The sequence below is a fragment of the Pinus tabuliformis genome, chromosome 5_1, assembly GCF_031772625.1.
Source record: "Pinus tabuliformis cultivar Carrire ecotype Pingquan chromosome 5_1, CPIR1, whole genome shotgun sequence".
NCBI lineage: Eukaryota > Viridiplantae > Streptophyta > Pinopsida > Pinales > Pinaceae > Pinus > Pinus tabuliformis.
The window spans coordinates 678,857,443-679,145,800 of NC_142305.1; the positions used below are offsets into that span (position 1 = coordinate 678,857,443).

The following is a 288,358-nucleotide window of genomic DNA, read 5'->3' on the forward strand; positions in this document are numbered from 1 at the left end:
CAGAATCTTGGTTGGTACAGTTGGTTATAGGTACAAAGAAGCGAATTCACCATTAGGTAAGAGCTTGTGCATTTGAGTTAAATGGCATGCCTACAACAGCACATTTGAATGCACTGCCATTGGGTTCATATAGTATGCTTTTGGGTATGGATTGGCTATACCTTCACAGAACCAAAGTGGATTGCTTCAACAAGGCCACTGAGTGTGTGGATGATAGTGGGGAAAAGAGGACCTTGCAGGGGAAGAAGAAGCCTACATCAGTGAGGATGGTTACCGCTATGTTGGTTATGCGCAGTTGCAAAAAAGGTTGTGTGATGTTTGCAGTACACATTTCTAGTGAAAATGGTAATGAAGTTGAGGATGCAAATGTGTTGAGAAGGTACCCAGTTTTGCAACAGTTTCAGGATGTATTTCGTGAGGACATTACAGAGTTTCCACCTCACAGGGAGGTAGAATTTTCTATTGATTTGGTGCCAGGGGCAGCCTTAACATCAAAAGCACCTTACATGATGAGCACACCTGAGTTGGTTGAGTTAAAGTTGCAGCTGAAGGAAATGTTGGACAAGGGGTACATTAGGTCGAGTGTATCGCCTTGGGGTGCACCAGTATTGTTTGTAAAGAAGAGAGATGGTACTCTTAGATTGTGCACTGACTACATGCATTTGAACAAGGTAACGATCAAGAACAGGTACCCTTTGCCAAGGATTGATGATTTGTTTGATCAGTTGAAGGGAGCAACATTTTTCTCTAAGATCGACTTGAGCTTTGGATATCATAAGGTACGCATCAATGAAGAGGATATATTCAAGACTGCGTTCAGGACCAGGTATGGGAATTATGAGTTTGTTGTTGTTCCATTCAGTTTGACTAATGCTCCATCTACATTTATGTGTTTGATGAATAGTGTGTTGCGTCCTTATCTGGACAAATTTGTTATTGTATTCATTGATGACATACTGGTATATTCTAAGAATGAGGAAGAACATGTCGAGCATTTAGCAGCAGTGTTGAATTTTCTAAGAGAGTATCAGGTATATGTTAAACTTAGCAAGTGCAGCTTCTTTCAGACTGGGGTACATTATTTGGGGCATGTTGTCTCAAAGGATGGCATAGCAATGGATCCAAAAAAGATAACGGCCACCATGGAGTGGGAAGCTCCTAAGAATATATATGAGGTGAGATCATTCATGGACTTGGCAGGTTACTACAAGAGGTTCATCAAGAACTTATCACGCATAACATATCCTATCAGATAATTGTAGTGGAAAGGTAAAAAGTTCGAATGGACATAAGAATGTCAGGCTAGTTTTGAGAAGCTTAAGCAGTTGTTGGCACATGCACCAGTGCTAAAGATTGTGGATCCAGACAAGGAGTTTGTAGTGTGTACAAATGCTTGCAAGAAATGACTTGGTGGAGTTCTCATGCAAGAAGGACAGGTAGTGTGTTATGAGTCAAGAAAACTGAATGACCGCGAGTAGAACTATCCAATGCACGATCTTGAGCTAGCAACGATTATACATGCATTGAATATGTGGAAGCAATATCTTCTTGGCAGGAGGTTTACATTGATGAGCGATCACAGTGGGTTGAGGTATTTGTTTGATCAGCCGAATATTAATGCCAAGCAAGCTAGCTGGTTAGCTACCCTTAGTGAGTTCGACTTCGAGATTAGATACATCAAAGGGAAGGAGAATTGGGTTGTATATGCTCTTATCAAGAAGGTACATGTAAAGCATATAGCAGCTATGAGCTCTTATGGGACAAAGTTACAGGATAGGATCTTGCATGCAGGACAATGGGATGGAAAATACATGAAGATATGCACAGGTTACAGTAGAGCACAGGTACAGGTACAGGTGCAGGTACAGGCACAAGTGATAAGGATGCAGACTATCGTCTCACAACAGATGGTTTGGTGAGGTTTAGAGACAAGATCTATGTGTCTAATTGCAGTAAGCTCAAGAAGCTTATCTTGAGGGAGTTTCACGCCAAGCCATACTCGGGTCATCCAGGATATCATAAGATGTTGATAGTGGTAAAGAAGTTCTACTATTGGCCGAGTCTGAAGAAGGAAGTGGTAGAGTTTATGGCTAGATGCCTATATTGTCAGTAGGTAAAGGCATAATGTAAGCATCCAGGTGGTTTACTACATCCTATAGCGATTCCAGAATAAAAATGGGAGGTCATTTCCTTGGATTTCATCATAGGCCTTCTGAGGACAATGAGGCAGCATGACTCCATTATGGTCGTGGTTGACAGGTTGAGCAACGTAGCTCACTTCATTCCAGTAAAGACTACATATTTATCCAGTGAGGTAGCACAGGTGTTCATCAGAGAGATAGTGAGACTGCATGGTGTTCCAAAGAAGATTGTGTCGGACAAGGATGCAAAGTTCACTTCCAAGTTTTGGAAGGAGCTATTTGCAGGCTTGGGTACAGAGTTAGCCTTCAATACAGCTTATCATCCCCAAACAAATGGACAGATGGAGAGGTTCAATAGGATCTAGGAGGATATGTTGAGGATGTATGTGGTGCACCAACAAAATAAATGAGACGAGTATCTCCCATTGGTTGAGTTTGCATACAACAATGGTTATCAGGAGTCATTAAGGATGAGTCCTTTCGAGGCACTGTATGGGCAGAGTTGTAACACTCCCATCAGCTGGAGTGATCCAATGAACAAGGTACTTATTGGACTCGACATGTTGGCAAATATGGAGCAGGAAATGAAGGTTATAAAGAAGAATCTTAAGGCAGCACAGGATAGATAGAAGAGTTATGTGGATCAGTGCAGGGTGTTCAAGGAGTTTCAGGTTGGGGAGCATGTGTATTTGCACATCAAGCCCAAGAAATTCTCTTTGAGGATTGGTTCATGTACCAAGTTGGCACCATGGTATTGCGGGCCTTTTGAAATCCTTAAGAGGATTGGATCGGTGGCATATCAACTTGCACTACCTCCAAAGTGAAAGTCCATGGTTTTTTCCATATTTCATTGCTTAAGAAGTATATAAAGGATGTTGATCATGTTATTGATTGGTATGTATTGCAGGTGGAGCAAGAAGGAGAGTTCCAGCTTAAGCCTCAATGCATATTGTCGCAGAAACATCTCATGCTCAAGAACAAAGCCATAGAGCAATTTAAAGTGCAGTGGAAGCACTTTGGACCTGAAGAACCTACATGGGAGATGGTAAATCAGGTGCAGGCCCTGTATCCTTCATTGTTTGCCAGTTGAGGCAAAGCAATTCTGGTTTGATGTTGGTATATGTTTTGCATATGTTTTGCTAATGTTTTGGTATATGTATGTACATGTATATGGATGTAAATACCTCCATGAGCTAAGTTATAAAGCTCCAATAAGGGTATGGGTGTCGTGTTATTATGGTCGTTATATTGTCATGATGTTGTTCTTTTGAGAAGGTCTTTCATTGTAAATACTACATCGAGCTAAGTTATAAAGCTCCATGGGCAACATGTTTGCTTTTCAGTGGTTTTGTTGAGGTCTTGGTGTGGTCTAACACCGAGGACGATGTTCCCCAAGGGGGAGGGTTCTGTAACAGCCTTGGTGAAAAGGTCATGTAATAAAAGTTAATAAAGGCAAAATAAGACCACATTTAAGGGACAATTATTCCAAGTTGAATGTTGGGAAAAGATATCCTAGTGGGCATCACTGGAAGTGTTTTGGCTAAGGAAATTTGGCAAAGGCTAAGGCCAAGGCATTAAAAGGCAAAAAGGCATTTTTGGAACATTTATTTATGAAAATAGGAGAAAAGGAAGGTAAAAGGTCATATGTTGCATGTGAGGAGGAAATTGAAGGAAAATAATGGAAAATGAAGAAAATAGAGGCCTCATTAATAAAAAGGCTTATGAGGATCAATGGGCAAGCTTTTACTAACCTTTTTCAGTTCAAGTTTGGAGCTCTCTCATTATTTTTTTATCTCTCTCTCACTCTTGGTCACATAGAGTTTTCTTGGAAGCACTCTAACTTTGGATCAAGGAAGGAAAAGAAAGAAAAAGGAAAAGGAAGGAAAGCAAGGATCAAGGAAAGGAAATCAGGATCAAACAACTTTAGCAAGAATATTTGCAGGTAACCTTTTGCATGTGTAATTTCCTAGCTGGTTTGGACATGCATGGCTTTGCATGTTGGTGTATGGTTCTCTTGTTGTCGGTGGCATGGTTTTGTCGGGTTATGACAATGGTTTTCATCCTAGCCTTGACTTTTTCTGGATGCCATGGTATGTTCGGATGTTTATCTTGGTTTTTGAGCTTTGGTTTGTTGGATGGACTTCGAAATCCGGGGCAGAGGTGGTCTCAATGTTCATTCCCAAAGGTCTAGGAATCCCTTGACCGATTTTGGTGGAATACATGGTAAATCCTAATGGATAAGTCTCAGTTTAGGGCTTATTGATCCGGATTTGGATTGCGGTAAATACTGAGAGACTGGTCTCGGTTTAGGGCCTATTGATCCAAGTTTGGATTGCGGTAAATCCTGAGAGATTGATCTCAGTTTAGGGCCTAGTGATCCGAGATTGGATTGCGATAAAGCCTAAGATACAAGGAGATGGAAAATTCCTCAAGGATAGTGATGGATTTCGGATGGAATTCCAAGTTTGGTTCGGTTGTGATCAGAGCATTGGTTTTTGTGTGATCATGGTTTGGTGGGGGTGGAGGTGGTTTAACCTCTGGATTCCCTTGGTTGTTCTTGGATTGGTTGTTCTTGGATAGGTTGTTCTTAGATTGGTTGTTCTATGAGATCCCACATTCATGCTTGGAATATGGCACGGGGGTGATTGCTTGAAAGAGAGATTTGGTTCAGCCATGTCTATGGTCGGGTGGTACGTGGAAGTCCCGAACCTGGTTGAATTTGCCTGTGATTAATAAAAGCTAAGTTCTCTTACTTTTGCATTTGTTTATATGTGGATTTAATGGTTGTCATATCTTTGATATTTATATGGTTTTATGCTGGTTATAAGCATGGTTATATGATTGGTTAATTTTATGTTTATTTAATGTATTTACTTGTAATTGTTAAATGGATGGATGCAAGACCTAATTGATGATATAATAGTTCAATAGAGAAGGAGGTGATCCTTTTGCTTATGTTTCATAAGTTCTTTTAGTCATTTATGCTATGTCTTGTATCCTAGACCTATAGGTTGCATTGATGCCAAGTGCTTGACATAATGTTAGTCCCGGTTGGGGATGCTCGGGCCTCGTCCTGAGGTTGATTTTGATTTATCAGCATTGTTATCATGTCTTTGATGGATTCTAAAGGTTGTAGCAAGTTCTAGATAGAGGCCGAGATTCTTGGCTAGAAAAGTGGCTCAAATCTCAAGGTCGTTGGCACATAGGCCTGTGAGAGTGACTTTGGGTTATTGGTCACTATCTTGCTTATAACATGAGAGCGAATTTGAGTTAAAATGCTTAAAACATTAGTGGGACCTAGGGGCAGGATGTCTGAGTGGCTGACACGTCTCCTAGAAGTGTTGTTGCTGATGTGGATGGGTTTTTTTGATGTGTTCCTTCGATTACATTTCCATAACGTTACCAAGGAGATTGAATCCCTTATAGTGACCTCTCTCATCACATGTTTGCCTCGACTGGTTGGTTGCTTGTGTGAACTTGGGAGGATGGGGTGTTACAGTGGAGCTCATGAGCAAAGTTAGAATAAGCTATGAGTTGAGGAAAGGGGGATTTCCCTGAGAGAAGGAATTGTGACTAGAAAAGCAAGAGGAGAGGGGATTGAGTGCTTGTTGTGAGATGATAAACCACTCATGGAGTGCTTGATATAAGTAATAAACCACTCAGGATGATTGATAGGTCTGATAAACCACATGCAAAATGGTTCTTGCTAAGTCTGATAAACCACATGTAGAAGGGTGCTTATTGTGGGTTGATAAACCACTCATAGAGTGCTTAACACAACTGATAAACCACCCATTATTGTGAAATTATGTTGTGCCTGACTAGTTGATAAATCACCTGGAATGCTTGTTGTGGGTTGCTAAACCCCTCATAGGGTGCTTGACACAACTGATAAGCCACCCTTATTATGGATTATGTTGTGCTTGACTAATTGATTATCCACCCACTGTTATAATTTCCCATCCTCCGTGTCCTGAAGAAGGCTTTCTGTAAGGTTGATGAAAGCGAAATTCTCCTTAGATCATGGATCTAGCTTGAGGCTTTAAGTAATCTTGGCTACAATAGGTCTATGGTTGGGTGGAAAATTGAAGTCCCACTATTAGTTGCATTTATTTTCTGAATTATAGATGAAAAAGCTTTGATTTGAAAGCCATGAACCTAAAGACTTTTTTTTTGTAATTTCTTACAAGAAATTACTGCATGAGTCTTACTAACTACATTTCTTGAATTTTTTATGAATTATGTTTATGAGCTTTGGCCATGCAGTTGTGTGGTTCTTATCTGAAAAATGAAATGTTTGTAGGCATGTGAAAATTTTGATTTATCTGCATGTAGACATATGATTTATGTCTATAGTAGGATTCTAAGAGAGGTTCTTGTCTGAAAAATGAAATGTTTGTAGTCATGTGAAAATGTTGATTTATCAACGTGTATACATATGATTTATGTCTATAGTAGGATTATAAGACAGATTCCTCGTTATTTCATGGAATGTTTATGTTCTAGTGGTCTTCTTGGCTCTACATGCATTCCACCTATTGTTAGAAGCTTTTCTACACGATTTATTTCTCAAAGGAAACTTATAGATCTCAGAACCAAGCTCTATCTATTTCTTGTCATGAGTTTGAGGAACGAGGGACTGAATGAATGTCCCTAGCTTGTATAAACAACCCCTTGTGTCGTGTCTTGTATATATGTCATCAAGAACTTAGATATGGCGTTATTTCGGGAACCTCAAAAGGGATAGCACCATGCGTACTTTAGATGATCCCAAGGGCGAAATCAAACTCTGTCATAGGTCTAAACCCTTATAGAACGACCATGGTCGGGTGTTGGGTCCCTATAATACTAGTGATTACCCCATTAATATTGTAGTTGCATCCCTTATTAATATTGTTGTGCCCCTATTATCCCCATATTGTTATTACTATGCCCCATAGAATCCCTCTATTGTTATTTTTGTGGCTTTATATTATTATTGTTAGGTCGGCTGGGTTATATTGTGACTCCTTAGACTCCTATATATAGTAAGGAGGTTTTGTCATTTGAATCATCCAAGAATTTTTCACTTATGTAATGTAAAGGAGGTTGCCCCCTTGAAAAGGCTGAATTCTAAGGCGTTGATCTATCTTTTCTATCTTTTCTTGAGCTGGTTTCATAACATTTGGTATCAAATCTTTGGATTCTAGGGTTTCGCTGCTCCAAACAGGTCATCGTGGCATTTTCGCTATAACTTTTTTTCTGTGACGTTTCAGAAGCTAAAAAAAAAAACCCATTTGAGAAGAAATCGCACTGAATCTCGGATCCAAATTTCAAAGCTTTTCGCGCTATATTTGTCGAGATATGATCTGAGGAAGTTGGTCTTCTTGCAGACTCCTGAATTTCATTCCAAACAGGTGACCTGGGGAAAATCTTCATAACTTTCTCTCTGAGCATCTGATTGAAATTTCGTAAGAAGATACAGAAAGAGGACGGACTGTAGTTTCTTGTATATATTTGTGACTCCTTAGACTCCTATATATAGAAAGGAGGTTTTGTCATTTGAATCATCCAAGAATTTTTCACTTATGTAATGTAAAGGAGGTTGCACCCTCGAAAAGGCTGAATTCTAAGGCGTTGATCTATCTTTTCTATCTTTTCTTGAGCTGGTTTCATAACATTTGGTATCAGATCTTTGGATTCTAGGGTTTCGCTGCTCCAAACAGGTCATCGTGGCATTTTCGCTATAACTTTTTTACTGTGACGTTTCAGAGGCTAAAAAAAAAACCCATTTGAGAAGAAACCACGCTGAATCTTGGATCCAAATTTCAAAGCTGTTCGTGCTATATTTGTCGAGATATGATCTGAGGAAGTTGGTCTTCTTGCAGACTCCTGAATTTCATTCCAAACAGGTGACCTAGGGAAAATCGTCATAACTTTCTCTCTGAGAATTTGATTGAAATTTCATAAGAAGGTACAGAAAGAGGACGGACTGTAGTTTCTTGTATATATTTTTCAGAGCCAAAGGTCGAAACAGTGACTCGTGGCACGTCGTACAAGTTCGCTCTACTGAACTAGTCTATAATCAAGTCACTGTGGGAGATTTTGCATAACTCTTCCTTGGAGAATCCAATTTGGATCATATTGGTAGCATTGGAAAGAGGACAAAGAGGGCTACTACAAGTCGCAATTTCAGAACTGGATGATCTGAAAGTACAGAGATACATCAGAGGCAATATCGAGCTCCTACAAAGTGAAAAAAGGCGTGTAGATTCTTTTAAATTTTTGCTTAACATTGGTTTGAAAATTTATTTTGAAGGAATTCAAAGGGCATAGTAGAGCATTATTATCGGTAATAGATGCCCAACCTGAAAGCCCTAGCATGACTCATGAAGAAGAGGAAGAAATGCTACATGATATATCAAAATTACAAGAACAAGTGCAACAAATGTCACGCTCACAAAAGCTAACAGAAGCTAAGATAAATGGCGTGGAATCTAAGATAAAGGGCATGGAAGCTAAGATGGACAATTTGAAGATAGATTTGAAGACAGATTTGAAGAGAGACATGGCAGATTTGAAGACAAACATGGCAGATTTGAAGACAGATTTGACAAATTTTCTACAAGAAATACTTACTAATGGTGAAAAGGTTGTAAAGGAAACTCATGATGCGAACAAAAGAAATGTTAATCATGATTTCATAAACTCTAATGTGGGATCGAAGACCCACCATATTCCAAAAATCGATATGAGGAAGTTTGATGGCAAAGATCCCGCAACATGGATATTACAGATGGAGCAATTTTTCGATCTCAATAATGTGCAAAACACACAAAAGGTATGTATTGCAACTTTATATTTGGAACCAAATCAGTTTGTGTGGTATCAATGGCTTTGCTCTCGTAAACAAATTATCACTTGGGCAATTTTTACGGAATAATTGACAGCACATTATGAGGATACAAAAAGCAACACTTTTTTTAGCCAATTGATAAGTCTCAAACAAAAGGGTTCAATAATGGAGCACATTGAGGAGTTCCAAAAATTGAACATAAGGGTAAAAAATATTCCAGAGGAGCATAGGATTGATGTGTTCATAGGGTCTTTAAAGGATAATATCCAACATGATGTTCGTCTTTGGGAACCTGATTCATCAGAGAAGGCATTCAGGTTAGCAAGAAAAATGGAAAGCAAAATTATGGCAACCAGGAAGCATACCACTCACAACTATAAAGATGGAAGTGTTGTTGCCCCTAGTCTTCCACAACCTATAAGGTTGACACCACAACAATTGGAAGAAAAAAGAGAAAAAGGGCTTTGTTACAGTTGTGATAGCAAATACACTAAAGGTCATAAGTGTGCTGAGAAGAAATTATTCTACATAGATTGCGAAGAGGAAGAAGAAAAGGAGAAAGAAAGGTCAAAAGAAGAGGATATACTCCAGGAAAAAAGCCTAGATAAAGAAGAAATGAATCCGACCATATCTTTTAATGCATTGGCTGGAATTACCACTCCTCAAACCATCAAGATAGAAGGACAAATCAAGAAGAAAAAGGTAATAGTGTTGATTGATTCAGGAAGTACCCACAATTTTATTGATTGTAAGGTAGCAAAAGAATTGAATTGCTTCTTATATCCAGCACCAGAGTGTCAAGTGATGGTTGCAAATGGAGGAACAATAAATTTCTCCGGAAAGTGCCATAATATCAAGCTATTGATGGGAGAATATGTATTGACTAGCCCAATGCTTTCCATTCCAATGGGAGGTGTTGATGTTGTACTAGGAGTCCAATGGCTACAATCCTTGGGTACAATAGCTTTTAATTTTCAAGAACTTTTCATGAAATTTTCTGTGGAAGGAAAGGAAGTTGAATTAAGGGGTATTACAGGGAAACCAGGAAAGATAATTAGCTCTAACGGTATGACAAAGCTTCTAAAAAAGGAACAAAGGGGTGTAATTGCACAATTATGTTCGCTAGATGTTTCCACATCGGAATCACCTATTTCTCCAGATCTCCAAAAAGTCTTGAACAATCATTCCAAGGTAATTGAGACTCCCAAAGGTCTCCCACCTATTCGTCATCATGATCATGCTATTCATCTAATTCCAGGAAGTGTTCCTCCAAACATCAGGCCGTACAGATATCCCTATGCCCAAAAGAGTGAAATTGAACGTATGGTTGCAGAAATGCTAGAGGCTGGTATAATTCAACCAAGTCAAAGTTCTTTCTCTGCTCCAATAGTATTAGTGCACAAGAAGGATGGATCATGACGCATGTGTCCAGATTATAGGGAGCTCAACAAGCTCACTATTAAAGATAAGTTTCTCATTCCTGTCATTGATGAATTACTGGATGAATTGCATGGATCAATTTACTTCACCAAGTTGGATCTTCGTTCAGGATATCATCAAATCAGAATGAAGACTGAAGACATTCTGAAAACATCATTTAGAACTCATGAGGGTCATTATGAATTTTTGGTCATGCCTTTTGGCCTTACCAATGCACCTTCAACATTTCAAGGTTTGATGAATTCCATTTTCAAACCATTCCTTAGAAAATTTGTGTTAGAATTTTTTGATGATATACTAATCTACAGCAAGTCTTGGAAGGATCATGTTGAACATGTTGACAGGGTGCTACAACTATTGGAGGAGAAACAATTATATGCAAAAAGATCCAAATGTTTCTTTGGAGTACAAGAGGTGGAATATCTGGGTCATATTGTATCCCATGAAGGAGTTAAGGTAGACCCTAGCAAAATTAAAGCCATTAAGGAGTGGAAAATCCCCACATCCATAAAGCATCTGCGAGGATTTCTTGGGTTGACAGGGTATTATCGCAAGTTTGTTAAGAATTATGGGAGAATAGCAACACCTCTAACAACATTATTGAAGAAAGATGCATTTTCATGGACTCCAGAAGCAACAAAGGCCTTCGAACATCTTAAAGAGGCAATGTGCCAAGCACCGGTCTTAGCTACACCAAACTTCACAAAAACCTTTATTGTGGAATGTGATGCTTCAAGAAATGGAATTGGTGTTGTTTTAATGCAAGACGAAAGACCCATTGCTTTTGAAAGTCGTCCAATCAAAGGAAAGTTTTTACACAAAGCTATTTATGAGAAGGAAATGTTGGCAATACTCCATGCACTTAATAAATGGCGACCCTACCTAATGGGAAGACACTTCAAGGTAAAAACAGATCATGATAGCCTTAAATACTTTTTAGAACAAAGATTATCCTCTGAAGAGCAACAAAAGTGGGTCACAAAGATGTTGGGTTATGACTTTGAAATCATCTACAAAAAAGGGAAGCAAAATGTGGTGGCAAATGCACTCTCAAGAAAGGATGAGGACGTGGAAGCATTGTTGTGTGCCATTTCTATTATCCAACCAAATTGGATAAACGAAGCAAGGGAGGAATGGAAGAATGATGAAGAAGTGTGGGCACTTATTCGAAAGTTACAACAAGATTCCAATACGTTTGATACATTTAGCTGGAAAAATGATTCTTTATGGTACAAAGATCGCTTATACCTCTGTAAGAATTCCCAACTAAAACAAAAGATTCTTATGGAATTGCACACTTCTCCCTTAGGAGGGCACTCAAGATTTTTAAAAACTTACCACAGGGTTAAGAAGGAATTTTTTGGGATGGCCTTAAATCAGATATTCAAAAGTTTGTGGCAGAATGTTTGGTTTGCCAACAAAATAAAGTTGAAACAATTAAGACCCCGGTCTATTACAACCTTTATCCATTCCAAGCCAACGTTGGGAGGAGGTTTCAATGGACTTTATCACAGGTTTACCCAAGTCTGAGGGAAAGAGTGTCATCATGGTGGTAGTTGACAGACTTACCAAGTATGCACACTTTTGTGCATTATCACATCCATTTAAAGCCAGTACAGTATCTACTGCATTTATGGAAACAATTCAAAAGCTACATGGAAACCCAAAGATTATTGTAAGTGACAGAGATCCCATTTTCACTGGAAATTTTTGGACAAAACTATTTTCTTGTCTTGGTACTCAGTTAGCTCATAGCTCATCTTATCATCCTCAATCTGATGGGCAAACTGAGATAGTAAACAAATGTTTGGAAGGATATCTTCGTTGATTTGCATCTGATAAACAGACACAGTGGGTCAAATGGTTGCCTCTGGCTGAATGGTGGTATAACACTTCCTTCCATACAGCAACAAAAATGACCCCATTTATGGCACTTTATGGATATCAGCCACCATCCATCACATCATATTTAAGAGAAAATTCTAAGGTTAAAGCAGTGGAACATCACATCGAACATCAACAACAAGTCCTCCAACTCTTAAAGGATAACCTCGTGTTGGCACAAAATAGAATGAAACAACAGGCAAATCAACATCGCTAATGTAGGTGATTGGGTATTCCTACCTACAACCATATAAGAAAATGTCCCTCAAGCAAGCTAAGAAGGATAATAAATTATCACCAAAGTATTATGGTCCGTACAAGGTGTTGCAAAAGATTGGTACTATGGCATACAAATTGGAGCTTCTTGCAGCTTCTCGATTGCACCCAGTTTTCCATGTTTCATGTTTAAAGAAGGTTATAGGCGAAAAGCTCCCAGTTCAAACAATATTGCCAGAACTTGACAAGGAAGGAAAAATTATATTGGAACCGGAAGCAGTCACAGAAACAAGAACTCGACAGCTACGAAATCGATCAATTTCGGAGTATCTTATCAAGTGGAAGAACTTATCCACTGAAGATTCCACATGGGAGGATGAGAATTTTATACAGAAGCATCTAGAACTACTCAAGAGTTGAGGACAACACTTTTTTGAAGGAGAGGGGCATGTTGGGTCCCTATAATACTAGTGATTACCCCATTAATATTGTAGTTGCATCCCTTATTAATATTGTTGTGCCCCTATTATCCCCATATTGTTATTATTGTGCCCCATAGAATCCCTCTATTGTTATTTTTGTGGCTTTATATTATTATTGTTAGGTCGACTGGGTTATATTGTGACTCCTTAGACTCCTATATATAGAAAGGAGGTTTTGTCATTTGAATCATCCAAGAATTGTTCACTTATGTAATGTAAAGGAGGTTTCCCCCTCGAAGAGGCTGAATTCTAAGGCGTTGATCTATCTTTTCTAGTGGTCTTCTTGGCTCTACATGCATTCCACCTATTGTTAGAAGCTTTTCTACGCAATCATTTTCTCAAAGGAAACTTATAGATCTTAGAACCAAGCTCTATCTATTTCTTGTCATGAGTTTGAGGAACGAGGGACTGAATGAATGTCCCTAGCTTGTATAAACAACCCCTTGTGTCGTGTCTTGTATATATGTCATCAAGAACTTAGATATGGTGTTCTTCCGGGAACCTCAAGAGGGATAGCACCATGCGTACTTTAGAGGATCCCAAGGGTGAAATCAAACTCTGTCATAGGTCTAAACCCTTATAGAACCACCATGGTTGAGTCTCTTCATAACGACTCAGGAAGATGGCCTTATACTTAGTTCATTTAAACCTTTTTTTCCATGGTCGCAATGGGATGATTTTTCCCGGATGTTAGCTCCCCGCAAGTTATTTATCGGATGTTATTTCTCGGGAGTGCAAGCGAGATGCATATTTGAACGAAGGCAGGATGTTATTCCGGTATACAAATCCTGGATGCTTCTCTCAATTCTATTCCCATAGGTCTCCTTCCCAGATGTGGGAAGCAGAAGCACTGAAGGTTATTCCCTAGATGAATGAAGTGGGGTACAATGGAGGATATTTTTCAATTTGAATGAAGTGGGAGCACCATAGGTTATTCCCAAGAGGAATGAAGCAGGATCACTGGAGGATACTACCCAAACATTTGAAGCGAGGTGCACCAGAGGATACTCCCCAAACGTTTGAAGTGTGTTGAAACAAAGGATACTCCCTAGATGTTTGAAGCAGGCCGCATCAGAGGATACTCCTTGGATGTTTGAAGCTGGGTGCACCAAAGGACACTCCTCGGACGTTTGAAGCAGGGTGCACCGGAGGATACTCCCTGGATGTTTGAAGTAGGGTGCACCATAGAATAATCCTCAGGCATTTGAAGCGGGGTGCTCTAGAGAATACTCCATGGATGTGTGAAGTGGGTTGCATTGGAGGTTACTCCCCGAACGTACAAGGCGTAGATGCTCGAACACATAACGTGGGGTCATGGAACCGAAAACCATGAATCGGTCAATATCTATTAATACCATACCAAGTGGCATCGGAATACTAGTTAGGACCATCATGTGGATGCCATGTGGTAGAATGGTGACATGGTGCCTTATGATTTGTTAGAGTTCAAATGGCCATAGTTTATAATCCAAAGGTTGGATTAAGGTAAAGTTTTATATCACTAGAATCATCTTGACAAGATGAGCGCAATGGTGATGTCAAACCAAGACTCTAAGTGAGTTGAAAAGATCAAAGCTTTTAGACCCCATTTCCATAACAATACCTTGGATCTTGGGTTGGTAGAGTAACCACCTCCTTCTAATCTGTGATTTGGTAGGATTTGGGAGGGGGTGTGTTGTAGGAAGTTCAATTATTAGCAATGTAACATTAGTGTATGAAGAAAATAAAACCTTAAAGGTAAATCAAGGAAACACTACAAGTCCTTTAAGGAAAATTCATGCTATAAAGATACCTTATTGACAAATTAATCACAAGAGTAGGTGTCTTAATTGGTCAATGTGTCAACATCCCTAAGGACATAAAAAATTAACCTATGTTCCAAATAATGTTGATATTGCTATAATTGAACCTCATAATAACAATTCATCTTGGGTATCATATAAATGCAATGTTCCACAACAAATCAAATTAGGATGATCAAATCTTTTTACAATTCAACAGTTATGCTAACCACTTAGAAATCCATACCATTTTGTGTCATCAATCATAATAACATAAAAAACTAAGAACCATGCGAAGACATTACAAACCAAATCAAAGTTGTAAGGCCTTTCCATAAATAGCTTTGAGGACAAAGCATTTCTAAAGGGGAAGACAATGTAATAAGCATACATATATAGAAGTAAATATGAATAAAGTTAATTAAATAATGAAAAGATGTGTCTAATAAAAAAGGCATTTCTCTTAGTGAAAAGACACCCCCGCCCATGTATTTATGGCAAAGACCTACAAGTATTCCAATAATTTCGTAATTTCTCACACATTTATTCAATATGGTTTATCCAAAATGTATATCTTTACATTGTTCCAAATATTTTGGACTTTCATTATCGGAATAAGATTCGGAATCAAATTGGTTTGTCAAAATCATAAATCAATCTAATGATGAGGTGAGGAGCAAAAATTAATGATAATACCAATTATAAAAACAACCAACTTCATATAAGAAAATTTTCCCTTGTGTAATTAGGTTCAATGAAGTTAAGCAAAATGAATGCTACAAAGAGGCTTAGGGGGTGGTAAGCATTTGAACACATAACAACCTTCACTCCACCACATAATTAAACTATGACACTTTTCCCATGGGATCATGTTAGCTAGAGCTTCTTCCGTATGATAAAATATCCTTAAATTATTCATGAGTGCATTTGTTCATGCATTACATTCTTGCATAATTATGAGTGTCCATTTCTCTAAGATTATGTTGCATTTGATAGTTAAGAGTGAAAGGTCATAGAAAAGTTTCCCTTTAAGTTATAAGATGAAAAAACAATGAAATAGAGTTGGTTAAGTGATGTGAGTGATGGGACATGCTCTCTCTCTCTCTCTCTCTCTCTCACACACACACACACAGCACATGCACACACACAATTTTTTAATTTAATTTTATGTTATTTATTTATTTGTTTTTCATTCGACATCATTTAACATTTTTTTTCTATATGGTCTTGGCTTTTCAGTTAAAACACTTATATATTATCTATTTTTACAGGATTTCCTAAATAATTGTGCTTTAGTGGTTCCTAGTGACTTTAGATACTAGGAGTTAATGCTTCATTTTTTGTAAATCCATTAATCAAGCCATTTTTTTTGCTTATTTTGTTTTCTAGTTAATGATTATATGGCATTTCTACTTGCTATTTAACTCAATCTTTTATACACTAGAAGCCAATTACTAATCTCACTTACTACAACTCATCAAGGGCTTTCCCATGGTCTGCCAATGCCATATTGGATAATTAGTTCAGGAAATGAGGAAGGTATCGACTAACATTGTGTCAATTTGCTAGGGCAATGTTCCATTTGACACCACTAATATGAGAGATCTTTTGAAAGTGTTGATAAAATAAATCTTGATTCTTATCGAGACATGGTCCAAGACTTCTCTAATCACATATCCTTCTAGGAATTGAGCTCAGGTATTACATGCAAAATATTGTTTATTCTTTTAGCATTTTGGTGTAGGATGTTTATTATTTTTGACACGTCTACTGCAATGGTGAAATTAACCCACTTATTAGTTAACATCATCTATATTTTGGTTGGAAAACCATACGAAATCATGTTCTATGATATTCATAAGTTGATAGCCTTATCTAGGGAAGGACACATAATGGTTGTCTCATTTTAAACATATAAGTGCTTGAAGAAGGTTGGAGAGGAAGGTATTGATTTTTCAATAGTTCTCCAATCTGATAATTGTTTTTTATGATTCTTTCTTAGATTTTTTTTTTCTTATATTCATTTTTCATCATAAAACAATTACACAAAGAACTTCAATAATAAAAAAGATATAAAAAGGCATCCACACAAGAACACAAGAGTTTACCATAGGAAAACCGACATGTGGAAAAACCCAACAACTTTTGCAATAGATAAATCTTCAATTCAACAAAGATACATCTTAGTCAATAACTAGGTCAAACATGGTTGATCCTCCTAGTCAAGTCAATTGGCCTAAGAAAAATGCTTTGTTCTATCCAAGGACATAATTTTTTCCTTCCTCCTCATTCATAAGCTCATCCTTGCAATTCCATTGCACCTCATAATTTTGGCATGTATGTCTCATAATCTTGCCTCAGGAATTCGCTTCTTTCTTACCTTCTTCACATGCCCAAACATAAGAATATGCCTGAGAACATAAGCTCATCATTTCCTCAGAAGTCTAAACTTCTTGACCATAACCAAATTGTGTGTTGGAGGGAGGTTGAATGCTTCATTTATATAGTAAGTTGGCTATCTAAATGGGTGCATATTACACTAGGGCCAACTTGACTAGGTGGAGGTTTACTTCATCTTTTCGAGCCTTAAATTCAACTTTTACAAATTCAACTTTTCCTCTTCTTCAACCAACATGAAGAACATGACTTTTAATAATTTTCTTTTTGACCTAAGCATGAAGAACATGCTTAAAACATACATTAAAGGCTAAATATAAGTTATGAAGACTCACCATATTACAAAATTCAATGCTCCCTCTTAACTAGGCAGGTATTCATAATGACTATCTAGATGTTCTCATATTGACATAATTTCTATTAAAAGGTTATAAAAAATCATCATCAATCTTGTCATCATCTCTAACATAAGGTAGATCATCAACATCATCTAGTCAACATCTCTAACATCATAAACATCATCATCAATATAAGCATCAACTAGTTGGAATCTCTAACACTATCAACATCAACTAGTAGCCACAAATGGTCGGTATACTGCACCATAATCTTGGTCACTACTCCTGACTCATGGAATAAAATTTAGCATCAACTAGTCATAATAGATTTGGTCAGTATCACTGACCCATACTGGTCGATATTCCTAACTTAGACTAGTCTTGGTTCACCATCTTGGTCAATCCATTTAACTCGTAGTTAAACTCCAAAGGCCACACTCTATCTGAGCAACTAGGCCTGATGTTAAATGAGCTCCCCATCCAATCTAAAGAGACTGAGCCTAATGTTGAAATCCACGCACTCAACTAAGTGATCCTGAGATTTTAGGACTATTCTCACCAACTAGTCAACGTCTTTGACATAGGGGAAATAATTATCCTTTGATGGACCATTCTCCCATTTGGTCGACATCTTTGACACAATGAGAATGAATGTACATGATGCTATCATATCAATAACCCCTCTCACTGAGAGGCATAAGGCTATTCTTCATAAGAATAAATGTCTTTTGATGTTGTTATTCCATCATTCCCTCTTGCTGAGAGAGACATGCTCAATCATTCCAAGCTTGTAGGGTACAATTTGCTTGATAATACTAGAGCCATACTACTCTCTTCTTGTACCACATCTTAGTACTAGACCATTTTTTCACCTAATCAACCAATCCTGCATACAAATTTTGAAGTCGCACGCTTCGATACAACCTTTACTAGTTGTGATATGATGAGCATGATCGTTTTCTACTTCCTGCTCATCCAAGAAATCATAGTCGAGTCCAAACTGAAGCATCCTCCTGAAGTACTTTGTAATCCCTTGGAATTTTTATACCCTATATTTGTACATCACCGTTTAATTCACATCTTAAACCATAATTGATTGTGTCAGGACTAATTGTACCATGTTGGAACATGTTGAACTATATGTATTAGCTCAATCATAAACTAATCTACTCCCTTCTCTTGATCCATTATCTTGGCTACTTTCATGCTACCCTAACTAGCTGTTATTTCTTGGAACAAATCCTTCCAAGGGAGAAAAATAGGATTGCCATCATCTTGGCTACTTTCATGCTACCCTAACTCGATGTTCTTTCTTGGAATAGATCCTACCATGGCAATCCTATATTGCTCCCTTTGCTACATAACTTATTGAAGCACATCAACTATCTTCATTTCGTATCCAACTCTCTCTGAAGCTAAAACAATGGTTCCTAAGGAAGCCTTAACTACTCCCTCTAAAATAGATCTTCTCGGCCAATGTTGCTCCCTCTGGCACACGGTTTTTTTTGCTATCGTAAAAGAAACAAATCATATATAGCATCAACCTTAATCCAAGTCTATCAAATATGAGGAGCTAGTACAAAGCCTTATTACAAGTATAAGACTTCTTCAAGTACCTCACAAGCTTGAGGTAGCTCTTATGTACACTTCTTCTTTTATCGAGGAAGACAATCTCTTGTTAGGTCCCTATACTACTAGTGTAACCCCTATTGTTATTAGTGAAACCCCCTTATTATATTGTTATGCCAATAGACTCCATATTGTTATTATTGTGCCCCATAGAATCCCACTATTGTTATTGTTGTTCCCTTATATTATTATTGTTATGTCGGCTTTGATTATATTATGACCCCTTAGACTCCTATATACAGAAAGGAGGTCTTTTCATTTGTATCATCCAAGAATTGTTCATTTGTGTAATGTAAAGGAGGTTGTCCCCTCTAAGAGGCTTATTTTGAAGGCGTTTATTTATCTTTTCTATCTTTTTGTGAGCTGGTTTCATAACATTTGGTATCACAGCTTTGGATTCTAGGGTTTCGCTGCGCCAAAACAGTCATCATGGAATTTTTGCTATAACTTTTTCTCTATGAATTTTTAGAAGCTAAAAAAAACCCATTTGAGAAGAAATCGGTCTGAACCTCAGGTCCGAATTTCAGATCTTGTCTAACTATATTTTCGGAAATATGATCTGAGGAAGTTAGGGTTTTTGCAAGATCCATAATTTCATCTCAAACAGGTCATTATGAAATTTTGACTATAATTTTCTTTTCTACAAAGGTTCAAACTCTGAAATTAAAACCCATTTGAGCCGAAATATTGATGAAGCTCGGGTCTGAATTTTAGATATTATGTCACTATATTTTCGGAGATATAATCTGAGGAATTTAGTGTTTCTGCAGAATCCCGAATTAATTCTAAACAAGTGACCTTGGGAAAATCATCATAACTTTCTCTCTGAGCATCAGATTGAAATTTTGTAAGAAGTTACAGAAAGAGGACGGATTGTAGTTTTCTGTGTATATTTTTTAGATCCAAAGGTCGAAACAGTGACACGTGGCACGTCGTACAAGTTCGCTCTACTGAAACATTATATAATTAGGTCATCTTAGGAGATTGGGAATAACTCTTCCTTGGACAATCCAATTTTGATCAGACTAGTGGCACTAGAAAGAGGACATAGAGGACTATTGTAGGAAGTAATTTTAGATCCTGGAGAGCTGCAATTACAGAGATACAACAGATTCAATATCGAGCTCTTACAAAGTGAAAAAAGAGGAAGAAATGCAACATGATATATCAAAATTACGAGACCAAATGCAACAAAATTCACTCTCACAAAAAGTGACAGAAGCTAAGATGGATGGTTTAAAGAAATACATGGAAGCTAAGATGAATGTCATGGAAGCTAAGATGGATGGTTTGGAAGCTAACATGGAAGGAAAAAATGGACGATTTGAAGACAGATTTGACAAAGTTGCTACAAGAAATGTTTACGAACAAAGAAAAGGTAGTAAAGGAAACTCATGGTGAGAACAAATAAATGTTAATCATGATTTCATAGACTCTAACGATGGATTGAAGACCCACCATGTTCCAAAGATCGATATGAGGAAGTTTGTTGGCAAGGATCTCGAAACATGGATACTACAGATGGAGCAATTGTTCGATCTCCATAATGTGAAAAACACACAAAAGGTACGTATTGCAACTTTATATTTGGAACCAAACCAATTTTTATGGTATCGATGGATTTGTTGTCGTAAATAAATTGTCACTTGGGAAATTTTTACGGAAGAAATGATAGCACATTATGAGGATACAAAAAGCAACACTTTTTTTAGCCAATTGATAAATCTCAAACAAAAGGGCTCAATGATGGAGCACATTGAGGACTTCCAAAAATTGAACATAAGGGTAAAAGATATTCAAGAGGAGCATAGAATTGATGTGTTCATAGGGACTTTAAAGGATAACATCCAACATGAGGTTCGCCTTTGGGAACCTAATTCATTGGAGAAGGCATTCAGGTTGGCAAGAAAAATGGAAAGCAACATTATGGAAATAAGGAAGCCTACCACTCACAACTATAGAAGTGTTGTTTCCCCTAGCCTTCCACAACCTACAAGCTTGACACCACAACAATTGGAAGAAAAAATAGAAAAAGGGTTTTATTACAGTTGTGATAGAAAATACACTAAAGGTCATAAGTGTGCTGAGAATAAATTAATTTACAAAGATTGCGAAGAGGAGGAAGAAAAGGAACAAGAAACATCAAAAGAAGAGGATATACACCAAGAACAAACCCTAGAGAAAGAAGAAATGAATCTGACCATATCTTGTAATGCATTGGCCGGAATTAACACTCCTAAAACTATCAAGATAGAAGGACATATCAAGAAGAAAAAGCAAATAATGTTGATTGATTCGGGCAGTACCCATAATTTTATTCATTGTAGGATAACCAAGGAATTGAATTGCTTCCTATATCCAGCACCAGAGTGTCAAGTGATGGTTGCAAGTGGAGGAACCATAAATTTCTCTGGAAAGTGCCATACTATCAAGCTATCCATGGGAGAATATGTATTGAATAGCCCAATGCTTTCCATTCCAATGGGTGGTGTTGATGTTGTACTAGGAGTCCAATGGCTACAATCCTTGGGTACAATAGCTTTTAATTTTCAAGAACTTTTCATGAAATTTTCTTTGGAAGGAAATAAAGTTGAATTAAGGGGTATCACAGGGAAACCAGGAAAGATAATCAGCTCTAATGGAATGACAAAGCTTCTAAAGAAATAACAAAGAGGCGTAATTTCACAATTATGTTCGCTAGAGGTTCCCACATCGAAATCATATATTTCTTCATATCTCCAAAAAGTCTTGGACAATCATTCCAAGGTATTTGAGACTCCCAAAGGCCTCCCACCTATTCGTGATCATGATCATGCTATTCATTTGATTCCAAGAAGTGTTCCTCCAAAAATCAAGCCTTACATATATCCATATGCCCAAAGGAGTGAAATGGAACGTATGGTTGCAGAAATGTTAGAGGTTGGTATAATTATCCAACCAAATTCAATAAACGAAGCAAGGGATGAATGGAAGAATGACGAAGTAGGGTGGGAACTCATTCAAAAGTTGCAGAAGATCCCAGTTCAAACAATATTTCCAGAACTTAAAAAGGAAGGAAAAATCATATTGGAACCTGAAGCAGTCACAGAACTGAGAAATCAACAGCTACGAAATCGATCAATTTCAGAGTATCTTATCAAGTGGAAGAACTTACCCGTTGAATATTCCACATGGATGGATGATAACTTTATACAGAAGAATCTAGAACTACTCAAGCGTTGAGGACAACACTTTTTGAAGGAGAGGGGCATGTTAGGTCCCTATACTACTAGTGTAACCCCTATTGTTATTAGTGCAACCCCCTTATTATATTGTTGTGCCCATGTAATCTCCATATTGTTATTATTGTGCCCCATAAAAGCCCACTATTGTTATTGTTGTTCTCTTATATTATTATTGTTATGTCGGCTCTGATTATATTATGACCCCTTAGACTCCTATATATAGAAAGGAGGTCTTGTCATTTGTATCATCCAAGAATTTTTCATTTGTGTAATGTAAAGGAGGTTGCCCCCTCGAAGAGGCTTATTTTGGAGGTGTTTATTTATCTTTTCTATCTTTTTGTGAGCTGGTTTCATAACATCTCTACATTCGTTTGATATAGTTTTCAACATAAATCATAAGGATAGTAAATTTTAACAGAAGTGTACCTGACAAGATGTCCTTTCATAGTCCTCTTCCCTCTTATTGAGGTAATCCTTCACTTTGTACTTATTTCCATCAATCATGCTTTGGCTCGGAAGTCACCACTAACTTCTTTTTGACATATATCAAGGCATACTTAAATCTTGTTGATATGTCTGCTCCCTCTAAGTCCAGATCTCATCTAGTACAATATCTCTCATCACAAATCCCTATTTCTATGAATCTTCTTATAACAACTTTTCTTTGTTCTTCGAGCTACTACCAAAGTCTACGCAATCTTTAATATGTACCTACAATCCTCGCTAGGAGGCCATGGAGGAACAGTTACAACCAAGAAAAGTATTCAAAGACAATAGACTAACTACTAGTAAAATAGAAATAATAGTAATAATCAAATAAAAGATATATAAGATACATATCTTTTGAGAATAATGTCAGCTCCCTCTTGATATTTAGCCTTCTTGCATCCAATTTCAACTTTGACAACTTCATCCACATCATCATGCTGATGTCATTCCTTCCTTGCAAAAGCTAGGGTTTCTACTCTCAGCGGAAACGTCCCATCCTAGGGTTTTATCCTAGGGCTTTCTTATCCAAATGCTTTTGCATACTAGGGTTTACAAACATCTATCTAGAGTTTTTAACTTCAATCCCTACACTTTTACAACTTTGCTTTAATTCCACAGATTTTGCAATGTGTACTTTTTCCTTTCATGTTCCATTGACCAAGCATACTTGAGATTTACTAGCAAAACGACAATTTAACCCAACTAAGCTACACACATTGACTTCTTGTAAATCACTCATCTTTCTTGAGCAGTTTGTCAACCTTAAAAGAGTACTCAACCTCTTCTTTATTGGGAGTTGAGCCACTCATCTTTCTTGAGCAGACTGTCAACATTAAAAGAGTACTCAAACTCTTCTTTAATGGGAGTTGTACTTCCTTCATCAAGGTGAGCCTTTCTTAGCATCAACATATATAATGCATCTTGTGAGATGTCAATATCCTACTTCTTACAATACCCTGAAATATATTTCAGGGTATTGTAAGAAGAAGCAGGATATTGACATCTCACAAGATGCATTCTATATGTTGATGCTAAGAAAGGCTCACCTTGATGAAGGAAGTACAACTCCCATTAAAGAAGAGTTTGAGTACTCTTTTAATGTTGACAGTCTGCTCAAGAAAGATGAGTGGCTCAACAATAAAGAAGAGGTTGAGTACTCTTTTAAGGTTGACAGACTACTAAGAAATATATGATTTACAAGTATATATATATATTCTTGCAAGGTTCGTGACATGCTTTAGTAGATATCAAGCTAAAGATGCAAGACATATCACTGTAGCATATAATGTTACAGACTTTGCATGTAGAGGTTCCTCATATGCTATATATCAAGAATACTATCCTTGGTTCCTTAAGGATCTTTTTGTAACTACATAGAATTTCTAAGGCAATATTTGCAAGTTGTTGACAAAGTCTTTTTATTATTCAAGGCATATTGGACATCAACATCTTCAAGGAAAATTTCAACCAGACTTAAGCTTGATTTGACATGGGTGAGATCAACGAATACTTTAGGCAAAAGTCACTATGGGTGATGTCACATACCTCTTGTTATTTTTAGTGCAATACCATGACTATAGATCTTCAATACTTCAACTGTAGCATTAGTTCTTCCTTTTAGACAATGTCAGTTCCAAAAAGACATTAGATTTAATTCACAAAGAACGATTAGCATGCCTTCATACTGAAATCTTTCCAATGTGACATCAGTTTGGCTAAAAGTTTGTATTCAAGACTTTTCCTTCTAGACAAAGTATGATTCATTAACTGGAGTATTTTCTAAGGGTATTAGATCAACATCTTATTATTAGTCGCGAGCCTTTGACCATTCTAAGACTTATCTTGAAGTCTTTTGATGAGAGGAGTTTTGTACAAATTCAAAAACCTTTGAATCTTCTCATCCGAGATGATTCGATTACTTACATTGATATTAAACTAGGGCTTCAATCCCTTTACTTCTTTTAAAGATTTGGATTACAAATTCTTGTAGCATGAATTGAGATAACTTGTCAAGACTGCGTCAAATAGTTTTGACCTTTTCAAGATCCGAGACATTCGATCTCCTGAAATAAAAATCTGAGTCTCACGGTCTACTGATATTCATTACTAAGATCTAAGGTATCCCTCAACTATTAAAATATACGGAGATATTTCGACCTAACACAAATTGGAAACCTTATTCAAATTTCATTTCAGAATTGACATCCTTATAAACAAGTTAAGAGACTTAGTTGAATCACAAGAATAGATCAAACACAAATTGCAGGCAGACTTCTTCCATTTACTTAGGTATTTCAAATCTTCTGAGGGAATTCATGAGATTTCTCTATCTTCAATGTTGTGACATAGATTGTTCTTTTTGTCCTTAATGAACTTCAGATTCCTTGAGATAGGCTCCTCCTGCAATATTTTTGAACCTCTAAGGCTCTGTCTAAGATTCTCGAATATGGTTCATTAAGACAGATGTAATTTTATTTATTGTAGGAAAGGACACCTTCTAGACTTACTAAGATTCAACCTTCATGTAATAGTGCACATAAACATATCCCATGCTTATAGTCCTCAAGTTTGCTTCACAAGTACCTTCATCCCTAAGGTGACTTCCTGTAACCTAATAGAGGTATTCTTCTAAGATTTTCTGCCTTTTGAGGCTCATGTTTTTTTTTAATTGGTTTCAACCTTTTCAAAGTCTAGGGATTTAGGCCTATTGAGGCAAATAACTCGATATTCCTTTTAAGCAGGGTAAGAGTTCATTATTGCAATGTATTTTATGAACTAGGGCTTGCATGAAACAAGGATGAGTTTCGTTCTAGGGCTTCTCTTTCACCATAAGTTTTGATCTCATGTTGTTTTTTCAATAATTCTCCAATTTGATAATTATTTCTTATAATTATTTCTTACGTTTATTTTTGTCTTACATTCATGATTCATCGTAAAACAATTACACAAAGAACTTCAATAAAAAAACAATATAAAGAGACAACCACATAAGAACATGGGAGTTTACCCTAGGAAAACCCACATGGGGAAAACCCCAACAACCTTTTCAATAGAGAGATCTCTAATTCAAGAAAGATACATCTTAGTCAATACCTAGGTCAAACTTGTTCCATCCTCCTAGTCAAGTAAATTGGCTCAAGAAACATGCTTTGTTCTGCCCAAGGACAAAATTCCATCCTTCTTCCTCATTCATAAGCTCATCCCTGCAATTCCATTGCACCTAAAAAAATTGGCCTATCTATCTCATAATCTTGCCTCGGGAGTTTGCTTCTTTATTGCCTTCTTCGCACGCCAAAACATAAGAATATGCCTCAAAATATAAGCTTGTCCTTGCCTCAAAAGTCTGAACTTCTTGAAAAAACTGAATTTTGTGTTGGAGGGAGGTTGAATGCCTCATTTATATAGTAATCTGGCTATCTGAATGGGTGCGTCTTACACTATGGACAACTTGAGTAGGAGGAGGTCGACTTCATCTTTTGGAGCCTTAAATTTAACTTTTACAAATTCAAATTTTTCTCTTTTTCAACCGACATGAAGAACATGTCTTTCAGTAATTTTCTTTTTGACCCAAGGATGAAGAACATGCTTACAAAATACATTAAAGGAAATATACATTATGATGACTAACCATAGTTACAAAATTCAACAAGAGGCACATCAAATATGGGCCAACATGACGACACATGGGCATGAAGGTTACCCTCATTGATAACCTTTCTATTTGAGTTGTATGCCAAATATCATATGCCTAATTATCCACAAACAATAGAAATGTGAATGTGCATTGCACACAATCACAATTATGGAGGCTTGCTCCACTAGTTGATAAAGTGAGCCATCCTTTCCTCTAGGGCTATGTTTTCATCATGTTTGTAATGAATAAATTGTAGCTACCACAATGCCAACAATTGGTTATCATTAATTTTGGTGGTGTGGGTAGTCTAAGCATTCACCCCATAGAGAAAACATAAATAAAAGGAGATACTAAAAATATTTGTGAAGCCACTTTCGAAACTTGGTGCACATGAATGTTTTCTTTGAGTACCACTAGGTTATGAATCACAGTAGATATTATCAACCATTATTGACACTAGGTGTGCTTTGAGTTGACCCATGAAAGTTCATATATTCACCCTATCATGCCAGCATGGATTGCATTGAGATAAGCTCATTTTCTTTCATTTTTACCCATACATATTTTTGGTAGAGATTGAGAGCTAGCTTGGTGATAAGTTATTTCATACTATCGAGGGCATATGTATTGTCAAATAATGCCTCAAGGGGTATTGGGGTTGGTAATTGTGGTGAAGAGACTACTTTGGTGGCTCCCACAAGTGGAAGATATAATAATCTTCCACTATTATTATTCAAATAAGTTCAAGAGTTGTTGGGCCTTCACAAGATGTAAGTTCATCCAGTGACCTTCTTGTGCCATGAAGGTTGAAAATGTCTGATCTTCTTCTTGGGAAGAAGCTTTTTAATTCATCATAGGCAGTAATGGAGGACATCATCAGTTTAATCTAAGTATTGTAGATCATGACTCTAAGTCCCTTTAAGAAACATAAGGCTGAGGGTATTTCACCCACTACCACTTTGTTTAGAAGGACATGGTTAAGGGAGCATTAAAAGCATCAAAGCCTGAGTTGTGGGACATAGGTAAACAAGTGGTTGACCTCACTAGCAAGGAAGAATAGGAGGAGGAATAAGGATGAAACAACGTAAAAAATGAACACTTAGATGCAACTAATCATGCTTATGACCTTATGGAACAATAATATGGTACACCATTGGAGTTAGAAATCCACACAGAAGACATGGCCACATAGAGTGTTGTTGAAGGAGGCAGTAACAAGGACAAGAGAGAAAATATTGATGGGCAAGCTTGAAAGCCTAAGAAACCATTGAGGGAGAAGATAGCTAATTAAGAAGAAGTAAAGGCATAGAAATAAGATGTAGTGATGAAAGATGTGATGTACTCTAATCCTTTAGCACTTGACCCTTACATCTTAGAAACCAACTAACTTTTTTCTCGAAATCATGAGTATGGAAAACATATGATCAAGGAAGTGCTTTGACACTTTAATATTCTCAAGATGGTCACAACCATGCCTAGGAAAATTTGGAGAAAGCTTAGTAGTCCATACCTACATATAAGCTAAAGAAACCAATAGATACACATAACTGAGCAAGTCTCTTTGCACTGACATCATGCCCACTTGTGAGATATAATCTCCTAGCCCCTCTCCATTCCATAGCCTCCAAACTGCAATTTTCATCCATGGTCCTTATGGAGCATATTGAAATCCATAAACAACTTGTATTGTAGTTGCATTCTTGTTCAATTAAAGGAAAACAAAAAAGGAGGCCTTACAATTACCAATCTAGAATTTGTAGACTCAATTAGATGAGGCCAATATGGACAATGCATAATTGTGAAATGCCAACACGCAGATTATCTTAGTTGTAGTAATGGTTTGAAGACATGTGGCCAATGGTAAAAATCAATGAACTTAAGTTGGAAGACTTCTTTTAGGTACCCATGCTCACCATTGCTCCCAATCACTTGCATGCCTCTCACTCATGATAGGATACCAAACCCGCAACTATAATAATTCTTAATCACGATAAAATTTCTCCCTAACTCAAGTCACAAGTGTACATCTCATGCATAATAAACATAATTCTTACATTTGGAATAGGGGGTATATTTTTAAGTGAACTCACAATCTTTAAACTCATTGGCTAAATGCTAAATTCTGATCAACAAATTCCAAGGGGTCTCAACATGTATAAATTGCAAGAAATTTGCTACTGCGAATGAATCGAACTGAAATAAAGAGACAATAATTTTTTCTACTATTCTGCGAAAAGGAAAACTCACGATAGAAACACATGCAATAACACGCAACCATCAAAACATAAGCAACACAATGATTTTATAGGGGAACCCAACTAGGAAAAACCCCTCTATTGCTTTGCATTAATTCATATGAGAAAGAGAAACAATTAAAATGTATTGCTTCAACTTGAAGCACACCCTGCACTGTTAAATTATTCTCCTGCTTCTTGACCTGCTTTGGCCAACACTTAGCCAATTAAAGCCTCATCCAACCTCATATTTCCTTGCTCAATCCTAGAGGAATTATGCTCCTAAAAAAAGGAAATTCCCTATTTCCTTCCGCAAATCTAGAGGGAATTGATCATCTGCTTAGTGCAAAAGCATTATACACTCAATAGTATACAATTATAAATACAAATGTGCATTTCCCATCCAATCAACTAGGAAATTCGAATTCCATGCATGTTTGGGTCTATTTTTAACAGATTGACTAGTTAACTAAGAGATCAATGAGTTAACAACAGTCATAACTACTCAACTGACTCAACTAATGACTAGAACTCAGTTAATTGAGTTCAACTAACAAAAACTCAACTAGATTTCTAAATTTTAGCAATCAACCAATGCGCAACTCTACTTCTAGCCTATAACTCGAATTCACTGACTTAACTAGTAGACAAGGCCATGTAACTCTCTAACTGCAATCCAAGTCATCCTGTTGATGTGGAAAATCATATTTTCTCCATTTGAATTAGGCACAAGTTAAATGAAGCCTTTTCTTGTTACAATTTCAACACTCCCTCTTAGCAAGAAAAGGATTTTGCACAAACCCAATCCTGCTCTAGTGGAATGTACTGTAACACAATTAACACTCCCTCTCATTATTGTTGTTGCTATTGCAACAACTACAACTGAGAAGCATCCAAAATACTGAATCAACTATGTATCTGAGATGTAACTGTTTCCTAGGCATATGATTTCTACTAGTCTCTTCACTGTCTACTCGGAAAATTGCATTGTTGTTGATTATGCATTGTTCCTCATGCACTACTATCAATATTGCTTTGTGCTCCTCAACATCTAATTGCAACTGGTTTGAAATTGTCACTCAAGATTTGACTGCATCAATTGACACTGATTCTTCTGCTACTAAATACTAAGGGCCCCTGTAGCAAGGGTAATGATCCATGAGGAGTATACTGCAACTGCTACTGCTCTCCTATGGCCCTTTCCCAAATATTTGCAACTCTGGGACTAAGGTTGTACATAGGCCCACCTCATTCCTAGAGGTATAACTGGATGCATGGTGAAATCTACCTCTAGCTTATAGATATTTTTTACTCTAACTCCAATTTGTTTCATTTGTTTAGTAGCAACATGCTACAAAAAAGTTTTTCCCTTACTGAACACAACATCATAGCCTTCGTCCTCCAATAAAGCTACAAAATCAAAATTTTCTTGAAACCAGGCACATACATTACATTTTTCAAGTGAAGATGGGAGCCTGACTCCCTCTTAAAGGTGACAATACCAATTCCTTTGGTACTATACCTCCCATCATCTCCAAATTCTATGTGCAATTTGAGATCCTTCTCCTCTAGGCTACTAAAGAATTCCTTGTTTCTTGTCATATGATATGAGGCACCAAAATCTAGGTACCACTCACTCCCTCTTACTGTGCTTGCTATGCAAGTAAAGAGGGTGAAATCTAACTCGAATTAAGATGCAAGAGCATCTCCTCCTTCTCATGTTGCATTATCCTTGTTGGATTTATTGTGCAGACACTTGGTTGCATAATGTCAACATTCATGGAAATGACAACATTTTATTTTACTGAGGTCCTACTTCATACCATTGTTTTGGTTGGATTCTCCCTCACCTTTGGCTTTCATGCCTTTGGCCATCTTTCCTTTTCCAACTAGAACAGAGTCTTCTTCCTTATATGCAATGGATGTGACACCATTTCTAGTGTTTCTTCTAATCTCCTGCTACACCAAATCATACCAAAGTCTCTCCCAATACGGTAGCTTGTCTCTTCCTGTAATTGAATCCTGATAGTTGTGCCAGGATTTTGGAAGGCAAAGGAGTGCTAAGCTCACAAGTTTAGATGACGACACATTTTCTCCCACTCCTCCAAGTTTATCTCGAAATTGAGTGAATCTGTAGAGGTATTGTGGAATGGTTTCATTTTTCTGCATTTGAACGCTCCTGAGTTTATCTTTGAATGCCAATTTTATGTTATCACCATTGTTATGGAAGAGATCAGTGAGAGTTTTCCACATTACAAAAGGAGTCTCCTTTCAAGTTTGAAACCACATGATCTCTGATTATCAGGAGCTCAAAATTTACCAAAAATTAAAAGTTGTCAAAATGGTTTGGAACCTGAACGACTATGTAGATCTCGTCGTCCTAAATCTGATGCAACTTGTTTCACACAAAACAGACACCGTATGCTCCCAGAAACATGATCTATTCACTTTGTCAAACATGTAAAATTTTTGCAATCGCTAACATGGATGTTGACTGGGCATCCGTACCACATAGGTAGCAAGGGGAATATTCTTGGAATATTTTGTTTCATTGGCATCGTCCTATTGGTCCATGTGTTGTTGTGTGGGCCAATCAGGAGGTGACACGTGGATAAGCAAGAGGCCGCCATGTGTCCTCCTAATGACGATTTAAAATTTTCTATGGCAGACAGGTCGGAGGTCGGGTTCGACCCCGTGACCTCCCACAGCACAGCGCTAAGCCTTACCACTCCACCTACACGATGTTTCTTAACAATCTAAGGTGGCGGGTTATATTTAAAGTGAGTTTCCACCATGGTTGGGGGGTTGGGTGAACTTAACCGCCCCCCATGTGAACGCAACGTTAACTGTTTGTTGTGGCCACGACAGTAACCGCCGTCGATAACCGTCACCGCCTAAATCATCGGACCAAGCTCCCCATGTGAACACCGAAACCACAACGTTAAATGTTTCTTGCGGCTGTCAATGGTCTCCGTCACTGGTTCCACATGTGAACACGCTAAGCTAAGTCGCTAACGTTTATTGTGACCGCCGGAGAGAGGGGGCCAACGTCGGGGGCTAGCCCCTGGGCGCATGGTCCCCATATGACCCAGCTTTTGGTTTTAAGGCCTCGGCAACAAAATTAACGGTCCTACAAATCTACCCGAAATTTGGGGAATTTTTTGCTCCGTTAGCAGATAATGGGGCGAATTTGTAGGACGTTGCCAAATTTTGCGCAATTTGTAGAGCGAATAGTGGAGAAACTAGGAGAGGTCATAAATTCTCCAATTTTCAACCAAATTGGGTGCAAAAAGAAGCTAAGTAGCCATTTTTGGATATTCTGGACTCGTTGGAGTAGGTTTTATGATCAAAGGAGCACTTCTAGATAGGTTTTTTTTTCAAATTGAAGCCTATGGGTGCCATGGTCAACCAGAGTGTTGATTCAGTTTATGGAGGAGTTTGAAGATGGAGATGACCTTGCAAGGGTTTTCTAGCCTCCATATGCTTTCTGCAACAACCATTACATTAGCGTTGTAGCTTTTATTCCTCTTTTCTCTATATGTGTTTTGGAGAGAAGACATGTTTATGTACTTCAAGTGGATTGTGGTACTGTTTATTTTCTTTGAAGTTGGAGTATGGGGACTTGGTGTAAGATGCCTATGTTTGATGAAGGTTTACATATTTGACTATAGGTTAACATGTGTATGGAGTGATAACTCTTGCAGAAGTTGTTTCTTTGAAGGAGAAACTAACGATTCCATTTCTGCACTTTATGTACTCTTATTTTTGTAGACATTGAGCATAATGAAAAGGGGTCATGCCATTTGAGCTAATCAAAGGAGATGTAGCCCAGGAGGGGTGAACTCCTTTAACAATGGTTGGTGTATTACTGATTGATGCATGCTTTCATTTCGTGTTTTGATTTCATGTTTAAAGTTTTTCATGAAATTAACTTAAGAAAACACATAAAAACTCATGTTTTTACTTGATATTTTGTAGTACAAACCTCAAGCTCATTTTTGTATTCTGATGAGGATCTTAGCATAGAAATCTAATATTCCAAATTCAAATCAAGTTCGTATTAGAGCAGTGATTTGATTTTTGCAAGGAGGAATTGATTGTTGTTTGCAAGTAAATGTGTTTTGAAGCTGAAGTGAGGAGAAGGTTTTGGAAAGGAAAGTAAGACTGTTACAGTGTCTACCACTATTTCTACCTCAAGTTGCAGTAGAAGCTTCAAGCAAAGCATATCCCAAGGAGGAGAGCCTACAAGAATGTCAGAGGATGTGAAGGCTTTTAGAAAGGCTTCCTTAGACATGATAAAAATGGTGAAAGTCCTCTATGAAGAGAGGAATACCAAATTGCAAGGTGAAATCTCTAGACCTCCAAGAGGAGAATGTTATCCAAGGGAAGAAGGTAACAAGACTGGTGGTAAACCACCATCTTCTCCACAATCTTCATGTTTTTCTACAACTCTTATGCAAGATTCTAGTGTAGAAAGTCCCTCAGAGAAGGTAGATGGACAAGTTTGTACCTTTTTTCCACATGATGTGGAGGATGAGGTTCTATCAGCACCCAAATTCAAGGAGCTGAAATAAGAGAGCCAAAGAGTCCAAGAGGACACATCTAGAATCAAAAGAGAGTTTGAAAACATCTTCGTATGTCAATAAAAAGATGAGGCAAGTGCTAAGCATTTACATGCTTCTTCTTTACATAAAAGTGTTGATGTAAATTCATTTGCAACCTTTGAAAAACATAATAAAGGCATTGGATCCAAGCTCTTGACCAAGATGGGTTACAAGGGAGGAGGCCTTGGAGTGAACCATCAAGGCATTAAAAATCCAATTAAGGCAAAGGAGAGGCATAAATATGAAGGCTTAGGCTATGTTGCAAAAGAAGAATGGTCTTCTAGCGACAACTCTTGGGTATCGTGTTCCTTTTGCCATAAGAGAGGACATGAGGAGGAAAGATGTTGGGATTTGCATCCAGAATTGGTACCCGCTTGGTTCCTTAAGAATAAGGAGGACTTGAAGTGCAAAACATCTCCAAAGAGAGATGAGCAATTTGAAGAAGAAACAAAGTTAAGTTCTTCTTGCCATGAAAGTTCCTCACGCAAGAAGCGTAAGCCAAATGACAAAAAAAATACGTATAATCATCCTGTTAATTCAAATGCTTTTTATAATGGAAAACAATCATCAAGAAGATGTTTATGTCTAATGGAATTGAGACCGAAAAGAGAAAACCTCATCCAAGGTTAAAGACATGTGAGCCAAAAGAAGCTCAAAAGAACTTTTGCACTCACTGCAATATTAGTGGGCATTGGGTTGAGAAGTGTTGGAAATTGTTTCCACAACTTCATCCTGGTAAGGGAAAGCAAATTATGCAAGCACTAGAAGAGGAAGCGACAAAAGAAAAAGTGGCACAAGATGCAACCATCCCTAAAGCAGCTTGAGAAGAAGAAAAAATTCAAATAGAGGGTTCATTTACTTGGTTGGGTAAGAAATGGGCGAACTATTTGTCCAGCTGAAGTTTGTAAATATTTGTTTTGCACTAGTTTCATATCCCCATAGCTGGGTAATTTGTAAAAGTGATGTTCATAAATAAATCACTTATATGCAACAATGTTTTCTTTGGGCATTGTTATGCTAGTTTGGCTTATTGATAGTCAATTTGAATGGAAAATTTGGGAGTTAAGTTATTCCATCTTGTAAAATGCATTTCTATTTGTAGTTTAAGAAAGCATTTTAAAACTATTGTATGAGTAGTTGCAACACATTCAGTGTATTACAAATGTGTTAAGCACTCAAGTTATACAAGTATTCACTATGTGAAACTTTTTTTGGTTCATTTGTCAAAGTCTTTTTGGGATTTTATCCTTGATAAGGATTTTTCAGAAGAGCGCCTTGGAATTCTTCTTGGGAAGGATGTTGTTGTGGATGGCCATAGCGACATGGACAAGCCGAGAAGAACATTGAACTTGAATTCTTTGGTCAGGTTATATTTCAAGTTTAGCTTGAGAAAGAGCCAAGACAAGTACAAGTCAAGGCACTACAATCATCGATTGGATTGAGTTTGGAAAAAGTGAAGGAACTGTACCTTCAAATGCTAAACAATTGAAAGTGAACTTTTGGGCACCAAAAGTTTTCAATGGGAAAGAGTGGTCAGGAGCTCAAAATTTACCAAAAATTCAAAGTTCTTAGAATGGTTTGGAACCTAAATGACCGCATAGATCTCGTCATCTTGAATCTGGCGGAACTCGTTTTGCGCAAAACGGACACCGTATGCTCCCAGAAATGCTATCTATTCACTTTTTCAAACAAGTAAAAATTTTGCAGGTCGCTGACAGGGATGTTGACTGGCCATCCGTACTGCCTAGGTGGCAAGGGAAATATTCTTGGAATATTTTATCTCATTGGCATCATCCTATTGGTGTATGTATTTTTGTGCGAACCAATCAGAAGGTAACACGAGGCTAAGCTGGAGGCTGTCATGTGTCCTCCTAATGGCGCTTTAGAATTTTGTATGGCAGACAAGTCGAAGGTCGGGCTCGACCCCGCAACCTCCCGCAGCACAATGCCAAGCCTTACAAATCCACCTACATGTTGTTTCTTAAGAATCTAAGGTGGAAGGTTATATTTAAAGTGAATTTCTTCCATGGTTTGGGGGTCAGGTGGACTTAACCGCCCCCCATATGAACGCAGCGTTAACTGTTTGTTGTGACGATAACCCTCACCGCCTAAACTATCAAACCAAGCTCCCCATGTGAACACCGAAACCACAACATTAAATGTTTGTTGCAACCGCTGACGATCGCCGCCACCGGTTCCACATGTGAACATGCAAAGCTAAGCCGCTAACGTTTACTGTGACCGCTAGAGAGAGGGCGCCAGCGCCGGGGTTTAGCCCCTGGGTGTATGGTCCCCATATGACCCATCTTTTGTTTTAAGGCCTCGATGGAAAAATTAACTGTCCTACGAATCCGCCCAAAATTCGGGGAATTTGTCACTCCATTAGCAAGAAATGGGGCAAATTTGTAGGACGATCCTAGATTTTGTGTGAAAATGGCAACAAGAAATGCTAAAAATAGAATTGCTATAAATAGCATTTCAGGTACTAGTGTTGGAGATAGCAACAAGGAATGATAAAATAGAAATGCTAAAAATAGCTTTGCTATAAATAGCATTAAAGGATACATTCCAATTTTAATTAGTCCCTAAATTAAATTTATGAAATAAAATTCGAAATTGAGCTCAGCATCTGTTTGTAAAATAATTAATTAATTCATCTTGAGTTAATTAGTTAGAGAAAATCAAACACGAAGTCTATGTGAAGACATGCAACAATTATCCCTTTGATTGAGGAAGTTATCCCTTAAGTAAGGAGATCAGGATGAGTTGTACTTTGACTTGTAATTAGTTAGCTCAGTTAACTGAGTTAAGTCCAGTTAGATTAGTTCCAACAGTTTGTGGAACTGATTGTGAGTTCAGTTAGTCAATGCATGCATGCATGCAACTATTGTACTTCAGATAACTGAATATTCTCTCATAAATAACTCATGCATGTCAGTTTAGACAGAGACCCAGTCGAGATCAAAGGATGGAACAGTGTACTATCAGTTGGAGGAATTTTCCTATAAAGGATACTCATCCATGCAGAAGGAATTAGCTCCTTCAGGATTGTGCAGTTACTTCTGAGTTTGGTGAGTTGTGTGAGAGGTGAATTCACACAGGTGGTAGCATTGGACCCCTAGAGAAAATGCGCAAGGAAATAGGAGGCTTGGAGGACAGAGGAGAAAGTTTGTGAGAAGCCTTTGACTGTCTATGAGCAATAGAGGGATTGTACTGAGAGCTGGATAGCTTGTGAGCTAAAGCATTGTGTAATCCAGACATATTTCCACTTGTACGGTATTACAGAGATCGGGGTTTTTAGCTGAGGCTTTCCCCAGAGTATTCTTTTGTGTTCATGTGTGATCACTTTCTCATTCTTAGTTATATGTGTTCCATTTGATCTTGCTCAAAATCGATTAAGCTTCCGCAAGTTTGTTGTAGAAGTAGATCTTGTATTTGCTTTAGTATATTGCATAATTTGTTGATCTACATTGGGAAATTCTCCATGGTATCAGAGCAAAGGTGATCAAAGAGAAGAACATTATACAAAGAAGGGAGAAGTTCGAAGTTTCAAGTTCCTGATTATAGAATTCGAATTCTTATCACATCTCAAATTTCACCAATGGTGTTCAATGGTTTAATACTCGAGTATGCCCTTGATGACAGCTCGAATTATATAGCCTGGAAGGATCGCATGGAAGCAGTATTAGATGACAACGGTCTAAAGGAATTCATTGATCAAGAAGTCCCCAAGCTGGCAACAGCGAATGCTACAGAATTGGCGGAATGGAAGAAATGTGTGGCTAGAGCGAGGAGAATCCTCCTGGAGGGAGTTCGAGACCGCATTGTCTCGAGCCTCCATGGGAAGGAGACACCGTTTTCAATGTGGAAAATATTGAAAGATCTATATCAGAACAACAGCGATCAGAGGAAGCTGGCGCTGAAAAGCAAGCTTCGGAAAACAAGTGTGATAAGGGCGACACGATCTCTACATATTTGAACAAGCTCACCACCTGCAGGGATGAGCTTGGAAGTGTAGGGATCACGACAGCTGATGATGACATGGTGAGTCTTGCTCTCCTCGGTATCCCTAAGAGCTGGCATAGCTACCAAGACTCGGTAAATGGAAGAGAGAAACTGCCAGATTGGGAACGACTTTGGTCGGATCTGATGTAGGAGGAGATAAGAAGAAGCACCAGAGATGGTTCTTCATCTAAGGAGGATGAATAAAATTGTGCCTTAGCGAGTAAGGCAAAGAAAGGGAAGGAGAAGGATTATCATCCCAAATCGACTTCTTCCTATGGTGGGAAGAAGTTTGACAAATTGAAAGTGTGATGCTTTCATTGTCATGAGGTGGGCCATTTTGCTACAAATTGTCCACTGAAGAAATCCAATAAGGGATCCAAGTAAGGATCAGAAGGTGAGGCACTGGCCTCAAAGTTCAAGTTGGATTTCACCCTCATCGCATGCATGATTTCATCCATGGTGGGATGTGGTTGGTTTCTTGACAGTGGAGCTTCATTCCACATGACCGACGATAAGAGTTTGTTCAGTACTATTGAGCTTTGAAATTACACCTCTCCTACACATTTTCCCAAACCTTTCCCCTCACCAGTACTCCATAAGCTATCAGAAATCATTGCATATTGATTATAAAAGAGCATTTAAGTGGTTTTCTAACTATGTTTTTGTGTTTGTTGTTTGACTTAGATTTTGCTCATTAGCTGCGGAATGCAGCCACTTTCCGCAACTGATTCAACTTTCCGCAGCTGTTTTGTTAAACTCCAGGTTGTAGGTGTCATCAGGCAAAACGGGACACGTGGGCAGATCAGGAATGACCTGGACATGGATCAGGTCCTATTGGTTCAACTGGTTTCATCAAGGAAAGTTGTGGTCAACAGTGGTCAAGCGGTGGTCAAACAGAGGAATCCTACAGCAACAGGACTCCGTCTTCAAGCACGTGAAGGATTTTGGCCATTCCTAGATCCCTGGGGTCATGTTGACAGTTGTAGACTGTCCCACGATGCGAATCCAACAGCCACTTTTGATAGATTGAATAATCTCGGCAACCATTATGCTAAATTCATGGACGTTGTCTTTGTGTCCTCTGTTGACGTAGTTTCACAGGAAAACAGTTATGAAGCTTTTGTTATAAATAACACGTTTACAAACACATAGAGTTAGTCTTTGTTAATGTAATTTCGCTGTTAAAGTTTACTGTGCCGTGAAATTAGTCCCACTGTGGTAATGAGAGGATTATTGCTCTGTTTTGAATTATAAAGAAGACTCTGTTTTATATGACTGCGTGCGCATAATTTTGGATTGATAGCCTGTTGACCAAGGCCATGCAGAGGGCCCCTGCACGCTGAGGTTTTATTTCCTTATTACTCTACAATTTTTATGTATTGTTTCCTTATTTTCACTGCATATGTTTCATAGTTATCCACATGTGTATATATTTAATCTATTATGATATTAACATTTCATTCCTGTTTATGATTTTACAAGCTTTGTATATTGCTGTTAACGCTGATCAGTGTGTGTATGTTTCAGGATAGAGTAGGCCCGGGCATTTTCAATTAATTTTCGCAATAACTAGTGACATGGCATTAGCCTCTCTGCTGACTTTGCTTTTCTTAGTTTTTTAATTCCAGTTCTGTTTTGTTGATTTCAATCTTATTCACTTGCTTTGTTAGTTAGCTTAGATATCAACTTGCTCATATCATTGACGATTATCTCCGAAAGCCATAGCTTAGACTACCTGGCGAGGAATCAGATTATGAATGATGTGATTTGATTTTAGTTTTACTTTTCTGCAATTAGACATCAACTTGCTCATATCATTGACGTTATCTCTGAAAGCCATAGCTTAGACTACCTGGCGAGGTATCGGATTATGAATGATGTGATTTGATTTTAGTTTTACTTTTCTGCAATTAGACATCAACTTGCTCATATCATTGACGTTATCTCCGAAAGCCATAGCTTAGACTACCTGGCGAGGTATCGGACTATGAATGATGTGATTTGATTTTAGTTTTACTTTTCTGCAATTAGACATCAACTTGCTCATATCATTGACATTATCTCCGAAAGCCATAGCTTAGACTACCTGGCGAGGTATTGGACTATGAATGATGTGAATTGATTTTACTTTTACTAGATTGCAATTTTTGATTTATTTGAGTGCAGTAGCTTAATTCATTTTTTTGTATTTAGATAGCAGCAGAGATAATGGTTTCATGATCAATAGTTCATTATTTGCTTGATTTGAATAGCAGCACATTTTTGTTCAAGTATTAATTTCATCACTAGTATGTTCTAAGACCCTCTGAAGTATTAAGTTCTGGAAATCATTATAGAGGACATAATTGCCTTAAAATCTATATCCATACTTGCCTTCTAGAGTATTCTTAAAACTCAAGAATAGGATTTCCATTCATATTAGGAAATAAATGAAGATAAAAACCCCCAAAACAAAATAAAAATTGAAAACGACAAAAAGGTAAGAAAGAGGTTGTCTTGCACATATAGTGCGCCACACTTCATCAGTCTATGACTCCTGGATTGATAATTAATGTAGAAATTTAGGACACACTAAATTGACTAAACATTTTGGCGTCGTTGCCGAGGAAGTGTAACTAGGTAGCCAATCTCTTAAAAAAAAAAAAAAAGGAAGGGAAAAATTGATAACTTCTTGAAGTATGCTCTCCTCTTGCACCTAGTGTGATCTGGAGGATCAAAAAAGAGAGTTGTTAGTTTAATAATTTCTTGATTATGCTCTCTTATTGCACCTAGATTGACTTGGAAGATCAGAAAGAGAATTATTAGCCCAACTTGAAAAAAAAAATGACATGCATAGAGCAAGAGATTCTAGGGAAGGTTTATAGCCAGGGCCAAAAGTTCGATTTTCACAACTCCAGCTATTTCAAGGCATAGACAAGATACACCTCCATCATCTCTGATTCACACTCCCAACCTTAGGATTCCTGGAATTCAAGGAGCAGCATCTGAAATAGGAGACTCTCCCACACTATCCATTAAATCTGACCTAGGAGAGGAACCTTTCTTCACTTCTACAGGGGAACATATTATAATCAAAGAAGTAGAATCACCTGAAGAAGAGGAGGGAAAATTCTTCCTCATTCGCCATTAATAGAAAAACCAGAGGACTCTGAGAACTCTGAGGAAACTATCATGACAAAGGAAGTAGTAAATGGATTTGGAGGAGGGGGTCGAGGTAGAGGAAGAGGAAATAATGGAGGAGGTAGAGGTAACAATGGGGGAAATAGGGATGGAGATAACTCATTTGGATTCCTTATAGCCGATGAGGAAACCCATACAACAATGAAAAGCATTTCACCATCTGTCCTCCCAAACTTTTATGGGTTGCGAAGTGAGGATCCTGAAACATTTCTATTTGAGTTTGAAGTCTTGTGCCGAACCTATGATTATATGGAAGACTCTCAAAAACTCAAACTGTTTCCTTCAACATTGAAAGGAATGGCTTTGAAATGGTTCATGGGATTAGTCACTCAATCTATTAGGACTTGGAATGATATGAAACAAACATTTTTGGATAGATACTTGGATTATTGTATGCCCACCAATCATAAGGATGAGGTATTCAAGATGATGCAAAAAGAAGATGAAAACTTGGAGGATTTACTTGAAAGATTTCAATACAACTCAAAGAGAGCAAAAATGAGTAATTTAGATGAGGAAACCTTGAAAGCCATTAGAGATGAATGGATAGATATTTTAAACATGATGGGGAAGGGAGATATTTCTCAACTTCCACTCCATGATATAGCAGAACTATGTGTCCATCTCTCAAGGGAAAATCTAAAACTGGAAAAGGGCCTAGAGATCCTTCTCTTCTTAGAGCAAACAAATCTGCAACTGGATCAGTAAGTAAGGTAGAGATTGGAAATATGCTTGACGAGTTCAAAACTGATATTCTAGGGAGCCTTAGTGAACAACTAGACACCCTTAAAATACAAAACAAACAGAAAGAAGAAGCCGAAGCCGAAGCCATCTTTTGTCCAAAATGTAGAAAGAAACATGCTTTAAGGGAATGTCCCTTGGATGCAAAAGTTGTAGAAACATGTGTGATTTGCTCAGAAAGCCATGAGACCAAGGATTGTCCTTCAATTCCTGGGCTCAAAGCTGTCTTTCAGGAAGATTCAAATTCAGTAGAGTCCCTTTGTTTTGTTTCAAGAAGACCATGGCAGGGGCCACAAAATCAAGGATTTAAAAATCCTATGAACTTTCAGCTCCCACCAAATTGGAATTCTTGGCAACAACCTTGGCCCCAATCTCAAAATTCATACCAATCATGGGCACAAGGGATGCAAAATCCTTATGGGAGATTTGCTCAATTTTATCAATATCCTCCATCTTTTCAAAATCAACAAAATCCACAAATTCCAAATCAAAACCCACAACTTTCATTACCATTTCCGCAACAACAACCTTCTCAACAAAATCCAAATTCTCAACTCTTGCTTCCATTTCAACAAAAGAAAAATCAACTACCAGCCCAGCCATTGCCAAATCCCAATAACAAAAATCCTTAGAATGCTTACATGGTAGAAGGACAACAATTTCCTACCTATATGATTGTTCCTCTCAATAATGTACAACTCAGGTCTGGTAGAGTTTTAGAAAAACCTTCTATAGATGTTTAAGAGCAAGATACCTCCGAGGAGGATTCTCTTAGAGCCAATAAAGGTTCTGAGGAAGCATCTCTTCAAAACCTAAATATTCAAAAAGAAAAAGAAAAAGAGTCAACCCCCACAACTCCTATAGTTGAGCAACCTACATCTTCATCCACACCTCCTTTCCCTGAAAGATTACAAATTGACAAAGGGGTGGAAAAACAAATCTTGTTGCCTAACTATGATTTTCTAGATGAATTAAAGAATGTATGTATCAATATTCCCTTGCTACAAGCCATTAGAGAGATTCCTATTCTAGCAAAAACAATAAAGGAGTTGAGTCTCAAAAGACCAGGAAGGAAACCAAGAGATACAAGAAGAATCCACCTGGTAGGAAAAATTGCAGATATCATGATGGGAAAATTACCATGCAGAAATATGTAAATCCAGGTAGTCCAATTGTCAAGACACATCTAAATGGGATAGAAATTCCAAATACTTTGATTGACTTAGGGGCTGCTATCAACATTATGAGTAGACAGACTATGGAACAACTTAAACTTCCTAATCTTCTTTTTACACCCACCTTACTACAACTTGTATATAGATCAATAATCAAACCAGATGGTGTATTAGAAGATATTTCAGTCTCCTTAGATTCTTGGGAATATCCAGTAGATTTCATGATTTTGACTCCCAAGAGTAATTTAGGAGGGCACCCACTTATCTTAGGAAGACCTTGGCTAGCCACAGCTGATGGTTTCATTAGTTGTAGATCTGGAGATATGTACATTTCTGATGGTAATTCGACAAAGAAATTCAATCTGTATCCTCCAACAAAAGCAATTGCAGAAGTAGGAGATAATGAATGGTTCGATGATGAGGATAGTATACAACCCGTATTTACCATTTCTGAAATCAGTGAAGATAGTCAAATTCTGAATACAATAGAAAATTTTGAAACATCTTCAGAATATGACCACACACAATTTCAGTTAGATTCTGATATTGAGTACTTATCATCAAGACAAATGTCTCTTTACTCTATGGAAGAGTTTGGTAGTTCTACCATTGAGATTTTTCCAGGTAAGACATTGAATATCAACAAAATTTTGGAAAAGTCACAACAAGAAAAGCTAACCAAAATCTTGCAAAAACATTCTACTGCATTTGCATGGGAGTATACTGATATGAAAGGTATTGACCCTAAGACTTGCATCCATCATATCTATATCGAGGAAAATAGTAGACCAATCAGACAACCTCAGAGAAGGATGAATCCAAATCTTAGGGAGATAGTGAAAGAAGAGCTCCAAAAACTACTCAATGTAAACTTCATTTATCCAATTTCAGATAGCCGATGGGTTTCTCCTTTGGTTATAGTACCCAAAAAGAATGGTAAATGGAGGGTGTGCATTGATTACAGGGAATTGAACAAAGAAACTTTGAAGGATCACTTTCCCTTGCCCTTTATCGATCAAGTATTAGATACATTAGTAGGCAAAAAGTACATTTCATTTCTGGATGGTTTTAGTGGTTATAATCAAATTAGGTAGCACCTGAAGATCAAGATAAGACCACATTTACCTGTCCATGGGGAACTTTTGCTTATCGAGTGCTTCTTTTTGGATTATGTAATGCACCCGCAACATTCCAAAGAGAAGTACTAAGAATTTTTTCCTGATCTAATCCATGATTGTGTAGAGGTTTATATGGATGATTTTACAGTTTACGGTGATTCATTTGAAGAGGCATTAGAAAATTTGGAAAAAGTCCTTATAAGATGTAAAGAGACAAACCTTTCATTAAGCCATGAAAAATGCTTTATGATGTTTACTGAAGGTATTGTTTTAGGACATCATATTTCAAGGGATGGGATTAAAGTTGATAGATCAAAGGTTGAAGTCATCTCCAAGTTGCCTATTCCAAATTGTCAAAAATATGTTAGAAGTTTTTTGGGATTCACTGGATACTATAGGAGATTTATAGAAAACTTCACTAAAATAACATCTCCACTCTTCAAAATACTTGCAAAAGACTGTGAATTCAAATGGGATCTTGATTGCCAATAAACATTTGAAACTTTGAAAACAAGAATATCTGAAGCGCCTATCTTGAGAGGACCAAATTGGAAACTTCCTTTCCATATTTCTACAGATGCTTCAGATACAGCTTTAGGAGCTATGTTGGGTCAAAAATATTTAGTTCCTTATGCCATTTACTATACCAGTAAAAATTGAACTCCCACTGAGTTGAACTATACTATGACTGAAAAAGAGTTTTTAGCTGTTGTTCATGCAATCAATAAGTTCAGACATTATATAACAGGCTATGAAACTTTTATTCATACTGATCATTCTGCAATTAGATATCTAATGAACAAACCTATTACTAATGGCAGAGTTACAAGGTGGCTCCTACTTTTACAGGAATTCAATATTACTGTGTTGGATAGACCAGGGAAACAAAATACAGTAGTTGATTTCTTGTCTAGGATTCAGAATACTAAAGAAGACTCTCCTATAGAGGATAAGTTTCCTGATGAATATTTATTTGCAGTAACTACTAAGACCCCTTGGTATGCAGATATAGCTAACTATTTGGTTACAGGGAAACTACCTCCACATTTATTTCCTGGTGAAAGAAGAAAGATTATTCAGGAGAGTTCAAAATATTCATGGATTTCTAACAAATTGTTTAAAACAGGGCCAGATCTTGTGATCAGAAAATGTGTTAGGGAAGATGAAATGCCTGATATCCTCAAAGCATGTCATGATGAACCATGCGACAGACACTTTGTTGACAAAAGGACAGCCTATAAAATCCACTATTTAGAATAGTATTGGCCATCCCTCTTCAAAGATGCAAAACAATATGTCAAAAGGTGTGACAGCTGCCAAAGAGTAGGGAAACCTACCCTTTCAAATGAAATGCCATTGCAGCCACAAGTACTCATCGAACCCTTTGAAAAATGGGCTTTAGATTTCATTGGACCTATTAACCCACCATCTAAACAAAGAAAGTATGTATTGGTATGTATTGATTATGTCACTGAATGGGTAGAATCCAAAGCATTATTTTCTGCTACTGAGCATTCAGTTGTTAGTTTTATTTCTGAGGATATTTTTACTCGCTTTGGTGTCCCAAGAGTAATTGTGACAGATCAAGGAAGTCAATTCACATCCAACCTGGTGGAGAAGCTGATGGAAGAATACAAAGTCAAGCACAGAAAATCTACTCCTTACCATCTGCAAGAAAATGGTCAAGTGGAGTCTACAAACAAAGTTATTGAAGGCATCATCACCAAGACTGTTCATCTACACAGAAGAGATTGGGCAGAAAGCCTTCATGAAGCCTTGTGGGCCTACAGAACTACATGGAGAAATATAACAGGACATTCTCCCTATGAACTTGTTTATGGGAAAGAAGTCCTGCTCCCCATTGAGTTCCAATTCAAAAATTTCAAGATGGCAGTTCAGTTGGGAATAGATCTATCAGAGGCCCAAAAGCATAGAATGGAGCAGTTGAATGAGCTAGATGAGATCCGCTAAGAGGCAATCCTAAGAACTGATCTAGTTCAATATCAAAGAGCTAAGTGGCATGACAAATACATCAAGGAGAAAAAGTTTCAAGAAGGAGATTGGGCATTGCTATTTGATTCCAAGTTTAAAGATTTTAAAGGAAAATTTCAAACTCATTGGCTTGGGCCATATGAGATTGACAAAATCTTTAGCAATGGAGCAGTAAGAATCAAAACCATTGATGAACATCAAAATCCTCTTATTGTGAATGGCCACAGATTAAAGATCTATCATAAGCCATTCTCAAAAGAGGAATTTGTCAAAATCTTTCAAGATAGTTCTGTAATAAGGCTGGTGAAGAAGAATCCTTCTTCTCCACTAGCCTAGCCTTCGTTCTTTTTTGTTTTTATAAAAAATAATAATAATAATAATAAATAAATAAATAAAATAAAATAAAATAAATGTGTATAAGCCTGAATACCAATCATTAATTGGCAGTCTTATACAGAAAATACAGGGCGAAAATCAGGAACTCCCGACGCCCTATATTTTCCAAAAAAAAAAAATCTTCTCTCATTGTATTCATAGTTTCATGACATCTCACTTCACTTCATTTCACCTCATTTCACTTCACCTCATTTCACTTCACTTCATTTCATTTTCATTTCATCATCTCATTCCGCCAATAAAATTCCTTTTATGACCATTTTCATTCACTCAGCGATTATTTATCCATCTCCATTTAGTCATATGATCATTGTGTCAGTTTCCGCAGCTGAACCCAGTTTCCGTAGCTAGAAGCTGATTCCGCAACCACCACTCTGTTTTTCAACACTGACAGTCAGATGTTAGTTAAATGATCATGAAAATCAAATGCAGGTATGGCAAAAGGAAGATATTCTGAAGATATAAAGCACCTAGAAGCATCATCAGGAAGCATCCAATCAAAGGTCAGTGGACGGAAGTGGTAAGTTCCAAGGTACGAGCAAAGTTTATTTCAAATAGCGTTTTAAAACACATTTTACATAGTTATGAAACCACCAGCTCCATTATATGTAATGATTCGCCTTGATAGCTTCCATAACCGCTCCATAGCCTTTACATAATTCCACCACGAACCTTGCATTAATTCCTAACGACTTTATGATCCATCTCCGAACTTAACTCGTGTTCAATCATACTTTGACATTCCATCTGTTAAACCGGGTAATTATGAGGACGTGATCGATTTGGTCATGGCTCTTTCCTACCGCACAAATTCCGCAGCCATTTTGTGAGCATGCTAACGTCTATTCCGCAGTCGTCTAGTTCAAAACTTTGCCGGGTTCACTCTATTTCCATACTGCCCCATCGAAGTTGCATTTATATTTCTAGTCTGCTCACATAAGCCTCCATTCTGTGAACTCATTCTAGCCTTTGTTCTGTGAACTCATTCTAGCCTTTGTTCTGTGAACCCATTCTCGCTACCTATTCAATGTTCCTCCATTTACGACTACTGGTTTTTCTCCACAGTCCTTCTACATCCCCCGCAAGCACAACCATCTCGCCTCTATCAGTCTATCATTCACGCAGACGTATTCTAAAGTAGGGGAAGGAATGGGTCCTCTGTTGAGAGCAGAACCGGAAGGGCCCAAATTTATGGAAGGATATCCGCAATTGAAAAGCATGATAAGGAAGGCACGGTGGCTACAATTTATTCAGAAATTCAAAGGCCACAACAAGGAAGTTACGAAGACTTTTGCGAGGTCTTTTGATGGCATGGAAGCTGAGGTTGGAGACCTTAAATTCTCAGTCACAGAGGCGTCCATAGTAGCCGCAACGAAACTCCCACAGGAGGGAGAACGGTGGTTCAAAAATAAAAGCTTTGACGAGAAAGCATGGAGGGTTATCCTACGAAATCCAGGTATGGATATAACCATCTTCAAACGTGGAATCCCTGTCTCTGCTTTAGAAGAAAAGTGGGCTAGTCTATTATTGATAATCCAGAAATTCATCACATGTGAGGGACGATTCGGATCAATGTATATGTACCACACCCGGTTGCTGATGAATTTTCTAGAAAACCAAACTATTAATTTGCCCTACTTCTTGTTAAATAGCCTGAAGAAAATGTCCATCACCGTCCAAAAGAATCTGGGGGACGTAGAACCCCACTTGTATCATCACGGCCTTGTGAAAATTTTGATTGAAAGACAATTAAAGGAAAAGAAGGACACCTGGGAGCAGTTTTTAGTTAGAAATTTCTTTCAAGATCCACAAGAAACCCCTGAAAGCAGCTCATCAAGGAGAAGCAGAAGAAAGAAAACAAGTGTTAGAATTCAGGACACTCCTACTAACATAGTTAAAGAAACTAGTAGGGAAGAAAAACTGTCTGAAAGTAGGAAGGAAAGAACTGAGGGTAAGAAGCCAAGAAAATCAAAAGGGAAAAGAAATATTGAGGTTGTCTATCAAACCCCAGAACCTTCCTCAGAAGAGGACCACCAAATACTGTCTAAAAGACTAGTTTACCTTCAGGAATAGTCAGCTGCAACAAAGAGAAAAGGGAAAGAAAAACAGAGTGTGGAGAAAGAAGACACTAGTTCACAAAATTTAAGGAGGAGCTCCAGACTTAAAGGAAAATTGAGGAAAGTACAAACGAAAGGGCCCCACTTTATTGATTTAGGAGGAGAAACACCAGAACAACCTTTAGAAATCCCTTCTGGCTGTGGCCCACACCATACTCCTATTCCTCTGCCAGATTTTGAAAATAGTCCTTCTCGGCCAGAGTTTGAGATCAGTCCTTCTCAACCAGATTTTGGGGACAGCCTAAGGAAGACTACACCTGAGATAGATCCAATCCAGCAAGAAATGTATGATTATATTGAGACCTTGGAGAAAACGGCCACAGACCAAGGCACTTCATCTGCCCAGCCTAATACAGCTCAAGAAGCTCAAATCCAATCACTTAAACAGGAACTTTTTGAGTTGGAGGTCTTGAATAGACACATCAAAAGAGAAAATGAAACATTGAAAGAACAGGGAAGGTTAGATAAGATTATTCATGACAACACCATGTTGCATCTTGGGCTATGGCAGAAGAACAATAGAAAATTAAAGAAAAAGAACAGGAGGTTGAGCAGGGCTCTCATCAACCCTCTCATAAACCCCAAATTCAGGTGTCTAATGAGGAAGTCGAGGATGACAGTGGTCCCAAGAAAAAAGAAAATAAGGCTGGATGTATTGGCAGAGGTCTCAGAACACATGAACTGAAAGGAGGATGATCAAAGTTTTGGTTGCATGGGGACATGCAACACCTTCACAGTGGGGGTATGTTGAGCTTTGAAATTACACCTCTCCTACACATTTTCCCAGACCTTTCCCCTCACCAGTACTCCATAAGCTATCAGAAATCATTTCATATTGATTCTAAAAGAGAATTTAAGTGGTTTTCTAACTATGCTTTTGTGTTTGTTGTTTGACTTAGATTTTGCTCATTAGCTGCGGAATGCAGCCACTTTCCGCCGCTGATTCAACTTTCCACAGCTGTTTTTGTTAAACTCCAGGTTGCAAGTGTCATCAGGCAAAACGGGACACGTGGGCAGATCAGGAATGACCTGGACATGGATCAGGTCCTATTGGTTCAGCCGGATTCATCAAGGAAAGCCGTGGTCAACGGTGGTCAAACAGAGGAATCCTACAGCAACAGGACTCTGTCTTCAAGCACGTGAAGGATTCGTGGCCGTTCCTAGATCCCTGGGGTCATGTTGATAGCTGTAGACTGCCCCACGATGCGAATCCAACAACCACTTTTGATAGATTGAATAATCTCGGCAACCATTATGCTAAATTCATGGACGTTGTCTTTTACGTGTCCTCTGTTGACGTAGTTTCACAAGAAAATAGTTATGAAGCTTTTGTTATAAATAACGCATAGAGTTAGTCTTTGTTAATGAAATTTCGATGTTAAAGCTTACTGTGCCGTGACTTTAGTCCCACTGTGGTAACAAGAGGATTATTCCTCTATTTTGAATTATAAAGAAGACTCTGTTTTTATATGACTGCATGCGCATAATTTTGGATTGATAGCCTGTTGACCAAGGTCGTGCAGAGGGCCCCTTCACGCTGAGGTTTTGTTTCCTTATTACTGTACAATTTTTATGTATTGTTTCCTTATTTTCACTGCACATGTTTCATAGTTATCCACCTGTGTATATATTTCATCTATTATGATATTAACATTTCATTCCTGTTTATGATTTTACAAGCTTTGTATATTGCTGTTAACGCTGATCAATGTGTGTATGTTTCAGGATAGAGTAGGCCCGGGCATTTTCATATAATTTTCGCAATAACTAGTGACATGGGATTAGCCTCTCTGCTGAATTTGTTTTTCTTAGTTTTTAATTCCAGTTCTGTTTTGTTGATTTCAGTCTTATTCACTTGCTTTGTTAGTTAGCGTAGATATCAACTTGCTCATATCATTGACGATTATCTCCGAAAGCCATAGCTTAGACTACCTGGCGAGGAATCAGATTATGAATGATGTGATTTGATTTTAGTTTTACTTTTCTGCAATTAGACATCAACTTGCTCATATCATTGGCGGTATCTCCGAAAGCCATAGCTTAGACTACCTGGCAAGGTATCGGATTATGAATGATGTGATTTGATTTTAGTTTTACTTTTCTGCAATTAGACATCAACTTGCTCATATCATTGACGTTATCTCCGAAAGCCATAGCTTAGACTACCTGGCTAGGTATCGGGATATGAATGATGTGATTTGATTTTAGTTTTACTTTTCTGCAATTAGACATCAACTTGCTCGTATCATTGACATTATCTCCGAAAGCCATAGCTTAGACTACCTGGTGAGCCATTGATTTTACTTTTACTAGATTACAATTTTTAATTTATTTGAGCGCAGTAGCTTAATTCACTTTTCTGTATTTAGACAACAACAGAGATAATGGTTTCATGATCAGTAGTTCATTATTTGCTTGATTTGAATAGCAACACATTTTTGTTCAAGTATTAATTTCATCACTAGTATGTTCTAAGACCCTCTGAAGTATTAAGTTCTGGAAATCATTATAGAGGACATAATTGCCTTAAAATCTATATCCATACTTGCCTTCTAGAGTATTCTTAAAACTCAGGAATAGGATTTCCATTCATATTAGGAAATAAACGAAGATAAAAACCCCAAAACAAAATAAAAATTTAAAACGACAAAAAGGTAAGAAAGAGGCTATCTTGCACATATAGTGCGCCACACTTCATCAGTCTACGACTCCCGGATTGATAATTAATGTAGCAATTTAGGACACACTAAATTGACTAAACAAGTACCTTGGAGGAGAAAGATCTCTTGATACTCATAGAGATGGGTAATGATGAAAAGTATAGTGTCTCAGGAGTAGGCACAGTTGTTTTTCAGAGAAGGCATGGAGCTCGCATTACCTTGACAGATGTGAAATATGTGCCAGGACTGAGGAAAAACTTGGTATCAATCGCAATGCTGCAAGATAAAGGCTATGATGTAGTCTTCAGTAAGGGAAAGGTTTTCCTTAGACATGTCACCATGAGACAGGTGAAGCAGATCGGTTCACGAGTGAAGAACCTGTATGCTCTTGAGGTTCAAGATGCATCCAAAGCCTTGAAGAGCAAGGAAACTATTGGAGACTTGGTGGTTGAGAGGGAGAGTATGTTACCTCTCAACATGGAGCGCTAGAAAAAGTCTCAGACAATTGTGGAGGAGCCACAATTGGTGAAGCAACTTCAGGAGGTTGTGGAGCAGCCACAAGTGGAGAAGCCAAGGGGAGACCGAGTGGAGGCATCCACTCATGCAGAGACCTCCAGTAGGGGGAAATTTCGAGCCAAGTGGGTAGAGGGATCACATGCATCCATACCTCCAGGTGGGAGGTGGGGTGATGTGGAGTGACAGTCCCAAGAAGGCTGGAATAGGGGCAGGATCATTGAGGTACCCAACCTCTTTGATTAAACCTTGCTACGGGAGCCCCGACGAGGAGTAGCAGGACTGACTAAGTGGGTAGAGACAGATGTGAATGGAGCGGCAAAGGAAGCTTCAGCATCAGAGGGTGTTTCTAGCCCAACAGGGAGGTCAGTTGGGAGATCAGTTACTTACTTCTCAGTAACTGAGTTGCAGTGCAGCATTGGGCAGCACGATGCAACATGATGAGAGGAGGTGTAGTGCGGATGCATACTGGGAGATAGGACCAACAATAGCACGGATGCAGCAGCAAGAATCAATGTGATTGATGTAGTCAGAGATCAAAGTGACAGAGGCTAGAGCAGTCAGATACTGAAGAGCATAAAGGTGCAGAGTTTTCAAACGACAAAGGCAATAGCAATCAGAGACTTTGATGACAGAGGCATCATTCTGATTCAGGTTGGATATTTTTTTTGTTTCTAGAGTTGCTGGAGCAACAACTCTAGGGAGAAGTGTTGCATGCAGAACATTCCAAAGGTTCAGGATCTGGTTCGAGTTGAATGCCTTTCTTCTTGAGAGGGAGTGTTGAAAATGGCAACAAGAAATGCTATAAATAGCATTTCAGGTACTAGTGTTGGAGATAGCAACAAGGAATGATAAAATATAAATGCTAAAAATAGCCTTGCTATAAATAGCATTCCGGGAGACATTCCAATTTTAATTAGTCCCTAAATTAAAATTATGAATAAAATTCAAATTTGAGCTCAGCAGCTGTTTGTAAAATAATTAATTAATTCATCTTGAGTTAATTGGTTAGAGAAAATCAAACATGAAGTCTATGTGAAGACATGCAATAGTTATCCCTTTGATTGAGGAAGTTATCCCTTAATTAAGGAGATCAGGATGAGTTGTACTTTGAGTTGTAATTAGTTAGTTGATTGGGGTTTTTAGCTGAGGCTTTCCCCAAAGTATTCTTCTGTGTTCATGTGTGATTGCTTTCTCATTCTTAGTTATATGTGTTCCATTTGATCTTGCTGAAAATTGATTAAGCTTCCGCAAGTTTGTTGTAGAAGTAGATCTTGTATTTTGCTTTAGCATATTGCATAATCTATTGAACTACAGTGGGAAATTCTACAATTTTGTGCAATTTGTAGAGCAAATAGTGGAGAAACTAGGAGATGTCATAACTTCTCTAGTTTTTTACTAAATTGGGTGTAAAAAGAGGCTAGGTAGCCATTTTTTGACATTCTAGACTTATTGGAGGAGGTTTTAGGATCAAAGGAGCACTTCTAGATAGGATTTTTGCCAATTAAAGCCTATGGGTGTCATGGTCAACCAGAGTGTTGATTTAGTTTATGGAGGAGTTTGAAGATGGAGATGACCTTGCAGGTTTTCCAGCCTCCATACGCTTTCTGCAGTAGCCATTACATTAGTGTTGTAGTTTTTATTCCTCTTTTCTCTATATGTGTTTTGGAGATGAGACTTGTTTATGTACTTCAAGTGGATTGTGGTATTATTTATGCTCTTTGAAGTTGGAGTATGGGGTCTTGGTGTAAGATGCCTATGTTTGGTGAAGGTTTACATGTTTGACTGTAGGTTAACATGTGTCTGGAGTAAGAACTCTTACAAAAGTTGTTTCTTTGAAGGAGAAACTAACCATTCCATTTCAGCTCTTTATGTACTCTTATTTTTCTAGACATTGAGCATAATGAGAAGGGGTCATGCCATTTGAGCTTATCAAAGGAGATGTAGCCCAAGAGGGGTTAGCTCCTTTAACAATAGCTGGTGTATTACTGATTGATGCATGCTTCCATTTAGTGTTTTGATTTCATGTTTAAAGTTTTTCATGAAATTAACTTAAGAAAACACACATAAAAACTCATGTTTTTACTTGCTATTTTGGAGTAAAAACCTCAAGCACATTTTTGAATTATGATGAGTATCTTAGCATAGAAATCTAATATTCCAAATTCATATCATCTGATACCCTCGAGAATAATCTTCCTGGATCTTGATGTATCTTTCTTCCACTGAGAAAGTGTTTGTGTATCTGATGCCATTGGTTTTGGAATATCGGTTGTGTATATTCCCATACTCCATTATGAAATTAACTTAAGAAAACACACATAAAAACTCATGTTTTTACTTTCTATTTTGGAGTAAAAACCTCAAGCACATTTTTGTATTATGATGAGTATCTTAGCATAGAAATCTAATATTGCAAGTTCAGATCATCCGACACCCTCGAGAATAATCTTCCTGGATCTTGATGTATCTTTCTTCCACTGAGAAAGTGTTTATCCATCTGATGCCATTGGTTTTGGAATATCGGTTTGTGTATATTCACATACTCCATTATCATCCAAGACAACTTCCATCATATCTTTCCAAGCACAAAAATTTGAGGTTCCCTCTAATGAATATTCCAACCTCAATCCGTTGAAAGACATTTTTCCTGCACTGAAGAGAATTTGCACCAAAAACTCTGCAAATCGAAATTTCTCTGAGAGAATATATGGAAAAAGGTTTCTATGTAGTCTTCTGAGGCTCTGATACCATGTAGAAATTGCAAGAAATTTGCTACTGCTAATGAAATTGAACTAAAATCAAGAGACAAAAAATTCTTCTACTATTTCGTGAACACACGATAGAAACACATGCAATAACGTGCAAACATCAAAAAAGAATGAACACATGATTTTACAAGGGAACCCAACTGGGAAAAACCCCTCCACTTCTTTGCATTAATTCAGATGAGAAAGAGAAACAATTACAATGTCTTGCTTCAAATCTAAAGCACACATAGCACTATAAAACTGTTCTCCTGATTCCTAACCTGCTCTGGCGAACACTTAGCCAATTCAAGCCTCATCCAACCTATTATTTCCTTGTGTAATCCCGGAGGAATTAGGCTCCTAAAAATAGGGAAATTCCCTATTTCCTTGTGAAAATCCAAAGGGAATTGATCACCTGCTCAGTGCAAAAGCATTGTATACTTAACACTATACAATTATAAATACAAATGTGCCTTTTCCATCCACTCAACTAGGCAATTTGAATTCTATGCATGGTTGGGCCTATTTTTAGTTGATTGACTAGTTAACTGAGAGAACAGTGAGTTAACAATAGTCATAACTACTCAACTGGCCTTCAACTGACTCAACTAATGACTAGAGCTCAATTAACTGAGTTCAACTAACAATAACTCAACTAGATTGCTAAATTTTAGCAATCAACCCATGCACAACTCTACTTCTAGATTATAACTCGAATTTACTGACTTAACTAGCAAACAAGGCCATGTCACTCTATCTAATTGCAATCAAAGTCATCTTGTTGATGTGGAAAATCAAATTTTCTCCATTTGACTAAGGCAAAAGTCAAATGAGGCCTTTTCTTGCTACAATTTCAACACAACATATAAAAAAGATGCCATTTATTTAGCTCCTATGAAATATTTGTATATGGTTATGGTTACATGGACAAGGTCCCTTAATGTCCCATTGCATATAGGGTGGTGTTGGCTTGAGTTTCGCAGGTGCTAGGATGCAATGTTATCATCTTCACCCAAGTTTTATTCCTACTAGTGACATGCTAAGCTCATTATGAGTATATTGTTGTAACCACTTTGAACCATGTTGTTGACTTGGCCTTGTACCTTGAAGAATCTAATTATTACCTTGGGTGCCATCCTCAGAATGAGGGAAAATTCTTGGTAGTTTTCCTTGGGATTTGTTACGTGGAAAAAGAGAGGGTGTTGACATACACTAAGAGGGTCATCAACATAAGCTAGAAAGATGTAGTTGACTTACACTAATGAGGTCTTAATCACATACTCCAAGAAGATCTTGACATATTCATTATATTATATGACATTATTTTTCTTAAATTTTTACAAATCATAGTTGGTATTTTAATGAAAGATAACAGTGATCATCCTCATCAACAACAACTACTTTTTTATATATAAAATGTACAAAGATTTGACACAGTGCTCGAGACTAACCTTATGACTAGGTTAGAAGAGTTAAAAGTTCCTTTTAAGTTGAGAGCTATTGCAATAAGGTTGTGTGATAATGTTATTGCCAAGTTTAGGAACAACAAGGGATGGTCATAATAAATTAACTGTAATATAGGAGTTAAGAAAGGTTTCTCCCTATCCCCTACCCTTTTTGGCATCTAAATTGACGATTTAGAAGATTGTTTGGAAGAAGAAAGTTGTGGTTGCCCAAATCTTGTTGGTATAGTCATCATCCATTTTCTTTACAATGGTGGTATTGTTCTTGTGACGAGGAGTCTCTATGACCTTAATAAGCAACTAAGAATCCTCAAGGATTTCCGCTCTAGGATAGGTACGACTATGAACACTACAAAATTAAGGTTATGAGAATTAATTCCAAAAGGATCACTTATAATGCTTTTGTATATGATAACAACGACTTGGAGGAATTTCCTTCATACAATATCTTAGAATTGATATTCATAACAAGCTCAATTAGAGGTATAATGTTGATAAAAGGGGAAATGGAGGGTAAAAAACTTATTACGACCTTGAAAATAGTTGTAAATTAGCAGACCTTCAGCTATGGGATAAGAAAAAATATCGTCTCTAAGACTCCCACCACTTATGTGATCTTATATCACTGTGAAGTTTGGGGATGCAGTCTCTCTTGGGAATACTAGAGAAATATAAAGTAGATCCAAAATGATTTATAGCTTACAATATGAAAATTAAGGCAATACATCATATCCTATCATCCTCATAGAAGCGAGCCTTTCCCCCATTAAGAGCACGAATTATGCACCTAATGTATAAGAACAAGATAAACAACATGGATGACAAGATGCCCCAAAATATTGTTCCATACTCTAGCCAAAACCACTTGCAACTTAAGTGGCTATAACATAAAATGCTAAGCCCTTGCTAAATCATTGGGAATAAAGTAAGAAGTCATTATGTAGAATATAATAATACAAATATTATTACATCTAGATTTTAAGAACAAATGGTGCAATAAAGAATTAGAGGATAAAAGAAAATTCAAATACTACAAGGAGGTGGTCAACCCCAATATAGAATACCAAAAGTATCTTCGAATTTAGGTTAGTGTAAAGAAAAAAAACAACATTGTTTAAATAAGAACAAACTCTCACAAGCAATGAATCGAGTGTTGAATGTTGAGAAATGGCAACAAGAAATTCCAGTTTAATTTGTCCTTGAATTAAACTGTGAATTAAAATCGAATTCTATTCTCATAGCAGCTTGTAAATAGTTAATTAAGTTTAATTGACTTAATTAGCTTAGGTTTTTCGAGTTGGAAGTCTTTCTGTAGTCATGTATATGTTCTCCCTAAATTTTAGGGGTCGAGGATGAGTTTATTTGAATTGTCATTAGATAACTCAGTCTGATTGAGTTATAGATAGTTAAACTACTTCTAGCTATTGGTGGAACTAGTAGAGGTCTAGTAGTGAGTTGCTGCACCGATTCATCCTCAGTGCTACTCCAGCTAACTAAAGATTCTCTCATGAGAAATTCATGCATGTCACTTCAGAGAAAGACCCAGTTGAGACTAGAGTGTAGGGACAATGTACTATCAGTTGTAGAATGATTCGAGTTGTACAAATCATGCATGCAATCAAAAGAGGACCTAGATTTGGATTGCGCAGTTATGGAAGAAGGAATTCCCAATTAAATATGGGTTATTCCTCTCAGGAATTGTGCAAGGAAATAAGGGCTCAGCAGGCAGCAAAAATTGGCTAAGTTTCGGCCAGTGCGGGCTTGTGAGGTAGAGAGTTGATCATACTTGTGCGGAATTGTTCTTACGAGAATATGCTTTGTATTATCACTTAGATTTTTGATTAATGCAATAGATAGTCGAGGTTTTGAGCAATGGCTTTCCCTAGAGAAACAATTGTGTTATGTGTCTTTGATTATCTTCCTCTTGTCGATTATTATTTTCATCGATCATTGGTTTCCCCTGTTTGAGAGTAGAGTAGATTCTTGTCTTGTGTTTTAGTACTTTACATGAGTTGCTAAGTCTACATGAAAATTCTACATGGTATCAGAGCTGAAGATAATATACTAGAGGAGATTTCGACGTTTTGAGTTTTGGGTTACACGTGAAATTCGAATTTGCAATACATACTTCAGGATCGATAGTTGGCGTTCTACGGTTTGCAGCTCGAGTATGCCTTGGAAGGAAACTCGAATTATATAGCATGGAAGGATATGATAAAGGTTGTGCTAGAAGATAATGGCCTCAAGGAATTCTTTGATCAAGACATTCCTAAGCCAAAAACATCGGATGCACAGAATCTGGCCGAATGGAAGAAGTGTGTGGCGAAGGTGAGGTGGATAATCCTTGAGGCATTTTGAGACCACATTGTTTTGAATCTCCATGGGAAGGAAACCCCGTATGCTATGTGGAAAGCATTGATGAACCTATTCCAGAACAACAGTGACCATAGGAAGTTGGCAGTGAAAGACAAACTTCAAAAAATCGAGATGGAGAAAGGCGAGACAATTCCAAAATACTTGAACAAGTTCACTCACTGTCATTATGAGCTTGGAAGCATTGGAATAACTGTTGTTGAGGATGATATGGTGAGCCTAGCTCTCATAGGCATTCCCAATAGTTAGAATAGATATCAGGACTTTGTCAATGGGAGGGAGAAGCTTCCAGATTGGGAACAACTGTGGTTAGATTTGATGTAAGAGGAGATTAGAAGGAACACCAGAGATGGTTCCTCATTAAAGACTAATGAGGAGGAAAAGTGTGCCTTAGTGAGTAAGGTAAGGAAAGGGAAAGGGAAGGCATCCCATTCCAAATCAGATTCTTGCCATAGAGGTAAGAAGAAAGACATGACGAAATTTAAGTGCTTTCGTTGTCACAAGCTGGGCCATTTTACTACAAATTGTTCGCTCAAGAAGTCCAAGAAGAAGTCCTCAGGAGGAGCGACGAGTGAGGCTTTGGCATCTCAATTCAAATTGGACTTTACTCTCATTGCATGCATGGTGTCATTAATGATGAGTGTATGGTACCTTAATAGTGGAGATTCATTCCACATGACTTGCGACAAGGAGTTGTTCAGTGACCTGGAGGAGAAATACCTTTAGATGCATATCGAGATGGGTGACGACGGGAGGTATAGTGCTACTAGATTGGGCACGATTACATTTCAGAGGAGCAAGGTGCACTTCTCATCTTGAGGGATGTTATGTATGTGCCTGGGCTGAAGAAGAACTTAGTATCGGTCACCATGCTTGAGGATAAAGACTATGATGTGACTAGGATAAAGACTATGATGTGATGAGGATAAAGGTGTTCCTTTGACACATAGCCATAGATCAAGCAAAGAAGATAGGGATTCGAGTTAAGAATATCTATAAATTGGAGGTAGAGGATTGTGCAGCTTTGAGCATGAAAGTAGAGAAGGTATAGAGCCAAGACGTTGGCGAGTTGTGGCACAGGTGATTGGGCCACTTGCATCATGGGGCTATGAAAATCATGTAGCAGATCTAGTAAGCGAGAGCAAGTTGATACATGCAAGGGCTGTACTTTGGTAAAATACTCCAAGGCTTCTTTTCACAACAGAGATAGTCGAGCAAAGGTGATTCTAGAGTGAGTCCATTAAGATGTGTGTGGACCATTCTCGACAACATCCATGACCAAACATAGGTATCATGTTATATTTGTTGATGAATTTTCTCATAAATGCTAGATGTTTTTCATGCAGAAGAAGGATAAAACTTTCATAAAGTTTTGTGAATTTAAATCATTGGTTGAGAAAGAGTTTGACAAGAAGGTTAAAGCTCTGAGGAGTGATAACGGTGGTGAGTATGCCTCAAATTAGTTTAAGAACTTATGTGCAACATAAGGGATTAAACGAGAGTTGATGGCACCCCATAACCCACAACAGAATGGGGTGTCTGATAGGAAGAAAAAAAGCATTGTAGGGGCAGCACGAGCGATGTTGCATGATCAGGGCCTACCACTACACTTGTGGGTTGAGGCATGCAACACAATGGTTTATTTGCATAATTGTAGCCTGCATCAGATACTTGGGATGAAGACACCATAGGAGGCTTATTTTGGTAAGAGACCAAATATTGGTCACTTCATGATTTTTGGGTCATCGGTATATTTCCATGCGACCAAAGATGCACAGAAAAAGCTTGAGCCGAAAACATAGTTGGGGATATTTTTGGGGTACACTGATACACCTCACAATCATCGGGGGTACTTTCCGCCTAGTAGGATGACAATGATTCACAGGGATGTCATATTCGATGAGGACAAGGCCATGTGAGTTTCCCTTGAGAGAGAGCTTGATCTACATGCGTTTGAGGAGATTTTAACTCCTAAGGTTGAGGAGCCTCAGATTGATGTGGAGCAGCCACATGAAGAGGATCCGGGAGTGGAGACATCCACTCAGGCAGAATCTTCCAGAGATGGGATAAAGCGCACCAGAAAGGCTGATAGGTTATTGCATGATGCATGGGAGAATGTGGGAGCACCCACATCTCAGCGCAAGCAGAGGAGGTCACCTGAGAGGTACACTAGATACATGGCTCTTATGAGTGGATGTGTTGAGACAAAGCCATCTTCCTTTGAGGAGGCAGTGCAACAACCAATTTGGGTTGATGACATGGTGGAGGAGTATGACTCCATAGTTCATAAAAGTGTTTGGGATGTGGTCCCAAAACCGGAGGTCAAGTTAGTGGTGAGATCCCAATGGCTTTACAAGGTAAAGCAAGCTACAGATGGTAGTGTGGAGAAGCATAAGGCTAGGTTTGTGGTCCATGTCTTTTCACAAGTAGAGGGGATTGACTATGATGAGACCTTTGCTCCTGTTGCAAGGTACTCATCGATCAGATCTATATTGGAACTATCAATGCAAATGGGTTGGAATATATCTCAGATGGATGTAAAGACAACCTTCCTTAATGGCATGATTGAGGAAGAGGTGTACATAGAGCAGCCTGAAGGTTTTGATACCTTCGATTGTGAGTCGCATGTGTGCCGGCTCAAGAGGGCATTGTATGGGCTGAAGCAAGCACCCTGTGCTTGGTACACCAGGATTGATAATTACTTCACCGAGTTGGGCTTCACTAAGAGTGAAGCAAATGCGAACCTATACCACATAGTGGTGGAAGGTAAATTGTTGATCATTGTGTTATATGTCGATGATTTGATTTTGACAGGTGATGATCAACTGATCAAGTCTTGCAAGGAGGACCTTACAAGAGAGTTTGAGATGAAGGACATGGGGCTCATGCATTACTTTCTGGGCATGGAAGTATGGTAGGGTGATGGGGAATTGTTTGTGTCTCAGGGCAAGTATGCCAACAAGATACTCAGGAGGTTCCGCATGGAGAGAAGCAAACCCATGGAGACTCCTCTAGCAGGTAACTGGAGGAAGGAGGATGCTACTTCAAGGGAAGTAGTGGAATATACTATTTACAAGAAGATTGTGGGTTCACTCATGTATTTCGTGAACAAACAACCGGATATGTGTTATGTTGTTAACCAACTTAGTCAAGCAATGGTTAGGCCTACCAAGTTGTATTGGAAGGCAACAAAGCATGTGTTGATATACCTCAAGGGCACTACTTAGTATGGATTATGGTACAGACGAACAAAGGGAGTGGGAGTGAAGCTTAAAGGCTTCACTGATGCTGATTGGGTAGGGAGTCCATCCGACATGAAGAGCACATCAGGAGGGATCTTTAGTATTGAGTCAACAACAATTTCTCGGGTACAACAGGAAATAGAGATCGGTTGCACACAATTCGGCAAAGGCAGAGTACATGGCTACAAGTCAGGAAACATGTGAGGCCATCTGGATGAGGAAGATCCTAGTTGGTTTGTTTGGTCAACATATGGATCCAACTGTGATTTATTGCAATAATCAGAGTTGTATCAAACTCTTGAAAATCCAATTTTTCATGATCGGTCCAAGCATATTGATATCCAATATCATCATCTTCGAGATTGTGTATTGAGGCATATTATGTTGTTGGAGTACGCTCCCACAGAGGAGCAAGAAGCTGACATTTTGAAAAAGGCATTGTCAAGGTGTAAATTTGAGTATCACAGAGGCATGATCAAGGTAGCTGATAATCCCTTTCTTGTTGAGAGGGAATGTTGAGAAATGACAACAAGAAATTCCAGTTTAATTTATCCTTGAATCAAACTGTGAATTAAAATCGAATTTTATTCTCATAGCAACTTGCAAATAGTTAATTAAGTTTAATTAACTTAATTAGCTTAAGAATTTCAAGTTGGAAGTCTTTCTATAGTCATGTATATGTTCTCTCTAAATTTTAGGGGTCCATGATGAGTTTATTTGTGTTGTAATTAGATAACTCAGTTTGACTGCGTTATAGATCGTTAAACTAGTTCTAATTGTTGGTGGAACTAGTAGAGGTCTAGTAGTGAGTTGGTGTACTGGTGCATCCTCCGTGCTACTCCAGCTAATTGAAGATTCCCTCATGAGAAATTCATGCATGTAAGTTCAGAGAAAGACCAAGTTGAGACTAGAGTGTAGGGACAATGTACTATCATTTGTAGAATGATCCGAGTTATACAGATTATGCATGCAATCAAAAGAGGACCTAGATTTGAATTGCGCAGTTATGGAAGAAGAATTTCCCAATTAAATATGGGCTATTCCTCTCAGGAATTGTGTAAGGAAATAGGGGCTCAACAGGGAACATAAATTGGCTAAGTGTTGGTCAATACGGGCTTGTGAGGCAGAGAGTTGATCATACTTGTGCGGAATTGTTCTTATGAGAACAAGCTTTGTATTATCATTCAAATTTTTTATTAATGCAACAGATAGTCAGGGTTTTGAGCAGTGACTTTCCCCAGAGAAGCAATTGTGTTATGTTTCTTTGATTATCTTCCTCTTGTTGATTATTGTTTTCATCGATCATTAGTTTCCACTTTTAGAGTAGATTCTTGTCTTGTGTTTTAGTACATTACATGAGTTACTGAATCTACAAGAAAATTCTACATTTAACAAATCCCAAAACCCTATGGGTTGAAAGAACCTATCACTTTTGTGGCAATAAGAGGGTTGAAGATGAAAATCACTTTCTTTGGGAATGTCATGTGTATGCACAAATTATATCACAATTTTAAAATATTTGTCACAAAACCAACATTCCTAACCTTCAAAATAAACAAAACTATGGTGATCTTGAAACACTTCTCTCAATGCTCTTCAAGCACATAAATAAGATTCGAAAGAGATCTAAGCAGTCCCCCTACTTTTCTTAAGGTCCAACAAACTAGTTATAATTTCAATGAACATTAATTATCATCAATAATATAACTAAACATTAAAAAAGATAAATATTATTTAGATTCCTTTATATTATTACTTCTATGCTCAAAATGCGTTAAGAGAAGCATTCCAATATTACAAAAGTTTTGATGATCAAGGATGTTAGAAAGGTCAACATTGCAACAAAGAACTTGGAATTGAGTTTTAATTTGCATGTACATAGAGCACTCTAGGAGAAAGTGCCTTTCATGTTCAACCCTCTTACTGTCACAAAGATGATAGATTCTTACATCTCATGGTGTTTTGGGTTTGTCTAATGCCCAATTTTGCTATGTATATGATGTGAGTTGGTTCATATTTCAACAATGTTGATTTTCTTTTTTGTGCTAGTTAGAACTAAAATATGTTTTTGATCTTCCAAATTAGGGTTGACCACCTCCTTGTAATATCTTAGCTTCATTTTATTTCCCAACTCTTTATTGCACCATAAATTCTCTTTAATTTTGTTGCAACAATATTTTTAATATTATCAGTATCCTACACGATGAATCTTCTTGTAATCTCCTATGACTTAGCCTAAACCAAGCATCTTGATGCCATATTTGCTTGAGTTATGGCTAAAGCTGAAAGCTATTTTGGGGAGCATCTTGTCATCCATGTTGTTTAGCACATTCTTTTGCATTAAGTACCTGACCATGGCCATGCACTCAATGGGGAAGTGGCTTTCTTTCACAAGGAGGATAAGACAAGGTGCATTGCTCTTAGTATTAAGATTATAAGTTATAAAATTCTCTTGGATTTGCTCTATCCTTTTAGAGATATTGCATCCCTAGTCTTCACATTTGTATAAGCTAATAGGATTAACGAGAATATCAAATAGGAGTTTTCCCTTATCTCGCAACTGGAGGTCTACTAATTTACACTTGTTTTCATGCCCATATAAGCTTTCCAACCTCCATTTATCATTTTTTCAACACTATAGTTCCGATTGAGCTTATGATGAATATTGATTTCAATATATTTGTATGAAGACATTTCCTCCAAACTATTATTGTCATACATAGAAGTGTTATAAGCTATCTTATGGGATTTAACTATCATATATATATTTTTGGCCACCTATACTAGAGTAGAAGCCCGCGAGGACTATTAAATTGTTGAGAACATAGAAATTTCATGCCATAATAACAATATCATCAACACAAAGAAGAAGGGCGATGATTATACTAGTAAGAATTAGGCCAATACAACTATCTTATTCCAATCAACAATTTAACCTGTCAATATAAATACCAAGTAAAACAAAAAATAAAAACAACATTGCTCAACTTCTATATAACAATTAATAATAAAATAACAATGACATATTTTGTGTTAAAATTCTATTTCATTTCCTCACCATGGGCCAATGGGGATGGAATTTGACGAATATTTTGCCTGTCATAAGGCATTTTCCTCATATTTGAGATTTAAATTTTTTTATGTTCATCTCTCATGATGCATTTGGAAGTGTGCAAAATGTATTTTTGATGATTTACTTTTTTTCCAAAAGCGTCATTAATACCCTATCTACGAAATCCAGGGAAACTTATATATAGTTACAAAGAAAGTAGGGTAGGACAAAAAATGTGGCATCACTAGTGTGCGTTTTTCCCCCTCGTGAATTTTGGCAGCAACATGCTTCACAACTCAAATGCTGACTGATTTGATTGCTTATTAATGATAGGCATGTAGACTATATGTACTAAGACGATGTTCTCTATTCTAACTTCTCACTCATCTCACAAGGGTTTTTTCAAAGATTTTCCTCACGTCAGATCATAAGTAGATTATCCTTGGAAAGAGCCCAGAGTTTTGATCCATTCAACTAGGATGATCAATAGAGACTATAAATGTTTTTGATTAGGTTGATGCAGGCCAAGCCACGGTCTTTAACCATCTGCATGAATTTTACTGCACGTAACACAACTAAAAATCGCTGGTGATGCAAAGAATTTAATATCCAACGTACAAATTCCCAAATTGTTGGTGATTTTGAATTTAATATCAGGCATACAAATTGACGAGTTTTCCTTGACAAATATTCAATCTCCAAAATGTTAGAATTCCAATCATGTCAACGATCGGGGGCAATGCATAACGATAAAGTATTTACACAATGATGAAGAGGATTTAGTCCAAATAATAATCCACATTGAGCACATAAATTGCCATAACTCTAATTAATCCCCATAACTTTAATATGCTTTTAATTATTCACCACCATTGCTACATTAAGACCCTGAAATAGAGAGCCAATAACATTTATGAAAAATAATATTTATTTATTTATGTAATTTCAATAAAAGCACTTTCGACATTTTTAAAGTTGGACATTGGAAATCAGATAATTATTCAAGTCAAACATGTAACTAGAGTCCCTAGTCATGACAGGGACTCCTCGAAATAAAATAGAACATCCCGAAATTGTTCAGTTAAGATATTTGTTTCCTCCTCAAAAGCAAAGATTTATAATAAACTATGTGCAATTTTAGCATGCCCTTCATGGTACAAAAGATATTTTCAAATAAAGATTCCATATTGTTTTCTTACCTATAAATGTGTTAATAACATAGAGGAAGATGCTTTTTTCTTCCAGCAACAAAATGATGGTTGAAGAAAATAACCATATGTGGATTAGAGAGTAGTGATGAGCCCCAAAAATGGATAATTGTATGGGCTCATTCAACCTCCTAATTCGACTTAATCCACCATTCTCATTAGTTTATTGCATGTTTTTTATTATATTTATGCTAATAGAGTGAATTGGGTTAGTCATTATGCCAACAAGTCTATTGGGTGCTTTCTGCAGATTTTTAGTCAATTTTGAGACAAAATCAAAGGTTTTAATGAGCACTTGGCAGCCAAATTCGTGGAAGAACAAGGGAGAGGATTTGTAGGAAGGTGTCCCCTTCATTTATGGGCCCTTACCTCGAATTCTCCACCATCAGCTCAGAGTTCAAGGGCCACCAAATCGATTATCACAAGGGCAGCCGAGCAAGTGCTAGTGAAAGTGCTGTTAACTACAAGTTTTGGCAGCCGAGTTCCTAAAATTTAGGAGGGCTATTGGGGTCCTCAATTTGTATAAATAAGAGGGCTTAGGGCCTCATTTCAGTTAGTCACTTTGTAGGCAGAAGTTAGCTAGTTTGTAGTTCGATTTTAGTCAGTAGATTAGCTTTGCATTTCAGCACATTTTCAAGCTTTCCCTTGTGGACAGTTTTTTATGTAACTCTTCTTTTCTTGCTCAATAAAGATGAATCCAGCTTTGCACCAGCTCTAAATCTCTCTTAGGAGGTTGTAGCTCTTGGGGTTGGGCCCATCTCAAGTGCCCAGTACCTCCTTTGTTTACTTTCATGTGTCTTTGCTGCATTCTTAGAATAAAATCTGCTATTTAGATTTAAATCTTGCTTTGTTATTTAGATTGCTTTTGATGATTAAAAAGGCTTTTTATGTTCAGATTGAGTTGATAGGTTATTAACAGGGAAGAGCTTCAGAAAAAGGCCATCAAGCACCTCTGATTTCACCTCTCCCTCAGTGGGATCAGGAGCTGGGATCAAGGTGACCTTGCTGCCAACAAAAACACAGTCTTTGCTTCGCCATGCAATCATTAGTGTTCGATTTTTATTTGCAGAAGTTGGTTACATGTTCAGAGTCTTGATTGCTTAGTTTGCATAGCATTTCACATTATTTCGTTGCAAATAAACTGTTGTTCATTTTCCTTGCTGTTATTTAGGTCAAATTAGGTCAAGATAGCTAGATCTTGGGTTTGCATAGTCTTTGTTTGGTCAGTTTTAGAAAATTGTGTGCAGATCACCTGTATTACCTCTCTATCTACCTTTCCTTCATCAGATCTGCTCCAACCCTTAATTCATGACTCCTACCCTTCATTTGCCATACTTTTCCCACCTTGCCCTAATTTCTACATTCTTGTGCATCATCGCTTCCTCCATCCTTGAACCAAATCCAATCGCTCCTTAGCCTCATGCGCCAGGTCCTAAACCCCTTAACATCATTATCCAACCTCCATTTCCACTTTCCCACCATTTTTCCTCCATCAACCCTCCAAAATCCACTTTTCGGAACATCTTGTAGAAAATTACAGAACATCCTGTAGAAATTCCAGAACATCCTGTAGAACCCCTACAAACTTCCTGTAGAGGCTCACGAATGAGGTTTCCTGACAACCAAACTCGGTGAGACTCTATGGAAGGGTGTTAGGGACCCCTTAGGCCCTCTTCTAACCTTCCTAACCTCCTGCAAGCATTTCCTTTCGCTAATCCACCTCTGCACAGTCAAAAACAGTTAAAACTCATGCACAATAATTCTGCCAACTTACTCAAAAATACAAAAATATGTTTCTTTTCAAATTTCACTTCAGAAGTAGCTTAGTCACATGCATTTTACCTTTCTAAGAGTCAATGGCATTCCTTTCTGTAGCTTTCATCATTTTTCTTGCATCAGTAGAGCTAGCTGGTAAAATTAGGGTTTGCTAGGGTTTACGTTTCCTTTCAGCTTTCCAGTTTCTTTCTGCAAGTAGATTAGCCTTCTTTGAGTTAGCTTTCATCCATCAGTTAAAAATCTTCTTCTCAGAGCTCATAGAAGTTGGCTTGAGCCCCTAGCAGACTTGTGCCAGCTGACCAAGTGACAGCTGCGGCAAGAGCTAGTACTTGTGCATACAACACCGTCGCTTCCAAGTTTGTTACGAACTACCGGGTCGATATATTAAAGAAGGGAGTTCCACGAGTTGCAGCATTATTGCTGCAATACTAGGGCTCACCAAGTAGACAGGGCGCAATAGAGTACCATGAATTAATGAAATCATGTGATTCAGTGAATATTGACAGAAATTAGAATGGATTATGGCAGTGACAAGAGGATTTAAAGGAAATGCATGCCAGAACATGGATGGATCTTCATGCTATAGACCAAAGATTTGGTCGATTCAACATAAAAGAAGCATTAATTTTTGTAGGATGTCGATCTCTCGATGTTTACAATAATAAATTCCAATAAAATCTAGATGAACTCTTGAACCCACAAGTGAACCCTTAGTTCTGCAAATTGCATTGTGAATGCATGCGACATAGTATCGAGTCACTGATATTTTGTTTGTCTCAAACAACCTATTGAACCCTTGACTCTGTAATATAGAATTGCAAATCTAAAAGGTATAACATCACTACATCAACATCGATTTGGAAGGCTATTATGGATCAAATTGAATTGAAAAGTTGTTGCGGATCGAAGTCACAGCTTCCTCTTCGCTTCAGATAACTTCACACTGCTAAATTTGGTGTATTGTCATGGAGGGAACTCTTTTTAGGTACATATAAGCTCTCTTCAAAAGATTTTATCATTTTATGTACACTACATCCTTACAGAACAAGCTAGATAAAGTGTAAGAATGAACCATAATTGAACTACTGTAGCATATTTCAGTTAAGAATTAATGAAAACATAGTAATAGTTTTTGACAGCCTTCGACTAAGCTTTGATTACATATTTTCTTTAGTGTGTCTTTATAGATAATGAAATTTAGGAAAGTATGCAAAATTTTGACTCATATGGCTACCAATACATGCCAAATTATGTAAAGTTGAAGCATTAAAAGTTGTGTTGTATATATGGATTTACTTACACTTTCATAGTCTTGTTAATTTCTATCTCTACAAAATACATTTCTTGAATATCAACTGTTTGTAACTAAACCTACAACTATAACCCCGCGACTCCTATTCTTCAGTCATAACTATTATTTCAGAGATGAACTTCAAATCTTCTTGCATCGACCCATTAATGGTAGTGAGTTGATTTGTCCTTTGCGCTTGTTGTATCCAATCCATTTGAATAATTACATAGAACATTAGGGTTATACAGGAGGTCTGAGCGACAAGCAAAACCAACCATAATCCCACAAATTCAATTTGAATACAAAGCCCATGATAATTGCAACATGAATTCTAATGATATAGAATGAAGCCAAGTTAATGTTGGCATCGATGCTAGGCTGAGTGCTGCCTCATAGGACCTCATCGCTTGTTGTCCGAGGACAAATTCCCAATTCACAAAACCCCACAATGGGTAATGGCACAACGCCCCTTCAACTTTCAAACCAGGTATAAACTTTGTATCATACATTGCTAGTTTTCTCTATCAAGATAAGAACTGCGCGTGTTAAAAACGCAGTAGCCGGGAGTCGAACCCTTTACTATAAACACGATGCTACTGTATTTACAGTGAATACAAGTCAATACTGCACTATAAACACTTTTTCACATGCTAACTTTGCATGATGGATAGAGCATGTGAGCCATCCCTCTGTATCACATGTTGCTAATTTGCTCTATCAAATTAAGAACTGTGCGTGTTAAAAACAGAATCACCAAGAGTCGAACCCTGGTCTATAAACATGATGCTCTTGTATTTACAATGAATATTGGTCAATACTACACAACCCCTAATTCTACATCAAATTATTTTGTAATTTTCAATGAAAATTCTTTTGTCTAAAATAAACTAGTTAGATATGATATGGAGCCTTATTAAAGTGAGTTTGTTATGATTTTATTCAATGTTACTTTAAGACACACTCATTATATATATATATAAAGGGAGAGAGCACACTAAATTTTGGTGATAAATAAAATGAAGGATTTGATCAAAGCACATTTTTACCACATTTAATACTTATAAGTGTTTGCTCTCTGAGAATGTAATAATGAAGGAGCAAACATAACATAATTCTATAACATGATATTAAGAGATCCACCATGTCCATTTATTATAAGTTTAGTCTTTTAAGTTTTAAAAGGTTTAAACACTATGCATTCAATCTTGTTAATATTACTGTATATCATATGATCCAAAGCAATGCTAATATACGTAAAATATATACTTTATGTTTAGATATGATGATATATATCAGATTATGTAAACCATATTAATTTATCTACTTTTGAGTTTTTATTGATTATATTCAATAATTTTACTATATTGGTCATCTTATATGTCCTATAAGATCTCTTTAGTCATATCTCATATATACAAATGCTATGGTATGTCTGGGTAAAAGATATTTGATTTTAAATTCGGAAGACATTTTTTTTTACAAGAACGGGTATGGGATTATATTAAAATTTGGCCAAAATGCCTTTCACCGGTTACATTTGATCGGGCATAGCCCTTAAACTTTCTTCCACTAGCTGATCAAAGGTCCCAAATCCTGGGTACCCGCAAGATTTATTCGAGACTATCGAGTCTATCTCTATTATTTTCCCTATCTTAAATAGACAAACAAACTGATTCAGCAAAATGCAGAAAAACATGACAATCGTTATGGAATGGAATCCCAGCTCTCAATTTCGTCTGCCAAGAGACAACCAGCGGAAAGAGGAACTGCCCTGTTGGCTTCCAAATCAACATCTTTATTGTTTTCTCTCAAGACGTGGAGGAAAGTTGTAGTCCGGAAAGATTTCATCAAGGTTCTGATTCTTGAAATGGTTCTTGCCAGTCTAATGTCTACAAGAGAGGAATCCTCTACTAAGACTTTGATAATGGCTTAAGAATCTCCTATAATGCTAACTTCTGAAAGACCAATAGCCTTTGCTTGCTTAAGACCTTGCAGAAGAGCCAAGGCTTCAGCTTGCATGCTGGTTGACTACCCTAATCCCTAAGCGAAATTTGCCACTATTATGCCCTCTTTATTTTTTATAATTCCTCCTGCCCCTGCCAATCCAGGATTGCCTTTCGCAGCTCCGTCGAAGAACAAAGAGAATCTGGATTGCCTGAGAAGCAAATCCGATAGTTCGTTCTCCTTCCCTCTGAATTGCCATTCTTTTTTGGCCTTGTGGTGCCTAATTTCGCCAGAGAAATGGAGGTCCATCGAGGCACCCCAATCTAAGTCATGCTGGCTCAGATTCAGATCCAGCAGATAATCCCTGAGACTTTCTTTCCAAAGGGATTTTGTTTTGATGATGATGAACTATGAGTTGAGTCTTTCATCCCTGAAAACTCTTCTGTTACGCTCGAGCCAGATCTGCCAGCAAGCGAATTTCAGCAAGGAGAGCCATGCTGCTATGAATCTTTCGTTTTTTGGGAGAGTTTCAGGGTAGTAATTCTGCCAATTTGCAAAGAGGTCTGATATAGACATGGGCAAAGTGAATTCAGATTTCCAGTAACTCAGAAGTCCTTGCCAGATTTCTCTTGAAAATTTACAGTCCAGAATGATATGCTGAGCGTTCTCCTCACTGTCACAGCATAAATGGCATCGAGAGGGACCATGAAAACCTTTCTTCTGCAATCTGTCAGCTGTTAAGATCCCTCTGTGGCATAACAGCCAGCAAAAAGAATCGACCTTAGGCATGGATTTGAAGTTCCAGATCCCTTTCCAAACAGCTGGGTTAGGGGGGACATAAGGACGATCCTGCAGACTCTTGTAGCCTTGCGCCACCGTGTACAGCCCTGGGGCGGGTCCCCATCCTCGGGCGTCCTTCTTACCCACGCGCAGAGGCGCCATCCCATTTAGCAAGTCGAGGAGTAGATCGCGAGCTTGAGACAGCTCAGGAGGGACGAGTGGGAGTCTCCAGCGCAACCATGTTCTACCTTCCCATTGCGATATGTCCCAAAGAGTGTTGCAGCCTGCGTTGTCCAACCACAAACGCAGCGATTGAAGAGAACTGTGTGACGATAAGGGGGGATGCATCATAATGCTGTCTTCCCATATCTTACATTCTTTACCGTTTCCTGGAATCCAATACGCTCTGTCTCTGATTAAAGGGACTTCTTTTTGGTAGAGTTTGATCAGCTGTGAGCCTGTGGTGGGGAGAGGGGCGTCCAAACATCTCTTTCTGTTTCCCCTGAAGTATTTCCTCCAAAGAGCTCTTTGCGCCCAACCTGGATGTGATCCAATGATTCTCTAGAAGATCTTGGCTCCCATGGCTATGTTTTGGAGGCTGAGATCCTTGAAATTAAGGCCTCCTTCGCTCTGAGGCTTGCAGATTTTCTCCCAACTTACCAAAGGGATTTTCCTGTCATTATGATTACCCCCTTTCCAGAAGAGCTTGCGAATGTAGGCTTCCATTTTTTTTATGATGCCTGAGGGGGCTAGAATTACAGAGAATTGAAAAATGGGGAGGCTAAAGAGAACGGATTTGATGAGGACAGTTTTTCCAGTGAGATTTAGCCATGAAAACCCCCAAGCTTGGATCTTGACCTTAAATTTGTCCAGCAGAGGGACCCAATCTCTGCTGTAAGCCAATTTACGGAAGATGGGGAGGCCCAAATATGTAAAGGAGGACCAGTTGAGGGAAGCAGTAAAGCCAAGAATTCTTGAAATGGTAGAAAGGGTGGAAGTCGAAATATTCCAACAAAAGATTTTACACTTACCACTGTTTAAGTTGCTGCTTGTAGCTTCACTGTAGTCGTCCAGGACCTCCTTGAATCTTGAAGCAGATCTGGCGGAGGTAGCCCCTAACAAGAGGGTATCATCCGCGAACAGGGTGTGATTAACGTTTTTAACACCTCTTAATATATTGAGCCCTAGGATCTCTTGGTCAACTAGTTTCTAATCCAAGTAGAAACTCAGGACAGAAACATGAAGAACGAAGAGGAGCGGAGAGAGGGGGCATCCCTGCCTAAGCCCTCTTGAGGCTTTAAAAAAACCAACTGCTCTCCCATTCACCAGAGGGGCGATCCAGGGATTAGCAATACAAGCACGAATCCATTTTAAAAAGCCCATTCCAAAGCCAAATTTTTTCAGAACCTCCCAAAGAAAGCTAAGTCTGACCCGATCAAAAGCATTAGCTAAATCTAGTTTAATTACCATACCTTTCTCTTTGTGAAGCTGGCTTGAATGAATCGCCTCTTGAACCAAGATGAAGTTATCAGCAAGTTGTCTCCCCTGAACAAATCCGCCTTGGTTCTCCGGGATGATGGCTGGAAGAATGCCTTTTAGTCTGTTGGCAATGACCTTTGTGATTAGTTTGTATCCAATATTACAAAGAGAGATGGGGTGGAACCGATTGAATTCTTTAGCACCCTTTTCCTTGGGGATGAGGGCAAGGAAAGTTGAATTGGTGTTGCCCCCAATTTTCTGGCAAGTTTGGGATTTCAAAATCATTTTGTAGAGGTCTTTCTCCACAATCTGCTAGCAGGTTTGAAGGAATCTTGCAGTGAAGCCATCCAGGCCGAATGATCCAGGTGGATATTGGTGGCCACCTGCCAAGTCCACCTGGACCCCCACCTTTGTCCTTCTCAGCATTTTCAGTTTCCTTAATTGTAGCACAACTTACTATTTTTAGCAGTTTTTCGGGTCCTGAACTTCCGGAGCCGTTTTGAGGCCCTAAACGACGTTTTTTGGGGAATCCGGGGGCAACATGGGTCCATGGAATGGACTGATGTTTCCCGTTCCAACAATGATAGTGCTTGGATAGATCTTTCTAATGAGCTATTGTACGCGTCAAACGGAGATCATATGCCAAAGTTACGACCCCGGGAAGTTGATGTACCAACTTACCCCCAAACGGGGCCCACTTTTTGGCGTTTCATCTCCTAGGGCTAGGTTTTGGAATGTTAAGGGTTTTCCATTGTTTCTCAACAATAAATAGGCCTTCGAGCCTCATTGTAACACATTTCAGAGGCATGTAGCCATCACATCTCTTCTCAGAGATAAGCTACCATCGCCCTAGCTTGTTTATTTCCATTTCTGGTTGTAGGCATATTTCAGTATTTTCCATTAATGAAATGAAGTATTATTTCCGCTGCATCTTTGTGTATATGGTTATCTCTGTAATTTGTTGCGTTCCTGTTTAAATCCGGATCAATGGTATCAGAGCGGTCTTCTTTTTCTCTGTTTTTCTTTGCATGTCCCCAACAAGGTCGGGATATAAGGAGTTAGGGCTTGAACTGGTTGAACCTTTGCAAGACCAGCCTTGCAAATCCCGACGGCCTCCCATGGCGGACGAGAAGAAAGACGAGGGGGCAGGAGATCCCATCAAAATCTTGCTCGAAGAAGCCCTCGAGCGACAACGGAACGCGATGATGGACAGCTTTGCCCAGATCCTTCAGCGGCTACCCAGAAGCAACGCATCGGCTTCCCAGAAGCAACGCAGCGGCTACCCAGAAGCAACGCATCGGCTTCCAGCAGCTACTCTGGAAACGCCACACCCTTTAAGGTACAAGTTAATTTTGAAATCCCCATATTCGAGGGTCAGATAGACGCAGTTGTCGTAGATAAATGGTTGAATCTGCTAGAGGGTTATTTTTCTGTTCATGAATTTTCGAGTCGGGAAAAGATTGTTTTTGCTCTCCTCAAAGCAGCCCCCCACGTCAAGGACTAGTGGGAAACCTACTGCGAGCAGAAGGATGAAAGTACTGGCTCACTATTTTCAGCCGCACCCACCTGGGATTCGTTCCGGGATGCCATCAAGGAGCAGTACTACCCTGTCGGGAGCTATGAGGATGAATACATAAAGTGGACCACGCTGCGACAGGGAAGGGACCAAGACGTGCCGGAGTTCACCAATCTTTTCCATACCCTTCGCACAAAGTTGGGTATCAAGGATTCAGAGCAACATTTGATACTCAAATACCGTGGCTGCCTGCACAAGTACATCCAGGAAGAAATACAATTCCTAAACATCCCCTCGCTCGGCGTAGCATACCGGTAGGCCGTCAAGGTCGAGCAGAAGTTTAAACAAAAGAAGCGAGACTTTGGATCTGCGAATCCAAAGCAGGGGAAAGGTGCCCCTAAACCACAGAACAAAGGACAAAGCCAAGGCGGGACAGCCCAAGACAACCAGCCGAAGCCGCAAGCAAAGAACAGCGCCGCGAAGCCGAGAAAGGACACTGGAAAATGGTGCGAGTTCCATAAGAGCTCCACTCACAACATAAGTGAGTGTCGGGCCAAGCAGTCACTGGTGGCCGAGCTAAAGGTTTCAGAATCAGATGCATGTTCCGACTCTGAGTCAGAACCTGATAAGGGGTATGAAAAAGGGAAGCAGATCATTGATGCGGACCCCAGCGCCACTGTTGCTACCGCAAAGATCCAGAAAAATGAACCCGAAGATCCAGAGGAGGAGGAGCGTCTCTTCCACTCCCAGATGTGGGTAAAGGGCTCCCCGATACAGTTCATTGTTGATAGCGGGAGTCAAAAGAACCTCATTTCGGCAGAGGTTGTGAAGCGGTTGGGCCTACCGACCACAGCACATCCACAACCATACACCATTGGGTGGCTTCACCAAGGACGAGATCTTCGCGTGAGCCAGCAGTGTCGCCTTCCATACAACATCAAGCCCTTCACGGATGAGGTATTGTGTGACATTGCTCCCCTTGAAGTTTGTGATGTATTACTAGGACAACCATACTTGTGGAAGCGACATGCTGTGTATGAATCAAGGCCCTGTGCTGTTATTATTACATTGGGAAATAAGTTGTTCAGGATACCAGAGGTAGCACCACCTGCCGCCCTCTCTTTGATTACTGCAAAACAATGCAGTAAGATCATTTCCAAAACCAGGAAATTTGTTTTCCTGATGATACGCCCTCAAGGAAAGAAGAAGACAGTGGCCGCGACCTCCAAACGGGGCCCCTCTGCACGACAACTACAGATGGACAAGATTGTGGAGGAGTACGAGGACATCTTCACCTCCCCGGCAGGGGTTCCTCTGCACTGTCAAGTCAAGCACTCCATCGATCTGACCCCAGGTGCGCCGCTACCCAATGGACCAATTTATCGGTGCTCCGTTCTGGAGAACGATGAAATCAAGAGGCAGATTCAGGAGCTCCTGCAGAAAGGTCACATCCGTCCGAGTTCATCGCCCTGTGGGAGCCCGATCGTGTTGGTACAGAAGAAGGATGGGACGTGGAGACTCTGTATTGACTATCGGGCGCTGAACAAGATCAATGTCCGTAATAGGTACCCGATCCCACGGATTGATGACCTCCTAGACCAACTAAAGGGGGCGAAATATTTCAGCAAGATCGGCCTGAAGTCGGGATATCACCAGGTACCAATCGAACCCTCCGATGTGTGGAAGACTGCCTTCAAATCCAAGGAGGGCCTCTTCGAATGGTTGGTCATGCCTTTCGGATTGACGAATGCTCCTGCAACCTTTATGAGGCTAATGGATGACATCTTGCGGCCATTCACCAACTCCTTTGTAGTAGTATACTTGGATGACATTCTGATCTTCAGCCAGAGTTGGGAAGAGCACCTCCACCACATCCGACAGGTTCTCCAAACACTGCGGCAACACAAGCTATGTGCCAATTTGGAGAAATGCACTTTTGGCATGACCCAGGTTCAGTATCTGGGATACATCATTGATGAACGGGGGGTGCATGTCGATCCAGCCAAGATCCAAGTCATTCGGGATTGGCCCTCTCCAACCACTCTAACAGAGCTCTGCAGCTTTCTAGGTCTTGCCAACTTCTACCGCAGGTTTGTGTTGGGGTTTTCTCATATTTCTTGGCCCTTGAGTCAAGTCACCAAGGGCGGGGCAAAAGCAAAATTCTTTTGGTCTGAATCTCAACAGAAGGCATTCAGGGAGTTGAAGGATCGCCTCTGCACGGCACCAGTGCTTGCGTTGCCAAATTTACAACAACCATTTGAGGTCGAGACAGATGCCTCTGACTATGCTATTGGGGCAGTCCTTACTCAACATGGACATCCAGTGGCATATCACAGTGAAACACTTTCAGACACAGCCCGGAAGTACCCCACTTATGATAAAGAGATGTATTCCATTGTACAGGCCTGCCGACAATGGAAGCATTACATTTTGGGGAAGGAAACGGTCATCCACACAGACCACCGACCTCTGCAGTTCATACAGACCCAAGGGAAATTGCAGAATGATCGCCATCAGAAGTGGTCTACATACCTGCAACAGTTTCACTTAAATATCAAGTATAAAAAGGGCAGCACCAATAATGTTGCAGATTGCCTCAGTCGACCACCGATCATGGCGCTAACCACCGTGCTCAACTCTTGTGGGCACGAGACTTCTGATTGGCCATTTCTCTACAAAAGCGACCCAGAATTCGGCCACACATACCAGACACTCTTGGAGGGTCGGCAGGTTGCAGATTTTCACCTCCAGGATGCCCTATTATGCCACCTCGGTCACCTTTGTGTTCCTTCAAGCGAGCGTGCCAAGATGATTTGGGAAGCACACTACAGTCGGGCTGCTGGGCATTTCGGGGTCGAGAAAACAGTGGCAGTACTGCAAAATTATTTCTATTGGCCGAATCTTCGACAGGATGTTGGGAAGTACATCCGATCATGCACTGCCTGTGCCATTGCCAAACTGGCCATTAAGAAGCACGGCCTCTATACCCCGTTGCCTACCCCTAGTCGACCTTGGGAATCCATCTCCATGGATTACATGTCAGGCCTTCCTTCCACTAAGCATGGAAATGACTGTGTTTTTGTGGTCATCGACAGGTTCTCGAAGATGGCCATTATGGTGGCCTGCAAGAAGAATATCACAGCAGAAGCCACTGCTAAACTCTTCTTTGAACGAGTGTGGGTGCACTTTGGGATCCCACAGTCTATCATCTCAGATCGGGACAGTCGGTTTCTCAGCGCATTTTGGTCTAGTCTCTAGTCAATGCTGGACACCAAACTCACGAAGTCCACAACCTTCCATCCTCAAACTGATGGCCAGACAGAGGTTGTCAATAGGATGATTGTGCACATTCTGCGCATGTATAACTCAAAGCATCCACGCACATGGGACGAGAGCCTCCCCTATGTTTAGCACAGCTACAACCGAGCTCTTCACAGCTCCACTGGCCATAGCCCTTTTCAGGTGGGTTTGGGATTCCAGCCACTATGCCCCATTGATGTGGCCATGCCACTTGCAGCTACTCACATGAATTCAGCTCATGTCCAGTCCGAAACAGATAAGGCCACCAGCTTCATTGAGCGCATCCAACATATTCGCCAGCAGGTCCATGACATTCTTGAGAAATCAAATGCCAAGTACAAGCAACGACATGATCAACATCGGGTGCCACACAAGTTTCAGGTGGGCGACAAAGTCTGGTTGCATTTGCAAAAGGAACGCCTTACTGGAGCCTATCGGAAATTGAGACCACTTCGATATGGTCCTTACACCATTACTAAGGCTATGGGAGACAATGCATTTGAGCTCAGCATTCCCCCATTCCTTGGCCTGCACCCAGTGTTCAATGTGGACCGCCTTCGGCCATACTTTCCACCATTGCTAGACACATCCGACATTGCAGAACAGCTCAAACCCACAGAATTAAATCCAGATTGCATGGAACAAGCTGCAACTGATCGGATCATGGACACACAGATCAAGAACACTCGCCAACAGAATATCCAACTGTATCGAGTTGTCAAAGCAGGCCAACTCCTTCAGCAGGGCAAGTGGCTCACCAGGGAACAAGTTCAGCAGAAGTTTCCTCATCTCATGGAGGAGCTCAACGCAATGGGGACCATTGCTTCCTAAGGGGGGAGGAATGATCCAGGTGGATATTGGTGGCCACCTGCCAAGTCCACCTGGACCCCCACCTTTGTCCTTCTCAGCATTTTCAGTTTCCTTAATTGTAGCACAACTTACTATTTTTAGCAGTTTTTCGGGTCCTGAACTTCCGGAGCCGTTTTGAGGCCCTAAACGACGTTTTTTGGGGAATCCGGGGGCAACATGAGTCCATGGAATGGACTGATGTTTCCCGTTCCAACAATGATAGTGCTCGGATAGATCTTTCTAATGAGCTATTGTACGCGTCAAACGGAGATCATATGCCAAAGTTACGACCCCGGGAAGTTGATGTACCAACTTACCCCAAACGGGGCCCACTGTTTGGCGTTTCATCTCCTAGGGCTAGGTTTTGGAATGTTAAGGGTTTTCCATTGTTTCTCAACAATAAATAGGCCTTCGAGCCTCATTGTAACACAGTTCAGAGGCATGTAGCCATCACATCTCTTCTCAGAGATAAGCTACCATCGCCCTAGCTGGTTTATTTCCATTTCTGGTTGTAAGCATATTTCAGTATTTTCCATTAATGAAATGAAGTATTATTTCCGCTGCATCTTTGTGTATATGGTTATCTTTGTAATTTGTTGCGTTCCTGTTTAAATCCGGATCACCCGGGGCTTTGTCAGGCTCCATGTCGGAGAGAGCATCTTTTATTTCTTGTATAGAGATCTTTGCCTCGAGCTGTTGATTCATTGAAGGAGAGATCCTAGGGGGAACTGCCTCCAAAAATTTAGAGTTTGGGTCCATCACTCCCTCTTCTCTATACAGGTTTTGGAAATGATTGAAAGCTGCTCTCTTTATGCTATCAAAGTCTTTGTGAGTTGAGCTGCCATCTTTGATTTCTGCAATAGAATTGAATCTCTTTCTGGCTTGAGCTTGCTTATGGAAGAAGGCGGAATTTCTGTCTCCTGCTTTAAGCCATAAACTCCTAGACTTTTGTCTCCAATGCTCTTCCTCCGAAAGGTAGGCTTTATGGAAGATTTGGTGAAGCTCAGCTTCCTTGTCTAGAATTTCTTTAGTGATTTCTGCATCTTCACTTTGAGCATGGTGATGGGCGAGATTGTCTTGGGCCTGCTTTCTCTCTTTTAGGGGAGGGAAGGGATTTGGCCCAAGTTTTAAGGACCGCTTTCAATCTTCTAAGTTTTTCTTCCCAAATGAAGAAAGGGGAACCTTTCACTGGCAAATCCAACAGTCTTGGACCAGCTTCAGGAACTCTGGTTCCTTAACCCAAAGAGGGTTGAATATGAAGGTGATGGGTCCAAGATCTTTATGGCCCAACATCTCAAGCAAAATGGGCTTATGATCAGAAGCACTGCATGGGAGGATGTGCAATCTGGATTCTAAGCCCAGCAGAAGAAAGGAACTCTGCACCAAGCATCTATCAAGTCTAGCAGCAATATGACCAGGACCTATTCTTTTGTTAGACAAGGTGTAATTACCTTTTTCTGGGGGAATGTCGAGCAGATCCCAGTCCTGCATGAGGTCTTCCACCCATTCCCTTGCAGGATCCCTTATGATTGTTCCTCCTCGCTTTTCCTCTATGCGCATGGTAAGGTTTAAATCCCCTGCCACAATGATGTTTTCCAAATTTTCTGACTCCGACAGTTGTCTGATGGAGTCCCAACACTCCCTTTTCTCCCATATGTTTGTTGGAACATAGACATTGAAGAGGCTGATTGCCTCCCTCGAGTCCAAAGGCTGGAGCTTCAAAAACAGCCAGTGGGTGTTGTGCAACTCGGTGACCAGCCTATACTTGAGAGGATTCCAGAGGGAGCCCAGACCCCCAGAGGCTCCCTGTGCTGAAACTGCATGTCCGCTGCTTCCTTTCCAAATTTTTTTACTGATTTGGAGAAACTCCTTGTCCTCCATTTTGGTCTCCTGAATCAGAAGAATGTCTGGGGCTTCTCTTCTTATAAGGCTTCTCGTTGCTTCTTCTTTCACTTTGCTCCCCATTCCTCTGCAATTCCAGGAGACGATCTTCATCATTTATTTTTATGATGATGGGCTCCCTTGGAGCCCTGCACTTGGTTTTTGGTCGTCTTCGGATTTTTTCCAAGGAGTTTCTCCAGAGTGGGCTGACTACCCTGAAGCTTGTCTTTGTAAGTTTCCTGATCTCTCTTTTCTCTAGCGGATTTATGGCCTCTTGCAGATCTTCTGACCGATGTCTGCATGTCTGCATGTCTCATATTTCTCCATCCTCCTTAGACTCCTTCGAGTCGTGTTCCTCCTCGGATGCTTCTGTTTGCTTTTCCTTGTTTCTTGCCGTGGCGCTTTCTTCAGGTCTTGCATCTGCTGAAGTCGTTTTTTCTGGTGGGTTATCTTGCTTATCTTCTTCTTGGGGAGTCTCTTCAGCGGAGCTTAAGACCACATACCTGTTTTCTTAGCTTTTTGGCGGGGGAGCATTCTGGGTGGAGGTAGATTGGGGGCCATGTACCCTAGATTTCTTTTGGGATGCCTTTGACCTCTTGACCTGGTTCCAGCCCTCTTCCTTACCTTTCTCTGCTTCCCCTTTGTTCGGGCACCCTCTTGCAAAGTGGCCATAGATATGACATTTTCGACATTTGAAACGAAGTTGCTCATAGTCCAACACTTGCACATGCATCCAACTGCCGACCTTTAATTTGATAGCCTTCGGGAGCCCCACCTCTACGTCCACCTCGACACAGATTTGGGTGCAATCGCACTGGTCATTGTTGTTTGCTATATCAATGAATTTTCCCAAAGTATTCCCTATGTGCTTGAGGGACTCCCAGTTCCAACAATGCACTGGAAGATTAGGGAGCCGCACCCATACAGGGACCGCTGTTGGGACATCCATGGTCGGATCGAAGTTAGGGGTCCATTTGTTGAGATAGAGACCGTGAGGCCCCATGAAATATGGCCCATTCCTGAAGATCAGGTCTTTGTCCTCCTTTGTGTTGAACTCAAACAGGAAGAAGCCTCTACCCAGAAAATAAGAGGTGACATTGTTTTCGATCAGCGGAACCCAGTTCTTGATGACCCAGTTTTCCGTCGATTTTGGCGAGGGCCAAAGGCCCGTGAATTGACCCACCAGGGCTCGATCTGCCAAGGACAAAGCAACCTGAATCGGGCCCTCAGGAGGAAGGTTTACCTCCGGAACATCGTCGAGCCTTTTGGCGAATTTAGAGACTTCAGGCTTCTTCTTTTTCGGCAGCGAAGCAAGGAGAGAGGAGAAGGCTGCTTCAACATCGGGGGATGGAGCTTGCGAGGGACCGATGGGCGAGCCTTGGGCCTCCATGGCAAAGCACAAATCAGCAAAATCGATCTGCACCAAGCAAGAACAGGAAGCGAGGCATCTCAAGCTTAGGGAGAAGGAAGGGGTCCGATCAGACCCTGCAGGACGAGGGCCGATCCAAGCAGCACTAACAGGTGCAGGGGGCACAGCGAGGTCTTGGCGCGGAGCAGGAGGGAAGCCTAGCAGATCCAAGCAACCCTGCAGTCAGGAGGACCAGGATCGAGGGCTGAGACAGCCGAGAGGGCAGTGCCCAGACTCAGTGTGTGCAGATCGCAGCAAGGGCAATAGCGCTCAGCGAAAAAAAAATGTGATTATGCTAATTAATCTCATATTTTTTTCTTTTTCTTTTTTACACATTGATAAATTTGGAAGATTTTATTGTGAGTGTTCCATACAATTTCAAACCAAGACCCAAAATTTAAAAAATCAATTGTGTATTATAGTTATTTTAACTTTTTCCCATGTATAAACTTTTTTAATATATAACTTTACTATTGAAGAATAATTTTTAATTAAACTTTTATTAGTGAAAGGTTATTTTATAAACTTTAAACAACACTGTGGGCCACATTTACTCAAGTATGGAGTTTTGTATGGGCCAGTTCACTGGTTTCATGCAAAGAGAGTTTTGTAGGTTCCTTCTGCTCAGGATCCTATAAAACTAAAGACTTCATGGATACAGGGAAGTGCTCCGTCTATCAGTAAGTGCGGAATGGAGTACTGGTTTCCTGATCAGCGACATGAAAACACGGTGGTTCAAAAGATACAACAGCCCTTTCAAAACAAACAGGTTCATGGATCCCAAAAAATCGCACGGAACACAAAAGGTAATATTACCCTAAACATATTTCCCATGTCACTTGTTAGTTAAGGGTGGACGCGTTGTTAGAAATCTGCTATTAGAAACAGCAAATGGCTGTTTCTAATCTTAAACTGCAAATGCTGTTTCTACTTTTAACTGCAAATGCTGTTTCTACTTTTAACGTTATGCAGTTTCTAATCTTAATGTGACCCGATAGATCATTCTATAATTAAAGCATTAGATCTGTGATTAATCTTAAGCATGAATTGGTATATGATGGACGTACCAGATTAGAGTTAAATGATATATAAAGGATTGGGTCCTCTCTCTCCCTAACAAGAGTCGCATTCTTCTCCATCAAGAAGCGCATAAAGAAACAGGGCTAGAAAGAGAAACCGAATTCTGAGAAGAAGAGTAACCGTCAGGAGTCAGAAGAAAGAAGATGGCAGCCATTACATCTTCCGCTGTTAATCAAGGTATGTCATCTTAAACAATAGATCATATTAAGTTCTGTTTGTGAAATATTCGGTATTGATGATCTTTGGGCTGTTAATTGGAATTTTTACACGCGTGCCTCCTATGTTGTAACAGAGGACACGAGAATCACAACCTAGTTTGAGGTGTGCAATTGGATTAGCCGTGTGCATGTAGGTGGAATCTGAACACGTACACTGCATAAAAGTTCCCGGTGGTAATCTAACTGTAACTGGCGCAAAAATATTGGCAGCAATTCCTTAATTTTGATCTCCTATCTTTGTTCAGGACCATTTTTTTCCCTGTTATGCATTTATTGATGTGTGAAATTGTGACACCACGTCTTCTTAGAACGCATATGAAGTCTTCCCTATTTCATAGTCTGCTAAAGGCATGAATATATAGAAATCTATGATTATATTTTATTTTGTTTCTACTCAGCTTTCCTTCTACGATCTTCGTTGGTAGCCCTACATTCCTCTGCGGCAGAATTCTACTCTCTCTAAGTGGAATATCTAGTGATCCTGCAAGATATATTCATGTCCTAGCTGGAAGGTTGGAAAGTAAATTGAGCCTTTCAACTTGGAAAATTTCGTTATAAACCTTGCTTTGAACTGTTTGACAAAAATCACGAATCTGAGTTCAAATCAATGAATTTTTTAGTTTTGTTTTGCAGAGGAGAGCTTGTTGAAATATGACCCTGAAGTTTAATGCAACTAATATTTTCAGTTGGAAACCTAGAACGGTCTTTTTCAATATAAACCATAAATGTTTCTTTTGAAAAGAAACTCGTCACCTGCAACCAAATTTTTGACGAAATGCGAGTAACAATTTTTTCCTGTAACCAGAAGTCACCCTCTTTTGAAAAGCATAAAGGTCATAATATTTTGCAAGGAACATGTCTCTCTCATGCCAAATTGGAAACATATAGGGAAACTCACTAAGGTTAAGCATCCGTCCACCAAATTTCTCGTCCCTTAATAGTTCAATTCAGATTATAGGATGCGTCCCTTAATAGTTCAATTCAGATTATAGGATGTTGGATTTCACAATTATACTGAGAGGGGGGTTGAATTAGTATAATGACAATTTTTACTTGTTTAATGCCATTCAAATATCATAAAACATTAATCTCATAAACTGAACAAGTAACATGAGATATATGTGGAAGTCCTTACTAAATAAAACCACAAAACTACTTTATATCAAAGATCTTGCAAGCACCAACCTACTATTACATCAATTTGTAGGCACCAATATATAGGAGACACCAATCTCCTCTGTTGCTTTGTAGGCACCAACCTATAGGAGACACCAATCCCCTCTGGTTCTTTGTAGGCATCGAACTACAAGAGAAACCAATCTTTACTGCTGCAAATATTCTTAGGCACCAACCTACTTGCTTGCTTCTTCATAATGTGTATTAGTTGCTTTTGCTTTCACCAAGTATGCTTGCTGCTTTTGTCGTCACTAGCTCAGTTAGTTGCTTCTGCCTTCACCAAGTCTACCTGCTGCTTCTTCCTTCACCAAGTCTACTTCTCCTAGAACTTGTTGCTTTTGGTTGCTTCCCAAGTACAAATTTGCATAACATGCCATGTATCCAATTTCGCAAATCTGGTTCTGAAATTTCTACCATAGGTACCTAGAGGTCTCTTCTTTGTTTCTGTTAAATTTTGTAGCTATCGTTAGTTGTCATATTACTATATTTTTATCATTGATGTACTTGTAACATTAAATATTTATGTAAAAGATGTTCTTCATGTTCAAAAGGAAATTATATTCCTAATGTGTTTGTCAAAAGAAAAATATAAGGCATGTTCTTCATGATCTTTTCAAAAGAAAATTTGAATTTTGAATTTTTTTTTTGGCTCCCCAAGAAGTCCAAGTCGGTCCTCCAGTAGTCAATCTGGCCCCAAACTAAGAGGCACCCATTCGGCTAGCAAAAGACTATATATATGAGGCATTCGACCTCCCTCCAAGTGCAATTTAAATCTCTTGTTTAAGCTCTGTTTGAGGCAAACAAAGAGCCTAATCTGAGGCTAAATAAGAAGTCAAGAAGGAGATGGATCTGAGGCTAATAAGAAGTTTTCTAAAGCTCAAATTGATGTTGAAGAGAAGGTTGTACCTCTGGTAAATAAGGGCAAGTTACATGACCAAACCTTAGAAGTATAATCAAGTTGTAGGACCGAAATCTTGGGAACAGATGGATGAGTTGCAAGACAGAACCTCAGACTGCACGACTGAATTTCCTATGGTATCTACTGTAGTTAGTCTGAATTTCTAAGGAAGAGAGAAGATGGATTTCATACCTCTGTTGCAGACCTTGACTGAGTTGACAAGGAGCAGATTGTGGATTGCTTTGACTTGGATTCTTGGTGGACAATTTTGCTGGTTAGTTTGTCTATTGTCTTGACTTTAATGTCTCTCTTGTTAAATTGGTTCTCTAAGGAAAGGATTGCTGGGTTTTTACTCCAAGTGGGTTTTCCTAGGGTAAACTTTGTGTGGACTTTGTGCTATGCAGCCCTAATTTCAGAGAATTAGCAAATTTTAACGAAATCGATGCCCAAAATCCAGAAAATGATATTTTAAAATAGAATTTATCAATTTAATACATAGATACATACATAGCTTCCACGTTTGAAGTCGATCCCGAGACATCATAGCTCCAAATTTATTCCCGTTACCAAAGTGACCAAAACCTCCTACCAAACTGGGCACATTCTCGGTACCCAGCTCCAAAATACTTCAAAATTGAAGCACTCTGGTTCCCGTGCCCAAAAGCTTCAAGAACAATCAAGGCCTCATTCCCTGTCTCTGTCTGTGGTTCTCTGTTGTAAATTCGTCCTCTATTTCTCCGAAAACAAACTCCCCGAATCATTTCCTAAATTCCCCTTCCTCTCCTAAATAACAGAGGTTCCTTCACCTCTACACATTCGTTCACTGACTTATAAAAAATATTAATTTCTGTCAACGGTGGGCTCCTTTCCCCACATATGATTTAATTAAATTTAGTCGGTTCACCAACTATTTTAATAACTTTAGTAGTTTGAATTGATTTTAAAGTTTCATAAAATTATACTCTTTTTAATTTAGTTAATGTCATTTTTTTTTAATTCAACTTACAACTTATGGATTTATATAGTTAATTCATTTCATTTCATATATAATATATAATATATAACTTATTTTACAATTAATCCAAATCCCTTCAATAATGTACTAGTTATATTATGATGGTGGTATAACAAGTACTCCACAAGTATATTCATTAGATTCTGGTACGTTGGTATTTACTTACCACTTCGATAATTAATTAGTACGTATACTAGTGCAGTGCATGCGATGCATGCATATGTAGCTATCATATGCATGCCTCGTATGCATGTTAATATTCACATTCTGTTTGTAATTGTAGGTTGGGTCATTACATATGCATTGTGATTGTTAATGTTCCTTCTATTGTTATGGTTGAATTTCTGAAGTGTATTTGCTTGATGAAGAAGTTGTAAATGCTAAAAGAGTATATAATATTAGAAGTAATTATTAGTATTCAGAAATTAGTGCTAGTCTATATTGCACTTGAATTTTCAACATGGTATTAGAGGTTATGGTGGAAGAGTAGCCTAGAAGATATAAGGTCAAAATGAAGCTGGGTTAAGCCTTTGTTAAGGCCGCAGTTAGGAAGATGTTGACGCCTAATCTTTGGGATTAGGTAAATCCATGTAAATATTGTAAATAACAAAATAAAGAGAATTGGAAGACGAAGAGGCATTGGGAGATGAAACCCAATAGTCTCCCTCTCCATGTATATATTCATGTTCCATCTTAATCCCAAACACAATTCAGTTCGTGGAGTTACCTCCTGGCTTGACATGGTATGAGAGCCAACCCCTATTTTTAGTTTTCTACTCCTTGTAATTCCTCTCTCCCTTGATAGAAAATTTGTCTTTGATTACATGTGTTGGGCACTGAATGCTCTATCTCCTCACTGTTTGCTATTTTATGTGTTGAGGATTGTTGATAGTCATAAAAGCAACGTTACAAGGTAGCTGTCGATATAGTGGTGGAGGCTTGTGGCAAGGAGATAGAAACGCTTCTGGGCTCTTAATATTCACTGAGATCGATGGAGCTAAATTTGAACGATGAACTCGTATTGGTCGCTCTTAGAATCGTGGTGAACTCTGACTACATTGAATTGAACACTGGACATAGATGGTATGTTTTTAAATTCGTTGAAGTTTGAAATGTGTTGGTTGTTTTGTTTCAATGACTGAGTTCAAGCTCGGGCGATACACCACATTGCGGTGAAGCCGATACATTGACTCTAATGCTTGGTTCCTACGTTGGTTGAAGGGAAAACAATTGTCATTGGATTGAATTGACGCTGGAACATAGAGTGCAACACAGGTCATTGTTGCATTGTTTATAAATGTCATGAATTATGAATCGATCATTGCTACTTTTACATTGAACTTGAACCCGAGTTGAATCATTGTTTAAAGATTTGAAGGTCGAAGGAATACAAAACGATGTGTAGTCTCCATGCATAACTCCTGGTATGTTGCGTTGAAATTTTAAAGGGTTGCATTTGGTATTGGTAAAATTGACTGTGTGTTAGCCATTTTTGAAGACCGTGGATGCATATATATAATCATTGAGGTTTTTAAATGAGTGCATATATATAATTCATATATTTCATATGAATTATGTGAGTCGATTTGAATGCCTATTTGGATGTACGTTGAGATTTTTACATGGAGTGGTAAATAATGGAATTCAAGAAAAAAGGAGGTTGTGGTATATATATGTAATGTGATGCATTTATGGTTGAGCTCTTCTTTTTAATGAATATATGATATGGAGTGGTTGTATGGTAGGGAAGGAATTCCTCCTCCTGTAGATTTCTCCTTGCTGCGACATAGCTGGAGATGATTGCGGCCTAGTTTAGGGTGCCTAGTAGGCTACTCGGCCTCCCTAAACAGGCCCTACTTCCCACTTGCTTTACACCAAAAGATTGCGGCCTATAACAGAGAATTAGTCTCTAATTTTTCATGCCCATAATAGCCCAAAAACTAGCGTTCCACGGGGACGCGTCCCCCAGGGTCAGGTGCGCGCACCCCTCGCACCCCACGCACCCGGGACGGGGACGTCTGGGGAAACGTTTCCCCACGTCCCCCTTTTGGGGAGACGTGGGGAGACGCAGGGGGGGACGTTTCCCCAGTGTGGGGGATGCGACTCCCCAAAAGGGGGACGCTTGGGCGTCCCCCCTCAAAATGGGCTATGCGTCCCCCCTTAAATTTGCTTGTAAACAATGATTTATGACAGGGAAAACGTAGTATTTGACCATATTTCCCTACTAATGCTATGCTATTCATGGTAATGTTAATAAAAGTGACATTCTCCTTTATCTTTCATTTTCATCATTTTACTTAAATTTTTAACATTACCATGAAATGACTCAGGATGTTTGAGAGTGGTTCTGACCTCATTGGATTTCATATGGAGAAAGTAGAATTTTAGATCTCACTCAAAATCCAGCAGACTTAACAGTTTTTTAGGAATTCAGGATTCGATGGAGTGCAATGTTTCCATTGCATTTTGTCATGTACAATGGTATGGAATTGGTATTTAATCAAGAGAACCAAGCCCTCTGTGTACTTTAGAGTGACTTTTAGACTCATCACTCCATTGTTTTTGAGTTTTAATTATACCAATTTACTATTCCAGTCTTTAGATCAATTTTTCAGGAATTCAGGATTCGATGGAGTGTAATGTTTCCATTGCATTTTGTCATGTACAAGGGTATGGAATTAGTATTTCATCAAGAGCACCAAGCCCTCTGTGTACTTTAGAGTGACTTTTAGACTCATCACTCCATTGTTGTTGAGTTTTAGGTATATCAATTTACTATTCTAGTCTTTAGATTTCAGTATCCATTATAGTCTATTTTGCTTAGTACTAATTAGATTCTAGAATGATAAATGATGGATTTTAATTTTAAATCAATTTAGAATCTAGAATGATGAATGATGAATTTAATTTTTAAATCAATGTAGATTCGAGAATGGTGAATAATGAATACTGAATATGGATCAAAGTATTTCATTATTGAATCTCATGGTTTATGGATGAATCATGTATGTATTAGTAAGGATGATGAGTATGGATCAATGTATTTCATTATTTAATTCAGTTATGTATGTATCATTCTATTTATGCTTTCATTATTGAATATGAATTCGAAATATATATATATATATATATATATATATATAAAAAGGAAAAAAAATTATATACCCCGACGTCCCCCCGTCCCCCCTAAATTTCCCTAAAATTTGAGGGTACTCCCACACGTCCCCCTTGTGCGTCTCCCCGTCCCAGAGAGTTGGTGGAACATTGCCAAAAACACCTTGGCCTTGCTACTTTGCTCACGTCCAGACCTGCCTTGACTCCGCTGCCTTGATCTGTCCAAACGTTGCCCTAATTCAAACTCAAAACAGACCTTCGCTCCTCCAACTAGGGCTGCGACTCTTCTGAAGTACTCGAGCTCCTTTGCTAGGCTTCACGTGAGAGAGAGAGACCTTGATTGGGTGAGGAATGATGCTCCTCCTCATTCCTTTTTATACTTTTCCTTAGGGTGTTATCTAACCCATCAAGAAGGTTCCCTATGCTAAGGCCGACTAGAACTTGAGACAAATTCACCCACATAACATATTCAAAAATTCATATATCAACTTCTAGACCTTTGATTAGGATGATTCTCACTGCCCCTTGCTCGTTTAAGGCTCCTCTATCATCTTAAATCATCACATGTCAAAATATCCTCATGGTTTTGGCCCCACACCGATGGGTACAAAGCCCCAAGCTTGAGTTCCAAGCCCACAAAGCACTTTTGTGGCATTCCAACCTTCAAACCTCGAACCCTAGGGCTTGGAGTACCTCCCAAGCTACAAATCTCAACACTCTGTCTTAGTGAGGGAGGTAAATCCAACACTCGGAAGTCTCCATCATCATCACCGACGACACTAGCCCATCTGGCGTCCATCTTTGCAGTAAACCCTATAGCATGGACCCTGCAATTTTGGTAGTGCCTCTGCCTCATCTCATCTGAACCTGATGACCTCAAACTTCTGTAAGGCTGCCCCCTCTGAAGCTAGACCCCCTTTGAGTCTACACGATCTCCACTGGCTCAACATGTCATTGATCTCGTGTCCTACATGGTTAGTCTGAGATGCAATTGAACATGTGCAATCATCACTGCAACCCAACCCTGCAAGCACTCATCCTCTTGGATCAAACACAACTCATGCGCATCCCTCCAATCTCAGATATGCAACATCACGATCCGATGAAGAAACTATCCTACCAATCTGCAGTCTATCACATGAAGCACTCTCTATCATACCAATCTCGTCCATGCCAAAGTAATCCTCAAGCTGTCCCAACGATCCATGGCAAGTCACAAGAAGTCCATGATCAACAACCTGCCCTACAACAAATTGTTTTACAACAGACTCTCCACCAATCCACTAGAACTCCCGACCAATCTCATTGCCAAACCACTTAAGACCACATCTCCATGTCTTTAGCTGAACCCTCTGCACCATGATCAAGACAATCCCAGCGCCCTCTTAGCTACTTTGTTGTGCACACTTTGATTTAATGGCCCTTCAAAGTAGCTCTGAAACCATGTTGTTTTTCCACAATACTGAAGTCTAGGATAGAATCTTAAATCACTGACGCTACCAAATCCAAGTATCACAACAAACTACTTTGCATAATGAAACAATATACAATAGTAAATCAACACGTGCACAAAATATGCACAACTTTTAACAACTTTATACAACAACACAACTTCGTTATATTAATCATATTGATAATACAACAGTCTAGGGCTCTCGTACTAGGGTTAATGGCCCTCATACATCCACTGATACAAGTACATACAACAACTAGGACTTGATGTCAGTCCTTTGACGACCAATCTACCCTGAACAAAGTATACTGATTGTCTAGCTAATGTAGAGCTCCTCACAACTGCCTTGATTGTACCCTGTACACATCTGCCTGGTCCTTCAACTTCCAATCTGCCTCTATCAATGAGCCAACTCCATTAGGTCACTGAACTCGGCTCCACGTGCTCTCTCGTTGACTGTTAGCCTTTCAACGCATCAACACATCGAGACTGTAGGGCTCTAAACAATTTAATCAAATATTTACGCTAAACATAATATGCAACCTGCTATGGAGTTTAACCAGAATTCATAACATTAGAATTCATTAATTTGTTGTTGAGTACCTACTTGGTTTGCTGTGGTTGAAGATGCTTCAAAATTACTCCTGCTCTCGCTCCCACTACCAAAATACCAAAACCTCCCAGCCAAATTGGGTACAACCTAGGTACTCAGTCCAAAATGCTTCTCAATTGATGCAATTTGTTCCCTCGTGCCCAAAAACTTCAAGAACAAACAAGGCTCAGTCCTTACTATCTGTAATCTTCTATTACAAATTTTCCTCCTCTCAACACTGTGCTCCCAAGCAGCAACAATATCCCCTTTCCTTCCTACTCCCTTCTCTTTTTATTTCTTAGAACCACTGCTCATTCATCCTTCATTGCCTCGCTGTGTGCCCCCTGTCTATTACGTGGCTCCTCATAGTAAATTAAAGAGGTAGTCACGCTTTATTTTGACACTCATCACTTTATAAGGTTTTAGGTGATACCAAACTATATTATGCAGTGTTTTTTTCATTAAGATTTATTTGCTATTTTATTATATTATACCTCTTTTAATGTTTAACATTTAGTTAAGAGTTACTTCTTTTATAACAATATAAGTTTATAACTCCCTTTTAAACTTTAATAATTTAATTTAGAACTTTTGGATAATGTTCTATGGTTACCTATTATGATGACGACACATACTAAAATACATATTCCAATATATTTTTGCGAGTTAGATATTTATTTAATATCTTCAACAATTACGTCTTTTATCCTATGCTTTGGATTTCTTCGTAATTTAATATGACTATTAGTGCAGTGTAGGCAACGCATGCATATGTAGCTATCATATGCATGCTAATAATTCACATTTCGTTTGCACTGGTAGATGGGTCATTACAGAGACTCTTCGCAAGTTGTTCACAACTCCATTTGTGAACAACTCTCAACTGCCCACTGCTGCTCCTCAGCTCTTTTGGGACTTTCTTCCCACTAGTGCCTTCTTGTGCTGCCCGATGAAGACACACTTAGGGCTGGAGGGCTTCCCACTATCACTATCGAATGTCCTTCTCCAACAATGAACTTAGGGCATGGAGGACTGCCCAACTTCTGCTGTAGATGTCCTTCTCCACAAGGCAAGTCTAGGGCTACAAACTGCTCTTGGCTGATCAAACCTTTGAGCTCTTCTTCTGCCACTTCTAACAATCCCTTAGTCCTTCAAGAGACTTGTTCCTTAGGGCTTGAAGCAAGCCTCTACAATCCTCCACAAGTTGTTCTTTAGGCTGCTCCAACTCTGCCACTTCTAGTAGGCCTAAAGTCCTTCTAGGTCACTGCACTTAGGGCTCAGATTTGGACACTTTCACGCTGCCCTCCATCAATCCACAAGTGTCCAAACAAATCCACCAAATTGTCCAACCCTAGGACACCATCCTCCTCATGAGATGATGTGTCTATGCTGCAAAGTCTGCAATCTGGTTAGGGCTAATATTAGTCCACATCAGCCCTAGATCCTTGCCTCTAGACCTTCTTTACAACTGCCATTTCGGCCCCTCCAAACAGCCACTACAAACTTCGGCCCCTTTCTGCAATGATGCCAGGGATTTGCGTCCCACAATCCCGAGACAAAACCACACCAGACCAGAATTGTCCCACAAGACTTGGGCCCAATCCTGCTCCTGTCCTTGAAACCATCCTGCACTAGCCCACCTTATTCTTCAGATCTGAACCTGCAATACCAACCTCTGTTTAGGGCATCTGTACCTGCATAAAATCTCAGAATTCCTCCTCCTATAGACCTCTCCTTGCTGTGGCCTAGCTGGAGATGATTGCGGCCTGGTTTAGGGAGCTTAGTAGGCTACTTGGCCTCCCTAAACAGGCCCCACTTCCCACGTGCTTCACACCAGAATACTGCGGCCTATAACCGAGAATTAGTCACTGATTTTTCATGCACAGAATAGCCCAAAAACAACGCGACCTTGCTCCTTTCCTCACGTCCAGACCTGCCTTGACTTCGCTGCCTTGATCTGTCCAAACATTGCCCTAATCCAGACTCAAAACAGACCTTTGCTCCTCCAACTAGGGCTGTGGCTCTTCTGAAGTACTCAGGTTCCTTTACTAGGCTTCACGTGAGAGAGAGAGACCTTGATTGGGTGAGGAATGAGGCTCCTCCTCATTCCTTTTTATACTTTTCCTTACGGTGTTGTCTAACCCATCAAGAAGGTTCCTTATTCTAAGGCTGACTAGAACTTGAGATAAATTCACCCACATAACATATTAAAAAATTCATATTTCAACTTCTAGACCTCTGAGTTAGATGATTCTCACTGCCCCTTGCTCGTCTAAGGGTCCTCTATGATCTCAAATCATCACATGTCAAAATCTCCTCGTGGTTTTCATTATTCTAAGGCTGACTAGAACTTGAGATAAATTCACCCACATAACATATTAAAAAATTCATATTTCAACTTCTAGACCTCTGATTTGGATGATTCTCACTGCCCCTTGCTTGTCTAAGGGTCCTCTATCATCTCAAATCATCACATGTCAAAATCTCCTCATGGTTTTGGCCCCACACTGATGGGTACAAAACTCCAAGCTTCGGTTCCAAGCCCACAAAGCACTTTTGTGGTGCTCCAACCTCCAAACCCCAAACCCTAGGGCTTGGAGTACCTCCCAAGCTACAAATATCAACATGGAAGTGCTAGCCCACCTTGAAATTCCATGCTAACCAGATGTCCGTCTTCCAAAGCGAGTGCTTCCTTCGAGAGAGTATCTATTTGTTTATTGTACACCTTGTTAATACATTATACTGAAAGGGAATCATAGGATTCCTGTTCAACCCAGATCTTACGCTGCCATGATTTTAAACAAAGAATTTCCAACTTTTCTTTCCCTTGAAACTAGTCCACAATGTCCTTTGAATCCCCTACAACTGAAGCTTCCATATTCACTTTTCACTGGCAATTTGTAGAAGAGCCTGGAGTGCCAAGAGCTCAGCCCTTGTATTTGTTCTTATCTTATCTTATCTAATTGGAGTTGGCCTTCTGAGATAACAAGATTTCTGAGATTCACATATAATTATGCAACTGGCATCAACTAGAAAACATTATGAAATTAGCAAATGCTTTTCTAACTTAACCTCCTCACAATGATCATCAGATGACATGTCATCTCATGACATTGGTAACATAGTTTTAAAACTCGGATTGATTTTACTTACTGGTCAAAGCAGTCAAGTTGATAGGTCACTGAGTCAACTTGGTCCTCGACTTGATTTGGGGAGTTGGTTTGGTACTGAACCAGCCCAAACCGGTCAAGTCTGTTCTGGACTGTCTGAGTCACCTCCGGAATCCATGCAAGCCTCATTTCCTTGGAAGTGTATCTCTCTTAGATGCCATATCCTTTACTAAAACAGATCTCGAAATCAGCATCCTTCCTCTGCTCTCATGCTGCCATAATCTTGGGAAGCACACCTTACTGTTGCTGGTTTTATCTTCATAAAAAATGTACCCTCCATTGCATTTCCATGCTGGTTCAAGCACTCAAATCAATCACAAGGGGATGTCATCATGCAGATCTGACCACACAAACAACAGTTGCCAGAAGCTTTAAAAGGATAGCATACAGCCTTCTTATAACAGCGAACCACAGGTATATATCTTCTTTAGGAAACCTGCCCACAAGCTCTTGATGAAATTCCTTTTCAGGGAAGGTAGAAGGCTGCAAATATGATCTGAAAGTCTGATTTTTCCATTGTCGCTGTGCGTAGATTTAGGGGTTAATATTACCCTGATAAAAAACCCTTGGTGTTACATAGTGGAGGGATGTATAAAAACTGAAAGGAGAAACCATAGTCCACTATAAGCTCTGAAAGTCTGATTTTTTCACTGTCTGTCTGTGCTGATTTAGGGTCTAAACCTGCCTTGATGAAAAAGCCTCAGTGTTTATTCAGTGGAGGGATCCACAGGGAGCCTCATTGATTATGTATTTTGCTATGTTGCACGGGGACCTGTCCCCCACAAAAATACTCACGTACCCTGCGTCTCTACGTTCCGGGGACTTTTAGACCCTTAGGAAACGCCCCCAAACTGTTGGGGACTCCATTGGGGACTTGGGGACTTGCTAGCTGTCCCCAAGGTTTTCCGGACAGATTTCAGGGATGTTCCGGACAAATTTCAGGAATTTTTTGGCAGATTTCAAGGGTTTTCTGGGCAGATTTCAAAGATGTTTTGGGAAGGTTTTATGGATAATCCAAGCACAGAGCTTTAGTTTTGACAATCATGGACATTGATGATTGAACAATATGATCATTTTTCCCATTCGTTTTTTTTGGAATGTATTGAATCTGGATTTTTTGTACAAGTTGCAGCTCAAAACATGAGTTTTGTATGATGGGTTTCATTTTGGATTTCTATTGATTTAGATATTGGATTTTCAATGGTAGCACCCTCCATGTCAAGAAAACAGAAAATACAACGTTTTAAAAGGATGATCTTTGTGGTTATTTTTCTTGTTCTTTCTTAGGATCAACTCAGCTTTTACATATTGTATGTGGGTTTCGAGGACTCATTCAAGTTCAGTGCTTCCATCATCCCAACCGCAAGCGTTGTGAAAGCAATCAGATAGCTGTGAATTGGATTGAGTACTAAATGTTTAAATAAATTCTTATTCAATCCCCTTCTTAATCTAAAATATGAATTTAATATCATTAGAAAACCAAATTATTTTATTTGTGGTTTTCAACACATCTATAAAAGTTTGCAAAACCTATTAAAAAGAAATTGCCCTTTGTGTTTAACATAGTCACCATTAACAAGAAGTATGAGGAAAAAAAACTAGTATAAAGATAGTTCTGCTTGATAGATTGTTCACGGACCTTATTGCAAATTTAAAGTAGTTACGCTTAAGTTTCCTAAAGCTAATGCTCATGTCTAGTGGCCAATAATGGAATGTCACTCACCCCTTTTCAAATTATTTGAGATTTTAATTGGTGTGTAAGGGTTGTGCATAATACTAGCTTGAAACAGCTACAAATGCTAATATTGAATTCTGCATATATATATATATATATATAGATATATTGCGTCCCCAACCCCCTGTCCCCTGAAAATTTGGGGTTACGCTCTAGCCGTTTTGGGGACTCGTTCCCCCGTCCCCAAAACCAATGCAACATAGGTATTTGTTGCTGATATCTATTGCACTCGGTGCCATTTTGGATATGTTCACCTTACTTGGTATATAGATGAGCAAACTTTGCATATTTTGTCTCTAATGATTTGGAATCTTAATTTTTTTTCATTAGAATGTAATTTATTTATTTATTTTTTTTATGTATTTTTGAAAACCGTCATTAAAATCAAATAGGTCTGAGTTGAAATCCAAGTTGACAGGTTGCTGAGTGGAAGCTCGAGTCCGAATTTTAAAACTATGATTGATAAACTAGGATTTGCACTTCTATTATATGATTAAAATCCTATATAGATAATTCCCTTAGGCTCCCCCCCGTAAATACAAGTTTCTAAGGTGGGAACATCTAAGAGCATTGAATCTGTTAACCTGAAGGGCCATAATAAAGACATGTTGCTGTGTTGTTTTCTTCTTTGACAAATAACTATACTCGTCCAATGCTCAACATTGTCAGTTTTCAAGAATCAATGAGGCTAATTCCATAACTTCATCCGACACTAATAATCTTGATCGGACATCTGGTTTCTATCAATGTAATTCATTAAAGCAATTGATATAACAGTATCCCTGTACTAATTTTCTTGCCATGTACTCAAATGCAGTGCATGTTGATAAGTAAATTTTGCAATAAATGCTTTACAATGCATTGTTGCTTCCACAATCAAACAAAATAACCATTACATTATTCTATCCCTTAGACTTAAGCTATCATTTTTAGATCCTTTCCTAAAAGGTTGTCTTCTTGCAATATCTATGTTTTCATCCAAGTAAATATCTTGAAATCTTTGCATTTATGCCTGTATTGTAACTTGTTCCTATCTATAATCTTCATTTTCTTCCAGTAAACCACTCGCATAATCATTATCTGTGTCTTCTAAATGCAAGCAATCCATTTGGATACCCCAATTTCATCGTTTTTGAATTTTTAAAGGTGGCCACCAGTCTCAGTTCTTGAGAATTTGTGAGCACCATCAATTACTTGAGAAATGATAGAGTCCTATCCACCAACACTTTCAGTTGTACTTTCAGAGCATCCTTTGTGCATCAACTTTTCACACATTGTTAACCTCTGAAACAGTATGAACTATTTAATATTATATGAAAATTAATCCGTTTGACTTTTAGAGTTTCCTTTGTGCAACAACTTTTCATACATTGTCAACCCATGCAAACAGTATGAACTATTTTGATATTATATGAAAATTAATCCATTTCATTTTTAGAGGTGTCTTTGGTTTGGAAAGAACCATGCTATGGAACAACTAATGACTCACGAGTCATAGTTACTGCAAATACCCTCTGCATCACAATGTACAACATTGTACTGGCAGGGGAAACTCACCCTTTGGATAAGATTATGGGCTTCTTAAGGAAATTATAAAGTAATAAGCCATGTATGCTGCATCACACTGACATGTAAGCTAGATTATTCTAGAACTATGAGGTGAGACTTAACGATAATACTGAGAAGTTTAGATGTTGCTGCACACATGGTAAATGATAATAGATATCATCGAATAAATAATATACTGCTAATATATATTAATGATTGAAGTACAATAACTAATATACTATTAATATAGAATGTATAGTGGATGTCCACTATATTATATAATATAATGTAATATAGTGTACAATATAATTGTTGGAAATACTGAGAGGGGGTGAATCAGTGTTTCCTTAATTTTTCACAATTGGTTAGTTTATTTCCTCAAACTTTTAGAGCATAAACCAAAACAACATCACATCAATGATAGTACACAAAATATGTCGTCCAACAAGCTTTTGGTTATGTATGAGTTACATACAAATGTATCAGATAAATTTGGAAGGAAGTACAAGACTCCCCAAGGGTTTTACTAGCAAGCTGTAAGGAAGCAAATGCTCTCTGAATGGGTTTGGGCTTTCATACCGGGGATAATGGCCCAATTGCAATCACTGCTTCCCTGCCCCTCACTGCTGCTGCTGCTGCTACCACTATACACAGTCACTGTTACTCCTGCTGCTGCTACCACTATACACACTCACTGTTACTGTTGCTGTTGCTATCACTGCTGCTGCTACACTCGCTGCTACCATCCACTACTGCTGTTGCTACACTCACTGCTACCATCCACCACTGCTGCTGCTACCATTTCACTGCTGTCTCTTTTGCTGCTGATGGCACTGCTGCCACTGTTGCTATTGCCCACTCACTGCTGCCATGCTATTGCTGTTTCACTTGCTACCACTTTCATCAATCACACTCTGTCTTGAACAGTAACACATATACTTCTGTCAAACCTTAGCTTTACATGTAGTAAATCATGGCAATTTCTGCAAAAATGTGACAAACCCTGTTACAATCAGCTGTTATCAACACAAGCTGTACATGATCATACAAGGGGCAATCTCTGCAATAAATTCACTGTCAAGGCCTGCCTCATCAACCAATCTCAAATATCAGTCCGTCACAAGTGTGCTTTAGCTGCTTTGGTTATTCCACATGTATGTTTGAGACTATTAAGCTTCCAAGTTATTGTCATACAAAGTTCCAAAATCACTGTTTACAAGGTCACTTCAACTGCCCTTCATCAAGATCTCCAACAAAGGTTATTGTCAAACAAGGTTAATGACAAAACGTTTAATATCTTTGTCATCTATTCTCAGTCTTCCATATCATCTGCATAATAACACAGTCAATCCGTGATTTCAATATCAACCTTTCTTTGCCCTTCAGTTAACTGCAGCATAAACTCTGTTCAAAATACCCACAACACCTTCTATTTGTGAAAAGTACAAGACAGTCAAAGGGTTATTATACCATGATTTTGTCCTCAACAACCAAATTTCTTTCACAACAATTAGGGCTTTTTAATATTCAAAAAGGGTCATTGTCTCGTACTGAAATCATTATCATATCTAGGTCAGCACACATCATGGCCTTGCATCATAGATCACTCTTCACTGTTATAGGAAATACTACCATACATCAAGATTATAGATATATCCAAGTTGATGGCACTGTACTGTCCAAGTTCAGAGCCAAACAACTTCCTGTGGCAAGAGCTTACTGCTGCAAAAAGGTCAGGATGATGCAATCCTCACTGTATGAGAACTGCTCTTTATCCTTACTTTTGTTAACTATTTTGTGCTGAAGAAAAGATGCCAATGTAGATTCTATCTTCATGATCATTCAGGACATAGTTTGTGTAAACAATATTCATGAATTTCCTTTCTCTGAACTTGGTTCATTTGTCATTAGACAAGTAACTGTCTTAAGAATATATCATATCTTTAAGCAGCTCAAAATGTTAGAGGATCATTACTAGCCAAGGATTGAAACTATTTTTACTTCATACCTTCAAAATAAACTTCAGGAGTGACACATGCTTTAGAACGAGCACTGGTTAGGGCTCAAAAACTCCAATAGACAGAATAATAAGGTATGTCAAGATGTAACATTAATGACCCATCTTCAGTCCTCAATGATTTGCTACATAAGAGAATTAGACGAGGCCCAGCTGGTGAGTAATCAACATTGCTTCAGATGCTAGTCAAGACAGTAGGGAATATAGATAACAGGACCGCAAGGATTATCAGTGTTACTACCACCTAACAGGACCGCATAGTTTTGGATCTTGAAGTGAGGCATGTCATTGTACTTTAAAGCATTTTAATGCTATTTTTCAAGGCAGAGCGAGACCTCATAAATTAGAACTTAATACAAGCCAAGATTCAATTATGATGGTTCAGAATAGGCGGAAAGTTCAGCCTTGAAATGCTACAAAGATCCACCCAGAGTTGCTAAGTATTTCAGTGAGGCTTAAGCATAATGATCACAGGGATTCAATGTATCTTTTCATCCTTGATGTGTTGTAGAGACAAGTAACTTGAACCTTTTGTACAAAGAAGAACCTTATGCTCTGAGTTCTACCAAAATCCTTTAGCAAAAATGAAACAAGGATGAAACCCAGAACCCTTGCCAGAAGACTTTAGATCTCACCCTATGCTAGGTAATTCCGAGATCAATACTAATCATAGTTCCTAACCTTTCCGCTTCTTCTGCAGCAATAACAGATCTGAAAAGATAACTTGTAATTAAAAACTTCGCACAGTCATAGATTAGGTTGCTCCAAAATTTTGTGATGTTGAGGCTGCAGAGGTCAAGAGACTGTGCAATTTCTTAAGGTGTTTAACAAACTGTCCTAGAGTCATCAACGATCAATTATGATTGCCATGATGAAGTCAACAAAATTTTCCTTGGATTGCAATACAAACTGCCTCAGGCTCGACCACATGCAATTGAGAACTTCAGAGTGTGATGCCTTCCAAAATAGAGCTTTCACAGGCGATCCGGATTTAAATAGGAACACAATAAATTACAGAGATAACCATAAACACAGAGATGCAGCGGAAATAATACTTCATTTCATTAATGTAAAATACTGAAATATGCTTACAACAGAAATGGAAATACACCAGCTAGGGCGATGGTAGCTTATCTTTGAGAAGAGATGTGGCGGCTACATGCCTTTGAACTGAACTACAATGAGGCTCAAGGGCCTTTTTATTATTGAACAATAAGAGAAAACCCTAAGCAACCAAAACCCTAACCCGAGGAGATGTAACACCAAGAGTTTATGGGCCCCGTTGGGGTGAGTTGGATAGCCAACTTCTTGGGGTCGTGACTTGGTCATATTATCTCCGTTTGACGCGCATGATAACCCGTTGGAAAGATCTCTCTGAGGACTATGACGGAAAAGACGATTTTAGGAAAAAAATCGCTGGCGGTAGATATAAAAAAAAACGTCGTTTAGGGCCTCAAAGTAAACTGTGCTACAATTAAGGAAACTGAAAAATTGAAAGAAGCAATGGTGGGGGTCCAAGTGGAATTGGCGGGTGGCCACCAATATCCACCTGGATCATTCCTCCCCCCTTAGGAAGTAGTGGTTCCCATTGCGTTGAGTTCCTCCATGAGATGAGGAAACTTCTGCTGAACTTGGTCCCTGGTGAGCCACTTACCCTGGTGAAGGAGTTGGCTTGCTTTGACAACTCGATACAGTTGGATATTCTGCTGGCGAGCGTGCTTGATCTGTGTGTCCATGATCCGATCAGTTGCAGCTTGATCCATGCAATCTGGATTTAACTCTGTGGGTGTGAGCTGTTCTGCAATGTCAGATGTGTCTAGTAATGGTAGAAAGTATGGTTGAAGGTGGTCCACATTGAACACTGGGTGCAGGCCAAGGAATGGGGTAATGCTGAGCTCAAATGCATTGTCTTCCACAGCCTTGGTAATGGTGTAAGGACCATATCGGAGTGGTTTGAGTTTCCGATGGGCTCCGATAAGGCGTTCCTTTTGCAAATGCAACCAGACTTTGTCGCCCACCTGAAACTTGTGTGGCACTCGATGTCGATCATGTTGCTGCTTGTACTTGGCATTTCATTTCTCCAGAATGTCATGGACCTGCTGGTGAATATGTTGGATGTGCTCAATGAAGCTGTTTGCCTTATTTGTTTCGGATTGGACATGAGTCGAATCTGCGTGAGTAGCTGCAAATGGCATGGCCACATCAATGGGACAATGGCTGGAATCCCAAGCCCACCTGAAAAGGGTTGTGGCCAGTCGAGCTGTGGAGAGCTTGGTTGTAGCTGTTCTGAACATAGGGTAGGCTCTCGTCCCATGTGCATGGATGCTTTGAGTTGTACATGTGCAGAATGTGTACGATCATACTGTTGACAACCTTTGTCTGGCCATCAGTTTGAGGATGGAAGGCTGTGGACTTAGTGAGTTTGGTGTCCAGCATCGACTAGAGACTAGACCAAAATGTACTGAGGAACCTACTATCCCGATCTGAGATGATAGACTGTGGGATCCCAAAGTGTACCCACACTCGTTCAAAGAAGAGTTTAGCAGTGGCTTCGGCTGTGATATTCTTCTCGCAGGTCGCCATAATGGCCATCTTCGAGAACCTGTTGATGACCACAAAAACACAGTCGTTTCCATGCTTAGTGGAAGGAAGGCTTGACATGTAATCCATGGAGATGGATTCCCAAGGTCGACTAGGGGTAGGCAGTGGGGTATAGAGGCCTTGCTTCTTGATGGTCGGTTTGGCAATGGTGCAAGTGGTGCATGATCTGATGTACTTCCCGACATCCTGTCGAAGATTCGGTTAATAGAAATACTTCTGCAGTACTGCCACTGTTTTCTCGACCTCGAAATGCCCAACAACCCGACTGTAGTGTGCTTCCCAAATCATCTTGGCACACTCGCTTGAAGGAACACAAAGGTGACCCAGGTGGCATAACAGGGCATCCTGGAGGTGAAAATCTGAAACATGTTGACCCTCCAAGAGTGTCTGGTATGTGTTGCTGAATTCTGGGTCGCTTTTGTAGAGAAGTGGCTAATCAGAAGTCTCATGCCCACAAGAGTTGAGCACGGTGGTTAACCCCATGATCGGTGGTCGACTGAGGCAATCTGCAACATTATTGGTGCTGCCCTTCTTATGTTTGATATTCAAATGGAACTGTTGCAGGTATGTGGATCACTTCTGATGGTGATCATTCTGCAATTTCCCTTGGGTCTGTATGAACTGCAGGGGTTGATGGTCCGTGTGGATGACCGTTTCCTTCACCAAAATGTAATGCTTCCATCGTCGGCAGGCCTGCACAATGGAATACATCTCTTTGTCATAAGTGAGATACTTCCGGACTGTGTCTGAAAGTGTCTCACTGTGATATGCCACTGGATGTCCGTGTTGAGTAAGGACTGCCCCAATAGCATAGTCAGAGGCATCTGTCTCGACCTCAAATGGTTGTTGCAAGTCTGGTAATGCGAGCACTGGTGCCGAGCAGAGGCGATCTTTCAACTCTGTGAATGCCTTCTGTTGAGATTCAGACCAAAAGAATTTTGCTTTCGCTCCTCCCTTGGTGACTTGACTCAAGGGCCAAGTGATATGAGAAAATCCCAACACGAACTTGCGGTAGAAGTTGGCAAGACCTAGAAAGCTGCGGAGCTCTGTTAGAGTGGTTGGAGATGGCCAATCTCAAATGACTTGGATCTTGGTTGGATCCACATGCACCCCCTGTTCATCAATAATGTATCCCAGATACTGAACCTGGGTCATACCAAAAGTGCATTTTTCCAAATTGGCACATAACTTGTGTTGCCGCAGTGTTTGGAGAACCTGTCGGATGTGGTGGAGGTGCTCTTCCCAACTCTAGCTGAAGATCAGAATGTCATCCAAGTATACCACTACAAATGAGTTGGTGAATGGCCACAAGATGTCATCCATTAGCCTCATGAAGGTTGCAGGAGCATTCGTCAATCCGGAAGGCATAACCAACCATTCGAAAAGGCCCTCCTTGGCTTTGAAGGCAGTCTTCCACACATCGGAGGGTTCGATTGGTACCTGGTGATATCCAGACTTCAAATCGATCTTGCTGAAATATTTTCCCCCTTTAGTTGGTCCAGGAGGTCGTCAATCCGTGGGATCGGGTACCTATTATGGACAATGATCTTGTTCAGCGCTCGATAGTCAATACAGAGTCTCCAAGTCCCATCCTTCTTCTGTACCAACACGATCGGGCTCCCACAGGGCAATGAACTCGGATGGATGTAGCCTTTCTGCAGTAGCTCCTGAATCTGCCTCTTGATTTCATCGTTCTCCAGAACGGAGCGCCGATAGATTGGTCCATTGGGCAGGGTGCACTTGGGGTCAGATCGATGGAGTGTTTGACCTGACAGTGCAGAGGAACCCCTGCGGAGGAGGTGAAGATGTCCTTGTACTCCTCCACGACCTTGTCCATCTATAGTTGTCGTGCGGAGGGGCCCTGTCTGGAGGTCGTGGCCACCGTCTTCTTCTTTCCTTGAGGGCGTATCATTAGGAAAACAAATTTCCCGGTTTTGGAAATGAGCTTACTGCATTGTTTTGCAGTAACCAAAGAGATGGCGGTAGGCGGTGCTACCTCCGGTATCCTGTACAACTTATTTCCCAAAGTAACAATAATAACGCAGGGCCTTAATTCATACACAGCATGTCGCTTCCACAAGTATGGTTGTCATAATAATACATCACAAATTTCAAGGGGAACAATGTCACACAATACCTCATCCGTGAAGGGCTTGATGTTGTATGGGAGGCGACATTGCTGGCTCACGCGAAGATCGCGTCCTTGGTGAAGCCACCTGATGGTGTACGGTTGTGGATGTGCTGTGGTTGGTAAGCGCAGCCGCTTCACGACCTCTGCCGAAATGAGGTTATTTTGGCTCCCGCTGTTGACAATGAACTGTAGCGGGGAGCCCTTTACCCACATCTCGGAGTGGAAGAGACGCTCCTCCTCCTCTGTATCTTTGGGTTCCTCCTTCTGGATCTTCATGGTGGTAATGGTGGCATTGGGCTCCACATTGATAATCTGCTTCCCTTTGTCATTCCCCTTGTCGGGTTCAACTCAAAGTCGGAACATGCATCTGATTCTGAAACCTTTAGCTCGGCCACCAGTGACTGCTTGGCCCGACACTCACTTGTGTTGTGAGTGGAGTTCTTGTGGAACTCACACCACTTTCTTGTGTCCTTTTTCGGCTTCGCAGCGTTGTTCTTTGCTTGTAGCTTTTGCGGGTTGTCTTGGGCCGCCCTGCCTTGGCTTTGTCCTTTGTTCTGCGTTTGGGGGCACCTTTCCCTTGCTTCGGATTCGCAGATCCAAAGTCTTGCTTCTTCTGTTTAAACTTTTGCTCGACCTTGACGGCATATCGGTATGCCGTGCCGAGCGAGGAGATGTTCAGGAATTCTATTTCTTCCTGGATGTACTTGTGCAGGAAGCCGCGATATTTGAGTACCAAATGCTACTCTGAATCCTTGATACCCAACTTTGTGCGAAGGGTATGGAAAATATTGGTAAACTCCGGCACGTCTTGGTCCCTTCCTTGCCGCAGCATGGTCCACTTTATGTATTGATCCTCATAGCTTCCGACAGGGTAGTACTGCTCCTTGATGGCATCCTGGAATGAATTCCAAGTGGGTGCGGCTGAAAATAGTGAGCCTATACTTTCATCCTTCTGCTCGCAGTAGGTTTCCCACCAGTCCTTGACGTGGGGGGTTGCTTTGAGAAGAGTGAAAATAATCTTTTCCCGACTGGAAAAATCATGAATAGAAAAATAACCCTCTAGCAGATTTAACCATTTATCGACGACATCTGCGTCTATTTGACCCTCGAATATGGGGATTTCAAAATTAACTTGTACCTTAAACGATGTGGCATTTCCAGAGTAGCTGTTGGAAGCCGATGCGTCGTCCCTGGGTAGCTGTTGAAGGATTTGGGCAAAGCTGTCCATCATCGCGTTCCTTTGTTGCTCGAGGGCTTCTTTGAGCAAGATTTTGATAGTATCTCCTGCCCCTTCGTCTTTCTTTTAATCTGCCATGGGTGGCCGTCGGGATTTGCAAGGCTGGTCTTGCAAAGGTTCGACCAATTCAAGCCCTAACTCCTTATATCCCAACCTCGTTGGAGACATGCAAAGAAAAACAGAGAAAAAAAGCAGACCGCTCTGATACCATTGATTCGGATTTAAACAGGAATGCAATAAATTACAGAGACAACCATAAACACAGATATGCAGCGGAAATAATACTTCATTTCATTAATGTAAAATACTGAAATATGCTTACAACAGAAATGGGAATACACCAGCTAGGGCGATGGTAGCTTATCTTTGAGAAGAGATGTGGCGGCTACATGCCTTTGAACTGAACTACAATGAGGCTCAAGGGCCTTTTAATTATTGAACAATAAGAGAAAACCCTAAATAACCAAAACACTAACTCGAGGAGATGTAACACCAAGAGTTTATGGGCCCCGTTGGGGTGAGTTGGACAACCAACTTCCCGGGGTCGTGACTTGGTCATATTATCTCCGTTTGACGCGCATGATAACCCGTTGGAAAGATCTCTCCAAGGACTACGACGAAAAAGACGATTTTAGATAAAAAATCGCTGGCGGTAGATTTCCAAAAAAACGTCGTTTAGGGCCTCAAAACGGCTCTGGAAGTTTAGGACCCGAAAAAATGCTAAAAATAGTAAACTATGCTACAATTAAGGAAACTGAAAAACTGAAAGAAGCAATGGTGGGGGTCCAAGTAGGATTGGCGGGTGGCCACCAATATCCACCTGGATCAACTGGTCCACGAAACGCATGCACTGTCCCCAAATTGAACTTCACCTTCCACAGACATAATTCATATTAGAGAGATTAGATCCACCTGCAAAGGAAAGCCCGTGAAACCCTAGAGAGATCCATAACCAAAAAGCCAAAAAACCCGTATGCCAAGACCTCTCCAACGAATGTGAACAATTCAAGTTGTTACGTAAAACTTTACTCCTCCATGCCGAGATATTTGAGAAGATAAACAAAATGTTTTTGATAATTATTTCAATATGAAGAGGAAGTATCTTAATTTATAGGAGAGATTGAGCCGACTTTGCAAGACTCGTGGAGGGAAATTAAATTTTAAATTTCGACATTTGAATCCCAAGAAAATCCCAAGCAAGGTGAGACCGATTTTTAACAATTACTTTTTAAAAATTACTTAGATGTCCTCAATGAAATATTTAGCCCAAGTGCTTAAATTTATTTTAAATGAATGGTTCTCTTAACTTCATGAATATTTTAGTTAATAGAAACATGCCACATCATCCATGTTTTGGGGTTTTGGACCACTGATATGGGCTTTCATCTTTAACTAAGTGTATCTCTCAAACTATGAGGGCTCTCGTGGCGCTCCACACACCAACAGAAACGACGAGGGTTTCCAAGGCAAACTCATTGATCTACTGCTTCAAAATTCCAATCAAAGGCGGGGTATGAGCATCGTCCAGAGAATCCAAACCCTAGGGCTAGGGTTTCATCACTACATCCTCTTCATCCTCTCATCCATGACAACCGAAATATTGAGGACATCAATGATGACTTCCTACACCTGCTCCCGCTTTGACATCAATGACAACATACTCAACAATAATAATATTATATAACATAATGATAATATTTACTATTTTTTTTCGGAAAGCATATTTTTATTTGAGATAAAGAAAATCACTATACTTAGGTGCTCTAGGCCCAGTATAAAAATAACCCAAAGATAGACCCCTTCAAAATTTATCACTATAGATCCACTACCCTCATAATATCTCAAGTATACCATCTATCATGTAATTGAAAACAAACAACAAACTTAACAATCTCATGTACCAACAGGTTACAAGTTCAAGAGGAGTTTAAAAGTCATTCAATGAAACTTCTTGTAACACCATTCAGTGGTCGTCTTGTACTTCTTCCGAGGAACCATGAAGCTAAGCTAGTTGAAGTCCTTCCTTTGAGAGTAGATCTGCAATCTTCTTGTGCTCTTTATAAATAGGAGTATAGCTGACCCAAATAAATTGATTAGATAGCGCCTTTAATTGTTGTGCTAATGGAAGGAGATAAGATAAGATAATTTTATTAGTGTCTGACTAATGACCAAAAAAGTAGGTCAAAGGGATTGCTGAGTACAATGATGTCATTACAAAGCAAGAATACCAAAAAGTCTCTTATAAAAGGAAAGATGTAGAAAGTAAAGTAAAGTAAGGTATAGTGGAGGCTAAGTTCTAAGTTGAGGCATGAATAACCTTCCATCCCAAACCTAGAAACCTGCTTTGGGGTGGAGATCAATAGGAGGAAAAGATCTAAGAACAAGAAGAACCAAAATAAATGGGGTAGCTCTGTCATGGAATAGAGTCAATAGACCCATCTTTCCTAACCTCTGAGGTTGAATGAAGTAAGCTTAGTGTAGTGTGATGTCTATAGGGAAAATTGGTAGGATTCTTGGATTGTCCATTGCATTGTTATCTGGAAGAGGTAGTTCGCCCTTGAGGATTGGGGGATCTCATCTGTCTCTTGGGGAGGGATTTAATCTAGCCATATTGTTGAAATCTCGTGGGATGGGGGAATCTCCCATCGGTCTGCACTATTTTGAAGTTTGGAGCTATGCTGATATTGGTTTGTCTCGTAGTAACCCTTACTGAGGGTAGCACCTTGAACTAGTGATCTGTTGGGTAGAGTTTGGTCCAATAGGAGGTTGAAGAATTTGGGCTTAGAGCTTGAGTGCATCCTGCATGTATAAGGTCAACCACCTTTGGTTGGAATATTTGAAAAAACTAGTGAGGGTCAAAGTCCCCATGAATAGGCAATGGAACCTCCCCTTAATCTCATAGTAGATGGGGTAGTGGAGGATGAAGTGGTCCTTAGTCTCAACCTCCTATAGATGGCATAATTGGCAGATTATGTCAAATTGATCGATCTGGTGGTCTGTCTCTACTAGAAGTCTATGAGAACTCACTCTAAACTGTCCTAGGGGAATGTGAAGAACGTGCAACCAATGACAGAGTATATATTGTGGTTGAATAATGAGGCCATATTTAAGCTCCAAGAAGTGCTCAATGTAGAAGGCTATCTGTGGGAATAACCCACCTTAGGGGTTAACCCAAGTGATCTAGATAAACTATCTATAAATGTCATCCCTAGTGATTTTGTGCAACTCTTGTCTAGTAGGTAGGAGGTGCCTAAGCGTGTCCAAGGAATATCTAAATGGTAGGGAGAGAATCCATTTGAATGTCCACAGACTCAAAAGTTTTGGAACCTTCATCAAATAACCTCGAGCTTGACCCAAAGGGTTAGAGAGGCCAATGGTCTCTGAAGAACAATAGGCCAAGTATGAGTATTAGTCTCATCCCTTCATTAAGTTAGCGAAGCTTTAGATGCAATGCAGGAAAGAGACCGTTGTAACTTGTGAACACTGTCTCAAGTTGGAAGGGTCAGGCCCCAAACCTTTTTATGATGATGTGTTGAGGGACTATCTTCTTCCATCTAATGATGTGTTGGAGGAGAAGGGTCTAGACTCTCTCAACTAAGGTCCAATCAGACTCAAGTAACAAAGGCCTCCAAATTTCTAAGCCATGAAGAACAATGGTCAGATGTGGGAGTTTGTAGGGACATCTTGGATGAGATGTCTTGAAAGTGGTGTTGAAAGCATTGTCTCTTGAGAAGGGCTAATGATCCATATCCCTTCTTGATCTAAGTTTGGAGGGCTGGTCACAAACTAAAGCAGGGTCTTAAGAATTGCACCCTAAAGTATGTGTAGATGTGGGTGATCTTGACCTCCTCTCCTCTAAAGAAGAAATGAAGGTCCAAGGTCTTCTTTAACCCTTTGAAGATCATAACCTTGATTTTACTCAAGTTGACTGTCAACTGCCAAAGGTTGTAGAAGAGAGCTAAAGCTTCCAATTATCTTTGTAACCCTTCAGGAGATGAGGCTAGGAGGACCACATGATCAAGAAAGATCAAGATGGATATCAGAACATGGTAGAGGAGGAAACCATCATTGACTTGGATATGCTTGTGAAGGAATGCCTCTAACTCATTAACATAAATCATAAACAAGGTGGGGGACAAGGGGTATCCCTATTTAACCCCAATGGTAATTAATGTGAAATCATACATCTTGTGAACTATGCGGAGATGACTAAGGATTGACTCATACAAGTGCATGATGACAATTGTTAGGTTCTTATAAAAGTTAATGCTTTTGAATCTTTGGAATAGGGCTTCTCACAGGACATAGTCAAAAACTTTTTGAAAATCTACAAAGCAATAGTAGACTTTTGAAAAATGATGTTACGCTTCCTCAGTGATGGCTTAGAGGGTAAAGATGTGATCAATGATCTGATGAGTGGGTTGGAATCTTGCGTACTCCCTAGCTGGAGAATTATTTTGTACTTGGAGGCTTCCTTTCATCCAATTAATGATCATGGATGAAACATCCATGACTTGAAGCTATCAATTCCTCTGTTCAAAGTAGATTTTTATAAGTAGAATAAGACCTTGAATTTTGCTTGATTATTTGTTCCTCTTCTTATATTTTACCTTTGACATGAAATCTATATGTCATTGAAAGATATAGAATGAAACCAATCCCACCAATACAACCCGAGCCTTGCCAAGCCCCATTGAAGTATTCCCAAGCTAAAGACTTGTCCACCTAAATCTTTGATATAATTCTTTGTGGTTTAATCTTTGGGGTAACCTTATAATATGTGAATAAAGCAATAACTTGTGTAGCTACTTGAAAAGTAGGCATCATCTTCTCCTTAAACGAAATGGAGTTTCTAGCTATCCAAATTCCCCACAAAACTAGAAATAGGATTACCCTAAACACTTTAGATATTGCTAAGTAAACTAAACATTAAGCGATGTGTCTATTGATTCACATTTCCAAAGGTTTTTGGATACCCGATAGCTCCCCAACCTCAACCCAGACTTTGTAAGAAAAATTACAATGCAAGAACAAAGGTGAAGTATTTTCCTCACTACACCTATAGAGTAAACAAATACTTGGACCTGCGCTATTTCTTTCTTGGACGGCTTGACATGTTAATACTTTATTGTTCAATATGAGCTACATAAACAACTTACACTTGGGAGGGTCCTTAAATTTCCAAAGTTTTTGTCACGACCATTTGTAATCACCTGTTCTTGGTCCAAAAAGAGTTGAGTATCCAAGACTAGGGGTGTGATAGCCCCTTACCCCATTTAGAGCCCGTATCAATTTATCTAGGAAATTTTTGAATCTTATATGTGCCTTCTTAAGTTCTACTAACTTACTAAGAGTAAGAAGTGATCCTACCTTTGGGCCAAATTTCCATCTAAACCAAGATTGAGTGCCTTTCTTTAGCCTTGAGACCATATGGATGTGTCATTTGGGCTATCAATCAAATTGAGTGTACGTCTGCCCATTACCTATGGGTGTTGAATGATTTCGCCAGGGAGTATGTCTCTACCACACCCCATTATTGCATTTCCCCCCACTTTTTACTTGAGATCCATCTCCCACTCTCATGCTAGATAAGAGCCCATGTTTGGGGAAGATAGTGTCATTGCCTTCCATTGGTTGGATAAATTGACTCTACTCTTCCTTTCCTTTCTAATGCAATCCAACGGAGTCCCTAGAGCAATGTATTTTTGTGTATGAATCCTTTTCTATAGGCTCTCCTTTGTGATGACATTCTGGCATAATGATTTTGTTAATAGAGCTTTACCAAATAAATGTATGTCTTTTAGCTCCTGGCTCCCTAGGGATTTTGAAGTTGCAATCCTTTGCAACTTAACTAGATGATTCTCTTTGTAATCACTACTCTCTTGCCATTGAAAACTAAAACATAAATTTCTAATTTTTTCAAGAATACCTTTGGGTATATGAGCTAGGGTGTATTAGTATATTGGAATAACTTCTAGCATTGACTTTATCAAAACCAGTCGACCTCCACTAGAGAGGCATCTATTACACCAAAAAAAGATGCATTTTTCAATTTGAGATAGTAGTTGGTACAATCCGTCTTTCCATAGCAAGTAGGCTTGAGAGTAAAACCCATATATTTAACCCCTTCTGTCATATCTAAATGTTAGAAAGGAAAATATCCTCCAATATCCTAACCTTGAATACCTTCCAAACCAATTGTATAAATTGCAGACTTTTTTTCATTTATTTCCATGCCTACAACTTTAGTGTAAAGCTGTAATATGTCCTTGAAATATCAACCCTCCCTTTTTGATCCAAAATAGAATACTAAAGCATCATCTACAAATAGTAAACTGTGTGAGTGCCTCAAATCTTCCTCTTCTCACACCTTGAATTCTCCTCATTCTCCTAGCTTCACCAATGACTTAATCTGTTTTTCTACCAAAGAAAAGAGGCATGGTGAGAGTGGGTATCCATATCTAAGCCCCCTTGAAGACTTAGCAATGTTTAATGTTGATCTATTAATGAATAAAAGAAAGGAGAAAATAATCACACATTCCATAATCCATTTGACCAAAGGAAGTGAGAACCCTATATGAATTAAAAGTAGGCAAAGGTACAACCATGAGAACCTATCATAACCCTAGGGAAGATCTAACTTAATCATTGATGCTGGCATAAGTGGGATATTGATTTTGTGCAGTCCCTCTTGTTTTGATCCTTTAACCTCATGTATTTGGGATTCTTTGAGGAATTGAAATTGTTTGAATGAGATTACTTATGAGAGGAGAATCTTCATTCTAACTAGTAACTACGATGAACTGGGAAATATTTTTGTCAATGCAGTTGCATAGGGAGATAGGCCTAAAGCCATCAAAAGTCTAAGGTCATTCTAGTTTTGGGATGAAAGTAATAAAAGTGGAATTAAAATATGTAGGCACTTTCCTAGACGTTCTCACTTCTTCAACAACTCTAACCAGGTCTTCACCCACTAGGTCAAAAAACTCAATATAGAATTTCATAGTCCAACCATTTAGGCCTAAACCCCTTATGAAAAGAGTTAAGAACATAAAGAAGTTCCTACCTTGTGATTGCCCTATACATGCTCTCCTTCTCCTCTTCTTCAACCAATATAGGGAAATAAGATGCCACCTTGAAAATTTCTTCAATGTTTCCTTTGTTTGGTTCTTTAAACATCTCCTTAAAATGTTGCACTCCTAATTCAACTAGATCGATCTTGAAAGTTGTTGACTGTCCTCTCTTCGCTGTTGGTTAGTTCTTAGATTGTATTGACAATCTTTCTATGGTTTGCAAAGTTTTGAAAATAATTGGTATTTTGATCCCCCAATTCAATCTGGGTATAAAAAGAGATTCCAAGTTGTTCTCCACTTCTTTTAGTTGACTATCCCTTTCTTTGTGTCTTTTTCCTGCCCAATTGGCCGCCCTTTCCTTAGCTCTTTTCGAATCCTTTACAAATTGTTTGCAAAACGTACCCTTTTATGAAGGATCATACCTTAACCAGTTTACCTTCATGAGATCTTGAAACTCCTTCTCGTTAGCCATCTTGGATTAAACTTTAATGGAGCTCCTGAATTCAGATCATTTTTAGACAATTCTAAAACGACTAGAAAATGATCTTAGAATCTACTGTATCTTACCCATGACTTGTACCTGTACCTTTCCACCTTTTGCAGAAAGATTCCATGGATCAAAAACCTATCACACCTCTTGGAAACACAATTTCCTTGGGATCTATTATTGCTCTAGGTTGTCTTGAGCCTAACAAGATGAATGTGCGCAACACTTGCTTGATTAAATACTCTATGGAGGAATCCAACCAGTCTGTCCACTCTAGCATTGGGCTCCCATATCTCCCTTCTAGTCAAAATAAGATTCAAGTCCTCCCCAATAATGAGACTATCAACTTTTAAACATAAAAGAAAACAATTTTTTCTAGTAAATTTGTTTACCCTCATAAGGTCCATACATATTTAGCAAAGTCAGAGTCAAGCTGAAGCTTTTACTATATACCTCTATACAAAGTCTTGAATGAATACAAAGAATTAATAAGGGACACATTGTGGTTCCAACCAATAATCAAACCCCTTGAAAACCCTTTTGAATCTAAAGCAAGAAAGTCCCATCCCCCCTAAAGAATTGTTGAGTTCAACCATTATCTAATCTCCCTTCTCCATTGTCTCTTGTTTCAAAACTATATCTGGTTTGTCAAACTCCACCAATTGCTTGCGGCCAATCTCTTTACCTTCCCCCCTCGGCCTCTCATATTAGTTAAAAGTACTTTCATAGGAACATTAAGGGGGGGGGGGGTTAAAGCCCACTCCAAAGGTCCTGTAATCAACCTCCGTTTACCTTGATTCACTTCCTTAATTTCTCTCTCTTGAGCAAGTTTCAAAGCACTTCGTCCCTATAGTCAAAGGTCTTTGGTCTTTTGTGCACTTTAACCTAGACACTTGGAAGTTAGTAAAATTGGTGGGTTTGTAGCCCTCTTTAGACATAAGAGGAATTGCTCTCCCCTCCTCACAAAGGTGTTCATGATGGATCGACTATTCCTTCCATCAATAGGATATTCCTTAACAACAAAATGAACATACTCAGTTGATTGGACATTAGGGGAGTCCCTACTCACAGCCCCTCCGGACAAATTAAAATCAATCAACAAAGAGACTATGCTACCACTATAGGGAGCTTGTCTACTTCATCTTTTAAAAAGACGGATTAAGAGACAATGCATTTGACTCACTCGAAAGCTCAAGATCCTTCGTTGCGAGATGTTGCATGTAATATATTTTCTTTGCTAAGGATAAAGCATACCAATCCAAGCCAAGCTTTGAGTCAATGATTCATCTTGTCTCAACACTGACCATGAGCCCATAACCAAGGGTATAGAAAGATCCCCAACTTGCAGGTTGACCTCCATCATATCCCTCATCTCTTGAATATCGCCCTTAAGGATATTGACTATGCCATGAACTTTAGAAACTTGTTCCTTGACATCTTCTTTATGCTGGATTTGCAGGTGTACTCTCCCTACCACAACCCTCAACTTAGATCCCTTCTTCCGCCAAACCTTGTTGAAGAATACCTTTTCATAGTCCTTGTGCACATCGCCATAGGCATGGAACCATGTGCATCTAAATGGGATATTCTGATAATTGGAATATTTTCAACCACCTGTTTCAAAGTCCACCAAATATAAAGACCAAGAGTGACATCTATCTTGACTAGCAATCTTGCCACAGATCTAACCTTGCAAGTCAAAAAGCTATCATCAATTAGAATTATCTTACGAAGCGATTTCGCAATAATTGTAAGGGATTATATTGTCTAGAGCTTCATGGGTAAGGTGGGTAGCTTCATCCATACTGTGTTTTCTCTATAAACTCGTCATTAGCATCAAATAAAGGATGCCATGGCTTCATAGATAGGAGGGAGCTATCCTTGAACCATGCTCCTTTTAGGATGAATAGAGATTTTGCCTGGAATTGAATAAGAACTCCAATCAACCATGAGAGGCAACCTGAAAAGTTAGATGGTAACCAAGAATGTGAACCCATGTTGATTGAATACAACTTCAAGTTGTTCTAAAGTCACCCTTTGACCAATGAATTTCTCTACCAAAGTATTTCATGCCAAATCAAGTATCTGCTTTACACCCACATCTTCGCTGACCACCAAGGAAACCCCACTCCCCTAACTTTTCACCACCTTCTACTGTTTCTTTCCCTTCACCTCCTTGACCCTTGTTTCTCCTTGCAAATGATGTAATTCCAAGTTCCAACTACCATCATTTTCCACCTCAAAGACCTTATTCACTCATCCCAAGACCTCAAAACTAGATGTCTTTACTCTTTGCACAATAGAACTATCCTCTCCTTCCAAAGAAATTAGTTGACCGACCTCCAAAGGATGATTAAAATCTTGGCAGTAGGCCTGCAAAAAGCATCACATTTTGGAACCATAGTACCTCCCATTAGATTGTCAATTGGATCACTTACCCAAATGCTATATTTTGCACTATAGTGCCCCCCCTTATCCCCCAAGGCCCGAGGGAGCCTTTTCACCAATGTAGCAATATTAGGATAATCAACAAAAAAATCATATTCGGGAAAGTAGTCTTTATAATAGTCCACAAGTTGAATATTTTCCTCCATCATTCAAACCCTTGATCCTTCCAACCATAGGATGTTAACCAACGATTTGACCAATATGGTTACCCACCTTGTGAAGCATGCTTATCCAATTCATGACACCAACTTTTGCATATCATGATGTTCTACTAAGATGGCGCATAGAAAACTCACATATGGAACATTGAAGATTGAAGCATTGTTTGCAAGCTTTAAATTTTAATCTAGGCGATATGCTTTCTATGGCATGCTAAGTGTTTTAAAGAGGAAGTCACCCACCACTAATGTGTCATGTTCTGAAGAAAAGAAGGGAGACCACTGCTTTGAGGAGTAGAATATATCTTTTGCCCAAGGATTCTAAGGCACTATGAGATTGTAAGTGAACTTCTCACGATGATTATGATGCTTCAATTCTACACTATCTTTCAAGGATATAATTTTTAAAAGAAAAATAAACAAACATGATGCAAACCATCCACAATATATTTGTGCTTAAATTTTTTGGAGAAATGTACATGTATTTTCCATAGATAAAAATTGAAATCCTAGATACCTGTGGAATCCTTGTTCCATTTGTCTTTGGAAACCCCAGGTTCCTTAGGCCACCTCCCTAAACCCTGGCTCCTCCCTCTTCCACATTGTTTTCCCAAATCTCTTCCATCACAATTGGCTTGTGGTATATTGTGTTGATGTAGGAAGAATAGTTTGAGGCGAACCTGGTTCGCCATCTACAGTGAAGAGGAGGTTGTATGCAGTGAACTTGGTTTGCAACAATCTTATCCCATATCGTGTTAATTTTTCCACTGCTCTATGTTATTTCAATTACTTTAGCCCAATTTACTTCTTCAATAAGCAATTCAGTAACAATTAATCTTTTCAATTCAATTCAGTAACTGAAGATAGAACAATAAATGTAATTATAATAGGAGACAATCAACACATCAACAAGAGACACCGATTTAGTTAAAGACCAAGAAAAACCCCACAAGGGGGAAAACCCTTTGAAATTCTTCTTCTATTAGATTGTCGTAAAATGTTTAATAGAGCCATAAACAATAATCAAAGTCAAAGTTTTGACTTGTCCAACAATTCAACCAACAAATATCCAAAATATGAGCCAATAGTCAAATCTGGTCAACTGTCATAAATGGAAATTCAACAATTGTCAATGTGCCCTAACCAGTCCCAAGTGAATGTTCAAATATGTTCATCAAGAGCTCGGTCAACAATCCTCCAATTCAGCCTCAAATGTTGGCCAAAGTCAACCCAAAACAGTGAAAGAAAGTCCAGTGAAACTCGGTCAAATGAGAGAGAAACTATGCGGTCAAAGTTTGCAATTTATCCCTGTGGTCCGCCTAAGTCAAAGTGGAAAAAAATTCTTAGTTTTTGTGCCAACAAACCCGGTCTGCCAAAACAGAAATATGCCTTAGAGATTGAACTCAAAATCAGCTCCAAAACAAGTGGTCAATGTTGGTCAAAGTGCAAATGAACTTTAGAATTTCGGCCTCCTGAAAATGTCCTTCCTCCTACTCGCACGTGTGAAGAGAAACCCCTGTAATTTCAGATGTGTCGAACCAAATAGAGAAGAGAAGATGTGTGATGATGGATGTCCAAATGAGTTTGAGGTGACCTTAATTTATAGGCACTGGAGGAGGGCTAATTAGCCTCTAGGCCAACTTGAGCAAATGTGACTTTGTGGGCTTCACTTCTAAAATACACTTTCCCTTGTTCGAATCCAGTGCTTCAAAGGTCAATTTTGGTCCTCACAGAAAGAGGAATCTAGTCCAATGATTGGAATTTGTCACTAAGCTGCCAAATTAACAATCCCTTTCAACTAGGGAGAAATTCCAACTGCCTCATGTGATCATTGCAAATATCCTATCATCAAATCATGTCCCATCTCTGCTCAACTCTATCTGCTGAAACATTCTCGAATCTAAAGAAGAAGAATCATAGGGGGCTTCAACTGCCACCCTCTATATCCATCGCAGGGCCACTGCTACTGTTGAAATATGTAACTAGGTTTGGTCTTCATAAATGTATTCGAGTCACAATCAAATGTATTTATCAAAAGAATGAAGAAAATATTATTATTATTATTATGACTTATTAAAGCATAGGTTTCACGCTTGGGTCATCATGTTTTAGGTCAAAGTCCCCATTGAGGACTTCTAGGATTTATTTAATTCAATAGAGTCATTGTCCTTTAAAAGAGACCCTTCTTGGGCTTTTGAATCATGTAAAAAGAATTATTTTTGAGTCAAAAATGAATTTTGTCTCCTCCACACCAAGTCAGCCTCAAGAAGATCAAGTTGGCCTTAAGAAGGGTAATTGAACATCACTGGAAGGCTATATATACAAGGCAGTTCGAATTCATTTGGAGCAATTCATTCTCTCTCTCATAGTTCGATATCTTGAAGCTAGAAGCTGGGAAATGCGAAGTTGAAAAGGAGCTGGAAAGAGGTCGGAAAGGAGTGTGAGTTTTTGGAGGAAGAAAGAAGACACCAGGATCGAAATTTTGGGCCATCTATCTCTCACTTCTGAAGAGTATCTAGGGAGATTGCAATTTTCTTTGTCTAGTTGAAGCTACTGTTGTTGCTGCTACTGGGTCGGAGCTGCTACTGTGAGTTGATGCTGCTAGGTCGAAGTTGCTTTGGAAGGGTTATCATCTGCAAGAAGGATTGAGGGCTGACTTGGTGTGGGGGAAGTCTTTGTCTCTTTGTCTAGGTCAAGAGTCTTGGATTATCTCGAGAAACTATTGAAGGAAGAATTGTTGACTGGGCTTTCCCTTAGATAGGGGTTTTGCCCTCGCTGTCCGCCTACATCTACTGTTTTTGTGCTATTGTTTTGGTAATTGCTTGAAGAACTAAAAGATAAAAGAAGAACATAAAGATAAAATAATCACAAGTAATTATCTATATAAGAAAATCTTTCTGCCTTTTTGATTTTCTAACATGGTATTAAAGCTAAGGTGAAGAAGGAAAAAGGCAATTTTGAGAATCTACTGGAAGGAGTCTAAAGGATTGATCAAGGGATCATATAAGAAGCTCTTATAAGAGAAAAATCTCACTATCTTCAAGGACAATGTCTAACACAATAAAGAGTGAGAACAAATTGGAAGGAGCATCAAATTACAGGGCATGGAAGAAGAGAATTGACTTCATTCTTGAAAAGAACAAGGTCTTGGATTTTGTCAAAGGAAAGGTGAAGAAACCTACCAAAGAATCCAATAATGTAGACAAAGTGAAGTATAGAGAGTCAGAAAATTGGCTATGACTCTAATGGTAGAAAGCATAAAGGACAATCTTGTCCCATACATTTCCAATATAGACCATGCTCAAGAAATGTATGAAGCCTTGCCAAAATTGTTCACTATCAAGAACATCATTCAAGTAGCAAGTTTGAAGAATGAATTAAGAACTACAAAAATGACAAAGGATGACACCGTGGCTTCCTTTTTTGTAAGGATATCTAGAATTAGAGATGAACTTTAAGCCATAGATGAAATTGTACTGGAAAATGATTTAGTAATCATTGCATTCTTGGGATTGCCACCTACTTGGAATTTTTTTGCTTCAGGTCTCAACAACTAGAAAGAAGCTCATACCTTTGAGCAATTATGGAATGCTTGCACTCAAGAAGAAATGAGAATCTCATTAGTATCCAACATTGAAGAAGAAAATGTTTCAAATACATACTCCACCTCTCACAAGAAAGGAAACTCCAAGAAGTCAAGAGGGCCAAGAAGGAAGGTTGATATGTCCAAGATAGAATGCTACCAATGTCACAAAATGGGTCACTATAGAAGTGACTGTCCTGACAATCCAAAGAACAAGAAAAGAAACAAAGACCAAGCCAATGTTGCTGAAGAAGGATCTCCAAAGAAGAATAAGCCCGAAGAACTGGATATAAGGGACTTACACTACTAAGTCCTTTGATCTAAGCCTTAGTTATTTCATTGTTTGATTTCTAGTATTTGTAGGTTTAACATATTTTTGGAAAAATATTTTTGATTTGTTTTTATAAGGTTATAGGTTTCCCTCAAGCTTGGAGGGAGCCCTCACCAACCTCCAAAGATAAGTATCTTATTACCTTTTTCATTTTTAGTTTTCCTTACTTATCTAGTTTTGCTTGCATTAAATACTAATCACATTTCTATTCATATTTTCCTTGTTTAGGAAAAACTTGCTGAAGACTCAAGGAAGAAGGCCTCACAAGACAAAGCATTGGAATTACAAGGTTTGTTAAGAAACAAGAGGTATGTTTTGAACTACAAGTTTTTGCTCTCTTCATATTCATTCTTGATAAACTATTACTAACATCATTGTGTCTAGCTTTCTTGAATCTTAAAGATTCTTGATTGGGTGATTCATCATTAGATAAATCTACCCTCCTCATATCTTTGATTACTCTTGTGGAACCCTAGAAAGGTTATTTGTGAAAACCCTAACTTAAGGTATGTCGATGATAATGTGTTAAACCCTAGCCTACTTAGGGTTATTGATGAAAATGTTTGATGCTTTGATAATGTCATGTTTGGGGTTTTGATATACCCTAACTTGTTAGGGTTGAATGGTAATGTCTGAAATCCCGAACCTTTGAAGTATTGGTAATTTAGGGTTTGCTATATTTTGTATTGAAACCCTAGATCATTAGGGTTTGGTAGGGTGTATAAGCAAGACCCTTATTTTAGATATTGTCCTAGGAATGAAATCCTTGGTATGTGTGTTTGTCCAATCAAACCCTAGTCTGATCAAGTTTGTTATATGTCTAACTTTTATTGATATTTGTGTCTTTGGGTTTGACTAACACATGTTATGATATGCTTGTGCATGATGATGGAATCCTAGATGTATGAGTTGACCTAATTGTTGATGGTCATGAGTCCTAGGGTTTGGAACTAAGCCCTAGTCGAAGTTGATTCTCTAGGATGATAGTATTTGTGAATTCTAGGGTTTTGTAACTAAACCTTAGTAGAAGTTAAAATCTCTGATATATGATGACAATGTGATAATCTGGGATTTATGAAAAGTTGATAAAATTTGAAATTGTATTGTGGTTGTTGAGAATTAGTAAAATCTAGGGTTTACAACAAACCCTAGTGGAAGCTAGTCATGTTGTTACTTTGAATTGGGCTGTGATTAGTTTTGATTGTTAAATCTCATGTATGAAGTCTAGGGTTTTGCACAAAATCCTAGTAGGAAGTCTAACATATGAATTCTAAAGTTGTTAGATGAATTATACTTTTTTGAATTGATTCGAGGGTTTGCTATATTTTATAAAAGAGTTTAGCATATCTCTAAAAGAAATATTGAAGTCCTTGATATAATGAGGTTGATACCTTGATTGAGCTGTTAATGTGTTTTAGGGTTTGTAACAAAACCTAGGTAAGAAGTTGAAAAATAGTAGTAAAGTCTCTTGCTGATTCTAATGCTTCCATTATTGTATGATGCTGAAATAAGTTAACTTCATGCTGCTATAGATTTTGTACTTGCTATCTAAGTTGTGCAGGTTCATAATCTTCAAGATGGTGAAGATGTTCATTTGATAAGCATGATGAAGAAAGTTATATGGATGATGATGGTCATGATAACTCTAATTAGAAGGATGGAAGCCATGAAAGATTCTCCAATGTCATAGAAAAGAAGTTCATCTCCCTAGGTTAAGAGGGAGCTTGGGTATATTCCTTGTATAGGAATGATTAGATTCTCCCTGGTTAAGAGAGAGTGATGGATATGGTTCTCTACTTCATGTGTCATGCACTAGACTAGGACTAACAACTGTAAGTCTTAGTGAAGGCCATAAGTGAGAGAAGGACACATCACTCTTGTCTTCATGGAAACAAGTCCCTAGTTGAGAGGGAGGGCATATCATAGTCATGATGGTTACCTTGAAAGAAGAAATTGGAGAATGCATTTTGAGGTGTTGCTGAAAGAAGGAAAGCAGGATCCGGTTGTAGAATATGTTGCTGCATGTAAAGTAGGAAAGGAGGTTGTATGTTCTTCTATCAAGATTCATTTGGAAAACTCTAAGTCCTACTGTGAAAAGTTGACAAGCAACATCAAGATCTCTGAAAGACCCCGGAGGTTTGTGTTTACTTATGTACATTTGAAATATTGTTACTGATTGGGGTTGTGTTTGTACAGGTAAATCTCTCGAAAGTTTTGATAGCATGTTTTACATGCTTGTTGTTATCGATCAATTTGATTGGGAGAGATTTGTTGTTACTGATCTATTTGATCGGGATGGATTTGCTACTGATTGTAAAATTCGGATTTGTTGAGGCTTTGTGAGTGAAGTATTGCTTGGGAGGACATTAGGCCGTCACTATGTGTTGATGTCTAGATTCCGAAGTAGGGAGGGTGGTGTTGGTCATGGAGCTCTGACCTCGGATATGCATCTAGATCTCTGGGTTGATGGTTAGCAAGTAAGCCTGATGGTACCTAGAGAGGCTGAAAGCTTTAGTCCATCTTAGTCCCACCCGGATAGATTTCCCTGGTCAGGTATCTAGTTTGTGGCATTGCGGTGCCTAAACTGTTGGGAGACCTTGGATAGATTGCCCTGGTCATGAATCTAGTCCATGGCATTGCAGTGCCTAAAATTCTTCATGGTTCACGTGTTTTGAGATCTTCCTTGTACTTGTCATTATGAATACCTCCCTAGTTAAGAGGGAGTGTTGAATTATGTAACTAGGTTTGGTCTTGATAAATGTATTTAAGTCACAATGAAATGTATTTATCAAAAGAATGAAGAAATTATTATTATTATTATTATGACTTATTAAAGCATGGGTTCATGCTTGGGTCATCATGTTTTAAGTCAAAGTCCCCATTGAGGACTTCTAGGATTTATTTTAAGTCAATAGAGTCATTGTCCATTAAAAGAGATCCTTCTTGGGATTTTGAATCATGTAAAAAGAAATTTTTTTGAGTCAAAAATGAATTTTGTCTCCTCCACACCAAGTTGGCCTCAAGAAGATCAAGTCAACCTCAAGAAGGGTAATTCGACCTCATTGGAAGGCTATATATACAAGGCAGTTCGAATTCATTTGGAGCAATTCATTCTCTCTCTCGTAGTTCGATACCCTGAAGCTGGAAGCTGGGAAATGCGAAGTTGAAAAGGAGCTGGAAAGAGGCTGGAAAGGAGTGCGAGTTTTTGGAGGAAGAAAGAAGACACCAAGATCGAAATTTTGGGCAATCTATCTCTCACTTCCGAAGAGTATCTAGGGATATTGGAGTTTTCTCTGTCTAGTCGAAGCTGTTGCTGCTGCTGCTACTGGGTCGAAGCTGCTACTGCAAGTTGATGCTGCTAGGTCAAAGTTGTTTTTGAAGGGTTATCATATGCAAGAAGGATTGAGGGCTGACTTGGTGTGGAGGAAGTCTTTGTCTAGGTCAAGAGTCTTGGATTATCTCGAGAAACTATTGAAGGAAGAATTGTTGACTGGGTTTTCCCCTAGATAGGGGTTTTGCCCTAACTGTCCGCCTACATCTGTTGTCCTTGTGCTATTGTTTTGGTAATTGCTTAATGAACTAAAAGATAAAAGAACATAAAGATAAAAGAATCACAAGTAATTATCTATATAAGAAAATATTTCTGCCTTTCTGATTATCTAATAGCTACCACCCGGAATAACTGTTAGTAGGAAGCCAATGTTGTTATTCGGGATTCTCTGCTAGCGGGGAGCTAATGCTACGACATGGGAATCTCTGCCAACGGGGACCCAATGCCAACCTGGGAATCTCTGCCAGTGGGGAGCCAATCCTATGACTCGAGAAATTCTGCCAGCGGGGAGCCAATGCTATGACCCAGGAAACTTTGCCAGCGAGGAGCCAATACTACGAACCGAGAATCTTTGCCAGCATGGAGCCAATGCTATGACCTAGGAAACTTTGCCTGCGGGGAGCTAATGCTACGACTCGAGAAACTCTGCCAGTGAGGAGCCAATGCTACGTGTTGTCGCACAGAATGTCTAGGCCCCGCAACAACAATTCAGATCAGGGGTTGTCACACTGATCCCTAATCTCTCTGTTTGAGTTGTTTCCCAATAGTAGACTAAGGGGGTAGACCCTATAGAAATGGAATGAATGAAAACTATTTGGGAACCAATCAGTTCGGGAGACACAGCTAAGCAACCAATACTTGTTTAGATTGCGCAAGATTTTGAAGGATTCAATTTAATTTTAGGAAAGTGATACCAGTGCCTTGTGGAGTCAAATATCTTGCGAAAGAAATAAAGTCCAAGTAAAGGATGGGAAATTGCTGCTGAATGATTCGACTATCTTATATGCAAATTAAAAACTTAAAGCTATGTGAAATGCAGGGACTTGGTCAGTTTTAGTTAAAATGTCTATTCTAAGTTTGATCCCTTAATGTTTCTATCGACCAAGCTTATGCCTGGAAGTAAAATTTTAATGTGCAAGAACTAGCTTAGTATGCAAGTGCAAAGTGAAATGATGTAATTGTGAAAGGAGGGCCTAAAATTATTTTTGAAAATATGTCTTGAGTGTTTTTTAACTTAAAGCTCAGAAAAATGACGATCTTAATGTGAAAACAAATACTTATACCAGCAATGTGAAATACGAAGTCTGCCCAAATAATTACTGAAATATACAATAGGAAACCAATGTAAAATGCTAGAAATAAAACACTTTATATTCAAAAATCCATTTGTATGAAGTACTCAATCAAAGACCATTGGATGCGTAAGTGAAACTAAATTAGTCCTTCTTGAATCAACATGTAAAAACAAGTGTACTTCAAAAATAAATCTAAGTGTTTAAACTCATATTACATTCAACGAAATATTAGTCTAGTAATCCGCTCTTAAAACAAATGTCAATGCCAACAATATATTTTAAACCAGGGGTCCTATTACCATGCAATATTCAAATTTTTCCTATGTATAACAACAGAAACTTCATATGACAAACTAATAACTAACAATTTAGAAAATTTTTGAGTTTAACTATTTTTGATCTACTGATGCATTTGATCTAAAAACTCAGAAATAAATTACTGAAAAATAGTGAAACAATGTTCAAAAATTTGTTAATTAGCATGCAAAAAAGTTTCTAAAAATAATTCTATTTCTGAAATGCACTGCAGTAAAAGATGTAAATTAAATTTGCTGCTAAACTTCAGCTAATTGAAAATCTATGCCAGTATTAGCCTTGCTTTCAATCAGATAAATGAAACGAGGAAAGGTTTAGAGGATGTGCACCAGTCAACCCTTAGGGGCTTGAAGACACTTGGAGACAAGCTGCCCAAATCGCTGAAGATCTTCAAATCAAATTGGTTTTTGTTAAAAAATTTGTTAAAGTTTTTTGGGAATTGTTAGGAAAAATTTAATGACAAAATTATGGTGATAGGGAGAGAGGCTGAGAGAGGGATGAGAGTGAGGGAGAAAGGGCAGTGAGGGTTGGCCGAGAGTGAGGGGAGGTCGTAAGGCTGGAGGTGAGGGCCGAGAGCGAGGGGAGGCCGTAAGGCTAGAGGTGAGGGCCGAGGGTGAGGGGGAAAGAGCAGCGAGGGAGAGGATGGAGTGAGGGCCGAGGAGTGGAGGTTGTAAAGGAAGGCTGAGAAAGGGGAAGAAGGGAGGTCGAGAAGGGATGAAGGAGGCCAAGAGAAGGAGGCCGTAAGGCAGGTCAAGAGGGAGGCCGAGAAGAGGGAGGGTAGAGGAAAACAGAGGAGCAAGGGGAGAAAGGAGGAGGGAGGTCGTGAGCTGGAGGGGAGGCCGAGAAGCAGGTGAGGGAGGTTGAGAAAAAGAAGGCTGAGATGGAGAAGAAAGGGGGCCAAAAAAGGGAGGCCGAGAAGGAGTTGGAGATGGCCAGCACAGGGCCTCCAGGCCCTAAAAAAATTTGCCCACAATCCTCTTGAAATTTCTCTTCAACCTGCAAACAAAATGGAGATGCCCTCCGGGGCCTAGATCTGTCTCCAAAATCCACAAAAATCACCTGCAATCTTCGGATTTGTTCCTACACAAACAAAAGATAGAAAACCCCAAAGCATGTATATACAAAAATATGAAATACCCAAAACCCCAATGAATTAAAAAATTTGATATTTACAAATCTACAATAATATTCTACAGATCTAGCAGATCTGCAGATCAAAGCCCTCTATTAGCTAGATATAAACAATTTTGCACAAATTTATAAATAAACTTGAAATTTTAAAGAGGCACAAGCCCAAGAAAAACCCTGCAAATAAAATATTTTGTAAGATGACTTCAGAAATTAAAAACAATAGGCTCTTTAGATTCTGTAAACTGAGAGTCAGTTGGTCTAGCTGAGGACTTCCCCAAACGCCCAAATCTTGAATGATAACTTCTGCACACTTAGATCTGATTGTTAGATTAATAGAGATTCAAAATGATCATAAAATCATCAAGAAATAGAGATACCTGCTATTTCTATCAAATCAAAATGATATTTTAAAAACTCAGAAATCTGTGCAAGATACCTGTACACAGATCAATCCTCAAAGGCTATTATCCAACAAATACAAATAAAAACGAAAGAGCAATATTACCACATAAATTTGAAAGAGGAACACCACGGTCTGAAACCCCAAAGTCTTTGCGTTTTATTAACCAGAAAAAAGTTACAAGAGCTTTCTTAGAGCAAGTACATGATTCAGAAATTGGATCCAAATAATGGAGAGAGACCTCTAATTTATAGATAAATTCTCCAACGGCTAGTTGGCTTGATCCCTGTCAAAGCAATCTCAATCGTTGATGAAGATCAAATGATCTTTTAATCATCACCGTTGAAATAAAGTTACTTTTTGAGGAAATTTGAATTTCATTTTTAATTTCCTTTTAATTAACTCAAAAATGATTATTTTGAGTTAATTGCCTCAAAAAATTGATTTTTACTTAACTACTATGGCCCAAGGGTCTAAAATATCTTGAAATTTTCAATATTCCCTTGGCCGGGGACCTCCAAAAATTAAAAACTTTAAAACCCACGAATTTTAAATGTTGGAGGATTTAATTTTCCCTAGGACATAAATTAATTAAATTTTTGGCTTTAACATTTTAATTTATTTTAGCCAGAAAATTTAATTAATTGACTCATGAGGGTATTATTAATTTTTCCAACCCTCTAATACTTTAGCATTATAACTAAAATATTTTTTACATGAAATATTACATTTCTAACCCATGAAGGGTGAACACCCGTTCGTTATAGACCCTCAACATTTACCCATTTCTGCGACATAAAATATGATCTAGTAGACCAAGTGACTTGTAATAAAATAATCTAACAAAATAGTTAGAATTATTCTCAAATCACTTTTACAGAGACTTGATAAATAACACTAGGACTCATTTAAAATCCTGACGACAAATCCCACCCTAGCTTTGGGGTGAGGTTGGAGGGGAAAACTCTGCCACCCTAGCTCTGGGGTGAGGTTGGAGGGAAAAACTCTGCCGATCATCCCTGTTTAGAAACACACATGAATCAGTGAGACGAAAAACCTCCTAAGATGGAATTCATCATTAGAAAAATAAATTTACCTAGGTTGTTACATACATTTGTCTTACTAGGATCATTTACATTACAAAATGCAAAATGGGTTTACAAAACTCCAGTGTACATATCGCTGATAATGATGAATTTATGGATCATCTAAGTGCTTGGGCATGATGGAAATCCATGCGTGAAAAAATGTACAACTATGGGGTAGTTGACATGGAGTGGTCAACACTACGATCTGGGAATCTCTGCTAGCAGGGAGCCAATGCTACGACTCGAGAAACCTATAGACAATAGGAGGGGTGCCACTTCCCTTATGAGGTAAGGATCACGCCTATCCCACTGTCTGGCGATAATTGGAGGGATACCACTTACCATAAATGGTAAGGATTGTGCCTATCCTATTATCTGATGATCTTCCCAACTTGACCCTTCAAGAGTAAGTGGTAGAACACCTGCATCTCTAGCTTGAGCGGGATGCAATTTACCATAAATGGTAAGGATCGTGCCTACCTCAAGCAGCAAACACCCATTGGCCGGATGGGTGGGAAAGACAGATGCCAATTGGGGTATACTCTGTCAAATCCAGAGGTCCCTCAACCCCAGGAGTTCTACGACTCAATTCCTCACCTTGGGAATTCAAACAAGGGGTAAGAACATAACTCAGTGTCCTTGATCAACCTAGACCCTTACCCAAGAGGGTCACATCCATCAATCCTTGCTGCTCTATATCTGCAATTTGCGCATTAGTTGAAGTGTGATGGATTCTAACAACTCCTCTCTTCACCATGTCTCGAATGTAATGATATTTGATCCCTATGTGTTTGGACTTGTCATGAAATACGAGATTCTCTGCTAATTGAATCCCACTCTCATTGTTGTAATATATCATTGACGTATCTAAGACCTGCTCAAGCAACTCTTCCAAGCTAACAAACTTCTGATTCTTGTTTATCCATGATATCATTGTAGATCCCAAGCAACACCCGAATGTGCTCTTCCAGTCACTAATGTTTCTAGCCTAATCATCATCGTTGTATGCATGTAGTCTCATATCTCTGGAAGTGTATCTCAGTCCAAGATCTTTCATCTTGAACTTAGAAGCCAAGTCCTGATGCTTAATCATCAAAGGTTCACTACCTGTCAAGAATAGATTGTCAATATATAAAATCAAAGTGAAAGTCATACCTTGGACCAGTTTGAGGTAGAGGATCAAATCGACATTGCTTCTTGTGAGTCCAAGCTTCACCAAGTAATTGTCGATTCGGGCATACCAGGCTCGAGGAGCCTGCTTCAAATCACATAATGCTTTCTTCATTCTGCAAACGTGAGTCTTCCTATCTTGAACATTAAACCCCTGAGGCTGCTCAACACATACTTCTTCCTTGTGCTTTTCAATGCTTCCATATGCTTCATGCTTCATTTTGTATAGCCATTTTGAAGTTGCATCAGATTTTCCTTGCAGCGTCGGAACAACATCCCATACATCTTTCTTTGTAATCGGTTCTTCGGCCATAACATCCTTCCAAACCTGTTCTTTCATAGCTACTCCATTCTGATCAAGATTATCATCGGTCTTGATCCTGCTAGAGGGGAATGGTCCCCTTAACTTCCTTTTATTTCGGTGCCATAGCTCACTTTGATGATTAATGTCATGGACCATTGCTAGAAGAGGTTTTCCATTGATTCTAGAGAGTCCTTCAAATCTAGATCCTAATGTGAAAGCATCTCTCATAGAGGATCCTAGAAGCCAAGTAAGTACTTTTCCCTTGATGAAGGTGACCCTCATCCCTTTGTCCTCCAAGGTAGATAGAGATACTAAATTATTCTTCAATCCTGGGACATACATCACATCATGAAGCAAAACGAATTCCCCAACATCCAAATGAAAGTTAAGAGAACCAAAGCCCTTAACAGGATGAGTGGAGTTGTCTCCAAGAATGATCTTCAAATTTGTCTCCCTCACAACTAAATTTGAGAGGACTAACTTATACTCGGAGAGGTGTCTAGAAGCCCCACTATCTACTAGCCAGCTATTATACGAAATTGAAGGAGAAGAACCAGAAAGGGCTGAAATAAAGATGTATTCAGATTGACTAGTAGCTACGATACTTTCATACGTGGAGTTTCTTGACTTCTTTTGAGGACGAGGACTTTCTTCACGATCATCTAGAGTATCTCGCCTTCTTCTATCATCGATTCTTCTTCCATCATTGCTTCTTCTATCATTGTACTTGTTTTTGTTGTAGCTTCGGTCGGATCTTGGAGCATCTCTATTTCTCAGACAGTCTTGGGCATAGTGATCACACTTGTGACAATTGTAGCATTCAATGTCCCTTGATCTTCTATTAGAGTCTTTTGACTCAGGAGAGGACCTATTTGAACTAGATGGTCTTCCTTTTCCCTTTTTCTTCTTGACTTGAGTAACAAATGCAACGGGCTCTCCTTCTCTATGTTTTTGAATTGTCCCTCTTTAAATCATCCTGGATTCTTCTTGAGTGATTTTTCCAACAAGCACATCAAATGACGGGACACTGTTTTATTGCTTATGGTAGTAATGAAGTTTTCCCAAGTAGGAGGGAGACCTCTAAGGGTTACCAACACCAACTCTTTGTCAGGTACAATTTCCCCAATTCTCTGCAATTGATCTTTAAGACGAGATATCCTCATGATGTAGGATTGGACAAATTCGCCTTTATTCATTTTCATATCTTTGAGTTGATTTTTCAAGGAGACGATCTCATTCAAATAATTGACTTCATACATGTCGACCAACTTATCATACATATCCTTAGACTTCTTCATATTCCCAACATAGGCAAGTAAATGATCTTGTAAACCATCAACTATAATTTTCTTTTCTTTTAATTAACCTTCCTTGTACTTGTTCTTGGCAGCAACTGGAGCATTTTTCTGAGGCCCAGGAACTTTTCCTTGAATATATTCGCAGACATCATTGTCATCAACTATGGTTTCCAACCTTATCTTCTAGTTAGCAAAGTTTGATGAGTCAACCTACTTCTTGTTTTCCTTGAAGTGAGAGGTAGACATCTTGACTTGTTTAGGTAGGCTTCTTCAAATTTTCCAAAGATAATTGCTCTAGCTCTTGTCTCCTTTGGGCTTGTTCTTCATCTTAGTTCTGATCCCATGTTATTTTTTCCACTACTCTATTCTATTTCAATTACTTTAGCCCAATCCACTTCTTCAATAAGCAATTCAGTAACAATTAACCTTTCAAATTCAATTCGGTAATTGAAGATAGAATAGTGTATGTAATGACAATAGGAGACAATCAACACATGAACAAGAGACACCGATTTGGTGAAAGACCAGGGAAAAACCCTACAAGGGGGAAAACCCTTTGAAATTATTCTTCTATTAGATTGTCATAAAATGTTCAACATGTGAAAATTCCTTGAAACGTAGCAACTGGAATTAATTCTCCTAACTGATTAACAATTTATTAATTTTCAGATTAATATCGAATTAATCACACTACAATTTCTTCACCAAAAATAAATATTGCGGAAGCAAAATAGGAACTGAGAAATGCTAGCACACACATGCAAAATTAACACAGTTATTTTTGGACAAAAGTCCCCGGAAAAACCCAACTTGGGAAAACCGATGCAGTAGTTGAGGGTTTATTTTATTATGCAATAGTGAATTCTGAGTACAATATTTGGAAGCTCAATTGGCTGTCCAAACAACAAGATCTGATAGAAAATATTTAGAGAGAATAATTCTCTCCCTCCACAAGCAAACCTACGGCTTCTGAAATCTTGGCGTCAACCTCTACACAAGCCGAATCTGCTTCTGACGATCCACGTGACTTTGTTGGGAACTCCCGCGCAATCCACGCGTTTGTTTTGGGAAAACCCACACGACTTTGCTAGGAACTGTCGCGCAATCCGCGCTTTTGTTCTCGGAAAAATGGCGCGGCTCTAATCTGCGACGTCAAAAAAATCGCAGGACCCTTGTGACTGATCTGGGCTAGCTGCGACGTGGAATACTTCTGTCACTCGCCTTCTGCCTCTCCAGATCACGATCTCTGCCCCTCTGACACTTTGCTACTCAATCTCTGAGTTGATCACTACTGTTGACTTGCACTGGAGGAACAATTTGTCTAGATCACTGAGTGTTTGCGATTGGTCACACTTTAAAGTGCTTTCCCAAAAAGTGTATTCTCCAAGTGCCCATCGTCTTCTTATAATCCTCGGTTGGAGCACCAACGATCAAGATTAAAACTTAATCAAGGGCCAAGATCATATTAGAGTCGATTCGTGTGAGTCTCCAGAGAATTCACACCATTTTCAATTAATTACTATTAATTAACCCCTTTTCCTAAGTTAGACTTAGGAAAAATTAAATGATGGCTAATTAATTTAATTGAGCCATTTCTAGGTGGAATTTCCATAAACAATTTCTGGGTTTTGGAGATCTTATGTGTTTTAGCCTCTCCACAAAGTTTTGTGGCTAGAACACATCTGATGCTACAAAAACTAACACAATAGAAAGTACAATGAGCCTAAAACCATAAACAATAATCAAAGTCAAAGTTTTGACTTGTCCAACAATTCAACCAACCAATATCCAAAATATGAGCCAATAGTCAAATTTGGTCAACTGTTATAAAGTCTGCAACTCTGAAAATTCAACAGCTATCAACATGCCCTAACTAGTCCCAAGTCAATGGTCAAATCTATTCATCAAGAGCTCGGTCAACAGTGCTCCAATTCGGCTGCAAATGCTAGTCAAAGTCAACCCAAAACAGTGAAAGAAATTCTAGTCAAACTCAATCAAATGAGAGAGAATATTTGCAGTCAAAGTTTGCAATTTATCCCCGCAGTCAGCCTAAGTCAAAGTGCCCATAACTTCTCATTTTTTGTGCCAAAAAACTCGACCTACCAAAACAGAAATATGCCTAAGAGATCGAACTCAAAATCAGCGCCAAAACAATTGGTCAATGCTGGTCAAAGTGCAAATGAACTTCAGAATTTCAACCTCCTGAAAATATCCTTCCTCCTACTCGTATGTGTGAAGAGAAACCCTTGCAATTTCAGAGGTATCAAACTAAATAGAGAAGAGAAGATGTGTGATGATGGATGTCCAAATGAGCTCGAGGTGACTTTAATTTATAGGCATTGGAGGAGGGCTAATTAGCCTCTAGGCCGACTTGAGCAAATGTGACATTGTGGGATTCACTTCAAAAAATACACTTTCCTTTGTTCGAATCCAGTGCTTCAAAGGTCAATTTTGGTCCTCTCGGAAAGAGGAATCTAGCCCAATGATTGGAATTTGTCACTAAGTTGCCAAACTAACATATCGGTGTCCAAATCCAGCGTCCAAAAGCTCTTAGAATTTTTATTCGAGTTCCTTACATCACAACTAGTTTGGAGTTTATAGAGAAGCTCTGGGAGGAATGACTTAAGGTGACCCTGGTCTGCCATATGTGGTGAAGAGGAGCTTGTATGTGGTAAACTTGGTTTGTGGCCATCTCATTTATAATATTTAATATATAATATAATGATAATATATTAACTATATAGTAATATAATATAAATAATAATATAATATTTTATTTCTTTTCCAAGGAAAAACCCATATTTTATATTAAGTATGAAGACAAAATACATCCTTTAGATGCGAAGGCACAAAAGTACAAAAAGTATTTGATTACCATTGAATGTCCTCGTATAAAAGCTAACAATTGGGTCTTTCCCTATAATAGGCTTTGTTACCCACGAAAATGGGTAACCCCATAGAAGAAAACTTTTCTCTTACATTAGATAGCCAACAACCCTTGATATTCACTTCTTGATGATGATATGCTATGTGCCTCTGCCAGTTGCATTAGTCACATACCTTTTGCCATCCAACGTTTCCTCTTAGATGAAGGTGGACCGCTATTCAAAAGGTACTTTGATCATTTTGCAACTGTGAGCTTATACTTGTTTGTTTTGGGCATTTAGTATGGATAAAGGGGTGATCTGGAAGATTGACTGACCTTAACTATAAATCTGTTCTCTCACCTTACTAGGGAGGTTAATATTCAGCCCTAGTCTAGTGGGACCTCCCTTGAGGCCTTAAGTTTATAGGATGTGCACTACATGGAAAACCTGGATTGAGATAGTGTGTTCATTTTCCCCTACATCATACTTGGCACTTTCCATGCCACATTGCAAGCCCTTTTATACCACCTCCATTCTTTGGGTTTAACTTGTTGTTAGTTCATTGGGATTTGGAACCCTCTTGTCCACAATCCTTGAGTAGGGCCGGGAAACATTGCCATGGAGATTGATGTAGCTAAAAGAATGGAAAAGCGTAATATGGCCACAGTGAAAGAAAAAGAAGAATCAAAATGCAAAAGATGGCCGTGATATAAATCAATGCATGGGCAAAATCCTAGCATGAGCTCTACACTCCTCATTGGCCATCACCCGGTTCTTAAGCACTTGATGCTCCATTTCATTGAAAGGAACCCTTACATGTGCCAACCTTGATGAACGATGAACTGTCTCATCTTAGGGGGTAAAACTAAATGCTATGTCATAAAGAGCAAGCTCTAACCCTTGATCTATGCACCCAAAATAAGAAGCATTATTAAGAAATGTTAGAAAATTAGAAAGGCAAAAAGATTTTCTTGTTCTTGATAATTACTTGTGATGTTTCTTATTATTACGATTCTTTATATCTTCTTTTTTTAGTTCATCAATCAATTACCAAAAACAACAACACATAAAACAATAGACACCAGATGTAGGTACATGCTAGGGAAAAACCCCCTTCGAGGGGAAAACTCAGTCAAGATAATTCTTCCTTTCTATAGTATTCTTTGAGACTCTTCACCCTAGACCAAGACCAGACCTTCCCTCCACACCAAGTCAACCTCCCAAAATTTCGACCTCTTTCTAGCAACTTTGACTAGGCAACAACTTACAACAACTGGCAGCTTCCGGCAACAGTGAAACTTGGAAGACTTCGATCTCCCAATCCAGGACACAAAATAGAGAGAGAGACGCACCAAAATTTCGATTTTTCCTTCTCCTTAGACTTCCCCAAACTCGCATTCACTTTGGCTCCCTGGAAACAGACTTCGCACCTTTTCCCAGCTATAAGACAACTTTGCACTTTTTCCCAGCTACAAGAGAATTCGAACTTGTGTGAGAATGATGCTCCAAATGAATTCGATGAGCTTCCTTTTATAGGCTTCTTGTGGGGTCGAATAGGGTCCTTAGGCCGACTTGATCTTCTTCTAGGCCGACATGGTGTGGAGGTTACATAATTCATATTTGACTCAATACTTAACCTTTTTACATGATTCAAAAGCCCAAGAAGGGTCTCTTTAAATGTACAATAACTCTATAGACTCAGAATAAATCCTAGAAGTCCTCAATGGGGACTTTGACCTAAAACATGGTGACCCAAGCATGAAACCCATGCTTTAATAAGTCACAATAATAATAATAAAAATTCTTTTCTTTATTCTTTTGACAAGTACATTACATGATGACTCAAGTACATTATTGAAGACTGAACATAGTTACATTTTCCAACACTCCCTCTTAACTAGGGAGGTATTCATAATGTACAAATACAATGGAAGATCTCAAACTATATGAACCATGAAGAACTTTAGGCACTGTAATGCCATGGACTAGATTCCTGACCAGGGCAATCTATCCAAACAATCACTCAACAGTTTAGGCACCGCAATGCCATGGACTAGATTCCTGACCAAGGCAATCTATCTAGGTGGGACTAAGATGGACTCAAGATTTCAGCCCCTTTAGGTACCCTTAGGCTTGCTAACCATCAACCCAAAAATCCAGGTGTGTATCCAAAATAGAGCTCAATAACCAACACCATTTTTCCAACTTCAGGACTTAGACATCAACACAAAGTGTCAGCTAGAGGTCTTCCAAGGCAATGCCTCACTCACAAAGCCTCAACATCCCTTGATCCAGTATATTAAGAATGACCAATCTCTCCCAATCAAACTGATTGGTAACCAACATGCTATAAAATCCTTCGAGAGATTCACCTGTACAAACACAACCCCAATCAATAATATACTTTCACATGTACATAATCAAATACAAACCTCCGGAGTCTTTTAGACAACTTCTTGTTGCTTCTCAACTTTCTATAGTAGGACTATCAACCAAATCTTTGACAGAAGATTCCTCAATCATACATTTTCCCTTCCTACTTCCATGCAACAACATATCCTCCAAAATTCGTTCTTCATTTAACATCAAGCTATGCCCTTCCTCTCAAACAGAAAGCATCTCTTCATCCGGACTCCCTCTTAATCTTAGGGAGATCTCTTCTATTCATGCTTTCTCCGGGAGATCAACTTCTTCTTTTCAACATCGGAGAATCTTTCGTGGCTTCCAACCATTTCATCAGAGTTATCATCATCCTCATCATGCTTATCACATCAACGAGCATCTTCACCAAGTTGAAGATTGTGTACCTGCACAACTTAAATAGCAAGTACAACCAAATCTATAGAAGCATGATGTTAGCCATATCAGAATCACAGAAGCATTTCATTTTTATATATATCAAATACCCAAACTCAATTACAATCAAGAGACATATACCCTTCAACATCTTGCTAGGGATTTTATTATAAAGCCTAGACTATTTCAATAACACTTTTCATTACATCTAGGGTTTCAATGTTTCTTCCAAAGGTATGACATACCTTCCTTCAACATATAGCAAACCTAGAAACAATTCACAAATATAGATCTGCAAAGCATCTAACAACCTTTCAAAATTCATATGTTAGACTTCTCACTAGGGACTCATACAAATCCTAGATTTCATACAAGAGAATCAATCAAAGTCAATCACAGCGTAGTCACTGACCAACCTCCACTGGGGTTAGTTCCAACCCCTAGATTTTTCCATCAATCAGTCACTAACATGACCAACTACTACTAGGGTTAGTTGTAAACCCTATATTTTTCGATCAATCATCAATCACAACTAAAAATTCAAATTTCAAAAATCTTTTACAAATCTCAAATTATGATATAGTCATCATATAACAGAGATTTCTACTTTGGCTAAGGTTCAACTCCAAAACCCTAGAATTTCATTTCAACAATCTCAAATCATGGAGATTTTATTTTGACTAAGGTTCAACTTCAAAACCCTAGATTTCCATTTTCATAATCTCAACAATCATTAAATACATAGATCTCAGATTTTTTTTTTAACCCTAGAATTTCATTTCAACAATCTCAAATCATGGAGACTTTCTTTTGACTAAGGTTCAACTTCAAAACCCTAGAATTCCATTTTCACAATCTCAACAATCATTAAATACATAGATCTCAGTTTTTTTTCGTGGAAAAAGGCATAATTTTATTAATGAAAACAAAATTACATGTTGCATTGGCTAGAAACATAGCATCATCTAGTCAGAGACCGATGATAATCAGAAACATACAAAAAACACAAGGTAATGTACATGATGGGAAAAAGTTAAGCTTTTCTCCTCTTCTTTTTCTCGACCCTTCGCGATTCCCCTTGGGACGACTCCGAAGAGACAAGTGCAAGTTGATTCCCTACATCCATTTTGGCATTATCCTTGTCTGAGTCTGAATTATCGGATGAGTGAATACGCTTGTTCCCACTGATGTCCCCTTCTTCAGGAATCAAGTCTGATTGCATCAGGTGATTTCGAGATTCAGTTGGGTCTTGTGGGGTTCCCCCCATGTTTTTGGTTCCATTGATGTCTGGTTATTCCCCTTTGGAGATGGTTCTTCCTCAGCTTCGCCCTCCTCCTCTTCAGGTTCCGGTGGGGGATATTGCTAGCCTTTGGGTTGTTTCCCAAGACTCTTCTTTCTTCGGGTGTCTTTTTTAGCTTCTGGACACGAATTGTGTAGGTGCCATGTTTGCCTACAATTCCTACACCTGAATGCTGTGTTCTCATAATCTAAAATCTATGTCCAAATCCGCTTGTTGTGTATTAGGCGAATGCTGTCTAGTAGGCCTTTGCTGAGGTCTACTTCTACACATATTCGTGCAAAAGTGAAGACCCTTTCCTCCACTCATTGGGTATCAGTCTTGATGAACTGCCCAAAACTGTTACCAATGCCTACTAGGACCCTGTTGTCCTAGAAGTGTAGGGGAAGATTGTGCATCCGAACCCAAACTGGCATTCTGGAGACGACCATGGTATTTGCATCAAAATCAGGAAACCAAGGAGTAGTGAAAAGGCCAGTCGAACCCCAGAACCATGGTCCTTCCTGAAGGATTGAGTCTCTAGCCTTAGTTGTTGGGAACTTTACAATAAAGAAACCTTTTGAGCAGAGATGTATTTCACATTCTAATGACCAGTTAGTTAAAATCCAGTGGAAAAGTTCTACTGGTTTTGGCCAGAAGCAGTTGAAACGACATATAATGGCTTGGGATTCGAAAGAGGCGCAATGCTCGTCTGTTTCTGGCATGTCTATGTTTAGTTCTGGGGTGTAGTTCAGTTGCTCCACTATGTATGGGCTTGGAGCGTTCCCTGCTTGTTTGGTTGGTTCTGTGATTGATTTTTTCCCTTGAAGTATGTTCTTGAATGATAGTCCCCCATTTGCATGCTTCTGTTTTGTTCCCGTGCCTTTTGCAGTGCTGCTTCCCACTCCCCCATTTGCATTTTTGGTTTTACTAGGAGCCGCTGCTGGTCCCCTGAGTCTCAGGTTGAGGATTATGGTGGAAACTGGTAGGATATGATATTCCAGCAGGAGTTGGTTATCCTATAATATTCTACCCCTGTATAACAGATTTTGCATATTCACAGGGTATTCAGTTTTATGTGTGATGTATTGTTTCAGGAGCATCACAATGTTTGTTGTATTTACCCAAATTAATAACGAGGTCCCGACAGGGGCCTTTAGGAAAATTTGAATGCAAGGGGTACTTACCAGTTGCTTGGACCCAATTTCTTCCTTGTTGCCGCGAGGTGATACTGCTTCGGGTGTTCCTTTATTCCCCGTGCTCTTTTTGCTTCGGATGCAGTGGCAAGGTTGGATAGAGTGTGGCCCTGTGGAGCCAGTGTGTAGGGCATTTGCTGGTCCTGACTTGGTATGGCGCAGGATAGTTCGACAATCCCAAACCCGCAACTATTCCCCTTTTATTGCCACAGAGCACTGAGTACCCCTCAGTTCTGGTATCCCCTCCGGCTCAGTGACAATGGGCAGTTGTGTGGTTTCCAGAAATCCCTACGTCTCGGCAAAAACGGTAAACAGAATGTTTAGCATTGCAGGGCATAGGGATCGGTGGACAGACGGAACCACAATGTTAATGAGGCTGCAATCATAGAAAATGCCCAGAAGGCAGTGCAGATGATGCCCCACAACCCAAACCCGCATAGGAGTGATGGCCACCTCCGCCCAAAGCAACGCTCGACCCAGCGACTCCATAGTCGCCCACTGCGAAGCCCGACCCAACCGCCAGGAGAGAGAACAGGGAATCAGACGTGGCCTCTCCAGGAGACGAAATGCGATCTCTGCGAAGCCGAGTGGAGGAGCGAGGGCCACAACGCAGAGAGAGACCGTTTGTGAAATCCTTGCGAACCCACATCTAGATATACCATAGTTCTTTGGAGATAGATAAACTTTTTGGATCCACCAGAGGCCAGATGCTTGTGTCCCATGTTTTTCATTTGTGACCGCCGTGGAGCAGAATTTGGTTTGCTGTCCCAAAACTGCACCTGCCCGCAGAGAAACCCTAGTGCTCACAGCTACCATTTTTCCTCCTACCAATTGAGCCCCTCTTTAAAAAATGAGTCAGCCCATAGATCTTAGATTGTTATATCACACATACTAGACAATGTCACTACTAGGATTTAACTGCAAAACACTAGATTTTCATTTTCAACAATCGTTCAATAGATTTCAGATTGTTATATCACACATACTAGACAATTTAACTTCACTAGGGTTTAGTTACAAAACCCTAGATTTCCAAATATCGTCATCCTAGAATCTTTGACAAGGACTTACATTAAATCCTAAAACTTATGACCATCAATGATTAGGTCAACGAACATATCTAGGAGTTCATAATCATTCATAATTATATCATATATCCAACAACATTAATACATCTGACCTAGACTAAACTAGGGTTTCAACCAAAAGGACATATCTACATATGCCTAGATTTCATCATCATGCAAATACATTTCATGTCATGTGATAGTCAAACCCAACTTCACAAATATCAATAAGAGTTAGACACACAACCATCTTGATTACACTAGGGTTTGATCAGACAAACATAGACATACCAAGGAAATCATTTCTAAGACAATATAAGGGTCTTGCCCACACATTCCACCAAACCCTAATGAGCGAGGGTTTCAATGTAAAATCATAGCAAACCCAACATTACCAAAACTTCAAAGGTTCGAGATTTAAGACCTTATCATTCAACCCTAACAAGTTATATTTTCATGATCATACCAAAAATCCTAAACATGACATCATCAATAAAAACTTCAAACATCATTTCACAATGTCCCTAATCAGCTTAGGGGTTTAGACATTCACAATAGCATACCCTTGTTGGCATTATGATACAGGTGTTGTCCTTGATGGCAACTCACTCAGAGGTATGATAGAGGTGGCAACTCAATCAGATGACAGATCATAGTACAGTAGGTCCAGAGAGAGGTATACGCAGGTTAACCTTGATGAAAGTGCTTATACACGCGGATACGTAGAACAGAAGACGCGTATACGTACACACGCAGGTTCACAGAATGAAAGGCGCGTACATGTTGGAAAACTAAGTTTTGGTCCGTGGTATTTGGTCCATGGTATTTTGGTATTTGTCCATGGTATTTGGTCCGAAGTGTTGACCCCAGGTATTGGGTCCAAGGTATTAGTTCTACATGGTTTTGGACCATGGTATTGAGAGAAGCCTAAACCTATATAAGGAGAAGATCATTAGGCCAAGGGAGAAAGTAAGGAAGTGATGAATATCTGATATGCTGGTTATGGGTTTGTGATGCTTTGCTTGATCTGAACCAAGGATGCACTCATGTGGATGATGATGAACGATGGATCGGGATCTTAAGGCTTGGAATGTTTATCATTATATGGTTTGATTATGGATAGACTAGATCTGAATTATTGACGCATGTTTTATTGTATGAATGTTATGATCTGGGTATAACTGATGTTTGGAACAGTTGCAAAGTTATGAGTAAATATTTGCAGATCTGTACGCGGGTTGGCCTTGGTGAAAGCGCGTATGTATGCTGGTTTGGTTCTTCATAGTAGCGTATACATTATGAGATATGATATTTGAAGTTGCAGTTGGATCTGGTTATTGTTGCAGAGTTCTGTTGTCTGTTCTGTGTTCTGGTGACTGTGTTGTTGACAGGGTTTCAGTGTTTCAGTATTGGGTGATTCAGAGATTGATGATGCAGGTGTAGTTGATGGGTGTATTGCTGTGATGATTAATTTTGTGCTTCAATGTTGTTGATGGGTCCAGTATGAAAATTGGATGAAACGTGGCCTTCAGATTATGGTGTTGTGCTTCAGGAGTATCCAGTATGAAAATTTATGAAACGTGGTCCCTGGAGGAAGAGAGAAGATCGTAGAGTTCTGTAGGCCGGCGCCTACGTATTGGTAAACATATCAGCCAGTACAAGAGCCAGGGGGTTGTAGCTCCCTTCCAGGAGCAGCTGGAAAACGAGTGAAGGTTGGAGCCTTCAATAGGCCAGTGCCTACATACTAGTAAATGGATCGGCTAGTACAAGAGCTAAGGGGGTTGTAGCTCCCTTCCAGGAGAAACTGGAGAATGAGAGAAGGTTGTAGCCTTCTGCAAGTAGAAGCCTGCATATTGGTATAAGACTGCACTAGTACTTAAATATTGTAAAAAGAAGTTTCTTATTAAAGAAAGATAGAGACGAATTGCAGTAGGTGGTTTTCACCCACATTGGGTTTCCACCTTACATCTTGGTGTTCATGTGTGTTGCTTATGTGTGATGATCTGTTCTGTTTTACTACTCCTGTTTACTGTTCATATGGTTAATAATGTTCTGATGCACTCATTAAGGATCAACTAACTGAATCATAAGTTTACTGGATATACACTTGTTGCATTACACACAGTTGCGTATACACGCGGTTTGCCTTAACTGAAGTAGCGTATATGAATCTGAATATGGAAATGAAAAAGTTATATTGATTTGATAACACTGATTCACCCCCCCTCTGTCAGTATTATTTCCAACAACCCTTCGGTTAGGGTTTTCCAGAACCTGACTAGGGTTCTACACAATCAGTTAAGAATATGAGTGGGGTGGGTAGATTTATTAAGTGATGAATTAGACATAACAATGTTAGTAATAGATCATCAAATGAATAATCCTTTCAATCACTTTATTTAAAGCATACCTTTATTTCTTTACCAACCTTGTCTTGAGCATAGTTTTTAAAATCGGAATCGGTGACCGGACCGGTCCACCTAATGAACCGGTTTACCGACCGGAACCAGTCTAACCGGGACTGGTTTGGTCTAAACGATCCGGTTTAAAAAAAACATTAAATAATTAATTTTTAATGAAACAAAACTATTTTTAAAATGTAAAACCATGATTCCAAGCCAATAGAGACAAAATATGCAAAGTTTGCTCATTTATATACCATGTAATGGTGAATATATCAAAATGGCACCGAGTGCATATCATCGACAAAATAGCAAAATACATAAGAAATGAGGCTCTAAATGGCCTATAAAGTCCAAAAACAATGATGCAAGCTATGAGGCCATTGGCCTACTACAAGTCTACAGTGTACACATGATTAATCATCAAGTTCATCACCACTACTAGACACAGGATCATCATCAGGAGCTACATAGACATCATTTGGTTCAGAGTCTGAGGATGCCTCAGCGTGATTTGCAACCTCAGTATCAATGCCACCAATGACAATAGAAGTGGACCTAATGGGAGCACGAGTTTGTGGACCTGCAAGACTAGTGCCTTCCATTGGTTCTTTGCCTTTCCTTGATGCCTCTACTGATCCTGGTTCTGATGCCGCACATAATCTGCTTCATCCCCCGCTAAAGCCATGTCGATATCAAAATCAGCCTCAAACACAAGATCTTCAGTCTCGTCCACCCATTCTGATGTTGGATCAATATCGTCCAACACAATGGGATCTAGATCAGGTGTTTTGCTCATCATTTGGTTCCTCCTCAGTCGAAGGTTGTATTGCACGAAAACAAGATCATTTAACTGTTTTTGTTCCAAACGGTTTCTCTTCTTCGTGTGTATGTGCTCAAAAATAGACCAATTGCGCTCACAACCTAAAGCACTACAAGTTTGACTGAGGACTCTAATTGCAAACCTTTGCAATTGAGGACACTGGCCACCAAATGACTCCCACCAATGTGCTGCAAATAAAAAGACATTAATTAGTAACTTAGTTTATAATTTGAATTGTAAAGAACGTAAACAATTTTAACTTGAAAAGAAAAACAAAATGGAAATTGGAATTGCTTACCTGGTTGGTCCACATCTCTTGCCATCTTTGCCAAGTTTTTGCCAAAAGTACCACCTGCCATATTGAAAACAGTAAGTTGTCTATGTATTTCCAACTGGTCTGCATGGATAGGGACCATGTGCTTCAAGCAATCAATCAATCCAGCTCTGACCTCCCCATCATGCAGATCTCCTAGCCGATTTTTATAGTGATACTTTGGGTTCAAAAAATACCCAGCTGCATGTATAGGACGATGGAGTTGATTGTTCCATCTGTTATCAATGATCTCCCATATACGGCCATATTTAGCTAACCTGTCCTTGTAAGCTGCCCGTATCTGCTCCTTTGCCTGATCCATAGCCTCATAAATGTAGCCCATGGCCAATTTTTCCCCATCCACCAACCTTAGCACCTTAACAAGGGGCTCGGTAATTTTCACAAGCTCTAGAGACCTTTTCCAAAAATAAGTGTCTAACACTTTCTTTTTGGTGTCTTTTCCATCTGGTCTATGAGCCCACCGAGATTCAGACCATTCTTCAGAGGAAAACATTTTCTGCAAGTTTTTATGTTGACCATTGAGACATTGCAACGTGAGGAAGTGAGTTGCAAATCTTGTAATTGCAGGCCTAACAAGCTCTTTGCCCCCAGTGTGTTTCCTCATTAGGCTCAATACCCATGAGTGGAATGTATTTTGTAATGCACTAGGCATGCTCTATAGTGTTTTTTACCCACTCCACTTTGCCTGTATCCTCAAGCATGAGGTCTATGCAATGTGCAGCACATGGAGTCCAAAATATGGTCTTATATTCGGTCTCAAGCATCTTTCCAGCAAGAACATAGTTTGAGGCATTATCAGTGATGACCTGCACAACATGCTGCTCCCCAACTTCCTGAATAATGCTATCCAAAAGCTCAAATAGAAGGTTTGCATCCTTTACCTTATCAGATGCATCCACTGATTTCAAAAACATGGTTCCTTGAGGGCAAGAAACAAGGAAATTAATGATAGTGCAGTTCTTTCCATCGGTCCATCCATCTGACATAATGGAACAACCTATTTTGAGCCATGAATCTTTAAACTCAACCAAATGCTCATCAATGGAAGATATCTCTTTTTGCAAAAGAGCTCCCCTCAAGTCATGCATACTAGGGCCTTTGAAGCCCTTTCCTGCAGCTATAACAGAGTCCCACATAGCTTGGTAATAAGGTGAGCGAGTAGCATTAAATGAGATATCTGAATCATACCACCATCTAGCAATGTATTGATGAGAAGTTTCTTTGCATTGTCTTGTCCAATGTTGATCCAAAGTGGGTTGAGAACTTGGCTGGGAGGAAGTGGGATTAGAAGAGGCAATGTTGGCAGAAGATGAGAAATAACTTTGGATGTTTGTTCTCTTTGTTCCTTTTGATGGTTGGCCAACAGAAGGATGAACATAGTGAAAGGGGTCATTGGTGGAAGGGATAGAAGAGGAGTCTTGAATCTCATAATCATCATACCCACTCTCTTTCATGGATTTTAATAATTCCCTCTTCCTTGCAATGTCATCTTGGATGGCCTTCTCCCTAGCCTTATCCTCATAAAATTTTTCAAGCTTGGAAATGTATTCTGCCCTAATAGGACCTAACAGTGCATTTGGTGCATCACATGGCTTTACTTGGCCTCTCATCCTAGCCAAGTGTTGTTTCAACCTAAGAATACCCCCACCTCCAATAGATTTATGGCATAATTTGCATATCATTTTTCCATCAATTACATCACAATGAGCCCATGCACTGTCCTTTCCTTTTGGAGCCATGTTTGCTTGAAATAATAACAATTTGCAAAGAAATCTGCCATTTAAAAAAAAATTGCAGCTAAGCAACATGGAAAACCAAAGATAAATGTAGGAAAAAAATGCACATGCAAGCTACAAAATTTGATAGCATAGAGCTAGAGAGTTCATAGCATAGATGGTAGAACATTGAAGTGAGAAGTTTATAACACATAAAAAAAAATAATTCATGGACAACAGACTCAAATGCAGAATTTTCAAGTGCAAATCCTTACCTGGAAATGCAAACTAGCTTCCTTAGCCTCCTCTTGAAAGTGGCAACTCTACTGATAGCTACACACTATCTCCATAATAGCTCCAACTCCAACTCCAATATGACTACTTCAGCAAAAACTCAACACTCTCCAAGCTCACAAACAAACTCACAAACACTCACAAACACTCCAAATCAGTTGTGTGAGACAAATGAGAGTGAGAGGGGTCTCTTATAGGCTTGGAGAGGGTGTTTTTGGAGGGAAAACACCCTTAGTTTCCCCCCAAAACCCCAAAACCACAATCAGAAATACGCTTTTTGCAAGTTACAGTGGGCGTGCCTAAAACCGGCCGATTTGATACAGACCGGCCGGTTCCGTCCTAAACCGGCCGATTTTCACCGGTTAGGGCAAAAAATTGGAGAAATGGCCTTTCCAACTGGGTTTTTTGGCTGGTTTAGACCGGCGGCCTTGCTAACCGGCCGGTTAGACCAATAACTGGTTTTTAAAAACGGTTTTGAAAACTATGGTTTTGAGAGATCCTTTTTCATACTCCTTGCAGATGTTTTTCCTAATCAAGAGGCAGAATGGTGATTAGTATTTAATATAATCAAAATTAAATGAGTACATGAAAACAAAAACTGAAAAGACATGAGATACTTATCTTAGGTAGTTGTTGGGGGTTCCCTCCAAAGCTTGAGGGATACCTACAAACTTATAAAAACAATACAAAAATGTCTTTTCCAAAATAAGTTAAAAACCTATAAATTCTAAAACATATAAAACAAAATATCTAAAGCTACAAGCAAAGGACTTAGTAGTGTAAGTCCCTAATGTCGGGTTCTTCGGGCTTGACTTTCTTTGAGTCTCCTTCTATAGCAAGGTTGGCTTGATCCCTTCCTCTCTTCTTATTCTTTGGATTCTCGGGACAATCACTTTTGTAGTGACCCTTCTTATGACATTGATAGCACTCTATCTTGGACATGTCAACTTTCTTCCTTGGTCCTTTTGACCTTTTTCCTTTATGATGAGTAACATAGGCATTTGATACTCCTTCAGGATTGGTAACCATAGAGATTCTTAATTCTTCTTGACTACAGGCGGTCCATAATTCTTCAAAGGTGGGAGCTACCTTCCAACTATTGAGACTTGCAGCAAATGCACCCCAAGAGGGTGGCAATCCTAATAGAGTAGTGATCACAAGTTCTTTGTCCGGAACAATCTCATCGATGGCCAAGAGATCATCCTTGAGTCTAGCTATTTTCACAAAGAAGGTGGCCATAGTATCTTCTTTATTCATCTTCATAGTCCTTAGCTCATTCTTAAAACTTGCTACTTGAGCAATATTCTTAATAGTAAAAAACTTCGAAAAGGCTTCATACATTTCCTGAGCATGATCAATGTTAGTTATGAATGGGACAAGATTGTCCTTTATCCCTTCTACCATCAGAGTCATGGCCACCAATTCTAATTCCCTGTATTTTGCTTTGTCGGCATCACTGGCTTCTTCTGTAGGCTTCTTTACATTTCCTTTTACCAAGTCCAGCACCTTGTTCTTCTCGAGGATTAGGTCAATCCTCTTCTTCCAGGACTTGAAGTTAGATGTTACTTCAAGTTTGTTCTCACCCTTGATTGAGTTAGACATCTTCCTTGAATATAATAGACTCCTTCCCTGAGATAGTACCTATGAATGGATCAAGTGCTTGAGACTGCCTTTTTTCTTCCTTCTTCACCAAAGCTCTGATACCATGTTAGAAAATCAGAAAGGTAGAAAGATTTTCTTGTTCTTGATAATTACTTGTGATGTTTCTTATTATTACAATTCTTTATATCTTCTTTCTTTAGTTCATCAAGCAATTACCAAAAGCAACAACACATAAAACAATAGACACCAGATGTAGGCACATGCCAGGGCAAAACCCCCTTCGAGGGGAAAACCCAGTCAAGATAATTCTTCCTTTCAATAGTATTCTTTGAGACTCTTCACCCTAGACCAAGACCAGACCTTCCCTCCACACCAAGTCAGCCTCCCAGAATTTCGACCTCTTTCCAACAACTTCGACTAGGCAACAACTTACGGCAATTGGCAGCTTCCGACAATAGTGAAACTTGGAAGACTTCGATCTCCCAATCCAGGACACGAAACAAAGAGAGAGAGGCACAAAAATTTTGATTTTCCCTTTCTCCTTAGACTTCCCCAAACTTGCATTCACTTCGGCTCCCTAGCAATAAATTTTGCACCTTTTCCCAGCTACAAGACAACTTCGCACTTTTTCCCATCTACAAGACAACTTCTCACTTGTGAGAATGTTACTCCAAATGAATTCGATGAGCTTCCTTTTATAGGCTTCTTGTGGGGTCGAATAGGGTGCTTAGGTCGACTTGATCTTCTTCTAGGCCGACATGGTGTGGAGTTTACATAATTCATATTTGACTCAATACTTAACCTTTTTACATGATTCAATAGCCCAAGAAGGGTCTCTTTAAATGTACAATAACTCTATAGACATAATAAATCCTAGAAGTCGTCAATGGGGACTTTGACCTAAAACATGGTGACCCAAGCATGAAACCCATGCTTTAATAAGTCACAATAATAATAATAAAAATTCTTTTCCTTATTCTTTTGACAAGTACATTACATGATGACTCAAGTACATTATTGAAGACTGAACATAGTTACATTTTCCAACAAAAAGAAGTAAAAGGTGCACTAGAGGGGTGGAAAAAGCAAGCCGAGTAGGCTAACTCATGCATCCACGATTGCTCCCTCCTTTACATCTATATAGTCAGGATGTGGACTCCCCCATCAACTAGTCCCCTTGACCGTGGCACTTGGCCATGAAGCCTTTTCCCTTCATCTACCACTTATTTACACTAATACCTATTGATTGGGAGGTTGACCTTGAAAAGGTCACCTCCCCATGGGGGTTGGAATGACCTAATAGGGCCTAATATGGTTGAGCATTAGCCACCTCTATTAAGGTAGGAAACACCTTTACGGGACTTGGTCTAGTTTGATATCGAAAGGTGATCCAAGTTTGAAGTATTGATGTGCTCTTAACATACAAGTTTGGTCCACCGAGATGCTTATATTGTCTTAGTCTCTAATGAATGGTTGCTTTCATTGGAGTTTGAGTTAGTTTTGTTAGGTGGTCCACAACAGCCCAGGCCTTGAGGGCACCCACTCCACAGGTACCCAGGCCTTTTCAGAGAGGTTGATGACTTAGCAGATGCAGCGTTCCCAAATTACATCAAAGTGTTGGGCATTGTGATGACTTGAGTAGATGATGCATGCCCAAAGCATACCCAAGAACTAAGACGCTGATCTTCTTTGACCCAACATAGAGGATTCTTGATGATTGCACCATTAGACCCAGCATGCCCCCAGGCTGGCCTTGACAGTACTTGACGACAACCCCTAATTCAAAGCCCAGATGAGGATGGTCTTCCATGAGAGGACTAGGGAGGGCTTGTTACACTTAATGGAGTCCTAAGGCTGGAGAGAGGAGGCATTGCTTTGATTGTTGGAGACCCATGAACATGGCGTGGTGATACCCTAGCTGGATTTGGGACCTGTGGAGCTACTTTGAGGAATATTCCTCAAAAGATGGATGATCATGACATATGGACACATTTTCATCCCTATTCTCACCATCACATGGCATCTTGAGCCCAAAAAGGGCAAAACATCATCACTTAGAGGCTAACGTCTCACTCGTATAGGTCATTTATGGCATAATTTTGCATTGAGCTAGTGCGTTGGCTTGTAACCCAAAGTTTACTTGTCAAATTTGTTTTAGGGGCTTCTTAGGCTAAAATTAAGTGAGATAGAGCTTATATAAATAAAGGTCACCTCACTTCTTATTTCATAATCACATATGGACTAATTTGTCGTCATTAGAGATTTCGCCCAGGATGTTGTGGCCTTGTATTTTTGTGGAGATGAGATTTTGTGAATAATTTTGCTATTGGAGACTAGTTCTTGTTGTGGAGACATCACTTTGGGATAATGAAGGATTTGTTCATGCATATCTTGTCTTTATTGTTGAATATCTTTTAATGGTTATTGTATGCAATAATTTTTGCTAGGGTTTCTATGTTCTTGTTAAATTGCTTATCTTTCTATGGAATTTGGTGAAGTATTGTAGGTTTTAATCAAAGAACGTTGAGCATCCCTTGAGGACCTCCTAGTGAGCTTTCCTCTTGATTTTATCCCCTCATAAAGTGGTAGATAGGGTTTTTCTTCCCCTTACTCCCTTCTAGGGTTTGATATCTCCATAGTAGGTTTCACTTAGACTCCATCACCCAAGAAACAAGCATTGATTTCCACATAGGTGATCAAACCTTTCACATATCCTTTTAAAAACTCTTTTTCTCTCTCCTTTATCATTTTCGATCCTTCAAGGCAAGCTGCTAGGCTAGGGCTTAGGGCTGAATTCAATTTGGGGAAGGAATTTGGGTTGTTGTAAGGTATTTCACATGGATTGAGTCTCATTGCATCAAAATCTAGCGTTTTCCACAGCAAAATGAGCCTCCTTAGGGCTGATGTCACAAACCCTAGGTAATTTTGCCCTAGGAAAACCCTAATCTAGCATCAAGGCTTCAACTTAGGGCTTGTTGAAGGCTTGCGGCTCCTTTTATTGATCATATCATTTTTTCACAAGCCTTTTCTTGGTCTTATATGCCTTTGTACACCATTCTTATTGCCTATTCCTCAAACCCTAGCTATAAGTACCTTTGATAGGTCTCTTGAAGAACACTCTATTCCTTGTTTTATTGAATTGTACCTTGTCCTTAGTTTGAGTGTCCTTCTTGAGCTTATCCCATACATCACCTTTGAACCACTGCCTTAGAATACCTATTAGGTGACTTATACCGGGAAGCCTCCCTTGTGAAAATCCCCTAAAGAGCAGGAGGTGGTGTGCTGTGGTGACTGTGGGCCTCCACCTCAGTGTTGTCCCTTGGTCTCGTCTTGTGAGGCCTCTCACAAAACCTGCTACGCAACATGCTTGTTTAACAGGACAACCAACAACTGGAACTTTCCCCAACACAGGCTTGTTCAATAGATTAGTGTATATCTCCAAAGTATATTATAACATATACAATCTTCACCAAAATTTGTAGATATCAAAATTAAAAACCTAATCAACCCTTCTGATATAAGTACTAGCATACTGTCTATATCAAGAAGATAAACAACAAAGTAGAATTCAACCGTTATATCATTTGTAACTCTATTAACATGTTCTTCCAGCCAAGGAAAGCCTGGATCTTGAAGCAGGCCTTGTTTTGAAAGCGAATCAGATCCATCTTTAGCTCCCTATATCTGTGAGTGAAATTGATCACCTCGAACTGACTTGTATTTTCTTTAGCCTGAAGAGCCAATGGTTGTAGTGCAACATTGTGTATCTGCCAAGAGTATTTCAACCAATTAATCACTGTCTAGGAATCCCCAAAGACTTGCAGCTGTCTGATATCTTTAGTCAAAGTCGCCATCATAAGTGAGTGGAGAGCCATTAACTCTGCAAATTTATTAGTTCCAGGTCCAAGGCAACCTTGAAATCTGAAAAAATGTCTCTCATTGTAATAAATAAGGCCTCCTAGATGACGTATTTTCTCATTTCCCTGGCATGCACCATCAAAATAACTGCAAGGAATTGTTTATCTATAAAAGGCTCTCCCATTAAGTGCAAGTTCTTCTGTGGAATATCCCTTTTGAGCAACTGCAGTAGACCTGTGACTTGAGAAGAAGCCTGAAAGTGGGGGATCTCTTGATTTTCAAAAAGTATGGAATTCCTTGCTAACCAGTACACCCACAGAACAAGAAAAGGTGAAGCCTTCAAATCCTTTAGATTCTGTCTTTGAAACCACTGTAAAAGACAATGTTCTAGTCCATTTCCACCCCATACAGTCAAAGCAAGATTAGTAGCAAGATATAGGGTAAATGAATTGCTAAGACAGTTGAAGCAGATAAACAAATTTAAATCTTCGTTATTGCAAATAAAGTTCAATTGAAAGAGAATGGATAGGCTGAAATAGGCTATATATGTCTTATTGTTGGTGATTTCTGGAATGATACTGTGCAACATGTGTGATCTGTTCAACGTTTCGGATGGTGACTCCATCCATCATCAGGGACCATAGAGAGCCTTATGGGTAAATGAGTGCTGGATAGCCCTTTTTATAGGAAACAATAGTTGAATGTTGGATTAATAGTCAAAAAATAAATAAATAATATTTGACCCAATTTTTGAGACCAAAATGTATTTAAATTAAATAAATGACCATATTTGGCCAATAATAATTATGATTTGGTGATTTTTGGAAATTTAAAATGTTTTTTTTTTTGAATTAAGATTATTATTATTTTTATATTTTGATAGTAAATTGAGACTTAGTTAAGAATTTAGATTTTATTTATTTATTTATGAATAAATCTAATGAAGTGAAAGATAATATATGAAATTCAATGTATAAACATTTAATGAGAAATGGGTCCATATAAATCAATTATTAGATCATAGATTAAAATGAAATGGTTAAAAGGGAATCAACGAGAAACATTCCTAATGACTAGGAGAGAGGCTAAGGATTAAAGGAGGAATATAGAGTATAAAGTAAAATTAATAAAGGGAGGTTAAGGAGAAAAGGATTAAAGCGGATAAAAAGGGGTAAAGGTTAAGAAATAAAGAGAGAAGAAGGAGAGGTAAAGGGTTGATATGAATCAAGATGAAGAGTGAAATTAGACCTTTGGGGTTTATATGGACCCATTTCTCATTAAATGTTTATACATTGAATTTCATATATTATCTTTCATTTAATTAGATTTATTCATAAATAAAAAAAAATCTAAATTCTAAACTAAGTCTCAATTTACTATCAAAATATAAAAATAATAATAATCTTAATTCAAAAAAAATAAATTAACATTTTAAATTTCCAAAAATCACCAAATCATAATTATTATTGGCCAAATATGGTCATTTATTTAATTTAAATAAATTTTGGTCTCAAAAACTGGGTCAAATATTATTTATTTATTTTTTGACCGTTAATCCAACATTCAATTATTGTTTCCTATAAAAAGGGCTATCCAGCACTCGTTTACCCATAAGGCTCTCTGTGGTCCCTGATGATGGATGGAGTCACTATCCGAAACGTTGGACAGATCACACATGTTACACAGTATCATTCCGGAAATCACCAACAATGTAACAAACTGTGGAAGTCTCCAATCACTTATATATATATCTTTCCAAACCTGCAAAGTTAATTGACAGAGGACGTTCAAGTTTGTAGTATTACCTGCAAAGTACACAAAAACTGGGACCCTTTGTTTGTCTATTTTGTAGTGTATCCCAGGTGCTTTATTGTTCAGTGCCAGCGACATATTATTGTATTTCCAATTCTAATGCCACCACCACTTGTGTTCCCTCAACTCATCTGATCTTAAAGATTTATACGCATGTCTAGCTGTATATTTCCCTCCAGTTTTATTCTTAGACCAGCCTAAGTCATTCCTTTTGTCCTTAACTCTCATATGGCCTCCTTTGTAGTGTCTCTATGTAGTTATTCGAACTTGCAACAAAGTCCCCAGCCAACTGCAGGTTACTTGAAGTTCCAACCTTAATGACACAAGTCAGTGTGAACCTCATCTGAATTCTGTTTCAAAGTAAAATGGCCCATTGTTGTAAAACCTGGCCGAAATTTGCAGGGATAAATATATCTAAACCACAACCAGGAATAGCATCTACTCCGATTCAAACAATTCTGCCATTATTGACTTTGCAATTGAGAATTTTGCCAATTAAAGGGCAATTTTGTACCATTGCTTTCCATTGGTTAGAAACATTCATGATATGCTTCTTCATCTTTGATCCTGTCCAGCAAAGTATGAGGTGCAATGTATTTCTGTACAATTGTTTGTTTTGACTGGACTTACTTATAAATAAGATTCCAGAGACTCCTGGTTGCCAATGCAGTTCCAAACAGGTGAATATGCTTAAGTACCCAGTCTCCTTCCCTTTTAAATTGTGCCAATGTCGGCCAATTTGCCAGATGGTAACCTCCATGATCTGACTTTGCCTACCATAAAAAATTGAATCATGTTCTCCTTATACTCTCTAGGATCCCTTTGGGGATGTGGGCTAATAAATGCCAGTACAGGTATTGCCTCCAGTACCGACTTTACTAAGGTCAGTTTCCCATGTTGAGACAGCCAGCGATTACACCAAAGATTTATCCTGTTCAAAATCTTTCTGAGAAATGAGTGCCAATCTTACTTGTTATAACCATCTGGTTTTAAAGTGAAGCCCAAATATTTGAGTCTTACATCTAACTTGAGTGGAGAATTAAAAAAGAGTTGCTTCAGGATAAGTTGTGAGCCCTCCATTAATTTCTTAAAACTGATTGTTGACTTGAGCACATTAATCTCCATCCCCAAGGCCTTTCCAAATAGCAGTGGTATTTCTTTCAATTTCTTCTAACTCAGATCCATTTGTAAAGAGCAGTATATTGTTGACAAATGGTATATGTGTGAGAAAGACCAATTCTAATCCTTTTTAAGAACCTTTTTTTGGCCCCAAGTAGTGATCTAGTAAGTCCCTTTGCAAATAGTAAACACAAGTAGGGTGATAGAGTACAGCCCTGCCTGAGTCCCATTGCGGGCCTGAAAAAGTTAGAGGTAGCACCATTGATTAAGACAAAAAATAAAACAGAAGTCAAATAGCTCATAATCTAGTTGACCACAGGTAAACAACTACCAATTTGAATAAGTGGTATCTCAAATAGAGCCAACATGATATATCATATGGTTTTGATAGGTCAATATTTAATACCATGTCTGGCAGTTTCCTGAGTTAATACTATGTAACCTTGTGCTGAACCTGTTGCCTTGTGGAGCTGTCTGCCCTTCAAAAAGCCAAACTGTTCATTAGAGTCTCTGAAATCACCCTTTTTAATCTGACGGCCAATATCTTAGAAATTATTTTAAAAATACAGTTGCACAGTGAGATCAGTCTAAAATCGTCAAAGGACTTTGGCTTATTTGATTTAGGTATGAGGGCAATGAGTGTGGAGTTAAGGGAGCCCAAAACCCTGCTACTCCTTTGCTCCTCTTCCACCACTCTTAGTAAATCAAAAAATCCCAAGTAAAATTCAATAGACGAGCCATCAAGGCTTGGGCTTCTGTCTTTTTGAAAAAGTTAAATACTGTCATAAGTTCATCCAGGGTTACTTCCTCACTTACCAGCCTAGGAAAGTAGGAAGCAACCTTGAGTATCTCTACGAGGCTCTCTTTCAAGTTCCTTGCAGGTCTTATCAAAGTGTCTAGCCACCAGGTCAATCAAATCTCTAAAGCTTTTCATCACTTGCTCTTCTTCGTTTTCTAGATCCAAAATTGTATTTAACACTTTTACCTAAAATTTGCAAATTGATGAAAATATTTGGTGTTTTCATCACCTAGCTCAAGCCAAGTAGCTCTACTCTTTAGTTTCCAGTTTCGTTCCCTTTCATCCAATAACTTTCTTCTCTTGTTCCAGCTCCTTTAATCTTTTTTAAAATCTCATCTCTAAGAACTCCATGAGCGGGGTATCTTAAAATCTCATTGATCTCTTGTTCAGTTTCCTTTAATGTCTCATCTTTCTCCTTGAATTTTTCTCCAGCCCAAACCCTCACCTATTATTTTACTAAGTGAACTAGCAAATTGTTCACTGGCAGAGACCTTGGAATTTGAGCTAAAGTTTCTCCAATTCTTCTTCACAATGTCTTGAAAATCCTCCTCTTTTATCTCTCTGGATTTGAATTTGAAAGTGCTTCTGGGATTACTTTCGTTCATATAAGATTGTATAAATATAGGATAGAGAACCTGCATTCTTAGTCCAGCTCCTAAACTTATCAAACTAGAATAGAGATTAGCAATATGTCAAGTGTTTTAGCGACTGCTTCACCCCCAGATCTATTTTTATACCAAGTGAGCTTAATAGTTGATGGCTCAACATCTATCAACCCATCAGTTTCAAGCTGATGAAGAACATAGGCTGCATGTCTATCCACTCCAGTACTCTCCCCTCGAACCTCTAATCTATTCAGAGTGAAAGTGTGATCACCTTTTAGAATAACTCTTCCTTCATTGAAAACCTCAAGCTTAAATAAATTGTCCTAGAAAGTCTGTTTGTTGTCATAATATCTACACACATTTAGAACTGTGAAAGATTGACCAAGACTCTTACTGTACAGTTTCCTGCATAGTCCTGAAAATACGACAAAATAAATTATGGGTGACAAACTAGGGTCCGTTGTGTAATGAGTCCCCCAGAAAGTCCTACAGAATCTGTAAATGTAAATTCCTAGTCTTTAAAAAACTTCCATAGCCTTTCAACAACAATCAAACCACCAGCCATAGTCTCTTGTAGAAATATAACATCTGGTTTCTCTAATTCAGAGCCTAAATAGGGCCAATCTTTTTTGTTGATTGCCCAAACCATGTACATTTGCTGAGAGTATCTTCATAAACCAGCAATAATGGGGTTTTGATCTGCTCTAAGGACCCTGGGACAGTCCTTTGTTGGCCTTGACATATTTCTTTTGTCGCCTTTACCTGTGCATGGTAAAGATAAGACTTTCTTCTAGAATGGGAATTGTTAGTTTATAAGGAATGTTCTGACCATAAATCGCCAGAAGCCAACCTACTAGTATTATTAATGGACTTCTTGGAACACAGATCATATTGACCACCTTCGCTTGCTTTGACAGAGTTTATATCTAAATCCACCCTTGTGATTGTTTCAGGGACAACAAGAGCTTTACCACTTCTAAATGAACAACTGAAACCACCGACAATTGAAGCTAGTTGGGAAATAGCCAACCCCTCTCCTCTACACTAATCGGAAGTTTATCCTTTTTTATTTGGATGGTTATTTCCTGGGTTCACTATTTCCCTTGAGGTTGGTCACTGAGCTTTAAAAAGAACCGCTTTTGTTGAAGTAGTCGTAATAGGCATAAGACACTTACTTGGTGTAACATGTTGTAGTGTTGTGGAAGGAATAACGGATGATGGGCTCTTATCCTATGCTAGAGAAGTATTTACATTCACCCCACCATCACAAATGGGATCACAACAAGTCCTTATCTGAGCTCAGATTCTCATTAATTCCTACCTCTTGAATTGTCTTTTTTGCTATAAGGGGTTCCACAAAATTTGTTTCTTCAATGTTTTTTCCTCTGTCAAATGCCCTTTTGTCAAGGATTCCTCTAGGAGTATCTTGCCAAGTTTGGTACCAACCTCACCACTCGAACCAATTGGCTTCATCCTCCATATGTACTTTTGCGAGTGATCTTGAACTATTTGACCATAGAGGTGGCAATGGTTACATTTGAAGGGCATGCTTATATACTACAGAACCTAGGTGATCTTCTAAGCCCCATTAACCAACTCTGGAATTTCAAATAAACCTTTTTTAGCATCCAACTCTATCGGTATTTTAGCCAGTGAATGCTAGCCATCTTCTTTGTAGGATTGATCAACCCGTATCATCTTCCCCAACCTATCTCCCAATAGCTTTAAACAATTCTCCATCCAAAACTCCAGCTGAAGACTTGACAACTTTATCGAGATGGGTATCTTGGAGTCAACCTCCTTTTGAAGCATAACATGTGAAGGTTTGAGGTTCATGTATCTAATGCCCCAAAACCAATTGCCTCTGAACACCATATTTGTATCAACTTCATAGTAGAAGACAAACCCTAGTTACCCACAAGAGAGTTGATGACAAGTAAGCCCATAGCTTATCAGAGAAGCTAATGTGATTGCATCCAATCATTTATTTTTTCTAAGGAAATGTGTCTCTTGGGGAATTTCCCAATAAGCATTTTACCAACAAAGGAAAATACTTGATCCACATGAATATCTTCTCCAACCACCAAGCACAAACCTCCCTACTTTTTCCTTGTAACTTTCTTTCCCTTCTTGATGCAGGAGCATGAGGCTTGAAGATAAAAGACTTTGATTTTATTCCAAAAATACAAAAAAAGTTTACAAGCAAAGGAGTGGGATCCTTAGCTGTCACTTTACAAAGCTTTCTAGATAGGATTTGAGCTAGAATTCAGGAATCTGAGTTATTTTGTAATTAATTCAAATATTTAGACTTAGTTGAGATTCTCGAGGAGAATATCATGCAGATTAGGTATCATCTAGTATTAGGCAGATTCGATCCATTGATTGAGGATCTGATTGTTGTATGTAATGGTATTTATGTAAGTTTTGAATTAATGTAAAGAGATTTGGCTGAGGAGGATTTGATTGTAAAAATTGGAAATTCTATGTGTCTCTGTGTATTCTGTGAATGAATGGTCAATCCCGGAGGGTCGAATTTCCTTCGAAATTTCTCTGAGTCTTGTTGATTTACAGTTTAGCCCTTTAGAATTAGAGGTTGGTATAATCTTGTGTTATCGCGATTAAATCTTTATTTCTATGTATTGAGATAGCCGGGATATGTTTAAAAGAAATATAACTTAGACACAGTCTAAACTTGGCGGAAGGCAAATTCTTGGCGGAATGAGGAAAACCCCAACAAAAGTCGTGAGAAACCTTAGGAAATGACCTGAACCGTCCGATCGACAGGCACAGATCTAACGGTGATCGCGTGCTCACAAACGCGAACGTTAATTCTAAAACCGGACACGAGAAATTATATAACTCAGTTAATAACTCAGTTAATCTGGACCGTCCGCTGGAAGGAGGCTGATCCGACGGTAATCGCATGGTTAACAAGCACGAGGTTTAATTTAGAAATCAGATGCGATATTGTATGAACTGTGATCTAATCTGTTGAAGTCCAGATCGATCATAGCCGTTCGCTATGAAGTGACGAGATCCAACAGATATCGTGTCAAAAAGTGCACGGGTTTTATTATAGATTTCAGACCCGAGAAGGGTAAAAACTGCAGTTTTATTTCCTTTCAGTTCCGTGGGGAAGATAAAGATTTGTGGAAAAGGCGACACGATAGGTTTATGTGCCGGAGTCTTAATTCCTTTTGATTCCGTGGTAATTGAAGTTTTGGCCATATTTCGGGTAATTTAACAGTTTCGGCTATTTCTGCAGAATAACTAAAATTAGAGGTTGATGACAGATTTTCCAAAGGAAACCATACAAAAAGTCCCGCCTGAACTTGAGGAGATCGTTTCTGGTTTTGAACGATTATCATTAACACCTGCACCTAGACCACCACTTCTACAGTGTAGTATCGGAGTTTAATATTTTTTAAAGGGTTAGTACTACCATCCTCTTTGCTTTAAGTATTTGAAGCTTCCCCTAAGTACCTATCTCCACTTGGTTTGACCTTCTCCAAACTAGAAGTCTTACTAGTGTCCAAATCGAGCCTTGGGATCCTTTCCAAACACAACTAGAAACCTTCACTAGGATTTTTGGTAAATACTAAAAACAAAGCTTTAGGATTAAAGGATGTACTCTAATCATCATTGCAACCCCTTGATCGACATCCGTAGGGATTAAAGCCATTTAAGTTTGTATTTGTCATTGTACCCTAAAAAAATCCCATGCTTGTTGTGACATTTTGATTTTGTGTTGGTGCTACCCACAATCTCCACATTTGTTAAGGTTGTGGAATATTCAAAAGAGGGCTCCTTGGCAACCTCTAAAGTCAAAAATCTTTTCTTAATGAGTCCCCAGTCAAACCAGACCTTGAATACTAAAAACTTGAATGCCCTTGGTGGGGTCATCAGAGTAGTTGATCAAATGCACCTCCTTAGGAGATCCTAGGGTTTTCATGTCATAATATAATATTTAATATAATTCAAATATAGTATTAAAAAATTCCAGGTAATATGTCTTGATAAAATTTCCCAGACACTTATCCTTATTTCAAGGATGGTTTGTATGATAAACACTAGATTATTCATGGCATGTGGCTAGGTTAACAACTTATGAATATATCATATATAGCTAATCAACAAATGGTTTATTGACAACAAACATGTGACGAAGTGGGATTTGAACCCAAGTGGGGAGGGTAACAAAATTTTCTCACCACTTGAGCTACCCACATTGACAATAATAATATATAATATATTAATATCATTAATACATAATAATAATATTATATATATATATATTAATATTATTGATATATGCTATTTTTTTTTTTCTATGTAATGCATTTCCTAAGAAAACTGACTAGGCACTTCCCCTCATTCCTAGAATGGTAACTAGGGCAAACTGGATTCTATAGAGCTTGAAGCTTTTGTCATGTCACTTATGGGAATAGGCACTAATAATATAAAATATTCCATAGTATGATACTTATCATATCTTGAGATGATCTCACTAGGATATTAACAAAGGCGAGGGGAATTTTTGGTTAAATATTGAAACATGAAATATAATCATACTTGTCTTTTATATGTCCATCTCTCTAATTATTGTTGACTCAATTCTTTTAAATTCTATTGGTTATTGAATTTCCAACTCAACAAGCACACATTTTCTTATTTGGTCCATTTTAACCCCAAAGTCCTCTAATGTGACAAGTTCACTGGCCATGTAAGGGTGCCCATGAAAGATTCTTTAAGAGCTCTCATGGCTATACTATGAACCTGTCCCCGCTGATGGTAAGTAAGACGTGCCATCATTTTCCACATGATTATGATAACTTTCCATGGTCTTCCATGGGTTACCAATATTTTTACTTTCATACTCGACGTAAAAGGATACTATATTTCTAATTCCGTGATCAATAATTTTGGAAGTTCTTCAAGCAACCCCTTTCCGTTCTTGAACTTCTTCACCACATTAGTTTTAGTGGATAATTTTTCCCATAGATCAAAATATTCAGATATATTTTTCTTTCACTTGCATGCAAATTGAATGGTTTTACTCCACATTCTAACTCATTCTTAGGGGTAGAAACAATTTCCCAATTTGAGATGCCTTCATTTTTATTTGACTTGAAGGATTTAATCCCCAACAATAGTGGAGCAAGACAATGCTATATCAATGATGCACACTCATCTTAATCATTCTCATTATCGAAACATATATTTATACATGAATGAGAGCTATCTCATGAAACATCCGGATCTTATATTCACTCAACAAACACTCTTAATTGACTCAAGAAGTTTTATCTTAATCTTAAATTATCTCTTTGAGATATGAGCACACTAACAATAATTATTCTTAATTAGACTAAGGATAGTACAAATAAATCACTAATTAAACATTTCTTTCCCGTAATGATCATTTGGGAAGATTCCAAGATCATCTCTAAATTTGTAGAACTTGTCCTTTGATAGTGCCTTGGTGAAAATATTTGCAACTTGCTCTTCTGGATTGCATACATTGCTGAACCAAATCTCAAACAAAATGATATTGTATATCAATGTGCTTGATATTGTTGCGAAAAAATTGGATTCTTATCCATTTGAATAGTACTTTGATTATCATAAACTAATTGTGTGGGTTATTCTTGTTGCTCATGTAGATATTGGAAAGTTCTTCGTAACCAAATTGCTTCCCATGCTATCGTAGTTGTTGCTTGGTACTTTTCTTCTACTATAGAGAGTGAAATTGTAGGTTGCTTTTAGTACTCTAAGCAATTGTTGCTAAAACAATACTAAATGTATACCTTGAAGTAGACTCTTTGTCATCCATACAACCTACCCAATCTGAATCTGTGTAACTAATGAATCAAAAATTCTTTGTAGATCTGTGTACCAAACTGGTACAAATCATAACCAATTGTACCCATGTAGATACTGCTAAAACCATACTAAATGTATACCCTGAAGTAGACTTTTTGTCATCCATACAACCTACCCAATCTGAATCTGTGTAACTAATGAATAAAAAATTCTTTTTAGATCTGTGGACCAAACTGGTACAAATCATAACCAATTGTACCCATGTAGATACTTCAAATTTCCCGAGGGTCTACCATAACTCTTGATAAGATGCTAACAACAACGGCTATATCTAGTTGGGTTGTCAGTAGGTAGATCAAACTTCCAACCAATTGACAATGTAGAGTACTATCAAATAGATTTGAGTCATCATTTTTGTATAACTTCAAGTTGATTTCCAGAGGAATTGTGGCTTGCTTGTAACTCATCTTGTTGTACTCGTTTAGAATATCCCAAGCATACTTGGCTTGTGACATGAAAATGCTATCTTCCTTTTGCCAGACTTCAACAACCAAGAAATAATGTTACTTACCAAGATTTGTCATCTCAAATTGACCAATCATACGTGACATAAACTTCAGAAACAATTCGTGATTATTCTTGATGTAAATCAAATCATCAATTTGCAATGCAACTATTAGAATGACTTGTCCCGACTGAAGAATATAGAGTGCGGGTTTAGATGAACTCAACTAGTCCATGGTGTTGAAAGTATTGCCCATTCTAGAATACCATTCTCTCGGTGCTTGTTTGAGACCATACAAGGCCTTCTTCAACTTATAAACATAATCTTTTTTACACATAATTTCAAAACTTTAGGTTTTCTCCATGTAAATTCTTCATGCACATAATTGTTCAAGAAAGTTGATTTAATATCCATTTAAAAAATTGTCCACTTGTATTGCGCAACTAATGCAATTACTATCTGTATTGTGTCTAGCTTTGCCATTGGTGCAAAAGTTTCTATATAATCAATACCTTGTTTTTGTGCATAACCTTTTGCAACTAAACGGGCTTTATGCTTATCAATTGTACCATCTAATTTATGCTTAGTCTTACATACCCATTTAGTACCAATCACATATTTTTTTTTTTCTTTTGGGTAAACTGGCCAAGTCCCACGTATCATTTTTCACCAAGGCACTAACTTATTCTTCCATAGCTTCATTCCATTCATTCCTTTTTGATGCTTCTTCACTCTTCGTTCTTGTGTCATAAAAGCAAAATTCACAATGCAACATTATTGAGCCGAGAGGCTCATTTTACAACCCAGTATGAGAGAAATGTGTAATTACATTCCTTAACACGTTTTCATTAATTTTTTTTTTAATAAAAAACAATGTCCGCTATAATAAAATCATAAATGATTATACATATTTGGTTAATTTTAATTAAAAGCCTCATAAAACATAAATAATTCCATTCACATTGTGCTTACTTGGTTCGTTGTTAATATTAAAATCCAGTATGAAAAAGATGTGTTAAAAATGTTTCACTTTCACTCTTAGAGTTATAAATAAAATATTTCGATGTCTATATTAAATAATATAATTTTATATAACTTTACAGAATTAAAAAAATTATATTTCTTATAAATATTTCAATATAGAACTTAAATAAATTGTTTGAATATCCATATTAACTAAATATCTCAATATGAAATGTGTGTGATTGTTGACCTTAGTAAAATATTTCAATGCTCCAAAGGAAAACATAATTAAAAGTAAAATAATTTAGTTACTTCTTAAAATGCATAATTCATTCAATTTTTAATATAAAATATTAATATCAATAAATTATTCAAAAATACAATTTAAATAATGAAAAATTACACATGGTCTATATATATGGAGAGAAAATCACTATAGATTCATTTTAATTATGGATTTATTAAGCAATAAAAGGGATTAAATCACTTGAGGTGTAAATCATTTCTCAAGTTTTGAATTCGAAAAAGAGGTTTGCATATAATGAAATTTGATACCTCTTGGCTCTTGGTAGATCTGTGGTTAAGATGGATCTATACTGATGATCTAGTAACTCTTCTCTCAATGTTTCTATCCAATACATTATTTTTTGAATGACCATTGACTAGCCACTTAAGCTTCTTCTTGACTTCATCTGCCTTGGTTGACTTACAACTATATCCATCATCAATTACCAGTTCATCCTTTCTTAATTCAATTTGATCATGATCCAGCTGATAAATTCCTTGCTCGTCAAACACAACATTTGCTTATTATAATTTGCTTCTCTTGGGGATCAAATAACCTGTAACTTCTAGTTTTTGTGCTATAACGAATGAAATGCACTAAATGTTTTTATCATCAATTTTTTCCCTCTTTCCTTTAGGGATATGTGCATATGCAATGCATCCGAATTTTCTCATTTGTGCAACAACAGGTTTGTACCTTGACCGTGTTTCATTTAGAGTCAAATTTGTAATTACTCTTCTAGGACACTTGTTTAAAGTGTGCGTTGTTGTATGAACTGCTTTAACCCAAATTTCATTTCCAAGTTTCATTGATTTCAACATACTTTGAGCTCTATGAACAAAGGTCCTATTTTTTTTCCTACAAGACGATTTTGTTGAGGAGCATATGAATTTGTAAATTCTCACCTTATACCATTCTTATTGCAAAAGTTTATAAATTCATTGGATTTATATTCTCCCCCCTAGTATGCATCCTTCACAAAGCTCACCATCAACTTCAAGGTAGGGAAGACCATTCACCATATTAGTTTTTATCATCAACACTACGTTCTTCAAATGTCCCATTGGCATATGCCAAAAGTTTGCTATTTATTGCTTCTATGCCTTCAAACTGTATGACTCACTTGAGGCAAAAATGAGTTTGAAAATCCTATATGTAGTCATTCCTTCTCTTGCCACAACTGCATTTTCGTTGAGCTTGTACATGATTAAACATTCTTTATTTTCAAATGCTAACTTGTAGTTTTGATCAATCATTTGTTGGAGAATGTAGCTACGATTGGTCTTCATAATACCATTGTTATCATTTTATTTGGAAAAACAATTTATTATGTTTGTTTCTAGCATGTTTATCATGCTTACATTGATCAAAATTTGTATTTCTAAGTCATGTTTTTCATGACATTCAAAAGAAGAAAATTTATCATTTAATATGTACCTTAAAAGGCCTCCACAGTGCTAAATCGGCCTCAAATGTATTCAAGTCTGCTTGCCCTATTGTGGCACCCATTCGGAACCTCAACAAACTATATATAGAGTTCAATTCATTCTCCCTGGAAAGCATTTGATCTCTGAAACAAATCCGATTTGGTCATCCATGAGAAGGTCACATAAGAAGCATTCAATGGTTGGTTTAGGAAAATAATCTGTCTTTTAATCTCTCGTTGAAGCCTCTATCTACTTTTGGTACCTAAAGAAATTTGAGCCCTGTTTTCCTGTGGAAATGATCCAAAATATTGTTGGAGGCCATATGAAGTTCAATGCTATGATCCAAAGCCTATTAAAAGGTTATTTGAAGTTCAATACTGTGACAATATATGAATGTCTGTGATAGCATACAAAGTCCTGCAATCTTGAAGTCTGAGATACGAAGGAGGAGTGTAATCCTTGGAGACCTTGATGATCTGAATTCTGTGATCCAATAATCAGAAAATGATGATCCAAATTTTATGATCCAAGTATGATGATTTGAATTGTATGATGATGAAGTAGATGTGATGGGGATTATTGTGAGATGTTGTGAAGAAGGTCAATACTATGACCTTATTGATCTTAATCAAGCTGCTCAGAAGGATTTGTTATAGCAGAGAAGCTGGAATTGATATGACCATAAGCTTGGACTTTGATGTATCTCTTGTTGAACTGATCATTTTTTTAAGAAGAAGGTTGTTGGTTTTTTCCCCTTAGTGGTGGGTTTTCCCAGGGTAAATCTCTGTCTCTTTTCTTGTGTACTGTGACCTTGCTTCATTTATTATGGTTGATCTGATAATTGCTTGATGAAGAAAGATTAAAGATAATGAAAGAAGAACATAATATTCACAAGTAATTATCAAGTTGAGGCATTCATCATTATTTTGAAATTCCAACATGGTATCAGAGCTTTGGTTTGATTGGAAGAAGCATTAAGATCACTTCTTGAAGAAGACCCGAAAGTGAAGTTTATACCAAGATTCCTCTTAGACACAAGTTTGAATTTCAGAAAGCAATCCAAAGTTTTGAGATATGGTTTAATACAAACCTGAATGAGTTTGTATGGCATCCTTGAGGAACAATGCATAAAGATCAGATCTGAGAATCTTTTGCTACTTAAATCTAAGCTGCTTGTATGAAGAATGAATGTCATCAAGATTGAATTCCATTATGAGGCCTGCTATCTCGTTGATGTGATCCCTCAATGGCATAATGGTGTTATGTTCGGAAATCCTTTTGTCTGAAGTTCAGTAATATGTTCTTCAAGGAGTTAGGGTTTGGTTGATTGTCTAGTGTTTTTCCATATTCTTGTAAGGAGTTAGGGTTTGGTTGATTTTATAGGGTTTTTGGATAAAACCCTAGAGTAATCTAATCTTGGTGCAAAAGTACATTCATAATCTTGACTTCTTGTTTAGGGTTTGTAAGCAAAACCTTGATATGAATCATATACATAATTGACTTTAGGGTTTTTGGACAAAAACCCTTGATAGATTCATAGTTTGCAAACAAACAATTAGGGTTTTACAATTTTTGGATTTCTAGGGTTTGCAAGTCTAGAAAGGCTTGATGAGAGAATGCCTAGGGTTTGGACAAAACCCTAATATGAGTTGTTGAATTGAAGAAACCCTAATTATGTCTAGATTGAGGATGTTGATCTACTTGATGGATGTGAGAAGTATAAGATCAAGAGGGAGCTATTGCAGTTCATAAAAGATAAGTGCTCTATCTCTCTTCTTGTACTATTATTGATTTATTTAATCTAGTCTCTTGTTTTATATTCATTGCTTGATTGTAATATTCTTTTGTGATTTCCCAGGAGAGGATTGCAAGAACATGCCGAAGATTGTTTGGGGTTGGAAGAAGTTATAATATCAAAATAAAGTATGTGACAAGTCTTGGATTTAGAGGGAGCTTTGGATCCAAAAAGAGCCTTGAATTTAAAAGAAGCTTTGAACTTGAGGGCGCAGTTTTAATTCTCAAGTTTTGAGGTATGTCTTTAAGTATTATCTCTAAATTATATTTAATAGCCAAAGCTGTGATAGGCCTTTGACAAGCCTCTGTTCTAGATGAAGTACTTGCACTTCAGGGATAAGCTTGTACTTGTTAAGATAGGTTTTCTTCCCTATGTGTCATGTTTGACCAGATTAGGGAATATGGTTCAATAGCATCATGGACAGACATTCTACCTTAGGGAGAGTGGTGCAATATTGGACAACCATTCTACCCTACAAGAATGGTTTGGTAAGAAGACAATCATTCTTCTTGTTTCAAGGAAGAATGGTCCTTTAGGCCCAGTTACTTAGAAGAGTAGGTGCCTTTCTGTGTTGGTCCAAACACTCTATAAGAGTGGGCGCCTTTGTCAGGCTCGGTTATTTGTTGAGTGAGCCTTCTGACCTAGAGTGAGGCTTGTGATGTTAGGGTTTGACCAAGATAATGACAACCCTGTGATATAAGGATCCTTTAGGGTTTTGATCTTGTGGTGTGAGGAGTTGAATGTCCTCTAGGGTTTGTCCAACCCTATGTAGTTGGAACATGGAAGTTCTTGGAGGTTTGAACTTAGTGATGAGTCTGATGACAAACCTGTATTAGTCTATATACCATGAGGTTGAGGCGCCGATCAGATCATGGTGACTAGTTGTTGTAGCTTAGGCTAGGTACCCTGTATGATGGTACACATGATTGGTACCTTGGCAGTAGCCTAGATGGTACTTAGATCCTTGAAAGATGTAGGGTTGGTACCTAGATACCTGGAAGATGTAGGGTTGGTACCTTGGCAGTAGCCTAGATGGTACCTAGATCCCTGGAAGATGTAATGTTGGTACCTTGGCAGTAGCCTAGATGGTATCGAGATCCCTGGAAGATGTTGGGTTGATAACTTGGCAATAGCTTAGATGGTATCTAGATCCCTGGGACTACATGTATGTTTGTTTGATGCCTTGGCTGTGGAAGGATAGTTATTATCATTGTGACCTTCGTCAAAGAGTAGTCATGGAGGCAACTCAGATAAGCAGGTTCCTCCCAGTATCTTGCTCAAAACTCTTTAGAGTGAGCTTGTTTAGTATCAGGCCTAGGATAAGGCCTTTGAAGTTTCACCTAGACTATGTATGGAGACTAGTTGTTTGATGGTGAACCATGATCATGTATCAACATGTATTGATTATGTTGTAGTACCATTGGTTAGGGTTACTAACTTGGATAATGGTACTATGAAATGTGTAACCTTGTTTTTAAAGAAATCTTACAACAAAGAATATCTAGATAGTCATTATGAATACCTCCCTCGCTAAGAGAATGTAGCTACGACCGGTCTTCATAATGCCATTGTTATCATTGTATTTGGAAAAACAATTTATTATGTTTATTTCGAACATGTTTATCATGCTTACATTGATCAAAATTTGTATTTTTAAGTCATGTTTTTCATGACATTCAAAAGAAGAAAATTTATTATTTAATATGTACCTTAAAAGGCCTCCACAATGCTAAGTCTTCTTGCCCTATTGTGGCACCCATTCGGACCCTCAATTGACTATATATAGAGTTCAATTCATTCTCCCTGGAAAGCATTCGATCTTTGAAACATATCCGGTTTGGTCAACCATGTGAAGGTCACGTAAGAAGCATTCAATGGTTGGTTCAGGAAAATAATCCGTCTTTTAATCTCTCATTAAAGTCTGTATCTGCTTTTTGCACCTAAAGAAATCTGAGCCTTGTTTTCTTGTGGAAATGATTCGAAATATTGTTGGAGGCCATTTGAAGTTTGATGCTATGATCCAAAGCCTGTTAAAAGGTAATCTGAAGTTCAATATTGTGACAATATACAAATGTCTGTGATAGCATACAAAGTCCTGCAATCTTGAAGTCAGAGATAAGAAGGAGGGTAATCCTTGGAGACCTTGATGATCCGAATTCTGTGATCCAATAATTAGAGAATGATGATCCAAATTCTATGATCTAAGTATGATGATCTAAATAGCATGATGATCCAAATTGTATGATGAGGAAGTAGATGTGATGGGGATTATTGCGAGATGTTGTGAAGAAGTTCAATAATTTGACTTTATTGATCTTAATCAAGCTTCTCAAAAGGACTTGTTGTAGCAGAGAAGCTAGAATTGACATGATCATAAGCTTGGACTTTGATGTATCTCTTGTTGAACTGATCATTTCTTTAAGAAGAAGGTTGTTGTGTTTTCCCCCTTAGTAGGTTTTCCCCGGGGGACTCTTTGTGTCTCTTTTTGTGTGTATTGTGATCTTGCTTCATTTATTATGGTTGGTCTGATAATAGCTTGATGAAGAAAGATTAAAGATAATGAAAGAAGAACATAATATTCACAAGTAATTATCAAGTTAAGGAATTCATCATTATTTTGAAATTCCAACACATTTGTCCTATAGAAAGTAGGTTCTTTTTTAATGTTGATGTCAACAATGTATTATAAATAAACATTTTGCCATTCCATGCTAGGATTTATCACTGTATCTTCCCCTTTAACTTTCGAAGCACTATCACCTCCAAATATCAATTTACTATAATAATTGTCATTTATTCTATTGAGCAATTCCTCCCGAGATGTCATATGTGTTGAACATCCCAATTCAATGTACCAAGCCTCACTTTCTTCAATGTATGCCATTAAACTTGATATAAATAACATCTCATTTCTAGTTTCTTTAACAACAACATTGGCACCTTTATTTTCCAAATCATGCATTTTAGCTCTATAATATTTTTCAAAATGAACAAATCCGTTACAATAATAATATTGTCCTCCATATCTTTCTCTAGACCCATCTATTCCTCTTCTTCCATGAGATCCTTGTTTTCTTCTCTTTGGAAAAGACTTTTCTTACATGCGATCCTTGTTTTCTTCTCTCTGAGAAAGACTTTGATTTCTTCCTCTGCTTCTTGTGGTGGATACATTTCTTTGATAATTATTAGCATTATGCCAATTTTGTTGGTGTTGATTTTGATTCTAATAACTTTGATTGACATTGTCATTTGTTTCTTATTCTTCCACTATAACTTGTGGAAAAAGCATTTTCTATGTGCTCACTTGTAGTGCTTTCTTCTACAATTGGCAAATAACCACCCAATTCATTGATTCTCATTGTATTTAGATCTTTATAGAGTAGAACATTGGTGAAAACCATTTCAAATTTAGGCACAACACTTCTAAGATTTTTCAAGCATTCTTCTTTTTGGAATGTTTTCACCTGGCGATCTTATTTGATTAACAAGATCCTGCCTTTTTTTGATATATTCATTCATTGATTCATTACCATTCATCTTGGCTTTTTCAAATTTGCTTAATGGTTGTAATTTAGCTACTGTTGCACCTTCATATGCATTCTTTAATTTCTCCCATGCTTGTTTAGATGATTATGTGGCTTTGACTTTGGAAACATTGATTCATAAAATGCATCGGTTATGAGAGAAAGTGGTTCGTGATCTTTCTCTATAAGTTCCTTTAAAGATGCTTTATAGTGGTATCCAATGCTTTATATTCTTCATCAAAAGGAAAATTATACCATTCAATTAGAAGCTCCCATAAATCTTTAGTGATGAATAAGGGTTGCATTCTTTTACTCCAATTTCTGCCAATAAGCTTAGGTAACACAATGTTGCTTGTTTCCATTGGAAAATGTGCAAGAGAGAGAGGGGACGCAAAATCAACATAAGCTGTCCCACTTTAATTTGGGACAAAATCATTTGTTCCAAATCGGGAGCAAATCGCCACATAAAATGTGCTTTTATTAAATTTCAAAATATAAAGAAAGTGCAATATATGCAAATTTACAAGCAATTGTCAGGGTAAGTAGGTGCGGGGGAGCAAGGGGGCGATAGTCTTTTGCCCCGAAGGAATAATTGAAGGACAATATGCATGGAAACTAGGAGTTTTTTCCAACAATTTATTAGAAGCATATGCTCTTTTGTAGGGCATTATTCTAGCTCTTACATCCATCCAAGGCATATTCTTGTTCTAGGGTGTTGAAAATGTACCTATGGTCGGTCTTCATAAAATGTTTTACTGGAAAACAAATTATTTTTCTTGTAGCATGTTCTTCATGCCATTGCAATGATCAAAATATATTTTTGTAAGCCACACTTTACATGACATAAAAGGAAGAAAATTGTTATTGTTTTGTAAATAAGCATGAGGCTCCACAAGTGTTAGGTCAACCTCAAAAGTGGCTAAGTCGGTTCCAAAATTAAAGAGGGAAAAATAAAACTTGAATTTTCAAATTTTAACCTCCTAGAAGTTTCAAGTCAGCTTGCCTTGAAAGGAACCTATTCAGATCTCTCAATGGCTATAAGTAGAGCACCACTCGTCCTCCTTCAAAGACATCTCAATCTCTTAAGCATCTCATCTGTTTATCGATGCAAAGGCCTTCTAAAGAGTAATAAAAAGGTTAGATTCAACAAGAAGTCTCTATTCTCTCCCTTGTAGAAGCACGTTCTATCTTGTGACATCTGTAGATTAAGTCTAAAGTTTGTGGCTATTGAGAAGAGAGGTCTGGAGTTCGCTCCTTATCTTTTGAAGCTTGATCACTAGGCTGAGCCCTAGAGGCATTCAATTTAATGATTTGAAGTCCCCTTTTGATCTTAAGTTGGAGCTGAGGTCTGAGGATATTTTGAAAAAGAGATTAGAAGTCTGTCCAAGAGGATCTGAAGTCTGCACTAGGCTGAAATCTCGAGGAAGAGGTTCATAAGGTCTGCCCTAATCTGAGTTTGTCTTCCTACTTGAAGTCTACAATTGGGCCGAGATCTGAAGGGCTATCCTAGGCTTGTTTATAGGGGTGATTTTAGGGGCGAATGTTCGCCCTTTGGCGAAATTAAGGGGTTTTAAATTTTTAGTGGGCGATTATTTTGTATCATAGTACATTTTTACAAATCACCTCAAATAGCCCACCTTCTTTTAAGGGAGAGGGTAAAAAAGGTAAATTTAGCCCTTGAAATTAGGAGTTACAACTTTCCATTCGCCCATTTTCAAGAATAGGTTTTATTTAAGTGAATCCATTCACCCATTTTCAAGAATAGGTTTTCTTTAAGTGAATCCTATGGGCCAAAGGCCCAAATACCATATTTATAAAAGAGGTATGGTAAATTAATAAAAATATAAATAAATGAGAAGTATGGTAAATAAATAAAACATTTTTTATATTTACTCCATAAATCACTTTATCTACATGCAAGGGTGTAAACAAATAAAAATATAAGTAAAGTGGAGGTATGGTAAATAAATAAAACGTTTTTTATACTTACTCAAAAGGTATGGTAAATAAATAAAAATATAAATAAACTAGACGCATGGTAAATAAATAAAACCTCTATTTATATTTAGTCCATAACCCTCGTTCTATTTATGAAGGCTCAAGAAAGAGGTTTTATTTAAGTGAATCCTATGGGCCAAATGCCATATTTGTAAAAGAGGTATGGTAAATTAATAAAAATATAAATAAACGAGAGGTATGGTAAACAAATAAAACATTTTTTTTATATTTACTCCATAAGTCATCTTATATTTACGAACACTCAAAAAATGCGTTATATTTAGGTGAAACCTATGGGCAAAATACTATGGGACAAATACCATGGACTAGATCGTTATTAATACCATGCAAAAAAACATTATTAACCCTAATATTAAAATTAATAAAAAAAAAATGGCACATGGTATTGACCCATGGTATTCACCAAAATGGCACATGGTATTGACCCATGGTATTCACCTGGAATGTAGCCTATTTAAATGGGGGAATTAAACCAACATAGATCCATCTTTACTCTGGATCTACTAACCCCTATCGTGATATGCAAACTAGCACAGAGTGAAAAAATATTTGATCCGATCAAGAGTAAAAATGGATGTTGTAATTTAATGTATGTTAAACATTTTAGCTTGGTTAAAATAAAAAATAAAATAAAAATCAACTATTAATTTTATTAATTTTTATAAATTACTAATAGTAATTTTCAAGCTCCAGGTTTATGTAACCCAGGTATTGACCCATGGTAATACCATGGTATTCATGTGAGCATAGACTATTTAAAGGGGAAATTCTATCATCTTAGATCCATCTTAATTCTGGGTCTACCAAGTGCTCAGAGGGATAAATAGATTTCATCCCCCTAAGAGTGGTAGATGTGGAGTTAAGATGGATATAGGTTGGTTTTTATGATAATGAAGATATTAAATAGACTTAGGAAATTATATTGTAAAAACATCTTAAGGTGAATGGTTAAAGCATAGACATTGGACAAGTATATTTGTATACTTCTGTTTTAAACTGAAACAAATCCAAAGCTAAAAGGAATGGATTGATTACACTAGTCATCCTTCTATAACTTTCCAACATATGCTGGAGTAAACAGATTGTAATTTGGGTAATTTTTCTAATTGCAAACAAGAACATACTTGTGTATTGGCAGGGTGGTTACGAGTTCCCTAGAAGTGATGAATTTGAATTTTTCTTGGTTTTATATATAGTATTAGGTTTTTTCTCATGCTTTCTGTGAATGGCACGGGTGAATTTTATCCTACACCTACTAGGTTATCAATATGTAATTTCGGTAATTTTGATTTCAGAAGATATTTTAAAGAAATGCAATGATTTCATTTATGTATTCAATAAACACAAGATTTTATAATTGAGTAAAATATTCGCCATGCCTGGTGAGAGATTCGCCAAAAAATTATATATACATATCATATTATTGATAAAATCGCCTTCCATTTTTCCTATATACCATGGAGATTCGCCCATTTATTATACATGTAAATTTGGGGGGGTTCTTAAAATTTTGGTGGAAAAACTGAGTTGCTACAGGTCTATATTAAGACCTAGATCCATACCTTCATAGGTCTGCAATCTTGGGCGAAATAACTAAGATTTGAGATCAATGTTGCTCCGAGTTCTGGGATATCCTTGATTTGAAGGATTCAAAAGGAGATTGGAGTCCAAACCCCAGAAAGCCTTGATCTCAGTAGCATGATGAGAGGATCAACATCTCTGTTATGATCTTGTTGGACATTGTATTGTAGCCACTTGTATTTGGAGACTTAGCACTTGTGGAAGCCTTTTGAGGTCAGTATAGTCCATGTCTTCATGTATTGTTGAAGGATCTCTCTAAGAAAGGAATTGCTTTGGTTTCCCCCCTTGTGGTTCTTGCCCTGGTCTTTGACCTAATTCTGGTGTCTCTTGTTATTGTGCATTGTGATCTCTTCTTTCTCCTTACAATTCGTTTAATTTCTGAAGTGTAATTATTTGATGAAGTGAAATAAATTGCAAAGAAGATCTAATACATGTTGAGAAATGTAACTAGTATCGGTCTTCATAATTGTATTTGAGTCATGATGTAATGTATTTGTCAAAAGAAAGAAAAATAAAATTATTTATAAGCATGGGTTTCATGCTTTGTTTATTTTGTTTCTAGGTCAAAGCCTCTATTGAAGGCTTTTAAGGTTTATGACATGAGTCTTACTCCTTGCCATCACGTAGTAGACCGTTCTTGGGCTTTGCGTGTCAAGAAAGAAAATTATTTTGATGTAAATTGGTCATCTGAACTCTCCTCCACCAAGTCGGCCTGCCCTTCTTCAAGTCGGTCTCAATAGGAGTTTCAAACCACAATAAATAGAAGAGCATTTGACCTATTTTGAAGCACCAATTGAAGAGAAGTTCGATATGCAGTTCGAAGAGGAGAAAAAGGATGCAAAGAAGCCTAGAAGTGAAGGAGAAAACATAGCGAAGGAGAGGGAGACATTTGTCTAGCAAAAGAAGCCGAAAATTCTCTCTTATTCACCCACACGTGTGAGATTCTGAAGGTGCAGGAAGCCCGAAGTTGCATGTGAAATCGTCGGGCCGAAAACCTATTGCAGGAGGACCAAAATTTTGTGCAGTATTGATGCAGTTTGACTTTGGTATTTGGCTAATCATCTTGGGAGGCTGACTTGGTGGATTGGAGGAAGTATTTGTCTTGGTCAAAGGTCTTGGTTGTCTCAATTTGACTTGGTTCTATTATAGAAGACTGGGTTTTACCCTAGAAAGGGGTTTTGCCCTGGGTGAGAGCCTACATCATGTGTCATTGAGCTTCATGCTTTAATGTTTTGATAGTTGCTTGATGAAAAGAAGTTAAAGAAGACATAAAGAAGTTAATAAGAATACAAGAATATCACAAGTAACTATCAAGATAAGAAAATCTTTCTGCCTTTATGATTTTCCAACATGGTTTGAAAGTGAAGGTAAAGAAGAAGGAAAAGGCAGCTTGAAGATATTTGGAAGGATTCTGTTTGCAAGGAAGAAAGAAATATTGAAGTCCTAGATTATTATAAGACCTATTGTAGGATACGAGGAGATCTAAATATCAATGAAATTCAGAGAGCGAAGTCTTGATCACTTCTCTAGGAGACCAAAGATTTATGAAGAACAAGAAAACACATTTAACAACTTCCTTACCTTTTTTTGTGATCCGAGAAAGCAAAGTTATAAGTCTAGTCAAGGCCAAAGGTCCTGTAAGGTAAAACAAAGCTTGTAACCACATTTGAAAGGGATCAAACTAAGATTTCAGAGACTTGGAAGTAGTCTTACATGGTCAACATGTGAAGGGAGATTGATAACAATAATATATACAAAGGTAAGAATTACAAAACCGTAATGAGAAATAATACCTAGATCTAAACATGAATATGGCCTTACCTTGCATGACAACAATTAGGGCGAAACTACAAAGATAGGAAAGAAGGCTGAGCTTGAAAAAAGTTACAACAAATTTAGGAGATCTAATACAATTCTGAGCGTAACTAGCAATTTGAAGATAAAAATATGCTACAATATACAAGTTATAATAGTAATGAAAGGATCTAATCTCTGTCATAATGTTCTGTCATAAGGATCCGAAAATTCTGAGTAATGTTATCTACAAATGAAAACTACAATGGATTCGAAATAGAAAGGTTATATCCATATTCAAGGAAGCATGATTGAAAAGGTCAAAGTAATGAAGGAAGCATGTTTGCAGAAGTCCTTGAAGTAGTCCTTGAACTCAACATCTTTGGAAGAAGAAGACCATGACATTTTTAAGAAACCTTGCAACAGACTAAGGTAAGTAGTCCTTGAGGTAAGTATAATTGTTTTTATTCATATAAAATCTAAACCAAATTAGATTAGGGTTTTTAAATCTCATTTTCTTTATTCTAGGGTTTGTAGCTAAAATTCTTGTAAACCCTAGTTAGCAAAGAAACCCTAATCTCATTCTAATTTTGTTCCCTCATAGAAACCCTAGTTTTGGTCTAGGGTTTGTAGGAAGTCTAGGGAAAATTGGAATTCCTTGTAAGTATAGAATTTTTATTTTAGGGTTTGGATCTAAAATTCCTAATTTGTAATCATACTCTTGTACTTGTATACTTTTGGTAGTACTTGTAAGTGAATGTTGCAGGTACATAAAGAAATGAGGATGTTGATACTTCATGGTGAGAGGGATCCCTTGCAAAGTGAGCTTCCACCTTCTCACAAAAGATATGTATTATCTTTGATTTTCTATAATATATATATGTAGCTTTATCGTTATTTTTCCTTAAAAGGACTAAGTTTGCAAGCATATTCTAAGAAGACCATGACTAGATTTAGAGGTAGACTCGAACCATGAAAGAAGTTTTGCTGCAAAAGGAGCCCTTCAAGAGGAAGCTCTACAGGGTTTGTAAAAGGAGCACCTCAAGGTATGCGTGAAATTACAAAATTTGTTGCAGATATTCCTCATATAAGAAGGTATGATCATTTTGTGTTGCTTTATATTACTAACTCTCTCATGTCTAGGGTTTTGAATCATAAAGATTCTTATTTATGGTGATTAATCTTTAGATTAAATCAACCCTTGCCATACTCTCCATCTTTTGTTCACTCTAATAAAACCCTAACCTTTAGGGTTCACCATAAAACCCTAGTCTTTTGATGCTTAGGGTATGTTGATGTTAATGATGAAACCCTAGCCTTTTAGGGTTTGTTGATGATATCTAGAACATATGAGGAATCCCTAGCTATTTAGGGTTTGATGAATTAGGGTTTATGACTAAGCCCTTGTAATAGTTAATGTAAGATCCTAGGGATGAAACCCTAGGTGTATGTGCTTTCGTATGATTGAAACTTTGTCGAATTGTTATATCTCTAACATTAAAATTTTGATGATTATTTCTAGGGTTTACGACAAAAACCCTAGTATAAATTGATATAAGATTCTAGGGTATGGTAATGAAACCCTAAATGTAAGATGCTTTCGCTATGATTGGAATTCTAACATGATTTAGTTGTTGATATCTAAGGCTTTCGTCTTGATGATGGAATCTAGGGTTTATGACAAAAACCCTAGCAAAAATGATTGTGAAAGTCTAGGGCATGAAAAGAGTAACACTTGTTGATTGTAAACCTAACTAGGTTTAGATTTTGATATCTAAAGTCTGATTTGTTATGCTTCCATTGTGATGACATGCTAACCTTATATTGATAAAGTTGATTTCATGGTCTATATTTGTGCTTGGTTGTACTTGTTGTTCAAAATTTGCAAGTACATAGTCTTCAAGATGTTGAAGAAGCTTACGTACCTCATACTTAATAATAACTTGATGATGATGTTGAGAATGATGAAAAGAGGGAGATGTGAGAACCCTGATGACATTAAAGTTTACATTGACGACTGATAGATTGTTGAAAAGTGTAACTCGGTTCGGTTTTCATAGTGACATGTGTAATTTTGATTTAATGTAATTGATGTAAAGGAGAAAAATAAAATTATTATTGTAATGCTTGTCTCACGGGTTTCATGAGCAAGGAATTTTATTTTTTAGTGATGGCTCCCATTGTGAGCCTTTAGGAATTGTCATCTAGTCATAAAATCCAATTTGAGTCTATGTCATGTATGAAGGACCCTTCTTGGGCATGTTACATTTTTGTATGAGTCATAAAAGTATAAGAAGGCCCTCCAAGACCAAGACAAAGTCACCTCCTTCAAGTCGGATTCAAAAGAATAATATAATCTCTCAAATAGACATGTTAGCTCACAATCATCTCATGTCGGCTTATATACATGGGCAAACAACTATAAATAGGGTAGTTCAGATTCCATTTTAGAGCAGAATTTCAGAGAAGTAATTCGGTCAAGATATGAAGCTAGGAAGAAGTGCGAAGGTCATCAAGGGAGCCTAATAACCAACGAGGAAGAAGGAAAGGAGCAATGAGGTCTCTAGTGTTGTTTTGGGACTGTTTTTGGGCCAACTTACCTCCACATGTGCGAGATTGCAGACCTGTGTATTGTAGAAAGAAGGTCAAGGTATTACAGTCACAGTGAGAGAGGATTTCGGGTGAAAGACAAAGCCAAAGTGTCAAGAAGAAGTCTCCTTCTAGAGCGAAGAAGATATAAGGTCAAAGTTGGTCAAGCTCATGTGCTAAGGGTTTCTGAACTAGAACCAAGGAGTGCAGTACTGAACCAAGGGACCGAAATTCTGAAGAGTAGCCGTGAAGGAGGAAGAAGCAAAGATTTGATCATTGTAGGAAGAATCTCATCAAGGAGGATTTGTCTTGGTCTTGGAGTGGCAAATAGGTCAAGGGTCTTGGTCTTGGTATTTGTCAATTGAAGTCTCTATAAGAAGAAGAATTTGTGTGGGTTTTCCTCTCAAGTGGGAGAGGTTTTGGCCTTGGCGAATAGCCTACATTCTGTGTCTCTTGTCTCTTTATTGTTTATGCATTGGTAATTGTTTGATGAAAGAAAAACACAATAATAATCTAAAGAGAAGAATCTAATCTAAAAGGTAAAAAGCATTCACAAGCAGTTATCTCTCAGAGAAATCACCTAATACTTGATGCCCTAGATTTCTCAACATGGTATCAGAGCTAAGGTGACAAAGTCAAGGAAGGGCATCTTATCAAGGGATACTCAAGGATCAAATCTCGAGAAAGGCATCAAAGCAAATCAAAGGTTTCCAAAGCGAAGATCTACATTGAAGTATAAACTACTAGATCGAAGAAGAAGTCTACTTCAAAAGAAGTCTTGGGATCATCATCAAAAAGAAGGCCAAGACCCGACATCTCCTCAAGTTGAACAAATCTACAAATCCAAGCAACTTGAGATCTATTCATCCATGAAAAGCACTTCAAGGACAAATATCACAATAGTATCTTGAAGGAAGTGAAAACCCTAGTTCAATCAAAGAAGAATTCTTGGATCCAAAGACTTTGAGTTAAATTATTCTGAAGACTACTCATTCAAGAGAAGCAAGATCAAGGACGTTGTCATCATCATCTTTAAAAGGTTCGAAGGCAATTTCCATCTCGTTGAAGCAAGGTCCTTACCATTGAAGAAGATCATATAAGAAGCATTAAGACATCTTCATCAATCATCATCAAAGGGATCAAGTTGAAGATTTTATCTTCACTTGACAAGTAAGTACTGTTTCTTCTATAATCTAATCTAGCAAAAATGACTTCATTTTGCAAGGAGATCTATAAGTTGGTTGGGTCATCGAACTTCCTTGCATGGAAAAGGAGGATAGATATAGTCCTCGAAGAAAATGAAGTTATTGATCATGTCAATGGAAAGGTCTCCAAACCATCCAAAGGACAAGCACTATCTGAATACATGGAAAGGGATCTAAGGGCTCAAGAGATTCTTATGGAGTCTGTCAAAGATCCCCTCATTCTCTATATAGCAGAGCTGGAGACATCTAAAGAGATATATGATAAACTGGTAGAACTATTCTCTGAAAGTGCCATAAGAGAGATCATATCACTTAGATTTGATCTACACAAATTGAAGGTATCAAAGGATGAAGGGATATCCTCATGTCTCTCAAAAGCATCTCAAATAAGATCTCAACTTCAAGATCTGGGAGAGATGATATCAGATAAAGAAATGATCTCCATTGTTCTAAATGCACTAACTGATGAACAAGGTAACCTCGTATCAAATACCTATGAGGACAAGAAAGCTATCCCATTCAACAACTTGTGGTCTCTATGCAAGATAGAAGAAGACAGGTTGAGGGCAAAAAGTGTTGAAGAATCAAATGAGAAGATTCAAACATTTGCTGGAAGGAAAGGGAAATTTGGAAAATTTGGTCCTCGGAAAGGAAAGAAGAACATAGCTAAGATTCAATGCTATGGATGTAAAGAATATGGGCATTACAGGAAAGATTGTCCCAAGTTAAAGAAGGGCAATAACAAGAGAGATAGAGAAGAAGCCCATATCACCGAAGAAGTGGAGGAAGTTGAAAAGAAGAAATCCAAGAAAGAGGAAGTAAGAGATCTCTACTATCACTGAGATAGTCTTCCTCTCCTAAGTTCTTTTCAAGTTCCCAAGTCTTCTGTTGTAAGATATAGCTATCATGATTCACTAAGAAAAATGATGGGATGCATCATGGCATCATAGAAGCATTGAAGAAAAAGGGCTCGTGACATCATCATAAAGAAGCTTGAAAGATGGTTGAAGCATGTCAATCTCCTATGGAAGGATTTAGCTCTTGGAAACCTCATTAAAAGCATAAGTGGCACTTATGGGAAAAGAAAGAAAAAGGTCATCCAACACATGCCTCATCATACATCGATCAAAAGGAAACATCCAATAGATGGGGATACTCTAGATCCTCAAGATTCTCTGATGGAATCTTCAACGAAAGGTTCACTGATCAAGAGGGGAAGCAAGTGTTTCATCAGGGATTCCAAATTTGTGGAATTCATGGGATGATGATATGATGATATAAAAGATGAAGCAGATCAAGGGATTGAAGCTCTTTTCAATCAAGGAAGTTGCTGAAGGAATTCTGGATGACACAAAGAAAAATGAGGTGGGTATGTTTGTATTCGATATTATAAAGTCATGTCATATGGTTGCAGGTAACATGGATCAATGCTCTATCTTGAGAGCATAATCAAAAGGAATGATATCCTCCTTTGAAGGGATGCAGGAATGCATGGGTCACACATTCACTAGATGAAATCAACATAATATGTCCTTATATGTAATATGAGGTGGTTGACATTAATTGGAGGAAATCTGATTGGAAGCTCCTAGGAATGGAATGTGTAAAGAAAGGAAGGAAGAGATCGTCGAATTTGCAACCATGGTAAAGGCAATCAACAGCCGAGAAACCACGAAATCTGACTAGGATATCTCCAAGAAAGATATAATGAAGTTTAAAAAGGAAAGAGACCCTTGACAATATATATTTTTGGGAGATGTGTCGATATGTATGTAAGATGCTGATGCAAACTAGAAGATGTCATGATGAAAGACCATCACAAAGGTAATTTTGATTTAAGTGTTCATTTCTTATTTTTGAACAAATATCTGGATGGGCTTATGTAAGACTACCGAGGGAAGATCTATGGATGTCTTCCACCACTGATGCCCATGTAGTAGGATGAAAGATCCTTAAGGAAACATGGCATGAAGAAGGCAACATGGCATGAAGGAAGGCCAAATATGGACTGATGGATCACTTTCCGATGATGACATGACTGACTCATGGATGAAAGTGATGGATGGTCTGTGCCTTATGAAGAAGTCCCAAACATGAAGACTCCTAGATAATGAAAAGAAGTTCATGACATCATGAGGAGGAGTTCTTCAAGCAGTTGGTTGTCCCATCATCTCCACTTGAGGAGTTGCTGTAGGTCCCTAATTAAGAGGGAGCCTGGAAACAAGTTTCTTACTTGGTAGAAACTTGGAAGCAAAAATTCCTAAGCTAAGAGGGAGCTTAGGTACATTCCTTCTGTAGGAATGAGTACATTCCTTTATTGGAATATATATGTCCTCCCTAATTAAGAGGGAGATATAGACACATCATTCTTGTTTTCAATTGGGAAGACATAATGGAGGATTAGGTAAACATCTGGCATCCATTACTCTTTGAGGATGAGTTAGCGCATCCAAGATAAGAGTAGTCGTAGAGGATCGATATTCTTTGAGGACTAAGAATCCAAGATAAGAATAGTTCTGGTGGAACACACCCTGAGAACCCGGGTAGGGTATGTTCCGAGAGAGACAATGATGAGGGTGTCTATACATCATTGGTCTCGCCAGCATTGTGCTCAGTTCTCGTGGAGAAATAGAGCTGTTAGTCAAGGCCTTGCTATGTGACAATGTTGGTTGATATGATGCTAAACAGACGGGTTACCGATTTGACTCTTCTTATGAGAAATTCTTCAGATTGAGAATGACCAAGTACCATTATGAATACCTCCCTAGTTAAGAGGGAGTGTCAGTTTTCATAATGATATGTGTAATTGTGATTTTATGTAATTGATGTAAAGAAGAAAAATAAATTTATTATTGTAATGCTTTTCTCATGGGTTTCATGAGCAATGAATTTTATTCTTTAGTGATGGCTCCCATTGTGAGCCTTTAGGATTTATCATCTAGTCATAAAAGTCAATTTGAGTCTATGTCATGTATGAAGGACCCTTCTTGGGCACGTTACATTTTTGTATGAGTCATAAAAAGTATAAGAAGGCCCTCCAAGACCAAGACAAAGTCACCTCCTTCAAGTCGGCTTCAAAAGAATAATATAATCTCTCAAATAGACATGTCAACTCACAATCATCTCATGTCGGCTTATATACATGGGCAAACAACTATAAATAGGGCAGTTCAGATTCCATTTCAGAGCAAAATTTCAGAGAAGTAATTTGGTCAAGATCTGAAGCTAGGAAGAAGTGCGAAGGTCATCAAGGGAGCCTAATAACCAGCGAGGAAGAAGGAAAGGAGCAGCGAGGTCTCTAGTGTTGTTTTGGGATTGTTTTTGGGCCAACTTACCTCCACACGTGCAAGATTGCAGACCTGTGTATTGCAGAAAGAAGGCCGAGGTGTTACAATCATAGTGAGAGGATTTCGGGTGAAAGACAGAGCCGAAGTGTCAAGAAGAAGCCTCCTTCTAGAGTGAAGAAGATGTAAGGTCAAAGTTGGTCAAGCTCATGTGCTAAGGGTTTTTGAACTAGAACCAAGGAGTGTAGTACTGAACCAAGGGATAAAAAATTTGAAGAGTAGCCATGAAGGAGGAAGAAGCAAAGATTTGATCATTGCAGGAAGAATCTCATCAAGGAGGATTTGTCTTGGTCTTGGAGTGGCAAATAGGTCAAGGGTCTTGGTCTTGGTATTCGTCAATTGAAGTCTCTATAAGAAGAAGAATTTGTGCAGGTTTTCCTCTCAAGTGGGAGAGGTTTTGGCCCTGGCGAATAGCCTACATTCTGTGTCTCTTGTCTCTTTATTGTTTATGCATTGGTAACTGTTTGATGAAAGAAAAACACAATAATAATCTAAAAGGTAAAAAGCATTCACAAGCAATTATCTCTCAGAGAAATCACCTAATACTTGATGCCCTAGATTTCTCAACATAGATGACCTTATTACCATATGAAGTTAAAGAATAATGTTCCTGAAGGAATGAAGTTTTGGAAGGTTGAAATTCTCCGATGATATGATGATGTGAAAGAAAGAGCCTGTGTGGTTGGAAGAATGAAGTTGGATAAAGGAAAGTGTATAACTCCCCAGTTGAGAGGGAGGACATATTGTTACAGCTATAATACAAATCTTGAAGAAAGAATAAGTAAAGCACTACAGATGGTTATTCGTGATTAATAAAGTTGTGTTCGATGAAGTTGTGAACAAGAATCAGATGTTTCAGAAAGTGCTGAGGTTGAGTTTAGTGCTGTTGGAGAAGTTGAAGAAGGAAGATTCCGTCGAGATGTGTTTGGATATTGTAATAACCTAAGCAACATCAGAATAGTTGAAGGCCCCTAGAGATTTGTGTTAGAATACAAGGACATATACTTTGGAAGTTTGATACTAGTTGGAGTTGTGAAGCTACAATACATGCCAACAAATGAACAAGAAGTTAGTTTAGTTTAGGAGCATGCTTAGATTGGTGCATATATCTCCGATTTGGTTAAGAGGGAGAGATGAAGTACCATAAAATTTCCCGTATAATGGTACTTGGGACGACATCTTGGCCTGGTTAGTATTGAGATCTCAGTAGATGTCTAAATCCTAGTGAGGGAGGGTATCATGTGGAGCTCCAATTTAGTGTTGCTACCTGGATCCTTGTAAGGTTCGGTATCAGGGCATGGAGGCCTAGATGGTATCTATATCCTGATGGATTGATACCAGGGCTGTAGCTTGATGGTACTTATAGTGGCAGATGCCTGGATGACACCTAAGTCCCTCTTGGGACGATACCTTGGTAGTTAGGGTATCCCTAACATTGCGTATGCTATTGTACTCTTAAGAACATTTCAAATTGAGGTCAACTTTGTACCTCTTGAACAATTATTAATACCTCCCTAGTTAAGAGGGAGTGTTGAGAAATGTAACTAGCATCGATTTTCATAATTTTATTTGAGTCATGATGTAATGTATTTGTCAAAAGAAAGAAAAATAAAATTATTTATAAAAGAAAAATTATTTATAAGCATGGGTTTCATGCTTTGTTTATTTTGTTTCTAGGTCAAAGCCTCCATTGAAGGCTTTTAGGGTTTATGTCACGAGTCTTAGTCCTTGTCATCATGTAATGGACCCTTCTTGGGCTTTGTGTGTGAAGAAAGAAAATTATTTTGATGTAAATTGGTCATCTAAACCCTCCTCCACCAAGTCGGCTTGCCCATCTTCAAGTCAGCCTTAATAGGAGCTTCGAACCACTATAAATAGAAGAGCATTCGACCTATTTTGAAGCACCACTTGAAGAGAAGTTTGATTTGCAGTTCGAAGAGGAGAAAAAGGACACGAAGAAGCCTAAAAGTGAAGGAGAAAACGTAGCGAAGGAGAGGGAGACATTTTTCTAGCAAAAGAAGCTGAAAATTCTCTCTTATTTACCCACATGAGCAAGATTCTGAAGGCACAAGAAGGCCAAAGTTGTAGGTGAAGTCGTAGGGTTGAAAACCTATTGCAGGAGGACCGAAATTTTATGACTGATGCAGTATTGATGCAGTTTGACTTAAGTTGACTTTGGAATTTGGCTAATCATCTTGGGAGGTTGATTTGGTGGATTGGAGGAAGTATTTGTCTTGGTCAAAGGTCTTGGTTGTTTCAATTTGACTTGGTTATACCATAGAAGAAGAGTTTGACTATGTTTCCCCCTAGAAAGGGGTTTTGCCCCAGGTGAGAGCCTACACCCTGTGTCATTGATCTTCATGCTTTAATATTTTGATAGTTGCTTGATGAAAAGAAGTTAAAGAAGACATAAAGAAGTTAATAAGAATACAAGAATATCACAAGTAATTATCAAGATAAGAATATCTTTTTTCCTTTATGATTTTCCAACAATACATTCACAAATAATTATCAGTAGTTCAAAAATTCTATTCTACTTGGTTTTTCAACATGGTATCAGAATGAGAGTAAGGGAAGAAAGTTGGTGATCACTTCTTAGAAGAAACCCTTGAAAGGAGAAGCCCTCGTTCATCATCACCAATGGCTAAGGCCAGTGAACTAATGGCTCCTTCTTGCAAAGAAGGAAACACGCTGAATGGGGCAACAAATTTCAAACCTTGGAAAAAGAGGATTGACTTGGTCCTAAAAGAACATGATGTTCTTCAACATGTCCAAGAAAAGGTTGCGCAACGTAATTATCATACTGAGACGGCTAACATCGAAGAAGAGAAGTCAAGGCTCAAAGAATTATCTTTGAGTCTCTCAAGGACACCCGATCCCTTATGTTTCTGAATACAAAATTGCTAAGGAAGTATGTGACAAGCTAGTAAACCTATATTCATCTAATACCACTGGCCAAATGATCCCCCTTAGAAATCAACTTCGTGATCTAAGGCCAAAAAGAGGTGAATATCAATTTCCTTCCTTACGAAGATATCACATACGGGATGAGGCTCAAGTAATGGGAGAAATGATTTCTGAATCTAAACTAATGACTTCTGCAATCAATGGTCTACCCAAACAATGGGATTCTTTTGCTGGTGGAATATGTTCTAGAAAGGAGAGGCCTACATTTGATGAATTGTCAGCTGCTTGCATGGAAGAAGAAGCTAGAATCAAGGCCAAGGGAGACATTGAAGAAGCTGATTCACAAGCTTTTGCTGCACGATCCAAGAAGTTCAATGGGAAGTAGAAATTCAGTTTTCAAAGGAAGAACTCAAACAAGAGGCCAACTCCTCAAGGGAACTGTTGGAAATTCAATAGACTTGTGTATTATAGATGATTTTCCTTAACTTGATAATTACTTGTGATAAATTTTGGCCTTTTATTACTTTTATTAGTTCTTGTTCATCAAGCAATTACCAAAACCATGAAGATCACAACAAGACAAATTACACAAACAATATGCTCCAAGCCAAGGCAAATCCCCTCCAAAGGGAAAACCGAAAAATAATGCTTCTCTTCTTATAGAATCTTCTTAGAATGAGACTTCCAAGACCCAAAGACCAAATCCCAAAATCCTCCCTAGCACAAAGTCAGCCCCCTAGCAAAGTCTTCTTCAAGGCAACTTCCAAACTTCGACATACTGCAACTTCGTCCTAGATTTTTGGCCCTGCAATTGCACCTTAGAATTTCGGCCCTACAATTTCACCCTCCTACAACTCACAACAACAAAACTCTAACTTTGTACGTGTGCAGAGAGAGAGATGATCCCAAGTCACTTCAACTTTTTTTCTTCATCCTTTCCAACTCTTTTTCTCCTTCGCTATTGTAATTCGAACCTGTGAGAGATGTGTGTCACAAATGAGGTCAAGCTCCTTTTATTTATAACCTTCTTGAGGGGTCGAATAGCCCTCCCTTAGGCCGATTTGGCCTTAACTAGGGCTGACTTGGTCTTGGAGGAATAAATGGCTTTTTCTTGACAAAATAAATATTTTTTTTGTTACAATGAGTCCAAATGGGACTATAATACATGACATAAATTATTCTTTGTCCTAGAAAGACCTAGAAGCACGAAGAACATGCTTTTGACCTAGACTTGAGCATGAAACCCATGCTTTACATAAAAATAGATTTTTTCTTTCTTTATACAAAGTATATAATGTCATGATTACAAATAGGTCATTATGAAGACCGAACCTAGTTACAATTTCCAACACTCCCTCTTAACTAGGGAGGTATTCATAATCCCATCACATGGTACAAGGAATCTCATCCTTGAAGCATTCTCATAAGAAGAGTCGGATTGATAAGCCATCTTTGTCAAACATCTATATCATTACCAACATTGTCCTTGAAGGCCTTAACTAGACAAGCTCAACTTCATTCGAGAGCATTATGCTGGGAGGCTTTACGTGAGCTGCCACACTACCTCTAAGGCACATACCCCATCCGGATGTTCACTGGGTATGTCCTTTTAGGACTATTCTTATCTTGGATTTCCAATCCCTAATCCTCAAAGAATATCGATCCTCTTCGACTACTCTTATCTTGGATGCCCTACCTCATCCTCAAAGAGTATCAGTCAACAACTTCTTTTCTTGGATTCAACAATCTATAAGAAGTTCCAATCTCAGATGCTTATCCAATCCTCCGGGTTCCATTCTTTCTTTATGGCCTTCACTAACACTTACGACTGTTAGTCCTGGTCTAGTGCATGACCCATAAAGACAAGAACTATCCAACATCACTCCCTCTCAATTAGGGAGGAGATGTCTACCAAACCAAGCTTACCTCTTAGGTACTCAAGCTTCTTGTTTGGTAATGCTTTAGTCAGAATATCTGCTACCTATTCATCTATAGATATATAGTGTATCTCCACGACCCTATCTCGTACCAAGCTTCTGATGTACTGGTACTTATTATTTATATGCTTTGTCCTAGCATGAAATAGCATGAAACACCGGGTCTTCCGTCAATCTTATGCAACTTTCATTATCAAAATGTATCTGTGTAGGGATAAGCAGTCCTTCAAACAAATTTGATAGTAACTTCCCGAGCCAAACTGCTTCCCGACAGATGTTTCTTGCAACAACATATTCAACTTCAACACTACTCAAAGCAATTGTATCCTGCTTTTTGCTCATCCATGAGACCATGGAAGATCCTAGGTTGAAGCATCCACCTGTTGTGCTTCTTCCATCTGTCTCACTACCACCCCAATCTGAATCTATATATCCCACGAATTGGATTTCATTACCAGTATACCGAAGGAAGTGATGTATGGTTCCACGCAAATACCTTAGGATATGCTTAGCTACAATCCAATGATCATGTTTTGGCTCCATCTGAAACTGACTAAGGACATTCACTACAAAACAAATGTCAGGTCTTGTATTTACTAGATACATCAAGGACCCAATCAATTGTCTGTAGCAAGTAGGATCCACCGGACTAGAATCTGAACTCCTCAACTTCTTTATATTGGTAATCATAGGAGTCATCATAAGCTTGTTGTCCATCATGCCAAATTTCTGAAGAATCTTGATCACATATTTACCTTGACCAAGATATATTTCACCTGGCTTCTGCCAAAATTCTAGTCCCAAGTAATAATGCATAATCCCAAGATCCTTCATATCAAATTCGGTTGCTAACTGCTTCTTGCATTCCTGAATCTGATGTTCTACACCTGTGACTAGTAGATCATCCACATACAAGAGTATGATGATTGGTTCACCTTATACCGCCTTGATGTATAGGCTAGGATCTATAGAACTCTTGGTGAAACCAAGCCTCAAGTGGTATGCATCCATCGTTGCATACCAAGCTCTAGGTGCTTGCTTTAAGCCATATAGAGCTTTCTTCAACCTGCAGACATGAGTCTCCCTCTAATTTATTTCAAATCCTTGAGGCTGCTCAATGTAAACCTCTTCATCAATGGTCCCATTCAAAAATGTTGTCTTAACATCCATTTGATGGATGTTCCATCCCATAGTAGCAGCCAAAGAAACAAGCGATCTTATTGTTGTATATCTAACTATAGGAGCAAATGTTTCTTCGTAATCAATACCTTCTTTCTGTGAGAAGCCTCTTGCTACAAACCTTGCTTTGTATTTATCAATGCTCCCATCCATTTTGAAGTGACTATATATTTGTCACTTGGCCTAGGGACAATCTCCCAAACATCGTTCTTCATGATTGATTGGTATTCTTCCTGCATTGCATTCCTCCACTCTTGATGTTTAGCCACATCTTCATAGGAGGAAGGTTCCACTTCAATGAGCTTTGTCATATATGCAACATACCTAGAATACCTCTTTGGTCTTTTGCTTTCTCTGAAGGTCCCCTTAGTTATGTGTCCTTCTGCTTCTTGTAGAGTAGCTTTCAACCAAGCAGGCCTCTTTTGAATTTATGGAACAATTACTTGTTGCACAAACTCACTTGGACCTTCAACATCTTCTTGAGTAGATGTTTGATCTTGACCATCATTGTCCCTTGAGATATCTTCAAAGATAGGTATCTCTTCTTCATCAGAGTCGATTGGAACATGTTTTGATTTTCTATAAGCTATTCTTTCATCAAAAGTGACATCTTTGCTTACTTCAATTCGACGACCCTCCTTAACATAGATTCTATATACCTTTGATGAAGCACTATACCCAACAAAGATGCCCTTTAGACTGGTAGGATCCAACTTCTTTCTCTTGTCCTTAGGTATATGAGTATACACAGGATACCCAAATATTCAAAGGTGATCCACACTTGGCTTCTTTCTGTAAATGCTTCTTCCAGCGTCATGTTGTTGAGAATCCTGTGAGGACTCCGGTTCTGCAAGTAAACAATTGTCACACATGCCTCTCCCCATAGGAATTGAGGGAGATCTTGATCATGTAGCATAACCACGACACATTCTTCAATTGCTCTATTCTTCCCTTCATCCGTGCCATTTTGTTCAGGATTATAAGGAACAATTAGCTCCCTCTTAATCCCCGCTTCCTTGCAGAATGCTATTAGTTCTTTGGAGGTGTATTCTCCACCATTGTTGGACCTTGGAGTCTTGATCTTCCTCTTGGTTAGGTTCTCCACGTCATTCATGAATTCTTGAAACTTCTCGAATACCTCATCCTTATTCTTGATTAGGTATAACCAAGTTTTCCTTGAGAAATCGTCAATGAAGGTCACATAATATTGATGCCCACCAAGATATTTTACTGCCATAAGTCCACATACATTTGAGTGTATGAGATTTAAAACTTCCTTATATATGGTATCACTCCTTGCAAATGATTTCTTCATGTTTTTGCCTAGAGCACATCCCTTATAGGTCCCTTCATGTTCTTTCGTCAATTCGGGGATGCCATTGACCATTTGACTTAGAGATGGAAATTTTTATAGTGAAGGTGTCCATACCTTCTATGCCATAGTTCGGAAGGGCTTACATCCAAGTGCACTAGGGCTTGAGATAGAGGTGTAAAAAGTCTATATAATGCCCCCTCACGAATCCCAATCACCCTAGCATTATCGATGCTAGAGCCCTTACCCCAAACCAAAACCTTGCCATCAACGAAAGCAATTCTATCACCTTTATCCTCTAGACAAGAAATATAAACTAACTTTTTCTTCAAAATTGGAACATATAGAATATTGTTGAGGTGAATACTTCCACCAGACTCGAGCTCCAACGAAGTAGATCCAATCCCTTTCACTGGATAACTCTTCTTGTCTCCAAGTTCAATTGAGTGAGAGGAAGTTTCTTTTGATAAGGTCTTGTTGCCGCCTTGCTTTCACACCTTGGTTAGTGTGGGAAAAATCCTCAACCCCACAAGGTGTGATCTTGGTGGCAAACTAAGAGAAGGGGTTGTCACCTAATCCCAACTCTCTTTGTTAAAGCTCTCTCCTAGTTAAGCTAAGGGGGGTGGTCCCTAAAGAAGGTTAGTGAAGGAAATGTGAGGTTCTAGGAGACTAAAGTTAGAAGGAGATACCTATCAAAGATGACTTAATTCCAAGATGTAAACAAGCACATAAATATATGAGCAATATTAAATGATATATTCAAAGTATAGACCAGTGCTTCAAAGTAAATGACAAGTGCTTGCTCAAAATGAAATTCAAGATACAATGATGAATAATCCTGCAAAGCAAATGTTAGACCAAGATAAGCATATAAACATCACTTGCAATTATAAAGGAAATAGTACTTGTAAAGAGAGTGCTCAAGTAACAAAAGATAATGACATTAAATAATCATGAGCTAAATAACCACCAAAATAACAAGTACATGAGATAGCGAAATTGCAAGTAAAGTAAAGATTGCAAATGAAAAGATCCACAATACTTGCAAAATAAAGAAAATGCTACTTGAAAGAAAGATGATGCTTGCAAATAAGATTCAATAAACTCAAGATAGCTTATGCATGAGAATGTATTGCAAGTAAAGTAAAGTTGTGATGTGAAGGTGCTCTTGGTTTATTTTATTAATAACATCCTAAAGCAAGTTTCAATTTAACTCCTGTCCCCAGACCTCACCCTCGCTCGAAATCCGAATCTCACAGTGAGGAGTCAATAGGGGTGGAGGGTCCCTAATGTCTATACAACCAACTTAAGTTGGAGGTTAATTTTAGAAATGCCAATTAGCATAAAAATGTGCCTAAGTGAGATGCTTGAGTGAATGTTGTTGCTTCCAAAAAGAGTATTGGTGCTTGAGAATAATAGACAATGCTTAAGTAAACAATACCAATATCTTCAAATGGAAATGTAAGTAAAACAATTAACCCAATGTAGCTTCACAAGTTCCAAATTGCTTTGCAAGAAATAAAACCAATGCCAAATTGCTTCAATGACACAAGAATGCTCAATAATAACCAAAATGTCACAAATTGAATTGACAATGATAAAACAATGTGCTCAAAAGACTTGTGAAACCAAAATGGATAGATAAATTAAACTAGTTTAAGCTTGCCAATTGAGTGTAAAATACTTGCTTGCATCAAAAGAAAATTTGCATGTGTTGAAATAGATTGCCCAATGCAAGTACTCAAGAAATTGAAGTAGCAAACATAAACCAATGTCAAATTTATGCTAAAACGAAAATGGATATGAGTGATGTTTTAGAAAAACTAATCATGCATGAGTGAGCTTAGCAAATGAGATTAGCAAAAAAACTTAAACTAAGAGATTAGTCCACCCACAAGCAAAAATCCTCCCTCTAAATGGGGAGAAGGGATACCATGGGAAAAATCCCAAGCTCCCTGACAAGAAAGTTGATCCTTTTATTAGTGATTGGTTACAAGAGAAAAGAGAAATCCCTTTGAGAAGACTTCCCAAGGAAAACAAGGGAATCTTTTACAACATGTCACTTTCAAAGTGCTAATCTCTTCCTTAACAAGTGAAAATTACAAGAGATGCCTTGCCAAAATCTGAAAATACAAGAGACTACTTTGCAGAAGTCAAATCAGCCTTGAAAAAGTGGAAAATCATGCTTGAAGAAGGGAGGAAAATCTTTTGAAAAAGTGGAAAACCATGCTTGAAGAAGGGAGGAAAATCTTCCTAAAGCCCACGACCTTGTCAAGGAAAGAGGAAGCCTTGATATCAGCTTAAGATCTTGTCCAAATCTGCCACAAAAAATTGACCACAACCCCCTCAAAAGGCTGCCAAATAAATGCTAAAGGTTCTGCAAGAAATATATTAGTAGTTTTCAAGGGCTCCTCCTTCAAACTTGCCACTAAAATAAGTTTGTAAATCTGCTTAAATGGGCTGCAAAACAGATCCAAAAATGAATTTGAAAAGACATAAAAGAAAGGAAATGATAATCTACAATTAGTGTACAAGAACTAGATCAAGACATGCAAGTAGAACTCTATACTTGTCTAGTTAAAACCATACTCTAGATAGCAAATAGAATCCTTGAAAGTGCAAGATATTGATTAAACAATATATTGAATTTAATCTTCTGTGAGTTTAGTAGGCTAGAGGAAAGGAAACTCGCTCTTTTCAACTTTGTCTGATGAGATCCTTGAGGCAAAATCGATTGGGTCCTTAAATCCTTGAGCTTGAGAGTCTATTGGAGAGTTCTCCCATGCCCAAAAAATCCTTCAACAAACTTTAAAAGAATTTTCTACACACTTGGAAATAGATATTAGCATTCATAAAGGAGTTAGATAGTACAATAGGTGAGAAGGCTAGAGATTCCTCCTAAAATCATCTAGTGCTCCTCATTCCTAGAGTATTTCTCTAATAAAAAATAAACACAAGATAGCTTGCATATATTAATCCAAAACAATGGCAAGATGATAGCTAACATAATCCAAATTGCATATAGAAAGTAAAGCACATAAATCAAAACAACATCACCTCAAGGAGAGAAGGAGAACACCATCAATAGTACCCCAAAGTCTTTTTATTATATGAAAGTGAATACACAATCCAACAAAGTTTCCTTAAGCCCAATAACTCGTTCCAAAGATACGATGTGAGCGCCCAAAAGCTCATCTAAATAGGAGAGAGGCAGAAAATCCCAAGAAAGAGTGGTGGAAATCCCTAAGCAAGGCCATGCAAATCAAACTCCAAGAACGCTCCACGGATTCCCTTGAAGCACCACACGTTCCCTTGATGAGGTACATGTTGGGATGAGAGAGGGACATGTGGATGTGGGAGTGGAGTGCTAGGAGACCACTCTACACTCATCTCTACTGCAACTCAAATCAAAGCCCACCAAGTGGGTGACTTACTCTTAAAACTCAAGCTATCTCCACAAAAATTGCGATTTGCCTTGAGAGACCGATGGTCCCTCCTCAAGGAATTCGATTTCCCTTTTTGTCACATGTTTCTCCTTGATTCTTGGTCCATGGTGGAGTCCACATCACCTTCTAACTTCAACTCGACTCTTGATGAATTTCCACCTCATTTCCACATCATTTAACATGTGTGGATATTTATTTTATCCAATTTATTTAATTGTTGGCTCAATTTATTGCCACATTTTCCCATAGACATAGGAAAAGTGGGTTTTGAAGGTCCATAATTTATTTTTTTATCTTTCAAAGTATGTCTTAGTAGAAAGTTGAGGAGTAGAGGTGTAATTTTCAACACACATACTCCATACAATTTCTCTAGACATCACTTATTACAATTTACATTTAGAATTTATTAAAATTTCCCTCCCGCCGGAAATTTTAAAAATTAAAAAATTGACCTCTAGACCTAATCAAATTCCGTGAAAGTTTTTGAGTGATCTAGTATGGTAATATACAATGACTCTAGACACTAGGACTTACCCAAGGTCATGATTACAAATAGGTCATTATGAAGACTGTACCTAGTTACAATTTCCAATAGGAACTGAGATATGTCCAAGGTTCAATGCTATGGTTGTCATCAATATGGTCACTACAAAAACAATTGTCCTAATAGATCAAATGAAAGAAAGGAAGGGAGAGCATCAGGCTTCAACAATTGAAGAAGTGGATCCCTCCAAGAAAGTCAAGAATGAAGAAGATCAAGATTTCTACTACTGAACGCATGTCTTGGGTCATGAGGTTGAAGATACCAGGTTTAGCTTGTTTGATTTGACTTGTTTTTATCTCTTAGGATAAAATTGATAGAGTAGCTTTTATTGTTGGTAAAATCATTGGTATTCATACTTTATCTCTTCAAGCTCTTGTTCACCAAGACATTAATCTTTGTGGTCTTTGGCATAGTCATATTGTTAATGTATTCTAAAATATATCATGAAAATATCTGCAATGATTGTGCCCTAGGAAAGATTATTGATAAATCTTAGACCTGATTCTTTTTGAAGTCTGGAAAAGATCTTGGTGATACATCAACTTATGTATTCCTGATTGATTGTTCTGACATTTGAATTCTTGATTAAAGTACTTCGCATGATAAAGTTGCAATGTTGATTTTACTGTATAATGAATACTGTGCTTGTGAAGATCTAGGATTTAAAAGATTGCATGTCTTGGCAAGTCCCTAGGGTTTTGGCTAATCAAGATTGAATACCTAGGTTGAATATCTAGGGTTTGTGGACAAAACCCTAGGACTATTGAAGATGTTATGGCACTTCTAAGGTTTGTATGAATTTAGGGTTCAAATATGAAACCCTAGTTGATAAATCCTAAGGATTAGGGTAAGGGCTTGTGGACTAAGCCCTAGGATGGATTGCTCCTACTGGAAACCCTAGTTACATGATGTTGATATGAATAATGTTAATACAAGAAAGAGCTAACATGTTGTGTACTTTCATTTCTTTTATATTCAGTCTCTTTTTCTGGTAATTGTAGTTGTTCTTCCTTGGCCTCCTAATATGAATTATAGGAACATCTTAAGATCTGCCATGATCTTAGAAATTGTTGATAGAACAAGACAATAAAGAACATTGGTCATCAATGAGCATTAGTCTTAGAGGGAACATGCAAAACCATTATGTCTTCTAAGTCATGATGATGATTCATTTCTATGAGCCTTACTGAGATTTGACATTATGGACTCTATGTCCATAGATATTTGCATGAAAAGACTCTACTGGTCAATTAGTGATACCTATTGACTAGCTCATTTGATGCATATCTGGCAAGGCTTGGTAAAACTAATTCCAACCTCCATATCAAGGTTATGATGGATGAACCTATGAATCTGCTTCCTTATGTGGATAACCTACCGTTGATAGGTTTGACTCCCCAATGAAAGAAGGAGTTTGCTGCTGAACTGGATATGAAGAATATTGGGTTAATACACTATTACCTGGAATTGGGAGCCTAGTAGAAATACTATGAAGTTTCCCTTGGGTAAGGGAAGGATGATATCAAGATTTTGTAGAAGCTTGAATGAGAGAATGTAATTCTCCGTTGATCCATCGTGTTGAAGTGATTCTTTGATTAATTCAGAAGCACTGAGGATAGAAAAGGCACAACTAGTGGTCGGTTATTTTGGGCTCTCCAATTTTGAGAAGCCGAATGAGAATCCAGTGTCTTATAACAAGATATAGCATATTGGCATCAACTATCACTACACTCGTGACATGACACAGAAAGGAGCAATGAAGCTCTAGTACATCTCCACTAAAGAGAAGACAACTGAAACCTACTCCCGGAGGAAAGTTTGTATATTTAGAGATGAGTTGGGACTTGTGGAGAATGCCTCTCTGGCCGAGAGGGAGCAGTGATCTTCTTAGATCATGTTATTCTTCTTGTGTCACACTAACCTCTATAGGGTTGTAGTCCCTGTGTCAATGTGACCTGTATAGGAAGAATGGTTTGATAGATTGATCAACATCGTGGACATTCATTTTCTTTGTGTCTTGTACTATGACCTGTATAGGGTTATTACCCCATGTCTTGTACACTGACCTGTATAGGGAGAATGGTCCTGTGAGCATCTTTCTGTGTCTTATACGTTGACCTATATAGGGCTTAACATCCTTATGTCAAGTACATTTCCCTGAATAGAAAGATGAACATCTCCCTGAGTCTTGTACCTTGACCTGTATAGGGATTAACACCCCTGTGTCAAGTACACTGACTTGGATAGGAAGATGGACATTTTCCTATAACTTGTTCTTTAACAAGTAACCTAAATAGGAAAATAGCTATTCTGTCGTGTCTTGTATTATGACTTGGATAGGGCTGTAGTTCCTGGGTCTAATACAGTGACTTGTATAGGAGAATGGGGTTAGAGGCTACTTGGTTGGATAGGAGCCTCCCGACATCTAGCTCTAATCTCAGAGGGGGCTTATTATTACCATGCATGGATAAGGTAGTACTCTAGTTCTACAGTACTAGCTAATTGATTTATATGATGGTACGATGGTTATGAGACACTAGTTGATTGATGCCTCTTGGGGAGAGTATGCATGAAGAGTACCATGGTGATTCTGGTACTGGGTGGTGATGGTGGTAATCCATTGATGATCCTGATCTAATCTTGGTCCTTTATTAGAGAACCTTTTCAACTTGCATTACACGTTGATTGTGATTATGAATACTTCCCTAGCTAAGAGGGAGTGTTGAAAATGTAGGTATGGTCATTCTTCATAAAATGTTTTATTGAAAAACAAATTATTATTCTTGCAACACGTTCTTCATGCCATTGTAATGATCAAAATATATTTTTGTAAGCCATACTTTACATGGCATAAAAGGAAGAAATTATTGTTTTGTAAATAAACGCGAGGCTCCACAAGTGCTAGGTCAGCCTCAAAAGTGGTTAAGTTGGCTCAAAATTAAATAGGGAAAAGTAAACTTGAATTTTCAAAGTTTGGCCTCCTATAAACTTCAAGTCAGCTTGCCCTAAAAGGAACCTATTCGAATCTCTCAATGGCTATAAATAGAGCACCACTCATCCTCCTTCAAAGAAATCTCGATCTCTCGAGCATCTCATCTGTTTATCTATGCGAAGGTCTTCTAAAGAGCAGTGAAAATGTTAGATCAAGCAAGAAGTCTCTATTTTCTCCCTCACAGAAGCTTGTTTTATCTTGTGACATCTGTGGATTAAGTCCGAAGTCTGTGGCTATTGAGAAGAGAGGTCCGAAGTCTGCTCCTTATCTCTTGAAGTTTGATCTCTAGGTCGAGCACTAGAGAGGCATTAAATTCAATGATTCGAAGTCCCCTTTTGAACTGAGACTAGAGCTAAGGTCTAAGGCTATTTTGAAAAGGGGATCTGAAGTCTATCCAAGAGGATCTAAAGTCTGCACTAGGGCGAAATCCTAAGGAAGAGGTTCACAAGGTCTGGCCTAATCTGAGTTTTTATTCCTACTTGAAGTCTACAATTAGGTTGAGATCTGAAGGGCTATTCCATGCTCGTTTCTGAGATCCAAGGGTTATCTTTTGGTGGAAAAAACAAGTTGCTACAGATCTATTTTAAGGCCTAGATTCGAACCTTCAGAGGTCTGCAATCTTGGCCGAAATAGCTCAGATCTGAGATCATTCTTGATCCGAGTTTTGGGACATCCTTGATTTGAAGGCCAAAGACATATATTTCTCCGAGTTTGATTCAATCTAAGGAGATCTGAAGTCCGAGCCCATGAAAGCCTTGATCTTAGTGGCATGATGAGAGGATCAACCTCTCTGTTATGATTTTGGTGGACATTGAATTGCAGTCACTTGTATTTGGAGACTTAGCACTTGTGGAAGCCTTTTGAGGTCAATATAGTCCATGTCTTGAATCTTGATGTATTGTTGAGGGATCAAGAATTGGTTGGGTTTTCCCCCTTGTGGGGTTTTGCCCTGGTCTTTGACCTAATTCTGGTGTCTCTTGTTATTGTGCATTGTGATCTCTTCTTTCTCCTTATTGTTTGTTTAATTTATGAAGTGTAATTATTTGGTGAAGTGAAAAAATTGCAAAGAAGATCTAATACATTCACAAATAATTATTAGAGTTTAGAAATTCTATTCTACATGGTTTTTCAACACAGGGGACTCATTTATCATCTTGAGACACATGCAATTTGGAATAGAGGCCAAAGATCTCAGATTAGAAGCCGTTCTTAGCAAAACTAGAACTTTGGTTGAAAAAATGAACCACAAGATTGAATGCTTCCATGTGTGACGACATAAAAACAAATGGGTTGACTCCTTAGCCAATTTAACTACCTAATTTGGAAAGAAAGAATTGTTTTTAATTAATGGGCAATTTGTCAACTAGCCAATTCCCTAATCTTGAGGGTCTCAATCCTTTTGTATCTGGTAAATCTCTGTATGAATGGGTATTTTGGATGGTTTTGAAATTGTAAATCATGAATAGCAAGTTGTTATCACTCCCTAGAACTATAGTGATTATCTACTTGTGTTACAGTGTTATTAGAACCAGACTAGAACTGGTGGAATCGACTGGTTTGGCCGTTATTGGTCCAAAACTGGCCGGTTTTGTAATGGAGCCGTCCGGTTCGGTATCAAACTGGCGTATTTCACCAAAACGGCCGATTCAGGACCGACTCCGTGCAAAAAAAAATTGCCTTTTTTTTAATATTTTGATTTTTTAGTTGGTTGGTTACTCTCCCCTAGGCTAGCCTAATATTCAAGCATGTGCCCCCCAACCTAATAATCAAGCCTATGGCGCTAGTATTGCTATGCAATTCATGGTAATGTTAAATTTTCATTTCATCCTTTGACTTAAATTTTTAACATTACCATGAAATGGCTTAGGATGTTTGAGAGTGGTTCCAACCTCATTGGATTTCATATGGAGAAAGTAGAATTTTAGATTTCACTCAAAATCCAGCAGACTTAACGGTTTTTCAGGATTTCAGGATTGGGGGGATTGCAACATTTCAATTGGATTTTGTCATGTGCGAGGGTATGGAACTAGTATTTAATAAAAAGCACCAAGCTCTCTATGTACTGTTATGTTAGCGGTATTGGTTGTCAAACTCCTCTATCATGACTCTACTAAAAATGTAACCATCACTCAAACAAAATCTTGACATGACATGCTACGTTTTTTCTATCTTCTTTTAATGGCTAAATGGTTATATTGATGGCAAAGACCCCAATATAGGCAATGATTTTGATGATCTATAGGCATTTGTTGTAGCATGATTTTCTTTGGATGCTAGAGGCCATCTAGAGCTTATTTGTTGATGTATTTTCGGTTCAGAGATGGATTACACTCGATGCTATTTTGTTTATATGCACCCTTACATGCTATGTACATGAGAACTTTTGCATATTTGTGTATAAATGGTTTGGATTCATATGGATGCACATGAATATATATATTTTTCTTTAAAATATGAATATATTATGTAGTTTTGGTAAACCGGTTTTTTGTTTGTTTGTTTGTTTTGTTTTGTTTTGTTCTGGTTTTTTACCAGTTCTGACCGGTTCTCGGTCCATAAGGTTTTTCGATTCGATCACCGGTTCAGTTCTGATAAGATTGCTTCTGTAACCCATCTGTGTGCATTTGCCAGAGTCTTATATATAAATTAAATTCCCTAGTTTTTGTGAAAAAGACTTACAAGCATTTGTCCTTCAAAAATGAGAAGCACTTGCACCATTATAAGGAAGTGCCATTTTTTAATGAGGATTAAAAATCCCATATTGAACATTTTACAAACAATTATTGTTTGTCACTCTTGATTAATATCTTTGCACGCTTTCATCTCTTGTCCCAAAAATATGGCTTCTAAGATGGTTATAACCAATACAAATTACGATGTATTTCTTTTCTTAAATCTTCCAAGTCGTTACTACAGCCCAAGAATTCTTTTGTTTGTCTTCAAAATAAAAACTCACGAGTCACTGTACTTCAAAGTTCAAACATGACCGAAAAAACACAATGTTGAAAAATACCTCAATGCCAATGGTGTCTTTAATTGTTTTTCAGCTCTGGGCCTAGAATGGTGTAGACTTGACGATGCTTTTACTTGGAAATTTGAGCTTGCATATTGTGCTTCATCCATGAAAGCAAACAGCTGCATGAACTTGCAATTTGTCTTCACCACAATGATCCATGTTGATGTATGGACCTACAATTTGCCTTGATTACTATTTTTTAAAAATGTTCTCTCTGCCGTAAACAGTTGACCATTGTTCTAGCATCATAGAAGAAATGATACTTCATGGCTTTGACTAATCACAGTATCCAATGCTTAGATTCTAGATTCCAGCATGCTTTCTTTTATGACAGATTCTAGCAACACAGTGCTTTTTTTTATGACTGAACCCTCTGCATAAGATCTCCCTTTGCATGATTTGCTATATGAATCTGTGTGTTTCAAAGCACTGCTTTTTTAACAGATCCCAGTGGCAGATTTCTCCTACACTCAACCAGTCATCTCGATGATTTTGGATCTTGAAATCAAACAGCTGCAAGGCTTATGGCACAATGGGTTGGATGTGTCTTTGATACCAAATGAAGGATTTAATCCCCTTCAATAACGGAGTAAGACAGTAATATATCAATGATGCACACTGAACTCAATCATTCTCATTATCAAAACACATCTTTATAAATGTACGAGCACTATCTCATGAAAGCACCAGTTCCTATAATCACTCAACAAACACTCCTTAATTCACTCAACAAGTTTTACTTTAATCTCAAGTTATCTCTAGGAGATATGAGTACACTAACAACAATTGTTCTTTATCAAATTAAGGATAGCACAAATGAATCATTAATCCAGCATGGCTTGTATCATTATTTGTTATATATAAAAGAAGAAAAGCGATTCTATGGAGTCGCTGCCTTCAGAAACTGCATCTGTACAATCTTATGGTTTGTTCTATAAAATTTACCAAAAGCAGGTTTTTCACAATTGATATTGTTTCCACTAACATCATATTTACTCTCATGCTTGTCACATCCTCAATCTGTCATGTTTTGCAGGTACAAAGAACATCTCATATAGATGATTCTACCATAAGTGGAGAGTAACACTATAACAAATCAACCAGCAGAAAGAATAACATCCCTGAATTAATTCAATAGTCTATGAAGAAGCGAATGAATGGAGGCATATGTCTCAAGACATTGTTGCTCAGTGCAGTTACTTTTCTGAGGATAAAATCGAGAAGGTGCCCAATTCTTGAAAAACCTTGAAAGAAGAGCCTATTTTGTAAGAAGATACCCCATATAAGTCCAATATTCATTGAAGCCTATCGAGATTCTCTACCTAGTTTACTATCCTTGCAACCCCAGGAATCAATATTTTCTATTTCATTGGAATTTCCAGGGGCAGAGAAGGAAGCATTGGAGGTAGCTCCAGTAAATTCTTTAATCTTCACTTATTACCACATAAAGCTCCAACATAGCTGAATAATACTTTTCTTCGATGACATGCAAGTTCAAGGCGTAAATTCCAACTCAATTCTCATGTTTAGTGTTCTATCTGTGGGTGTTGATTGAGCGACCCTAGAACAAGGTAAGCATATCCACATTCATGCAAAAAAAATGCCCACCCCCATGGAACCATGGCATTCATCAATGAAATGCAAGCTTGGGGAGCAAAACGCAACTCAATCACAATGTTCATGTGTAGCTTGTGTGTGCTGATTTATTGGCTCTCAAATATGGTAGAAGACCTATGGTTATGAAAATAGTGCCCAACTCTGTGAAGTCTTGGCATTCTTCAATGAAACACGAGTTCATGGTGTAAAAACAAACTCAATAACAATGCTTATGTTCTGCCTGTGTGCTGGTTTATTGTCTGTAGAACATGGTGACCATATCCACGGTAATGCAAAAAAAAGGCCCAACCCCACAAAGCCTTCTTCAATGACATGCAAGTTCAAGGTGTAAAATCCAAGTCAATTACCATGTTTAGTGGTCTTCCTGTGTGTGCTAATTATTTTCTCTAGAACAAGGTAAGGCTTAAGCAGATCCATGTTGATGCAAGATGAATGCCCACCCCCATGCATTCTTGGCGTTCTTCAATGAAATGAAAATACAGTGTAAAACCCAACTAAAACACAAATGTATATGTTTTTCCCATGTGTGGTTATTTATTGGCTCTAGAAGAAGGGAAGAAGATCCAGTGTTATGCAAATATAAGCAGATTTTGGTTGCTTTCTCAAACTGATAAAAGATGTTGACCAACTGTATATCATCTAGACAATTCCTAAAATGTCCCAATTTGGTACCTTGGACAGTGTGTCCAATTCCTAGGTGCACACATGTCAGAAGAAGGCACAGAGAGAACAATGTAGCAAAGGAGGTGCTAGAACAGGTCTGTACTGCCACAGTAGGTACAATAAGTACTGCACATTTGTAGAAACACATATGGTAGTGTCAACAGATCCATAAAATATTGATTTTTTTGTAGTGCGGTGGTTTGTGGATGAGGGCGTAGCAATAGAGTAGACTATAGGTTGCACCGATACTTTTGTAAGCTTCCAACATTAAGGGCACATGCATGCACTAGCAGTAGATAGGAAGGGATAATGTTATCGTTAATAGTTCGCTTGTCATTTCTCAATTAAGTAAAAGAGGGTGCATGCATATTTGCATGTGTTAGATTTAGTCTTATTAAACAATTTTTTAATTTTTAACTGAAGTTTAGTTCAACACATGCAGCAAATTTTCTAATTTTTAGCTCAAGTCTAAGTTTAGTTAGGTGCATGCAGTCTAGTATGTAGGGTCATGGGTTCATGCTTACAGTTTTATTAACTAAGTTACCAGGATACAGATCCGGATACGGATCCGCCAGTTTTTTGAAAAGCCAGGATCCGGAAACAGCAAGTACAAGCAAATATAAAATATTTTATAATTTTTAAAATTAAAATTTATATAAATATAAAATTAAAAACATAATTTTTCAATATGTAATTTTTATATACAATAAATAATTTTTATATAAGTAATTCCTAAGGTATCATTTATAAATATTAATTAAATTTATATAAAAATAAAAAAAGATATGGAAATTTTTAAATATATCAATTCAATATAATACTTTAAAAATAATTATTAAGTTAATCATAATATAATTAATGCATCATTTATAAATATTTAAACATTAATTATTAGTTATAATTATTTATATTAAGCAAATTATTAAACTTATTTTAGAAAAACTATTTTTAAACTTGAAAATTTATTAAAATATAAACTTACTTTTTAAACTTTAAATAAAATATCTTCTAAATAAATACGAGTAGATTATAATCTTGACGTCACATGTATTAAAGTTTATAATATGTATTTGTATTAAATAATATAAAGTTTATAATATATCTTTGTATTAAAGTTTATAATATATATTTGTATTAAATAATATAAAGTTTATAATATGTATTTGTATTAAATAATATAAAGTTTATAATATATCTTTGTATTAAAGTTTATAATACGGTCAACATAGAAATAATAAATTGTGGCCCGCCAACTCCCTCTCGGACTTCATATCCGCTCGTTCTTACCATTAGCTTCATTCACTTGAATTAAAGTTTATAATATATTGTATTAAAAATAATACATTTCAATGTAAAAATAATAAATTTTATGACGTCCAACAACTCAGTTTATTTTCGCGTTGGGATTTTTAATCCATTTCTTAACATTCGAAATTGACTTGCGTTGATATTTCTGTTTAGAAATTTTGTGCTGAATTACAGTTTTTTACCCACCGAGAGAAATTTTTGCCGACATACGGTATTTACACACGGAGAGAAGACGGGCAGATCTCTACGGATCCGGATCCGGATCTGTCTTTGATCCGGGGATCCATGGATCCAACCATTAGGCTTGACGGATCTGGTAACATAGCTTATTAAACAATTTTTTAATTTTTAGCTGAGGTTTAGTTCAACACTTGCAACAAATTTTCTAATTTTCAGCTCAATTCTACGTTTAGTTAGGTGCATGCAGTCTAGTAGGTAGGGTCATGGGTTCATACTTACAGTCTACTAAACAATTTTTTAATTTTTAGCTGAAGTTTAGTTCAACACATGCAACAAATTTTCTAATTTTTAGCTCAAGTCAAGTTTAGTTAGTTGCATGCAGTCTAGTAGGTAGGGTCATGGGTTCATGCTTACGTGCCCCAGAGAGTCAGATCATCTTCAGTTGAGGTATTGTTATGCATTTGCCCAGATTTGTTGTACCTACTCTTGTTCTTAGTTTATAAAGAGAAGGCGAGGGTATAGATTTGTTGATTCAGTTTAGTGATCAGTTTGCTGTTTTTCCTCATTGTTTTCCATAACATGTTTTGACAGTCAATTAATGATGTTTCCATTATATATTTGTAGAGTATGTTTTATAGATTCTAGCATTAATTATAAAGTGCAATTTTGAGTAGATTTTTTTTTTATTTTTATTTTTATTTTTTATGGCATGCTAGATTTGGGCACATCAATTATGATAGTCTTTGTGAGTTGAAGAAAAATGGTATTTTGGTTCGAATATCATTCCAAAGAACTTGAAGCAATGCGAGGCATGTATAGAGAGCAACCTTTCTATGATTCTACTATGAGAGCATTAGAAATACACTTTGATTTGTGTGGTCCCTTGCTTGTGCCATCTACCTTTGGTAAAAAAATATATCATGATTTCTATTGATCACTGCACCAGGATATGTTCAATTTATTTGTTGAAATAACTATCTCAAGCATTTGAAATATTTAAAATTTTTCATCTATAGATTGAAAATGAACCTCAATCTTGTATTGACAATCCTTGTACTGATAATGGGTGGCAACACACTTCAAATGAGTTTGAAATTTATCTTTGCCAATATGCGATTAAGCGTCAAACCACTATTCCCTACAATTCTCAACAAAGTAATATAGCAGAAAGAATAAACAAGCCGCTATTGAATATGGTGTGTTCAAGGCTATTTTTCAAGAATGTGAAGTTGATGCAGTTATATGTGCAATATATGTGAGAAATAGGAGTCCATCTCATGCTTTAGGGAACAAGATTCGTTTGAAATGTGGCAAGGTTGTATTCCTTTGGTTAGGCATCTCAAGGTCTTTAGTTCTACTTGTTATGCCTTAATTCCTAAGAAGCAAAGAAACAAACTTGGTGCAAGGAGTTGAAAATGCATCTTATTGGGGTACTCAAATACCAACAAGACATATCATCTTTATGATGAGGTAAACAATAGATTAATTCTTTCTAGACGTGATTTTTCTTGAATCAAACAAGAATGACAAAACTATTGGGTGGTAACTTGATCATTTGGATAGATTCACCCATGTAAACACATATCACAAGTTTGATGATGATATTCCACATCTTGTAAGGGAATCCCTATCGTGGATCAATCTCTGGAACATCCTTTGGATGTTCCATGCCCCCCTAATGTAGAAGATCCAACCTCTTCATCAGAATAGGAAGATCAATTGGATGATTGGATGATGTGAGTGAGAGGATTGAAAGGTTGAACCTTAATGGGAATGCAACACCATTTTAATCAGTAGAGCAACCTAGGCCATTAGAGAAATGTCAAAAGTGTTCATAAATACACTTGAAAGTGTCCATCTTGATGAGGTTGGAAAGACATGAACAAGAAGCTTAAGAAGACAAGATGATATAGGTGATGTGGATAATTCAAATTTAGGTGATGTCAGTGATATGAATGTTTCATATGATTGTGAATTGAATTTATCTACTAATTTTGAACCAACTTACTTTGAAGAAGCTAATTTTAATGACGAGTGGGGAGAAGGCATGCAAGAGTGTGATGTTGTTATCAAGAATGGGGCATGCAATTTGGTGGATCTTCCATTTGGAACCAGACTGATTGGCTGCAACTGGGTCTACAAGAACAAGTACAAATTAGATGGCTAAATTAGCAAGAATAAGGCGAGGTTTGTGGCAAAAATATTTGCATAGAGAGAAGGCATAGGCTATGAGAAGGATTTTGCCCCCATAACAAAAAGGGTTACCATTTGTGCATTGTTGGATTTGGTAGCATAGAATAGGTGGACGATTCATCACATGAGTGTGAAGACAACCTTCTTGAATGGAGACTTGAAAGAGATTGTTTACATGCTTTAACTAGAAGGATTTATTGTGAAGAGTCATGAACATAAGGTACAAAGACTCATCACGTCTTTGTATGGCCTAAAGCAAGCACCTCGTGGATGGTATGGAAAGTTAATTGAGCATCTTTTGAAGATCAAGTTCAAGCATTTTGACCTTGATGATGCAACTTTTTTTGTCAAGAAACTTGGCAAAATTATTGTATATCTTGTGGTGTATGTAGATAATCTTTTAATATCAGGGAACAATGAAGCATATATTGCATCCATAAAAAAGAATTGAAGAATGGTTTTGAGATGATAGACATGGGGCATATTCACTACAACTTGGGGATTGAAGTAACTTAGAATGCAAAGCATGTATTCAACTCCCAAAAGAAGTACATTGGAGAATTGTTGAACAAATATGCCTTGGCTGATTGTAATTCTCTTTACTCCAATGGAGCAAAATATGAAACTAACATTAAAAAGAGGGAATGAATTTGAGGTCGCAACAAAATATATACAATTTCTAGTTTTGTTTCTTTTCCCATTGTACATATAACTCATGATGATGTGATACATTTATATATGTGATGCTATTTTGTATTGGTTCTCTACATTTGAGTCCTTGATTGGACAACCATCAGGGTTCAACATGTTTAGTATCGACTTTGATATATCATTTTTATTTGGCATCCACTACATCATATATATTAGTGTTCTCTTCAAATTTATGTGCCAATGTGTTTATTTGATGTTGTTGTTGCTTTATATGTTTAAAATTTTGAAAAAAATGAATATTTTTTGCATTTTTAAATGTTTGCCATGGTTTTTTGATTTTTGCCAATGTTTTAGAAAAATGTTTTATGGACTCTATTGATTTTTTTCAACACTGGTCTAAATTTGTCTATTATTTTTATGTGTGTTCAACAATGGTATTAAAGCACAGCTCCTACATACAAGCGTTTATGCCATTCTAAGCCTTTCACTGTCAACCTAACTACAGAAGTGTTGTGAGCTCCCTCAGCTCAGTCCTCCTTGTTGTGGGTATCATTCATTGATCCAAATTTTTTTGTGAATACTTTCTTAAACAAAAATCTCCATTACAAGACTTTTACTGACACTTACATTTGCATGTGAACATGAGCAAGCACATACTTTAAACAATGCTTCACCAATCCAACATCATAATCAAGAAGCAAGTAAACAAGAAGCAATCATAACACAAGACACGATAACAAAGTTTGTCTAGTGTGGGCTACTTCTCTGTTCCCTGGGTCAATAGTGGGGAGGTCGCTTCATTAGTCTCAACAAAAGATAATGAGTACATGGCATATCTTCATCAACACAAGGATGGATCTCTCATCTCAAGTGGCAATGTCTCTCCAAAGAGACGTTCTCCTACAAAGAACTCTCACTCACAAAAGCTTCTCCTTAAACAAGATAAAGAAATGACTTTCTCACAAAAGTGGCATAAAATAGACACTCTCACATAAGTGGCAACATGTCCTCTTGAATCCACTGGTCAGATTCAAATTATACTCATCATCATCATAATCGTCTCACAATTCTGAGACCAATGGCTGTAAACATGACTACTTTCTGACAAAGTGTCAACATGGTCCTCTTTCAGCACTGCACCACCTCAGTTTTCATGCAAAGGCTCAAATGACAAATTCCTTGCAAAGATTCAGATGTTGTTGCCTTGCTACAGGGTACCACGATCACCAGAACCTGCAAAATACATCCATCCTTTCGCCGAAAGAAAAACAAGTAAACTGACCAAAATGCATCATTATATTTCTCAATATGAAGATGACCTGAAAATCGATTTCTCAAATGCAAAAATGGACTGCACCATCGTGATCCTTGTGAAATTCTAAGCAAACTGAGTATAAACTTGACCCCATTTCGACATTGTTAAATCTGGGCCTCTAAGGAATCGAAAAGATTCCTCACAACATCAAGTAATATTCTCTGACTCAAGGTTTTGCCCTGGAATCGGGCGTGTCAGGGTTCTGCCCGTGCATGGTTCCACTCTGCACACAATTTCACCTCCGCTCACTCTGTTGGCTTTCAGCTCTGTTAGGCTTTTGAAATTCGAAATTCCTCAAAGATGAATATTTTCGATGATGGAGATTAAAAGATCATCAAATTTTTATCAATGGTTGAGATTATTTTGACGGGGATCAAGCCAGGTAGCTGTTATTTTTCGTTTGGAGGATTTCTCTCTAAATTAGAAGTCATTTTGCTTCTCAAATCATGATGAAAATTCTGACTCCGGTCATGTAATTTTGTAACGCTGGTATTGATCCATTGATTTACTGGGAATTTTTGAGATCATAATAAAAAGAATTTGTGGTTCAGTTCATGGTGTTCTTTGTCCATTGATTTGTGGTACATGTTGGTTATGTGCTTTCCTATATTGTGTTAAATTTTTATATAAGCTTGTTATTTCATTTGTCAGTGATAATAATATATTGTTGGTAGATTTTAGTTCTATCTTAGGTGATCTGATTCACCATATGTCTAACAAGTTTGCTTGAAGAAATATATAGAGATTTGTAAGTACACTGGCCCTTGGGGTCCAAGTTCACAGACTTTGGAGAAGAGCCGACCTTGTTTTGGCTTTGGAAAATTTTATGTGATTTTCTTACTTCACTAAACGCTGTGGTTAATACCATAACTTTCGAAACACATTGATCCATTGTCATTATTTAAAAAAATATTTCTCAAAAAATTTCATTCTACAAGTATTGTATATTTGTAGATAAGTGTAAATATTTTGTAAAATAATTTTTTTCTAACCCTCGTTTTACAACAATTGGGGTTTATTTGAAATTTTGTATATATTGGGGTTTTAGGGATATTTTTATTTTCATTTCTGCAGGTGAGCTTCAAGCTAATCAAGAAGATTTTGTTGGGGTTTTTAGCTAGATCTAGGCCCTTAAGGGTAAGATCTAGTCTCAATAAAAAGTTGCATGGTCAACATCCAAAATTTTGCTGTGAATTTGGGCAATTTGAAGATCTGAAGTAAAATTCAAATTTCAAAAGGGCTTGATGAATTTTTAGGGCCTTCTAGGTCCAACTTTTTCCATCCTAGTCCTAGTCGCAACCTCCTCCTCCATTTTGGTTGAGTCGCTAGCCTTTTTGGGTCTCCTAAGCCTTGCCGTGGTCCTATCCTCCTCTGTCGTCAGCCCTCAAGGGCTGCTAACCTAAGCCACAGGCCATGGGGCCTTTCTCTAGCCCTTGACAATCCTTGTTCCTTAGACACTGCCCTATCCTAGGCTTCTAGCCTGGCTGCTGCCCCTTCTAGGCCAATTGTTGGCCTTTAGCCTCCATTCTAGCCCTTTTCCTAGCCTTCCATGCCTCATTTAGTCATTATAGTGGGTTATCTTTCATTTTTGAGCTAATATTTGGTGTTTTGCAGAGATTTTGGGTTAACTTTTGTGGTTGCAAGAGGTCACCCCATTAGAGAAATTGTGGGCAAGCATGCTTATCCATCTCCAAAGCCAAAGGGCCTATTGGTTTGCTCCTCAAAACCCTCATTCTCTTCACTTCTTACTAGCAACCTATGATCACTTGTTTGCAGAGCTTAAAAGTTCTCAAACTCATCAAGGCATTTGTCCCTTGTTTTCCCTTGCATATGTTTTGCATCTTGTATTTGGCAGAGTGGTTTCATTGGGCTACACTCTAGTCTATCATTGGCTTCCATCATTCACATTTTTGCATAACATTTTATTCTTGCATTTATTGCATCTTAATCATTTGCAAGTATTGGGATAAATCTAGCATCTTTTGCTTATTGCTGTCATAAGAAGCACAAGTTAAATAATGTTCCTAAAAATTGTTTCATGCTCTAAAGATAAGCAATTCTCTATTGTGAAAAGGATTGTTAACATTGTCAATTAAGTTGCTAAATAGATTGATAATTAGCCAGGTTGTTTGGTTGTTTCATAATAAGAACACTAACACATTGTTGTCTATTGTGAGTTTCATAAGCTTCAAAAGTTTCACTTAATAAGCTCACTCACATAAGCACATAAGCCTAAAATCTAATTGATTGGTTAACATTGCTCAAAATAATTGGGTATTGACATCTCTTGTTTGCATTGAAGATCTAATTATAAGTTTTCGCATTATCTTAACTTGGAATGCTTCTAATTGGCTAAAGAGAATTAATCATCTAATTGTCTTTAGTGATTGTCACTGATATCTTTCATACAAGTGTTAAAGAGAACCTTGGTTAATTGCTTTAAGTAATATTGTGGATAAGTTCTCTAGTATCATTTACTTGTCATTTTTGTTTCATGGTTAAAATCTATTGTGGATGACAATTTTATCTTTGGCATATTGGTGATTTATTTATTTAAGAGCATTTCTCTTGTTATCATTTGGGCAATTGTCTCTTGGTTATCTCTTGTATCTTGTGGGCACTTGTGATATTGAGCACTCCATCTTGTGTTTAAGATTGTCTCTCATTTATCAAGTACTCTTGTGTGATAACTAAAGATCAATTGTAAATTAAGTACTTAAAATCATAAGCAATCTTAAATCAAGGGTACTCAACTATCTTGCATTGCATTCTAAGCCTAGTTGTGCATTAATCAATTCACCTCCAAGCCTAAGCTTGGTTGATAGAAAGATAGCCCCCCCTTCATCTTGTAGCTTGCGAAGGATAGACCCTCTCTAGTGGTTAAAACAATGACCTTGCATTTGTTAGTGCCATAATCTCTACAACGCTGGAGGCATCATGTACGTTAGATTTCAAGTAGAGGTATTGTTAACCAAGCCTTTTCTTGCTTCACCTTGACTTTTATCTACCACCTACTTTTGAGACTAGCCTCAAAACAACCAGGGATTAAGGGATTTACTTAGCTAGGCATTTAATTAAAATAAACCAAGATCTTGCATTTCACCTAGATTTTAGATCTTGCATTTCATATAGGATAGTTAAGCATTCCTTAAGTAGCGGTTGTTCATTCGATCATTTGGTCTCCAATCGATCTAAAGTAAGTAGTTGACGACATAAGACACTGGTCTCATTGATCCAGGTGGATATTGGTGGCCACCTGCCAGGTCCACCTGGACCCCCACCATTGTCTTTCTCAGCATTTTCAGTTTCCTTAATTGTAGCACAGTTTACTATTTTTAGCAGTTTTTCGGGTCCTGAACTTCCGGAGTCGTTTTGAGGCCCTAAACGACGTTTTTTTGGAATTCTGGGGCGACCGAGCCTTATGTTGCCTCCCAAAGTGGTAGTACTCGGATAGATCTTTCTAACGAGCTATCGTACGCGTCAAACGGAGATCGTATGCCAAAGTTACGACCCCGGGAAATTGATGTACCAATTTACCCAAACGGGGCCCACAATTTGGCGTTTCATCTTCTAGGGTTAGGTTTCGGTATGTGAAGGGTTTTCCATTGTTTTTCAACAATAAATAGGCCTTCGAGCCTCATTGTAATACAGTTCAGAACAGTTCAGAGGCATGTAGCCATCACATCTCTTCTCAGAGATAAGCTACCATCGCCCTAGCTAGTTTATTGCCATTTCTGTTTGTAAGCATATGTCAGTATTTTCCATTAATGAAATGAAGTATTATTTCCGCTGCATCTTTGTGTATATGGTTATCTCTGTAATTTGTTGCGTTCCTGTTTAAATCTGGATCACTCATATATAAATATAATCAAACCTTTAAAACTCGCTAAATCTCAACCGAGTGGCTAGAACATTCAATCGTTTCTTTCAGACTTATTGGTTGCCAATGGGTCTTGCATTCTCTCATTTCATAAGGACTACCCCCCTTAGCCTGTTGTTGGGAGACACCTAGAATGGAGAGGGTAGAGATAAGAGTGACAACCCCTGCCCCGAGTCGTTGTCATAGTGCCACTCGCCAACCAATTATATATATATATATTTTATTATTTTTGAATTCAAACAAAAACCATCCATCAGATTGCATTAGGGGCCGTTGGCAAAATTAACCATTCAACAATTTGATTGGTTTTGTCTACTGCTAAAGCCGAATTTTTTGCGCACTTTGTTGCTATCGAATTTAGCGAATTCTGCTAGATTTGGCGGTTCTGCCAAACATAACCTTTGGTAACTCCCCTTCGCTAAGTTCAGCTGAGATTCGCCAGATTTGTCTTGCTGTCACCAAATTTAGCCAGATTGCCAAAGTTAGATATGCTCCAAATTTAGTTAGCACTCCGCTAAACCCTGTCACTAGGCCAAGTTTGACCGAAACTTTGACTGGCCATAACTTGCACATACGAAGTCGGATTGATGCGCCATCTATGCCGTTGGAATCAAGACGACGGGCTCTTCGATCTAGTCTTAGTTTCGATGAGATATGAAAACTTCGATTTTTGAGCTTCTCCAAAGCCACCTGGATCATTCCTCCCCACTAAGGAGTTTTTGGCCCTTCAAAAGCATAAACATGACTGCAATCTCATTCTGCATAACAAATGGCTCTAACAGGTTGCCTTCCCTTTCGTTCACTTTGTACTTCGAAACTTGGAATGATGAAACTGACTCCTGTATGCAAACTCGTCACTGCTAATGCCTATTCAATTTGCAAGTCCCAAACAAAACCCATATTTTCCAAGGGTTTATAACACACTCATGGTCAAGTTTACAACAAAAACCAATGCTCGTGCTATCCAACTAAAAGGCCAAAATATCACTATTTTGCCAACGCAGATGATGTTATACATTCATCACATTTACAAACAACATGGTCAAGTTTACACCAAAAACCAATGCTCGTGCTATCCAACTAAAAGGCCAAAATATCACTATTTTGCCAACGCAGATGATGTTATACATTCATCACATTTACAAACAACCGCAACATGTGATTTACAAATGTGGCGATGCTCAACTACTTAAAAATGCTAACCATATCTTACCCAACCAGGTTAATGGGTCCTCTTCCCGTAGCTAATTCTCTTGTTCAACCACTTGAACCACTGGTTCCTTCACAGGTACTTTTTGGTCCTTTTTGAGACACAACTCTAGATGGAGCTTCCAACATGTGGATATTTGATGTCCACCCTTGCTGGAATGGCTACGAAAGTTCTTCCTCCAGACTTTCCCGACCTTCTTTCTACCCTGATGTGGAGAAGGGTCTTCATGTCTTGGCCTCTTCTTTGCTGCGATTCTTTTCCAACACTTAGCAACAACATGGTTATTCAAACCACAAAATGTACATGGTTTTCTATGCCATAAGTTCTCAGAATTTTTAATTTGCTTGTAATCAAAATGAACATTAGAATATCGAGACTTTTTATACCTTGTTGGGTTGTCTTTGGTGCAATCCTAGCGAGAAGAACTTACCTTAGCTCTTCCTTCACAATGCTGACTATCATAGGAAGATTGTGATGTGCTCTCATCATCCTCTTTCCTTGATGGTTTTGGCAATGGATTAGATTCTTTGTTTGAGGAATCCCTTGCCTTTATGTTAATTTGGCAACTCAGTGACAAATTCCAACCATGGGACTAGATTCCTCTTTTCAAGAGGACCAATTTTGACTATTAAAGTGCTCAATTTGGACAAGGGAAAGTGTACTTATGAAGAAAATCCCACATATGCACATTTGGACAGGTCGACGTTAAATAGGAAATTGGTCACCCTTGGGAGCCCATAAATACAAGTGACCTCAAGCTCATTTGGACATCACCAAGCATTATCTTCTTCTCTTCTTCATTGATTGGTTCACACAGGTCTGAGGCTGGGTTGAGGAAAGAGGTTCACATAGGTCCAAAGTTATAGGGTTTGAAGCTTGCATCTGTTTTAGGGTTTTGGTTTTAGATCGTAGGCCCGTCAAAGGAAATTTTCGACTATAACTGCAGGCTACCATACTCAAGGGTGCAGTTGGAAGGTCTCAACCACATGCAGAACTCTTCCTCCGTGCAGTTGGTCTCTAGGGCTAAATTTGACATCTGACCGCAGTTTCCCGCAGATAGGAAAAATTGTCTATGATATATATTGATGCTGGGAACATATTTCTGAATGTTGTTGGGTTAATTTTGCTGGAGGATTTTGTATTGTGCTCATTGTACTTTCCTCTGAACATTTTATGACAATCTAATAGAAGAAGAATTTTCAAAGGGTTTTCCCTCTTGTGGGCTTTTTCTCTGGTCTTTGACCTAATTTGGAGTCTCTTGTTGATGTGTTGATTGCCTCCTTTGTCATTGTATTTACTGTTTTATCTTCAATTACTGCTGATGATTAGAAAGATTAATTGTTATTGAACATACTGCTAATTGAAGAATTGAATCAGGCTAAAAGTAATTGAAACAACATAGAGCAGTGTGAAAATTAACTTGGGTTTAGAGCTAAGGTGAAAGACAAGCCCAAAAGGAGACAAATATTGAATCAATCATCTTTGGAAAGTTGAAGAAGCCTATCTAGTCAAGTCAAGATGTCTTCCTCTTTCTTCAAGGAACATGAGAAGTTGGGTGACTCATCTAACTTTGTTGCATGGAAGATCAGGTTGGAGATCATAGCTGATAACAATGATGTTTTGGAATACATTCAAGGAAAAGTACCTGAGCCTCTGGAGAATGCTTCCGTTGCTGCCAAGAACAAGCACAAGAAAGGTGAGTTAAAAGCAAAGAAAATTATAGTTGATGGTTTACAAGATAGTCTACTTGCATATGTTGGAAATTTGAGAAAGTCTAAGGACATGTATGATAAGATAACTGACATGTATGAAGTCAACAATTTGAATGAAATCATCTCCTTGAAAGATCAACTCAAAGACATGAAGATGAACAAAGGGGAGTTTGTGCAATCCTACATTATGAGGATATCTCGTCTTAGAGATCAATTGCAAAGAGTTGGGGAAACTGTGTCTGACAGGGAATTGGTGATTGTAACTCTTAGAGGTCTCCCTCCCATTTGGGAAACCTTCATTACTACTATAAGCAACAACAATACCTTCCCATCATTTGATGAGATTGTTGGAAAGCTCACTCAAGAAGAATCAAGGATGATATCAAGAGGAAGGATTCAAAAGCATGAAGAGGGAGAGCCCACTGTATTCATCACTCAAAACAAGAAGAAGAAAGGAAAAGGAGGTCCATCAAATTCAAGAAATCCTCCTCCTCGAAATGCAAAGAGAAGGAATGATAGAACATCATCTCACATTGAATGCTACAATTGTCACAAGAAGGGTCATTATGCTCGAGATTGCCTCGAAAAGAACAATGGTCTACGCTACAACTCTAGAAGCAACAACAACATGTTTGATGATTGAAGAAATGATCGCAAGGAATGATCACAATAGAAGAGATGAAAGAAGAAGAAGAGATGCTCCAAGTGACCATGAAAAAGATCGTCATCCTTAAAAAGAAGTCGAGATACTCTCGGTATGAAAGTAATGTTGACAATCAATTTGAATATATTTTTATTTCTGCCCTTACTAGTTCTTTTCCTCCAGATTTGTGGGATAGTTGGTTGGTTGATAGTGGGGCCACTCGTCATTTCTCTAGGTATAAGTAAGTTCTCTCTAATTTGGAAGAGAGGGAGTCAAATTTGAAAATTATTCTTGGAGACAACTCCACTCATCTCGTTAAAGGCTTTGGGTTTGTCAAATTCCATTTGGAGTCTGGGGAAACTGTTTGTCTCTATGATGTGATGTATGTGCCAGGATTGAAGAAGAATTTGGTATTAATATCTACTTTGGAAGACAAAGGGATGAGGGTTATTGATTTTTGAGTAGCTTGGGAGGCACTCCAAGCCCTAGGGTTTAGGGTTTGGAGGTTGGAGCACCACAAGAGTCACTTGCGGGCTTGGAACCCAAGGTTGGGGTTTTTCACCCATCAATGTTTGGGCCAAAAACATGGAGCATTTTCTACATGTGATGGATCGAGATGATGGAGGATGGCGAGGAGAATCCAACGCAATAAGAATCGTTGGAATCTAAGTTGTAGAAGATGAGTTATGAATTTTTGAAGTTGACAATGAATTTTTGGGTGTTCAAGTCATGTAGGCTTGAAGTGAAATTAGCCAAAAGTCATGTCTCTTCACTAATTTGTTGAGCCCTTCTAAAGTGTATAAATAGAAGGTGATGTGATTCATTTTAGCATCCAACGGTACACCAATTCATAGATAACTCTATGAATTAAGCCGAGCTTAAGGGAAGGAAGATGAATTTGTTTAAGGGTTCTGTTTGGGTGAGTTTGACACTTGTGAAGAGGCCGAATTGGTATAGGAGGACATCCGCAGGATTGAGGAAAAAATCTGCGCTGAGTTATGATGTGTTTCTCTTCTTGTAAGTATGCATTCCGAGCAAGTAGACAACCACATTCATTGGGCAGATTCTGAAGGTGTATTGGTGAGGTTTTGAGGGAGTTCTGTCCCTGTTCATAAGGCCGCAACCCTAGAGACTGGAGCAAGTAGGCTGTAGGCCTAACCGAGGTCAAGTGAGGGTGGTTTGGGGTTGGTTATTAACCTTGAACAACAACGAAGAAGAGGAGGACTTGAAGGACCCTAGCCACAACAGAAGAGAGGTCTGTGGAGGTGTTTTGTAGGACTGACATGGATCTGTGTCTTGCCCTAACCAGGCCACATAAATTGCAACAGTGAAAAACCTCAGTCCAGGATGAATGCAGAGGTATGTATGATGAGTTTGTGTTGAATTTAATGCTAGTTGGATCATATTTATATGTAGCTTGTGGGAGCCATGTGTTGAGGTTGACTTGGGTGGTTAGAAACCTCAACAAGGAGCAGATCCTACAATGATTGTATTGGGAATCATTGGACTGATGGACGGTAGCGTGTTGATGACCCAAGGTAGCCCTTGACAAGTAGGCATAACGAGAGCTTGACAATTGAAGGTTGGGTGAAGGATTGAGCCTAATGTGTAGCTCTTTGATGGACAAAAGAAGCTACTAGATTGGCAGATTGGAGCTCAGGTGTTGGCCAACCTAGAAGAGTAGATTGGATCAACTCGTGTTCATTGTAGCAGAAATGACTTGCAACAACGATATGTGGCAGCCCTCCTGGAGACTTTATGTGTTGTCTCTTGATGGACTAAGGGGCAACTAGAGAGCAGAATGGAAGCAAAGGATCGGTAGGATGAGATACGACACAGAGATTACAATGAGATTGTCATTGTATCTTGTATCCCTTGTATGGGAGCCCTAGACTGTTGTATTACTCAGTTGGTTTAACATAATGAATATTGGGTTGTTGTACATATTTGTACAATATTTTGTAAAATGTTGTCTATAATTGTGCATATGTGATTTACTGCTTTATATTGTTCTGTTGTGCAAAGTAGTTATGTTGAGATTCTTGGTTTGGTAGCGTCAAAGATTCTAAGATTCTATCCTAGACCCAAGATTGTGGAAATTCAACAAGGGTTGCCCTCATCAAGGGAAATGTTCTTACTTGGCTTGTTGGATCACATATGAGAGATGCATTCACATTGGGATCGAGATTTGAAGTACTCTACAGGGTTACTAGGAGAACTCTTCTAACATTGGTCCATGATACTAATCATCTAAGCAAGCCATGGCACTGAAGATTGGACCATTTACATTATCACGCTCTTCCAAAATTGAAGAAATTGGTTTTTGGTATTCCCGATGTTGAAGCCCAATATCATGGAGAATGTCCAGGTTGCGCCAATGGAAAGAAGTTAAGGGGTCCATTCCCCCTCTAGTGAGAACAAGACAAATGCCATCCTCCATCTCATTCATTCCAACTTATGTGGTCTGATGCCCGTACATTCTATTAGTGGCCATTTCTACTACATCACCTTCATTGGTGACTTAATGTTCAAGGAGTTCAAAGCTTTGGTCGAAAATAAAATGGAGAATAAAATTAAGATCTTCAGGTCCGACAATGTCGATGAGTACATTTCGAATGAGTTCATCAATTTTTGCAAAAAGGAGGGTATCAAGAAAGGGACGATCGTGCCCTATACTCTCGAAAAAATTGGAGTAGCTGAAAGAAAGAACTGGTATATTGTAGAAGTCGCTTGTGCCATGCTTCATGATCAAAAGTTGTTGAAGTACCTTTGGGGAGAAGCAACGAATGCTGCCGTATATGTTCAAACAAGGTGCCTCATCAAGCATTGAAAAACAAGGCCCCTAAAGAAGTGTTTACTGGTGTCAAACCCGATGTTGGCCATCTCCGTATCTTTGGTTGCCTCATATATTCCCATGTACCAAAGGACAAAAGAAACAAGCTGGAAGCCATGGGAAGAAAAGGTACGTTTGTCAGATATTGTGAAAATTCTAAAGCTTTTAGAATATATATTCCTAGTCAAAGGAAGATTGAAATCAGTAGGGATGTAACATTCGATGAAGACACTGCCCTTACGAAAGCAAGGGACCTTCATCCGCCTCCTCCTCCTCCTGAGAAGAAGAATAATAATATGGATGTTTTAGATGGTCCTTCCATGCCTGAATCTGAGACATACATTGTTGATGATCCCATGGAGCCCATGGATCCCTTAGACATTCCTCCATGTGATCCTCTTGCCAGAAAGAGACCACTTTAGCTTCATGACACATTATAGGATGATGAGAGACGAGTTCCCGTTCGAAGATCATTTAGAGAAAGCAAGAAGCCATGCAAGTACCAGGGATATGTTGCAACCATGAGCACTATGATTCAAGCCGAACCTCCCACCTTTGAAGAAGCCGTGAAAGAACAAGTTTGGAAGGATGCTATGGTTGAAGAATATGAGTCTATTATGAAAATGACGTATGGGATGTTGTGCCGAGACTAAAGGGGAAATCCATGGTGACTTCAAAGTGGCTATTCAAGATCAAACATGGAGTTGATGGTAGCATTGAGAAATATAAAGCAAGGTTCGTGGCTCGAGGATTCTCCTAGAAAGAGGGAGAAGATTATGATGACATATTTGCACCCGTGGCTCGATATACAACCATTCGTTCTGTAGTTTCTCTCGCTACCAATCAAGGATGGACCATACATCAGATGGACGTAAAGACAACATTCCTCCATGACATGTTACAGGGAGAAGTGTATGTTGAGAAGTCGTAGGGATTTGAAGTATAGGATTGAAAGACACATGTTTGCAGGTTGAAGAAGGCATTGTATGGTTCAAAGCAAGCCCCCAAAGCATGGTATGCCCGCGTAGACAATTATTTGGTGAAGCTGGGATTCATAAGAAACAATGTTGATCCCAACCTCTTCTTCAAGGTAGTCCAAGATACACCATTGATTTTTGTTTTATATGTTGACGATCTATTCTTGACAGGTAGTGAACCCCTGCTGATCAAGTGTAAGAGGGAGTTAGTGTCTGAATTTGAGATGGACCTTGGCCTCATGCACTGCTTTCTAGGCCTTGAGGTGCAACAAAGGCTCGGTGAGATTTTCCTTTCATAAGGAAAATATGTCGTGAAGCTGCAGGAGAGATTTGGAAGGATAGAATGCAAGTCCTTACCCACACCGATGGATATAAATTTCAAGAAGTTGTGTGGAGAAGTTGCAGAACCGATTTGGCGAATCCATCCGAGTATAGATATTTGATTAGGGCTTTGATGTTTTTAGTGAACATTCGTCCAGACATATGCTATGCAATGAACACGTTGATTCAATTCATGACCAAGCCTCTCCATGCATATTGGATTGCTACTAAACAAATTTTGAGATATTTGCATGGGACAATAACCCTTTGTCTGAGATATATTGCTGGAGATGTTCGACTTCATGGATATACGATGTTGACTAGGCAGGAAACATTGTCATCAAGAAGAGCGCATCTAGATGTTTTTTTAGTCTTGGATTTGCCATGATATCTTGGATGAGCAAGAAGTAGAAGTATGTAGCATTGAGTATCGTTAACGTAGAGTACATTGCCACTAGCATGGCTCTCTGCAAAGCAGTTTGGTTGAGGAAGCTCTTTGGAGAACTATTTGAGTAGGTCCTAGACACTACAGTGACATATTGCGACATCAAGAGTGGGATCCGTCTGGTAGAGAATCTCGTATTTCATGACAAGTCCAAGCACATAGAGATTTGATATCATTTTCAAGACATGGTGCAGAGAGGAGCCGCCATACTCCATCATATATCGACAGATGAGCAGATTGCAGATATTCTCACCAAGTCTTTGTCGGAAGGGAAGTTATTGGTCTTAAGGGAGTAACTTGGACTGATGGATGTGACTCCTCCTGATAAGGGGCATCACTGATCGAGAACACTAAGCCAATTCTTCCCCCTTGTCTGAGCTTCGAGGGTGAGGAATTGAGATGGAGGGCTCTTGTGATTGAGGGATCTTTGGACAATAGGGTCATATATGTTGATCCCCTATCTGTTACCTATAGGGTTGGAGATGTTGCTCCCCTATCTTGTTCTTTGCAGAGTATAGCCCAGTTGGCATCGTACCCACAAGCTGGGCTTGTTGCGATTATCGCTCCCCATTTGGCCAACAGGTTGAGAGTGTACTAGGGGGTGTACAACCCAAGTTGATTATGATGCATGTGTTCTACAACATGACTCTTGAGGGTCATTGTTGGTAAGATCAGTGGGAAATAAGATGGGTTGAGATGTGCTCCCCTACATCAGCTATTGCTCGATATGGGGTTGAAGATGTTTTGCTCCCCCATGAGATTCTGAGTTGAGATGTGCTCCCTGATGTAGATTCAAGTTGAGATGTGCTTCCTAATATTGTTTTTGGATTGAGATGTGCTCTCTGACGTTATAGAGGATGGTAGCTAATGCTCCCCGATTCTTCTTCTTTAGATTCGAGGATGTTTCAGTGGATAGAGTTGAGCAGAGATGGGACATGATATGTCGATAGGATACACATGGCATGATGCAATTGGAATTTCTCCCAAATTGGGAGGGAGTGTTAACTTGGCGGCTTAGTGACAAATTCCAGCTATGGGACTAGATTCCTATTTTCAAGAGGACCAATTTTGACTGTTAAAGCACTCAATTGGACAAGGGAAAGTGTACTTATGAAGAAAAGCCCACATATGCGCATTTGGATAGGTTGGCCCTAAAAGGAAATTGGTCACCCTTGGTTCACTGATTGGTTCACACAAGTATGAGGCTGGGTCGAGGAAAGAGGTTCACGCAGGTCCGAAATTACAAGGTGTGAAGCTCACACGTGTTTTAGGGTTTTGGTTTATGACCACGATCTCGTCAAAGACAATTTTCAACTATAACCATAGGCTAGCATGCTCAAGAGTGTGGTTGGAAGGTATCAATTGCATGCACAACTCTTCCTTCGTGCGGTTGGGCTCTAGGGTTAAATTTGACATCTGACTGCAGTTGACGACCGACAAGAAAAGTTTTCTCTGATATATATTGATGTTGGGAACATATTTCTGAATGTTGTTGGGTTAATTTTGCTGGATGATTTTGTATTGGGCTCATTGTACTCTCAACTGACTTACATAACTATTTCCCTAGCCGTCGGTGAACTAAATGGGCCAAGGAATAAATGTAGAAGTTGTCTGTAAGAGTTTATTAATCTTACCTAAGGTAGTGCTCCCTTTCCAATTTTTAATATATGGCATATGTTTGCTTACCCTTCCCTTTTGATTTATTATAATCATTTTTGCATAATAGATTTAAAATATTGTTGTTACAAGGTTACACTCTTTTTCAAGGTCAATTTTTCTTTCTTTGGGGATATCATTCTTTGAAATTTTAGGAGAGTTTCTGCTCCCTGTTTACCACGTTCCGTAGGGTTTTTTTAGAGCAATAACAAAACTTAATTACATAGATTTTCCCATCTTCTTTCTTTATTTTCTATAAGGGTCACAATGAAATTCTTTTCACAGTACATTCCCATATCTATTTTAAGAAAGAATAACATACACAATTTACACACAAAATCTTTTCTTTATTATAAAAGAATATCCAAGGGAATTTATACTACACCAGTTTTCTTTTCAAAAGAAAAATAACCCACACACATACTTATTTGTTATGTTGCCCATCCAAGAATTTACAGGGGAGACCACACCACCCTACTAATGAGAATTGGCAATTACATCCAATTTCTCCCCCACGAGCTTCTCAATTCCAGATCAGTCACTTTTAGATAATATCCATTCATATTTAATTAACTGGCATCAGGACTGCATAGTCTAGCCTAAGATTTTTCTCTCAAACCAAGTCTGAATCTGGAATTTCCACTGGCCTTGGTCGAGCTCAAGAATACTCCATCGGTAGCGTCCTACCCACCTTCCCATTTTCATGTTCAGGTTTTTCTCTTTTTCTCTGAAGCCTCCAGTCTTTTTTCAAAAATCCCATCCTTGGCATCCTCCCTCCCACTGAGATGTTTTTAATCTCTAGGGAAAGAAAGAAAAGATAGTTGTCTTTAACTATCTGGTAATTTTGAGAATTTACTAGGGCCTCATCTGTAAATTCTGAGACTCAACATAATTTCTTTTAACCTATGATTTGTTTTCTTTTAGAAATAAACCAAATTTGTAATACTTAAAAACCTTACTTTAACTATATAAGTTATGCATTGCAGTAAAAATAAATAGTAAATATTTACAACACATGGGGTGTCACACTTTTCAAATTTACATTACCACTAACTTATCATAAAATACCATCATTAAATTATACATATCCAATTCATAATTAATACTAATAAATTTATTTTTAAGTAATTAAATCTTTTATAATTCTTTTTTTTAGGAAAGCCTCCAACACCTTATTTTGTAATATTTTTGATATCAATTATAAAATGGTTATCATCTTTAAAATATATACCAGTAATTTGAATTTTATGTACATTTGGTATAATATATTTTCAAAAAAATGTGGCTATAGATTCATCTTTAAGGATATATATGATTGAATATGCATTTATAATGCAGAGAGAAATAATGAGGCTCTCACATCTATTTTAAAGATTATTAACTAAGATTCCTCTTAGAGAGGGATGTTATCCAAAATGGATTGCACAGGTATATGTTAAATGTGTCATTTTTTTCATTTCAAATATTATTTTATATTTAATAAAACATGTCACCCCGATCAGGATGCGACCTGGATCCTATGGGTACGCTTCGACCCATAGTTTAATATGCATATCCCAAGACAATCTTGTGCCACCCGCACATGCATGAAGCACATGGAGAGGTGGCAGTGCGCATGCAAGGTTTTAATGCTGACCCTGAAGGTGGCAGAGCCATTAACAAGGTGGCAAATGTTAGTTTATCCCCTGTCAAAGTTTGGTAACTCTGTATGTGTGCTTCGTTTGCGGGTCTCTGGGGTGAAGGGAAATGTGTTAGTCGAGTGGGTATGGAAGGAGATACCTCCAGAATTAGTCATGGTTGGGTCAGTTCTGTGTGTAGAGTCTCTTGTTCACTGTGTTACTATGTCAATGGTTTATGGAATTTGGTTATCGCGCATGGGTTTGTGTGGGGTCTGACTTACGATCCGCTCAGGGTTTTGCTACGCTCTCTGCCTCCGATGCATTGGATTTTTACTTGAAACAAGTATATGTGGGATCAACCCTAAACATTCAAGGTTTTGGTTAGTGGACATTTCTGTTTGTAATTACATGCCCAACCTTCGTGGGCACAATGTCATGGTCAGGGCAGGGCTATGTGAAGTGTCTCGTGTCTATTGTGTTCCTATGTTAATGGTCTATAAAATTTGGTTACGTCGCATGGTTGTGTGTGAGACTTGTCCTATGGGCAACTGAAGGTTTTGTTACTCTCTCTACCTTCGGCGCATAAGATTGTTTCTTGATCTGAATATAGGTGGGCTTGTCCTAGAAACTTCTGGGTTTTGGTCAATGGACAATTCTGTTTGTAATTATAGGCCCGCAAAAAAACTTCTGGGTTTTGGTCAGTGGACAATTCTGTTTGTAATTATAGGCCCGCCTTTGCGGGCACAATTGGAACAATGGATGGCTCGAGGCCTTAGTTCTCTGTTGGTAAACTCTCGACAATAGGCTCTTGATTTGGCTCCTAATTTTCTCGATCTATTATGCCATTTTGTTGGAAAGTGCCCAGGTCTGGAGCGATCCTCGACAACCTCTTACATCCAAGTTTAGACTTTGTGCAATCATGCTTCCATACACTTAACTAGTCAATTATTCGCCTTGCAGGTTCATCAAAATGGCTCGTGCAACCTCTGGTAAAGGAAGGAATGGTCAGGGAACCTGTGACCGCGGGAAACAGAGGAAAGTGTCCCCTACTAAGGCTAGCCAACCCAGCTCATCAGGGGGGACGGTGTGTGGGCGCAAGTCGACATCTAGGATTATTAATGAAGTGACCCAAGCTTACCATTCAGGCACTTCTACCCCGATCAGACAACTCATTGCAGAATGGGAAAAGGAGATTAAACAGAAAGAGGAAAGCCTGGAAATTGATCTAGACAAATGGAAAACTTTGGTACCAGACCCCGGATACACTCAGGGAAGATCCACCCAATACAAGCAAATGGTCCACTTATATTGGATGATGAAGAGCCTTCTGGCTAAAGCTCTTGAGCAGTTTCCAACAAACATGCCTACGTCATCCCATGGGTACCCATATTATAACGAGGAGTTTCAAAAGATCCAATTTCAATTACAGAAACAAAATGGTCGCCTCAGTCACATTAAATAACATATCCCATGTATCCCTCACACTAAGCTGCCAGGCTCCACTATGAAGGACCTTGTTCTTGTTGATTTAGCTAAAGATTAATACCGTGATGATGCACCCTTGGTTGTAGTTTTTGTATGCAACAGTTTCAAACTTTTAGGAATGTTGTTAGTTATGTTTATAGTTATTTAGATAGTAGGAAGAACAAGGTGATCCAATATCTTTTACTTACAGATGCATCAGAATTACATATAACAGAGTTAATTAACCATGGAACTTAAAAGCACGTAAACAATGTGGAAATAATTAGAAGAACACAAAAACCATGACACAATGATTTGATTATGGATTTCGTCCAATTTGGACTACGTCTCCGGGCCCTGCTCAATAATGGGGAGGCATTCATTCAATTAGTGGCATAAAGGAGATAAAAATACAAGCAACAAGCAATTACAACACTTATACCTCCAATCTGAAATATGGACAGAGAATGGAGAGCCCAGCTTCAGAAACAGACAGTACCACTGAACTCTTGGCAAAAAACAGTGCAAAAACGCCTATCCAAACTCCCAATTTGGATAATCGGGCCTTCTGCAACCTCTCAGAACCTCCCTGCTGCTCAAGGCGAGGTTCGACCCGCTGCTAGGGTCAAGGTTTGCTGTGTGCAATAGATTATGAGTATTCGGCTAGTCCTCTCCCCCTTCCTCTGGCACAAACATTCATATATATAGCATGGTGGCAAACCCTCAAAACTCGGGCAGTTTTAACTTAAGAACCCAAGTTAGTAGGCGGAATTGGACTAGAAGGATATACGACAACAATGTTACTGTAATAGTGAAGCCTTGTGCCAACAAGGAAAACCCATTTCAACTGTGCATAAGGCTCGACGACATGTTTATCAACATTTCCAACTTATCGATGGACAGTCCAAAGCCAAGACACAAGCACTCTGCGATAACCATGGACTCGACAGGAGTGTTAACCATAGAACATAATATTTCGCATCCGGCAATCCCATCGAAATCACAATCGGCATGGAACCATCGACGTACTGGCCTAGCTCATACTTCAACGCTCTGCAATGTCTGCGGACCTGCCGGGTTTATTAAGCACAGAACATAAAATATCGCATCCGACCATCTATCGCGAAATCGCAATCAACGCTTACTGTCGGGGCCTTTTGTAACACCATCCCCATTTCTGCGATTGCGATATGCGATAAATCGCATCGCAACCAGGTCTTCGCTGGGGGACGATTCTTTACTATTTGTTCCTCCTCTGGCTTGTGATATGCGATATCGTAATCACAACTGGCAAAGCCAGGGTCCGCTTCTCCTTAACCCGCTTCTCCTTTTCGCCGCTATGTGATAGCGGGGCCCAATGGCAGGCTGCCACTTGGCGCTTCCCCATTTGCTAGGATCTTTTCCATGTCATCTTCTCCTGCCACTTGGACAAGTCAAACTCGAACTTTGACTTGCTCTAACTTCTTCATCTGGACTCGGATTTGAGTGTCGTTCGCACCGTTGGAATCAGGATGACGAGCACTTCAATCCGATGCTAAGTTTATCTAGATTCTACCACTTTGAGTTTTGAGCCTTTTACCATGCCACTGGTACTTTTCTGAAGATCCACCTGGATCAATCCTCCCCACTAAGAGCTTTTGGACCACCAAAAGACTTTTCAGTCAATTGGCAAGTGAGGAAATTGCTCCCTCACTTTTTCCTTCTCCATCCATCAAGCTTTGCTTGGATGCATTCCTTTGAAGCCAACACGGATATACTCCACATCTCCTTGTCGTGAAGTTCTGGTTTTCCGATCGAGTATGATATCTTCAGGCAACTTATCTAGATACTCTGGTGCAAAATCATCCACTGTAGGAATTTGTGCATCCTCCTCGGTGTCCATAAAGCTTCAGGTTTTCAACATTTACTACGGAGTACATTTGCATATAAGCAGGAAAGTCAAGACGAAAAACATTGTCTCCAATCTTTGCCAATATGGTGAAGGGACCATATCGGATGGGTCTCAACTTCTTCCCTTCTCCCTTCATTCTATCCTTGTTGATATGGAGCCATACCTTGTCCCCAAATTGAAACTGATGGTCAACTTGATGCTTATCATGTCAAGCTTTATACCGAGCTTGACTCTTCTCCAATTGCTCCTGCATTGCCTGATGAATCACCTATATCCGCTGAATGAACTTCCGTGCTTTGTCCCTATCATCTTGTCCATTGCTATCCTCCTCTTTCCCAAAGACCATGTCCAAGGGATCTCTAGGTAGATAGCCAAAACATGTCTCAAACAGTGAGCTCTGTGTAGATGAATGTGCTGCTTAATTGTATGCATGTTGCACATAAGGAAGTTGTTCATCCCACAACTTGGGATGTTTCCCACAATAGCCTCGCAACAAGTGTACCATGGTGCGGTTGACAACCTCTGTCTGTCCATCAGTCTGTGGATGAAATGTCGTACTTCTTTTCAGCTTAGTGTCCATCATTCTCCACAAGCTGGTCCAAAAATCCCCAAGAAAGTGAGAGTCTCGATCTGACACAATATATGTGGGCAACCCAAAATGGACCCAAACATGCTGAAAGAAAAGAAAAGCAGTTTGCTCAGCAGTGACTTGCTTTTTACAAGGCATTAAAATACACATTTTACTAAACCGATCCACAACGACATACAAATAGTCGTGACCTTTCCTAGACATAGGAAAACCTCCTACAAAGTCCATGGACACACTTTCCCATGGTCGACTCAGAATAGGGAGTGGTGTGTAGAGCCCAAGTTTTCTATTAAAGGGCTTTGAAACAGAACACAACACACAACCCTTTACAAAGCGAGTCACAATGTTTTTCATATGAGGCCAAAAAAAAACCTCTGCAAATGACATAAAGTTTTCTCAATTCCAAAATGACCAGACACCAGAGAGGTATGAGCCTCTCTGATTACATGAACCCTTTCATCACTAGGTATGCACAGTTTGCCAAGGTGGTACAATAGATTTCCTTGCAAGTAATAATTGTCCACCTGCGATCCACAAGTCAGTTTTGCATAGATTTCTTTAAAATCACTATCGTTAGCATACTATTCAACATAACTTTCTAACGATAAAGAAACATTTTGCAAAACTACAGATGCAGAAATAGGAGGGCGAGAAAGCATATCTGCTACTTTGTTATTGGCACCCTTCTTGTGCTTGGTCTGTGGCTGAAGATACTGCAAGGGCTGATGATCCGTATGGATGATGGTCTCCTTGCCGATCAGATAGTGTTTCCACTTCTTTACACTCTGGACCAAGGCGTACAACTCCCTGTCAGATAATTCACAACAGCCTGGGAGAAAGTCTCCGAATGGTAACATACAAGATTTCTTTGCTGCATCAATACAATGCCCATGGCATATCTGCTGGCATTTGTTTCAATTTCAAAAGGCTGCTGAAGGTCTGGTAAGGCTAGCACTGGTGCTGTGCTGATCTTCTCTTTCAGTGTGTCGAAGGATTTCTATTGTTTTCCTCCCCACTGAAAGGCCTGCTTCACACTAGTCAAGGCGTGCAAGGGGGCTGCGATAATAGAGAAGTTCGCAATGAACCTTCTCCAATACTGTACCGCGCCCAAAAAACTTCGAACCTTTGTAACATTCGTGGGCTCAGGCCAATTCATAATCGCCTCCACTTTAGAGGGATCTATCTTCAATTGTCCATTGTCGACAATGTGGCCTAAATAAATCAGAGAAGTCTTCCCAAACTCACACTTTGACAGTTTCAAATACAACTTTTCACTTTTTAGAACATCAAGCACTTTCTTTATATGACACACATGTTCATCCCATGTCCTACTATACACAAGAATATCGTCTAGATATACAAGAACAAAATGATCAAGAAAAGGCCTAAATAAATCATTCATTACCCTCATAAACGTGGCTAGAGCATTGCATAGTCCGAATGGCATCACCATCCATTCGAACAACCCCTGTTTGGTTTTGAACGCAGTCTTCCAAACGTCCTGCTCTGCAATTCTAACCTGGTGATAACCACTACGCAAATCCAACTTTGTAAAATAAACAACATTTTTCAACTGATCTAACAATTCATCAATGCGAGGGAGAGGGTATCGGTTCTTCACCGTGGTGTTCAACTTCTTGTAATCTACGCACATTCTCCATGTGCCTTTTGTGTTGGGAACCAACGCGATCAGTGAACCACAAGGAGAAGAACTCGGTCTGATGACTCCCTGATTTAACAATTCCTGCACCTGTTTCTTGATCTCCTCCATCTCGATAGAAGAAATCCTGTACATACCAACATTCGGTAATAGAGCATACTGTTGTAAATGGATCTCATGTTGGATTTCCCATTTAGGGGGAAATCCTCTCGGTTCCTGAAACAATTCATCATAATCAGAAACAATTTCAAATAATTAGTCTTATGATCATGATTACAACCTTTGAAAGTGTCAACCATCTCAGCCTTTTTCGCTCTCACTATCATGAGCATGCACCCTTTCCTGGAATTAACCAGTTATTTAATCTGTCATGTGCTTACAGGGCTCGCATTAATTTTTGTATGATGAGCTTTGACTATATACTCTACCCCATCCTTTGTCAGGTGGTATTTGTTTTCATGCCGAAAGAAGATGACCTTTCTGTCATACAGATATGGGCTTCCCAAGATGATTCCACATATGTCAAAGGCACTACATCTAACTCTACCTCATCAACTAATTTAGAAGCAATAACAAATCTAGCCCTACACTACTTGGTGACCTGCAATTTGGATTTATTGCTTACCCAACCAAGCGAGCACGGACTCGGATGAGGCTTTAGTTTCAAGGCCTAACTTTTTCACTAAGGAATATGAGATTAAGTTTGCTTGGGAACTTGAATCAAACAAAGTTTCCACATTTGTATGTTTTATGAAAACTCTTATGTGGAATAACTCGATTCTCTTCCGCTCATTACTTATAGGCTCATTCAAATAACTAGTACTTGCAACCGAATCATAACTATCATTAATAGAAAGAGTACCTCTTGCGCCCACGACTGTGATCAATGTCTCATCGCCGGAATCTGATCCAAGGTCCTGCGCTGTTGCCACTGTCTTCTGCTTCCCCTTTCCACTGAATCTCTTCGATCTCAACTTTGGATGCAGCTTCTAGCAGTGGTCCTCGTCATGACCATCTTTCTTGCAATGAGTGCAAGACGATGTTGCTCCGTCCCCTTTCTTGGCTGCAACAATCTTCTTATCCTTCCCTTTTCCTTTCTTTTGGAATTTGCCATGCTAAGGTTTGAATGGTGCCTTTTTGGCTTGATCATCTCGATCATTCTTGCCTCGGATTTCAAGATGAATAGCCTTTATGTTGGCTGCATCAATTGTAGTAGGCTCGAATAGTAATAATGAGTGTCTGATGTAACTATGTAGTGCACCTATATACTTAGTTACAGTCTCAGGCACATCTAATGAGATGCCCAGATTTAGTGCTTGTTGTCGAAATTCTTCAGTGAAGCTTTGCACATTCTGGCCCTTGCCTTAGATATTTCCAGTCCATAAGTGCCTTTTTCTTATAACCCAGAGGGTAGAATTGGTCTTTCAATGCATAAATAAAACTAGACCAAGAGGACAAAAGGTTACATGACTTTGTGTTGCCTTTCTGCAACTTGCTCTCCCACCAAACGAGAGCAGTGCCGCTTGCTGAAGAGATGCTAACTAGACTTTCGCCTCATCTTCTTCGATTTGCTGGATTCGACAGTAAACCTCTATCTGTCTGATCCAATTATTGAGTTTTTCTGCACTACACTCTCCATTGTACATGGGCAAGTCAAACTTTATGTCTAACTTGAAGAACGATTTCTTAGAGGTATGCTTGGAATTTCGCTGAGAGTGATGAGAACTATCACTAGAAGAAGGAGAGGGAGGAGGATCTTCTCCACCACCTTCCTGATTTGCCGATCCATGATCATTGGCATCCTTCTTCTCATGCCCAAGTGCCTTCTCATACTCTGTGAACAACTTGTCCACTTTTCCTGCCATATTATAGAATACCTTTTGGAAATTCTGTTCCTCTTCCCAACAAGCTTCTTCATTGGCCATGTTTCTTCTTCACTGAGCATTTCTTGCTTCAGGATGAAAGGACTTCAGCATTCTTTCTCCTTTTCGCAGCTTGTTCCAGGTTAACATAAACTCATGCAATTCACATCTACAAAGCCCTGCTCCGATACCAAACTTGATCCAAGATCTTTTACTTACACATCCATCAGAATTAGATATAATAGAGTTAATTAACCATGGAACTTAAAAGCACGTAAATAATGCGGAAATAATCATAAGAATACAAAAACCATGGCACAATGATTTGATTACAGAGTTTGTCCAATTTGGACTACGTCTCCAAGCCCTGCTCAATAGTGGGGAGGCCTTCATTCAATTAGTGGCATAAAAGAGATAAAAGTACAAGCAACAAGCAATTACAACCCTTATACCTCCAAGCTGAAAGATGGGCAGAGAATGGAGAGCCCAACTTCAGAAACAGACAGTACCACTGAACTCCTGGCGAAAAACAATGCAAAAATGCCTATCCAAACTCCCAATTTGGATAATCGGGTTTTTGCAACCTCTCAGAACCTCTTTGCTGCTCAAGGCGAGGTCCGACCTACTGCCAGGGTCAGGGTCTATTGTGTGCAATAGATTCTGAGTATTCGGCCAGTCCTCTCTCCCTTGCTCCAACACAAACAATCATATATATAGCATGGTGGCAACCCCTCAAAACTTGGGCAATTTTAACTTAAGAACCCAAGTTAGCAGGCAGAATCGGGCTAGAAGGATACACGGCAACAACCTTATCGTAATAGTGAAGCCTCGTTCCAACAAGGCAAACCCATTTCAACTGCGCATAAGGCTCAACGACATGTTTATTTGCGTTTCCAACTTATCGATGAATAATCCAAAGCCAAGATACACGCACTCTGCGATTACCATGGACCCGACAGGAGTGTTAACCATAGAACATAATATTTTGCGTCCGACAATCCCATCGAAATTGAAATCGGCGTGGAACCATCGACGTACTGGCCTAGCCCGCCAGGTTTATTAAGCACATAACATTAAATATCGCATTCGGCCGTCTATCGCGAAATCGCAATCGGCGCTTACCGCCAAGGCCTTTTGTAACACCATCCCTGTTTCTGCGATAAATTGCATCACAACCAAATCTTTGCTGGGGGTTGATTCTTTAATATTTGTTCCTCCTTCGGCCTGCGATATGCGATATTGCAATCACAACTGGCAACACCAGGGGCCGGTTCTCCTTAAGTCGCTTCTCCTTTTCGCCGATATGCGATATGCGAGACCTAATGGCAGGGTTCCACTTGGCGCTTCCCCATTCGCTGGGATATTTGCCATGTCATCTCCTCTGCCACTTGGACATTTCAAACTCAAACTTTGACTTACTCTAACTTTATCTGGATTCGGATTTGAGTGCCGTTCACACCGTTGGAATCAGGATGGCGAGCATTTCGATCCGATGCTAAGTTTATCTAGATTCTGCCACTTTGAGTTTTGAGCCTTTTACCATGCCACTGGTACTTTTTTGAAGATCCACCTGGATCAATTCTCCAGGATCCCACCGGATCAAAAGGACACTCAGACATATTTAGCGTGGCTAGCAAGAATCATTATATTTTATTTTTGGATGGCTTATCATGCATTTAGGTGGTCAACAGACCTGGTTTCCCACTGCGCAGGTTGAGGCCACCTAATCATGTGAAATGTGGATGTAACCTACCTTTTTTATATAGAAAATTAATAAAATGGACCTACCAAGCTTAAAAAAAATATTTAATAAAATATGTCATGATATGGAAAAATAATAGGAAATAGGATAATAAATAGGAAATGGAATGTAAAAAGCAACAATAATGCAAAGTGAAAGAAAAGTCGTAATAATAATATTATTATTATTACTATTAATGTTTATAGTTATTTTTAATGATGCTTAATTAAATAATACATTATTTATATAAATATTTTAGTATGATTAAAGAAAATAAAATGTTTAATATTATTATTATTATTATTAATGTTTATAGTTATTTTTAATGATGCTTAATTAAATATTATTTATATAAATATTTTAGTATGATTAAAGAAAATAAAATGTTTAATATTTAGAATGATAAATTTGATGAATCAATTTCTAATAATATTATTTGTATTTTATTAATATCAATTGAGATAGATGGATGAGTTTAAAAAAAATTGGTAAACACTTCATAAAGTAACAATATATTTTTATTTTAAGATTTTAAATGTTTTTATATTAATTTTTTTATAATTATAATATAAGTTAATTAAATTTCAAGTATCTTAAAAATGGCAAGTTTATATAAGATGTTAAAAATTGACATTGCGATTTCAACATTGTCATTTGGCGCGAGAGCTCTAGTCCTGCGACATGTGATTTCGGCTAGGGTTTCAACACAAAAACCCTGATTCCCCTGCAACAGACCTATAGTTGCGGCGATCCATTCACTTGCACCTACCTCACTTTGGCCTTCTAACAGAGGCATGAGTACACCTGCTGGGGGGAGGGGGCGGGAGAGATCCCCTCCTATCGAAATGTAGTAGTTGGCGAAACATGTAGTCAAGGAGTAGCGACGACAAGCAATCATGGCGGCAACGACAAAGGCCCTCTGGTCCTTAGTGCCCAGTGGCAAGCACGCTTGCGTGCGCAGTGTCTTCCACAAGTTGCCAAAAAACAACCATTTGTCATACCCAACAAGAAGCTGGATACATACATGAAGTACATGAAAAACCATGCCCTAATATGTAAATTTATCGGGGTTTGGCCAACAAAAAGGAACGTGGATCCAACAAAAATGGTAGCCAAAATGCCATATTGAGCCGAAGCTAGGGGTAAAGGCTTTTTTATAGTGATTTTCACCAATATGGAGGACAAGGATAGGGTTTTCGAAAATGGACCATACTTTTTTAACAATGGAGGCCTTTTTATGAGGCATTGGGAAGAATGTTATAACTCTTATAAGGAGAAACTTTTAGCAGCGCCAGTCTGGGTCAGATTATTTGCCTTATCGGTAGACTTATGGGATCCATAGATCTTAGAAGGGATTGGAAACTCCATTGGAAACTTTGTTAAGGTTGCAAATTCCATGCGACGGGGAAGGTACACCTCTTATGCCTGGATCTGCGTCTACATGAATATAACAGAGTCTCTACCTAAATTCATTGAGCTCGAATACCATGATGAGGTTTGGCAACAACCCCTGGACTACGAGCATATACCCTTTAGATTTCGTAGATACCACGAGTACGGGCACCTGTTTTATGAATGCCCTCTGAACTAGTTTGAACCTCAAGAAGCATCCAACGTAAATAGCCAAGCCAAAACAAAAGAAGATGCGGAGGGTTTCCAGGAAGTTCAAAGGAAGAAACGAAACCAGAGGAACCAACAAACTCCTAACCAACCTTCAAGCAGTGAAGGCCTGACGATATGACATCCCGCGAGAGGAGGAGGAGGGGGTGGAAGTCCTAAATGCAAATACGAGCCTAGAAAACCAACCAACCCCACAGAAGGGTGGGAACACTACAAAGAGAAAAGCGGAAGAGGAACCCCAATATAAAGAAGCCACCACGCAAACAATTGATCAGGCCAACATGGATATTGACAACCAGAAGGAGGATCTCAGCATAGAAGAACAAGTAATGAGAATATTATTTAATGAATGGCGACATCTAGACGATTGATTCATCCTAGAGGACCAAAAACAACTCTACGAAGATACCTTTCAACAATACAAAGCCAAGCAGAGAACGAAAGCTACAGACCAACCAGAGCATTTGGGATCCCAAGTAAGCCAAGCTCTAGAACAAGCACCTCAAGGGAAAGGAGGGAAAAAGCGAGGAAGGAAAAGTCTGAATGAATCCATACATATGGTAGGAGAAATTCTAGTAAACTCTGGAAGGGTGGTGACGCTATCAGTGGTCTTCCACCAACTTAACAGACTGTCGAAATGATAATTACATACTAGAATGTAAGAGGCCTCAACAGTAAGGGCAAACAAAGTATTTGAAGGACAAGCTCAAAAGGGACAAGTCGAGTATTATGGTGATTCAAGAAACCAATATTGCAGAAACAAAGCTAAAGGAAATTCTGAAGAGTTAAAAACCCCATTATGAAGTAGTGGCTCAGGATACTAGAGGTAGTGCTGGAGGCTTGAATATCCTATGTAACCTTGTTGAAATAATATTCGAGGCTTGGGTCAGCCTCCCAAGAATACTCACAGGAAAATTTCGCCATATTGGATCCATAGATTGGGTCCTCTTAACAGGAGTTTATGGGCTTCACATCCAAGGAGAAAAAGGGGGTTTCCTCCAGAACCTCACAAAACTACGACAAGTGTATCAAGACGATCTCTGGATAGTAGGGGGTGACTTCAACATGATATCATCGCTGGAAGAGAAGAAGGGAGGAATCCGTCGAATAGAGGTAGACATGGAAGCATTCAAGGATCTCATTACGGATCTGCCAACGAATAATGGAGTCTATACCTAGAATAATAGAAGGGGAGAAACCCACCAAATCCAATCACGTTTGGACTGGTTCTTAACTTCAGAGCAAGTAATCAACATGGATATCTTCTTTGAGGCCTCGATCCTCCCTTGCATGGGATTTGATCATTGGCCAATATTCCTGGAGATCGATTTAAAAGTAGGTTCTAAGAATTGCCCCTTCAGATTTGAAGCCTTCTAGCTAAGGAACCCCAACTTCATGAAGAAAATGGAAGGGTGGTGGAACAACAGTGAAGAGAAAGGAAGGAACCACATGCATACCTTTCATCTGAAGTTAAAGGAGCTCAAATAAAAGATCAAGAAATAGAACGAGGAAGAGTTTGGCCACATCATGAAAGACCAACACCAACTAACCAATAAAATGCAAGAATTCCAACAACAGAGCATCCAACAAGGGAAAATCAGACAATCTTGTGGAAGAAGAGGGACGACTAATCAATCGGTTAGAAGAACGAAGAAATTAGGAAGAGATATTATGGAAGCAAAAATCAAGGGTCAAATGGCTGCATGAAGGAGAACGAAACACTCGGTTCTTCCATAAAGCCATGATTCAGCATCGACAACATAACCGGATCTACTCTTTAAAGGACGAAGCAGGGAATCGAGTGGTCCAGCATGAGGAAATGGAGGACCTGGTTGTGAATCATTTCAAATCTCTCCTTTTTGAACTATCTCACCACTGATAAGAGGCCATCCAAAGGATTACAAAGAACATTCCTCATCTTATCTCAAGGGACCAGAACCTCGCTCTCATGAGAGAAGTAAAGTTGGAAGAATTTGAGGAGGTGGTCAAAGGAATGGTGAGAAACAAGGCCCCAGGACCAGATGACTTTACGGTGGAATTTTTCCAAGCTGCATGGATCTTTATAGGGCACGATATCTTGGAGGTGGTTGAAGAATCACATCGTAACCAAAAGGTATGTCCAAACCTAAATGCCACTTTCATTACTTTAATTACTAAATCTTCCAAATCCGAAGATCCCTAGGGTTTTAGATCCATTGCACTCTGCAATGTCATATACAAGATCATAGCCATGGTTATAGTCAAATGCCTTAAGCCTCTGCTTCCTAACCTTATATCCCTGGAAGAAACTGGTTTTGTGGAAGGGCGACATATCCTAGACGGATTTGTCAGCTCTCAGGAGATTGTGCACTCACTGAAGCATCGCAAACTCCCTGGCATGATGATAAAACTGGACCTCTCTAAAGCCTACGACAGATTAAATTGGGATTATCTCAACAATGTTCTCAAGTCCTTCGGGTTTGATTAGAGATGGATTAATTGGATCTTTGCTATAGTGTCCTTCCTCGTCTACTCCATTCTCCTTAAATCCCCCCCCATCCGCACCTTTAACCCTTCGCGTGGCCTCCGCCAAGGCGATCCCATCTCTCCGTTCTTCTTCATCATTGTTGCAGAAGGATTGGGCCGTTATCTAAAGACAGAAGCCCAGACCTCTCAGATCAGGGATCTGAGACTATGGGGCAATGACCTCCCTATCACCCATCAACAATTTGTGGATGATATCATGCTTTTCTGTCATGTATCACTGTGAGAAGCTCGCCGAATAAAAGAGGTCCTCCTAGCCTTTATGGATGCTTCAGGGACTATGATAAATAATGACAAATCATGCATCTTCTTTTCAATACCTTGGGGACCATCCAATCATATCTTGCTCGGGTTCTTGGTTTTGGCATTGTCTCTCTCCCCTTCAAATATCTTGGAATGCCCTTATCCTTGAATTCCCTAAAAACCTCTTGCTGGCAATCTCTGCTCCAAAAAATCAGTGGGAAACTCAGTAGTTGGGCCTTCAAATTCCTAAGTTTGACCGACCGAACGATCCTCCTCAAAGCCATTCTCCAATCTATTCCGATCTACTAGTTCTCAGGGATGGCAACCCCAAAAACCTCCTGCGCAAAGATGGTGGAAACTTTTAAAAATTTCTTATGGGGAGAAGCCCAACAAGTAAAGAAGTGGGCTTTGGTATCATGGCCCAACCTAACTAAGACCAAGATGGAAGGAGGGCTGGGTCTTCAGGACCCATATACACTGAATCAAGTAATGGGAGCCAAACTATGGTGGCACTGGATTGGAGGCAACCTTGACCTCTGGAAACAAATGTGGACACGTAAATACAACATGCCAACTCGAACAGAAGGTATCCTCAGATATCTTGACCCACCTAAAGACTCAACAATTTGGAACATGGCAGTCCAAAATAGAGATCTCATACAACATGTCTTCTGGGAGATCAGAAATGGGAAAACAGCCTTGTACTAGCAAGAATCATGGAAACAACGAGATAAACTTCTTGGGGGATAGGACTTAAGCGACCTCTTTCTGTACACAAATGGCAGGAACTTCCATATGGTAGATTAGTATTGGAAAGAAGAATCATCTAGTGAAGGATGGAGGAAATGGAAGGAATGCACGGATTGGCCCTAGGCCCCTGAGTTAGAACAATGGAACTAACTGGACAAAGAACTAGAACCTAGGAAGTTTTCTATTGTAAATGGACTAGACATCCTAAGATGGGGATATACTACAAAAGTCACTTTTACTATTAAGGAGGCATATGATCTTAGGACAGGTTGCGAATGGGGGCATCACAATCTCATTTGGAAAAATATTTGGAAAGGAGGTTGGTGGCCGAAGGGGGCCTGCTTCTTATGGTTAGTTTGTAGGGGTCGAATTCTTACCTGGAACCAAATTCAATAAAGGGGTATCTATGGAACTTCATATTACATCCTTTTTATACAGCAAAATGAAGATCTGGAAAACATGTTAAACTCCTGCCCCTTTGCTGAGCAAAAATGGCGATAGGCGGAGGATCTCTTTGGAAGAATGGATTGAGATAACCAAAGCATTAGACTCCGAGACACATACTTGCCTAATCTACACCGACCACTGTGGATATGTGAGTAATAATGAAGCCAAATTTGTTGTTGTTCGACAAGGCCTTCACAAAGCTATCAAATTGGGATACAAGAATATTGTAGTGGAAGGAGACTCCAAGTTAGTAATCAACGCGGTTAAAAAACTGAGCTAGGGAGCTAAATGGGACAAGCTCAGCCATAGCTGGAGAACTACAAGATTAGTCCAAGAGATAGGAGATTTTATACATAATTATGACTATATTATCACCAACCATGTAAGGAGAGAGGGGAATAGACCCTCAGACTTCCTTGCAAATTGGGGGTGTGCTCACCAAAATGACCCCCTTGAGATAACTTGGCTGCCTCAACCCATGGATGGGAGGTTCAGGCCCTTGGAAGTGATCCTAGAGCAAGATAGGAGACACAGATCTCAGTGCCTCCAAACACCTGACCAGACCCCCGATTGGGGTGCGAGACGAAGGGCAACCCCATCAAGTCTGAATGAATGCAAAGTACGTCGAGGTACACACCCACCACCCCCCACACGCTCGAGGCGATGGGTGTTGTGGCTCCCTGCATGCGTAAGGTTAATACAACAATGGAAGGTGGCAGAGTTAGTATGTTAAGGTTTGAATTTGGCGGCAAGTGCTCCAAGAGGTTTGTAGGTTGTCTTAGTGCCCAAGAGATTGTAGTGTGGACGAGGGATTTCGTAGAAAGAGAAGCGCAATGGCTCCAGAAGAGGCGGTGGACTCTTTAGCTACAGGCGAGGGTAACTTGGTATGCAAATTATTTATTCTCCCCCTCCTCCATGCATCCGAGTGTCTGGTTTTGGGATTGGGTTTTGCATGGGGTTGAATTGTCTGTGGGTGGGAGTAAATTGAGGTGGTGGAAGCCCCTAGATTCAGTAGATTGGCATCATTATGTTATCCTAACGAGTATAGCCTTTGTGTCGATTTTCTATGAAATTATCCTCCCCCGAATGGGGTTATTTTGGATATGGGACAGTGGTGTCAACCCTGGGGAATGTTGTTGTATGGCCTGGTTCGAAGACCTTGGGGTTTGGGGTTGGGTCGCCTTCAACTCTACATATAGGGTCTGCTTTACTATTTTTTATGGGGTTGAAAGGAAACCTGCATCCCTGCATAACTGGTGGAATCGACATGGTAACGACTTGGCTGGTTGGATTGCTTGGCTTCGCACCCATGGCCTGTGTAAAAGCTTTCGTGGGGTCGCATTTGTGGTGTTGCACCGCCCTGGGTTTGGGAATTATCATAATGTGTTTGGAGCTGGCTATGATGGGCTCTTAATTTCTGTTTCTGGTTGTTATGCAAATGGGCCTGGGGGTAAAGAAATTGAATTCCTGGGTGGGTTGGAGGACCTCGATGGGAGGCAGGGAATGCGAGTGGCGGAGAGCCAAAGTTTAATATTAAGGCAATTACAGTTTCTTTCTCCCATGGCGGGTGCGTGGGGAGGTAGGCTCACTTGGGAGCGAAGGGATTTTGGGCTCGAACCCCTCCCTGTACAGGGATCTGGAAACACCCATTTTCTCACCAAGTACCGGGACCGAATTGTGATGGCAAGGGCAGTGAAGGCAAGAGGCCATGGAAGTAGGCCTTGAGCGGCTGAGCAGGATGAACAACCTAGTTCCTCAGGTGGAAGAAGAGGTTGTAAGCCAGTCGCCAACCTCATTAATGAAGCTGTCAATGCATACTATGAAGGGACCAGTGAAGAAATTAGGAGACTGATCGAAGAATGGGCAGCGGACCTGAACCGTTAGGGGAGTGCGACAGATATAGATATGGAGGATAGGACTAACGAGCGATGGTGCAGGAATTCCAAATGCAAAAACAGGATGGATGCCTCGGTCGCATCGAGGGTCACTTCCCATGTCTTCTCTCACAATCAGTGCTGCCTGGTTCTAAGGCCAAGGCCCCGACTCTGGTCGAATCCACTTCTGCTGAGCAAGATGAATAGGATGATAGATGGTTTTTAATTTTTGACTAGCTCATATGTGGATAGCGTTTAATTTTCAGTTTGAAGTTGTATATGTTTATAGGCAAATATAATATGGATAAGGATATGATATACAAACTTATATAGCTTGGGTAGAAAGACTTATCACTTTTTGTTACTAAATGGCTTATCATGTGGTTAGGTGGCCCTTGGTTTCCGCTGGGCAAGTTGAGATCACCTAACTAGTTTAAAGTGGTTGTAACTTGTTTATTTATTAATGAAAATGGAAAGATCTACCAAGCTTACAAAAACAAAATATTTAACATTGCCAATACTTTATTATTATTATTATTTATCTATTCCATTAATATTTAATTATTGATTATTTAATTTTTAAAAACATACTATTATGTTTATGTATTATATTAATGTTTTTAAACCTTTTATATATATATATATAAATTTGTTATTCAATAATATAAGTAAAGTAATTTAAATTGATAAAATTGTTAATTTTTAATAAGGAAAATATTCATTTTCTTCAAATACTTTTTACAATAATTAAGCAATATTAACATTATATATAAATCTATTTTAAAATGATTTCAAATAAATATCAAATAGAAAAAAGGCCAATACTCTTATTGTTTTTAAATTATCAATTAAAAAAGAAACTACAAAAAAATTTCAAAATAGCTTTCTTATTGTTTTTAAATTATCAATTAAAAAAGAAACTACAAAAAAATTTCAAATATAACTTTCTTTTTGTTTTTAAATTATCAATTAAAAAAGAAACTACAAAAAGATTTCAAATATAACTTCCTTATTACTTGGGAGATGGAAATGAAGAGCTATACTGGGTTATAAATGAATTGTGACTATGCACACTGCAGCGACACTCAACGTTTTTTTTTTTACTTGTGAAACCTTGCTTTGATACCAATTTGTTGGAAAGGTGGAGGAGACAAAGCATGAATTCACACACAAAACACACGAGCTGCGACTCTTCTATTTATCACACAAAACATGATGCTTACAATGAACCTGGTGAAGGGTATTTATCCTTTTCCAACTAGTGACTTGCCTAAAATATCTTGACATGCAACCATATAAAACCACACATTAAAAGACTTTTCTATTTATCACATTAAAAGTCTTTTCTATTTATAAGTAAATGATTTAAAGAAAACATTTCATAACAAATTAATCTCATATCACCTTAATTCACAATGTAATGGATAATGCAAGAACAAATTAAGAAAATGAAAAGATAAATATCTTAAATTTTAAGTGTATAAAAAGTCTGTCAATTCAATGTTCAATTGAGTGGATACTTCATTTAAATATAGGTAGATGATTTCCTATATGTTTCTATAATAATATGCTATAACAATGAATTTAACTTCGGGTCAGATATTCCAATTGAAAATGAAGGTAATGTTCAAAGTGAAGGATATGTTTAAAGTGAAGGTAATGTTATGAAAATGCTCTTCATTAATATTATGGAACCTTTATAAGTAAATGATTTAAATAAAACATTTCATAACAAATTAACCTCATATCACCTTAATTCACAATGTAATGGATAATGCAAGAATGAATTAAGAAAATGAAAAGATAATTATCTTAAATTTTAAGTGTAGAAAGAGTCTGTCAGTTCAATGTTCAAATGAGTGGATACTTTATTTAAATATAGGTAGATGATTTCCTATATGTTTCTATAATAATATGCTATAGCAATGAATTTAACTTCGGGTCAGATATTCTAGTTCACGCTTAGTAAATAAACTAATAGAACAATATTGAAGTGCATTGTAATAACTTAGACTTCCAAGAAAACTTAGAATAAAAAATCAAAGTTCTTTTCTTTAGAATAGTTGTATTGTATTACATAAGCCCTATCCTCCACCCGTAGCCACACAATTTCTAACTACAAACACTCAAATATAATGAAGTATTGTATTACTTTAAATTGTTGAGGTAAAGGGATCTAAATAATGGACAAAACTCATTACAACTACTTTCATACATACATTGTTTATTTGTTGATAAAAAGGAAGCTTACATAAAAGCAAAGTGATTTAGAGCCCACTTGGTTCTACTCCAGTTTAGTACCACGAAACTTCAATTACATGTTGTTTCTATACATTTCTTCCCCACATTATCACCAAACTAAAATTACATGTTGTTTCTAAACATCTCTTCCCCACATTAACACCAAACTTCATTTCTATGTTGTTTCTAAACATTAATTCCCCACATTGCTATACATGCATTACATTCACTTGGCTTCAAAACATATATTACCCCCAAGACAACAAATATATTTAAATATATGGAGGAGAGCAATGCTTTATCAAAGCAAACACAATATTTTCCAACACGTCTACAAGAAAATAAACATAATTTTTTAACTAGTTATTTCAGATCATAGCATGCCACCAACTTACATTCAAATAAAAACAAAACTTCTCAGTGAGTGTACATTGGTTGGAAAACTCCACTGATAACATATATGATAACGAATTTCTTCTTCCTGCAATAGAATTTTAGAAAATTGAGCTCAAACAATGTGTAACTTCACATTCATCAAAGGTCGCAACAACCTAGTGGACATTTAAAATAGTGAGTAGACTACTATCAAGTGGATTCCAGTGGTATTACTTCACAGTCCAGTTCAATTGTTAATGCAGGTAGAATCTCAAACTAACTGCCATTAATTTGATGAACATATTTCTCAATAAAAAAAATTGGTTTATTAAAATCCAGTTCCAGTTGAACCATAATATGGGTAGCCTGGACCAGGACCTTCTCCACCACTTGTTGTGTGCAATCCTGATGGAACCAGTCGTGGATCTTGGAGGGATGTTGCATATTTTGCATACTGGTTTGAGCTGTATGGTGTTGTGGAGCTTAGAACACCATATTGAGAAGCAGATGAAATTCCTCCATATGTAGGTTGTGTTACATATGGAGGCTGAGATGCATATGCTGAAAGACCTGATGGATATGCTGAGAAACCAATTGGTGGTGGTGCAGAGGTTAGTACCTGTAGACCTGGCTTATGATATGAGTTCAGGCTTGGATAGTTTGTTCCATAAGTTGTCTTCATTTGGGGAGATATTGCAGGTTGTGATGATAGCTTCTCCTTTTGACCATCAGCTACAAGTTTCACAGTAACAGTCCTTCCCTGCATGCCAATCACAAAACATAGGTGTCTAGATCAACAACTTCCCTTCAACTAATATGACCAACATTATCCATTACTAGCTATCACTTACATCAATGATTTTGTTCGATTCCTTAAGAGCCTGCTTTGTAGCCTCGACAGTCTTAAAAGTCACAAATGCAAATACCCTGCTGGTGACAAATACATACCATTAACCAAGACAAATACAACCAAACGATCTAGGACTTGGAAAAACATGCATAAATATCTAACAACAGAAGCATGTTAAATTGCCCATCATAAAGCAAACGATGTATATTAGATTTGTAACCTGGACTTTTTGGTATTCTTATCATATGCAACTGAACCTTCTTCTATCTCTCCATATTTGGAAAAAACTTCTAGAAGCTTATCATTGGCTATGTCATATGAAAGAACACTAATGTAAAGTTTTCTTTGAGCCTAATTTGCACTTTGACTAGGACCTATGCTCGCCACTTCCAGCCAGATTGCTTACAGTAATTCTCCCCTGTAAAATAAACAACAATGGATATAAAAATTACCAAAAATAGGTGTTAAATAATGAATCAGAGTTGTTTGATGATCTATCTTCTGCCCTATGTAAAAATGGAGTACCATAGAATTTGAGAAGTCTCAAGACTCAGAGAAAACTGTAATATATAAATGGAATACCACTTTTAGCAACAAAAATCTTTTTGCGTTCCACTTTCTTCAGTTTCCAAGGCAGTTATTATGAGAAGATATCTGGGGTCGCAATGGGTTCCCCCCTCTCACCAATAGTCGCCAATTTATACATGGAGTATTTTGAGAAAAAGGCTCTTGACTCTTATCCCTTGAAACCAACATGGTGGAAAAGATTTGTTGACGACACTAACTTAAAATGGACCCATGGTAGGATGGAGCTTGAGAAGTTTTTTAATCACCTTAACTCTATCTCTTCAGAAATTAAGTTTACTATGGAGCTTGAAGAAAAAGGTAAAATTCCATTCTTAGATGTCCTCGTGATCAAAAAGGAGGATGGTACTTTGGGACACCAAGTCTTTAGGAAGAAAACCCACACTGAGAGCTACCTTCATGCTGATTCGTACCATCATCCATCCCAAAAATTTGGGGTCCTTAACACTCTTGCTGTTAGAGCCCTCAGAATCTCCGACGTCGATCACCTTGATGAGGAGATTAAGCACTTAACCTCTGTCTTTAAAGATATAGGATACAAGGAAAAATATATTAAGAAAGCTATAAAAAGGGTTGAAGGAAGGTCCTCTCTAGGGACCCTAAAGAAAATTGCGGGACAATTTATCTTCCATTCATTCAAAAAGTTACAGATAAAATCGCCAAGGTTCTAAGAAAGGAGGACATATTCACTCAATTTACGACTTGTGGAACAATTAAGCAGAAGATGAGATTTGTCAAGGATAGCATCGATCAGAAACAACTCAAGGGAGTTTATAAGATTGATTGTTCTTGTGGCAAAATTTATATTGGAGAGACAGGGCGTTCCTTAAAAACTAGACTTAAAGAACATGGAGCAGATATCAAGAATGGGAGATCACACACTTCAGCACTTGCAGAGCACTCCTAAAAAACCAAGCATCATGTTTGTCTTGAGAGCACCAAGATTATCGCTAGGGAAGATCATTATCAAAAAAGGAAAATCAGAGAGGCGCTTGAGATTAGGAAATGTCTAAATAACCTCAATAGGGATGGTGGGAATGAGATAAGTGGAAATTGGTTTCTAGTGATTAGGCATATCAGCACTTCCAGGTCTTCTAAGGTATAGTACTCTAGGTATGAACCCTCTTTTCTAACCTAACTCTCTAATTATTTATGAAACATAAATAAATAAATAAATAAATACTTATAAACATTAATAAGTGGATTTAATTAATAATTAAAAATTACCTCTTATAAGAAATTTTTAATTTTTTTTAAAAATTGTAACAAACTCATCAACAATTAAGTATTAATTATTAATAAATAAATAGTTTATTATTTATTTATAATATGTATTCATAATCATTATTAACTAAATAATTATTAATTAATTAATAATAATATTATTATTTATTAGTTATAATCATTATTATTTTATTTATAATAAATAAAAATTAATTCTATTTATAAAAAATTAAGACTCTCTTATTATTACTAGTAGACATTAATATTAATTTAACATAATAATTCTAATAGTTATATATTTCATTATAAAATTAATATAATGTAAATAAATAAATCGTTGTTAGTCATTTATTATTAATATTACTTATAAATTAATTAATTTTTCACTTTTAATAAAATTTTATCAATATTAATTTACTAATAATTAAAATCAAAATTTATTAATTTATTGTTTTTTTTTTTTTTTTTCCATGGAAAAATTCATAATTTCATTAGAGAAAGAAATTACATTTTGTAGATGCATATGCATATTCTAATATTTCTATCAACATAAAACAGATACGATGAAATATCAAAGCCAACTACCAAGGTCATCAGGGTAGTACCCCAACAAAGTCAGGGAGGAGTCCAAAAAATAAAACATAAACAATCATGTATATATTATCTTGGTCCACACAGGGAGATAATACCAAAAATAAGTGCAGATCCAGTCATATTGGCCTCATATCAGTTCATAAATAACAAAATATATATGTACAATATCTGAAATAACTGTCCAAAAATTAGACCATAATGTCCATAAAGGGTCCGTGATAGTACTGGTAGCTAACTCCATCTATCTGCTCAATGATCAATCAGATGCCCTTCTCCCGGTTTTTGCCTTCTTTGGAAAGACGGTCAGCCTCTGTGTTCCGCTCCCTGTAGATGTGATTACATGAAAAGAAATCAAAATTGGAGATCAATCTTAAAGCTTCATCAAGAATGTGTCTTAATGAAAAAGACCAGCAATAGGAACACTTATTTAACCAGTCGCAGACAATCATAGAGTCACCAAATAGTTGTAGAGCATGGCAGTTCTTCTCGGTAGCAAATCAGATGATGTAATAGGCTACTGATAGTTCAACAAAGTTATTTGTGCCCCCTCTCAATCCCATGGAAATCCTGTAAGTGTGCCTGTCTGATAGGTGTAGAATAGCCCCCCCCACAACCTTCCCCATGCACAGCCCCATCAAAATATGCCAGGGACGGATGGGATCAATCAGTTCCTGAGTGATGATGCGGGTTCTAGTTATGGGCGAGTCATCCGGGATGAGGTAATAATATGCTTTGATCAAGGCTGCAATTATGGTCCATCTAGGCAGGGAATGTTGGAAAATGAGCTGATTATGGGCAATCCAGACAGCCCAACAGAACAATAAAGGGAGGTTCCTCAATTTGGGGGGTGTAACAGAGGAATACCAATTCTTCCAGGCCTCGTCCAGGGTGCTCGGATGCCAAGTATAAATAGAAGGAATAGCCGATGATACAAGGTTCCATAAGTGGCGAATGACCAAGCAGTTCAAGAAAATGTGGGAAGCAGTTTCACCCTCCTTATTGCAGAAATGACACCAGTGTGGGCCAAAGAAGGATCGCTTCATCAGGTTGTCCCCCGTTGGAATTCTATTTCGCAGAATGCACCACATTAAAAGTCTAGATCTAGGAGGCGCCTTGAGTTTCCAGAGGTGTTTCCACCACTTGTGTAGTATGGGGGGCTTTTGAGGTTCCGCCAGCACAATGTATCCCTCCTTTGGAGTGTATCTCCCTGATTTCGCCAGTGCCCAGATGATCTCGTCATCACCCCTAGTCAATCGGATATGAGCCTCTAGGAGGGCTTGTATATAGTTCCTCCAGTGCTGCTGCCATGGTGGAGGAATGTTGAGTTGAATATTGGATTTCCAAGCCTGTTGAAGAAAAGAGGTGTTGTTCTCATCAGCAATGTGTTCAAGGTGTGTGATTTGTTGCTCCCTTAGGTGCAATAAGAGATCTGGAGGTAATCTGTGCATATTTCCGTAGCCAATCCATGGGTCAATACCAATGCGAACCCTGTTTCCCGAATGAATTCTCCAAGTGATGCCCACGCGGATGGGATCCAAATTTTTCAGAAAAACCTTCCAAATGATCGAAATACCTATGTAGAGCCTTGCGAGTCTTCTAATCCATTCTAGTACATGAGCAGGGGTGATATATTTCGAGTAGGACACTCTTGTCCATAGGTTGTCCAATGCAACGAATTGCCAACCAAGTTTGGCAGCCAGGGTTGAGGAAAATTCATCAAGCTTTTTGAGTCCCCAGCCACCCCATTTTTTGGAAGTGTGAGTGCATCCCATTTAGCCCAAGCAAATATTCTTCCCAGCTGATTACCCCTCCATAAGAATCTGCAACAAAGATTTTGTATTCTTGCCAGAATGCCCCTAGGAATCCAAGCAAGTGACATCCAATAGACTGGGGTCGCTTCCAGAACACTCTTGATGAGTGTCAAATGGCCTGCTCGAGATAGGAATCTTAAATACCAAGTATTTAGCTGCTTTTCCAACTTAGCAATGAGCCAAGGCCAGTCTGCAATCTTATATCCTATCGGCTTTAACTTATATCCCAAATATTTCAGCCCCTCCTCTAGAGCAATCAAAGAAAAGTTAAATCTGTGGAGTGTATAATGTATTTCGTGCTGAGTGCAGGTTGCAACTGTCAATGTAGATTTTCCTTCATTGATGATCATACCACTGGCCTTTTGAAACAAGGAAAATATATCTCTGATCGATGTTATATCCCCCACACTTCCATTGAGAAATATCAGCACGTCATCCACAAAAAGAAGGTGTGTGAGCGTGCAATCATCTGTAATCTTAATACCAGAAAGTTTGCCTCTCCGATCCTCTTCTGTTATTAACCATCCAAGGCCTTCCATTATCAAGAGGAAAAGCAGAGGGGAGAGAGGACACCCTTGTCGTAGGCCACGGGTCGATGAAAAGATAGGGGATGCACTCCCGTTGACCAAAACACTGAAAGGTATGTTAGTGATGCATCCCATTATCCACTTGATGAAAATAAAAGGAAAACCAAGGTGGGTAAGAAGCATTCTCAGATATAACCAGTTCACCCAGTCAAAAGCTTTAGATAAATCCACCTTCATTATCATACCTTTGCCTTTCTTGCCGTGAAGAGTGTGTAATACCTCTTGTGCCGTTCCTATCGCTTCATGAATTTGTCTATCCTTCAGGAACACAAATTGTTCAGGCAGGATGTGCTTAGATAAGATGGGCTTCCATCTGTTTGCAATAATTTTGAATATAATATTATACAAACAGTTACAGAGTGAAATAGGGTGAAATTCTTCAAAGGTGGATGGATTGTCAACCTTCGGGATTAGAGCAATGAAAGTAGATGAGATGGCAACTTCCAACCATCCCGAAATCCGAGACTCCTCCACAACTCTGAGTAGATCTGGTCCTATCAACTCAAAAATTTCCAAGTAAAATTCGATGGACCATCCATCAGGTCCAGGTATTTTGTCCTTGCTGAACCACTTTAATGTATCCTCCAGTTCCCCCAGAGTGACCTCCTGAATCAATTCCTCCTCCTCGTCTTGTTCCACATATATTGGAAGAGTTGTGCAACCCTGATAATTTCTGCTAAGTTGATCTCCTCGGGGTCACTGTAGGTCCGCTTAAAGTGTGAGTTTGCTAGAGAGGCAAGCTGGGGGAAAGTATGTGCTGTCCTTCCCTGTTCATCTTGCATTTGCCAAATAGTGTTGACAACTTTCTGTCCATTTGCAAATTTATGAAAGAATTTAGTATTTGCATCCCCTTCTTGAATCCAGATGGCTCTGCTTCTCAATCTCCATTTATCTTCCTTTTCTTTTAGGTTCTTTCCACGGGCTGAGCAGAGGGACGTGATGTGATTCTTGTGCTCCTCAGATCTGTAAAGTCCTCCTTGCTCTTTTTCAAATATCTGCAGTTCATTCTCAATCAGTTTCAATGATTGATCATCCTGTAGTCTTTTTTGATGGGCCCAATTTTTAGAAAACTTCTTCAGCTCCGTTAAGTTGCTAATAAATTCGGTTGAAGCTGTGCCTCCAACCCCTGGTGGGTTTGCTTTCCAAAATTCAGTGACCTTGCTGATATATGAAGCATCCTTAAGCCAGATAGAACTGAACTTAAAAGGAACCTTCGGCCTGTCCCTTCCTCATCCGATTTCCATGTAAATTGGCAAGTGATCAGAGAGCCCACCAGTCCCAACCCATTGTCTAATATTGTGGCCCATATCCATAACCTGTTCCTTGACCAGAAATCGATCCAACCTCCTAGAAAGGCCACTATCACCCACCCTATTATTCCTCCAAGTGGCCTGTAATTTTGCGACTGGGATGTCTATCAGGTGGTGAAGTTCCAAAATAGTTGAGAAGTAGTCTGAGAGAGAGTCCTTTTGAGATCTCTAAACCCAAGATCCAGCGTAGCCTATAGAAAAATTTAGATCCCCACCGACAATTAGGTTCCCAACAGAGAATTGTTCCAAACCAAGTAGGTGGTCCCAGAAGGCAGGGCGATTCAGGAAAGGTCCATAAATATTGACAACTCTGAAGGGGATCCCCAACTCAGCATAGTGTACATAGACCCCAATAAAACCCTGCCCACCCCAGCACCTGATTTCTTTAATAGTTCTAGAATTGATGCCCAAAGTGAGTCCACCAGATCAATTATGTGCATCCAATCCTGAAAATCTCCAACTCGACAGAGAAAGTTCCAGGGTTCGAGCAATTTCACTGGATTGTCCCAAGGTCTCCTGAAGGAAAATGATATCCAATGGGTCGGCAGTGAGTAGCCGATGGAGTGCTAATTTTTTGTCGGGCCTAGCAAGCCCTCTACAATTGAAGGATAGGATCTTCATGGAGGGGGTTCGCGCAGGGTTGTTCTTGCTCTAAGAACCCCAGTGATAGTAGATTTCTTTCCCAAAGCAATGTCAACGTTAGCTTGAGCTTGTGCAATTTTGAAATCAGAAGGACGACCTTGGGAGGGTTTGGTAGCCAGGGGGGTGGAGAATGTCTAGTCCAACCTGGTCCATAGTCGAAAGCCTCGAACGAGACTGGGTAATGTATCGAGGGGCAGAGGTCTCCGACAATGTAGTCGAGGACTGCGGGGGGTGTTACAAAGCAATGTGGGGGGAGTGGGGGTATAAGAGGTGAGGGGAGGGTTAATGGCACATATACTAGTTACAGGGGAATCTAGAGAGATATCAGTGCCCAGACTCAATAACTGTTCAGATATTGTATTATGAATATCAGAAAAGCATTGTGTGGTGGGTAAGTGATAGGAAAGCGTACCCGAAGAAAAGGAATCTCCCGAGGCCGTCGCTGCAGTGCCAGGAACAGGTGGAGGGGGACGGTGAGGCGGTCGACCACGCTTCCTCAGAGTGTTCTGGGCCTGCTCCACTGAACGCTGACCAGGGCTCGATAATGTGCCTGTTCCCCCAGAGTGAGGAGTAGAAATCCGATGAAATTCCTTAGTGGCTCGAGGCAATTCATCTCTAGCAGGGTCTCCATGAGATAGAGCATCCTGATCCGACATAACGTGGGAAAAATTCCTCACTGATTTCCTGCTATTCACTTTGTTCAGTGGGCAATCTTTGAAAAGGTGCCCCACCTCGTGGTAGCGCCTACATCTGAAGGGAACCCCTTCATATTCCAGCATTTGTCTCCGTGTCGCATCCCTCCATTGTATATTGATGTATTCAGAGAGTCCTCCCAAGAGGTCCATGTGAACTAAGATTCTGGCATAAGCCATTCTTCCTAAGGTGATATAAGATTCATCATGTGTAAGGTACGTACCCATGGTGTCCCCAATCTGTCTAAATATTTGCTCAATCCAGAAATGTACAGGGAGACCCGGGAGACGTACCCAAACCGGTCTAGTCCCCACCTTTTCTGTCTCTGGGTCGAATAATGGAGTCCATCTCCGAAGGAGGACAAGTGCTTGGTCAATGTGCCAAATTGTAGTAAGGACCCACATGGTTTGGGCAATGCTATTGAAGCGCAATGAAAACCAACCCTTCATAAAGGTTTGTACATGAGGGGGTTCCAACAGATGGTGTCCCCAGACTTCCATCGTCCACTCCTGTAACCTCTCAATGCTGTAGTGTCTGCCCCTAACATGTCCAACCAGAACCTTTTCGGTCGAGTCCATTGCCTCATTGAAAGGTGTGTCTTCAGCTAGTTTTAAGAATATTTCGTTGCTGCTCAAGGGGAGGCATTTCCTCCTTTTTGATGTCTCGGTTAGTTTATTGTTCAATGTTGCCACCGTCCTATCCTCCGGGCCATCCACTAGTGCAGCCTTATCTTTCCCTGTCAAAGGCACTTTATCCTTTAGATTGTCGAAGTACCTTGAGATGATGTCAATGTCCGTGAAATTGCCCTGTGGAGGGTTTCCAAGGTCTTGTGGAGTCGTAAGAACCGGTGCCCTGCTGTCTGATGCGAGATGGAACCCTACCGAGGGTTTATTTAACTCATTCCCCATAGGAAGCAAACCTAAGCCCTGCCCAAGAGCCTATGTGTATTTCGCACTCCCGTACAACGCCTGCTATATGGGTTCCCTAAGCAGTTGAGGACCCGCGAATTTTCGTATGGCTGTGGCTTCTGGAGCTATTGAAATAGTGGGTATGTGCTGCGGAGTGAGTGAGGGTAGGGCTTCAATCTCTGTAGCCAGATCTTGCTCAAAAGTTAGATAATCGTCCACTGTTGACCTGGCCTGTGGCCATATCAGCAGCTGTTCCGTAGAAACCGCGGTGAAAACGTCTTTTGCCTCCATAACTGTCGAGAAATCAAGCTGACAGTTGCCTGAAGGAATGTCAGTGGGGGACCAAAAACGATCTAGGGGTAATCAAAGGTTAAACTAATCCATTCATAAACCGTATGCAGGTAAGGTGTAACTTAAACAAAGCTGCGAAGAGGCCGGAAATCGCACTGGTGTGTCGTAAAAAAAACCGCGGTGAGTAAACCTGTATTCTGGGTACCCAAACCCCCGTCTGCCTTGTGAACCTGCATCTAATCAGCAAGAAACATAAGGTTACGGAGATGTGTGGAGACCTACCTCAGTGCTCTTGTGAAATCTAACACAGTGACAGAAGAAAACCTGTCCCACCATGACTGTTAACCAAGAAATAACCTGCACTAAACCCTAGTTCTACCATGATCGCCTTCGGGAGCTCTCTAACTGTGTTTCATTTGGCAAGTTATGAAATATAGGTTTATTGTTTCTTACTAAAAAATATATTAATTTATTACATATTTCATAAAATAATTTAATAATAAGTTTTATAAAATTAATTAGGTTAAGGATGTAAATTTCACTTAAAGTAAAAATCTTTAGGAAATAAACTTAGAAATATTGGATATTTGATAATAAAAATTAAAAGAAATGATTATTAAATATTACTTGTTAATAAAACAACTACATTTAATATAATAAATTAAATATTTTTATCTTTTGATTAGTCTCATGTAGGCTTAGGTTTAGTTTTTAAAAATTAGGCGATTTTTGTTTTTATGCATTAGGTATTTATGTGTTCTGGTTGGTAAGCTCCTCCTTCAATCTATCACTTCTGTCCTAAAGATGGATTCCTGTTGGGATTCAAAACGTCGACAAGAGGCACACAATACTGTGGATGATCCGAATAAAAAATATCTAATAGTTGGATTGCTTCATTTTTCTTCAAACAAGTTTGGGGTTTTGTGGTAAGTTAAATTTTGTTGTCTCCCCAACACCAGTGAAATGTTTTTTGAAATAACAGTGATATTACCTGATACATATTCAATTAAAACTATAAAGATATTATTAGTGGCACAATAAATACAATTTAGAATTGTAAGGAGGTATCAATGTCCTAGGTGAAGATGCCTGCAAATGAAACAATGATTGCTCTATTTGAAATAAATCATAAACATCAAAAGGTACTGAAGGGAGACATTCAAATTTAAATGCATGCATGTCTATAATGTTGGTGAAAACAATGGTCAAGATGCCTGGAAAGTCTTCATGGGATATAATATTGATAAAGTAGAAGCAACTGGGAAAATAAACATGCTTAATCCTTTAATGACAATATCCTTCAAATTCAATAAGATATCGGTGGACAAATACAAAGCATAAAAAAAAAAACAAAATTTACAAGACTGACAAAGGAAATACATACATCAATAGTCTTGCTAGGCTCCTTCAATTCCCTTTGGGCAGAATCCATATGCTTAAATGTGACAAAGCCAAATCCTCGTGACTTTCCTGATGTCTTATCCATAATAACAACACCTTCTTCAATCTCCCCATACTGTTCAAATGCCTGAGAGGAAATATACATGCATTACATTCACTTGTCTTCAAAACATATATTACCCCCAAGACAACAAATATATTTAAATATATGGAGGAGAGCAATGCTTTATCAAAGCAAATAGCAAGTCTTCTAGAATCAATGCAGTCAGGCTCTTGGCTAATGCTCTACGGGTCCGGGCGTAGCAGGACACTCATGACTTTAAAGAAAGTGAGAGAGTAGCTATCAAGGGAGGTTTTCGTTTGGGTGAGAGAGGAGTATGAATGGGTTCGACTTGGGCCTCGTCGTTGATAGTATCTTGTAGACCCTTTTTTAGTTACCAGTTCTGTAAAAAAGAAGATCTAACTCTTATGATTTAAGAGCAAGAAACAGGGTAAGACCCTGGAGACAAAGTAAGACCCTAGAGACAGAGTAAGACCCTAGAAAAAAGTTGTAAATCTATATTAAGCAACCTACAAACAAATGTGTGGTATATGTGAACTAAGTTAGATACAGAGTTGATTGTTGTCTTCTTGTAGGGGAAAAAATTATACTTCAACTTTATAAATGTCTTCTTGCAAGGGATAATATATCTACAACTAGAAACAGATTTTAGACAGTCTTCTTGCTGCCAGGAGAAAAAATCTCTAATATAGTTGTTTGGTATATGTGTATTAAACAACCTAGGCACAAAGTAAGGCCCTAGAAACCGCAGTTTGGTATATGTGTATTAAGCCTTTAAACATACATGTAATTAAACATAAAGCAAAGAAAAAAAGCACTGTAAGTTTTAAATCATTTGAGAGAATTCACATTCCTATCCACCCTCAAAATCCCTATTTCATAGTAAAAATTAATGAGAATATTCAAGTGATAAGTTATAGATAACAAATGCTAGAAATCTCTGGAACATTCTATCAAAAATTTGGAATGTATCCTCTCTAGAATTTGATAATAAAATTTCAATGCTTCTTTAGCCTTCCTATTATTTTAACATATGATATAAGAGTTTCTTTGCCTCTTGGAGCTTACCATGTTTGCATAATCCATCATCGAAACTACTAACATGAACCCCTCATGTGTTTTTCAATATTTTGCAAATATCATCTATTCACTTATTATACATCAAAGGATTAGAAGTTATCAAGTAAGTTTATTGGCCCTTGTATTTTCCTGTCCCATTTCTTTTCTGTAAGGTACTTTTTTTAAACTGTGTGAATTGGAGCATCTCGCACAATCAAAATCAGAAACGTTATAGAATACAATAACTGAAATTTGTTTTTATATACTTGGCAGAAAGCACCGTTACCTATTGAAGATATTTTTCATGAATGCAAGGACTATTCTTAGCATAAATGGAGAAATTCATGTTACTCACAAAGAAAGTGACCCATATAAAAAATGGGAGTTGGTGAAACAAGCAGAAGAATGTGGATTTCTTTTGAAAGAATCAGTTCCCTTTACAGTATCTGAATATCCTGGGTACACTAATAGAAAAGGATCTGGGAGAAGTGTTGGTCGCACTTTCCCACTGGGAGAATGTCGAACCTATAAGTTTGTCCTCGGGTAAAAGTATCCTTACAACATGCTCCCTGTGTTTGATATTTTCCTTTAAAAGCTTGCATTGTTGCATAGTTTCCTTATACTCTGAAACTTTCATTTTGCAGTCCAGAAAAATTTATGAAACAGATAATTGTAGGTGAAATGGAAAGTTCGTATTCAGAGACCTTATTTAACTTCTTGAATATGCTTGCAAATGAAGAAATCAATAAAAGCGATGAATTTGCAAGACAAATGGCCGACAAAGATCATCAGAGGGAAAAGAATAGAGACAAGTCTTAAGGAGGTTAATTTAGAGCTTAAATATGAAAGATAGGCAAGGGAGGATGCCGAAATAGCAAAAGCTAATTTAGAGATGTCACTAAATGATTTGAAGATGAAATTAAATAAGGAACTCAATAGAAATTATGAATTAATGAAGCAAAGAGATGAGATATTTCTCCAAACTGAAGAAGCTTTAAGATTACAAGTGGATGCAGTTAAGCAGAGAGACAAGATTGTATGGAAGTGGAAAGTTGTATCTTTTGTCTTGGCTTTTGCATTATATTTATCTTTTTTGATAATTATTTCACAATCACCCCCTCAACAGTGCATCCACTGCCTACACTACAGCACCACCTAAACCCTTGTGGATTTAAAGGGAAACTAATCAAGATTCGAAAGGACAGCCATTGCCACAATCTAACGAGGCAAAAATTACTTTTTAAATCTATGCAACTACCCTGAAATATCGATAAATATAGATGAACAAACAGAGTCTGACATCCTACTCTCTGTTTTGATATTTGTTTGTAATTTGGGAAGCTGTAGCAAAAATCTCTTTTTTGAATTTTGTTTGTAATTTGGACAACTGTAGTTGTGTTTCGCTGCGTCTTCTGACTTTCAAGAGTTAACAAGGACAAATGTGCATTCGAACAAATTGTCATTTTGGATTTAATGCAATTTTAAAAATGGTTTTTGTTTTTCGATAATGGAACACATACTCATAAACTATTCAAATTGTTGCTATCATAGACAAACTCACATCTGTTGGTCTGGTCCTCACAATCACTAGGCCGAAGCTTGACATTCAATTGAAGTAGAGAAAAGTATTGAAAGTTGAAATGGAGAACTTTCCACTGATGTCATGACTAAAGCTTATGCTATGGGGAAGTTCATCTCCTGCTTACTGTTATTCCATTTTCACTATGGAGCATAACTAGGGCCACTCCAGTGCAATTTTCCGTCAGTGAGCAGACTTGCAGGTAGGTCATTGGGCATTTTTAGTCCAAAGTTGGAGGATTTGATGACACACGATGATACAAAGTAGTCTTAGCTGGGATTGGATTTTGGATCATAGATATCGGAAACCATATAGTGATTTTAGGCTCTGGGGAGGTAAGTTAATGTCAATTCTCTCAAAGATATATTTCCAAATGTATACACCAAGACATGCAAACCATCCAAAATCGCTTTTCACTGAATGAGGACTGTAAAACAAAAGCAAGATTCATTCCTACCCACCCTAAAAATCCCTATTTCATAGTGAAAATTAATGAGAATATTCAAGTGATCATATCTAGAACAATGTCTGCTTCAATCATTAATTTAGAGCTTAAATCTGAAATATGGGCAAGGGAGGCTGCCGAAATAGCACAAGCTAATTCAGAGATGTCACTAAATTATTTGAAGATGAAATTAAATAACGAACTCAATAGAAATTATGAATTAATGAAGCAAAGAGATGAGATATTTCTCCAAACTGAAGAAGCTTTAAGATTACAAGTGGATGCAGTTAAGCATAGAGACAAGATTGTATGGAAGTGGAAAGTTGCATCTTTTTTTTGCTGAGTCTGACATCCCACTTTTTGTTTTGATATTTCTTTGTAATTTGGGACATTGTAGCAAAAATCTCTATTTTTATTTTTGTTTGTAATTTGTTTGATATTTAAAATGGCAAGAAAAACATTTGAACACTGTCCCTAAAATAGAGAAAGCATTTCATTGTAGTAGCCGAAGGACAACAAGAGGAAAAATATAACACGATATTTAGCTAACCTAATAACCTAAGAGGCAGAAGTCTGCAAATTTGTGGAAGGTTGCGAATCTCAGATATTGATATGAGATGAGAGATGAGTAGTAAATGAGAAGAATGTATACCATAACCTAATAACTAATAACTACCAGACATAACCGGTTCTGATGCAGAGGTCTCCAGATTTGGATGCAGAGCAAAGTTGTCAACTAAGTAATCTTCCTCCTGGCCCTCCTTGTCCTCCTTTCCCTCCTCGTGATGCAGGAAACACATCCCTCCTCCTGCAACAAAGAAGGTATTCGCCCTACACTCTTCTCCAGCTAACATGACTAGCTATTCGGGTGCACACGACCGACGTGCTAATCAATATTAAATACAATTTTAATTAACTAATCTTACATTAAGGTTTTTTAATGTTTCATAATTAAATTGGACGGCATACCATTGCTTAATAATCTAAAAACGGATCTGACGGTCAAGATTAGGACAGAAAGACAGCTGGGGGAATTGATTTTAGAGGGGAATGCGTTACGACGTAAATATGTAAAGGAATAAATATTTCCACGTGAAAGCTGTAATATTTGAAAATTTTGTTATCATGCTATGTAAAAATATCATCAAATCTAATATTAGTATTAATATATTATAAATTTAATAACTTAGGATTAATACAATATTAAATTTGCTATATTATAATATATATTAATATATCATGATATATATTAAATCTAGATATATATGGGAGGGAAGAACAAAGATAGAGCAATAGAGATGGAGAGATATAGGGAATGAGAGGAAGGGATAGAAAGGGAGAGAGAGGAAGGATGAGAGGACTTGAGAGGAAGGAGGAGAGAGGGATGGATAGAGAAATGGAGCTAGAAGGAAAGAGAGGGAGGGAAGAAGAATCACATAGAGAGAGAGAGAAGTGGAGAGAGATAGGGAGTGACAAGGGAGAGATGGAGAGAGAGTGTATATGTTTGGGGGTGAGATAGAGAGATAAAGGAGAGATAGAGAGAAGAGGGGGAGAGAAGAAGATATAATGATGGAGTTGGAGGGGAGAGAGAGAAATATAGAGAGATTAGGGGGAGAGACAAAGGGAGGTAGGAGAGAAAGGGAGAGAGAGGAATGAAGATAACTAGTTTTCTTAAGATCGACCTACATAAATCCTTTGATAACATTGATGGGGAGTTTCTGCAAATGATTCTTCATAAGGTCGACATGTCACTTCCCAATATTGGCTGGATCATGGCATGTTTTGAGTCTACTAATTTCGTGATGATCATTAATGGATATCCGACGAATTTCTTCAGGGCCCATAGGGGACTTTGGCAAGGCTGCACCTTATCACCTTTGGTCTTCTTGCTGGTCATGGATTGTCTCAGCTGTAGGATTGGTACTAAAAGGGCCGCATGTAAGTTCCATGGTGTAAAGATTAACAAAAACATTCATATTTCTCACGTCATGTTTGTAGACGACTTGCTTTTCGGCGACATGAACATCATCGGGGAATGGGTGGTCTAACATAACATCATTAACACTTTCAATGTGGCCTCAAGGTTATATATGAACAAAACCAAATCTATGGTGATTTCCAGTGACATAGAGGAGCCTAGATGCAGGGAAATCTGTCTGCTTTTTGATATCACTGTTGTAACTCTTGACGAGGGATTTACTTACCTTGGTTTTCATCTCAAACCCAACAATTACGACAATAAGGATTGGGGCTGGTTGATTGACAGATTCAAAAATAAATTCGTTGGATGGTCAAACAGGTGGTTAACTATTGGAGGTAGGTCGACTCTCATCAAATTTGACTTGCAGAACATATTTGTCTTTTGGATGCACCTTTTTATGTTTCCCATGGAGATTTGTCATAAATTGGATTCCATTATGGCCAATTTCATTTGGTCAGGGATGAATTTAAAGGGAAAGCTCCACCCGGTGAGATGGAAAGTCATTGTGAAGCCAATTGATGAGGGCGTTTGGCGTATATTGGACACCCACTCATTTAATAGGGCACTGCTTATTAATAATTTGTGGAGGGCAGTGACAAAAGACAACATTTGGGTTCACCTAATAAGGGAGAAATATATGCCCATGGGGTTTTGGATTGATGGTGAATGGGTGTACTGTTAAGGCACTCCTTGCGATAGGTCACTAGTTCAAATTCCCCATGGGTGCTTAGGTAGTATTATATAGAAGAAAATAAAAAATAAGGGAGAAATATATGCAGGGAAGGCCATTCACTCTATGGCTTAGGGTCGAGGCAGGGAGGACCAACATTTCTTCCTACATATGGCGGGGCATGACAAAAAACAGACAATTAATGTTGGGTTTCATGAGATGGGAAGTGGGGGACGTAAGAGAGGTGGAGATCGATCTGGATTCTTTCAAAGGCTTTCAAGGTAACCATACATTATCAGTTGACCTCATAACCACCTTGCAAAACATGGGAATTTGCCATTTTTCTCAGATAAGTAGGAAGAATGACAATACACCTCTGCTACTTTCCTTGATAAAGGAAGATGAGCTTGGATTAATCAGTCAGAATGCTATTGAATAGGATGTCTACCTCTTTTTGACACTGAAATCTCCATCCATGAAGGGGATGATAGACTGTTGTGGGAGGGTAACATGAACAAAGGAAAGCCAAGTGTCAAAGACATATACAACAAGATTCCATTGGTAGAGCGAGTTTTTGATAATAAAAATTGGTTCCAAGCCACATGGAGATGGGTGATCCCATCCAAACTCATTTTCTTTTGCTGGCTGGCATTACACAATAGGGTTCTTACTTGGAATATTTTGAGGTGCATGCGATTTTGTGGCTCGAGCATTTTCCCCCTCTGCTAGAATCACAACGAAGATATTAACCGCCTCTTGTTGTGTTGCCCATTCGCTAGGAAGGTATGTGCAGGTGTATTGGAATGCCTACATCTGGGTCCTCCAGGTCCACAACAAGCTTTGCATTCATGCCTACATTTTTGGCTCTGGAAAGGTAATAAGTATCATGCATTACCCTTCTACATCATTTGTTCTATTTGGTGCAGCATAAACTCTTATATTTTTGACCAAAAACCGTTGGTGATTCGGGAGGTTATTATGAAGGTTGTTAATTATTTTTCAGAGATCAGTCCCATAAAGAGACAGATAAAGAAGAGAAAGATAACAATAAAGGAACTAAAGGGAAAATATCCAATTTGTCTTTTCGATGGGGAAAGCCAACAAAGGAGTTGTGGCTGTGGAGTAGTCATCATACTGGAACCTGGGAGACTTTATCACTTCTAGTGGAAGGGAGGACAGGGCACTAACAACAGAGCCACGATCATAGCACTATGGGGCGCTCTTCAGTTTGCAAAATGGTTAAGACAGGAACAAATTTACATTCATGGAGATGCCAAAAGCATCATAGACTGGGTCAAGGATCACTCCTCTTTCAACCCTCCTATCCTCTCCAATTGGATGGGGCATATTAGGAGACTGACTAACAACTTTCAGAACATAACATACACCCACATCTATAGAGAGCAGAATCAAGTGGCAGAGCTCCTCTCAAAGATGGGTTTTCACTCCAATCCAAGTAGGTTTTTTTTTACATCTTACACACATGACGAGCTCTTCAACTCTGGGTCCTTATCCTCTTTATAGTGTACATGCTCAATGGACACATCATTTTGGGCTTATTTCAACTTTGTTACTTCTAGTAGAATTTATGTAATCGCTCCAAGATTTTATGCTCACTAACTACATCTTTTTGTAATTTTTCACTGTGTTCTATTGTTGCATTGTTGCAAAACCACTATTTATAGACTTTTCTGTAACTCACTACTCTTTGGGACTTTTCTATAACTCCCTCACATATATGATTGTAAAACAAGAGAGCAAAGATAGAAATACATAGAAAAAACATGAAAAAATAAAAAATGAAAAAAAAACTCTGAAAATATACTCTCTTTTTAATAGTGGGAAAAAACAATTTTTTTCCCTTAAAAAGAAACTCTTACAATTAACATCACGGAAGGATCAAGCCTCTCATAATACATTTTCTGCTGCTTTCCTCAAAACTTAACATGCAATTTTAACCCTTTAACCAAGTGTCTGGTCCCGGTCCACAAACAAAGGCGATATTAATGACAAAGCTTTTGTAAATCGAATCCGAGGAATCGCAGGAATTTGGTTTCTCTTATTTTCATTAACAATTAATTCTCCGATAATTCAACGTATTTATAAGATAAAAATAAGAGTTTCTGACGGCCAGGAAAATATTGGTTTTTGATCTTTGAATATTTTCAATTGCCAGAGGTATAGCTGGTTTGGTCTGAAATTTCCCTAATTGCAATCCAGGGTTTGATAATTCAATCTCTTTATATTATTTGGTAATATTGATTTTAGAATTGATGTGTTTTTATATTTTTTTGGAAATTTTTATTTAATTTCTCTAAAATCTTGCAGAAATTTATTGAAATCAAAAGTTTGATAAGTAAACTTGCACAATCTAAGTGTCTTATAATTTTTTCAAGATGTTGAATTTATATATAGTCAAAAACCAGTTTAAATAATACAAATCACCTCAAAATTTTCAGTCAAATTCTAACATCAAAAAATCCAAAAAATCACACTAACCCTTTTTAGAATTAAAAATTACAATATTTTTATTCATTAATTTTATCGCAGATCATTAGTAATAAGGTTGATTGTGACAATGAGCCAACCTATAGCTGGCATTATAAAATTCCTCAATTTTGAAAAAACAAAACACGGAATTAAAAATCAACAGCGATCACATTATCGAACAAATTAAGGTCAAGAAACACTTTAAATATACCCAATCCTCTTCGAGAAAACATATGTTTGTATCAAATGTAACACAAATGTAAAGCTTTTAAAATTACACCGATAGCAAAAAGGGGCCTCAATGATTTTATATTTGGGTTAGCCCTTTTCGCGTGGTGGCCCCTCAATTAGGCTTGAACTTATAATATTGAAAACTTTCTTTCTGGCGCAGTAACAACATGACCATACCCATGTTATAGAAAATATGTTTTTTTAAATTTTTTGTTTGTTTGTTTGGAGATATCCATTGATGTTTAGGATTGGTATTTGAATGATCTCTATCAAATTTTTGTTTCGGGACAACTTTTTTTATTAGAATTTTATGTCTTACATTATATAAAATATGATGAAAAACCATAAATTATAAAGAATTTAATTTAAAAAGTCAAAATATTTATGAGAAAAAATATGTGTTAGAAATTGTAATTACTAATTTATGTGAAGTTGATTAAAATTAGAGAGTCAATTAACTAAGTGCTTTGAAACAAGTTAAGCGATGAACAAAAAATTAAGTGCAGTCTATTTTTAGAGTGTGACTTAACTGAATTAAGTGTATGCATGTCAAAATATTTTAGGCAAGTAGCTAGTCGAAAAGGTTTAAATATCTTTCACCCAGTTCATCATATTTTGTGTAACCAATAGAAGATCAACCACTCATGTTTTATGTGTGAATTCATAATTTGTCTCCCCTATCTTTTCAACAAATTGATATCACAGTGAGATTACAAAGAAATACAGAGAACATATTTGTAGTAATCTGTGTGAGAGGAGAGAAATTCGTATTTTCTGGTTAACAGTGAGTATCTTATGCCGTTTTTCATGCAGGCGGATTCCATCTGTGATTATAAGCGTTAGAGGACTAACGCAGTAATTAATTAACGTCGAAGGAGTAAAAGAGCCCGCAGCCACAGCTTCCATAGCCGTAATGTGTGAGTGATTTTTTTTACAGAACAGAGAGCTGCGTTACAAGTCTTGGACTTACCCTGTTTTGCATGCACGCGGGTCAACTGTAAAAGGCGTTAACACGCAACCGGCTTCAATGATACATCGCATTAACAATTCCATAGTTAGGTTCACTTCGTTATATGTTGACTCTTGCATCATGCAAGCTTACATTGGATTGCTTATGAGTCACGTAAAGTCAAAGGAGTCCCGTAAAGGGTTTTTCAAGAGAATAAAAAAAGGAAAAGAGTTTTTATTGGCAAGATAATTTAGGGCTTTGCAAAACTATATCTATCTGCAATTTTTTTTTGTCAAGTTTGATCATGTTTTGGATGAATATTGTGTTTTACGGGGTGCATATTGAAAATCATATTTTTTTTTCAGGGGTGATATGGAAGATAACTTCATGTAATCAGGAAAGAATCTATAAAACAGAGGAATGACCGCAGTCATGGGTCACAAAGTGCAACTGAAGCATATTAAGAAAAGAATTCGAAAAAAAGAGGCAAAGATTATTGCCATCGTTAGAGAGGTTCAGGCCGCAACCGAAGAACTGAGAAGTCTAACCGAAGATAAATAAGAAATCGAGGGTGATTGGTGTAGCTTTGATTTTCTACTACCACCTATGTTTACAGGTGAATATTTTGATCATTTGGTTATCAAGATGTTAACTTTTCTTCAAGCTAAAAAGTTAATTGAGTAGGAATCTTATAACCCATATGAAGAAGTATGTGATGTTTTAGCATTGAATTTTATAAAACAAGCATTGGATGGGAAGTGTTTGTTCAAGGTAGCAAAAGCTACAACTTCTAAGGAAGCATTGAAGATCTTGAAAGCAGAGTTTGGCAAAAAGGAGAGTGACATGTAGCAGCAGGCTATGTCACAAGCAAAGAAGTCAGCCGCATATTTGAGCATAGATGAGCAAGGCTCTGAGAAGACAACAGAGCTTGGAGAATACCATTCAGAAGTGGATGATGGTTGTCAAGACCATAAAATTGAAACGCATTATGCAAGCATGCATATGGATAAAGAAGATGCAACAAAGATTGCAAAGAGAGAAGTTGAAGCCTCTGTGTGTGAAACAGAGCAAGAGAATAAATGCTCAAGGACTCTACTGTAATGTTGATGATGCAGATGATTATGAATCCCACTGTGATAAAACACATGTGGATGATAATTGCAAAGTTATATGTGAATCGCTGAATCCAATCGAAACTGATGGATTTAGTGAAGTTGAAATTGTCAATAAAGTTGATAATGAGCACATGCATGCTCGGATATTCCACCATAGTGTAGATGAACATTATGTTGATGATATCTGTGGTTTCTTTTTTGAAACAAGAATTGATTGTGGCAATATGGTAAGCGTAATGTTTGATGAAACATTGAAGGGTGAAGCTACCACTGTAGCAGCGAGATATGAAGTGGTATGTCATCTAGTAGCAGTTGATGATCAAGAACATGATAAAGTGATTGAAGCATTTTTGATGAGAATATCCACTAACAACATAACAGTGGAAGAAAACCTCCATGCAGTTTAAAAGAAGACAGATGTAGAGCAGGAAGCTCTCACTAAAGAGAGTCATATTAAAGATGTTTTTAACATTGTTTTTGAATATGTAGGTGTTCAAAATAGCATGGGAGCGGAAGTTGAAAGCAAGATTGTTAATAAATTTGATGCAGATTTGAAGCTCAATGAAGAATGGATTCAGAAACCAATAAAACAAATTTAAGTGAGTCTTAAAGAAACAGTTGGAATAAAAGAATTGAATGAAATGGTGAATCTTGATCTTGAGTGTGCAGATTATAGGAAAAAAACAGCACTACTTGATGATGAAAGTGAAAAGAATGATATGAAAAACAAAGATCAATACATTGAAATCATTTTTAAAGATGCAATGTTATGGCAATAATCCATGGTTGAATGAATATTTGAAGAGGAAGATGTAGTAGACAAAATCAAATTGTGTTTCAGCACAAATTCAAGAAAAGTCAAAGAAAAGTTGCAGCAAGAGAAATTAAAGGAATACGAAGCCTACAACAAGAAAGCACAATAGAAAATGAAGCAATTTTGAGGATATAAAATTTGGAAGAAGAGAAAAAGAAAATGCAAAATTGTGAAAGTCTTGAGTCATTGTAAGCTTAGCTGAGACATAGACCAGCATGCATGTTTGAGTGATAATTGAGTCAATTTCTATTGTAAACTTAGCAGGCATAGTTGAGTCATGTTGAGTTGTGTTGAGTCATACGGTCGTAATTAAGGGGGAGTGTTAGAAATTGTAATTACTCCCGCATGTGGAGTTGACTAAAATTAGAGAGTTAGTTAACTGAGTGTTGAGTGTTGAGCGTTGAGTCAAGTTGAGTGATGGATAAAGAGTTAAGTGCAGTGCATATTTAGAGTGTGGGTTAACTGATTTAAGTATGTGCATGTCAAGATATTTTAGGCAAGTAGCTAGTCCAAAAGGTTTAAATACCCTTCACCAGGTTCATTGTAATCATCATGTTTTGTGTGATCAATATAAGAGCAGCAGCCTATGTTTTATGTGTGAATTCATGATTTGTATCCTTCGCCTTTCCAACAAACATTATAACATCTATTCCATAACTATAAATAATAAAAGTCTTAATTCAAAAACTCAAATATTTACAAGACAAAACATTACAACATCTATTCCATAATGTGCTCAATAATTCTCACTCACTTCTTACTCTTCCTTTCCTTTCATCATCCAAAACTAAATTTACTTGGTGAAAAAAAACTTTAAAAAAATTAAAAAAAAGCATAAACCTAAATCTAAATGCTACCTCTTCAAACATATTTAATGAAAATTCCTATGCGAAATAATATTTCTGCAGATAATGTATGCTATATAACTCCATTTTGCCTGTAAGTAACGAAGTAACAATATGTAGTAATTCCGTGAAAATAACCTCAAAGTCTTTATTGTGCAAGTTTATATGAAATCAAAAACCTTACAAAATGTCAGCCAATAATAACCATGCCAAAACAATACATAGTAGTGCCCAGAGAAATTGTAAAAGAAGCTACGCAATTTTGAGCCTAGATTAACTTGCTAACAATACAAGGATCTGAGTTTGGATTTAAAGCTATCCTTGCCCAGTTTTTTCATAGCTATTTTGAACATAGAAATCCGAATGAAAACATCAAGACCTGCGTACTGCATCTCACTGCGGCTCAAGGGACGTTTCCCCCATTCACTCATTTGATATGATTTGTCTAAACGCCTATTCAAAAGCTCTTCCGCTATGCCAGAAAGGCCCCAGGAAGGTGTGCATAAATCCTTTGAAAGTCTAAAGTGGGTTTACATAAGCTAAAACACTCCAGATATTCATAGGAACCATAAAGTTGATTCATAACATTGTTGCGGGTTTTAATTCTGTTTGTCCTGCCATTCTGATTTGACGGAATATTTAGTTATGTAATTTTTAGTTGAAAGTTTATTATTAATAACTTTCAGAATTAGAATTTATAGTGTTTTTAGTCATTAAAATATTTACTTACTAAAATATTTACTTACATCCAAGATGCTTTGAATCTGACAAGATTTTATCATAGCTGCTATGTTATTGTTGGAAATAAGAATCTCAATCACAGCTTTAAACAAACTGACAAACACACCATGTTTGCCTAGTCAACAATTGTACGGTTGCGATTTTGTTTGTAGTCGAAGGACTAAAGTTAAAGCAAGAGTACATTGCTGACCATTTAGCAACACAACAGAAAAATTAAGGCATTTAATGAAGTTTAGTAAATAAATATGGGCAAGCATTCACTTCGCAACTGTTGCCCACACTCCACAACATTTGCAAGTTCAAAAAACCAATTATTATGTAAAATTTCGCATGCTTCTTATTAATTATTTGCTCTGTCATGTATTAATGTCAAATTTGTATGTTGAAATAAATATGGATGTAAAAGTCATTTATAATGTTGGGCAAGTTAGAGAGGGAGAGTTTTTGAAGTAGTGAGGAGAAATCATGGAAGAAATATTGGTGGGCACGGAGTTATATAGAAGTTTACTCGGCAACTCTAATAATGCGTAAATCAGAGTAAGTTTGCTGTATTTTTCACTTAGAGCTACAACCTCCATTTACCACGTGAATGTATTTCCTTATGTTTTAACATATAATAAAAAGTGTGGCTTGTTACCTTATGGTATTAATGTTTCATGAATAGATTTATAGAAACCTTTTTACTTAAGTCCTCATGTCATTGCGATATCCTAGCCCCAACTTATTTATGAGCCAGTGCTTGGGATAACCTAGCCCCAACCTATTTTGACTTTGCGATAAACTAGCCACAACCTATTCTGACTTTGCCGCAACAAGCTCTTTGCCCACGCAAATTTTTTTAACATGGTATCATAGCAGGTTAAATATGGTTAGTGTAAAAACAAGTGTTTTTACTAGCAACTGAAAATTGTTTTGAGGACAATTTTTTTTTTAGCATATTTACCAACAGGTAAAAAGTTTTTTTTACACTCAGAAATGGAAACATCAAGCACAAGCTTGAATAATCCTTAGATACCTCAGTTTAATGACAAAAAATTATGATGCCCTATTTTCCTCTCTAAACATTTGGGATTTGGTGGATAAGGTTTTCAAGAACCAGCAGATGCAGTAGCATACAATGCCTTATCTCAAGCAGAAAAGGGACAACAAGAGGAAGGATTCAAAAATTTTGTTCTATATTTTCCAAGCAGTTCATGAAAGTATTTTCCTAAGGGTTGCAGTAGTAACGAAGTCCAAGAAAGCATGGGACACCCTCTAGACAGCCTACCAAGGGATGGCAAAAGTCAAGACAACAAAATTGCAAATGTTGAGAAGAGATTTTGAAACACTTTGTATGAAAGAGTCTGAGAATGTAGACTCGTTTTTTACACATGTAATTGGGTTGGTTACTCAAATCAGGTCTCATGGTGAGACACTTAAGAAAGGAGAATAGTTGAGAAAGTTTTGAGAAGTTTGCCAACAAGGTTTGATGCCATTGTTGTGGCCATAGAAGAGACAAAGGATCTCTCACAGTTTTTAGTGGATGAGCTTCATGTATCACTGATTTCTCATGAACATACACTGAATAGAGCAACAAGCTCCTCATTGGAGCATGCCTTCAAGACACAAGTTTCCTTTGGTCAAGGTCGAGGTAGAGGAAGATCATATGTTAGAGGAAGAGGAAGAAGCCCACACAGAGGTGGAAGAAGCAACCATTCAAGCTCAAGTGGAAGGGGCAAAAATCAAAATCCAAGTCAAGGCTCAAGCCAAAATCAAGCACAAGGTCAGAGGTATGATAAATCTCAAGCTCAATGTCATTACTGTAAGAAGTATGATCATTATGTAAATGAATGTAGAAAGAAGCAATATGACATTAGTAACAGACCAAGTGTAAATTTCACAAAAGAAAATCAGAACCATGATAGCATGTTTTTAGCTTGTAATATAGCGTAAGAAAAACAAAGTGATATATGGTATCTAGATTCAGGGTGTAGCAACCACATGTTAGGGAATATAGAAATGTTTTCCAATTTAGATGAAAATGTGAAATCTGAAGTGACATTAGGGATTGATAGAAAAGTCTCTGTCATGGGAAAATGAAGAGTTTTTCATGAAAGACATGGTGAAGGGTTTTCCACTCATAGAAAAACCGAACAACCTATGTGAAGGATGTATCATGGGCAAACAACATAGAGAGACATTTCCAGCAAGAAAGTCTGTAAGGGCAAAGGCACCTTTGGATATTGTCCACTCAGATTTATGTGGACCAATGCAGACACCATCAATTGGTGGCAGCCACTATGTATTGACCTTCATAGATGACTACACAAGGAAGACATGGGTCTATCTCCTAAAACAGAAAAGTGAAGTGTTTGAGTGCTTTCGCCAGTACAAGGCTCTTGTTGAGAAGCAAAGTGGACACTACATCAAAGTCCTTAGGACTGATAGAGGTGGCGAATACATCTCAAATGATTTCCTACGTTTTTGTAGGGAACATGGAATTCACAAGCAATTTACAACAAGATATACACCTTAGCAAAATGGTGTGGCGGAAAGGAAGAATAGGACCATTATGGAAATGGCAAGGAGTATGTTGAAGGCAAAGCATTTGCCAAATGATTATTGGGCTGAAGCTATCGCTTGTGCAGCATATATCTTGAATAGATGTCCAACCAAATGCGTCTAGAACATAGTTTTTGAAGAGGCATGCAGTGGATGAAAGCATAGTGTCACTCACATGAGAGTTTTTGGATGTGTGGCGTATGCACATGTCCTGGATGAGTTGAGGAAGAAGTTGGACAACAAAGGAGAGAAATGTATATTTGTTGGATACAGTGATGAATCCGAGGTATGCAAACTCTACAATCCATTAACCAAGAAGGTCATAATCAACAAAGATGTGTAGTTCATAGAAGAAGAAGTATGGGATGGAAGTTTAGAGAAGACAGTCAATTTGAAAGCATGTCTACCACATGAGGACAAAGAGGAATTAACAACAGCAAGTAATTCCTCAACAGTAACTCCCTCTACTATTAAAGCGCAACCAAGCAGGAAACAAGGAACACCATCAAAAAATAATAGGACAATGTCACAGAGTCAAGCAAGTGCTTCTCCAAGCACACCGCAAAGCGAAACACCAAGTGACATGTCAAGCCCATCTTTAGCGAGCACAAAAGACTAAAATTTAGAAATTTAAATGAAATTTATGAGCAAGATGAATTTGATAGCATCGCTGGTTTGAATTCCTTATTTGCATTATTTTGTCATGTAGATGACCTAATCCATTTTGAAGATGCAATCAAAGATAAAAAATTGGGTTGCGATAATGGAGGATGAAATAGGAGCAATAGAAAAGAAGGACACATGGGAGTTAGTGGACTTGCCACAAGGAAAACAAGTCATTGGAGTGAAGTGGGTCTATAAGACCAAGAGCAACGATGAGGGAAATATTGAAAGGCACAAAGCAAGGTTAGTTGTCAAGGGATATAAGCAGTGGCATGGAAGAGATTAGGCAAAGACGTTCGCGCCAGTCGTGATGATGGAGACGGTGCGTACAATTGTGGCGATTTCCGCGCAACATAAATGGAAAGTGTATCAAATAGATGTAAAATTAGCGTTCTTGAATGGAGTGTTGAAAGAGGAAGTGTATGTTGCACAACCGCCTGATTATGAGGTAGAAGACCAAGAAGACAAAGTTTATTGGTTGAGGAAAACTCTTTCTGGGCTGAAGCAAGCACAATGTGCATGGTATAACAAGATAGATACTTACTTGTTGGAAAATGGTTTCGACAAATGTGACAGTAAACCTACTCTCTACATCAACGAGAATGATGGTAAGATTCTCATTGTTGTCTTATATGTAGATGATTTAATTTTTACAGGCAATGATGATTTCCTTATCGCTGATTTCAAACAAGTTATGAAGAATGAATTTGAAATCACTAACTTGAGGTTATTAAGGTATTTTTTGGGCATAGAAGTAAAGCAAACAGAAAATGGTATTTTTATCTCTCAAGCAAAGTATGTAGCATACATTTTGGAGAGGTTTAAAATGCAGAACAACAAGCCTGCAGCAACTCCAACTGTCATGGGGTTGAAATTGAACAAAGAAGATTGCAACAACAATGTCAATCCGACATTATACAAAAGTATGATAAGCAGCTTGATGTATTTGACCGCAACTAGATCGGATATAATATATGCAGTGAGTTTGGTGTGGAAGTTCACGGAGACACCCAAGGAGACACACTGGTAAGCAACGAAAAGGATTCTAAGGTATGTCAATGAGACAAGACAATATGGCGTTTTGTACGACGCAACAAATGATTTCAAGTTGGTTGGTTACACTGGCATTGATTGGGCAGGAAGTGTCGACGACAGAAAGAGCATGTGAGGATATGTTTTTCATTTGGGTTTCAGAGCCATTTCATGGGCCTCCAAGAAGCAGCCAATAGTGTCACTGTCAACAACAGAAGCTGAATATGTCGCCGCAACAGCAGCAACATGTCAGGCAGTTTGGATGAGAAGGATGTTGAGGGATCTTCACCATGACCAAGAGGGAACGACAACTATTTTTTGCAACAACACTTTAGCAATTGCATTGTCAAAGAATTTTGTCTTTCACAAGAGGACCAAGCATATTGATGTTAAATATCATTTTATCAGAGAGTTGATTTACAATGATGAAATTGTGTTGCATCACTGAAGGTCACAGGAACAATTTGCTAATATTTTCACAAAAGCCATTGGCATATGAAGCTTTTTATTATCTCAGAGACAGTTTTGGAATTGTCAATGGCGGTAGTTATGATTAATGGGGAGTGTTGGAAATAATAATCCCAACCACTGCTTTAAACAAATTAACAAACGCCATGTTTGCCTAGTCAACTACTGCACGGTTGCGATTTTGTTTGTAGGCGAAATGACTGAAATCAACAATACATGGCTGACCATTCCGCAACACAACAGAAAAGTTAAGGCATTTAATGAAGTTTAGTAAATAAGTATGGGCAAGCATTCACTCCCGAGCTGTTGCCCAGACTCCACAACACATGCAAGTTCACACAACCAATTATGATGTAAAATCGCCCATGATGGGTATTAATTATTTGCTCTCTCATGTATTAATATCAAATTTATATGTTAAGATAAATATGGATGTAAAACTAATTTGTAATATTGGGCAAGGTAGGTATTAATGTCAAATTTGTATGTCGAGATAGATATGGATGTAAAAGTTATTTGTAATGTTGGGCAAATTAGAGAACTAGAGTTTGTGATGTAGTGAGCAGAATATCCTGGAAAAAATATTGGTGGGAAGGTTACAGAAGTTTACTCCGCAACCCAACCTAAAATTGCAATAAGTTTAATGTATTTTTCACATATAATATAAAATGTGGCTTTTTGAGTTATGATCGGCAATCTTTTTAGCTTTGCTTTATTTTACTCTCTGTTTTAATTAAGGCCCTATGTGGTTGCTATATCCTCACCCCTACCTATTTCTAAACCAATTGACTTTGCCGCAACTAATTTTTGAGCTACTTTGCCCACATAAACTTTTATAACCGCTATTGGTGATAAGATTGATTGTGACAATTGGCAAACCTGTAACAGGCATTACAAAATTACTCTAATTTTGCGAAAAAAACCCCAGAGATACAACCGCGTTGGCACAGCCAACAAAACGAAGAAAATCCAAGCGCTTCGAGAAAACATAAATTCTCATAAAAAACATATATTCTGACCCCAGCTGCCAATTTTTAACTGATCCCATCAATATGGAGATACCCTCTTCACAATCTGCAGACGCCGCCATCAAAATTACGGGTAAAGAGAACCGGACTCTGTACGTGTACAAGTGCGCGGAAGGATTCGAATCCACAGGAGGTTTGCTCTCGCAATGTGGCAGTAGCCATGTCTATCACGTTTTCTACGATCCTGGCCATTCTATTCCGGCATGTTCTATGGAAAAGTTATTCGTTGAGGCGGGAAAGGCAGATTGGGTTATCAGTGAAAGACAGAGATATGGAATGTATATATCATGCGAAGCAAGCGGAGGGATACGTGGTTACAACATTTCCGCTTCAACTGCGCCGTTCGTCTACTACTGCAAGGATGCCCCCCAAGCACATAAATGCCCCCGCGACGGTATTCTCTATTGTCAACTCTTTTCAACACTGTTATTTTGAATTTATTTTTATAAGTAACGAAGTAACAGTACGTAGTAATTCAACTGCGCCGTTCGTCTACTACTGCAAGGATGGCCCCCAAGCACATAAATGCCCCCGCGACGGTATTCTCTATTGTCAACTCTTTTCAACACTGTTATTTTGAATTTATTTTTATAAGTAACGAAGTAACAGTACGTAGTAATTCAGTAACAGTACGTACTCCATTCTGCTTATACGTAACGAAGTAACAGTACGTAGTAATTCAGTGAAAATAACCTCAAATTCTTTATTATGGAAGTTTATATGAAATCAAAAAGGTTGCAAAATGTCAGCCAATAATAACCGTGCCGAAACAATACATAGTAGTGCCCAGAGAAGTTGTAAAAGAAGCTCTGCAATTTTGAGTCTGGATTAACTTGCTAACAATACCAGGGTCTGAGTTTGGATTTCAAGCTATCCTTGCCCAGTTTTTTCAGAGCTATTTTGAACATAGCAATCAGAACGACAGCATCAAGAGATGCGTACTGCATCTGACTGCGGCTCAAGGGACGTTGCCCCCAGTCACTCATTTGATATGATTTGTCTAAACGCCTATTCAAAAGCTCTTCCGCTACGCCAGAAAGGCCCCCTCGAAGGTGTGCGTAAATCCTTTGAAAGTCTAAAGTGGGTTTACACAAGCTAAAACACTCCAGATATTCATAGGAACCGTAAAGTTGATTCATATCGTTGTTGAGAGCATAAACCCACCTTCCAAACCCTAGGAGAATGGAACATTGGCTTGAGGCAGTCACTCAAGGCATCTGGTTCTGTCCGTGATAGCCTTAACATGTCAAATATGAACACCTTTTCCTCCGTGGCAATCTGCAAAATTGAAACCTTATATTGCCGCCGCTACTCAGAAGTTTCTATCCACTCGCTATCTATTCCAACTACCTCAACCTCACCAAAATGCATTTTAGCGTCTGTGAATACATCTTTTGTGTCAACCCATATAACGTTTTCTTCTGAAACAAATTCTTCCAATTCTAAATTTCGACTCTCAGGAACACGGGCAGGCATTTTTGGGACTGTAACAGGACAAAAGTTTCTTGTTGAACGGGCAGGCATTTTAGGGACTGTAAAAGTACAAAAGGTTGTTGAACCGGCAGGCACTTCCCGGACTGTAGCGGAAGAAAAAGTAGTTTTGCAACAACATGTGCATATCTCCGCTGCCTTTTCTGCATTGCCCATTTCAAGTGCCAGATTAACCAGGAAATCAACAAGCTCAGGAATATTCTGAGCTATATTCACTACAATATTCCAACATCCTTTCCCTGCATTTATCCTCAGTTTGTTTTCCATATCACCATCTCGAGCTTGCGACCATGACAGAGATCGTGAAACTTTTTCACGAATTGCCTCAGAGATCTTAGGATGCAATCTCAAAGAACGTGTCACTTCCTCTATCTCGTTGTCTTCAATTTTGAAAAAGGTGGCCACTTTGACAAAGATGCGTTCATTGATACAAAGGACCCCAGTGGTACAGACAGAGACTGATCCTAGTGCGCCGCGGATCAATTTAGCTGCTAATTTCCTTGATTCTGAGCGATCAACCAACGTCCTGCTTAACTCGTCCAAAGACCATAGAACTGATGCCAAGGAGTACCATAGGATTGGATTCCACAAGAACGTTCTCATATAAAAAATACAAGACATTAAGGCAGTGCAGAAGAAAAGTAGATGGGCCAGGTGGTGGAACACCTGGTAGAGCTTCTATTATTAGCTGACGAAGTGCCCCGACGTTCCTGAATTCGCTGTTTGTTAAATAGTTCTTCAGAGTACAGACGATATATAATGGCCTTGTCTGCGACAGATCAGAGGAAGGATGCAATACCATGGATTTCTCGGTCGCCATGTGTTTTTAATTCACGTGAAAACTTTTCTATCACTGCTCCCACTTATGGCGTCTTTTAGCTCCCAACTTAATCTTGGTATAAGTATCGTCAGATGCCCCTCTTATGGTCTCTGCCAAGGAGGAGAGGAGAGACACAAGTCACAAACCAACACAGGAAAGACGTATCGCGATTCCTGTCGAACAGAAAGACACGGCCACAATGGAAAGAAACAGCTGGTTCCTTTTTCAATAAATGTATTATTTAAATATTATTAATTATATGGTTAAGTCAAGAGGAGTTTTCTAGGGTAGAAATGTTGTAGGGTAACTTTTAATATTTCGTCCAAAAATCAATTTATATGAAAAATAAATAAAAATAAAAATAATTAAAAAAATTATGTAATGTAAAAGTAAAGATAAATAAAATATTAATAAAAAATAACAATAATTTATGGTATTAAAAATTCATAGTATCCATCCATGGTATTGGTTATAACTAACGTACTTCCTAAGAATATCAATATCATCTTTAAAATAAGAAAAAAATACTAGGATGAATTTGTTTATTATAAATATGATTTACTATTAAATATTAAAATATTAATATTATTAATATTAAATATAATAATGATATTAATATATTATAATATTTATATTATTAAATTTAATAACTTTGGATTAATACAATATTAAATTTGTTATATCATAATATATATTAATATATCATGATATATATGAACTCTAGATATATATGGAAGGGAAGAACAAAGACATAGAGTGATACATGTGGATAGATACGGGTAGTCACAAGGGAGAGATGGAGATAAACTTAAGGATAGGGGAGAGGAGGAATGAAGAGAGAGAGAGGGAGATGAGTGAGAGATGTAGAGAAGGTTAAGAGAGGGAGAGGGAGACAAAGAGATGGAGGGAGAGGGAGACACAAAGATGGAGGGGGAGAGAGAGAAGGAGAGAGGAAGGGGGATAGTGAGAGGATTGGAGGGTGGAGAGAGAGAGAGAGAGAGAGAGAGAGAGAGAGAGATAGGGGAAGAGAGAGGAAAGTAGGAGACAAAGAGAGAGAGAGGAATTGCAAGAGAGGAGGAGAGAGGGAGGGAAGAAGAAAGACATAGAGAGTGAGAAGTGGAGAGAGAGGGAGTGACAAGGGAGAGATGGAGAGATAGAGAGTATGTTTAGGGGTGAGATAAAGAGACAAAGAAATATGAATAGAGAGAAGGGGAGTAGAGAAGGAGAGAGGGAGGGATGTAGTAACATAGTTAGAGAGATAGAGAGAGAGAGATGGGGGAAGAGAGAGGATTGGAGAGAGAGAGAGAGAGAGAGGAGGAAAGTGATGGGGGAAGAGAGAGGATTGTAGGGAAAAGAGAGAGAGTGATGGGGAAGAGAGAGGGAGGTAGGAGAGAAAGGGAGAGAGAGTAAGTACGAGAGAGTGGACTTGAGAGAGAGGAGGAGAGAGGGAGGGAAGAAGAAATACATAGAGAGTGAGAAGTGGAGAGAGAGGGAGTGACAAGGTAGAGATGGAGAGAGAGTGTGTATGTTTGGGTTTAGATAAAGAGACAAAGAAGGAGAGATGGAGAGAATGGGGGAGAGAAGGAGAGAGGAGAGAGGGAAGGATATAGTAATATAGTTGGAGGGTGAAGAGAGAGGGAGAGAGAGAGAGAGAGAGAGGATGTGAGAGAGTGGAGAGAGGGAGGGAAAGAGAGATGGAGTTGGAGGGGGAGAGAGGGAGGTAAGAATAAAGAAATAGAGAAAGAAATCTGGAGAGAGAGAGGGAGTGATAAGAAATATGGAGAGAGAGGGAGAGAGGAAAACAAGAGGGTAGAGAGATAAAAGTGGGGGAGAGGGAGAGAAGGGGAATAGAGAGAGAGGGAGGGAGAGGAGGAGGGAGAGATAGATAGATAGATTGAAGAAAGAAAGTGTATGTTTTGGGGGTGATATATAGAGACAAAGGGAGATAGAGATATAGATGGAAAGTGAAAAGAGGGAAGAAGAAAGAGATGGAGAGGGAGGGGGAGAGATAGAGAGATTGATAGATATGGAGTGAGAGAGTGTGTGTGTTTGGGGGGTTGAGATAGAGAGACAAAGAAGGAGAGATTTCTAATTTGATGTAATTGGATATATGATGGTACATTAATTTTAAGGTGATTGGATTAATATCATGCATTGATTTTAGTGTAGGCATAAAAAATTATTGACAATGTATATTGAATTTTGTGTTATAGTAATTCAATCTATTAATATTGGAGAGAAAGAGAGACAAGGTATGAAGTGTACTACAATAAATTGAGCTAAATATTTAAATGGTTTATGATTTAACCCATCCTTTTCATGTAATCGATATGAAAATATGAAAAAAGTAACAAGGGTGACATTAAAAATAGTAGAAGAAAATAGATTGAGATTAATCACAATGAGAGACTATTTGTAATTTACTATATTCTTATTATTCACATTTTCTATCCTTCTACACTATTACATTGTCACTTTACATTCAAAATTTTTGTTTCATCATTTTTCGTCATTAAAGTTATTCACAATATTTATCATCTCAACAAATTGAGGTAACTAAGTAAATTTAAAATTAAAATGACCAGATTAATCTGAGACATATTTATATTTAAAATGATTATATTAATATTAGATGATTTTACATATTATTGATAAAATCAATCATTTGTTCGTTAGATTTTATTTGGCCACACACGACTGAAACCAACCTAGATCCATCTTAACTCTAGATCTATCAAGTGTCGAGAGGGATCAAATCTCTTGAGGTGAAAACCTTTCCTCAAGTTTTGCACTCAAAAAAGAGGTTTGCACCTCAAGAGATTTGATCCGTCTCGGTGCTTGATATATCCGGAGTTAAGATTGATCTAGGCTGGTTATAAAGTAATAGAATGAAGATTTCCAGTTATGCACATTTGAAGAAATTTTCAAGAATGTATATGATCAATATATCGTCCAACATTTTCTAGTCCCTAATGATGGGTGAAGCATCCACTTGAAATGTTGGTTAATCCTATATACAATTCCATCCTAAAAATTTATTCAATTGTTATAAAGTGTTTTGTTTGGTTAATATAAATAAAAATCAAATCTAACATCATCCTCGATCCATCTTAACACTGGATCTATCAAGTGCAAGAGGGATCAAATATATCGATGTGAAAATCTATTTTCTGAGTGAAAAACATGAGGAAATGTTTGCACCTCAAGAGATTTGATCCCTCTTGGCGCTTGATAGATCCAACGTTAAGATGGATCTAGGCTGGTTTCAGTCACGTGCATGCATTCAGAATTTGTTGAACATCTAATTATTTTGATCATTGTCTAAGATTAATTTGGTCAATTAATTTAAAATTTTCTTAGTTACCTTAGTTTGTTGAAATGAGAGAGACTGTTAGTAACTTGAATGATGAAAAATGATGAAATAAAAATTTTGAGTGAAAAGTGTGAATGTAACAATTTTGATTGATAGAAAATGTGAATAATAAGAATATAGTCAATTACAAACAATCTTCATTGCGATCAATATGAAACTATTTTCTTCTACTATTCCTATTGTCACACCTATTACTTTTTCCATTTTCTCATATCAATCATATAAAAAGAGTAGTTGGAATCATAGACCATTCAAATATCTAACTTGAGCTACTATAGTAAACAACATGCTTTGTATCTATTTCTCTCCAATATTATAGTAGTTTTCTCTAAAGTGAGTAATTGTGAGTTATGGAGAGTTAAACCCTAAATAATTTTCAATGGTAGTTATTTTCTATTACCTTTGAATGCAAAGTAATTAACAATGTTGAATGATGGAAAATGGGAATAATAAGAATTAAGCCAATTATAAATAGTTTATAGTTTCAATAAGAAAAAAATTCGGGTAAGCAGACATTTTATTCAGGATGAAAATTCAAGTATTGTATTTATGGTTGAATTATTGTAACACATAAGCCAATGCATGTCATGAATAATTTTTATGTTCTTACATTGAGGGAGAGAGTGTATGTTTTGAGGGTGAGAAGGAAAGACAAGGGGAGATAGATATATAGATGTGGGGGGGAGAGATGGAAGAAGAGAGAGGCAAAGATAGGGAGGGAGGAAGAGATATAGAAATAGAGAGAGAAATGTTAGAGAAAGAGAGAAGGGGAAGAGAGAGAGAGGGAGGGGAAAGCGGGGGAGGGAGAGAGAGAGGGAGGGGAAAGGAGAGAGAGTGTGCATGTTTATGGGGTGAGATAGAGAAGGAGAGACAATGGGAGATAGAGATATAGATGGAGGAGGGAGAGATGTGCTTACACTGAAATCAATGCACACTATTAATCTAATTACTTTGAAATTAATGTACATCATACATCTAGTTTCATCAAATGAGAAACCAACATCTACACTAAAATCAATACACATATTGCAAACAATCAAATAGGATTAGAAATCAACATCTATACTAAAATCAATGCATATAGTGCTAACAATCAAATAGGATTAGAAATCAATATCTACACTGAAATGAATGCATCTAATGCAAACATTCAAATATGAGTAGAAATCAACATCTACGACGAAATCAATTTATATAGTGTAAGGTATTAAATAGGATTATAAATTACATCTACACTGAAATCAATGCATCTAGTGTAAGCAATCAGATAGGATTATAAATCAATATCTACACTGAAACCAATACATCATGAGGAAGCAATCAAATAGGATTATAAATCAACATCAACATGGAAATGAATGCATCTAGTGTAAGGTATTAAATAGGATTATAAATCGACATCTACAGTGCAATCAATGCATATAGGGCATGCGATCAAATAGGATTATAAATAAACAACTACATTGAAATCAATACATCTATTTTAGTGGAAATCCAAAATATTCATGACTTTCTAGATCTAACTTCTATGTCTATATTTGTCTCTGTGTATTTCTTTCTTCTTCCCTCTTTCTCCACCTTCCACTCTTTGTCTATCTTCCTCCCCTTCTCCTTCTATCTTTCCCCTCCCTCTCTCCCCTGTCTCTCTCTATCTACCTCTTGCTCCCTTTCTCTATCTTTCTCTTCTTCCCTTTCTCCCATTTCCATCCATATCTATACCTCCCTCCATCTCTCTTTATTTGTCTCTCTATCTTAGCCCCCTAAACACATGTCACACTCTCTCGCTCTCCCCCCATATCTATCTATCTATATATCTATCTCTCCCTCTTCCTTTCCCTCTCTATCTCTTCCCCTTCTCTTTCTCTCTCTCTCTCTCTCCATCTATATATCTATCTCACATCTATCTCTCTATCTCCCTCCCTCTCTTTTGCTCTCTCTTCTACCATCTCCCCTACCCCATCTATATCTCTATATCCCCTTGTCTCTCCTTCTCACCCCCAAAACATACACACTCTCTCTCTCCATATTTATCTATCTCTCTCCCTCCCTCCCTCTCTCTCTCTCTCTCTCTCTCTCTCTCTCTCTCTCTGACTCTACATCTTAGACATATTTATAATATTTAAAATGATCAAAATAATTAGATGTTCAACAAATTTTGTATGCCTCCACACGACTGAAACCAACCTAGATCCATCTTAATTCTATATCTATCAAGCACCGAGAGGGATCAAATCCCTTGAGGTGAAAACCTTTCCTCAAGTTTTTCACTCACAAAAGAGGTTTGCACCTTAAGAGATTTGATTTGACTCGGTGCTTGATAGATCTGGAGTTAAGATTGATTCTAGGCTAGTTATAAAGTAATAGAATGAATATTTCCAGTGATTCACATTTCAAGAAATTTTAAAGAATGTATAGGATTAATATATCGCCCAACATTTTCTACTCCCTAATGATGGGTGAAGCATCCACTCAAAATGTTGGTTAATCCTATATACAATTCCATCCTGAAAATTTATTCAATTATTTTAAAGTGTTTTGTTTGGTTAATATAAATAAAAATTAAATCTAACACCATCCTAGATCCATCTTAACACTGGATCTATCAAGCGCGAGAGGGATCAAATATATCGAGGTGAAAATATATTTATTGCGTGCAAAACACGAGGAAATGTTTGCACCTCAAGAGATTTGATCCCTCTCGGTGCTTGATAGATCTAGTGTTAAGATGGATCTAGGTTGGTTTCAGTCGTGTGCAGGCATACAAAATTTGTTGAACATCTAATTATTTTGATCATTTTAAATTATTCTAAATATATCTAAGATTAATTTGGTGAATTAATTTAAAAATTTCTTAGTTACCTTAGTTTATTGAGATGAGAGAGACTGTTAGTAACTTGAATGATGAAATAAAAATTTTGAGTGAAAAGTGTGAATGTAACAATTTTGATTGATAGAAAATGTGAATAATAAGAATGTAGTCAATTACAAACAATCTTCATTGTGATCAATATGAAACTATTTTCTTCTACTGTTCCTATTGTCAGACCTATTACTTTTTCCATTTTATCATATCAATCGTGTGAAAAGAGTAGTTGGAATCATAGACCATTCAAATATCTAACTCGAGCTACTATAGTAAAGAGCATGCTTTGTCTCTGTTTCTCTCCAATATTAATAGTAGTTTTCTCCAAAGTCAATAATTGTGAGTTATGGAGTGTTAAGCCCCAAATAATTTTCAATGGTAGTTATTTTCTATTACCTTTGAACGAAAAGTAATTAACAATTTTGAATGATGGAAAATGGGAATAATAAGAATTAAGCCAATTATAAATAGTTTATAGTTTCAATAAGAAAAAATTTCGGGTAATCAAACATTTTATTTAGGATGAAAATTCAAGTATTGTATTTATGGTTGAATTATTGTAACACATAAGCTAATGCATGTCATGAATGATTTTTATGTGCTTACATTGATGGAGAGAGTGTATGTTTTGACGGTGAGAAGTAGAGACAAGGGGACATAGATATATAGATGTGGGGGGAAAGAGGGAAGAAGAGAGAGGCAAAGATAGGGAGGGAGGAAGAGATATAGATATGGAGAGAGAAATGTTAGAGAAAGAGAGAAGGGGAAGAGAGAGAGAGGGAGGGGAAGAGGGGGGACAGAGAGAGAGCTAGATATATATGGAGAATGAGTGTGCATGTTTAGGGGGTGAGATAGAGAAGGAGAGACAATGAGAGATAGAGATATAGATGGAGGAGGGAGAGATGTGCTTACACTGAAATCAATGCACACTATTAATCTAATTACTTTGCAATTAATGTACATCATACATCTAGTTTCATCAAATGAGAAATCAACATCTACAATAAAATCAATACACGTATTGCAAACAATCAAATATGATTAGAAATCAACTTCAATACTAAAATCCATGCATATAGTGCAAGCAATCAAATATGATTAGACATCAATATCTACACTGAAACAAATGCATCTAATGCAAGAAATCAAATATGAGTAGAAATAAACATCTACGTTGAAATCAATTTATCTAGTGTAAGGTATTAAATAGGATTATAAATTGACATCTACACTGCAGTCAATGCATCTAGTGTAAGAAATCAAATAGGATTAGAAATCAATATCTACACTGAAACCAATACATCATGTGGAAGCAATCAAATAGGATTATAAATCAACATCGACACAAAAATCAATGCATCTGGTGTAAGGTATTAATTAGGATTATACTTTGGAGGGTCTTTGAACAACTCCAAGTTGTTCTCGGAAAGTCAGAAATTTTACTTTCCCAAGGGGTTTTGTCAGAATGTCGGTGACCTTTTCATCTATACCGATATGTTGGAGCCTTATAGCTCCCCGCTGCACCATATCTCGAATATAATGGTATCTGATATCGATATGCTTGGAGCGATCATCAAATACAGGATTCTCTAACAAACGAATCCCACTCTGGTTGTCACAAAGGATCACGGTGGTATCCAATGTAAATCCAAATAGCTCACTGAATAGCTTTCGCAACCAAACTGCCTCACAGGAAGCCATGCTGGCAGCAATATACTCTGCTTCGGCGGTGCTCAAGGCCACCGAATTTTGTTTCTTGCTCATCCAGGATATCAAAGCAGATCCCAAGGAGAAACAACACTCGAAAGTTCTCTTACGGTCCTCCACATTGCCTGCGCAGTCAGCATCTATGTATCCAAATAGTCTCACATCTCCGACAGTGTATCATAACCCATAAGTGATAGTGCCACGAAGATATCTCAGCAGATTCTTGGCACCAATCCAATGTATGTGGTGGGATTCAACCATATGCTGACTCAACGTGTTGACTGCAAAGCATATATCTGGACGGGAGTTCACTAAGAACATTAATGCTCCGACGAGTTGCCGATACTCGGTAGCATTTCGTAAAACAGGTCCAGCAACACTACCGCTTAACTTCTTGAAGTCAAGCTCCATCGACGTAGTTACAGGCTTGCAGTCCACCATACCAAATCTTTCCAATATCTTCACCACATATTTTCCTTGAGATAGGAAAGTTTCTCTTGGCTTCTGCCACACTTCAAGTCCTAGGAAGTAGTGCATCAGTCCTAGGTCCTTCATTTCAAATTAAGAAGACAACTCCCTATTACATTTGAGAATGAGAGGGTCTGCACCTATTAGAAAGAGGTGATCCACATACAATACCAGTATGAGAGGTTTATCATCTTCAACCTTAAAGTAAAGGTTAGGATCAGCTTCACTCCTAGTGAATCCCCGCTTCATCAAGTAGCTATCGATCCTCTCATACCATGCTCAGGGTGCTTGCTTCAGCCCATAGAGAGCCTTCTTCAACCTGCATACATGAGATTTTCGATCATAAATTTCAAATCCTTCGGGTTGCTCCACGTAAACCTCTTCTTTGATCGAGTCGTGCAAGAATGCAGTCTTGACATCCATCTGATGTAGGTTCCATCCTTGTGAAGCGGCAAGGGCTATGATCGAGCGGATGGTCGTATATCTGGCAACAGGTGCAAATATCTCATCATAGTCTATACCTTCCTTCTGGGAGAAACCACGAGCAACAAAACGAGCCTTATACTTTTCCGTACTTCCATCTGCTGCATGCTTTATCTTGTAAAGCCATTTGGAAGTAACAACTGTCTTGTCCTGGGGTCTGGGAACTACTTCCCAAATATCATTCTTCATGATAGACTCATATTCTTCGGTCATAGCATCCTTCCATACTTTATGCTTGACGACACCTGAGAATGATGAAGGCTCATTTTGTATGATCGTGCTCATGATGTTCAGGTATCCCTGATACCGATTAGGTTTCTTACTTTCAAGAAAGGTTCCTCAGGGTGCAACATGTCCTTCAGCATCATCAAGTAGACCCCCTAAGCCATGAAGGCCTCTTCCTAGAAGAGGAAGGTTCATATGGAGGAGGATCAATCGGATCTATGGGTTCTTCTACATCAAGCATTGATTAATCATCCTTTTCTTTCGATTCCTTGGTGTCGGCTTTTTGAGAGCTCCTCAAAGTCGGAAGATTGTTCACCTTGCTGAGAGCCATATATTCGTCAAAGGTGACATCATGACTAATTACGACTTCCCTTTGACCGGCTACATAGATTCTATAGCCTTTAGTATTTTCACCATAGCCCACCAAAATTCCCTTCTTTCCAGATGCACCCAATTTATTTCTTTTCTCTTTCGGCACATGAAAATATACAAGGGTTCCAAAAATTCTAAAATGAGAAACATCAGGTTTCTTATCGGTGAACTTTTCTTCAGGAGTCTTGGAACCCAATGCTTGATGAGGGCATCGATTTTGTACATATACGGTAGTGTTTGCAGCTTCAGCCCATAGAAACTTCGGAAGTCTTTGATCATGTAGCATGGCCTGGACAACTTCCATAATTGTGCGGTTCTTCCTTTCTGCCACACCATTCTGTTCAGGAGTATATGGTGTAGTAGTCTTCCTCTTGATGCCAACGTCTTTAAAAAAATCATGGAACTCATTAGATTCATATTCAGTCCCATTATTAGTTCTTAAGATCTTGATCTTCTTTTCGGTTTGATTCTCGATTAGGGCTTTGAAGTGTCGAAACCAAGGGAACACTTCATCACACTTCATCCTTCTTTTTCAAGAAGTATATCTAGGTCTTTCGAGAATAGTCATCTATAAAAGTGAGATAATATGAATATAATCCCAAGGAGTTCACATGCATCATACCTAATATGTTTGAGTGAACTAGTTGTAATTTATCGGAGGTCTTGATTTGACTTGAAGGGAATGGTCCCATTTTGAGCTTTCCTTCAGCACATCTCGGACATACACCTTCTTTATCTACTTGGAATTCAGGCATCCCTGTTACCATCTGTCTTACATCGGGTAGAGCTTTGTAATGAAGGTGGGCAAACCTCCGATGCCAAAGTTCGGACTGAAGCGTTGTGTCACAAGACATGACACCTAGCGGACGTCCACCGAACTGATATAAAGAATCAACTCGAAACCCAAGAGTTAAAGCATATTTAACATTATTTTTCCATATACGTACCTTACCATCGCTAAAGGTTACCTTATAGCCTTTGTCTTCCATTGCTGAGATGGATACCAGGTTCTTTTTGAGATCAGGTACATATAATACATCTTGTAAGTGAATCATATTACCTTGATTCAATTTTAGAAAAACGTTGCCTACACCTTTCACTGGGTATTTCATGTCATCTCCAAGGAAAATTTCCAGGTTAGTTTCTTTCTCTACCAGATTATAGAGTACTTCTTTGTAACCAACGAAGTGTCTTGAGGCACCACTATCAATGAGCCAAATTCCCATTGAGTCCGAAGGAGCGGAGGTAGATAGAGCAACTGGTAGATAATATTCAGCCTGCTTATTGTCAACAGTGTTAAATTCATACCTGGAATTTCTAGCCTTCTTGAATGGTTGCCCTCTTCCTTGATTTCCCGCATTCCTTTTACCTTTGCTGTTGAATTTTCCATTCCTTCGATTACCATGAGAGGGATTTTGATCATCGTCACGGTGAGAGTCCTTTCTATCAGGGCATTCCCTTGCATAGTGACCTGCTTTATTGTAAACGAAACATCGTCCTTTTCTTCCACCCTTAAATTTAGCCTTTCTTTTCGATTTAGACCCAGAATTATTTCTTTTCTTAGCATGAGAAGAAAGAGCAGCAGGAGGACCTTTAGGCAAGGGCATTTCCTGCTCTTCTACCCTTGCTTCTTCTTGAATGCATCTAGCCATTAATTCCTCGAAACCAGGAATTACATTATTGTTCAGAAGAGTAGTCCTGAACACATACCATTCAAATGGTAATCCTCCAAGAGTTGTGAGTACCATTTCTTTGTCAGTAATAGTTTCCCTAATAGATAGGAGATCGTTCTTGATCTCGGTGATTCTTAAGAAGTATGCTTGCATACTTTCATCTTTACCCTTCTTGATTTCCCTCAGCTTATTTCTAAGAAACAAAACTTGATTTGCATCATTAACTTTAAATAAACTCACCAGTTTATCGTATATTTCCTTGGAGGTGTCTAGATCAGAGATGTAGGCCACCAAGCGCTTGTCGATAGAGTCCCAGATGATCTTCTTCGCTTTAATTTCTCTGTTCTTCCATTTGTTCCTAGCAGCAGGAGGGGCATTTGATGGAGGCTCAACAATATTACCTCTTACGTGACCCAACACTCCTTGATCCTCTAGGGTTAGATTGATAGACATCTTCCATCTGTGATAGTCAGCTTTTTCACGGAGCTTGTCTTCGGCAGGGAAGAGTGTTGAGGACCCCATAGTTCTTTTAGGATAGCCTTGCCAATCTTCTCTTTGATGATTGCTCTTGCTCTTGCTCTTGCTCAGGCTTTGTCTTCACCTCAGCTCTGATTCCATGTTAAGTTATGGTATGTTCTATGCTTATAACATTTTACTTCTTTTTCTTATTATATTCCACAGATTAGCAATCACATGTACATAAAGTAAAGTGCAGATAGAACATTAAATGATCGACAGAAAACAAGCCAAGACAAGAGACACAAGATGTGGCAACTAGCCAGGGACAAACCCCACAATGTGTGGGGAAACCCTTTGATCAAATATTATTTTATCTTCAATAATTCAGCAGAGAGAAATAGTACAATAAATCTGATTCATATCAGCAGTAGAAAACCTTATATCAGCAACATCAGCATTAGCGGCTTCATTATCAAAGTAGGGAAAACAATATCTCACAAACTGACCATCGGATCGACTTGATTCCACCACCAAAAGTTGCGGCTTCAAGAGGAGATCTAGATGGACCTATAGCGCAGTTCTAAAGAGGAGATCTTCTAGGCCACGCAGGTCAATCTTTACTTCTGCAGTTACAGCTTAAGTTTCAGTAGATTCCGGCTTCACATGTGTGAGAGAGAGACCCTTTTCTGCGCAGTAGAGAAGAGACTCATTTCTGCGCAGTAGATAGAGAGATATGTGATGAGATGAGTGAGTCCAAATGAGGAAAAGTCCTCTTGTATATATACACAACGTTGGTGGGTGAATAGATGCGACTCTTGGGCTTCTGAGCCTACATGAGTTGTAGGTCGGCTTGATAATAATTCCATAATCAAAATAAATTCATATCTCCATGAATACTTATCAGAATTGGATGATATTTATATCAATCCTAAACCTCTCGACGAGAGGAATCTAATAAAAATATTATCATGTAGTGCCCACTCTAGTCTCCTGACCCTAATACGACATTATCTTAGACACTCTATTCTTCGAGGACCTCAGATTGAGGATCTGGACCCATGACACTATTATTGGCGATTGAGATATTCATGGTTGTGATGTTATGAATGCTTTCCATTGATATTATGGTAGCATGAATGGTTATGTATCTTATCTATCAGTATTCTGATGATTGCAATATTAAATAGTTAAGTTGGTCTCTATTTGAAATTATGACGAGGGTAGTAAAGAATATGTATGCGCTCTACTAAAAGCATAATGAGGATAAATTTTATGGATAGGTATATTTCTACGATGTTACGATATTGATAGCTTAATGAATATGTATGTCTCGATTGATGATTATTGATGATAGCCATGAGGGATGTGTCCCCTATGTTACCTACTTCCTTTAGTTCAGACTTACAATGGACAATTATGTGAATGACCAGGAATTGTTAATGATGCTATTATGATAATTGACTAACATTGAGAAACCGTGTTACTGATGATTATTGAGTATGGTAGGGAACCATCAGAGGCACTCGCATATGACGAGTTGATGACACCTGGTTTGACGAAAATTCATATTATTTTATCTTTGAAAGTCTAAGTCGATCTTAGAATCTGCCATATATGTTTAACTATATTCTGATGATATATTAATGGTTGCAGACACAGATTAGTTGCTTGACCGAATGACTCACATATGGGTGATGGGGTTGTACAAGTGGATGGAACTCAGGGAAAATTTTAAGAACCCCCCCTAAATTTATAAATATAATAAATGGGCGAATCTCCATGGTATATAGGAAAAATGGAAGGCGATTTTATCAATAATATAATATGTATATATAATTTTTTGGCGAATCTCTCACCAAGCATGGCGAATATTTTACTCAATTATAAAATCTTGTAAGATGTTGGCGAGTCTTTCACTAAATAATAAAACTTTGTAAAGTCCTAGTGAATCTTAGCATAGGCTACATGCTAGTTTAATTCCCCCATTTAAATAGGCTACATTCCAGGTGAATACCATGGGTAAATACCATGTGCCATTTTGGTGAATACCATGGGTCAATACCATGTGCCATTTTTCTTTTTATTAATTCTAATATTAGGGTTAATAATGGTTTTTTGCATGGTATTAATAAGAATCTAGTCCATGGTATTTGTTCCATAGTATTTTGGCCATAGGTTTCACCTAAATATAACCCATTTTTTGAGTGTTCGTAAATATAAGGTGACTTATGGAGTAAATATAAAAAAATGTTTTATTTGTTTACCATACCTCTCGTTTATTTATATTTTTATTAATTTACCATACCTCTTTTACAAATATGGTATTTGGCCCATAGGATTCACTTAAATAAAACCTCTTTCTTGAGCCTTCATAAATAGAACGAGGGTTATGGACTAAATATAAAAAGAGGTTTTATTTATTTACGATACGTCTAGTTTATTTATATTTTTATTTATTTACCATACCATTTGAGTAAGTATAAAAAGACGTTTTATTTATTTACCATACCTCCACTTTACTTATATTTTTATTTGTTCACACCCTTACATGTATATAAGGTGACTTATGGAGTAAATATAAAAAATGTTTTATTTATTTACCATACCTCTCATTTATTTATATTTTTATTAATTTACCATATCTCTTTTATAAATATGGTATTTGGCCCATAAGATTCACTTAAATAAAACCTATTCTTGAAAATGGGCGAATGGATTCACTTAAATAAAACTTATTCTTGAAAATGGGCGAATGGAAGATTGTAAGTCCTAATTTCAAGGGCTAAATTTACCTTTTTTACCTCTCCCTTAAAATAAGGTGGGCTATTTGAGGTGATTTGTAAACATGTACTATGATACAAAATATTCGCCCACTAAAAATTTAAAACCCCTTAATTTCTCCAAAGGGCGAACATTCGGCCCTAAAATTATCCTTGATGGAACTACATGGGAGGGGTGGGACAAAGTCCCTGAGCCCACCCACTAGCACTCCCGCCATGACTTGGGCTGGAAGGGTTGAAGCACCTTCACCTTGAAGATCACGATGCCATGAGGGAAGGTTCCAAAGTTGGGTCGCTCATGAGGACTTTACCGGGGGGCGCGCATCAAGGCGGATTCCTTGATCCCCGACACCATTAGTCTCACTGTAGCAGGCAGCATAAGAGATGATAGTGGTCTATGACGTTGCACTATATTTTCCCCTCGTAATCACTGGATGATTGAAGGGCAAGAGGTGTGGCACCCTTGGAACTTCAGGGGAATTTCTTGAAGGGCACGACCAACTTGGCACCCTTGGCATCACAAATAAACTATTAGGTGTGGCACCCTTGGAACTTCTAGGGAAGTTCTTGAAGGGCACAACCAAACTGGCACCCTTGACATCACAAATAAACTATTAGGTGTGGCACCCTTGGAACTTCTAGGGAAGTTCTTGAAGGGCACAACCAAACTGGCACCCTTGACATCACAAATAAGCTATTAGGTGTGGCACCCTTGGAACTTCTAGGGAAGTTCTTGAAGGGCACAACCAAAGCTTGGCATCCTTGGAATCATTAAAAATAAATAATAATAAATAAATATAAGCAAGGAATGAAAACTAGGTAAAGTTACATCAAGGGTAAATGATG

The 288,358-nt window shown here is 38.3% G+C and overlaps 1 long non-coding RNA gene and 1 pseudogene across 1 annotated transcript; one reads left to right on the plus strand and one right to left on the minus strand.

Moving 5' to 3' along the window:
• The first annotated feature begins 82,091 nt into the window (after positions 1 to 82,091).
• LOC149166761 (uncharacterized) lies at positions 82,092 to 200,199 on the plus strand. Its single transcript, XR_016260894.1, has 2 exons — positions 82,092 to 82,343; positions 199,724 to 200,199. It is a non-coding gene; the product is annotated as an uncharacterized LOC149166761 (long non-coding RNA).
• Positions 200,200 to 241,518: 41,319 nt separating this feature from the next.
• On the minus strand, positions 241,519 to 252,410 carry LOC149166762 (UBP1-associated protein 2C-like; annotated as a pseudogene).
• Positions 252,411 to 288,358: the final 35,948 nt, after the last annotated feature.